Below are 257,575 nucleotides of genomic sequence, written 5' to 3' on the forward strand. Positions count from 1 at the left end.
GAGTGAGCTTTAACACCAATAGGGAACTGTATTCCTTGCGAGTCATATGCAAGCACAGTGGCATCCACAATCCAACTGGAAAGCCATCATATGGTATCAAGCACTGGCTGTGAGAGCCCTTCTGCATTAGATGGGTAACGTTCAAAGGCCAGACGTGGAGTTTCCACTATTCCGGTTGCAGATGCCAAATTGTGCCCCCCTCCTGCGTGAGCAGATCCCTGGTCAGTGGAATCCTGCATGGAGGGGGGCATCCAAGAGACCAGAGGTGGTTGAGCTATTCCAACTCAATTAGAAGCAGGGACAAAAAAAACGAAACTTTTTTCATTTCAGTTCATTCTGAGCAAAAACTATATTTTTTTCATTCCGGTTCAGAAGTTCCACAGCCTCCTTTCCAAAAGATTATCGGTTAGAACAAAATAAAAGAACGGTTAATAACATTCTTTTAAAAATGACAATACTCTGCACTAAGGGGTGGGTGAAATACCAATTGCAGTGTTGCCAGACCTCGCAAGAGAAACAAGCAACATGGTCTGGAAAAACAAGCCAAAAATATGCCACTGCCTCAACAAAATAAGCAAAAATAAGCAAAAAAACAAACAAACAAACAAACAAACAAATAAATTCCGTGTGGTGGATTTATCAGCATAGAAATCATAACAAGCAGTTAATTAACAGTGAAGTGTATTTTATTTATAGATCTGCTTCTGAGTCAAAACCTGGCAGCATCAAATCTGTATTAATGCATAATATCTAACAATAATTCAGTGAAGACTTGGAAACAACTGAGAAATTAACTTTTTATCTAAGAATGTTTTGCTTGTATCTAGATTAGCTGTGCATGGATATGTAGTAATTATCTATAATTCATCTTCTCTGGTCTTCATTCAGAGAATGTACTACACATGCTCACAGCGAAATCATAAGAATTCATACAACTTTTCTAAATTTGGCTAATTCATATGATATTGTATGACTGTACTCTAGAGCAACAGTGACGCTTCACAGGATGTGTGAAAATCTTGGTCTTACAGATATTTGGAGACTTTTGAACTCATCTGGTAGGGACTATAAATTTTTTTCAACAGTCCATAAGATTAATTCTAGAATATATTTTTTTTTTATATCTAAGTCCCTCATTTCATCTATTGTTGATCGCTTAATGGGAAACATCTTAGTCTCAGATCACGCCCTTGTGAGTTTAGAGGTGTTGCCACATACAGAGAAAAAGAAATCATATAGTTGGTGCTTTAATGTATCTCTTTTGCAAAATCCTGCATTTCAACAAATGTTAAAAGTTGAAATCAATGTTTATATGGAGACCAACTGGTCTTCAGTATCCTCTGTGGGCGGTTCTTAGGGGGTCGGATCATACAGTATGCCTCATTCATCAAAAAATCCAAAGCACGAGAACTCGTGGATTTGGAAGGGAATATTAAAAGTGCCGAGGCAGAGCTGAAGCACCGAATGTTGTCCGATGGCCTCAGAATTGACCTGATTGAAATACAGATATAACACTATTTTGGTGGAAGGTGGAGTTTTGGCTATTCAGGGCAAGACAGTCATACTTTGAGTCGGGAAACAAAGCAGGGAAACTCTGGCTAGATATATAAAGCAGAGAGAGTCTTTTTCCACCATTCCCTCAGTGAAATCTGCTGGTGGTGAAAATTTTACCTCGGCCATTGATATCAATAATGCTATCTTGATCTCTATAGCTCCACATCTTCGTCTACTGATGAAAATATTAGAAATTTTGTGGAACCAACAGAGCTCCCTAAACTGATGGCTGAGCAAAAAAATTCTCTTGATTCTGAGATAAACTTGGAGCTTGGCGAGGTAATTAAGGGCTTGCCTACAGGCAATGCTCCGGGCCAGACGGTTTTGCCACTGAATTTTTTAGATCTTATGCTACAGAACTGGCTTGACTTTTGTTAGAAGTTTATACAGAGTCATTAAAGAATGGAAAGCTTCTGCCAACCATGACACAAGCCCGGATAAGTCTGATTCTTAAAAAGGACAAAGATCCAAGCGAGTGTAAGAGTTATCATCCAATTTCCCTGATCCAGCTAGAGGTAAAAATATTGTCAAAAATTTTGATTAAGTAAAGTTATGACATCTCTTATACATATAGAGAAGGTGGGGATTATTCGGGGCCTCAGCTCTTCTGATAACATTAGGTGTTTCATCAATATTATGTGGTGAATGATCAGACTCCGGTCTCTGCCATCTCACTTGATGCCAAAAAGGCATTTGATATGGTAGCAACGGCTTTTCAGCCAGGTGTCTTCCAGTGGCCCAAACAGGGCATTAAGTATTTGGCCATTTTATTCCCATCAAATTTGTGTGATTTATTTAGTTTATTTTGACCCCTTAATAAAAAGTTTTTCGAGCGATGTGGGCAGATGGGCTTCATTATGTTTATCTATGATTGGGAAGGTTAATGTTATTAAAATGAATTGTATTCCAAAATCATCTACCTGCTATAGTCTCTCCCTGTAGATTTCTCCCTCTCTAATTTCAAGCAATTTGATAGCATAGCGTAGTCCTTCACTTGGAATGGTAAGCGTCCCAGATTACATTTCAATAAGTTACATAGGCAGATTGACAAAGGTGGGCTAGGCATACCCAAGATTTTGTTTTATTATTATGCATTCGGTCTCAAACATTTGCCTCATTTGTCGCCTCCACCTGAGAGAGCCTCTCCCTGGTTTTGTACTGAATAGGAAGTTCTTGCCCCAATTTCGCCATTGCAAAGCCTTTCTATCAATCTAACCAGAGAAGTTAAGTTACACCCCGTTATCTCACATTTGCACCCGGTATGGACAAAAGTGTCCAGAGTATTTAATTTGGACATTTATTTAAATGTTGTTTCGAGCATATGGCTGAACCCAAAATTATGTATTAATAAGTCCCATTTCTGCTGGTCAGAGTGGATTGTGAGGGAGGTTAATACGCTCAGTGACCTATATGAGAGTGGAGTGTTGGGATCCTTTGAAAATTTCAATTCTCAACATTTTGGGATTCCCAGATCTCAGTTCTTTAGGTATTTACAGCTGTGCCATCTGCTTTGTACTATTTCTGGGAGTAGTATACACCCCCCTAAAGCGGCAGATACTCTGAGAGTGGTGATTACTGGTTTTGGAAAAGGTCATGAGGCATCAGTGTATTACTCCCTGCTAATTCAGAGTCTGAGGGATGGAGCTTTAACTTCTATCAAGTGATTATGGGAGAAAGATTTAAACTTGGTATTGGAGGAGGGAGTGTTGGCTAGGATTCTAAAAAATGTCAAGTCTGTATCTAGAGATGCAAGGGTGCGCCTTATGCAATTCAAGATTTTACATAGATTCTGTTGGACCCCCTCTAGATTGTATAGGCTTGGTCTTAAAGACACACCTGCCTGCTGGCGATGCCAATCGGAGGATAGAGACATGGCCCATGTTTTTTGGTGGTGTGCTGAGATCCAGGAATTTTGGTTGAAGGTTCAGAGTTTTGTGTGTCACGTGTTGGGCACTCGTGTTTTGTTTTGCCCCAGACTCTGTGTTTTGGGTGATGGTGCGTCATCAATATAGGAGATAAATACATAAAAAAATTGGGTCCTGACCAGTGTTATGACAGGCAGGCAGATTGTTTTAAGGGGATGGAATTTGGCTGGAGCGCCCCATTTCGGGAGTGGTGCACGGAGATGGGGAGGGTGGCAGCTTTTGAGAAGGTGTCGTGTGGAAGGCAGGGGATCTGGGATTCATTTGATGGGAAATGGGGCAGTTATTTGATGTTTTTGGGGGACTCTCGGGGAGGGACTGTGGAGAGAGAGGCGTAGTTTTTAGATGTGTATGAGATATATATATATATATATATATATATATATATATATATATATATATAAAATTATTATTCTTTATTTTTATATATATATATTATTTTTAAAATTTTTTGTGTATGTACTTACAGGATGTTCGTTGGGGGTCAGGGTGGGGTTGTTGATTTGGGAGGGGGAGGGGTAATAGTGGGAGTTAAATGTTGATTCATTGTATATATGTTTTGTTTTTCTTTGTCATCTCTATGAATCAATAAAAATGTTAATCTTAAAAATGCATGAACTCAAGCCATTTCCTTCTCAACCAAATTACAGTTGGAAAACTGAATAAAATATGTGCCTTCAAACAGCGAAAGACACACTTATGACCCATGCTTGCTGATTTCTCTCACTCAACAACGAACAGCGACATCGGCAAGGTTATTTATAAAAAAATAAATATTGTCAATGTTTAGAAGTACACTAGCATATAGATGACCTTAAAGCTAATAGATATAGACAAAAAGCAGCAAAACTTTAATTCTGATTTCACAGGGTCTTTAAATGCACTATTTTTCCCTAAAAAAAAGTTCTGGATGCAAGTTAATAAACAGTATTTTTGAAAAATGTTTAAAATGTTATACTGTCTGTAATACATGTAAAGAACTATCTATTAGCATTCCTATTTATCCTAATGGAAGTTATTTGGATTTACGTAAGATGAAGACTGCAATTACTGCATATAACTGGGTGACATTTAATTCACAATGTTGAGATCATGTGACCAGCTTAATGTAAATAAATTACAATAAAAAATTAAGAAAATTAGATGATGTGGATAAATATAAATATTGTCATAGAAGTATAATAAATGTAAGCTAAATAACACCAAAAATCTAATGAAACACTAGAAAATAAAAATGTAACTAATGTAATTCATCTTATTATTGTGTGCCTCATAAACCTTAAGAAGTCATTTATTCATATTTAACTTGGAATCATATCGTAAAATCACTTTGAAGCTGCGTCACTAGCTAATGCAATGGGAAACTTCTCCCAGGAGTGACGATCTCTGAAGCCCTTTAGAATCACTCCAATCTATTGGCAGATGGTGCTCGATGCTCTGCTCCTGATACGTGCGTCATTACGGGCATGTAAAATGGAGCACAGAGGCTTTTCATGAGAATTTTCTTCTTCACTATCACAATTTCATATCTCATGCTCTGGGCCCAAATCTTTTCTGCGTTGCTGATACTGCACACCTTCACAGCGAGTGGATTCTTTTCTACTTCCCTGTTTGTTGATTTATCATAACTGATAAACCAAAAAGCTTCTCTCTCAGTATTTCTTAATGGTTCACCCAAAAAATGTGAATTCTTGTTACAAACCTGTATGACTTTCTTTCTTCATTGTAACTCAAAAGGAGATGTTAGGCAGAATGTTTGTTTCAGTCACCATTCATTGTCATTGTATAGAAAAAAAGATGCATTGGTGACTTAGACTAACATTCTGCTTAACATTATAACCACTATCCCTTTTTAGGCTTAAGTTATATATCAGAGTAGGAAAGGAAAGGCTTAATACTATCTTAGGTATTATTAAAAGATGAATGTTAATCTCCTTTGGTTTACCCAACAATGTACATTAAGTAACAGACCCAAAATTTGCAGTGAATTGCATGTATATTATATTCAACAGCCCAATCATCACAATCATTTACATAGCACACAAAAAATTTAAAAATTATGAAATCAAATTACCAAAATAATCCAGAAATAATCAAGAAATGTTCAATGTTGAGTGATCTGAACCAGAAAAGAGAATGGTAAAAACTTAGCTGAAGATGAAGCTGACAATGTTTGGTAATGGTTGAAATTATGATGTCCATGCAAAAGTCAGCACTTTCAGAAAGCAAAGTTCAATTAGTGGTAATCCAATGTTGACGTAAACAAGCCAAACTTGGTGCAAAAAAAAAAAAAAAAGAGTCCTCCTGTCTTCCACATGTAAACTCCACCACCTCTTTGTACTCATGTAAAACGTCCCAAGTGTTCATGAGTCCAGCAACAAACAACAAAGCAGGCAATTTGTGGAAGCAAACCTTTTGAACTACTTTCCTCACATGAAAGAAAGCACAGGAATAAAAGGTCCATCTAAATAAAAGACACATTCACAATTAGCATGCATGACTAGCTCAATGCTCAATACATACTCAATCCAATAGTTACACATTAAGTACAAATCACCAAAACCATACAGTGCATGTAAGAAATAAACAACACTACTTAATGATTAACCAAAAGGAAACAAATTCCTCAATCATAGGAACTCAGAAATAAAGTTGGAATAGCACAAGAAAGCCAGTGCTTCCTCTATCCAAATGCTTGCCTACTTCTTCAGGTATAGTACCTGGCTAAATACTCATCTATGAAGATGGTTAGCGCCCCCTAATGGCGTGGAAAAACATAACCTCTAAGGTAAGAGTTAGAGCTGTTACAACATGATAACATCTTTTGTGTTCAACGGAAGAGAGAAATTCACACAAGCTTGAAAAAAGTAGTCCTCCGTGAGATTTAGGTGAGATTGTTGTAAAATTTAGGATGCTTTATTGTTATGACCATTGGCGACATGGTCGCTTATGTCTTGTAGTGACACTCTGTTTTGGACATTTTTGATTTCAACAGTCATGCAGGGCTTTCACATCCTGATCTGGACAGACAACACTAGCAGTTGTGGTGTACATAAACTGCCAGAGTGCGGTCGCACCCAATGTTGAACCTGGCAGCCAGCTTCTCCACTGGTGCAAAAAGCATCTCCTGTCAGTACCTGCGATACACGTCCCCAGTCTCCTGAACTGCGGTGAAGACTTGCTCTCACATCAGGGGATCAGCCAAGGGGAATGGAGACTTCCTGAGGTTTTGGGAGGCCATCAGGGAAGCCAAGGACCTGTTTGCCTCTCTGGAGACCATGCACTCTGGTGCTCCACAATTTAAGCTCAGCAGGGCTTGGACGCCCTAGCTCACAATTTGCCAGCAAAATGCAAATTTGCGTTCCCTCCCATTCATTTGCTACTCCAAATGTTGTGCAAAATTAGGGAAGACATGGAAACCATGCTGTTGGCTGCACCGGAATGGCCCAACTGCTCTTGGTTCCCAGACCTGGTAGAGCTGTTGGAGGGCCCCTGTGGAGAATTCCATTAAGGAGAGATCTGCTCTCGCTGACACAAAGCATGATCTGGCATACTCGGTTGGAGCTGTGGAAGCTTCACGTCTGCCCTCTAAACAGGGGTCATATGACAGCTGGGTCTTTGCAGCTAGTACTCAACACCATACTACAGGCCAGAGCCCCCTCCACGATGCGGCTACATGCCTTGAAGTAGGGCTTCATGATATTGAGGAAAAATGTGATATGCAATAAATTGTTGGAAAACATGATGTGAGATATGCAATACCATAATCCTCTGATGACGTAATTGGAGCATGCGGAACATCAGAAACCCCATTGCCCAAATAAACTAAAGCTTATTGGAATAAAAATTAACCATCTTTTCCAAAGATACAATATAGCTGTCTTTTGTACCAAATTGCATATAGTCTGTGTATAATATGTACTGTTTTACCATTAACTATGTAGCAGATATTAAAATACATCTTCAATTATTTGTATTTTTTTGGAAAAAGCATATGAACATAGTTAAATTTCACCATATTATGGGATATCCTAAACAAATCTGTGTTGTAAAATGATCTCCAGAAGCGCTTGACATAGACATTCACTTTCTGCTCTGGTTTAATGTGCGTATTGTCAGTCTGCACTGAACTTAAGACTGATGGGAATTATTTCATGGGGCAAACCATTAATTGAAACCCATCCTTTGATATATCCTCACAGATCCATAGCGGTCAATAATTTGCTCCATAATTTGAGTCAGCACCTATGCACACTGCACGCACATACACCAAGTTTCAATCGCGCGCCCAGTCTATTCTCTGCTATCTGCGTTGCCTTGAACGTTACTGTTTTAAAATAATTTTGTTATTGCAAGCACTTGATAATTCAATATATGAGGACCCAGCACATTGCCATGTGCATATGCTTCACTTCTTACAAGAGGGTTCGCATGCAGGACTGACTCCATTCACACTCATAGTGTATGTCGCTGCTATAGTGGCAGGCCATGTCCCCTTGGATTTTTGTCTGTGGGCAAACACCCATTGGTCATTAAATTCTTGCAAGGTGCGGGATGGCGTAGGCCTTTTCACCCCATAACTGACCCATTTTGGGACTTAGTGCTTGTACTGATTGTCCTTATGGGTTCCTTTTCAAGCCACTTGATGCAGTAAATGTGCGCATACTCCCTCTGAATACTGCGCTGCTATTTGCTTTGGCTTTGACATAATTCTTGTTTGGAATTTGGACCCAGCTTTTCAAAAGCCATTCTCAAGCCTAGAGAAGTTTAAATGCCCCAAGTTTTGGCCACTCCCTTCAGGGCTCCGTTGGTAACCTTAAATGCTTTCTCTCCTCTTCTATTTAAATCAGACAATGCACAGAGATTGCACATGCTTTGCCTGTGAAGGCGCTTTGCATGTATATTGACCTTACTTGTCAATTCAGTCTGACAGATCAGCTCTTTGTCTGCTTTGGACACAGTTCAAAAGGTCTGGCCATCTCCAAGCAAAGACTTTCTCACTGGGTTGTCGATGCCATTGCTCGCAATGGTAAAAATGTTCCCATAGTGTCAGCTACTGACGCAGCATCGAAGTGACTGACATAAAAGGAAATGTACTGGTTACGACTGTAACCCTGATTCCTTGAAAGGAGGGAGATATGATTTCCTTTAAGGCTTTTAAAACGTATGATTGACATGAAAAATAATATTTTAAATATCAAAATATTTTCAAATTGTTAAAATATGTCTCTTTTTGGTCAGCTTTTGTAGAAGCTCTCGAGTCGATTCTGATTGGGATACATTTCAATGGTAATGTCCCTTTTGCTTACATAAGAAATTCTCCCATCTAATGTTGTTAAACAGGGGACCTTCTAACTTGGTACATTAAGAAAATATTAATTTCACTAATTATACTTTTAGTTTTTCATCAGTTTGGTCACATTTTAGCTTTTTAAATATTAACAAATCCATGTATTCAATCAATAAATATATTTGTTACATGTTTAATTACATAATTTGTATTATTTACATTGATTTGCACGTGCTAAAAGCCGGTGCTGTCTATGTAAACCGGCATTTCTGTAAAGTGGGTCTGTAAATGAGTGCATGTTCACGAGAGAGGCCCTGTCCCAAATGGCACCCTGAGCCCTTGCGGTCCTCCTGAGTCCAGACTTTGGTAATATAAACGAGGGAAGACAGCTGGGCACTAGTCAGCGAGTCCATGAGGATTCATGAGTTATAAAAGTGTGTATTTGGGACGAACTTCAAGACTTCAATCAGATGATGCATTTTTATACATTATTTTTCATATACATGCAGTTTTAAAAATTATTTGAAAAGTCATGACATTAATAGGGTAAGGAACACACTTTAAACTTGTTTTTATTAAATAATTCCAATCGACACACCGACAATATAGCATTACACAATTTATTAAAGAACCTCTGAAAAACAAAGCAAACATATACAGTAACAAAACCCCATCTTTTTAAACATTTAGTGCACATAAACATGACATACACCTAGATGGTTGCATGCAGGTGCTTAAAACAGTCAAAATGTATAGAACATGCATCTTAAACACCGCCTGTTTCATGACGACATACAGTCACTGTCAGTTACTGCATGACATTTAAGCTCAAAAAGTCAGAAGAGACAAAGAAATTGCAAAGAAAATAGGCGCACCGTTTCTCCCAAATGCAGCTGAAATTTAAGTGGATTACTTGTATTAACCTGAACTGCAGATGTCTGTGCTTCTCATAAGTGTCCCTACCAGAGTAGGTGAGCGGAGCGAGGTTTTTTAAAAAAAAAAAAAAAAAAAAAGCATCAATAGCCTAGTTTCCATCCACTTTTCACGCTATTTTATTTTATGTACAATTTTTGCCATCATCTTCCTGTTTCCATTCAAATGGCCTTTTATCGATATAAATGGTGCGCATGATGTCATGCCTAAAACACTTTGTTGCATTAGTTTTGGTTTGGCACAAAAGAAAGCCGTTTCTATTCAGAAATGTGTGTTTATCGCTAATTCACCTGCCAGATGTCCCTAATTTTTTCCCTCTGAAGTTTTGGTAAAATGGGGAGAGTATTGAGACAATTCATTGAAATTAACCAGCTACTGTCAATTTAATTCACAAATAAATGCAATCAGAAGATGAGGAATTGCAATCAAAAGGGAGCTGTTGTCCTTCTGATAGGACTGTACACACACCTTTCTGAATGGAATGGTCTAAACGTAAAACACCAGCTGAACTAATCAACATGTTAATATTGCATAGTTTGACTATCGATTGCCATCTAAATTCATTTTAGTGCCCTAGGCTAATTTATGCATTACACATTTGCAGATGAAGCTCAGCAAATGTGAATAGAAGACTTAATATCTTAAATTCAAACACTAGTATTTCTAAAAGTGAACTTTTTTTTATCAAAACTAATGCAGTGTAGAACATTGAGAATGTATTTTTTGTTCACAGAATTATAGGGCAAGGTTAAGTGCAATAATGGAAAATAACAGGCAATAATACATGGGCCATTTTTTATTTAATTTAAATTTTTGTTCTGGTAACAAATTTTTGTTTGGCAAGTTTTTTTTGCATCTAGCAATTTAATTGGTCGAACCCAGAAAATGCTGCCAATACGTTTCAAAAGCTACACAAATTTAGTGTTCTAATAAGCACATTTGTAGCTTTTCTTCTAGTATTGTGTATTTATTTTTCATTTAATACACCTACTGCATGGAAAGCGGTGATATTAAGCATACTGAAATAACTTCACAGTGGAGAGATAGCTGGGCACCAATTTTGCCAGTGAGCGAACAGGGAGCGGGGGTTTTCTAATCCAGGAGCGGGAAATGGACAACCCGGAGTGATTAAATCCTATGAGCACAGAGGGGAAATTGTTGCCGCTCCACTTCCTGGTCCCTACACGTTCAGACACACTGAAGAGCCGCAAAGGTTTTCATGCTTATGTATCCGCTTTTAAAATTTTCTGAACTTACATTCTCTTGTAAAGCCACATGTAACCAGCAAAATTTAAACTTTTAGCACAGCGGTCGATTTACAGCTGAGGCGTGGCACCTCGGTGCTGTCCGGACTCATTCAAGATGTTTACACCTTAAATGTGATGTGGTCACGTGTTTGACCACATTTGTATGTGGTTTGATCAGATCACAAGATGTTTTAGACCTTGGCATAACTATGCATTTCTGTGCTTTCATCTGGTTGAATGCTCTTCAAACTGAAAGCCTTTTTAATATAGGCATTATTGACCTTACCAACCCCCAGTGACAGAAGTCACTTGCCTCAGCATAACCTCTGTCAGCATCCATATGGAGAAAACTCTGAACCAAATATTGTTTTAACAGGTATACAGTTCTAAAACCATACACATGATCTTGATTGTTGCTAGTTTCATTCTCTATATTATGCTTAAAGGCTTGAATACATAATTTCAGTGTCACCAGCAAACACTGGTACCTCCCTATTAGGGAGATTGATGCAACATTAGAAGGTCTCAGGTCACATTACCTTTGCATGATGGTTGTAAGGTTTAAACTTTCCATGCTTCCACTCTCCAGTCATTGGATGGTGGTTAACTGCAGTGTTAGCACTTGTCAGGAACTGAAACATTGTTGGCTGCAGAGACTGATTGGAATCTACCATTCCAATAGAATTAGCTTCAGAATTACAATTCTTTGCAGTGACATTTTGGGCAGACTCCAAAACGTACTTCATTTTTGCAGCCAATTTAAAAAAAAAAAAAAAAGGTGCCAAACATTTGCTTTACAGCCCAGTACCATTTGCCTTCCAATTTGTGGAAAAGGCCAGACATTACACTGAACACCTTTATTTCACAAGACAATGGATTTGGAGCAACATGAGGGTGAATAAATGATAACTTTTTGGGCAAGCAAGCTCTCTACCACAATGCCAAATCCAGAACAGCACTTTGTATTAGTCAAGAATGAGGCCAAAAAGATCAAGCTTGGTCATTTGACATTGAGGCACTGTTTCCACTAGAGACTGTTAATAGTCAAAGACCATACGTGTTAAGGTTTTCGCCACTGATTGAGAAAGGCAAGGCTTGCCACTAGCCCAATCTAGTCCACATGTGATGTGTGGTGAGCCAATCATATCAAAAGCCCCTCCTGCACATGATGATCAGTGTCTTTGGGTTTGTACCATGGCCTCTCTCCATTTTCCACCACAGGTGGTGAACAAGTCACTGACACAAAAGCAGAGAAACAAAAAGCATCAAGTTTGTCACTGCTAAAAAAAAAAAAAAAAAAAAAAAAAAAAAAACAAACAAACACACACTACTTGAGCACACCTGAAGATGACCTACCTGGCTCACAGGTGGGAACATTTGGTGTCCAGGAACCATCTGGTCCACAGTGGAGTTGATTTGCTCCATTCAGTTTGAATCCAGGAGAGCAGATTATCTGAACACTGGTGTCAAACAACCACTGGTGGGACTACCTGACCATTGGGGATGTCAATAATGGGACAAGTCACTGAGGAACCAGACAGAGAGCAACTTGGATGCAACAATTCTTTGAGTCACTTAAAAAAAAAGTAATGCGCTGTGTGATAGGTTTTGATCCACCACTGACTAGTCAGCACTAATCAGGATAAATGTAAAAATTGCTTTGTTGCAAAACTGTCCACAGCTTCAAAATGTTTCCCAAAAATGGAGCACGGCAAATGTCCAAAAACACTTCCAATGAAAAGTCACTCACCCTCATGAAATCCCAGATGTGTATGACTTTCTCCTGCAGAACACAAGATTAAGAATTTCAGCTCTGTAAGTCCACACAATGCAAGTGATAGGGTGCCAAGACTCTGATGCTCAAATGCACATAAGGGAGCATAGGTTATCAACAGGACCCGTTTTAATCCATATCTTCAGAAGTTATATGGTAAGTGTTGGTGAAACAGATACTGAAGCAGTTTTTTTTGCTAGAAGTGGTCCTCCCTGCCTAGTAGGGAACAGCATGCATGGAGAACCACCAAAACCACGAATGTGAAGGGGATTCACTTCCCACCCACACCCATCATATCACTTCTGAAGACATGGATTTAACCACTGGGGTCTTATGGATCACTTATGCTAATTTGTGATTGTAGGCCACACAGTGCAAGTGAATGGGTGCCTAAATTGAACCACAGAGCTGAGAAATTCAGTCGAGTCATACTAGGGCTGGGCGATATGATATCGCGTGGCCAAACGCCCACAAACTAGTTGCCGATTCACCATTCCGATTTTGCGGGATGATTGAGCGCGCTCTAGCGGAGGATGCAGCAGTCCACCATGATCGGACACTCTGCTGGGACAGTCACTTGATCCAGACGCCTGAATTTTTAACATGCCAAGGGTCACTTGACTACACTGCACATCTATACTTCATTTGATGGTTGCCGATATCAATAGAAAGTCAAGAAAATACAAGCCAAGCTTGTATTTAAAAAAAAAAAAAAAAAAAAGCGGTGGGAGGTTCACAAACAGATTAGAAATTAATCTGCAAACTGTGTTGTATGATGATCACTTGTGGTAAATACAAACGTTTCACCACCTCAAAATGAAGCACGCTAAAGATTATGAAACGTCAAAAGGATGCTCTGCATTAGTACTTTTGCAAGGGTGTTTATAAATATTTGAAATCCATTTTCTTAAAGACGCGTTTGTTGTGCAGTTACTAAAATGAAGTAATAGCCTTTGTTGCTTTGAAAAGTTAATACTGTTGATCAACAACAGACAACAATGTGGCATAATGTGAAAGAGTAATACAACTTGGTCAAGTTTTAAAACAAATTTATAAAGTAGTTTTCACTTAGGTCTTTAACTGGATTTTCCAAAAATAGGCAATACAATATGGTCATTTAACAAATTTGTGATTTAAGAAATAATCTCTTTATAGAGATCACTCATCGTGAAATAAGATGTCAGATCGCCCACCCACAAGTCATACACATCTGGGATTGCATGAGGGTGAAGGAAATCACTTTAACCATTCCTTTAAAATGTGTCATGCACTGTGAAGTCAAATTTTCCTTGAGCAAATTTTCCATTGAGGTCATAGTACTAAAAACATACTGCAAGTTTCAGAACTCCACTTTTTTTTTGTTGGATTAACGAATAAGGCTTTGAAACATTCCCAAACGACTAGTTTTCTACTTCCTCATCTCCATTACCTAAGAGCTGAATACATCAGCACAAGTCTTCATCTGCATAAACAGGTCAATGCCTGCTTCACCTCTTTGGCCTGCCCACAGGTCCGCGGTTAGAGCAGTGAGAAGTCAGCACGGCAAGGAGAAACCGGGATTATTGGAGCAACAAGAGGTTCAAGATGCCTGCAAAGTCTACAGAACGTTGTGCAATGCCAGGCTATGGAAACACTTATTGCATTTTCCTAAGTTAGGAAAGTGGCGGACGTTTATTCTTAATGAATTCCCGGATCGCGTCAGCAAGACTGTTTGTTCGCTTCATTTTACTGAAGATTCCTTTTCAAAACAAGACAGTTCAACAGGCTTTGCAGAGAGACTTAGTTGCAGTGCCAAACTGCCAACTACACTGGACCCCACAGTAATGTCACAGACAAGTGGGAGTATCCATGTTAACTGTATTGCTTCGCATTACAGACTGTTAGATATGTACATAGTATCTGAATGTTTTCACCAAAATTTCCAAGCTTGTCGACGTCATCTAACGTCAAAATCGACAAATTTGACGTCAAATAGTTCTCATTTAACGTAACAGGAGTTACTTTCGTTGTGGAATAAGTGGAGCCAGAGCTCTTGAAAAGGAAACACCCCAGCGTTACATCTTAAATGCGGTTATATTTAAACGCATTATAGCTTTAATCAAAGTTCAACACACAAGCAAACCATGCAAATAACTACAAAATCGGAAACTGGGATTTTACTGTGCAGTCAGTGCCTCAGAGTTGTGAATGTCCTGATCTAAGGGGTTTGATTTGTTTTGGCTCATTTAATATAAATCTCAAAACGCCTTAAAACGCATTTTCTTCAGCAGCTATACTGCAGAAGACTTTCAGAACAATTCCACACGTGTAAAGGCGGGGGCTTTGATGCTTATTTCATATACAAAGAAACTTGCTCAGTTTGTCTTTGAATCGGTTCATACAAATATTTACACATGTTAAGTTTGCTGAATAAAAGCAGTTGAAAGTGAGGGGATGTTTCTTTTTTGGAGAGTTTAACAAAGTGCATGTAAACTTCTGACTTGCACTGTACATGGCTGGCCTGTTGCACTTGAGAAATCCTATGAACACCTACCAAACATTTTAGGCACTGGCTTGACAGCTCTTATAAAGCCAAGGCCACAATCAGCAAAATAATGTATTGCCATTGCTGCAAAGACAACTCAATATGCAATCATGTAATCCATATTACATCTAGTCTGTTTCTAGACACTGTCCATCACATACCTGGCTCACAGGTATGAACACTTGGGAGCCAGAAACCATCTGCTCCACAGTGTAGTTGCTGTGCTCCATTAAGTTTGAAACCAGGAGAGCAGGTAATCTGAACAGTGTCAAACAACCTCACGTGGGGATGCCCGACCATTTGGCATGTCAATGACTGGACATCTCACTGGATGAACCGGAGGGATAAACATGAGGATCACTTTGAATCAGTGCTTTAAAATTTAAAGGGCAGAATAAGCAACTTGAGTTACCCAGAGAGGTAATTTGTCTCCCATGAAAAGTAACAAGATGACAAATTAAGTGTAGTCAAGCACAAGGATTTTTTTTTATAAACATCCAATATTTAGACTTGCTTTGAGAATGCATCTTTAGATTTTCTCCCCAAGTTTGAATGCCCAATTCCCAGTGCTCTCCAAGTCCTCATGGTGGCGAAGTGACTCCTCAATCAGGGTGGTGGAGGACGAATCTGTTGCCGACGCGGCAGGAGACAGTCAACCCACGCATCTTACCACGTGGCTTGAGCGCGTTACTGCAGAGACAGTGTGTGGAGGCTTCACACCATCCACCACAGCATCCACGCACAACTCGCCACGTGCCCAACCGAGAGCGAACTGGATTATAGCGACCACGAGGAGGTTACCCCATGTGACTCTACCCTCCCTAGCAACCAAATTGGCCTGGTTGCTTAGGAGACCCAGCTGGAGTCTCTCAGCACACCCTGGGATTCAAACTTGCAAACTCCAGGGGTGGTAGACAGTCTTTACTTGCTAAGCTACCCAAGACCCCTAAGAGAAAGCATCTTAAGTGCATTTTGTATACAAGTGTATATTTTCCCCCCCTCACTTGGTTATACTTCTGCAAATGCACTAAAGACAAAATACTTGCATTCAAGATCCATTCACTAAAAGCAAGTCTAAATATCCGACATGCTGCTTCACAGGTGAATTCTTTTTTTTTTTTTAAAAAAAAAAAAAAAAAAAAAACTTAAAATTCTGACAATGTTGAATTTTCTTTAGCAGCTATACTGCAGAAGACAAATGTTAGTTTGATATTTTTATTGGAAAAGCCAAATCAAAAACATTGTTGGCATATAATGGGGCGAAGTCTACCCACCCTCACCTTTTCGGTTCACTTCAACCAATCTTAAAGAGAGTTTATAGACAAAAATTAAAATGTCGACATTAGACAAATTCTTTCAGCCCTCATTACAACCAAATGCTTCCTGAAGATCACCTACCTGGCTCACAGGTGGGAACATTTGGTGTCCAGGAACCATCTGCTCCACAGCAGAGTTCATGTGCTCCATTCAGTTTGAATCTAGGAGAGCAGGTGATCTAAACAGTAAAACACAGCCTCATGTGGAGAACCCTTTGCATTGTTGACTACCATGCCACTGGGAATGTCAATGACTGGACATTTCACTAAGGAACAAGAGCAGGAGATAGAGCAGAATGTAGACAAAATGAAATGGTTTGGAATCAGATTTGATTGACACACACCTTGAGTCACTGTAAATAACCCATTAGAACAGACATCAAAATAAGTCCAACTTATGCACTGCTTGGGGGTGTGGTGCAAAACAGGCCTTTTACCTCAACTCTAGCACAAATCTCCTACTGCACCTGGCTCACAGGTGGGAACATTTGGTGTCCAGGAACCATCTGCTCCACAGTGAAGTTCCTGTTCTCCATTCAGCCTGAATCCAGGAGAGCAGGTGATCTGGACACCAGTGTTAAAGCCTCACATGGAGAACCCTTAGCATTGACTACCATACCATTGGGCATGTCAGTGACTGGACATTTTACTGAGGATGGGTTAGATTGAGATGTCAGCAGCAGGTGGAGAACCTGAAATCATTGATAATGATTGTGATTCAGTATTTGTGATTCAGAAAGTAATCATTTGACTTCATTTAAGCTCTTAGTTACATGTCCAGCACCATAAACAATGTTAAATCTGGGCCAGTTTTCAGATCACCCATTAGCAGCTCACACGTAAATATTGGTGAAAAGTTGTGCGTTATCTAACTTTGAGCTGGGAGATGGGGTTAAAAAACTATTCAAGCCTTCCAACGATATTCAATGTATATCTAAATACGTCTGCATTTGCTCTGAAATGGGTAAGGCAGATTTCTTTTTTTCCCCTGTTAGAGGCAAGGTTATTACAGTTAACTAGAGTATATAACATTCCCTGCTAGCTAATAAGTCATTTTAGATCTACTAGTATTAGACAGATCTTACGTTCAAATTGCATGTTCAAGGGTGTCCACTGTCCATTAACACAGAACGATGTTGGACTGCCACCTGTTTGCGTGTAACCAGGAGCACATTTACACACCACTTTCTCCAAGTTTCTGAATACTGATTTAACAAGGTTTTGGTTGTCCAGCAGCTTGTCCTGATATTTTCTTGGTTCACCACTGAAACAGACAAACAGTGTAACAGTTTCAAAGCACAACTCAACAAACTGAACTAATTTAAAAGATTGACTCAAATTAATGCTAAACAGGACATGATTTGCAGTGTTTCTGCACTCAATTGGTCTGCTTCCAAACTCTACTATGATCACTGGGTTGTTAAAACCATTCCTCACCTACAAAATACACAAACATCATAATCCTCCAAATATTCACCATCCCCACAAAGATCTGCATATCTACTTCAGATATAGTGCAGGACTTTTTCTGATCCAATGCAAGACAAGTGACCCAATTTGCACAATATCTGTCTTAAATAGTGTGCGAGAACGTGTACACACTCATGGACATTGCCAATCAAGCAATCACTAGCCAGCTAATTGATTACTCTCTGCACATGCGTAGTAAAGCTTTCGCTCTTTCTACCTGTGTGTCAGGCGGAAACAGAAGAATCAAGTGGTGAATATCTTTGACGTTTTTAACAACTGATTTTGAGGTATGAAAGTTGATTTTTGTTTAGTGTCTGATCATTTCAAAATACTAACCCAAAGTATGGATGCCTTTGAATTTAAACAAAATCTAGTTTATCCCGAGATAAGCACAACTCATACAGAAAATTAAATGGCAATACATGCAAAATACATGTATGAAGTACATGTTTATACATGTTTTGTTTTTTTCTGATATAAATAAGCCACAAACTTGTACATTTATGCAACATATATTTCAAAATACAACACAAATGGCCGTCTTCACAAATGTAACATATTTTCCCATAGCCTACTAGTGGAATTTGTGTATGAACATATATGCTTAAATAAATTGATTATAAAATATATGGCCATAAATCAAAATTCTGTATGGGAAAGAAGTAGAAAGAAATATATATATATAAAATGTTTTTCATCAGAATATTACTTACATTTCTAAAGTATGGATTTCCTTCAAAAATATCACGATAAACGTTATAGACCATTTCAAGGACTGTTCATCGTTTTAAGGAAGTCAGAATAGCTGAAGTAGAAGCTAGGGCAGAAAAAAAGATTTTTTATTAATTAAAAAGTAAATACCTTGTTCACAGGTCACACAGACTGCTTTATTAAACAGCTTCATTGATTATAATAGGAGCAATTCAATATTCCCAATCTTTCCGAAGAGAAAATAATTGTGAGCATCTAAATTATGAGACAGTTTCATCGCCTCTCTCATGTAGATGTTCAGTATCAACAACACATCTTTAGGTAAACGTTTGATGTTCTTTGAGAACATATGTTAACTCAGAGCCTTATTTAAAAATCCAGTAAGCATTTTAATTCCTTTGTTACTGCCCTTAGAAAAATCAAGATTTCATGGCAAATTTGACAAACTCAACACTGATCATTTTCACATGCAAATGAGCTTAGCGGCAAACTTGCGGCAAACTGTTTTTTTGTTTGTTTTTTTTTTGTTGTAGAAAGTATTGGTAGGCTACTGAGTCAAAGTAGTGAAAAACATGAGTGAAAGTTACAAATATTAACATTTTATTGAGGATTTAATTTAAATGTATTTTATTTTAAAGGAATAGTTAACAGCAAAATAAATATTTTGCCATTATTCACTCACCCTTTATGTCATTCCAAACCTGTAAAGTTATTTTTTTCCGGGGAATACAAAAGGAGAATTTTTTGCAGAATCTTTATGCAGTTCTTGACATAAATTAGCAGTTCATAGTGACCATGAATGTCATGTTCCAAAAAATAAGTCTTCTGAAACCAAACAACAGCGTTGTGTACATCTAACCTTTCTTTCCAAATATTGTTTGGTTGTAAGTGAAAAATAATTTTAAAATGCAATCCCAGTGGTATATTAGCCTTAACCAAAGCTTTACAGATCTCTGAAATTCTTATTGAGCACTCTATTTCTGATAGACTTTTTAATAATAGAATAAATTCCTTAAGTCCACTCGCAGCACAAAATGGCTTAGAATAGTGCAGATTTGGGATGTAGCTGATGGAGTATTTAGGGAGAATGTTAAAGGTGCACTTAGTGATTATTCCTCATTCAAAAAAGTTGTAGGCTACTCCTCAAGAAATGAATACTAATTTTAAAACATATGTATAAAATCATGACAACTCACATGAGATAAAGACTCAGCAGATATCAGTAACCTTATAAAAACTGCTTGGATAATCTTGGAGAAGGTCCCCTCATGGAGGTTGCCATATTAGGATCACATGACCAGCAGAATACTACTAACTTAATCTCAGTATCCACCCTGTTATTGGACTCTCAAAACAATGTTTTTGTTAATTGTGAAACAATCAGTCTGTAAACAGTTGTTGGAAAAATGACTTGTGTCATGCACAAAAATAAGTGTCCTAAACGACTTGCCAAAACTACAGTTTGCTAATTTTAAATCTGAGGAGTGGTTAAAAAATTAGTTTTAATGAATTCAACCTAAGTGTATGTAAACTTCTGACTTTAACTGTATACTCTTAATACACTGTATTTTACAAAAAATTGCTGAGCCCAACTCTTATATTGTTTTCTTTCCCTAAAAAGGGAACTCTGTTTGGCAGACTGGGGTCATTTTTTGCAATTTAGGCAATTTTTTGCTAGTTTCCACTAATGATGCAGAAATTACACAATTCGCATTAAAGGAATATTCCAGGTTCAATACAAGTTAAGCTGAATCAACAGCTTCTATGGCATAATGTTGATTACCACAAAAATGAAATGACTCGTCCCTTCTTTTCTTTTTTTCTTTTTTATTAAAATTTTTATTGATTCAAATATACAGGATAACACAAACAGAGCATACACACACTGAATCAATTTATAAAATTATATGTCCCTTTCCCTGAAAATAACCACATATATATATATATATATATATATATAAGAAAAAGAAGAAAAAAAAAACATTTAAAAGGAAACACTTAAGAATAAATATATATATTAAAAAACAATCCTAATTTAACAAATATATATCCAAACCAAACAAAATGTCTCTCTCCACAGCCCGTCACCAAGCACTCCCTAAAAAGGCCAAAAACCTGACCCATTTCTTATCATGTGCAGCCGAATTGCCAAGCCGTCTATATGACATCTCTTCAAATGACGCTACCTTGCCCAATTCGTGCACCATTCATAAAAAGAGGGAGCGCCCGTCGACTTCCATCCTCTCACAATTATCTGTCTCCCGATCATCACGCCGGTGAGGACCCACCTCTTTACATACCCATCAGCTATATCCATAACCACCCCATCGCCCAACACACAAAGTCTGGGACAAAACAGAACCTGAGTGCCCAGGACCTCGGAAACAAAATTCTGGACTCTCAACCAAAACTCCTGAATCCTCGAACAAGACCAGAAGGCATGTAATAAATCTCCATCCTCCAACTGGCAACGCCAGCAAGTGGGTGTGTCTTTTAAACCCAGCCTCTACAATCTAGAGGGGGTCCAATATAATCGATGCAAAATCTTAAATTGCATCAGATGGACCCTTGCATCTCTAGATGTAGACTTAATGTTTTTTAGAATCCTATTCCACACTCCCTCCTCCAATAACAAGTTCAAATCTTTCTCCCATAATCTCTTGAGAGAAGTCGAAGTTCTGTCCCCCAGACTCTGAATTAACAGGGAGTAATACACTGATGCTTCATGACCTTTTCCAAAAGCAGAAATCACCTCTTCTAGAGTATCTGCTGCTTTAGGGGGGTGTATGCTACTCCCAAAAATAGTACAGAGCAAGTGGCGTGACTGAAGATACCTAAAAAAAATGAGATCTGGAGATCCCAAAATATTGAACCAAATTTTCAAAGGATCTCATTACACCACTCTCATAAAACTCACCGAGTGTATTAACCCCCCTCGCAATCCACTCTGACCAACAAAAAGATGACTTATTAATGCATAGTTTGGGGTTTAGCCATAGGCGAGGCAACATTTAGATAATTATCTGAGTTAAACACTCTGGACACTTTTGTCCATACATTTTGTGATGGAAAGGCTTTGCAATGGCAAAATAGGGACAAGCAGTTATTGTTCAATGCAGAACCAGGGAGGGGCTCTTTCAGGTGGAAGCGACCAATGAGCCAAATGTCTGAGACCGAATGCATAATAATAAAACAAAATCTTGGGTATGCCTAGCCCACCTATGTCCATCGGCCTATTTAACTTACTGAAGTGTAATCTGGGACGTTTACCATTCCAAATGAAGGACTTCGCTATGTTATCAAATTGCTTGAAATAAGAGAGGGGGACATCTACCTGGAGAGATTGTAGCAGGTAGTTAAATTTTGGAATACAGTTCATTTTAATAACATTAACCTTCCCAATCATCGATAAATGTAATGAAGCCCACCTGCCCACATCGCTCGAAAATCTTTTTATTAAAGGGTCAAAATTAACACTAACTAAATCAGACAAATTTGCTGGGAATAAAAACCCCAAATACTTAATGCCCTGTTTGGGCCATTGGAAGGCGCCCGGCTGGAAAGCCGATACTGGACAGTACGCTGTCAGAGACAAAGCTTCGGATTTAGACCAATTAACTTTGTATCCTGAGAACTTGGAAAAGGAATTAATAATTCTGTGGAGGCAAGGCATAGATCTAGTAGGTTCAGAGACAAATAATAAAATATCATCTACATAAAGCAGAAGCTTATGCGTCATACCTCCCACCATCACCCCTGGAAAATCATCCTCCTTTCTTATTGCGGCTGCTAATGGTTCCAGGTCAAGACAGAACAATAAAGGGGAAAGAGGGCAACCCTGCCGAGTGCCCCTATCCAGAGTAAAAAAATAATCTGAAATTAATCAATTTGTTTGTACCACTGCTACAGGGTGTCTATAAAGTAACTTAATCCAACCAATAAATGTACTCCCATACATTTCCAGAATCTTAAAAAGATAATCCCATTCTACCATATCAAACGCCTTTTCGGCGTCAAGTGAGATGGCAGCGACCGGAGACTGATCATTCGCCACTGACCACATGATATTTATGAGACGCCTGATGTTATCAGAAGAGCTACGGCCCTGAATAAATCCCACCTGATCTATATGTATAAGAGTTGTCATGACCTTACTTAATCGGTTAGCCAAAATTTTTGACAATATTTTTACCTCTAGTTGGATCAGGGAGATTGGATGGTAACTTTTACACTCGCTTGGATCTTTGTCCTTTTTAAGAATCAGACTGATCCAGGCTTGTGTCATAGTTGGAGGAAGCTTTCCATTCTTTAATGATTCTGTATAAACTTCTAACAAAAGTGGAGCCAGTTCTGTAGCATAGGATCTCAAAAATTCTGCAGCAAAACCATCTGGCCCCAGAGCCTTGCCAGTAGGTAGGGACTTAATTACCTCGTCAAGCTCCTCCAAGGTTATCTCAGAATCAAGAGAGTTTTTTTGCTCAGTCGTCAGTTTAGGAAGATCTAATGGTTCCACAAAGTTTCTAATATCTTCATCAGTAGATGAAGACGTGGAACTATAAAGATCAATATAGAATTCTTTAAAGGCATTATTAATATCAATGGCCGAGGTAAAAATTTCACCACCAGCAGGTTTCACTGAGGGAATGATAGAAAGAGACTCTCTCTGCTTTATATATCTAGCCAAAATCTTCCCTGCTTTGTCACCTGACTCAAAGAATGACTGTCTTGCCCTGAATAACCAAAACTCTTCTTTCCGCGACAAAATAGTATTATATCTATATTTCAGTCAGGTCAGTTCTCTGAGGCCATCAGCTGACATACAGCGCTTCAGCTCTGCCTATGCACTTTTAATATTTCCTTCCAACTCCACGAGTTCTCGTGCTTTGGATTTTTTGATGAATGAGGCATACCGTATGATCCGACCCTTAAGAACCGCCTTAAGTGCCTCCCAAGCCACGCCCACAGAGGATACTGAGGACCAGTTGGTCTCCATATAAACACTGATTTCAGTCTTTAACATTTGTTGGAAATCAGGATTTTGCAAAAGGGACACATTAAGTCATCAACTATATGATTTCTTTTTCTCTATATGTGGCATCACCTCTAAACTCACCAGGGCATGATCTGAGACTAAAATGTTTCCAACTGAGCAATCCACAACAGATGAAATGAGGGATTTGGATATATTAAAAAAAAATCTATTCTAGAATAAATCTTATGGACTGATGAAAAAAAATTATAGTCTCTACCAGATGGGTTCAAAAGTCTCCAAATATCCGTAAGACCAAGATTTTTACACATCCTGTGAAGCGTCAATGTTGCTCTAGGGGGTTGTAAGGGGGTTCAGTGGAAAGGAGGCGGCGAGAACCGGCTTCACAACTTAAATAACAGTTTAATAATTTAAACAGTTTAACCAAAAACACACAACCAAAAACCACAAAGTACAGCTGGCTGTAATTCTCTCTCTAACTGTCGTCCCCGTCCGCCTTTATCCCTCGCGCACCCCATCAGGCTGATTGGTGACCAGGCGTGCGTCATTCCAGCCCGACCCCGCCCTCCTCGCCTCTACAGGGGTTTACACACTTTTGCTTCACTATGATCAAGGACTGAGTCCATCAAAAGATTAAAGTCTTCTCCCAATATTATATCATGAGGGGTGCCAGCGGTTTGCAGCATCCCTTCAAGATCTATAAAAAAGCCCCGATCATCAGCGTTAGGCGCATAAATATTAGCCAAAATCAACCTTTGCCCCTGAATTTCAGCAAAAACAATAATGACTCTTCCTAATTTATCTTTAATCTGTTTGAGACATTTGAATTGTAAAAGTTTATTTACCACTATAATGACTCTCTTGCTCTTACTTGAGCACTAAAAAAAAAACATGTCCACCCCATATCTTCCCAAATTTTTCAGTTTTCTGCAGGGAGAGATGTTCTTGAAGAAACACTATATCGTATTTCTTACGTTTAAGAAAATAAATAACCTTCCTTCTTTTTATGGGGTGCCCCAACCCATTCACATTCCATGTGGAGAGAGATAGTACACTCATATTAACATTTGACATTTTGATAGAGTAGAAAAAATAAATTGTGTGACAAAAACAAAATTATACAGACCACATTCCCCATTTGTGAAACAATCAAACCCCGAACTTCCTCCCGAACAAAACAAACAGAAAAAAGAAAAACGTGCGCATTAACCCCGTGCACGAAAGCGCCAACCGGCGACAATCCCTCTAAACTCAAAAGATCCATGAACGCCCACGAGCCCCCACGACAACTTTGCCATTGGATTGCACAATTTTGCCTCACAAATTTGTGAGGCAAAATTACATAACAGAAAATACTTAAATAAACCCAGCCAATAGGAAGAATGAACACAAAGAATGTGTAGATTCATTCACAGAACTGTCTCAAAGGTGTGATCTTCCACAAAACAAATTCCAGCTGATATAAAACGTTCAGATATGTTCAGTGAGCTGGCTGTTATGAGTTCAACGGTTGACTTAATCATTCCAATGTCTCGTAAAAAAAGCAATAATTTAGGTTACAGTGAGGCATTTACAATAAAAATGAATGGGGCCAAACCGTAAACATTAAAATACTCACTTTTTCAAAAGTATAACCACAAGACATAAACATTATGCGTGTTAAAATGATTCTAGTGTGATACAATTGCTTTCTAACCTTTTCTGTGTAAAGTTATATCCAATTTCACAACTTTGTTGCCAGTGATGCAACTAAGTGGGCCATTCGTCACTCACACAAAGGTGGAATGAATAGAGTAATACAGATCACCTACCTGGCCCACAGGTGGGAAGATTTGGTGTCCAGGAACCATCTGCTCCACAGTAGAGTTGCTGTGCTCCATTCAGTTTGAATCCAGGAGAACAGGTGATCCGATCAACGGTGTTAAACACGGTCTTACGTGGAGAAACCTCACCATTGATGATGTCAATGACTGGACATTTTACTGAGCAACCAGAGAGTGAGATGTCAAATCAGTATGTATTATTATTGTGGTTTCACAAATATGGTTACTATAGTAAAGCCATGATATTTTTTGGGGGTTATGGTTTCACTACAAATACCATAATTTAATAGTTAAAGGTGCAGTATGTAAGATTCAGAAACCCTTGTTATTAATGACACCTGTGCCCGTTAAGTGAACTGCAGCCAGCTACCTGTTGCTCGTGCACACACTCCATAGGGACGTGAGCTACCGAGCATCGGCCAAAACAATGACGTAACGTACAAAGAGACTGAACGTGATCCACCAGCATCACGCTGACAGATGAGGTAGCATAATTAAAATTACACAGTTATGATTGTTTTACTACAAACTTGAGACTAAACTTAAACTACTTATCAGCTAACATAGCATACTGATACACACATACAGCTACATACTACCGAACTATACCAGACAGTTTACTGTTGCACTGCACAGTTATGTTGCACTATTGTATTTTTTGTATACACAATTACACAGATCAATCCTTATGGCACTATATTTCACATGCTTTGCAGTTATGTAAGCTTACCTGTCCAATAAGAAGAATGCCAATTCAGGGTGGTTTTGATCCCCAAAACAGAACGAAGGTCCCTCCAGGAATCAAATGCCCTGCCAATGTTCACTCTAGTTTTCGCTCGACCATGATCACGTTCCCGCTTAGCCAGACGGGATTCAGTAGAAGGCTCTTGGGAGTACACATAAACATCACATCCTTTGGATTTTCCCGGCAAAACCGACCCACTCCCTTCGCATGAAAATCAGTCTACAGGCTTTAATAGGCAACCTAGGAAGTCCGGGAAGGGCACAGTTTTTAAGTTGCTTTACAAGCCGTTCACACATTGGCGAATATTACATGAAAACTGTTACATACTGCCCCCTTAAAGAGGGGGCACAAACCTTATTGCAAGGGCCCACACATTTTTTAAATAAAAAATTCAGGGGAAAGAAAAAAACCCTCCATGTAGTTCCATGTGAGCTTGGCACAGGCATATGTATAAAGCCACAATCGTGCCTGTCAGACAGAGAGATGATATATCGCTCACAAGGTGGAAAACATTTGTGAAATGGCATCTTGAAAAAGACGTTAATCTAAAGGCTCTTTTATGTGATTTTTACACAATAAAACACACATTAATATCACAATGCAATAGCATTTCAACACTGAATTGATAAAATAAATAGCTAAATAAAAATCAGTACTGTATGTTTAGTATCAGTCAATTGCTGACCATTTAAATAAAGAATAAATAAAAATAAAAATAAATAGCTAAATAAACATCAGTACTGTATGTTTAATATCAGTCAATGGCTGACCATTAAAATAAAGATTAAATTCAAAAACAATAAATAGCTAAATAAACATCAGTACCGTTTAGTATCAGTCAAATGCTGACTATTTTAATACTGCCAGTCAATTAGGGGCAGGTTGTAAAACAAGAAGCATTTACACCTGCCGTGTCAAGAGATAAACAGCAGTAGCGGTGTCACACCATATTCTGCTATACAAGTTCAGGGGAAACTTTCAACGGTGGAAAACCAGACTTTTAAATATTACATTTTGTAAATGCACCGACCGGAATTGTTTGGTTGAAGGGGGTACCAAACTGCGAATCCTGAACAAAACAGTTTGGTGAATACACAAGCAATGAAAGTAGCTATGTGATTAGCAAGTTAGCTATAAGCTTGTTGTCATGGAGCGCAAAAGATGGACTTTATTTACTTTCCAGCATTTCGTCTCACCAACTAGGAAACAACATAGCGTGAAATCAACACTCAACAGACACAGTCCACCACTGCACCATTGTCTGTTGAACTGCAATTCACTGCTTAACTATTTATTTTATTTTTACTATTTATTCTTTATTTAAATGGTCAGCAATTGACTGATACTAAACATACAGTACTAATGTTTATTTAGCTATTTATTTTATTTGAATTTATACTTTATTTTAATGGTCAGCCATCGACTAATACTAAACATACAGTACTGATGTTTATTTAGCTATTTCATTGAATTTATTCTTTATTTATATGGTCAGCAACGGACTGATACTGAACATACAGTACAGATGTTTATTTAGCTATAATTTTAATTTATTCTTTATTTAAATGGCCAGCAACTGACTGATACTGAACATACAGTACTGATGTTTATTAAGCTATTTATTGTATTTTTATTAATTCTTTATTTTCTCAGTGTTCATTTCTATAATTTGTTGACAATGTATAATAATAATGTCAAATATACTTTGATAAAAATATTTGTTTAAGAAAGCAGCCTTCTGAGGACCTTTGCATAGTCATATCAGTGCAAAATCTGTGCACAATCAGTGCACAATCCACATAGAAAAGGTCTGTTTTCATTCCAGCTCAAAAATGAACTATATCGGCCACCATATTGGTAATCTGTGAATTTTCCCCCTCTAAAATCGGGATCGGTATCATAAATCCCATATCGGTCGGGCTCTATTAACAATAATAATATCTGGATGTGTTAAATAGCCTTGATGTTAAATAAAATGTCTTTAATAATACAATAACAATTTACAGAACATGAACCACTTTTAGTGTATGTATTATATCTCTGACTAATATTCATAGTGAAAGGTTGACTTTTGCCTTGTTTTATTCAGTTTTCATGAAGGAGTTGCAAAGTTTTTTATAAGCTCCTCATTCCAAATGGAGAAATGCTGTCATTTCTTCCACTGTGTCTGTTTCCAATAGTTGGAAATATGTGAATGAGAAAATGGTAAGAAAAAAATGCCTTTGTAAAGGTAAAAAATTCCCCCAGAAATCAATTCCAGGGGACAAATATTGCCCCTTAAAGGGATAGTTCACCCAAAAATGAAAATTCTCTCATTATTGACTCCCACTCATGTCATCCCAGATGTATATGTCTTTCTTCTGCTGTACACAAATGAAGATTTTTAGAAGAATATCTCTGCTCTGTAGGTCCACACAATGCAAGTAAATGAGTGCCAAAATTTTGAAGCTCAAAAATCTACATAAAGGGAGCATAAAAGTGTTTAGATATGATATGAATATGTGTGGGTGAGAAACAGATCAATATTTACTTATTATCTGTTTTCTTTTTCAATAAAACCTACATCATAACTGATAAATTAACAAGTTTCCCTCTCAGTATTTCTTAATACCGTTTCTTCATTGTAACTCAAAAGGAGATGTTAGGCAGAATGTTTGTTTCAGTCACTATTCATTTTCAAAAAAATAAAAATAAAAAGATGCATTGGTGACTTAGACTAACATTCTGCTTAACATGATAACATCTTTTGTGTTCAACGGAAGAGAGAAATTCATACAGGTTTGAGGATGAGTAGTGATGACAGAATTTTTTATTTTTTAAAGTGTTTGTCTATTGTATTTGCCAAGAACAACAATAAAAATGTCTTGTTAGCACATAACTGTATCGCGTCTTGCTAGGAAACAAGAGACTGAAGAGAAGGGCCATAATGTAGGCTGTAACAAATACTTCATCATTCCATCTGAATAAAACTAGAGACAAGAATTGAGAAAAGTAGTCCTCTGTGATATTTAGGTGAGATTGTTGTAAAAGTTTGTATGCTTTATTGTTATGAGTTTTATTATTCCCTCATTCTCAGAAATGAATTTCATGCCTTGAAAACACTTTCAGTGGGCGTTGGGGTTGATGGCCATTCTTGACGACATGGCCGCTTATGTCTTGTATTGACGCTCTGTTTTGGACATTTTTGTTTTAATCAGTCATGCAGGGCTTTCACGTACTGATCTGGACAGACAACACTGCAGTTGTGGTGTACATAAACTGCCAGAGGAGAGTGTGGTCGTGCCCAATGTTGAACCTGGCAAACCAGCTTCTCCTCTGGTGCGAAAAGCATCTCCTGTCAGTCAGTATCTGTTATGCATGTCCCCAGTCTCCTGAACTGCGGCGAAGTCTTGCTCTCATATCAGGGGATCAGCCGAGGGGAATGGAGACTTAACTCTTAGACTGTCCTGAGGATTTGGGAGGCATTCGGGGCCATTCTAGAGACCATGCACGGTCTCCTCTGGTACTCCACGATTTAAGCTCAGCTGGGCTTGGATGCCCTAGCTTAAAATTGGCCAGCGAAATGCAAATATGCATTCCCTCACGTTCGTTTGCTACACCAAATGTTGTGCAAATTTCGGGAAGACGTGAAAACCATGCTGTTGGTTGCGCCCGAACAGCCCAACTGCCCTTGGCTAGTAGAGCTGTTGGAGGTCCCTGTAGAGAATTCCATTAAGGAGAGATCTGCTCTCATAGGCACAAGGCATGATATGGCATCCTCGGTTGGAGCTGTGGAAGCTTCATGTGTGGCCCCTAAACGGGGCTCGTCTGACACAGTTGTGTTTTCGCAGCCAGTACTCGACACCATACTACAGGCCAGAGCCCCCTCAACGAGGCGGCTACATGCCTTAAAGTAGGGCTTCATGGGGCCTGTGTAAAGACGCTGACTACCACCCCTGGAGTTCGTGAGTTCGAATCCCAGGGCGTGCTGAGTGACTCCAGCCAGGTCTCCTAAGCAACCAAATTGGCCCGGTTGCTAGGGAGGGTAGAGTCACATGGGGTAACCTCCTCGTGGTCGCTATAATGTGGTTTGCTCTCGGTGGGGCGCGTGGTGAGTTGTGCGTGGATGGCGTGAAGCCTCCACACGTGCTATGTCTCCGTAGTAACGCGCTCAACAAGCCACGTGATAAGATGCGTGGGTTGACGGTCTCAGACGCGGAGGCAACTGAGATTCGTCCTCTGCCACCCGGATTTAGGCGAGTCACTACGCCACCATGAGGACTTAGAGCGCACTGGGAATTGGGCATTCCAAATTGGGGAGAAAATTAAAAATTAAAAAAGTGGGGCTTCACGATATTGAGGAAAAATGTGATATGCACTAAAGTGTTGGAAAATATGAAATGCGATATGCAATACAATAATCGTCTGATGACATCATCGGAGCACGCGGAACATCAGAACCCCCACTGCCCAAATAAACTAAAGCTTACTGGAATAAAAAAAGAACCGTCTTTTGTACCAAATTGCATATTGTCTGCGTATAATATGTACTGTTTTACCATTAGCTATAGCAGATATTAAAATCCATCTTTAATTATTTGTAATTTTTTATTTTTTTTATAAAAAGCATATGAATATAAAGTTAATTTCACCATATTGTGGGATATCCTAAACTAATCTGTGTTGTAAAATGATCTCCAGAAGCACTTTTGGTAACCTTAAATGCTTTCTCTCCTCCTCCATTTAAGTTACACGAGGCACTGAGATTGCACATGCTCTGCCTGTGAGGGTGCTATGCATGTATATTGACCTTACTTGTCAATTCAGTCTGACAGAACAGCACTCCATCTGCTTTGGAGACAGTTCAAAATGTCTGGCCGTCTCCAAGCAAAGACTTTCTCACTGGGTTGTCGATGCCATTGCTCGCTTATGATTCGCAAGGCATGTAGTTTTCCATGGGTGTTAAGGCCCAATCTTCCTGAAGCATTGCCACCTCCTGGGCTTGGTTGAAGGGTGTGTCCTTGCAGGATGTCTTTCTGGCTGCAGCATCGAATTGACTGACATGAAAGGGAACGTACTGATTAAGACTGCAACCCTGATTCCTTGAAAGGAGGGATATAAAAAAGCCTTTAATGACCTATGAATGAGATGAAAATATATATTTTAAATATCAAAATATTTTCAAATTGTTCAAATATGTCTCTCTTTTTGGTCAACTTTGATCTAGGTCTATTTTACATTTACACTGTTCTGGTCTGCAGCCAACGTGAATAACTGTAGCTATTAAATTATAAGGTCTATAGTAAAATATCTGTTTAAATTATTCAGTTTCACACATTAAGACTTTTGGATTAAACCCACAAGCCCTTATTTCACATGAAGGAAAACCTTTAAGATTCTGTGTGTATTTGCAAATATGTTCTCCACAGAAGTAGAGAAATCAGGCATCTTCTCTTCTGTCTCACTGCGTGTCATTAAAGGTTCTGTAATCGATTTATTATTTTATTTTTATGCAATGGTATGTAGAAAATGTTTCTTCTCTTTAAAAGATATCACTGAAATAAGTGTCCTGAGATATCTCACCAGTCTCTTTAGCTCTCGAGTCGATTCTGATTGGGATATATTTCAATTATAATATGAAAGACATTCTCTCCCATCTAATGCTGTTAATTATACAGGGGACCTTCTAACTAGGTACATTAAGAAAATATTAATTTTACTAATTATACTTTATTAGTTTTTCATCATTTTGGTCACATTTTAACTTTTTAAATATTAACAAATCCATGTATTCAATCAATAAATATGATATTTTTTGTTACATGTTTATTGTTTAATTGCATAATTTGTATTATTTACAGTTATTTACATCGATTTGTTGAGCACGTGCTAAAAGCCGGTGCTGTCTCTTTAAGAAAACCGGCATTTCTGTAAAGTGGGTCTGTAAATGAGTGCATGTTCACGAGAGAGGCCCTGTCCCAAATGGCACTCTGAGCCCTTGTGGTCCTGCTCCGAGTCCAGACTTTGGTAACATAACCTAGGGAAGACAGCTGGGCGCTAGTCAGTGAGTCCATGAGGATGCATGAGTTATAAAAGTGTGCATTTGGGACAGACTTCAAGACTTCAATCAGATTATGCATTTTTATACATTATTTTTCATATACATGCAGTTTTAAAAATTATTATTAGAAAAGTCATGAAATTAATAGGGTAAGGAACACACTTTAAACTTGTTTTTATTAAATAATTCCAAGCGACACGACGACAATATAGCATTACACAATTTAATAAAGAACCTCTGAAAAACACTGAAGTTTTTTTCTTGTAAAGTCGCTTGTGTAGCAGCTCGCAAATGGTACACTGGACTCAAGAACTAGACAGACACCGTCATCAGGCACCAACACCCTTTTAATCTGTAAAGAGGATATGCTCTCTCTCCAATCCGGTACACACGGCATTAATTATGGAGAGAATCATCACATGCGTCCGTTCATCTCAGCGCACTCTAACAGACTGAGATTAGTGATGGGTCGTTCGTAGGTGAACGTTGGGAGTCGGCTCGCATATCAGAAGAGCCGAATCTATTCATAAAAAATATATATATATAAATAAGATATGAATAATCAAAAGATTTAAATGAACAGAATTAACGAATTCAAAGAACGCAAAAAGAAATAAAATAATACAGGCCTAAATGCTCAAGCGCACACACATTCGTTCGGACTGTCTCCTCAGACAACAGCCTCACCTGTTGTTCCTGTCAACCAATGAACCAAAGATGCGTGAGGGAGGGCGGAGCCAATTTATTATGCTGTTCAGATTGTATTCGTTTTGAATTGTTACATTTATATGCACTTTGTTTATATACATTAAAAACGTTATACTTTAAATGCACATGTGTAATAGCATCCTTCGTTTTTACATTTATTTCAATTTGTGGGATGCTGCAGTTTTGCTAATTTGTATTTATTTTTCATTGATATGGTGCAATATTCTATTATGCTGTTCAGACTGTATTCGCTTTGAATGGTTAGATTTATATGCACTTTATTTATATACATTTAAAAAGTTATACTTTAAATGCAAACCAATGCATTGTTAAATACATTGTGGTTAAGGTAGAGTATGATTTAATTTAATAATTTAATTAGAATTGTTTTAACGCCAATCATAGTCAAACTATCGCAAACTGTTTGACTTGAAAAAATACAAGACATTTTTTTTTTTTTTAAAGAGCCGTTTGGGAGCCAAGAAGATAAACTGCAAACACAAACTGCACAAAAATATAGTAAAAAAAAAAACAAACAAACAAAAAAAAACATACATATATAATTATGGACAGAGTAAAATAAATATATATATAAATAGATATATACCACCCTAATATATTATGTGCATTATTAACAGATATATGAATACTTATGCATCACAGTTATACATCATATTATAATTGTCATCACTTCCATAATATATAATAAGTTATGTATTAAAATTAAATCAAAATTACCATTATTACATTGCTTCAGGCCCATACCACGTACAAAACACACCTCTGCAAAGACTGTACAAGCACAAACTATATTTCAGAACATATACCATCATCGAAACAATTAACACGAATTATTAACATGCCTGTAAAGAGGATATTTCACCAGTAAAACAGCAGACAATGCTTTCTCTCCAATCTCTCTCTAGTACACACTAAACATATAATGCTAGTTAGCCAAGATCTCGCAGTAAATCAAATCCCAAATACTACATTGTCAATGCATGAATGAACACAAACAGCGCTATTTCGAATGTGTATAACATACATAACCAGCACTGAAATAAAATAACAGGAATGACCTTTTACTCCAGCTACACTTGTAACCAGCAAAACGTAAACTTTTAGTGCAGCGGTTGATTGATAGATAAAGGGTGGTGCTTCGTTGCTGCCGTGATGCATTCAGGATGGATTAGCATTTACACCTTAAATGCGATGCGGTCACATGTATTTTTGACCACATTCGTATGTGGTTTTTGTGATCTGATCACAAAGTTTTTTAGACCCCTTTTCGAACTGTATTTAGCGCTGACCACATGTAATCAGACCACCAAAAATGCACCTTAATACCAGATGTAAACAGGGTCATCAGAGACAGTAAGTGGCTCTTGTGGCAATGTAGGCCAATCTGTGTCTGACTGTTTTAAAAATGGTTCAGCCATTTATCCCATCCAGGTAAGACTCAGCATTGAGACCTCTTAATGCAGAAACTGCTGGGTTGAGTGTAGCTCTTCAGTGTATCCCTCCACTGCTTCTCCGATAGATCAGGAATGGTAAAAACTCTGTTACCCACAAAGGTCTGATATCTCCATTTGTAGATTTAATTCAGAACAGAAGTACTGTCTATCCAAAAGACAGAATCCACAAAGTTTAATTCGAGCTCTTTCTTTAGCATTCGGTATAACTGAGCAGAAAGAATAGCTGCAGTGAGTTCCAGTCTTGGAATAGTCATTACTTTCAAAGGAGCAACTCTTGTTTGCCCATAACAAATGCAACATGAGTTGGTCCAATTCTGTTGGTTAGTATTTCCATTTTTCACCCAAGACAACTGGGATTTCTCCATCCCATCCTCAGTTTGCTCAGCACAATTCTTGAAGGATTATTTTACCGGTAAGCATGAAAAGGGTCATAAACTGAATTAATCACAGACAGAATTAATCTTCTGTTGACAGGCTTCTGGTACTTTGGATTGGTCTCAAAGAAAAAAAACTGTCAAACTCCATGCTCCAATTTTCCCAAGGGCTTGCTCCACAGAGAGCCTCTCTTTATAAAGATCAAGGCCTATTGCATCTTTAGCTCACTCCATTTCTGAAATAGAGGCAAGAATGGCTCGACTGTAGGGCTGAAATGATTATTGGACGTTATCGACAATGTTGACAATGAAAAATTGTCGTCAAATAGTCCTTTGATCTCATTTAACATAACATGAGATCACATTAAACTCTGATGACACGTGAGAGTAGCACTGCAGCTCCCGCCTGAAGAAAGAGAGGAAGAATTACACATCTCACAGTCCAGCTGCACTCTAAACTTTTCAAACAGCTTCAGGTGATGTAGATCGCAAAATACGAAGGAATTATAATGCAAAAATACAAAATAAATAAATACAGAAGCACCCTTGTTGTGGAATAAGTTGTGCCGGAGCTCTTTAAAGGAAACACCCGGCATTACATCTTAAATGCAGTTATATTTAATGCGTTATAGCTTTATTAAATTTCAAATAATATGGAAGCAGGTCATGTAAATAACTACAAACTCTGAAACTGGCATTTTTCTGTGCTGCTTCTATGAGATTTGCAAATGTCCCGACCTAAGGGGGCGAGATTGAAACTGCATCCGGCTGAAGCACACTCTGGCACGGGGACACTCATCCCTCGAGCGCGCGTACTTGCTGCAGCTAGATTATAACGTGATGGCTCGCGTCACTGTGCATTTCTTATCGTGAAGAAAATTGGCAATATGCAGCTTTATTAATGAGTTTTTTTTTTTTTTTTTTGAGAGTTAAAGATGGACTGAAGTTAACAGAAAGGTGAGACAGCATAGTCTTTGCCCCATTATACACGGCAACAGAATGTATTTTTGATTTGTTTTTGTTTAGGCTTGTATTCCAATATAAATATCTAAAACTGCTTTAAAACAACTTACATTTTATTTAGCCATTTACTGCAGAAAAAAATAGTTAATTGAGAATGTTGAATATATAAAAAATACAAATATTTTTAAATATCTAAAAATCCTTAAAAAAAAAAAAAATGCATTAACCTGAGCAGCAGCATATAAGATATTTAGACTTACTTTGAGAATAGATCTAGAATATAAGTATATTTTGTCTTTACTGCACTCGCAAAAGTATGAACAAGTGAAAAAAACACGTGTGCAAAATACATGTATATTTAAGATACATTCTCTTAAAGTCTAAATATCTTATGTTGCTTCAAGTTAATGTGTCTTGTTTTAAGGATTTTTAGACAATTTAAAATGGAAAACAAGACAAACACGATAACAATAGGATTGTTTGCAGTGAATTTCTTTACTGAATGAAACAAGTATTGTTGTCCCTTTAATTCAGTGAATGTCATTTAGAGGTATTTTTAACAGATGATTTTATCCACTTTGTTAATAAGCACATTTAATACAATCTTTTAAGTCAGGGCACAGGCTGAATAATCAGTTAAGAGCCAATGATGAAGCATTGCAATAATCGCCAAATAGTCGAATAATCGTTATATAATAGATTAGTCGATTATCAAAATAATCGTTAGTTGCAGTTCCATTTCACAAGCTTGAAACCACCAGTAACACAAAAAGCCTTCAGCTCCTTTAACAGAGAAATGGCTTTATTTTAACCAGCAACTGGTTTAAGACAGTCGTCTAAATAAATACATTTGTGAATGGCGTTAAAAACCTCTCATTCTGTACTCCGCTATGGGTGGAGCAACAGGCCACCATAAGAACCTTAAGTCAGCTTGCTGATCAGGAACCCTGACTTGGAACATACCTTAGATTTCTGCCATAACAGCAATTGGTCCCTATCAAAATCTGAGAATACCACCTAATAAGGTGTTTGTAAGATCTGTTCATTGCACTAGTACAGAGTCCAAAGAGATGCCTTTATAAAATGTAGTCAAAGACCACCCTTACTGTTTTCCTTCTTTTATGGTAGACCCTGTGGTGTGGTCTGTACCAAAGTTTCCCCATCAATCCTATTGAGCTGTTCATCAGGCACTTTTTCAGCATATCCATTATTCAGAACAGAACTCATTCAGAACTATCCAAGTTATTTTCATCATAAGCCTTTTCTGAGAAATCCTGGTTGAACTGTTTTACATGCAGCTCTGCCCATTTGGGCTCAGAGATCCGATTCGAGGTTACATACAGTATGGTCAGCCACGTCCGTCTACAGGTGAGCTACTGCTCACATGTCCATAAGCCATCCAAGAAAGGTTTAGATTACATGAGGCCCATCCTCTTGACTGTTAATCACTTTCAAAGGCTCTGTTTTTTTGTCTTGTTTTTTGATTGGGATGAATAGCACAAGGCCAACACCTTCAATGGAGTCTCAAATGAAAATAACTCAATTATGGCCATCTCTTGATGTCCTCATTTGTAGGCATGTTCTCTGTACCTACAGGTATTGAATCTCAAGGCAGTTTACCTCCAGACCCCGTTAGTCTATAGGTTTTCACAGGTTTCTCATGGGCCATTGTTCTCACTAGGATGCCCATTTTCCTTCATCTTACATCAAGTTGTTCCATTTGACTTTGCAAGCAAAATGTTGGAGTTTCCAGGATCTAGGAAAGCACATGTATGAATCAGTTGACCACCTTTAACAAATAAAATTGGCAGCTTGCAGTCCAGGGTGCCAGCCCCTGCATCAATCCATGGATACCATTGCAGTGGTGACTAGACTGCCTTTAACCTTGGTTTCTTGCATTTTTACAGGTGTACATTTATTTTCCTCAATGTGCAGAATGAAAAGCAAAAGTCAGGCAAAAATTAAAATCACATGAGAAGTCTGTCTTTGTGACACCTCCATTATGTGTTCAGCTTTACAAAAACAGCAGGGCTCCATAAAAGCTGCTTGAATATTAACTGAGGGTGTCCACTCCATTGTCTTGGTCAGGTTTGACAAAGTTTAGTGCTGACCAATGCAATGGTTGACAACTCCTTTTGCTGCTAGCTTTGGATTGCAACTGAACATGTGGTTTGACTCGTTTTCCCAAATGTCCTCCTTGTTGAATCCTGAATATCACCAGAGTCTTTGCTTTATTCCATTTCAATCACATGTTGATCCTCTCCATTTCTTGCTCAAGCCAGTGTCAAATTTGAAGGCAAGTTAAGTTCAGACATGCAGATCAAGTTCTGTGCTGCATTGCAACAGGCCCTTTTAAGGGCATATCCATGCAATACTTTGCCCTTTCATCTGGTTGAATGCGCTTCCAACTGAAAGCCTTTTCAATGTAGGCGTTATTGGCCTTCAACTAATCCCCACTGAAGGAAGTCACTTGCCTCAGCAGAACCTCTGTCAGCATCCATATGGAGAACTGAACCAAATCATGTTTCACCAGATGGTATGCAGTTCTAGAACAGTAGAAGTGATCTTGATAGTTGCTAGTTTCAAGTTCTAATATTCAAGCTTTAGCATAATCATGTCACCAGCACTGGTACCTCCAGAGTGAGTTGCTTGCTTTTGAGGTAACATTGGAAGGTCTGTCAGGTCACATTGCCTTTGCATGATAGTTTTAACCTGACAACCTTCCATGCTTGACTCTCCAGTCATTGGATGGCAGTTAAATGCAGTGTTGGGAACTGACCATTGTTGGCTGCAGAGACTGACTGGAACGGTCTGCTCCTGATGGAATTTGCATCAGAATTACAATTCTTTGCAGTGACATTTGGGCAGACTCAAATGTCCGAGATTTTTGAAGCCAATTTTAAAACCAATGGTGCCAAAAACTTGCTTTACAGCCCAGTACAGTTTGGTTTCCAATATGGAAAAGGCTAGATATTATGCTGAACACCTTTGTATTTCACAGAAGGAACACATTGATTTGGAACAACCTGAGGGTGAATAAATCATTCCTTTTTGGGCAAGCAATCTCTACCACAATGCCAAATCCAGAACACTTTGTATTAGTCAAGAATGAGGCCAAATAGATCAAGCTTGGTCATTTATTGACATGGAGGCACAGTATCAAAGTAACAAGTGGAAAAAACAATGAATAGTCAAAAGGACCATACATGTTAAGGCTTTCGCCACTCATTGAGACAACGGGGCAAGGCTTGCCACTGGCCATCTAGTCCACATGTCACTTGTGGTGAGCCAATCATATTAAAGCCCCTCCTGCACATGATGACCACGGTGTCTTTGGGTTTGTACCATGGCCTCTCCCCATTTATCATGCCATTTTCCACCACAGGTGTAGAACAAGTCACTGACACAACCAGAGAAACAAAAAGCATTAGGTTTTAGTCATTGCTAAAAACACTACTTGAGCACACCTGAAGACCACCTACCTGGCTCACAGGTGGGAACATTTGGGGTCCAGGAAGCATCTGCTCCACAGCGGAGTTGACTTGCTCCATTCAGCTTGAATCCAGGAGAGCAAGTGATCTGAACTACAGTGTTAAACACAGCCTCACTTGGAGAACCTTTAGCACCGACTAAGATACCATTGGGGATATCAATGACTGGACAGGTCACTGAGGAACCAGAGAATGAGCGCAGAATGTTAAGCCACATGTAAACAGCAAGCAGATATGCAAGATTCTTTTTGCCTTGACTGCTCCTGCACACTGAATATCACCTACCTGGCTCACAGGTGGGAACATTTGGGGTCCAGGAAGCATCTGCTCCACAGCGGAGTTGATCTGCACCATTCAGTCTGAATCCAGGAGAGCAGGTGATGTGAACAATGGTGTCAAACACAACCACTGGTGGGATTACCCGACCATTGGTGAGGTCTATGACTGGGCACGTCACTGAGGAACCAAAGTGAGAGCAACTTGTGGATACTACAATTGTTTGAATAAAATCACCAAGGTCATGTGCTGTGAGGGATTAGTCAGTAATGGATTTAAACACCAACATGAATCTGGATAAATTTGAACTGCTTTGCTGCAACGGTCCACGGTATACAAATGTTTTCCAAAAAAAGTGGAGCACAAACGTCCGAACACACTTAAGGGATAGTTTACCCAATGAAAAACATTTACTCAATGTTATCCCAGGTGTGTGTTCTGCAGAAGGAAGTCACAAGAATTTCTCAGCTCTGTAGGTCCACACAATGCAAGTGACAGGTTGCAAAGATAGGCACCTGTTGAATTTGGGAGTGTCAAAGTAATCCATTTGACACATTTTAATGGATCTCTTCACATTATGGCAAGTGTTGAAGATATTGTAGTTTTTTGCTAGAAATGCTTCTCTGCCTAGTAGGGAAAGTGGAAGTGCTCCATTTCCCACCCACACCTATCACTTCTGAAGACATTGATTTAACCACCGGAGTCTTATGCGGACTTGTGAATGTTCAAAATTGGCATCCATTCACTTGCATAGTACGGCCCTACAGAGCTGAGAAATTCTAGGAGTCACAAGTTCTTCAGATGAAAGTCATACTTGGGCTGGGCAATATATCGTGGCAACAAGTGTCAACCCGAGACTTTGCTATAGTGTACATCGCGATATGCAAATACCCATGTGCACTGCGCATGCATATCAAATCAGTGGCTGTGCTTAGAGACTGAAACCAGGCTTGAGTGGGGAATGAGTCGCGGCTCAATCTGCTCGCTGGTGTAGTGGCAGATTCAAAAGGAATCTTGCGCCAGTGCCTGATCTGCAGATGCACCCACAAAGAGTGGGTCACACTCTGCTGGGACAGTCACTTGATCCAGACACCCGAATAATCTTTAACGTCAAGTGACCCTCAGCTACACTGCACATCTGTACTTCATTTGATGTATTATTGCCGATAGGATCAATAGAAGTCAAGAAAATACAAGTCAAGCTTGGAAAAGAAAATTCTGCAAGTGGAGTCGCACAATTATAAAAGATCACTTGTAAATAAACTCTTACCACCTCAAAATGAAGAATGCTGAAGAAAAAGAGTTTATACATTTTTGAAACGCATCAAGACGTGTCATTTTCGTTGTGCACTTACTAAAACGAAGTAATCTTTCACTTTGAAAATCTGGAATGGTTTAAAATACTGTCATCAACATTACGCCACATTAATGGTCCGATATGGCAAGGTTGATTTAAACAGAAGGGTTTATTTTTAGCTGACAAGTTCTAAGTGAACTAGTATAATTCTCAAGTATCCATTTCACTGACTGGATTTTCTCCAAAAATAGGCACTACAATATGGTTAACCAATCTTTAATTTGAGAAATACAAAAAACCCTCATATCATGAAAGACTTGTCATGTCGCCCACCCACAAGCCGTACACATATGGAATAGCATGGAGAAGGAAGGAAGTCATTTTTGGATGAACCATTCCTTAATCTTATGGAACTCTCAAGGGGATTAAAAAAAGTCAGGATGAAATAGGCCTACAAGTTTGTGTCTGGACATACTCCAAGATATTAAGGGGGTATTTACACCTAGTCATTTCATGTGTCTTTACTGATCAGATAGCTCTGAAACATTTACTCTTTACCACAATGAGTCTCTGCCAACCAGATATTTGATCATTTTCCACGCCATGCAAATAAAAACCTTCCATCATATGCTAACACCGGGCAGTGAATTTAAGGGACTTTGTACGGTGCAATTCTATGGGTGCACGCACAGTGCATTTTTCCTCTACAAGCCCCAAGGCAACATACATAGTGTGCTTCTTGTCAGGGATCTGCATCATAGTAAAGACACTCCTACAATGTGCAGCCATTTCTTAATTTGTCATGCATTGCTCCATACAATCTTTGTAAGCCATTATATCTATCGGTTTCAATGTGTTGTCACATTGTTTGGGGAGTAATGCCAACATATGGCTTGAACAGCCAGATGCACTTACACTTTCATCTCAAGTCTCAAACCACTGTTGGGGCCTCATGTATTCAGATAGAAGACAAAAAGGCAGGCCTAACGGTTGTAAAAACCTAACTCAAGCCCCCACCTTCCAAGTCGTAAATTTTACTGGAGAAAAAAGGGAGTCCAAAACAGACTACAAATCCATGAAGCCTTGCTCACTAAAGGATCAAACTCTCAACTCTTATTGAATGTTCTGTTGTGTGCCTCATCCCTCAAACATGACATCAGGAGTTGAAATACCTCCGAAATGTTTTGTGAGATACTACCAGCGACTTTGTTCACCGAATATAGACGTAGCTCTTTGCTGCGCTCATGTGCAACCTCATGGCACAAGGAAGTAATGTCCAACTTTAAACTGAAGCCATACAATCTCCACCTCGCTGGAAGAGTTGAGATTACCGTTCAACCGAACACTAATGGATCCGAAGGAGACCGCTGAGCAATTCACATCTTCATCCGTTTGCCTACAGAAGGGAAGAGATTAAAGATTTCTCTTCCGTCTTCAATCAAGTTCAGAGTTCTCCGCCAGCCTGCCGACAATCAACAGCTGTACCGCCCACCAACAGAGTGAGGAAACAGCCTCCCGTCATCACCCGAGCCTCAAAGGAACTGGGTCAGAGTTAAAGGACAGAGGAAAACACATTCTACCCGTGTCCTCATGTGAATCAAGTAAGAGGTTTACGTCTGGGCGGAGATAACGCACTAATATTCTGTGTTAAGGTTTCTGCTTGTACAGTTTACGGACCGCCATGTCAGCTCATAATACCGAGTATTAATCACGATTTTGTTTTGGTTGGACCACAATACAGCAAATTGAATTGTGCAATTTCGCCATCGCGGGTGAGACAGCAACCGAGTTCCTCCATCGAGTCAAAACGTGGGACTGTTTACGAGCTGTCCACCGCATCCGAGCAATGAACTAACAGCTGCTTTCTCTCCCACGATCGCGAAATCTGCTTTAGGGCCGTCACTTCTCTCGTACCAGCCACACACACGCCCCCTCACAAACATTGACACATTTTTGCCTCAGATGGCTTAAACGCTAAAGCCCAGCTTTGTCCAAGCTATCATACAAGCTGATACACGCGGTAACTGGTAGACGCCATCTCCGCCCCCATTCGCACCTTGTGTTATAGGATTATTTTATTTCCATAAATCATATCACTGTTTAGTTTGTAGTGGTAAGTCAGAAGTTTACCTGAATTGTATTAATTGATATTACTGCATGAATCGTTTATATTACAAAGAGAAGTGTTTTGGTTTGCATACGTCTGTCATGCTGACGGGATGTCAGTGCTTGGATTCAAACCTTCATTTTTTTTTCCTCCGAAAATCGATATTCTTCAGATGTCTATTTTCACAAGAAAACAAATAGACCGTTTTACCATCTGGTTATTAGTCCCGGATTTCAGGGTGGTGCCCCCTCAGTGTTAATCCTTATATTCTGTTGATAATTATCTTTGAATTAGAATGATCAATAAGCTAGTGTTAATTTAATGTTTCATTGGTTAACAATTAACGATTATCTTTGATAATTGTCAATTTAAAAAAAAAAAGCTAACATTCAATGTTCCATTGATTAATAATCTGATAATTGCTAATAACCAAACTTGCTCCTAAATGTAGCACACTACATTTACTGGAGCCCCATATGGAGGTTATTATGAGTTACATCCAATTGATTAAATTTAAATATCAATTAATAACTACAGAAATACTTCTGTAGTTATTAATGTTAACTTCTGATAGTAACACTGACCTAAACCAATAAAGCCCTACACCACCCATAAATCCGATCATAGGAGGGTATTTACATCTTGTCTTCTGAACACACACAAAAAAAAGTTAATACCCCACAAAGACATGACATACAAATTTTTGGTTTGACTTGTTCCATGTAATGCATCCAAACTTATGTGCCGTGAAAGGGTCGGTGCAGAACTCCTTGCCAAAACACTTCCCAAATGACTGGCAAGTGAATCCAATCAGTTACTAGCTCCATCAGAGCCTCACTTAGAGTTGGGCATGTTTAAAAAAAAAAAACCTTGGGATGCTGCTCAACAGATGGGAGGTTCCCAATCATATAGAATCTCTTATTAGATCTTGACAAACCTAATTTCACCTGGGAAGTCACCAAACAAGCTTTGCGAGAGCCTCAGATCACCTACCTGGCTCACAGGTGGGAACATTTGGGGTCCAGGAAGCATCTGCTCCACAGTGGAGTTGATCTGCACCATTCAGGTTGAATCCAGGAGAGCAGGCAATCTGAACAACGGTGTTAAACACAAGCTCTTGTGGAGAACCCTTAGCATTGTTGACCACCATACCATTGGGGATGTCAATGGCTGGACAGGTCACTGAGGAACCAGAGAATGAGGGCAGAATGTTAAGCCACATGTAAACAGCAAGCAGATATGCAAAATACTTTTTGCCTTGATTGCTCCTGCACACTGAATATCACCTACCTGGCTCACAAGTGGGAACATTTGGGGTCCAGGAAGCATCTGCTCCACAGTGGAGTTGATCTGCACCATTCAGTCTGAATCCAGGAGAGCAGGTGATGTGAACAACGGTGTCAAACACAACCTGTTGTGGGGATACCTGACCATTGAGGATGTCAATGACTGGACACGTCACTGGAGAAATCAGGAGAGAGATTGGAGTATATGGGGATACTAGTTTGAAATCCAGAATTACTAAAAAGGTCTGTACCATTTGCCCCCCAGGGTCTCATTGAAAAACCCATTTGATTACACCAAAATGGGAGGAAAGAAACCGATCGGTGTATTTACCCCCCCCCAATTTAAATAAGTGGGTTATGATATTTAGAGTCCAACAGATCTCTCCATTTCACCAGATTACCGATATGGTGGCCGATACACTTAATTGGAGCTGGAATGAACAGACCTTTTGTGTGGATTTGAGCATATGACTGAGGGAAAAAAATGTATTAAAGAATATTTAACACTATACATGGTCAACAAATTCTAGAAGTGAACAGAAAATAGCCAAATTAACACTAAACCCAGTTCTGATGTCAAATCCTGACCATTTAAAAAAGGCTAAATAAACAGCAGTATTACAGTTTAGTAACTGTCAAATGCTGAATAAAGAAACAGCAGCGTTATTGTATTCTGCTACACAAGTTCAGGGGAAAACCAGACTTAAATATTACATTTAATAAGTGACATGACTGGAATTGTTCTGTTGGAGGTACCACACAGAATCCTAAATAACATTTGTGAATACATTTATTCATTGCTTCCACTCAGTGGACAATGAAAGTAGCAACATAGTTAGCTATAAGCTCCTTGTTAAGGAGTGTAAGAGACGGACATTGTTTATTTTACTTTCCAGCATTGGGTCTCACCAACTAGGTAATAATAGCATGAAATCACTGACAATCCACCACCACACTGTTGAGCTGTAAATAGATGCCATTTAGCTTTCAATCTGCTACATTACGGAACGCACTGACAAACTATTCCTGGCTAACAGCAAACCAACATGTGACATGGTTGTCAGGGACAAGGTTAACGTTATTAGTTCCATTGAAAAGGGAAAATGGGGTCACTGCTAAATACATACTGGAAACTTCAAACTAGTTAACAACTTACCATGACACCACTGAACTCCGCCCTGTCTGCAGAGCCACTGTCAGCTCAGAAAACAAATTGATTCGGAGCAACCTCTGCTGGACAAACTGCACTGACCCCCAATTCTAAAGCATAATTTTATGCATTACGATCCCGTATCGGCACAAATACGCCAATACCGGTATATCGGTCGGGCACCAATTTAGAGAGTTCGTGTTCCACAAGGAACAATTGAGGGAAAGTCATCATTTAGTAGAGGCTCTGGAAGATTTAAGTCATGACGTGCATGAGAAACAAGTACATTTGTGGTAATGGTTAAAACCCAACACCAACTTACCATACTGAAATGTACCAATACCTTAAGTTGACAAGGCCAAATCTAAAATTTACCAAAGAAACCACTTAAATTTAACCCCCCCCCCCAAGAAAAAAAACCCTTAGCTTGCATTTTAACCAGGGTTGTGCATTGTGGCAATGAGAAATGAACAATCCTTAAGAACCAGAAGATGCTTGGTGCACAACTATAAAACTGCATTCAAGTTCCACAATTAGCCTTCAATGATTTGTATATAGAAATCCTCTCTGCCATGCATCATGCTTGGTTTCATGAGAATTACCCACGTACATATGTACTGCTACATGCTGGCCTGTTGCCCTTCCTTCAGAAATCCCATGAACACCTACCAAACATACTTTAGGCTCTGGCTTGACAGCTCTTATAAAGCTAAGGGCACAAGCAGCAAAATAACGTATTGCCATTGCAGCAAAGACAAGTCAGTCAATATGCAACTCATATTACATCTAGTCTGTTTCTAGACACTGCATGAAGATGACCTACCTGGCTCACAGGTGGGAACACTTGGGGTCCAGGAAGAATCTGTTCCACAGTGAAGTTGATCTGCTCCATTCAGTTTGAATCCAGGAGAGCAGGCGATCTGAACAACGGTGTTAAACACAAGCTCTTGTGGAGAACCCTTAGCATAGTTGACCACCATACCATTGGGGATGTCAATGACTGGACATGTCACTGGAGGAACCAGAGAATGAGCACAGAATGTTTAGCCACATGTAAACAGCAAGCAGATATGCAAAATACTCTTTGCCTTGACTGCTCCTGCACACTGAAGCACCTACCTGGCTCACAGGTGGGAACATCTGGTATCCAGGAACCATCTGCTCCACAGTGGAGTTGATCTGCACCATTCAGTTTGAATCCAGGGGAGCAGGTGATCTGAACAACGGTGTTAAACACAACCGCACGTGGAAATACCATACCATTGGTGATGTCAATGACTGGACATTTCACTGGAGGAACCAGAGTGAGATAAACATGTGGATAAACCACTTTGAATCAGCCCTTTTAAAATGTACAGGGCACAAGCAAATTCACAATTATCCAGAGACGATCTTGGTCTCCCATGAAATGCAACAAGACTGCACAAAATCAAAAATGTAGTCCCAAGCATATGGACTTCTTCCCCCCCCCCCCACCACATCCAATTTTGTATTCCAGATTACACTTCATTACAACTGAACACTACCTGATGACCTACCTGGCTCACAGGTGGGAACGTTTGGCATCCAGGAACCATCTGCTCCACAGTGGAGTTGATCTGCACCATTCAGTCTGAATCCAGGAGAGCACGTGATCTGAACACTGGTGTTAAACACAACCTCACGTGGAGAACCCTTAGCATTGTTCACTACCATACCATTGGGGATGTCCATGACTAGACACGTCACTGATGGACTGGTGACTGGGATGTCAGCAGCTTTTGGACTACCTGAAATCATTTGCAATCAATTTGAGAAAATCCCCCACCACCCAAAATGACATGCTGCAATGTTAAACATGCCTTCCACCTCATAACACTAGCACAACTGAAGACCAACTCTACCTGGCACACAGGTGGGAACACTTGGGGTCCAGGAACCATCTGCTCCACAGTGGAGTTGATTTGCTCCATTCAGTTTGAATCCAGGAGAGCACGTGATCTGAACACTGGTGTTAAACACAACCTCACGTGGAGAACCCTTAGCATTGTTCACTACCATACCATTTGGGATGTCAATGACTGGACATTTCACTGAGAACCCAAAGATATAGCACAGCATGAAAAGACTGATAGTATGGAATTAGCTCAAATAGCCACAATCAGCAAATTACATTCTAATGTACTTCTGCCAGAAAGGTAGTCAATGTTTAATCATGCAATCCATAAAAGCAGTACATTTCAGCAAGTAATCTTTAGTTGTTATCTGGCTGCAAAAATATGCATAGATTAATATGCTTTTGTGCTCTAGGAAACTTGTAGTCCATTACCAAACACTGCTTGATCTCCTACCTGGCACACAGGTGGGAACACTTGGGGTCCAGGACCCATCTGCTCCACAGCGGAGTCGATTTGCTCCATTCAGTTTGAATCCAGGAGAACAGGCGATCTGAACGATTGTGTTGGACACTAGATCCAGTGGAGAACCCTTAGCAGTTTTGACTACCATACCATTGGTGATGTCAATGACTGGACATTTAACTGACAAACCAGAGACTGGGATGCCAGCAGCATGTGGATAACCTGAAATCATTTGGGATCAGATTCACAAACAGTGCACATCTGATTGACTGAAATTGCAATTACAAATACTGGCAGAAAGTTATCATACTTGGAGCTGGGAGTTCAAATAAAAGACCAAGCCTTGAACAAGACTCACTTGCATTTCAGCAAGTTATTTGCTCTGAAATGGGTATGGGTGTTTTTCCCCAGCAAGAGGCAAGGCTACTACGGTACTTTTTTTGCTGCTAGATACCAAAGTTCTCTCAAGTCTAAGTATTGCACAGATCTTACATTTACATTGCATGTTCAAGGGTGTTCACTGTCCATCAGTACAGAACGATGTTGGACTTCCGCCTGTTTGCGCATAACCAGGGGCACATTTATACACAGCGTTCTCCAAGTTTATGAATACTGATTTGAGAAGGTTTTGGTTGTCCAGCAGCTTGTCCTGATATTTTCTTGGTTCACCACATGGTATTTTTGTTTGAGCCACTGACACAGACAAACGGTTTCAAAGCACAACTCAAACTGAACTAATTTAAAAGACTGACTCAAATTAATGTTAAATAGGGCACAATTTACAGTGTTTCTGCACTTATTTGGTCAGCTACCAAACTGTACTATGATCACTGGGTTGTTAAAACAGTTCCTCACCTACAAAGTGCACAAACGCAAATACTATTGTAATCCTCCAAACATTCCCCATCCCCACAAAGATTTGCATATCTACTTCAGAGTTCATGAAGGGCTCTTCCTCATCTAAAACAATCACACTTCCTAAAGCGCACTCTATCCTTAAATAGTGTGTGAGCTCATGTACACACCCACAGACATTTGCCAATCAAGCAATCATTCAATCAAAAACAAGCTAATTGACTACTCTCTGTACATGAGTAGTAAAGCCCTCTGGTGCATCAGGTGAAAGAGGCGCGAACAGAAGAATCAGCGGTGAATATCTCGGATGTTTTTAATAACAACTGGTTTTGAGGTGTGAAATTTAATTTTTTTGGATGTCTCATACTTTCAAACACTAACCCAAAGTTGTGATACCTTTGAATTTAAACAAATTTATCCTGAGATGAGCACAATCCCATACAGAAATCTGATATATGGCAATTTATGCAAAATATGAAATATAGGCTATGTACATTAATGAAACATATATTTCAAAATACTAAAAAATAAAAATAATAATTTTCATAAATGTAACATATTTTCCCATGTGGGGTGAGTGGAATACAGTATGAACATATATGCTCAAATATATTATATATTTTATTGGGGGATATATATTGATATTTGACCATATATCAGATATCTGTATGGATAAGAAGTTATATTTAACACAATTTATTGCTATACTCCAAATAAAATATTACTAAGAAATGTAAAAATAAAAATAAAATAATAATAATAATAATAATAATAATAAAACATGTTTCTCCTCAAAATAATACTTTTATTTTTACAGTTTGGATTACCCTGGAAAATATCATAAAAAGTGTTATAAACATTTAGCCTACCTCAAGTTCAGTGGTCTTCTCACGAGTCACGACATGGTGCCATGTAACTTCTAGATAGATGAGTTCATGTAAAAGTTCTTTACCCAGTCACTTGACCAGATCAGGGACACTCTTTACAATATTTGTTTATCCCTGAAATGTGGCCCACTCACTCACCGTCCCTCTCCCCAACCTCAAAAAATGTCTGTATCAGCCAGGAGGATGCAAAAACCAAGGGTTAGCCTAAATTTTGGTAGGTAACCATTTTCACTAAGTCAAACTAGTGAAAAACACGAGTGAAAGTAAAAAATATCCACATTTCATTGTGGATTTAATTTAAATATAATTTACTTTAATGGAATCGTTAACCCTAAAATGAAAATGTTGTCATTATTCACTCACCCTTCGTGTCATTCCACGACCCATTCTCTACCCCAGATAGCACATGTAGTTAGTGTCAGTTCCGTTCGGTCTCACTGCTGTGTGCAGGCTGTCTATTACCCCCAGCTCATCTCGTCCCACTCGCATATTTGCGATTAGGCTACTGCGATCTATGCTTTGAGCAACCGTATGTCCTGTGGGTTGCAGCAACCATTCACTGTTGGTTGATTTGCTTGTCTGAGGGCATTTTCTCTCTGTTTGGGCGGCGGGGAGTGCACTTCTCATCAGAAGACACTGTTACAATGGCGCTGCTGTCTTGCTGTTTTTTTGCTGCTGTGGTTTATGGTTGTTTTCTTTGTTTGTTTGTTTTTCACACCAACGGCGGTGTTAAGGTGGAAAAGTGGAACTCTGTTTTAACACTCTCACCCATTGTTTAACGTGCCCTTAGCAGTGCACATTAGCCGGCTCAAAAGTTGTATGTCTCTTATTAGTTTGTTTGTTTAGTGTTTTTCTTTTGTTCTTGAGGCATTGTTTCCAAGTATCTGTTCATTGTCATGTATTATTTTTAAGGAAACTGAGTGTGCCATTTGTATTTTGTTTAATGTATTGATTTAGGTTTGCCTGGCAAAAGCTCAGTTGATGTCTGCCAGTATTCCGTTTTATTTTTTGTATAGTTTTGGCTATATTTTTCTTTTCTTTAGTAATTAGCCACTCATCCCTCTGTATTTGTTTTATTTTGGTTTATTTGGTGTAAATTTACTCAATTGATATCAGTTGTCCATATCATTTGGCATTATTTTTCATTTCCTTTTCTGTTGTGGGATGCCAATTTTGTGATACCCTACTTTCTCTTTTGAGAATCTTTTATAACCATCTGAAGCTTGGTTTTACTATAACCTGTGCAGTTAATTGTGTATCCATTGGCTAACTGTTTGTATCTTTTTTTATTCCAGGAGCTTAGGGTTCCTGGGTGGGGAAGCTGGCTGTCCCCATCCTTTGGTGGTGGTGTCTCCTTCACTGAGTGTCGTGTTTTTTGCTGCTTGCATCCATTTTTCTCACTTAGTGTGCATGTGTGGCTGTGAGAGTGTATTTGGGTGAGTGGTGTGGTTTCAGGGGAGTTACTACCTTTTCAGCTAGCCTACCCCACTACTGGTAAGCCTCAGCCCTGTGACATTTAATTTTGTTTTCTTCTTTTTGTGTGACCTTTGTGTTGGTATACTGAGCTTATGCCTGACTTTTCTGAATGACATTTGCCCCACTGTCAACCAAAAGTTTTTATCTTTCTATTACTTATTTCTATTACTATGTACTCAATAACTCTATTTTTGTATTGTTACCCATGTCTCTCTGCTTCCTTTGGTAACAAATCTGTGTGCCCTTTTCTTTTGGGGTTATTATTTCCCTGGGGAAGTACCAGGGTGGCATAGTCAGTTGATTCTCCTAAATTGGAGCTCATGTAAGCAAGCGTACTGCTTTTACCCTCTTTGTTGCCTCCGGCACTCTGTCACATTCAGGCGTAGCTGCCAGTGTCCAAACTCATTTAAGTCTGCCCATTCATAGTCCCCTACTGGATCTGCCACATGTGGATCACAGAAACCATGGAGGGAATAATGACAGTAGGTGTTTTAACCACAATATTTTGCATAATTCATGAATGGAAAATGATAAGGTTATGACTTTAACCCTGTTTCCCTGAAAGTAGGGAATGAGATGCTGCCTCAGTTTGCTGACGCTATGGGGTTTCTCCATAAAATCATGCCAATTTTAATTTAATCTCCTTCACACGTGACACAGAGCGTATATAAGTAGGAGTGTGGCGTTTTCTGGTCAGAATATTAGACTGAAGTGTACAGAGCGATATTCTGCCCTCGCCACAAAGATAGAACCTAGCAAAAGTACTTGGGGAAGCCCAACCTGCAGCCAAGTCAAGTCAAATTTATTTGTATTGTGCTTTTTACAAAAGGCATTGTTTCAAAGCAGTTGTACATGAAATTACGCTATTACAAAAAATAAATGAATATAATGCCAATATTAGTTATGTTTAGAACTATTAGTGGTTATATTTAGTAAACTAAGTAAGTGTTGTGGGTCAATGGTTAAACAAAATGATTTTGTTTGAACTATAAGTTTTAGTGTTAAAGTCCTTGAAGACATCACAAATTAACTGAGGAAATACACGTAGATGCATTTTCCTTTGATTTTGGCCAATGAAGGCTTTTGTTAGTGGTTAATTAATTGTCCCTCCTTTGACCAAGTTTATATAGGTATCGTTCAGTGAGGAGCATCGCAGTCCAGCTGGAAGCTTATGGCAGGTCATTTTGGTGAACTCCATCCTGAGCCCATGCTTCAGACAGTGGCTCATGAAGAATCCCATGTCTTTGAGTTTGCATCAAATCATCCTCTGTGAAGTCCATTGTAATGATGCTGGCAATGATAGGCAGATGGTGAAGACGATGATGTGTGATGAACCCAAGTGCAGTTTATTATCAATCGTGAAATCCAAAAACCATAACTCCCAACGTGAACAAAATACAAAAACATGAACTTGACATGACTTGACTTGATATGAACAATCCAACAAAGTTATATTCACAATTCCTGACAATGGACAATGGCAAACATGAGGCTTAAATACATGGACAAGGGAGAAACAAGACAATGATAACCAATGACAAGACAGAACTGATAACAAGGTAACAAGACAATAAACCAATGAAAACAAGACACATGAACATGGAGGGAAACATGAAATCACATGACAAAGGAAACAGGAACAAACATGGCATGGAAACAGGAAATAACAAGACATGAAACCACATGACCTGACCCAGAAAATGTCCTTGTGGGCGACTTCATTAAAGTCCACCCGGCAGGCTAGAGCGCAGAAGTCCTCCACATAATTTTCCAGGGATGGATTCCCCTGGTGAAAACGAAGAAGCTGGATTGCTGGGTTCATTTTTGTTGGTCAGTAACATGGTATGGCAGTATCCTGACTTGGCAATGGTAGGCATGGATGCTAACTTGTTGGCCGTGGCAGGCGTGAGCTCTGGATCGTAGAGCGGAGGCGGGCCTGGACCGTAGAGCAGAGGCGGGCCTGGACCGTGGAGCAGAGACGGGCCTGGACCGTGGAGCAGAGGCTTGCTTGTGACATGGCGTGGAGCAGACTGAAGCTTGGCTGTGACATGGCATAGAGCAGACTGAGGTTCGGATGTGACTTGACGTGAAGCAGACTGAGTTGTTATTGTGACAGGCTCAGGTGCTGCTGTGACATGGCCTGGAGCAGGCTGAGGCGTTGCTGTGACATGGCATGGAGCAGGCTGAGGCATTGCTGTGACATGGCATTGAGCAGACTCAAGTGTGGCTGTGACATGGCATGGAGCAGGCTGAGGTGTTGCTGTGACATGGCATGGAGCAGACTCAGGCGTGGCTGTGACATGGCATGGAGCAGGCTGAGGCATTGCTGTGACATGGCATTGAGCAGACTCATGTGTGGCTGTGACATGGCAGGGAGCTGACTCTGGCGTGGCTGTGACATGGCAGGGAGCTGACTCTGGCGTGGCTGTGACATGGCACGGAGCTGACTCTGGTGTTGCTGTGACATGGCGTGGAGCTGACTCAGGATCCGGGGCAGAAGGTGGCGCAAGCTCGGTGGCCATGACGTGGGACTCTGGCTCAGCAGCCATGATGTGGGACTCTGGTTCGGCAGCCATGACGTGGGACTCTGGCTTGTTGGCCTTGACGTGGGACTCTGGCTTGGCGGCCATGACGTGGGACTCCGGCTTGGCATCCGCCTCCCCCACAGTGGACGTAGAACCACTTATCTGCAGGGAAAGGTCGATATACTGAGCCAGATAGAGGGTACTGCAAACTCCAGGCATCAAGGAGAGAGTGGCTCATTCAATCCCACCCGGAAAATGTCCTTGAGGGTGACTTCATTAAAGTCCACCCGGCAGGCCAGAGCGCAGAAGTCCACCACATAATTTTCTAGGGATCGATTCCCCTGGTGAAAATGAAGAAGCTGGATTGCTGGGTTCATTTTTGTCTGTCAGGTATTCTGTAATGATGCTGGAAATGATGCAGACGTTCTGTAATGAGGCAGACGATGAAGATGATGATGTGTGATGAACCCAAGTGCAGTTTATTATCAGTCGTGAAATCCAAAAACCGTAACTCCCAACGTGAACAAAATACAAAAACATGAACTTGACATGACTTGACTTGATATGAACAATCCAACAAAGTTATATTCACAACACCTGACAATGGACAATGGCAAACATGAGGCTTAAATACATGGACAAGGGAGAAACAAGACAATGATAAGCAATGACAAGACAGAACTGATAACAAGGTAACAAGACAATAAACCAATGAAAACAAGACACATGAACATGGAGGGAAACATGAAATCACATGACCAAGGAAACAGGAACAAACATGGCATGAAAACAGGAAATAACATAACATGAAACCACATGACCTGAACAGGAACAGGAACTAAACTTTAAAATAAAAGACATGAACACAAAACATGAACAAAAACACATCTAGACGTGACATCCGTCTTAGTAGACTGAAGAAGTTTGGTTGGCACATGCTGCATTTGGTCATCATCACTCAGCGAAACAGTGGGGGTCGGACATCAGGCAGGACCGCAGATGGATCTGGCAAGCTCTGGTAACCTTGTGATATAATCCAGAGGTTTAGATAGGGAAAGAAATAGAATAAAATTAGCATAGATTCCATTCGCTTTAAAGCAGGTTTAAAGAATAAGTGTTTCCGGTTCCAACAGACCTAACCAAACAACATAACTATGAATTGAGGGATAAATTAGGTGTATGCCTAGCTGAATAGATAAGTCTTTAGTCTAGACTTAAACTGAGAGCGTGTGTCTGAGTCCTGAATGATGCTAGGAAGACTATTCCATAGTTTAGGAGCCATATATGAAAATTATTTTGTGGATTTTGATATTCTCTGTATTTTTAGTTTTTCGGCATCAGAAACAGATAGCATGTGTCATAACTTAGCAATATTTCTGAGGTGGAAGAATGCAGTTCTACAAACATTGGAAATTTGATTTGGCAGATGTCCTCTAGGGTAACACCATCAGACCATGCCCATGAAGACGCCATACTTCTAGCGGAGTGAGCTTTAACACCAATAGGGAACTGTATGCCTTGCGAGTCATATGCAAGCATAGTGGCATCCACAATCCAACTGGAAAGCCATCATATGGTACCGAGCACTGGCTGTGAGAGCCCTTCTGCATTAGATGGGTAACGTTCAAAGGCCAGACGTGAAGTTTCCACAATTCCGGTTGCAGATGCCAAATTGTGCCCCCCTCCTCCGTGAGCAGATCCTTGGTCAGTGGAATCCTGCATGGAGCGGGGCATCCAAGAGACCAGAGGTGGTTGAGCTATTCCAACTCAATTAGAAGCAGGGACAAAAAACGGAACATTTTTCATTTCGGTTCATTCTGAGCAAAAACTATATTTTTTTCATTCTGGTTCAGAAGTTCCACAGCCTCCTTTCCAAAAGATTATTGGTTAGAACAAAATAAAAGAACGGTTAATAATATTATTTTAAAAATGACAGTACTCTGTGCTAAGGGGTGGGCGAAATACCAGTTGCAGTGTTGCCAGACCTCGCGAGAGAAACAAACAACATGGTCTGGAAAAACAAGCCAAAAATATGCCACTGCCTCAACAAAATAAGCGAAAATAAGCAAAACAAACAAACAAACAAAAAAATTCTGTGTGGTGGATTTATCGGCATAGAAATCATAACAAGCAGTTAATTAACAGTGAAGTATATTTTATTTACAGATCTGCTTCTGAGTCAAAACCTGGCAGCATCAAATCTGTATTAATGCATAATATCTAACAATAATTCAGTGAAGACTTGGAAACAACTAAGAAATTAACCTTTTATCTAAGAATATTTTCCTTGTACCTAGATTAGCTGTGCATGGATATGTAGTAATTATCTATAATTCATCTTCTCTGGTCTTCATTCAGAGAATGTACTAAACATGCTCACAGCGAAATCATAAGAATTCATACAACTTCTCTAAATTTGGCTAATTCATATGATATTGTACGACTGCACTCGTATGAATTCGTATGGCTTTCACTACAGCCAATAATGTCGCTGAACATCGTTTCCATCTAATAGGCGAAAATTACTTGCTTCTGTCACACACAACAGCTTCCTATCATGGATACACACACTACTGATCGGTTAGGTTTAGATAAGGGGTTTGGGGAAGGGCATATTAATAAGCATGTCCTTAACGCCTCATGTGCGAAGCTTGCGCTTACTTCCACATTACACATCCAGGCATTTGCTCATGATGAAATCATACAACTTTATACGAACTTGAACGAAATCATACGAAATACCCAAATCATAAAATATGTACGAATTTTCATGAGACTGGGCTGGAATGTGACATCCACAAAGGGCAATTAGGCAAATAAATGTGTGATACAGAAGTTTCCTTCAGGACTGAAGCATGTTTAATTTTTTCGGGCAACATGAAGTGGTTTAAATTTACTGTGATAAACCCTTTGGCCTTTAATTTCATGAAAAAAATTATCAGAACAAAATTAACCATTTGTAACCGGTTACCAGCATTTAAAAATAATTTTTTTATTCCGGAACAATTGAAAATCACTTAGTTCTGGTTATTGGTTACGTTCTGCTAAAAATTGTGTTCATTTTTGGAAATACACAGCACAATACTTAAATTAAATGGTTTTATATTATATGCTACCTTTACTCCTCCATTCGTTTTTTGCCGTCCTGACTTGAATGCCCACGTTAGCGGTGTTTTGCGCCAAGTTATACTGACATTCAACATCTCTAGTTGCTGGCTAACATATGGAGATTAGAAAATTAATGTTAGAAAATGTATTGATTTTGATTCCAATTCATTTAATAATTGTCACATAAAAATACTTACTCGTACCGGAGGCGATATCCCCACAGTGTAAAGGGTAGGAACGTCCATCTCTGCCAATTGAAGGTAGCTCGCTAACCCCACGGTGAACATCTCTAAATTGGTGAAGGAATAATTGACTGTCACAAAGCTGCGAGCTGGCACAAATATATCCTTCTTCAAAATGCATGAACTCGGAGTCGCGTGGTGCCATGAGATGTTCGGATGTGTGAACGGCGAGCTCTGTGCATTTTGCTAGTTTTAATACTTTTTGTGTCATAAACCGGTGAGATTCAATACACCCTGATTCTTAACTGTTCTAGGGAGACAATATGTCAAAGAATTCAAAATCCTCGGGCTCTGGAGACATTAAAAGACACTTACATGTTCAAGCTGAAGCCCCTGAGTAGCAGGCCAAAAGCCCGGGTGTCAATTTGGATGGCAACGTGAAATTCTGCAATGCTGATGAAGGTCGTCGCTGACTTGGAGGATCTTGCTGTAATACGTTGATCGATCACTGACATGGAGACAAAATTCACTGAAATGGTTACAAGAGTGGGGGATGTCGAGAAACAGATCGATTATCTGGAGTCATTGAAGAAGGTATTAGCTGCTAACCTGCTAGCAACCAAGGCAGATTTAGAGCACGTCTGGGAAAAGTTGGAAGACTTGGAGAATTGTAACCGCCAAAACAATGTCCGAACTGTTAGAATTCCTGAGGATGAAGGCGGCTGAGGTATGGTGAAATTCCTAGATGGGCTCTTCCTGAGTCTGCTCAACATAACAGGCCATAAGCTGGAAATCGAGCAAGCTCACAGAGTTCCAGCTCGGAGATCCACGGAGGGAGACAGGCCCAATCAATTCAGGCCAAATTTCTGAGATCATCTGATAAAGATCTCTTTTTACGCAAGACGAGGAGTAAAGGAAGGCTTTCTTGGAAGAACCACAGCATTTTCATGTTCCCAGACTTTGCAAATTCAACAAGAGAGAAATGTGATCAATTCAAGGAATGCAAGAAACTGTTACGTCAATTGAAGGTCGCTTTTGCACTCATGTTCCTGGCCAAATTGAGAATAGATACTAAGGATGGCCGCAAAATATTTACATGCCCACAGCAAGCGATGTCCTTCATAAAGTAAATGGAGTAAGTCATTTTGTGGTACTCTGGATGCAGCCAAGTGAGCCTGAATCACTGAACATTCACTTGACCGTCTGAGGAATCTGAGCGCCTTTTTTGTTTCTCTTTGTGCTGGTTCCTCCTAACAGCTGGAGTTTGTTTTGTGGAGTAACACTCCTATGGGACAGTATGTGGATGAATCTGCACATTCTTTGTACTTATGCCTCCTATTGGCTGGAGTTTGTTTTGTGGAATATTTCTTGCAAGACATTGGAGTGATTAGGTCATTTGTTGCACTCATGTAATAGCCGAATGGGCCGGCTCACTGAACATTCATTTGACTGCCCGAGGAAACTGAACGGCTTTTTTTTTTGTTTTTTGTGCTGGTTCCGCTAGCGGCTGGAGCTTGTTTTGTGGAGGAACACACCTTCGGGACAGTTATGTGGAAGAATCTACACATTCTTTGTGTTTATTCCACCAATTGGTTGGAATGTGGTCATTATAATTGTATTTTTGTTTTATAGATTATCTTTTGCTGTATAATTCTGTCTCACAAAATTTGTATAGAAGCACCGGACTTGAGCAATCTGACGGCAAATTCGCTGCGGAAGCTCTCGTAGGCGTGCATGGACTGTTTGGAGTTTAGAGGGATGGACGCCAGTTGGCGCTGTCATGCGCGGGGTTAACGCGCATGTTTTCCTTTTTTTTGTTTTTTGTTTTTGTTTTGTTTTGTTCTGGGGGATGTTCGAGGTTTGATTGTTGCACTAATTTTGGAATGTGGTCGTTATAATTTTATTTTTGACACAATCTATTTTTTCTAATATGTCAAAATGTCAAATGTTAATATGAGTGGATTGTCTCTCTCCACATGGTTGGGGCACCCCATAAAAAGGAGGAAGGTTATTTCTTTTCTTAAATGAAAGAAATATGATATAGTATTTCTTCAAGAAATGCATCTTTCCCCGCAGGAATCTGACAAATTTGGGAAGAAATGGGGTGGACATGTTTTCTTTTGTGCTGGCTAAAGTAAGAGCAGAGGCTCAAATACATTGAGAAGTAAGCATCTACAATTCAAATGTCTCAAACAGATTAAAGATAAATGAGTCATTATTGTTTTAGCAGAAATTCAGGGGCAAAGGTTGATTTTGGCTAATATTTACGCACCTAACGCTGATGATCAGGGCTTTTTTATAGGGATGTTGCAAGCCGCTGGCACCCCTCATGATATAATATTGGGAGGAGACTTTAATCTTTTGATGGACTCAGTCCTTGATCATAGTGAAGCAAATGTGTGTAAGCCCCCTAGAGCAATGTGACGCTTCACAGGATGTGTGAAAATCTTGGTCTTACAGATATTTGGAGACTTTTGAACTCATCTGGTAGGGACTATACATTTTTTTCAACAGTCCATAAGATTAATTCTAGAATATATATTTTTTTATATCTAAGTCCCTCATTTCATCTATTGTCGATTGCTTAATTAGAAACGTCTTAATCGCAGATCACGCCCTTGTGAGTTTAGAGGTGTTGCCACATACAGAGAAAAATAAATCATAGTTGGTGCTTTAATGTATCCCTTTTGCAAAATCCTGCATTTCAACAAATGTTAAAAGTTGAAATCAATGTTTACATGGAGACAAACTGGTCCTCAGTATCCTCTGTGGGTGGGGCTTGGGAGGCACTTAAGGCGGTTCTTAGGGGGTCGGATCATACATTATGCCTCATTCATCAAAAAATCCAAAGCACGAGAACTCGTGGAGTTGGAAGGGAATATTAAAAGTGCCGAGGCAGAGCTGAAGCACCGAATGTTGTCTGATGGCCTCAGAGAATTGACCCGATTGAAATACAGATATAACACTATTTTGGTGGAAGGTGGAGTTTTGGCTATTCAGGGCAAGACAGTCATACTTTGAGTCGGGAAACAAAGCAGGGAAACTTCTGGCTAGATATATAAAGCAGAGAGAGTCTTTTTCCACCATTCCCTTAGTGAAATCTGCTGGTGGTGAAAATGTTACCTCGGCCATTGATATCAATAATGCTTTTAAAGAATTCTATCTTGATTTCTGTAGCTCCACGTCTTCGTTTACTGATGAAAATATTTGAAATTTTGTGGAACCAACAGAGCTCCCTAAACTGATGGCTGAGCAAAAAAATTCTCTTGATTCTGAGATAAACTTGGAGCTTGGCAAGGTAATTAAGGCCTTGCCTACAGGCAAGGCTCTGGCCAGACGGTTTTGCCGCTGAATTTTTTAGATCTTGTGCTACAGAACTGGCTCGACATTTGTTAGAAGTTTATACGGAGTCATTAAAGAAGGGAAAGCTTCTGCCAACCATGACACAAGCCCGGATAAGTCTGATTCTTAAAAAGGACAAAGATCCAAGCGAGTGTAAGAGTTATCGTCCAATTTCCCTGATCCAGCTAGAGGTAAAAATATTGTCAAAAATTTTGGCAAACCGATTAAGTAAAGTTATGACATCTCTTATACATATAGATAAGGTGGGGATTATTTGGGGCCTCAGCTCTTCTGATAACATTAGGTGTTTCATCAATATTATGTGGTCAGTGGTGAATGATCAGACTCCGGTCTCTGCCATCTCACTTAATACCGAAAAGGCATTTGATATGGTAGCGACGGCTTTTCAGCCAGGCGTCTTCCAGTGGCCCAAACAGGGCATTAAGTATTTAGCCATTTTATTCCCAGCAAATTTGTGTGATTTATTTAGAGTTTATTTTGACCCCTTAATAAAAAGTTTTTCGAGCGATGTGGGCAGGTGGGCTTAATTACATTTATCTATGATTGAGAAGGTTAATGTTATTAAAATGAATTGTATTCCAAAATTCTTCTACCTGCTACAATCTCTCCCTGTAGATGTCTCCCTCTCTAATTTCAAGCAATTTGATAGCATAGCATAGTCCTTCATTTGGAATGGTAAGCGTCCCAGATTACATTTCAATAAGTTACATAGGCCGATTGACAAAGGTGGGCTAGGCCTACCCAAGAATTTGTTTTATTATTATGCATTCGGTCTCAGACATTTGCCTCATTTGTCACCTCCACCTGAGAGAGCCTCTCCCTGGTTTTGTATTGAACAGGAAGTTCTTGCCCCTATTTTGCCATTGCAAAGCCTTTCTATCAATCTAACCAGAGAAGTTAAGTTACACCCCGTTATCTCACATTTGCACCTGGTATGGACAAAAGTGTCCAGAGTATTTAATTCGGACATTTATTTAAATGTTGCTTTGAGCATATGGCTGAACCCAAAATTATGTATTAATAAGTCCCCTTTCTGCTGGTCAGAGTGGATTGTGAGGGAGGTTAATATGCTCGGTGATCTATATGAGAGTGGAGTGTTGGTATCCTTTGAAAATTTGGTTCAACATTTTGGGATTCCCAGATCTCAGTTCTTTAGGTATTTACAGCTGCGCCATCTGCTTTGTACTATTTCTGGGAGTAGTATACACCCCCCTAAAGTGGCAGATACTCTGAGAGTGGTGATTACTGCTTTTGGAAAAGGTCATGAGGCATCAGTGTATTACTCCCTGCTAATTCAGAGTCTGAGGGACGGAGCTTTAACTTTTATCAAGTGATTATGGGAGAAAGGTTTAAACTTGGTATTGGAGGAGGGAGTGTTGGCTAGGATTCTAAAAAATGTCAAGTCTGTATCTAGAGATGCAAGGGTGCGCCTTATGCAATTCAAGATTGTACATAGATTCTATTGGACCCCCTCTAGATTGTATAGGCTTGGTCTTAAAGACACACCCACCTGCTGGCGATGCCAATCGGAGGATAGAGACATGGCCCATGTTTTTTGATGGTGTGCTGAGATCCAGGAATTTTGGTTGAAGGTTCAGAGTTTTGTGTGTCACGTGTTGGGCACTCGGGTTTTGTTTTGCCCCAGACTCTGTGTTTTGGGCGATGGTGCGTCATCGATACAGGAGATAAATACATAAAAAATTGGGTCCTGACCAGTGTTATGACAGGCAGGCAGATTGTTTTAAGGGGATGGAATTTGGCTGGAGCGCCCCATTTCGGGAGTGGTGCGTGGAGATGGGGAGGGTGGCTGCTTTTGAGAAGGTTGCATTTCCTTCAACCAAATTACGGTTGGAAAACTGAATAAAATATGTGCCTTCAAACAGCGAAAGACACACTTATGACCCATGCTTGCTGATTTCTCTCGCTCAACAACGAACAGCGACATCGGCAAGGTTATTTATAATGTGATTTATAAAAAAATTTAGAAGTACACTAGCATATTGATGACCTTAAAGCTAATAGATATAGACAAAAAGCAGCAAAACTTTAATTTTGATTTCACAGGGTCTTTAAATGCACTATTTTTTCCTAAAAAAAAAAAAATGTTTGGATGCAAGTTAATAATTAGTATTTTTGAAAAATATTTAAAATGTTATACTGTCTGTAATACATGTAAAGAACTATTAGCATTCCTATTTATCCTAATGGAACTGGGTGACATTTTATGCGCAATGTTGAGATCATGTGACCAGCTTAATGTAAATAAATTACAATAAAAAAAATTAAGAAAATTAGATGATGTGGATAAATATAAATATTGTCATAGAAGTATAATAAATGTAAGCTAAATAACTAAAAACAAAAATCTAATGAAACACTAGAAAATAAAGATGTAACTACTTTAATTCATCTTATTATTGTGTGCCTCATACACCTTAAGAAGTCATTTATTCATATTTAACTTGGAATCATATCGTAAAATCACTTTGAAGCTGCGTCACTAGCTAATGCTATGGGAAACTCCGAGGAGTGACGATCTCTGAAGCCCTTTAGAATCATTCCAATCTATTGGCAGATGGTGCTCGATGCTCTGCTCCTGATACGTGTGTCATTACGGGCATGTAAAATGGAGCACAGAGGCATTTCATGAGAATTTTCTTCTTCACGATCACAATTTCATATCTCATGCTCTGGGCCCAAATCTTTTCTGCGTTGTTGATACTGCACACCTTCACAGCGAGTGGATTTTTTTCTACTTCCCTGTTTGTTGGTTTATCATAACTGATAAATCAAAAAGCTTCTCTCTCAGTATTTCTTAATGGTTCACCCAAAAAATGTGAATTCTTGTTACAAACCTGTATGACTTTCTTTCTTCATTGTAACTCAAAAGGAGATGTTAGGCAGAACGTTTGTTTCAGTCACCATTCATTGTCACTGTATAGAAAAAAGATGCATTGGTGACTTAGACTAACATTCTGCTTAACATTATAACCGCTACCCCTTTTTTGGCTTAAGTTATATAACAGAGTAAGGACGGAAAGGCTTAATGCTATCTTAGGTATTATTAAAAGATGAATGTTAATCTCCTTTGGTTTACCCAACAATGTACATGAAGTAACTGACCCAAACTTTGCAGTGAATTGCATGTATATTATATTCAACAGCCCAATCATCACAATCATTTACATAGCACACACACAAAAGAAGTAGAAATTATGAAATCAAATTACCAAAACCATACAGTGCATGTAAGAAAAAAACAACACTACTTATTGATTGATCAAAAGGAAACAAATTTCTCAATCAAAGGACCTCAGAAAGAAAGTTGGAATAGCACAAGAAAGCCAGTGCTTCCTCTATCCAAATGCTTGCCTACTTCTTCAGGTATAGTACCTGGCTAAATACTCATCTATGAAGATGGTTAACGCCCCCTAATGGCATGGAAAAACATAACCTCTAAAGGTAACAGAGTTAAAGCTGTTACAACATGATAACATCTTTTGTGTTCAACGGAAGAGAAAAATTCATACAAGCTTGAAAAAAGTAGTCCTCCGTGAGATGATTGCAAAATTTAGGATGCTTTATTGTTACGACCATTGGAGACATGGTCGCTTATGTCTTGTAGTGACACTCTGTTTTGGACATTTTTGTTTTCAACAGTCATGCAGGGCTTTCACGTCCTGATCTGGACAGACAACACTAGCGGTTGTGGTGTACATAAACTGCCAGAGTGCGGTCGCACCCAATGTTGAACCTGGCAGCCAGCTTCTCCACTGGTGCAAAAAGCATCTCCTGTCAGTACCTGCGATGCACGTCCCCAGTCTCCTGAACTGCGGTGAAGACTTGCTCTCACATCAGGGGATCAGCCAAGGGAAATGGAGACTTCCTGAGGTTTTGGGAGGCCATCAGGGAAGCCAAGGACCTGTTTGCCTCTCTGGAGACAATGCACTCTGGTTTTCCACAATTTAAGCTCAGCTGGGCTTGGACGCCCTAGCACACAATTTGCCAGCGAAATGCAAATATGCGTTCCCTCCCATTTGTTTGCTGTGCAAAATTAGGGAAGACATGGAAACCATGTTGTTGGTTGCACCGGAATGGCCCAACTGCCCTTGGTTCCCAGACCTGGTAGAGCTGTTGGAGGGCCCCCGTGGAGAATTCCATTAAGGACAGATCTGCTCTCGCTGACAGAAATTGCATATAGTCTGTGTATAATATGTACTGTTTTACCATTAACTATGTAGCAGATATTAAAATACATCTTCAATTAATTGTATATTTTTTTTTTTTTTTTTTTTTTGGAAAAAGCATATGAACATAGTTAAATTTCACCATATTGTGGGATATCCTAAACAAATCTGTGTTGTAAAATGATCTCCAGAAGCGCTTGACATAGACATTCACTTTCTGCTCTGGTTTAATGTGCGTATTGTCAGTCTGCGCTGAACTTAAGACTGATAGGAATTATTTCATGGGGCAAACCATTAATTGAAACCCATCCTTTGATATATCCTCACAGATCCATAGCGGTCAATAATATGCTCCATGATTTGAGTCAGCACCTATGCACACTGCACGCACATACACCAAGTGACAATCGCGTGCCCAGTCTATTCTCTGCTATCTGCGTTGCCTTGAACGTTACTGTTTTAAAATAATTTTATCGCAAGCACTTGATAAATTAAATATATGAGGACCCAGCACATTGCCCTGTGCATATGATGCTTCACTTCCTACAAGAGGGTTCGGATGCAGGACTGACTCCATTCACACTCATAGTGTATGTCGCTGCTATAGTGGCAGGCCACGTCCCCTTGGATTTTTGTCTGTGGGCAAACACCCATTGGTCATTAAATTCTTGAAAGGTGCAGGATGGCGGAGGCCTTTTCACCCCATAACTGACCCATTTTGGGACTTAGTGCTTGTACTGAGTATCCATATGGGTTCCTTTTCAAGCCACTTGATGCAGTAAATGTGCGCATACTCCCTCTGAAGACTGCACTGCTATTTGCTTTGGCTTTGACAATTTTTGTTTGGAATTTGGACCTGGCTTGTCAAAAGCCATTCTCAAGCCTAGAGAAGTTTAAATGCCCCAAGTTTTGGCCACTCCCTTCAGGGCTCCATTGGTAACCTTAAATGCTTTCTCTCCTCTTCTATTTAAATCAGACGATGCACAGAGTTTGCACATGCTCTGCCTGTGAGGGTGCTTTGCATGTATATTGACCTTACTTGTCAGTTCAGTCTGACAGATCAGTTCTTTGTCTGCTTTGGAGACAGTTCAAAAGGTCTGGCCATCTCCAAGCAAAGACTTTCTCACTGGGTTGTCGACGCCATTGCTCGCAATGGCAAAAATGTTCCCATAATGTCAGCTATTTACATTGATTTATTGAGCACGTGCTAAAAGCCGGTGCTAAGTAAACTGGCATTTCTGTACAGTGGGTCTGTAAATGAGCGCATGTTCATGAGAGGCCCTGTCCCAAATGGCACTCTGAGCCCTTGTGGTCCTGCTCCGAGTCCAGACTTTGGTAACATAAACGAGGGCAGACGCTGGGCGCTAGTCAGCGAGTCCATGAGGATTCATGAGTTATAAAAGTGTGTATTTGGGACGAACTTCAAGACTTCAATCAGATGATGCATTTTTATACATTATTTTTCATATACATGCAGTTTTAAAAATTATTATTTGAAAAGTCATGACATTAATAGGGTAAGGAACGCACTTTAAACTTGTTTTTATTAAATAATTCCAATCGACACACCGACAATATAGCATTACACAATTTAATAAAGAACCTCTGAAAAACAAAGCAAACATATACAGTAACAAAACCCCATCTTTTTAAACATTTAGTGCACATAAACATGACATACACCTAGATGGTTGCATGCAGGTGCTTAAAACAATCAAAATGTATAGAACATGCATCTTAAACACCGCCTGTTTCATGACGACATACAGTCACTGTCAGTTACTGCATGATATTTAAGCTCAAAAAGTCAGAAGAGACAACGAAATTGCAAAGAAAAGAGGTGCACCGTTTCTCCCAAATGCAGCTGAAATTTAAGTGGATTACCTGTATTAACCTGAACTGCAGATGTTTGTGCTTCTCATAAGTGTCCCTACCAGAGTAGGTGAGCGGAGCAAGGGTTTGTTTTTTTGTTTGTTTTTTTTAAATCAGAGAGTCAATCCTCTTTTTGCGCTATTTTGTGCGAAATTTGCCATCTTCTTCCTGTTTCCATTCAAATGGCCTTTTATCGATAAAAATGGCGTGCGTGATGACGTCATGCCTAAAACACTTTGTTGCATAAGTTTTTTTCCCTCTGAAGTTTTGGTAAAATGGGGAGAGTATTGAGACAATTCATTGAAATTAACCAGCTACTGTCATTTTAATTCACAAATAAATACAATCATTAGATGAGGAATTGCAGTCAAAAGGGAGCTGTTGTCCCTCTGATAGGACTGTAATATTGGTCCTGATGTATCATCTAAAATTAATGCAATTTACAGTGTCCATTAATTCATTCGAATTACGATTGGGGTAAATTCTGTCATGTGACACTACATTTTTTATTTTTTTTAAAATAGATTTACCCCAATCGTTACCCTGTGTTAATCACGACAAGGTATACATCCTTGAAAGCCAATTAATTGTACGTGATTATGGATTGATCTTAACGGCATAAAGATCCGATCACTGCAAGACATGGACATATTACAAGTGCACGGAGAACAAATGAATGGCCACTGTTTGAGATTAATTTAATCGCAGTAGCCATCCGTTTATTTATTAAAGTTGCTTTTCCACACCATTCAAAATAAGACAGCAGTCATGGAATTAGCCCACAATACAAAAAACATTTATTTTATAATTAAAAAAATAAATACACAATACTAGGAGAAAAGCATCGGTGTGCTTTTTTTGGAACACTAATATTCTATAAAATTGTTTAGCTTTTGAAAAAATGCTGGCAAAATTCCCTATTAAATTCAATAAATTACCAAACGAAAAGTGACATTTTTGATTGCAACTCCTCTTCTGATTGCATTTATTTGTGAATTAAAATGACATGAAATGTTAATTTCAATGAATTGTCTCAATACTCTCCCCATTTTACCAAAACTTCGGAGGAAAAAAAAATAGGGACATCTGGCAGGTGAATTAGTGATAAACACACATTTCTGAATGGAAACGTCTTCAGGGCAGATTTCTTTTGTGCTAAACCAAAACTTATGCGACAAAGTGTTTTAGGCATGACGTCATCACGCACACCATTTTTATCGATAAAAGGCCATTTGAATGGAACTTTCCGAACTTACATTTTCTTGTAAAGCTACTTGTAACCAGCAAAATTCAAACTTGTTTTAGCACAGCGGTTGATTGACAGCACTTAGCTGCTGCCCAGACGCATTCAGGATGTTTACACCTTAAATGTGGTCAAACACGTGACCGCATCACATTCGTATGTGGTTTGATCAGATCACAAGATGTTTTAGACCTTGGCATAACTATGCATTTCTGTGCTTTCATCTGGTTGAACGCTCTTCAAACTGAAAGCCTTTTCAATATAGGCATTATTGACCTTACCAACTCCCAGTGACAGAAGTCACTTGCCTCAGCATAACCTCTGTCAGCATCCATATGGAGAAAACTATGAACCAAATATTGTTTTAACAGATATACAGTTCTAAAACCGTACACATGATCTTGATCGTTGCTAGTTTCATTCTCTATATTATGCTTAAAGGCTTGAATACATAATTTCAGAGGGTCACCATCAAACACCAGTACCTCCCTATTAGGGAGTGTTGCTTTCTTATGATGCAACATTAGGTTTCAGGTCACATTACCTTTGCATGATGGTTGTGAGGTTTAAACTTTCCATGCTTCCACTCTCCAGTCATTGGATGGTGGCTAACTGCAGTGTTAGCACTTGTCAGGAACTGAAATGTTGTTGGCTGCAGAGACTGATTGGAATCTACCATTTCAATAGAATTAGCTTCAGAATTACAATTCTTTGCAGTGACATTTTGGGCAGACTCCAAAACGTACTTCATTTTTGCAGCCAATTTAAAAACAAATGGTGCAACATTTGCTTTACAGCCCAGTACCATTTGCTTTCCAATTTGTGGAAAAGGCTAGACATTACACTGAACACCTTTGTATTTCACAGGACAATGAATGTGGAACAACCTGAGGGTTGTTAAATGATCATTTCTTTTTGGGTAAGCAATCTCTTTACCACAATGCCATGTCCAGAACAGCACTTTGTATTAGTCAAGAATGAGGCCAAAAAGATCAAGCTTGGTCATTTATTGACATTGAGGCACAGTCTCTAGTGGAAACAGTTAATAGTCAAAGACCATACATGTTAAGGTTTTCGCCACTGATTGAGAATGGGGCAAGGTTTGCCACTGGCCATCTAGTCCACGTGATGTGTGGTGAGCCAATCATAAAGCCCCTCCTGCACATGATGATCATAGTGTCTTTGGGTTTGTACCATGGCCTCTCTCCATTTATCATTCCATTTTCCACCACAGGTGGTGAACAAGTCACTGACACAAAAACAGAAACAAAAAGCACTAGGTTTTAGTCACTGCTAAACACACACTACTTGAGCACACCTGAAGATCACCTACCCGGCTCACAGTTGGGAACATTTGGTGTCCTGGAACCATCTGGTCCACAGTGGAGTTGATTTGCTCCGCTCAGTTTGAATCCAGGGGAGCACGTGATCTGAACACTGGTGTCAAACACAACCTCTTGTGGGGATACCCGACCACTGATGATGTCAATGACTGGACATTTCACTGGAGGAACCAGAGTGATAAACATGTGGATCACTTTGAATCAGTGCTGAAGTTATATGGCAAGTGTTGGAGAAATGGATCATATTGAAGCAGTTTAGCTAGAAATGGTTCTTTTTGCCTAGTAGGGAGCAGCATGCATGAAGAATGAGAACCACCAAAACCACAAATGTGAAAGGGATTCAATTCCCACCCACACCCATCATATCACTTCTGAAGACATGGATTTAACCACTGGAGTCTTAGGATTACTTTTATGCTGAGTTGTGATTGTAGGGCCACACAATGCAAGTGAATGGGTGCCAAAATTGAACCTCAGAGCGGAGAGAAAAAAAAATAAAATAATAAAAACAATTTCAGCAGACGAGTCCTACTAGGTCTGGGCAATATGATCTCATGGCAACGCACCCACAAACTCGTTGCCAATTCTTTGCCATTCATACGATTGAGAGCGCCTAGCAGATGATGCAGCAGTCCACTATGATCGGACACTCTGCTGGGACAGTCACTTGATCCAGACACCTGAATCATCTTTAACATGCCGAGGGTCGCTTGACTACACTGCACATCTATACTTCATTTGATATCAGCAATAATTCAATAGAACGTCAAGAAAATACAAGTCCAGCTTGTTGTAAAAAGGGAGACATCGGTCATGTAGGTTCACAAAACACAGATTAGAAATTAATCTGCAAACTGTGTGTCTCATAACGATAATCACTTGTGGTAAATACAATGTCTTACCGCCTCAAAATGAAGCACGCTAAAGATTATGAAAGCCAAAAGGACTAACGTTTTTGCAAGGTAGTCTATAAATATTTTTGAAATGCATTTGTTGTGTTTACTAAAATCAAATGATATTTTCTTTGTTGCTTTGAAAATATGGGGTCACAGCATCATCGGGCTGAGCTTGCCTGCAATGACAACAATCTCAACACTGTGTGTTACAGGGAAGACATCCTCCTCCCTCATGTGGTACCCTTCCTGCAGGCTCATCCTGACATGAGTCTCCAGCATGACAATGCCACCAGCCATACTGCTCATTCGGTGCATGATTTCCTGCAAAACCGGAATGTCAGTGTTCTGCCATGGTCAGCAAAGAGCCTAGATCTCAAACCCATTGAGCACATCTGGGACCTGTTGGATCGGAGGGTGAGGGTTAGGGCCATTCCCCCCAGAAATGTCTGGGAACTTGCAAGTGCCTTGGAAGAGTGGGGTAACATCTCACAGCAAGAACTGGCAAATCTGGTGCAGTCCATGAGGAAGAGATGCACTGCAGTACTTCATGCAGCTGGTGGCCACACCATATACTGACTGTTACTTTTCAACAACTGGTTTGTTACAATGTTCATACAAATAGTTACACACGTTAAGTTTGTTGAAAATAAAAGCAGTTGAAGGTGGGGAAGGTTTTTTGCAGTTTAACAAAGTGTAATATTCTGTTAATTATCCATAATTATTCTGACATCACATTCTTAAAATACAGTGATCCTAACTGACCCAAGACAGGGAATATTTTTGACGATTAAATGTCAGGAATTGTGAATAATGGAGTCTAAGTGCATCTCGCTAGTGTATGTAAACTTCTGACTTCAACTGTACATAGCTGGCCTGTTGACCTACAGAAATCCCATGAACACCTACCAGACATTTTAGGCACTGACTTGACAGCCCTTATAAAGCCAAGGCCACAATCAGCAAAATAATGCATTGCCATTGCTGCAAAGACAACTCAATATGCAATCATGTAATCCATATTACATCTAGTCTGTTTCTAGACACTGTATCACCTCCGTGGCTCACAGGTAGGAACACTTGGTGTCCAGGAACCATCTGCTCCACAGTGTAGTTGCTGTGCTCCAGTCAGCTTGAATCCAGGAGAGCAGGTGATCTGAACAACAGTGTCAAACACAACCTCACATGGGGATGCCTGACCATTTGGCATGTCAATGACTGGACATTTCACTGGAGGAACCGGAGTGAAAAACATGAGGATCACTTTGAATCAGTGCTTTAAAATTTAAAGGGCACAAGCAACTTGACAATTACCCAGAGAGGTAATTGTCTCCCATGAAAAGTAACAAGATGGCACAAATTAAAAATGTAGTCGAGCACAAGGAATTTTTTTTAAAATATCCGATATTTAGACTTGCTTTAAGGCAAGTTTGGATTTTCTCCCCTTTTCCTCCCCAATTTTGAATGCCCAATTCCCAGTGCTCTCCAAGTCCTCATGGTGGCGAAGTGACTCTCCTCAATCCGGGTGGCAGAGGACAAATCTCAGTTGCCTCAGCACCTGAGATGGTCAACCCACGCATCTTACCATATGGCTTGAGCGAGTTACCGCGGAGACAGTGTGTGGAGGCTTCACGCCATCCACCGCAGCATCCACGCACAACTCGCCACGTGCCCAACCACAAGCGAACCACATAGTGACCACGAGGAGGTTACCCCATGTGACTCTACCCTCCCTAGCAACCAAATTGACCTGGTTGCTTAGGAGACCCAGCCGGAGTCACTCAGCACACCCTGGGATTCAAACTTGTGAACTCCAGGGGTGGTAGACAGTCTTTACTTGCAAAGCAACCCAGGCCCCCCTAAGAGAACGCATCTTAAGTGTATTTTTCCCCTCACTTGGTTATACTTCTGCAAGTGCACTAAAGACAAAATACTTGCATTAAAGATCTATTCACTAAAAGAAAGTCTAAATATCTGACATGCTGCTTCTCAGGTGAATTCATCTTCTGCAGTATAGCTGCTAAAGAAAATGTTAGTTTGATATTATTGGAAAAGCCAAAACAAAAGAGAAATCAAAAACTTATTTTGTTGCCGTATAATGGGGCGAAGTCTACCCACCCTCACATTTTCGGTTTACTTCAACTCATCTAAAGTGAGTTTTTATAGACGAAAATGAACATTTGTCGACGTTAGACAAATCCTTTCAGCCCGCATTACAACCAAATGCTTCCTGAAGATCACCTACCTAGCTCACAGGTGGGAACATTTGGTGTCCAGGAACCATCTGCTCCACAGTGAAGTTCCTGTTCTCCATTCAGCCTGAATCCAGGGGAGCAGGTGATCTGGACAACAGTGTTAAACAAAGCCTCACGTGGAGAACCCTTAGCATGGACTACCATACCATTTGGCATGTCAATGACTGGACATTTTACAGAGGATGGGTTAGATTGAGATATCAGCAGCAGGTGGATAACCTGAAATTATTGGGAACGATTGTGATTCAGTATTTTCGTGATTCAGAAAGTAAGCATTTGACTTCATTTAAGCTCTTAGTTACATGTCCAGCACCGTCAACAATGTTAAATTTGGGCCAGTTTTCAGATCACACATAAATATTGGTGAAAAGTTGTGCGTTCTCACTTTGAGCTGGGAGATGGGGTTAAAAACTATTCAAGCCTTTCAACGATATTCAATGTAATTTGCGTGTAACCAGGAGCACATTTATACACCACTTTCTCCAAGTTTCTGAATACTGATTTAACAAGAATTTGGTTGTCCAGCAGCTTGTCCTGATATATTCTTGGTTCGCCACACGGTTTTTTTGTTTGAGCCACTGAAACAGACAAACAGTGTAACAGTTTCAAAGCACAACTCAACAAACTGAACTAATTTAAAAGATTGACTCAAATTAATGTAAAACAGGGCATGATTTGTAGTGTTTCTGCACTCAGTTGGTCTGCTTCCAAACTCTACTATGACCACTGGGTTGTTAAAACCATTCCTCACCTACAAAATACACAAACATCATAATCCTCCAAACATTCACCATCCCCACAAAGATCTGCATATCTACTTCAGATATAGTGCAGGACTTTTTCTGATCCAATGCAAGCCAAGTGACCCAATTTGCATAATATCTGTCTTAAATAGTGTGCGAGAACGTGTACACACTCATGGACATTGCCAATCAAGCAATCACTAGCCAGCTAATTGATTACTCTCTGCACATGCGTAGTAAAGCTTTCGCTCTTTCTACCTGTGTGTCAGGCGGAAACAGAAGAATCAAGTGGTGAATATCTTTGATGTTTTTAACAACTGATTTTGAGGTATGAAAGTTGATTTTTGTTTAGTGTCTTATAATTTCAAAATACTAACCCAAAGTATGGATGCCTTTGAATTTAAACAAAATCTAGTTTATCCCGAGATAAGCACAACTCATACAGAAAATTCAATGGCAATATATGCAAAATACATGTATGAAGTACATGTTCATACATGTTTTTTTTTCCTGATATAAAAAAGCCACAAACTTGTACATTTATACAACATATATTTCAAAATACAACAAAAATGGCCGTCTTCACAAATGTAACTTATTTTCCCATAGCCTACTAGTGGAATTTGTGTATGAACATATATGCTTAAATAAACTGATTATTAAACTGATTATAATATATATGGCCATATATCAAAATTCTGTATGAGAAAGAAGTAGATAGAAATATATATATATATATATATATATATATATATATATATATATATATCTATGTTTTTCATCAATATATTACTTACATTTCTAAAGTATGGATTTCCTTCAAAAATATCACGATAAACGTTATAGACCATTTCAAGGACTGTTCATCGTTTTAAGGAAGTCAGAATAGCTGAAGTAGAAGCTAGGGCAGAAAAAAAGATTTTTTATTAATTAAAAAGTAAATACCTTGTTCACAGGTCACACAGACTGCTTTATTAAACGGCTTCATTGATTATAATAGGAGCAATTCAATATTCCCAATCTTTCCGAAGAGAAAATAATTGTGAGCATCTAAACTACGAGACAGTTTCATCGCCTCTCTCATGTATATGTTCAGTATCAACAACACATCTTTAGGTAAACGTTTGATGTTCTTTGAGAACAAATGTTAACTCAGAGCCTTATTTAAAAATCCAGTAAGCATTTTAATTCCTTTGTTACTGCCCTTAGAAAAATCAAGAGTTCATGGCAAATTTGACAAACTCAACACTGATCATTTTCACATGCAAATGAGCTTAGCGGCAAACTTGCGGCAAAATGGGTTGTTTTTTTTTTGGTAAAAAGTATTGGTAGGCTACTGAGTCAAAGTAGTGAAAAACATGAGTGAAAGTTACAAATATGAACATTTTATTGTGGATTTAATTTAAATGTATTTTATTTTAAAGAAATAGTTAACGGCAAAATAAATATTTTGCCATTATTCACTCACCCTTTATGTCATTCCAAACCTGTAAAGTTATTTTTTTCCGGGGAATACAAAATGGAGAATTTCTTGCAGAATCTTTATGCAGCTCTTGACATAAATTAGCAGTTCATAGTGACCACGAATGTCATGTTCCAAAAAATAAGTCTTCTGAAACCAAACAATAGCATTGTGTACAACCTTTCTTTCCAAATATTGTTTGGTTGTAAGTGAAAAATAATTTTAAAATGCAATCCTAGTGGTATATTTGCCTTAACCAAAGCTTTACAGATCTCTGAAATTCTTATTGAGCACTCTATTTCTGATAAACTTTTTAATAATAGAATAAATTCCTTAAGTCCACTCGCAGCACAAAATGGCTTAGAATAGTGCAGATTTGGGACGAAGCTGATGGAGTATTTAGGGAGAATGTTAAAGGTTTACTTAGTGATTTTTCCTCATTCAAAAAAGTTGTAGGCTACTCCTCAAGAAATGAATACTAATTTTAAAACATATGTATAAAATCATGACCACTTACATGAGATGAAGACTCAGCAGATATCAGTAACCTTATAAAAACTGCTTGGAGAATCTTGGAGAAGGTCCCCTCATGGAGGTTGCCATATTAGGATCACATGACCAGCAGAATACTACTAACTTAATCTCAGTATCCACCCTGTTATTGGACTCTCACTCTTGAATTAAATGAATCAATGCTGAATAGCGAATTTCTACAATTGCAACAGTAACTGAAAACTTGATTACATTATTAATTGATTGACATCCCAAATATGCATATACATTTGAAGTCAGAAGTTTACAAACACCTTAGCCAAATACATTTAAATTCAGTTTTTCACAATTCATGACATTTAATCATAGAAAACATTCCCTGTCTTAGGTCAGTTAGGATCACTACTTTATTTTAAGAATGTAAAATGTCAGAATAATAGTAGAAAGAATGATTTATTTCAGCTTTTTTTTCTTTCATCACATTCCTAGTGGGTCAGAAGTTTACATACACTTTGTTAATATTTGGTAGCATTGCCTTTAAATTGTTTAACTTGGGTCAAACTTTTTGGGTAGCCTTCCACAAGCTTCTCACAATAAATTGCTGGAATTTTGCCCCATTCCTCCAGACAGAACTGGTGTAACGGAGTCATGTTTGTAGGCCTCCTTGCTCCCACATGCCTTTTCAGTTCTGTCCACAAATTTTCTATTGGATTGAGGTCAGGGCTTTGTGATAGCCACTACAATACCTTGACTTTGTTGTCCTTAAGCCATTTTGCCACAATGTTGGAGGTATGCTTGTGGTCATTGTCCATTTGGAAGACCCATTTGCGACCGAGCTTTAACTTCCTGGCTGATGTCATGAGATATTGCTTCAATATATCCACATAATTTTCTTTCCTCATGATGCCATCTATTTTGTGAAGTGCACCAGTCTCTCCTGCAGCAAAGCACCACCACAACATGATGCTGCCTCCCCCATGCTTCACGGTTGGGATGGTTTTCTTCGGCTTGCAAGCCTCACCCTTTTTCCTCCAAACATAACGATGGTCATTATGGCCAAATAGTTCAATTTTTGTTTCATCAGACCAGAGAACATTTCTCCAAAAGTAAAATCTTTGTCCCGTGTGCACTTGCAATCTGTAGTCTAGCTTTTTTATGGTGGTTTTGGAGCAGTGGCTTCTTCCTTGCTGAGCAGCCTTTCAGGTTATGTTGATATAGGACTCGTTTTACTGTGGATATAGATACTTGTCTACCTGTTTCCTCCAGCATCTTCATAAGGTCCTTTGCTGTTGTTCTCGGATTGATTATGTAGTTCCGTGTGAGCTTGGCACAGGCATATGTATAAAGCCGCAATCGTGCCTGTCAGACAGAGAGATGATATATCGCTCACAAGGTGGAAAACATTTGCGAAATGGCATCTTGAAAAAGACGTTAATCTAAAGGCTCTTTTATGTGATTTTTACACAATTAAACACACATTAATATCACAATGCAATAACATTTCAACACTGAATTGATAAAATAAATAGCTAAATAAAAATAAGTACTGTATGTTTAATATCAGTCAATGGCTGACCATTAAAATAAAGATTAAATTCAAAAACAATAAATAGCTAAATAAACATCAGTACTGTTTAGTATCAGTCAAATGCTGACTATTTTAATACTGCCAGTCAATTAGGGGCAGGTTGTAAAACAAGAAGCATTTACACCTGCCGAGTCAAGAGATAAACAGCAGCAGCGGTGTCACACCGTATTCTGCTATACAAGTTCAGGGGAAACTTTCAACGGTGGAAAACCAGACTTTTAAATATTACATTTTGTAAATGCACCGACCGGAATTGTTTGGTTGAAGGGGGTACCAAACTGCGAATCCTGAACAAAACAGTTTGGTGAATACATGTTTATACATTAGCTTCCACTCAGCTGACAAGCAATGAAAGTAGCTACGTAATTAGCTAGTTAGCTATAAGCTTGTTGTCATGAAGTGCAAAAGATGGAATTTATTTACTTTCCAGCACTGCGTCTCACCAACTAGGTAACAACATAGCGTGAAATCAACACTCAACAGTCACAATCCACCACCGCACCGTTGTCTGTTGAGCTGCAATTCACTGCTTAACTATTTATTTTATTTTTATTTATTCTTTATTTTAATGGTCAGCCATCAACTGATACTAAACATACAGTACTGATGTTTATTTAGCTATTTATTTTATTTGAATTTATTCTTTATTTAAATGGCCAGCAACTGACTGATACTGAACATCCAGTACTGATGTTTATTTAGCTATAATTTAAATGTATTTTTTATTTAAATGGTCAGCAACTGACTGATACTGAACATACAGTACTGATGTTTATTAAGCTATTTATTGCATTTTTATTAATTCTTTATTTTCTCAGTGTTCATTTCTAGAATTTGTTGACAACGTATTATAATAATAATAATGTAAAATATTCTTGATAAAAATATTTGTTTAAGAAAGCAGCCTTCTGGGTACCTTTGCATAGTCATATTGGTGCAAACTCGGTGCACAATCCACATAGAAAAGGTCTGTTTTCATTCCAGCTCAAAAATGAACTATATCGGCCACCATATCGGTAATATGTGAATTGTCCCGCTCTAAAATCGGTATCGGTATATAAAATCCCATATCGGTCGGGCTCTATTAACAATAATAATATCTGGATGTGTTAAATAGCCTTGATGTTAAATAAAACGTCTTTAATAATACAATAACAATTTACAGAACATGAACCACTTTTAGTGTATGTATTATATCTCTGACTAATATTCATTGTGAAAGGTTGACTTTTGCCTCGTTTTATTCAGTTTTCATGAAGGAGTTGCTAAGTTTTTTTATAAGCTCCTCATTCCAAATATGGAGAAATGCTGTCATTTCTTCTACTGTGTCTGTGCATTATATTAGTTTTGCCTGTTAATTGCCAAAATATTTGGAAATATGTGAATGAGAAAATGGTAAGAAAACAAAATGCCTTTGTAAAGGTAAACAATTCCCCCAGTAATCAATTCCAGGGGACAAATATTGCCCCTTAAAGGGATAGTTCACCCAAAAATGAAAATTCTCTCATCATTGACTCCCCCTCATGCCATCCCAGATGTATATGTCTTTCTTCTGCTGTACACAAATTACGATTTTTAAATGAATATCTCTGCTCTGTAGGTCCATACAATGCAAGTAAATGAGTGCTAAAATTTTGAAGCTCACAAATCTACATAAAGGAAGCATAAAAGTGTTTAGATACGATATGAATAGGTGTGGGTGAGAAACAGATCAATATTTACATATTATCTGTTTTCTTTTTCAATATAGCCTACATCATAACTGATAAATTAACAAGTTTCCCTCTCAGTATTTCTTAATGGTTCACCCAAAAAATTTTAATTCTTGTTGCAAACCTGTATGACTTTCTTCACTGTAACTCAAGAGATGTTAGGCAGAATGTTTGTTTCAGTCGCTATTCATTTTCAAAAAAATAAAAAGATGCATTGGTGACTTAGACTAACATTCTGCTTAACATGATAACATCTTTTGTGTTCAACGGAAGAGAGAAATTCGTACAGGTTTGAGGATGAGTAGTGATGACAATGTTTTTTTTTTTTTTTTTAACTACCTGTTTAAGTGTTTGTTTATGGTATTTGCCAAGAACAACAATAAAAATGTCTTGTTTGCACATGACTGCATCACATCTTGCTGGGAAACAAGAGACTGAAGAGAAGGGCCATAATGTAGGCTGTAACAAATTACTTCATCATTCCATCTGAATAAAACTAGAGACAAGAATTGAGAAAAGTAGTCCTCCATGATATTTAGGTGAGATTGTTGTAAACGTTAGTATGCTTTATTGTTATGAGTTTTATTATCCCCTCATTTTCAGAAATGAATTTCAGGCCTTGAAAACACTTTCAGAGGGCCTTGGGGTTGATGGCCGTTCTTGGTGACATGGCCGCTTATGTCTTGCATTGACGCTCTGTTTTGGACATTTGTGTTTTAATCAGTCATGCAGGGCTTTCACGTACTGATCTGGACAGACAACACTGCGGGTGTGGTGTACATAAACTGCCAGAGGGGAGTGCGGTCGTGCCCAATGTTGAACCTGGCAAACCAGCTTCTCTCCTGGTGCGAAAAAACATCTCCTGTCAGTCAGTACCTGTTATGCATGTCCCCAGTCTCCTGAACTGCGGCGAAGACTTGCTCTCATGTCAGGGGAACAACCGAGGGGAATGGAGACTTAACTCTTAGACACTCCTTAGGATTTGGGAGGCATACGGGGAAGCCAAGAACCTGTTTGCCTTTCTAGAGACCATGCACTGTCTCCTCTGGTACTCCACGATTTAAGCTCAGCTGGGCTTGGATGCCCTAGCTTAAAATTGGCCAGCGAAATGAAAATATGCATTCCCTCACGTTCGCTTGCTACACCAAATGTTGTGCAAATTTCAGGAAGACATGAAAACCATGCTGTTGGTTGCGCCCGAACAGCCCAACTGCCCTTGGCTAGTAGAGATGTTGGAGGGCCCTGTGGAGAATTCCATTAAGGAGGGATCTGCTCTCACAGGCACAAGGCATGATCTGGCATCCTCGGTTGGAGCTGTGGAAGCTTCATGTCTGGCCCCTAAATGGGGCTCATCTGACACAGTTGTGTTTTCGCAGCCAGTACTTGACACCATACTACAGGCCAGAAACCCCTCAACGAGGCGGCTACATGCCTTAATGTAGGGCTTCACAGGGCCTGGGTAAAGACACTGATTACCACCCCTGGAGTTCGTGAGTTCGAATCCCAGGGCGTGCTGAGTGACTCCAGCCAGGTCTCCTAAGCAACCAAATTGGCCCGGTTGCTAGGGAGGATAGAGTCACATGGGGTAACCTCCTCGTGGTCGCTATAATGCGGTTCGCTCTCGGTGGGGCGCGTGATGAGTTGTGCGTGGTTGCCGCAGTGGATGGCGTGAAGCCTCCACATGCGCTATGTCTCCATGGTAACGCGCTCAACAAGCCACGTGATAAGATGCGTGGGTTGACAGTCTCAGACGCGGAGGCAACTGAGATTCATCCTCTACCACCATGAGGACTTAGAGCGCACTGGGAATTGGGCATTCCAAATTGGGGAGAAAATTAAAAATTTAAAAAAGTGGGGCTTCACGATATTGAGGAAAAATGTGATACGCAGTAAAGTGTTAGAAAATATGAATGCGATATGCAATACAATAATCGTCTGATGACATCATCGGAGCACGCGGAACATCGGAACCCCCAGTGCCCAAATAAACTAAAGCTTATTGGAATAAAAAAAAAGAACCGTCTTTTGTAAAAAATTGCATATTGTCTGCATATAATATGTACTGTTTTACCATTAGCTATAGCAGATATTAAAATCCATCTTTATTTGTAATTTTTTATTTTTTTTATAAAAAGCATATGAATATAAAGTTAATTTCACCAAATTGTGGGATATCCTAAACGAATCTGTGTTGTAAAATGATCTCCAGAAGCACTTTTGGTAACCTAAAATGCTTTCTCTCCTCCTCCCATTTAAGTTACACGAGGCACTGAGATTGCACATGCTCTGCCTGTGAGGGTGCTATGCATGTATATTGACCTTACTTGTCAATTCAGTCTGACAGAACAGCACTCATTCTGCTTTGGAGACAGTTCAAAAGGTCTGGCCGTCTCTAAGCAAAGACTTTGTCACTGGGTTGTCGATGCCATTGCTCGCTTATGATTCGCAAGGCATGTAGTGTTCCATGGGTGTTAAGGCCCAATCTTCCAGAAGCATTGCCACCTCCTGGGCTTGGTTGAAGGGTGTGTCCTCGCAGGATAATAGCATCCTTCTTTTTTCCATTTATTTCAATTTGTGGGATGCTGCAGTTTTGCTAATTTTTATTTATTTTTCATTGATATGGTGCAATATTCTATTATGCTGTTCAGATTGTATTCGTTTTGAATGGTTACATTTATATGCACTTTGTTTATATACATTAAAAAGTTATACTTTAAATGCAAATGCAAACCAATGCATTGTTAAATACATTGTGGTTAAGGTAGAGTATGATTTCATTTAATAATTTAATTAGAATTAACACCAATCATAGTCAAACTATCGCAAACTGTTTGACTTGGAAAAAAAAAAAAATTTTTTTAAAGAGCCGTTTGGGAGCCAAGAAGATAAACTGCAAACACATAAACTGCACAAAAATATAGTAAAAGAAAGAAAAGAAAAAAAAAAAAAATTACATATACATATATAATTATGGACAGCGTAAAATAACACACAGATAGATATATACCACCCAAATATATTATGTGCATTATTAACAGATATTTGAATACTTATGCATCACAGTTATACATCATATTATATTATAATTGTCATCACTTCCATAATATATAATACGTTATGTATTAAAATGAAACCAAAATAACCATTATTACGTTGCTTCAGGCCCATACCACGTGCAAAACATGCCACATGCAGAGCAAGCCACTGCAAAGACTGTACAAGCACAACCTATATTTCAGAACATATACCATCATCGAAACAATTAACACATAACAAATTATTAACATGCCTGTAAAGAGGATATTTCACCAGTAAAACAGCAGACAATGCTCTCTCTCCAATCCGGTACACACTAAGCATATAATGCTAGTTAGCCAAGATCTGGAAGTAAATCAAAACCCAAATACTACATTATCAATGCATGAATGAACACAAACAGCGCTATTTCGAATGTGTATAACATACATAACCAGCACTGAAATAAAATAACAGGAATGACCTTTTACTCCAGCTACACTTGTAACCAGCAAAATGTAAACTCTTGTTTTAGTGCAGCGGTTGATTGATAGATAAAGGGTGGCGCTTCATTGCTGCCGTGATGCATTCAGGATGGATTAGCATTTACACCTTAAATGCGATGCGGTCACATGTATTTTTGACCACATTCATATGTGGTTTTTGTGATCTGATCACAATTTTTTAGACCCCTTTTCAAACTGTATTTAGCGCTGACCACATGCAATCAGATCACCAAAAACGCATCTTAATACCAGATGTAAACAGGGTCAGAGACAGTAAGTGGCTCTTGTGGCAATGTAGGCCAATATGTGTCTGACTGTTTTAAAAAATCTGGATGGTTCAGCCATTTATCCCATCCAGGTAAGACTCAGCATTGAGACCTCTTAATGCAGAATCTGCTGGGTTGAGTGTAGCTCTTCAGTGTATCCCTCCACTGCTTCTCCGATAGATCAGGAATGGTAAAAACTCTGTTACCCACAAAGGTCTGATATCTCCATTTGTAGATTTAATTCAGAACAGAAGTACTGTCTATCCAAAAGACAGAATCCACAAAGTTTAATTCGAGCTCTCTCTTTAGCATTCGGTATAACTGAGCAGCAAGAATAGCTGCAGTGAGTTCCAGTCTTGGAATAGTCGTTACTTTCAAAAGGAGCAACTCTTGTTTGCCCATAACAAATGCAACATGAGTTAGTCCAATTCTGTTGGTTAGTTTCAAGTAACTGACAGTATCATAACCTCTCTCAATAGCATCTCAATTGCATGATGTAACTTGGCACTGTCAGACATCCTGAAATCTGATCTCTTGATACTGAAGTTTTATTTTTCATTATTTCATATTTTTAAAGTCATTTAACCATTATTTCCATTTTTCACAAGACAATTGGGATTTTTCCATCCCATCCTCAGTTTGCTCAGCACAATTCTTGAAGGATTATTTTACCAGTAAGCATGAAATGGGTCATAAACTGAATTAATCACAGACAGAATTAATCTTCTGTTGACAGGCTTCTGTTACTTTGGATTGGTCTCAAAGAAACTGTCAAACTCTATGCTCCAATTTTCCCAAAGGCTTGCTCCACAGAGAGCCTCTCTTTATAAAGACCAAGGCCTATTGCATCTTTAGCTAACTCTATTTCTGAAATAGAGGCAAGAATGGCTCGACTGTAGAGCTGAAATGATTATTCGACGTTATCGACAATGTTGACAATAAAAAAAAAATGTAGAAAAAAATTGTAGTCAAATAGTCCGTTGATCTCATTTAACATAACATGAGATCACATTAAACTCTGATGACGCGCGAGAGTAGCACTGCAGCTCCTGCCTGAATAAAGAGAGGAAGAATTACACATCTCACAGTCCAGCTGCACTCTAAACTTTCCAAACAGCTTCAGGTGTTGTAGATCACATTATGGAGGGAATTATAATGCAAAAATACAAAATAAATAAATACAGAAGCACCCTTGTTGTGGAATAAGTTGTGCCGGAGCTCTTTAAAGGAAACACCCGGCATTCCATCTTAAATGCAGTTATATTTAATGCGTTATAGCTTTATTAAAGTTCAAATAATATGGAAGCAGGTCATGTAAATAACTACAAACTCTGAAACTGGCATTTTTCTGTGCTGCTTCTATGAGATGTGCAAATGTCCCGACCTAAGGGGGCGAGATTGAAACTGCATCCGGCTGAAGCACACTCTGGCACGGGGACACTCGTCCCTCGAGCGCGCGTTCTTGCTGCAGCTAGATTATAACGTGATGGCTCGTGACTTATTGAATCATAATATGTGTCACTATGCATTTCTTATCGTGAAGAAAATTGGCAATATGCAGCTTTATTAATAAGAGAGAGTTTTTTTTTTTTTTTGAGAGTTAAAGATGGACTGAAGTTAACGGAAAGGTGAGACAGCATAGTCTTTGCCCCATTATACACGGCAACAAAATTTATTTTTTTGTTTAGGCTTGTATTCCAATATAAATATCTAAAACTGCTTTAAAACAACTTACATTTTATTTAGCCGTTTACTGCAGAAAAATAGTTAATTGAGAATGTTGAATATAATATAAAAAATACAAATATTTTAAAATATCTAAAAATCCTTAAAAAAAATGCATTAACCTGAGCAGCAGCATATAAGATATTTAGACTTTGAGAATAGATCTTGAATATAAAGTATATTTTGTCTTTACTGCACTCGCAAAAGTATGAACAAGTGAAAAAACACTCGTGTGTAAAATACATGTATATTTAAGATACATTCTCTTAAAGCAAGTCTAAATATCTTATATGTTGCTTCAAGTTAATGTGTCTTGTTTTAAGGATTTTTAGACAATTTAAAATGGAAAACAAGACAAACACGATAACAATAGGATTGTTTGCAGTGAATTTCTTTACTGAATGAAACAAGTATTGTTGTCCCTTTAATTCAGTGAATGTCATTTAGAGGTATTTTTAACAGATGATTTTATCCACTTTGTTAATAAGCACATTTAATACAATCTTTTAAGTCAGGGCACAGGCTGAATAATCAGTTAAGAGCCAATGGTGAAGCATTGCAATAAATCACCGAATAATCATTATATAATAGTTAGATTAATCGATTATCAAAATAATCATTAGTTGCAGCTCCATTTCACAAGCTTGAAACCACCAGTAACACAAAAAGCCTTCAGCCCCTTTAACAGAGAAATGGCTTTATTTTAACCAGCAACTGGTTTAAGACAGTCGTCTAAATAAATACATTTGTGAATGGCGTTAAAAACCTCTCATTCTGTACTCCGCTATGGGTGGAGCAACAGGCCACCATAAGAACCTTAAGTCGCTTGCTGATCAGGAACCCTGACTTGGAACATACCTTAGACTTCTGCCATAACAGCAATTGGTCCCTGTCAAAATCTGAGAATACCACCTAATAAGGTGTTTGTAAGATCTGTTCATTGCACTAGTACAGAGTTCAAAGAGATGCCTTTATAAAATGTAGTCAAAGACCACCCTTACCGTTTTCCTTTTATGGTAGACCCTGTGGTGTGGACTGTACCAAAGTTTCCCATCAACACTATTGAGCTGTTCATCAGGCACTTTTTCAGCATATCCATTATTCAGAACAGTCTAAGAAGTTATTTTCATCATAAGCCTTTTCTGAGAAATCCTGGTTGAACTGTTTTACAAGCAGCTCCTCCCATTTGGTATCAAAGATCCAATTCAAGGTTACATGCAGTATGGTCAGCCACGTTCATCTACAGGTGAGCTACTGCTCAAATGTCCATTAACAAGCCATCCAAGAAAGGTTGAGATTACAGAAGGCCCATCCTCTTGACTGTTAATCACTTTCGAAGGCTCCATTTTATTTTTTGGATTGGATGAATATCACAAGGCCAACAGCTTCAATGGAGTCTAAAATGAAAATCACTCAATTATGGCCATCTCTTGATGTCCTCATTTGTAGGCATGTTCTCTGTACCTACAGGTATTGAATCTCATCAAGGCCATTTACCTCCAGACCCCGTTAGTCTATAGGTTTTCACAGGTTTCTCATGGGCCATTGTTCTCACTAGGATGCCCGTTTTCTTTCCTCTTACATCAAGTTGTTCCATTTGACTTTGCAAGCAAAATGTTGTTTCCAGGATCTAGGAAAGCATATGTATGAATCAGTTGACCACCTTTAACAAATAAAATTGGCAGCTTGCAGTCCAGGGTGCCAGCCCCTGCAGCAATCCATGGATACCATTGCAGTGGTGACTAGACTGCCTTTAACCTTGGTTTCTTGCATTTTTACAGGTGTACATTTTCCTCAATGTGCAGAATGAAAAGCAAAAGTCAGACAAAAATTAAATCACATGAGAAGTCTGCCTTTGTGACACCTCCATTGTGTGTTCAGCTTTACAAAAACAGCAGGGCTCCATAAAAGCTGCTTGAATATTAACTGAGGGTGTCAACTCCATTGCCTTGGTCAGGTTTGACAGCAAGTTTAGTGCCGACCAATGCAATGGTTGACAAAGCTTTGGATTGCAACTGAACATGTGGTTTGACTCATTTTGCCTAATGGCCTCCTCATTGAATAATCAGAGTCTTTGCTTTATTCCATTTCAATCACATGTAGATCCTCTCCATTTCTTGCTCAAGCCAGTGTCAAATTTGAAGGCAAGTTCAGACATGCAGATCAAGTTCTGTGCTGCATTCCAACAGGCCTTTTAAATAAAAGGCATAACTACACAATTCTTTGCCCTTTCATCTGGTTGAATGCACTTCCAACTGAAAGCCTTTTCAATGTAGGCATTATTGGCCGTCAACTAATCCCCAGTGAAGGGGGTCACTTGCCTCAGCAGAACCTCTGTCAGCATCCATATGGGAGGAACTGAACCAAATCATGTTTCACCAGATGGTATGCAGTTCTAGAACAGAACAAATGATCTTGATAGTTGCTAGTTTCAAGTTCTAGATTATGCTAAAAAGCTTGAATACATGTCACCAAGTGAGTTGCTTGCTTTTGAGGTAACATTGGAAGGTCTGTCAGGTCACATTGCCTTTGCATGATAGTTTTAACCTGACAACCTTCCATGCTTGACTCTCCAGTCATTGGATGGCAGTTAAATGCAGTGTTGGGAACTGACCATTGTTGGCTGCAGAGACTGACTGGAACGGTCTGCTTCTGATGGAATTTGCATCAGAATTACAATTCTTTGCAGTGACATTTGGGCAGACTCAAATGTCCGAGATTTTTGAAGCAAATTTTAAAACCAGTGGTGCCAAACGCTTGCTTTACAGCCTGGTACAGTTTGGTTTCCGATATGGAAAAGGCTAGACATTATGCTGAACACCTTTGTATTTCACAGAAGGAACACATTGATTTGGAACAACCCGAGGGTGAATAAATCATTCCTTTTTGGGTAAGCAATCTCTACCACAATGCCAAATCCAGAACACTTTGTATTAGTCAAGAAAGAGGCCAAGTAGATCAAGCTTGGTCATTTATTGACATGGAGGCACAGTATCAAAGTAACAAGTGGAAAAAACAATGAATAGTCCAAGACCATACATGTTAAGGCTTTCGCCACTCATTGAGACAACGGGGCAAGGCTTGCCACAGGCCATCTAGTCCACATGTCACGTGTGGTGAGCCAATCATATTAAAGCCCCTCCTGCACATGATGACCACGGTGTCTTTGGGTTTGTACCATGGCCTCTCCCCATTTATCACTGCCATTTTCCACCACAGGTGTAGAACAAGTCACTGACACAACCAGAGAAACAAAAAGCATTAGGTTTTAGTCATTGCTAAAAACACTACTTGAGCACACCTGAAGACCACCTACCTGGCTCACAGGTGGGAACATTTGGGGACCAGGAAGCATCTGCTCCACAGCGGAGTTGGCTTGCTCCATTCAGTTTGAATCCAGAAGAACAGGTGATCTGAACGATGGTGTTAAACACAACCTCACGTGGAGAACCCTTAGCATTGTTCACTACCATACCATTTGGGATGTCAATGACTGGACACGTCACTGAGGAACCAGAGATATAGCACAGCATGAAACTGCTTTGCAACAGTCCATGGTATTCAAATGTCTTCCAAAAAGTTGAGCACAACAAACATCTGAACACACTTAAGGGATGGTTTACCCAATGAAATCTACTCATCATGCTGTCCCAGGTGTGTTCTGCAGAAGTCAGAACATTTAAGCTCTGTAGGTCCACACAATGCAAGTCACAGGGTGCAAAGATGGACACTCCCAAATTCAACAGGAGCATAAGTAATCCATATGATGTGTTTTAATTGATATCCTCACACATTATGGCAAGTGTTGGAGAGTTTTGCTAGAAATGCTTCTCCCTGCCCAGTAGGGAGTGTCATGCATGGAGAAAAATCATGAGTGAATGTGAACCATTTCCCACCCACATCTATCATCACTTCTGGAGACACAGATTTAACCACTGGAGTCTTATGCCAACTTGTGAATGTTCACAACTGGCACCCATTCACTTGCATAGTATGGACCTACAGAGCTGAGAAATTCTAGGAGTCACAAGTTCTTCAGATGAAAGTCATACTTGGGCTGGGCAATGTATCGTGGCAACAAGTGTCAACCGAGAGACTTTGCTATAGTGTACAGCGCGATTTGCAAATACCCATGCGCATAGCGCATGCGTATCAATCAGTGGCTGTGCTTCCGAGACTGAAACCAGGCTTCAGTGGGGAATGAGTCGCGGCTCGTAAAATCTGCTCGCTGGTGTAGTGGCAGAGTCACTAAAGGAATCTTGCACCAGTGCCTGATCTGCAGATGCACCCACAAAGAGTGGGTCACACTCTGCTGGGACAGTCACTTGATCCAGACACCCGAATAATCTTTAACATGCCGAGGGTCACTTGACTACACTGCATATCTGTGCTTCATTTGATGTATTATTGCCGATAGGATCAATAGAAGAAAATACAAAGTCAAGCTTGTAAAAAAAAAAAAAAAAAAAAAAAAAAAAAAAGTGCAACATCTGTGGTGCAAGACCACAAAAACCAACAGATTAGAAACATTTCTGCAGATGGAGTCGCACGATTATAAAGATCACTTGTAAATACAAAATTTTACCACCTCAAAATGAAGCACGCTGAAGTTGAGAAATCTTTTCATAATCCCCTTTTTGCTAGTTTATACATTTGAAGTGACGCATCATTTTCGTTGTGCATTTACTAAAATGAAGTAATATTTTCTGTGTCACTTTGAAAATCTGGAATGGCTTAAAATAATGTTGGCAACATTATTCCACATTTTAGTCTGATATGGCAAGGTTGATTTAAAAGGGGTTTAACTGACAAGTTCTAAGTGAACTAGTATAATTCTCCTCAAGTATCCATTTCACTGACTGGATTTTTCCAAAAATAACCATATTGTAGTGCCTAACCACCCCCCCCACCACACACACACCTCGTATCCTGCAAGACTTGTCATGTTGCCCACCCACAAGTTGTACACATCTGGAATAGCATGAGGGTGAAGGAGCGCTCAAGGGGATTAAGTAGTCAGGATGAAATAGGCCTACAAGTGTCAATTTCTGGACGTACTGCAAGATTAAGGGGGTATTTACACCTAGTCAGTTCAAGTGGCTTTACTGATCAGATAGCTCTGAAGCACATTTACTCTTTGCCACAATGAGTCTCTGCCAACCAGATAAATCTGATCTCGATTTTCCCACACCATGCAGATAACTTCACTTCCATCATATTAGCATATGATGGAGTTCAGTGAATTTAAGACTTAAGTGACTCTGTACAGCGTGCATCTATGGATGCACACGCAGTGCACTTTTCCTCTTGGGACTTGTAGGCAAGATACATAGTGCGCTCCTTGTCAGGGATCTGCATCAAATAGTAAATGAGTCACTCCTACAATATGCAGCGATTTCTTAATTGGTCATTACGCCATTCAGGCTCCAAACAAACTTTGGATCAGCCATTATATCTATCAGTTAGATATCTCAGCTGATGTCACACTTTTTGGAGAGTAAAAGCCAACATGTGGATTGAACAGCCAGATGCAGTTACACTTTCATCAAGTCTCAAACCACCCATAAATCTAATCATAGGAGGGTATTTTACACTTGGTCTTTTTATGATCAGATAGCAATCTGAACAGCAAAAACACATGAAGTGACCAAATGTTAATACCCCACAGAGACACATGACACATCTTTGGTTTGACTTGTTCCATGTAATGCATCCAAACTTTTACATGCAGTGAAAGGGAGTTCTGCACTGACCTTGCCAAAATACTTCCCAAATGACTGGCAAGTGAATCCAATCAGTTACTAGCTAGTGGCTAAAACCACTTATTACCAGAAGCACATTTTGGCTCCATCAGAGCCTCACTTAAAGTTGGGCATGTTTAAAAAAAAAAAAAAAAAACCTTGGTATGCTGCTCAACAGATGGGAGGTTCCAATCATATCTTGTATTAAATCTTGACAAACCTAATTTCACCTGGGTAGTCACCAAACAGGCTTTGTGAGAGCCTTGGATCACCTACCTGGCTCACAGGTGGGAACATTTGGGGTCCAGGAAGCATCTGCTCCACAGCGGAGATGACCTACTCCATTCAGCTTGAATCCAGGAGAGCAGGCGATCTGAACAACAGTGTTAAACACAAGCTTTTGTGGAGAACCCTTAGCATTGTTGACCACCATACCATTGGGGATGTCGATGACTGGACAGGTCACTGAGGAACCAGAGAATGAACGCAAAATGTTAAGCCACATGTAAACAGCAAGCAGATATGCAAAATACATTTTGCCTTGATTGCGCCTGCACACTGAATGTCACCTACCTGGCTCACAGGTGGGAACATTTGGGGTCCAGGAAGCATCTGCTCCACAGCGGAGCAGATCTGCACCATTCAGTCTGAATCCAGGAGAGCAGGTGATGTGAACAACGGTGTCAAACACAACCTGTTGTGGGGATACCTGACCATTGAGGATGTCAATGACTGGACACGTCACTGGAGAAATCAGGAGAGAGATTGGAGTGTATGGGGATACTAGTTTGAAATCCAGAATTACTAAAAGGTCTGTGCCATTTCCCCCCAGGGTCTCATTGAAAAACCATTTTGGTGTAATCAAATGGGAGGAATGAAACCAATCGGTGTATTTATATAAACCCCCCCCCCCACCACCATCATTTAAATAAGAGTGTGCCATGATATTTGAAGTACAGCCCAACTGATATGGGATTTGAGACAGATACAAATGAGGGAAAATTCACTGGATTACCGATACATTTAATTTGAGCTGGAATGAACAGACCTCTGTGGATTGTGCACCGATATGACTATGCAAGAGGTACTCAGATGGCTGCTTAAATATTTTTAATCAGAACATTTGACAGTCAAATTCTAGAAATGAACAGAATAGCCAAAATTAACTGACCATTTAAAAAAGCCAAATAAACGGCAGTATTACCATTTAGTATCAGTCAAATGCTGAATATTAAGACTGCCAAGTCGAGAAACAGCGGCAGCAGTTTTACTGTATTTTACTACACAAGTTCAGGGGAAAACTAGACTTTTAAATATTTAAGTGACAACTGGAATTGTTCCGTTGAAGGGGGTACCAAACTGAACCCTAAATAACATTTGAATAAATTTACTCATTAGCTTCCACTTAGCTGACAATGAAAGTAGCTACATGGTTAGCTATAAGCTCCACAGTGTGTAAAAGGACAAAGTTTTACTTTCCTGCATTGGGTCTCACCAACTAGGTAATAACGTAGTATGAAATCACTGACACAATCCACCACCGCACCGATGTCTGCCGAGCGGCAAATAGATGCTCGGATGTTTACCTTTCAGTCTACATTACGGACTGCACTGACAAACTATTGCTGGCTAACAGCAAACCAACATGTGACATGGTTGTCAGGGACAAGGTTAACGTTATTAGTTATATTGAAAAGGGAAAAAAATGGGGTCACTGTTAAATACATACTGGAAACTTCAAACTAGTTAACAACTTACCATGACACCACTGAACTCTGCCCTGTCTGCAGAGCCACCGTCAGCTCAGAAAACAATGGATTCAGAGCATCCTCTGCTGGACAAACTGCACTGACCCCAATTCTAAATCGTTTTCTGCATTATGTTCTCATCAGCGCAAATACCGCTATATCGGTCGGGCACTAATTTAGAGTGCATGTTCCACAAGGAAAAACCGAAGGCAAGTCATGATTTAGTAGAGGCTCTGGAAGAATTAAGTCATGACATGCATGAGAAACAAGTAGAGTACATTTGGTGTTGGGTTTTAACCATTACCACAACTTGCCATACTGAAATGTACCAATACCTTAATTTGACAAGAAATGCCAAAATCTAAGACTTGCCCCAAAGAAACCATTTAAATTTAACACCCCCCAAAACAACATTAGCTTCCATTTTAACAAGGGTTGTGCACTGTGGCAATGAGAAATGAACAATCCTTAAGAACCAGAAAATGCTTGGTGCACAACTATAAAACTGCATTCAAGTTCCACAATTAGCCTTCAATGATTTGTATATAGAAATCCTCTCTGCCATGCATCATGCTTGGTTTCATGAGAATTACCCACGTACATCTGTACTGCTACATGCTGATCTGTTGCCCTTCCTTCAGAAATCCCATGAAGGCCTACCAAACATACTTTAGGCTCTGGCTTGACAGCTCTTATAAAAGCTAAGGGCACAAGCAGCAAAATAGTCTTTGCTGCAATGGCAATTTACAAGTCAAATCAATATTACATCTAGTCTATTTCTAGACACTGCATGAAGATGACCTACCTGGCTCACAGGTGGGAACACTTGGGGTCCAGGAAGAATCTGTTCCACAGTGAAGTTCATCTGCTCCATTCAGTTTGAATCCAGGAGAGCAGGCGATCTGAACAACGGTGTTAAACACAAGCTCTTGTGGAGAACCCTTAGCATTGACTACCATACCATTGGGGATGTCAATGACTGGACAGGTCACTGAGGAACCAGAGAATGAGCACAGAATGTTAAGCCACATGTAAACAGCAAGCAGATATGCAAAATACAGGGCATCCAGGAAGTATTCACAGCACTTTACATTTTCCACATTGTTGTGGAACAGCCTTAATCCAAAATGGATTCAATTCATCATTTTCCTCAATTCTACAAACAATACCCCATAATGACAACGTGAAAGTAGTTTGAAGTCTTAGCAAAATTTGAAAAAAAAAAAAAAAAAAAAAAAAAGTAACCCACCTCACATGTACAGAAGTATTCACAGCCTTTGCTCAATACTTTGTTGAAGCACCGTTGGCACCAATTACAGCCAAGTCGGAGTACGATGCTACAAGCTTGGCACACCTATTTTTGGGCAGTTTCTCCCATTCTTCTTTGCAGGACCTCTCAAGCTCCATCAGGTTGGATGGAGAGCATCAGTGCACCGCCATTTTCAGAGCTCTCCAGAGATGTTTCAATCAGGTTCAAGTCTGGGCTCTGGCTGGGCCACTCAAGGACATTGAGTTGTCCTGGAGCCACTCCTTTGTTATCTTGGCTGTGTGCCAAGGGTCATCGTCCTGTTGGAAGATGAACCCTCACCCCAGTCTGAGGTCCAGAGCGCTCTGGAGCAGGTTCTCATCAAGGATGTCTCTGTACATTGCTGCATTCATCTTTCCCCTCGATCCGGACTAGTGTCCCAGTTCCTGCCGCTGAAAAACATCCCCACAGCATGATGCTGCCACCACCATGCTGCCATACTGTAGGGATGGTATTGGCCAGGTGATGAGTGGTGCCTGGTTTCCTCCAGACATGACACTTGTCATTCAGGCCAGAGTCCAATCTTGGTTTCTCATGGTCTGAGTGTCCTTCAGGTGCCTTTTGGCAAACTCCAGGCGGGCTGTCATGTGCCTTTTACCGAGGAGTGGCTTCCGTCTGGCCACTCTACCATACAGGCCTGATTGGAGTGCTGCAGAGATAGTTCTTCTATAAGGTTCTCTGTGGAGAGAGGGGAAACGCTGGAGCGCCAGAGTGACCATCAGGTTCTTGGTCACCTCCCTGACTAAGGCCCTTCTCCCCAGATTGCTCAGTTTGGCTGGGCGGCCAGCTCTAGGAAGAGTGCTGGTGGTTCCAAACTTCCGTTTACGGATGGAGGCCACGATGCTCATTGGGACAGTCAATGCTGCAGAAATCTCTGTACCCTTTCCCAGATCTATGCCTCGGAGGTCCGCAGACAAATCCTTGGACTTCATGGCTTGGTTTCTGCCCTGACATGCACTGTTAACTGTTGGACCTTATAGACAGGTGTGCCTTTCCAAATCAGGTCCAATCAACTGAATTTACCACAGGTTTCTACAACTTGGAGTCCACATCAAGGATGAGTGGAAACAGGATGCACTGGAGCTCAATTTTGAGTGTCATGGCAAAGGCTGTGATTACTTGTGTACATGTGATCTCTTTTTTATTTAAGAAATCTGCAAAGATTAAACTTTTCACATTGTCATTATGGGGGTTTTGTAGAATTGAGGAAAGTGAAGTCAATTTTGGAATAAGGCCGTAACATAAAATGTGGAAAAAAAAAAAAAAAAAAAAAAAAAAAGCACTGTGAATACTTCCTGGATGCATTATAATTTTTGCCCTGACTGCTCCTGCACACTGAATATCACCTACCTGGCTCACATGTGGGAACATTTGGGGTCCAGGAAGCATCTGCTCCACAGCGGAGTTGATCTGCACCATTCAGTTTGAATCCAGGAGAGCATGTGATCTGAACGACGGTGTCAAACACACCCTCACGTGGGAATGCCTGACCATTAATGAGGTCAATGACTGGACATTTCACTAAGACAGATAAAACGATCTTGTCACAAGATCCATTCATATTCAAAAGACTGGACTGCATCAAATTCCTAAACCAGTAACACCATAATCCTCTCACCACCCCCCCCCCCCCCAAGCTTGAAAACCAACAAGTGTTTCAGTACACCTAAAGATCACCTACCCGGCTCACAGGTGGGAACATCTGGTGTCCAGGAACCATCTGCTCCACAGTGGAGTTGACTTGCTCCATTCAGTTTGAATCCAGGAGAGCACGTGATCTGAACGATTGTGTTAAATACAACCTCACGTGGAGAACCCATAGCATTGTTCACTACCATACCATTGGGGATGTCCATGACTAGACATGTCACTGACGGACTGGAGACTGGGATGTCAGCAGCTTCTGGCTTACCTGAAATCATTTGCAATCAAATTTAAAAGAAAATCCCCCACCACTCAGAATGACATGCTGCAATGTTAAACATGCCTTCCACCTCATAACACTAGCACAACTGAAGACCAACTCTACCTGGCACACAGGTGGGAACACTTGGGGTCCAGGACCCATCTGCTCCACAGCGGAGTTGATTTGCTCCATTCAGTTTGAATCCAGGAGAACAGGCGATCTGAACGATTGTGTTGGACACTAGATCCAGTGGAGAACCCTTAGCAGTTTTGACTACCATACCATTGGGGATGTTAATGACAGGGCATTTAACTGACAAACCAGAGACTGGGATGCCAGCAGCATGTGGATAACCTGAAATCATTTGGGATCAGATTTACAAACAGTGCACATCTGATTGACTGAAATTGCAATTACAAATATTGGCAGAAAATTATAATCATACTTGGAGCAGGGAGTTAAAATAAAAGACCAAGCCTTGAACAAGATTATATCTAGCAGTTCCATTTGCTCTGAAATGGGTAAGGGTGTTTTTCCCCTAGCGAGAGGCAAGGCTATTATGGTACTTTTGCTGCTAGATACCAAAGTTATTTCAAATCGAGAAGTATTGCACAGATCTTACGTTCACATTGCATGGTCAAGGGTGTCCACTGTCCGTTAATACAGAACGATATTGGACTTCCGCCTGTTTGCGCATAACCAGGGGCACATTTATACACAGCTTTCTCCAAGTTTCTGAATACTGATTTGAGAAGGTTTTGGTTGTCCAGCAGCTTGTCCTGATATTTTCTTGGTTCACCACATGGTATTTTTGTTTGAGCCACTGACACAGACAAACAGAGAAACTGTTTCAGAGCACAACTCAAACTGAACTAATTTAAAAGATTGACTCAAAATGTTAAACAGGGCACAATTCACAGTGTTTCTGCACTTATTTGGTCAGCTACCAAACTCTACTATGATCACTGGGTTGTTAAAACAGTTCCTCACCTACAAAGTGAACAAACACAAATATCATTATAATCCTCCAAAAAGTCACCATCCCCACAAAGCTATGCATCTCTACTTCAGATTTAGTGAAGGACTCTTCCTCATCCAAAACAATCACACTTCCAAAATCGCAGTCTATCCTTAAATAGTGTGTGAGATCATGTACACACCCACAGACATTTGCCAATCAAGCAATCATTCAATCAAAAACAAGCTAATTGACTACTCTCTGTACATGAGCAGTAAAGCCCTCCGGTGCATCAGGTGAAAGAGGCAGGAACAGAAGAATCAGCGATGAATATCTCGGACGTTTTTAATAACAACTGGTTTTGAGGTATGAAATTTAATTTTTTGGATGACTCATACTTTCAAAAACTAACCCAAAGTTGTGATACCTTTGAATTTAAACAAATTTATCCTGAGATGAGCACAATCCCATACAGAAATCTGATATATGGCAATTTATGCAAAATATGAAATATAGGCTATGTACATTTATGAAACATATATTTCAAAATACTAAAAAATAAAAATAATAATTTTCATAAATGTAACATATTTTCCCATGTGTGGTGAGTGGAATACAGTATGAACATATATGCTCAAATATATTATATATGTTATTGGGGGATATATATTGATATTTGACCAAATATCAGATATCTGTATGGATAAGAAGTTATATTTAACACAATTTATTGCTATTCTCCAAATAAAATATTACTAAGAAATGTAAAAATAAAAATAAAATAATAATAATAATAATAATAATAATAATAATAATAAAACATGTTTCTCCTCAAAATAGTACTTTTATTTTTACAGTTTGGATTTCCCTGGAAAATATCATAAAAAATGTTATAAACATTTAGCCTACCTCAAGTTCAGTGGTCTTCTCACGAGTCACGACATGGTGCCATGTAACTTCTAGATAGATGAGTTCATGTAAAAGTTCTTTACCCAGTCACTTGACCAGATCAGGGACACTCTTTACAATATTTGTTTATCCCTGAAATGTGGCCCACTCACTCACCGTCCCTCTCCCCAACCTCAAAAAATGTCTGTATCAGCCAGGAGGATGCAAAAACCAAGGGTTAGCCTAAGTATTGGTAGGTAACCACTTTCACTAAGTCAAACTAGTGAAAAACACGAGTGAAAGTAAAAAATATCCACATTTCATTGTGGATTTAATTTAAATATAATTTACTTTAATGGAATCGTTAACCCTCAAATGAAAATGTTGTCATTATTCACTCACCCTTCGTGTCATTCCACGACCCATTCTGTACCCCAGATAGCACATGTAGTTAGTGTCAGATCCGTTCGGTCTCACTGCTGTGTGCAGGCTGTCTGTTACTCCCAGCTCGTCTCGTACCACTCGCATATTTGCGATTAGGCTACTGCGATCTATGCCTTTGAGCAACCATATGTTCTATGGGTTTAAGCAACCATTCACTGTTGGCTGATTTGCTTGTCTGAGGGCGTTTTCTCTCTGTTTGGGCGGCGGGGAGTGCACTTCTCATCAGAAGACACTGTTACGATGGCGCTGCTGTTTTGCTGCTGCTATGGTTTATGGTTGTTTTCTTTGTTTGTTTGTTTTTCACACCAATGCTGGTGTTAAGGTGGAAAAGTGGCGCTCTGTTTTAACACTCTAACCCATTGTTTAAAATGCCCTTAGCAGTGCACATTAGCCGGCTCAAAAGCTGTATGGCCGGCGGGGGCGTGGTTGTTATTAATTTGTTTGTTTAGTGTTTTTCTTTTGCTCTTGAGGCATTGTTCCCAAGTATCTGTTTATTGTCATGTATTATTTTTAAGGAAACTGAGTGTGCCATTTGAATTTTGTTTTATGTATTGATTTAGGTTTGCCTGGCAAAAGCTCAGTTGATGTCTGCCAGTATTCAGTTTTATTTTTTGTATAGTTTTGGCTATATTTCTCTTAGTAATTAGCCACTCATCCCTCTGTATTTGTTTTATTTTGGTTTATTTGGTGTAAGTTTACTCAATTGATATCAGTTGTCCATATCATTTGGTATTATTTTTCATTTCCTTTTCTGTTGTGGGATGCCAATTTTGTGATACCCTACGTTCTCATTTGAGATTCTTTTATAACCATCTGAAGCTTGGTTTTACTATAACCTGTGCAGTTAATTGTGTATCCATTGGCTAACTGTTTGTATCTTTTTTTATTCCAGGAGCTTAGGGTTCCTGGGTGGGGAAGCTGGATGTCCCCATCCTTTGGTGGTGGTGTCTCCTTCACTGAGTGTCGTGTTTTTGCTGCTTGCATCCATTTTCTCACTTAGTGTGCATGTGTGGCTGTGAGAGTGTATTTGGGTGAGTGGTGTGGTTTCAGGGGAGTTACTACATTTTTAGCTAGCCTACCCCACTACTGGTAAGCCTCAGCCCTGTGACATTTAATTTTGCTTTCTTCTTTTTGTGTGACCTTTGTTTTGGTATACTGAGCTTATGCCTGACTTTTCTGAGTGACATTTGCCCCACTGTCAACCAAAAGTTTTTATCTTTCTATTACTTGTGTACTCAATAAATCTATTTTTGTATTGTTACCAATGTCTCTCTGCTTCCTTTGGTAACACATCTGTGTGCCCTTTTCTTTTGGGGTTATTATTTCCCTGGGGAAGTACCAGGGTGGCATAGTCAGTTGATTCTCCTAAATTGGAGCTCATGTAAGCAAGCGTACTGCTTTTACCCTCTTTGTTGCCTCCGGCGCTCTGTCACATTCAGGCGTAGCAGGCAGTGTCCAAACTCATTTAAGTCTGCCTATTCATAGTCCCTGACTGGCTCTGTCACATGAGGATCACAGAAACCATGGAGGACTCCTCTAAGATGTTGGGGGATAATGACAGTAGGTGTTTTTACCACAATATTTTGCTTAATTCATGAATGATAATGAATGGAAAATGATAAGGTTATGACTTTAACCCTGTTTCCCTGAAAATAGGGAATGAGATGCTGAATCAGTTAGCTGACGCTATGGGGTTTCTCCATAAAATCATGGCAATTTTAATTTTAATCTCCTTCACACATGACACAGAGCGTATATAAGTAGGAGTGCAGCGTTTTCTGGTCAGAATATTCGACTGAAGGGTACAGAGCGATATTCTGCCCTCGCCACAAAGATAGAACCTAGCAAAAGTACTTGGGGAAGCCCAACCTGCAGCCAAGTCAAGTCAAGTCAAGTCAAATTTATTTGTATAGCACTTTTCACAACAGGCGTTGTTTCAAAGCAGTTGTACAGGAAATTACGCTATTACAAAAAATAAATGAATATAAGGCCAATATTAGTTATTTATGTTTAGAACTATTAGTGGTTATATTTAGTAAACTAAGTAAGTGTTGTGGGTCAATGGTTAAACAAAATGATTTTGTTTGAACTATAAGTTTTAGTGTTAAAGTCCTTGAAGTCATCACGAATTAACTGAGGAAATACACGTAGATGCATTGTCCTTTGATTTTGGCCAATGAAGGCTTTTGTTAGTGGTTAATTAATTGTCCCTCCTTTGACCAAGTTGATATAGGTATCATTCAGTGAGGAGCATCACAGTCCAGCTGGAAGCTTATGGCAGGTCATTTTGGTGAACTCCATCCTGAGCCCATGCTTCAGAAAGTGGCTCATGAAGAATCCCATGTCTTTGAGTTTGCATCAAATCATCCTCTGTGAAGTCCGTTGTAACAATGCTGGCAATGATAGGCAGACGATGAAGACGATGATGTGTGATGAACCCAAGTGCAGTTTATCATCAATCGTGAAATCCAAAAACCATAACTCCCAACATGAACAAAATACAAAAATATGAACTTGACATGACTTGACTTGATATGAACAATCCAACAAAGTTATATTCACAATACCTGACAATGGACAATGGCAAACATGAGGCTTAAATACATGGACAAGGGAGAAACAAGATAATGATAACCAATGAAAACAAGACAAATGAACATGGAGGGAAACATGAAATCACATGACCAAGGAAACAGGAACAAACATGGCATGGAAACAGGAAATAACATAACATGAAACCACATGACCTGAACAGGAACAGGAACTAAACTTTAAAATAAAAGACATGAACACAAAACATGAACAAAAACACATCTAGATGTGACATCCGTCTTAGTAGACTGAAGTGAAATCTGGCTAGCATATGCTGCAGTTGGTCATCATCACTCAGTGAAACAGTGGGTGTCGGACATCAGGCAGGACCGCAGATGGATCTGGCAGGCTCTGGTAACCTTGTGATATAATCCAGAGGTTTAGATAGGGAAAGAAATAGAATAAAATTAGCATAGATTCCATTCGCTTTAAAGCAGGTTTAAAGAATAAGTGTTTCCGGTTCCAACAGACCTAACCACACAACATAACTATGAATTGAGAGATAAATTAGGTGTATGTCTAGCTGAATAGATAAGTCTTTAGTCTAGACTTAAACTGAGAGAGTGTGTCTGAGTCCTGAACGATGCTAGGAAGACTATTCCATAGTTTAGGTGCCATATATGAAAATTATTTTGTGGATTTTGATATTCTCTGTATTTTTAACACACCAGAGTTTTGCGATCGTAGTGAGAATGTTGGATTATAGCGTGATAGGTCACTTAAGTACTTTGGAGCAAGACCATTCAAAGCTTTGTAAGTGATAAACAGAATTTTTTAATTAATACGAAACTTAACAGGAAGCCAATGTAACATCGATAAAATGGGGCTGATATGATCATCTTTCTTGGTTCTAGTTAGCACTCTAGCTGCTGCATTTTGAACCAACTAAATTGTATTTATTAAACCTGCAGGACATCCACATTGTAATGCAATACAATAATATAGTCTTGAGGTCATGAATGCATGAATTAGTTTTTCGGCATCAGAAACAGATAGCATGTGTCATAACTTAGCAATATTTCTGAGGTGGAAGAATGCAGTTCTACAAACATCGGAAATGTGATTTGGTAGATGTCCTCTAGGGTAACACCATTAGACCATTCCCATGAAGACGCCATACTTCTAGTGGAGTGCGCTCTAACACCAATAGGGAACTGTATGCCTTGCGAGTCATATGCAAGCACAATGGCATACACAATCCAACTGGAAAGCCATCATATGGTATCGAGCACTGGCTGTGAGTGCCCTTCTGCATTAGACGGGTAACATTCAAAGGCCAGACGTGGAGTTTCCACAATTCTGGTTGCAGATGCCAAATTGTGCCCCCCTCCTGCGTGAGCAGATCCCTGGTCAGTGGAATCCTGCATGGAGGGGGGCATCCAAGAGACCAGAGGTGGTTGAGCTATTCCAACTCAATTAGAAGCAGGGACAAAAAACGAAATGTTTTTCATTTCGGATCATTCTGAGCAAAAACTATATTTTTTTCATTCCGGTTCAGAAGTTCCACAGCCTCCTTTCCAAAAGATTATCGGTTAGAACAAAATAAAAGAACGGTTAATAACATTCTTTTAAAAATGACAGTACTCTGCGCTAAGGGGTGGGCAAAATACCAACTGCAGTGTTGCCAGACCTCACAAGAGAAACAAGCAACATGGTCTGGAAAAACAAGCCAAAAATATGCCACTGCCTCAACAAAATAAGCGAAAATAAGCACAAAACAACAAAAAAAAAAACAATTCTGTGTGGTGGATTTATCGGCGTAGAAATCATAACAAGCAGTTAATTAACAGTGAAGTATATTTTATTTACAGATCTGCTTCTGAGTCAAAACCTGGCAGCATCAAATCTGTATTAATGCATAATATCTAACAATAATTCAGTGAAGACTTGGAAACAACTGAGAAATTAACTTTTTATCTAAGAATATTTTCCTTGAACCTAGATTAGCTGTGCATGGATATGTAGTAATTATCTATAATTCATCTTCTCTGGTCTTCATTCAGAGAATGTACTACACATGCTCACAGCGAAATCATAAGAATTCATACAACTTTTCTAAATTTGGCTAATTCGTATGATATCGTACGACTGCACTTGTATGAATTCGTATGGCTTTCACTACAGCCAATGACGTCGCTGAACATCATTTCCATCTAATAGGCAAAAATTACTTGCTTCTGTCACACACAACAGCTTCCTATCATGTATACACACACTACTGATCGGTTAGGTTTAGATAAGGGGTTTGGTGAAGGGCATAATATTAATAAGCATGTCCTTAACGCCTCATGTGCGAAGCTTGTTCCACATTACACATCCAGGCATTTGCTCATGATGAAATCATACAACTTCATACGAACTTGTACGAAATCATACGAAATACCCAACTCATAAAATATGTACGAATTTTCATGAGACTGAGCTGGAATGCGACATCCACAAAGGGCAATTAGGCAAAGAAATGTGTGATACAGAAGTTTCCTTCAGGATTGAAGCATGTTTAATTTTTTCGGGCAACATGAAGTGGTTTAAATTTACTGTGATAAACCCTTTGGCCTTTAATTTCATGAAAAAAAATGATCGGAACAAAATTAACCATTTGTAACTGGTTACCAGCATTTAAAAATAAAAATTTTATTCTGGAACAATTGAAAATCACTTAGTTCTGGTTATTGGTTACATTCTGCTAAAAATGTTGTTCATTTTTGGAAATACACAGCACAATACTTAAATTAAAAGGTTTTATATTATATGCTACCTTTACTCCTCCATTCGTTTTTTGCCGTCCTGACTTGAATGCCCACGTTAGCGGTGTTTTGCGCCAAGTTATACTGACATTCAACATCTCTAGTTGCTGGCTAACATATGGAGATTAGAAAATTAATGTTAGAAAATGTATTGATTTTGATTCCAGTTCATTTAATAATTGTCACATAAAAATACTTACTCGTACCGGAGGCGATATCCCCACAGTGTAAAGGGTAGGAACATCCATCTCTGCCAATTGAAGGTAGCTCGCAAACCCCACGGTGAACATCTCTAAATTGGTGAAGGAATAACTGACTGTCACGTGGCGCCATGAGATGTTCGGACGTGTGAACGGCGAGCTCTGTGCATTTTGCTAGTTTTAATACTTTTTGTGTCATAAACCGGTGAGATTCGATACACCCTGATTCTTAACTGTTCTAGGGAGACAATATGTCAAAGAATTAAAAATCCTTGGGCTCTGGAGACATTAAAAGACACTTACATGCTCAAGCTGAGGCCCCTGAGTAGCAGGCCAAAAGCCCGGGTGTCAATTTGGATGGCAACGTGAAATTCGGCAATGCTGACAAACGTCGTTGCTGACTTGGAGGATCTTGCTGTAATACGTTGATCGATCACTGACATGGAGACAAAATTCACTGAAATGGTTACAAGAGTGGGGGATGTCGAGAAACAGATCGATTATCTGGAGTCATTGAAGAAGGTATTAGCTGCTAACCTGCTAGCAACCAAGGAAGATTTAGAGCGCATCTGGGAAAAGCTGGAAGACTTGGAGAATCGTAACCAGCGAAACAATGTCCGAATTGTTAGAATTCCTGAGGACGAGGCGGCTGAGATATGGTGAAATTCCTAGATGGGCTCTTCCTGAGTCTGCTCAACATAACAGGCCATAAGCTGGAAATCGAGCAAGCTCACAGAGTTCTGGCTCGGAGATCTGCGGAGGGAGACAGGCCCAATCAACTCTGGCCAAGTTTCTGAGATCATCTGATAAAGATCTCTTTTTACGCAAGACGAGGAGTGAAGGAAGGCTTTCTTGGAAGAACCACAGCATTTTCATGTTCCCAGACTTTGCAAATTCAACAAGAGAGAAATGTGATCGATGCAAGGAATGCAAGAAACTCTTACGTCAACGGAAGGTCGCTTTTGCACTGATGTTCCTGGCCAAATTGAGAATAGATATTAAGGATGGCCGCAAAATATTTACATGCCCACAGCAAGTGATGTCCTTCATAAAGTAAATGGAGTAAGTCATTTTGTGGTACTCTGGATGCAGCCAAGTGAGCCTGAATCACTGAACATTCACTTGACCGTCCGAGGAATCCGAGCGCCTTTTTTGTTTCTCTTTGTGCTGGTTCCTCCTAACGGCTGGAGTTTTTTTTTTTGGAATAACACTCCTTCGGGACAGTTTGTGGATTAATCTGCACATTCTTTGTGCTTATGCCTCCTATTGGCTGGGGTTTGTTTTGTGGAATATTTCTTGCAAGACATTGGAGTGATTAGGTCATTTGTTGCACTCATGTAACAGCCGAATGGGCCGGCTCACTGAACATTCGTTTGACTGCCCGAGGAAACTGAACGGCTTTTTTTAATTTATTTTTTTATGCTGGTTACGCTAGCAGCTGGAGCTTGTTTTGTGGAGGAACACACCTTCGGGACAGTTATGTGGAAGAATCTACATGTTCTTTGTGTTTATTCCACCTATTGGTTGGAATGTGGTCTTTATAATTTTATTTTTGTTTTATAGATTATCTTTTGCTGTATAATTCTGTCTCACAAAATTTGTATAGAAGCACCGGACTTGAGCAATCTGATGGCAAATTCGTCGCGGGGGCTCTCGTAGGCGTGCATGGACTGTTTGAGTTTAGAGGGATGGATGCCAGTTGGCGCTGTCATGTGCGGGGTTAATGCACACGTTTTTCTATTTTCTGTTTTTTTGTTTTGTTTTGTTTTGGGGGATGTTCAAGGTTTGATTGTTGCACTAATGTTGGAATGTGGTCATTATAATTTTATTTTTGACACACAATCTATTTTTTCTAATATGTCAAAATGTCAAATGTTAATATGAGCAGATTGTCTCTCTCCACATGGTTGGGGCACCCCATAAAAAGGAGGAAGGTTATTTCTTTTCTTAAATGAAAGAATTTTGGGAAGAAATGGGGTGGACATGTTTTCTTTTGTGCTGGCTAAAGTAAGAGCAGAGGCTCAAATACATTGAGAAGTAAGCATCTACAATTCAAATGTCTCAAACAGATTAAAGATAAATGAGTCATTATTGTTTTAGCAGAAATTCAGGGGCAAAGGTTGATTTTGGCTAATATTTACGCACTTAAAGCTGATGATCAGGGCTTTTTTATAGGGATGTTGCAAGCCGCTGGCACCCCTCATGATATAATATTGGGAGGAGACTTTAATCTTTTGATGGACTCAGTCCTTGATCATAGTGAAGCAAATGTGTGTAAGCCCCCTAGAGCAACAGTGACGCTTCACAGGATGTGTGAAAATCTTGGTCTTACAGATATTTGGAGACTTTTGAACTCATCTGGAAGGGACTATACATTTTTTTCAACAGTCCATAAGATTAATTCTAGAATATATATTTTTTTATATCTAAGTCCCTCATTTCATCTATTGTCGATCGCTTAATTGGAAACGTCTTAGTCTCAGATCACGCCCTTGTGAGTTTAGAGGTGTTGCCACATACAGAGAAAAATAAATCATAGTTGGTGCTTTAATGTATCCCTTTTGCAAAATCCTGCATTTCAACAAATGTTAAAAGTTGAAATCAATGTTTACATGGAGACAAACTGGTCCTCAGTATCCTCTGTGGGTGGGGCTTGGGAGGCACTTAAGGCAGTTCTTAGGGGGTCGGATCATACATTATGCCTCATTCATCAAAAAATCCAAAGCACGAGAACTCGTGGAATTGGAAGGGAATATTAAAAGTGCCGAGGCAGAGCTGAAGCACCGAATGTTGTCTGATGGCCTCAGAGAATTGACCCGATTGAAATACAGATATAACACTATTTTGGTGGAAGGTGGAGTTTTGGCTATTCAGGGCAAGACAGTCATACTTTGAGTCGGGAAACAAAGCAGGGAAACTTCTGGCTAGATATATAAAGCAGAGAGAGTCTTTTTCCACCATTCCCTTAGTGAAATCTGCTGGTGGTGAAAATGTTACATTGGCCATTGATATCAATAATTCTTGATTTCTGTAGCTCCACGTCTTCGTCTACTGATGAAAATATTAGAAATTTTGTGGAACCAATAGAGCTCCCTAAACTGACGGCTGAGCAAAAAAATTATCTTGATTCTGAGATAAACTTGGAGCTTGGCGAGGTAATTAAGGCCTTGCCTACAGGCAAGGCTCCGGGCCAGACGGTTTTGCCGCTGAATTTTTTAGATCTTATGCTACAGAACTGGCTCGACATTTGTTAGAAGTTAATACGGAGTCATTAAAGAATGGAAAGCTTCTGCCAACCATGACACAAGCCCGGATAAGTCTGATTCTTAAAAAGGACAAAGATCCAAGCGAGTGTAAGAGTTATCGTCCAATTTCCCTGATCCAGCTAGAGGTAAAAATATTGTCAAAAATTTTGGCTAACCGATTAAGTAAAGTTATGACATCTCTTATACATATAGATAAGGTGGGGATTATTCGGGGCCTCAGCTCTTCTGATAACATTAGGTGTTTCATCAATATTATGTGGTCAGTGGTGAATGATCAGACTCCGGTCTCTGCCATCTCACTTGATACCAAAAAGGCGTTTGATATGGTAGCGAAGGCTTTTCAGCCAGGTGTCTTCCAGTGGCCCAAACAGGGCATTAAGTATTTGGCCATTTTATTCCCAGCAAATTTGTGTGATTTATTTAGAGTTTATTTTGACCCCTTAACAAAAAGTTTTTCGAGCGATGTGGGCAGGTGGGCTTAATTACATTTATCTATGATTGGGAAGGTTAATGTTATTAAAATGAATTGTATTCCAAAATTCATCTACCTGCTACAATCTGTCCCTGTAGATGTCTCCCTCTCTAATTTCAAGCAATTTGATAGCATAGCATAGTCCTTCATTTGGAATGGTAAGCGTCCCAGATTACATTTCAATAAGTTACATAGGCCGATTGACAAAGGTGGGCTAGGCCTACCCAAGATTTTGTTTTATTATTATGCATTCGGTCTCAGACATTTGCCTCATTTGTCACCTCCACCTGAGAGAGCCTCTCCCTGGTTTTGTATTGAACAGGAAGTTCTTGCCCCTATTTCGCCATTGCAAAGCCTTTCTATCAATCTAACCAGAGAAGTTAAGTTACACTCCGTTATCTCACATTTGCACCCGGTATGGACAAAAGTGTCCAGAGTATTTAATTCGGACATTTATTTAAATGTTGCTTTGAGCATATGGCTGAACCCAAAATTATGTATTAATAAGTCCCCTTTCTGCTGGTCAGAGTGGATTGTGAGGGAGGTTAATTTGCTCGGTAACCTGTATGAGAGTGGAGTGTTGGGATCCTTTGAAAATTTGGTTCAACATTTTGGGATTCCCAGATCTCAGTTCTTTAGGTATTTACAGCTGCGCCATCTGCTTTGTACTATTTTTGGGAGTAGTATACACCCCCCTAAAGTGAGAGTGGTGATTACTGCTTTTGGAAAAGGTCATGAGGCATCAGTGTATTACTCCCTGCTAATTCAGAGTCTGAGGGATGGAGCTTTAACTTCTATCAAGTGATTATGGGAGAAAGATTTAAACTTGGTATTGGAGGAGGGAGTGTTGGCTAGGATTCTAAAAAATGTCAAGTCTGTATCTAGAGATGCAAGGGTGCGCCTTATGCAATTCAAGATTGTACATAGATTCTATTGGACCCCCTCTAGATTGTATAGGCTTGGTCTTAAAGACACACCCACCTACTGGCGATGCCAGTTGGAGGATAGAGACATGGCCCATGTTTTTTGGTGGTGTGCTGAGATCCAGGAATTTTGGTTGAAGGTTCAGAGTTTTGTGTGTCACGTGTTGGGCACTCGGGTTTTGTTTTGCCCCAGACTCTGTGTTTTGGGTGATGGTGCATCATCGATATAGGAGATAAATACATAAAAAATTGGGTCCTGACCAGTGTTATGACAGGCAGGCAGATTGTTTTAAGGAGATGGAATTTGGCTGGAGCGCCCCATTTCGGGAGGGGTGCGCGGAGATGGGGAGGGTGCCAGCTTTTGAGATGTCGTGTGGAAGGCTGGGGATCTGGGATTCATTTGATGGGAAATGGGACAGTTATTTGATGTTTTTGGGAGACTCTCGGGGAGGAACTGTGGAGAGAGAGGCATAGTTTTAGATGTGTATGAGATATATATATATATATATATATATATATATATATATATATATATAAAAATAATAATTATATATTTTATTTGTTTATTTTTTTGTGTATGTACTTACGGGATGTTCGTTGGGAGTCGGGGTGGGGTTGTTGATTTGGGAGGGGTAATAGTGGGAGTTAAATGTTGATTCATTGTATATATGTTTTGTTTTTCTTTGTCATTTCTATGAATCAATAAATATTTTAATCTTAAAAAAGCATGAACTCAAGCCATTTCCTTCTCAACCAAATAACGGTTGGAAAACTGAATAAAATATGTGCCTTCAAACAGCGAAAGACACACTTTTGACCCATGCTTGCTGATTTCTCTCGCTCAACAACGAACAGCGACATCAGCAAGGTTATTTATAATGTGATTTATAAAAAAATAAAAATTGTCAACGTTTAGAAGTACACTAGCATATAGATGACCTTAAAGCTAATAGATATAGACAAAAAGCAGCAAAACTTTAATTTTGATTTCACAGGGTTTTTAAATGCACTATTTTTCCCTAAAAAATTTTTTTTGGATGCAAGTTAATAATTAGTATTTTTGAAAAATGTTTAAAATGTTATACTGTCTGTAATACATGTAAAGAACTATCTATTAGCATTCCTATTTATCCTAATGGAACTGGGTGACATTTTATGCACAATGTTGAGATCATGTGACCAGCTTAATAATGTAAATAAATTACATAAAAAAAAAAAAAAAAATTAAAAATTAGATGATGTGGATAAATATAAATATTGTCATAGAAGTATAATAAATGTAAGCTAAATAACACCAAAAATCTAATGAAACACTAGAAAATAAAAATGTAACTAATGTAATTCATCTTATTATTGTGTGCCTCATAAACCTTAAGAAGTCATTTATTCATATTTAACTTGGAATCATATCATAAAATCACTTTGAAGCTGCGTCACTAGCTAATGCAATGGGAAACTTCTCCCAGGAGTGACGATCTCTGAAGCCCTTTAGAATCATTCCAATCTATTGGCAGATGGTGCTCGATGCTCTGCTCCTGATACGTGTGTCATTACGGGCATGTAAAATGGAGCACAGAGGCATTTCATGAGAATTTTCTTCTTCACTATCACAATTTCATATCTCATGCTCTGGGCCCAAATCTTTTCTGCGTTGTTGATACTGCACACCTTCACAGCGAGTGGATTCTTTTCTACTTCCCTGTTTGTTGATTTATCATAACTGATAAACCAAAAAGCTTCTCTCTCAGTATTTCTTAATGGTTCACCCAAAAAAATGTGAATTCTTGTTACAAACCTGTATGACTTTCTTCATTGTAACTCAAAAGGAGATGTTAGACAGAATGTTTGTTTCAGTCACCATTCATTGTCATTGTATAGAAAAAAAGATGCATTGGTGACTTAGACTAACATTCTGCTCAACATTATAACCACTACCCCATTTTAGGCTTAAGTTATATAACAGAGTAAGGACGGAAAGGCTTAATACTATTTTAGGTATTATTAAAAGATGAATGTTAATCTCCTTTGGTTTACCCAACAATGTACATGAAGTAACAGACCCAAACTTTGCAGTGAATTGCATGTATATTATATTCAACAGCCCAATCATCACAATCATTTACATAGCACACACAAAAGTAGAAATTATGAAATCAAATTACCAAAATAATCCAGAAATAATCAAGAAATGTTCAGTGTTGAGTGATCTGAACCAGAAAAGAGAATGGTAAAAACTTTGCTGAAGATGAAGCCGACAATGTTTGGTAATGGTTGAAATTATGATGTCCATGCAAAAGTCAGCACTTTCAGAAAGCAAAGTTCAATTAGTGGCAATCCAATGTTGATGTAAACAAGCCAAACTTGGTGCAAAAAAAAAAAAAAAAAAAAAAATACTTTCCTCACATGAAAGAAAGCACAGGAATAAAAGGTCCATCTAAATAAAAGACACATTCACAATTAGCATGCATGACTAGCTCAATGCTCAATACATACTCAATCCAATAGTTACACATTAAGTACAAATCACCAAAACCATACAGTGCATGTAAGAAAAAACCAACACTACTTATTGATTGATCAAAAGGAAACAAATTCCTCAATCATAGGACCTCAGAAAGAAAGTTGGAATAGCACAAGTAAGCCAGTGCTTCCTCTATCCAAACGCTTGCCTACTTCTTCAGGTATAGTACCTGGCTAAATACTCATCTATGAAGATGGTTAACGCCCCCTAATGGCGTGGAAAAACATAACCTCTAAGGTAACAGAGTTAGAGCTGTTACAACATGATAACATCTTTTGTGTTCAACGGAAAAGAGAAATTCATACAAGCTTGAAAAAAGTAGTCCTCCGTGAGATTTAGGTGAGATTGTTGTAAAATTTAGGATGCTTTATTGTTACGACCATTGGCGACATGGTCGCTTATGTCTTGTAGTGACACTCTGTTTTGGACATTTTTGTTTTCAACAGTCATGCAGGGCTTTCACATCCTGATCTGGACAGACAACACTAGCGGTTGTGGTGTACATAAACTGCCAGAGTGCGGTCGCACCCAGTGTTGAACCTGGCAGCCAGCTTCTCCACTGGTACGAAAAGCATCTCCTGTCAGTACCTGCGATGCATGTCCCCAGTCTCCTGAACTGCGGTGAAGACTTGCTCTCACATCAGGGGATCAGCCAAGGGGAATGGAGACTTCCTGAGGTTTTGGGAGGCCATCAGGGAAGCCAAGGACCTGTTTGCCTCTCTGGAGACCATGCACTCTGGTGCTCCACAATTTAAGCTCAGCTGGGCTTGGATGCCCTAGCTCACGATTTGCCAGCGAAATGCAAATATGCGTTCCCTCCCATTCGTTTGCTACACCAAATGTTGTGCAAAATTAGGGAAGACATGGAAACCATGCTGTTGGTTGCACCGGAATGGCCCAACTGCCCTTGGTTCCCAGACCTGGTAGAGCTGTTGGAGTGCCCCCGTGGAGAATTCCATTAAGGACAGATCTGCTCTCGCTGACACAAAGCACGATCTGGCATACTCGTTTGGAGCTGTGGAAGCTTCATGTCTGGCCTCTAAACAGGGCTCGTATGACAGCTGGGTCTTCGCAGCTAGTACTCAACACCATACTACAGGCCAGAGCCCCCTCAACGATGCGGCTACATGCCTTGAAGTAGGGCTTCATGATATTGAGGAAAAATGTGATATGCAATAAATTGTTGGAAAACATGATGTGAGATATGCAATACCATAATCCTCTGATGACGTAATTGGAGCATGCAGAACATCAGAAACCCCATTGCCCAAATAAATCAAAGCTTATTGGAATAAAAATTAACCATCTTTTCCAGAGATACAATATAGTTGTCTTTTGTACCAAATTGTATATAGTCTGTGTATAATATGTACTGTTTTACCATTAACTATGGAGCAGATATTAAAATACATCTTCAATTATTTGTATTTTTTGTTGTTGTTGTTGGAAAAAGCTTATGAACATAGTTAAATTTCACCACATTGTGGGATATCCTAAACAAATCTGTGTTGTAAAATGATCACCAGAAGCGCTTGACATAGACATTCACTTTCTGCTCTGGTTTAATGTGCGTATTGTCAGTCTGCGCTGAACTTAAGACTGATAGGAATTATTTCATGGGGCAAACCACTAATTGAAACCCATCCTTTGATATATCCTCACAGATCCATAGCAGTCAATAATATGCTCCATAATTTGAGTCAGCACCTATGCACACTGCACGCACATACACCAAGTTACAATCGCGTGCCCAATCTATACTCTGCTATCTGCGTTGCCTTGAATGTTACTGTTTTAAAATAATTTTGTTATCGCAAGCACTTGATAAATTCAATATATGAGGACCCAGCACATTGCCCTGTGTATATGATGCTTCACTTCTTACAAGAGGGTTTGGATGCAGGACTGACTCCATTCACACTCATAGTGTATGTCGCTGCTATAGTGGCAGGCCACGTCCCCTTGGATTTTTGTCTGTGGGCAAACACCCATTGGTCATTAATTCTTGCAAGGTGCAGGATGGCGGAGGCCTTTTCACCCCATAACTGACCTGTTTTGGGACTTAGTGCTTGTACTGAGTGTCCTTATGGGTTCCTTTTCAAGCCACTTGATGCAGTAAATGTGCGCATACTCCCTCTGAAGACTGCGCTGCTATTTGCTTTGGCTTTGACATAATTCTTGTTTGGAATTTGGACCTGGCTTGTCAAAAGCCATTCTCAAGCCTAGAGAAGTTTAAATGCCCCAAGTTTTGGCCACTCCCTTCAGGGCTCCGTTGGTAACCTTAAATGCTTTCTCTCCTCTTCTATTTAAATCAGACGATGCACAGAGATTGCACATGCTCTGCCTGTGAGTGCGCTTTGCATGTATATTGACCTTACTTGTCAGTTCAGTCTGACAGATCAGTTCTTTGTCTGCTTTGGAGACAGCTCAAAAGGTCTGGCCATCTCCAAGCAAAGACTTTCTCACTGGGTTGTCGACGCCATTGCTCGCAATGGTAAAAATGTTCCCATAGTGTCAGCTACTGACGCAGCATCGAAGTGACTGACATGAAAGGGAACGTACTGGTTACAACTGTAACCCTTATTCCTTGAAAGGAGGGATATATGATTTCCTTTAAGGCTTTTAAAACTTATGATTGACATGAAAAATAATATTTTAAATATCAAAATGTTTTCAAATTGTTAAAATATGTCTCTTTTTGGTCAGCTTTTGTAGAAGCTCTTGAGTCGATTCTGATTGGGATATATTTCAATTGTAATGTCGCTTTTGCTTACATAAGAAATTCTCCCATCTAATGTTGTTAATTAAACAGGGGACCTTCTAACTTGGTACATTAAGAAAATATTAATTTCACTAATTATACTTTTAGTTTTTCATCAGTTTGGTCACATTTTAGCTTTTTAAATATTAACAAATCCATGTATTCAATCAATAAATATATTTATTGTTACATGTTTAATTACATAATTTGTATTATTTACAGGTATTTACATTGATTTGTTGAGCAGGTGCTAAAAGCCGGTGCTAAGTAAACCGGCATTTCTGTAAAGTGGGTCTGTAAATGAGTGCATGTTCACGAGAGAGGCCCTGTCCCAAATGGCACCCTGAGCCCTTGTGGTCCTCCTGAGTCCAGACTTTGGTAATATAAACGAGGGCAGACGCTGGGCACTAGTCAGCGAGTCCATGAGGATTCATGAGTTATAAAAGTGTGCATTTGGGACGAACTTCAAGACTTCAATCAGATGATGCATTTTTATACATTATTTTTCATATACATGCAGTTTTAAAAATTATTATTTGAAAAGTCATGACATTAATAGGGTAAGGAACACACTTTAAATTTGTTTTTATTAAATAATTCCAAGCGACACGACGACAATATAGCATTACACAATTTAATAAAGAACCTCGGAAAAACAAAGCAAACATATACAGTAACAACAAAACCCCATCTTTTTAAATATTTAGTGCAAATAAACATGACAGACACCTACATGGTTGCATGCAGGTGCTTAAAACAGTCAGATGTATAGAAAAGAGAACATGCGTCTAAAACACCGCCTGTTTCATGATGACATACATCAATCAGTATGTCAGTGTTACAGCATGACATTAAAGCTCAACAAAGTCAGAAAAGACAAAGGAATCGCAAAGAAAAAGGCACACCATTTCTCCCAAATGCAGCTGAAATTTAATAGTGGATTACCTGTATTAACCTGAACTGCAGATGTTTGTGCTTCTCATAAGTGTCCCTACATGTTGATATCAGACACGCTGAAGAAGATCTGCAAAGTTCTCATGTGTATGTATCCGCTTTTTACAATTTTCCGAACTGAAGTTTTTTTCTTGTAAAGTCGCTTGTGTAGCAGCTCGCAAATGGTACACTGGACTCAAGAACTAGACAGACACCGTCATCAGGCACCAACACCCTTTTAATCTGTAAAGAGGATATGCTCTCTCTCCAATCCGGTACACACGGCATTAATTATGGAGAGAATCATCACATGCGTCCGTTCATCTCAGCGCACTCTAACAGACTGAGATTAGTGATGGGTCGTTCGTAGGTGAACGTTGGGAGTCGGCTCGCATATCAGAAGAGCCGAATCTATTAATAAAAAAAAAAAAAAAAAAAAAAAAAAAAAACAATATATATATACACACACACATATATATATATATATATATATATATATATATATATATATATATATATATATATATATATAAGATATGAATAATCAAAAGATTTAAATGAACAGAATTAACGAATTCAAAGAACGCAAAAAGAAATAAAATAATACAGGCCTAAATGCTCAAGCGCACACACATTCGTTCGGACTGTCTGCTCAGACTAACAGCCTCACCTGTTGTTCCTGTCAACCAATGAACCAAAGATGCGTGAGGGAGGGCGGAGCCAGTTTATTATGTTGTTCAGATTGTATTCGTTTTGAATTGTTACATTTATATGCACTTTGTTTATATACATTAAAAACGTTATACTTTAAATGCACATGTGTAATAGCATCCTACTTTTTTACATTTATTTCAGTTTGTGGGATGCTGCAGCTTTGCTAATTTGTATTTATTTTTCATTGATATGGTGCAATATTCTATTATGCTGTTCAGACTGTATTCGCTTTGAATGGTTAGATTTATATGCACTTTGTTTATATACATTTAAAAAGTTATACTTTAAATGCAAATGCAAACCAATGCATTGTTAAATACATTGTGGTTAAGGTAGAGTATGATTTCATTTAATAATTTAATTAGAATTGTTTTAACGCCAATCATAGTCAAACTCTTGCAAACTGACTTGAAAAAATACAAGACATTCTTTTAAAAAAAAAAAAAAAAAAAAAAGAGCCGTTTGGGAGCCAACAAGATAAACTGCAAACACAAACTGCACAAAAATATAGTAAAAGAAAGAAAAAAAAAATTACATATATAATTATGGACAGCATAAAATAACACACATATATATATAGATATATACCACCCAAATATATTATGTGCATTATTAGAAAATAATAACTTCCATAAACATCACTTCCATAATACATAATACATTATGTAATAAAATGAAATCAAAATAACCATTATTACGTTGCTTCAGGCCCATACCACGTGCAAAAAATGCCACATGCAGAGCACGCCACTGCAAAGACTGTATAAGCACAACCTACACTATATTGCCAAAAGTATTCGCTCATCTGCCTTTAGACACATATGAAATTAAGTGACATCCCATTCTTAATCCATAGGGTTTAATATGTTGTCGGCCCACCCTTTGCAGCTATAACAGCTTCAACTCTTCTGGGAAGGCTTTCCACAAGGTTTAGGAGTGTGTTTATGGGAATTTTTGACCATTCTTCCAGAAGCACATTTGTGAGGTCAGACACTGATGTTGGACGAGAAGGCCTGGCTCGCAGCCTTCACTCTAATTCATCCCAAAGGTGCTCTATCGGGTTGAGGTCAGGACTCTGTGCAGGCCAGTCAAGTTCTTCCACACCAAACTCGCTCATCCATGTCTTTATGGACCTTGCTTTGTGCACTGGTGCGCAGTCATGTTGGAACAGGAAGGGGCCATCCCCAAACTGTTCCCACAAAGTTGGGAGCATGGAATTGTCCAAAATCTCTTGGTATGCTGAAGCATTCAGAGTTCCTTTCACTGGAACTAAGGGGCCAAGCCCAGCTCCTGATAAACAACCCCACACCATAATCCTCCCTCCACCAAACTTCACAGTTGGCACAATGCACAGACAAGTACCGTTCTCCTGGCAACCACCAAACCCAGACTCGTCCATCAGATTGCCAGATGGAGAAGCGTGATTCGTCACTCCAGAGAACGCATCTCCACTGCTCTAGAATCCAGTGGTGGCGTGCTTTACACCACTGCATCCAACGCTTTGCATTGCACTTGGTGATGTATGGCTTGGATGCAGCTGCTCGGCCATGGAAACCCATTCCATGAAGCTCTCTACGCACTGTTCTTGAGCTAATCTGAAGGCCACATGAACTTTGGAGGTCTGTAGCGATTGACTCTGCAGAAAGTTGGCGACCTTTTTGCACTATGCGCCTCAGCATCCGCTGACCCCGCTCTGTCATTTTACGTGGCCTACCACTTCGTGGCTGAGTTGCTGTCATTCCCAATCACTTCCACTTTGTTATAATACCACTGACAGTTGACTGTGGAATATTTAGTAGCGAGGAAATTTCATGACTGGATTTGTTGCACAGGTGGCATCCTATCACAGTACCACGCTGGAATTCACTGAGCTCCTGAGAGCGGCCCATTCTTTCACAAATGTTTGTAGAAGCAGTCTGCATGCCTAGGTGCTTCATTTTATATACCTGTGGCCATTGAAGTGATTGAAACACCTGAATTCAATTATTTGGATGGGTGAGCGAATACTTTTGGCAATATAGTGTATATTTCAGAACATATACCATCATCGAAACAATTAACACATAACAAATTATTAACATGCCTGTAAAGAGGATATTTCACCAGCAAAACAGCAGACAATGCTCTTTCTCCAATCCGGTACACACTAAGCATATAATGCTAGTTAGCCAAGATCTGGAAGTAAATCAAAACCCAAATACTACATTATCAATGCATGAATGAACACAAACAGCACCATTTCGAATGTGTATAACATACATAACCAGCACTGAAATAAAATAACAGGAATGACCTTTTACTCCAGCTACACTTGTAACCAGCAAAATGTAAACTCTTGTTTTAGTGCAGCGGTTGATTGATAGATAAAGGGTGGCGCTTCGTTGCTGCCGTGATGCATTCAGGATGGATTAGCATTTACACCTTAAATGCGATGCGGTCACATGTATTTTTGACCACATTTGTATGTGGTTTTTGTGATCTGACCACAGAATTTTTTAGACCCCTTTTTGAACTGTATTTAGCGCTGACCACAGGTAATCAGATCACCAAAAATGCATCTTAATACCAGATGTAAACAGGGTCATCAGAGACAGTAAGTGGCTCTTGTGGCAATGTAGGTCAATCTGTGTCTGACTGTTTTAAAAATGGTTCAGCCATTTATCCCATCCAGGTAAGACTCAGCATTGAGACCTCTTAATGCAGAAACTGCTGGGTTGAGTGTAGCTCTTCAGCGTATCCCTCCACTGCTTCTCCGATAGATCAGGAATGGTAAAAACTCTGTTACCCACAAAGGTCTGATATCTCCATCTGTAGATTTAATTCAGAACAGAAGTACTGTCTATCCAAAAGACAGAATCCACAAGGTTTAATTCGAGCTCTTTCTTTAGCATTCGGTATAACTGAGCAGCAAGAATAGCTGCAGTGAGTTCCAGTCTTGGAATAGTCATTACTTTCAAATGAGCAACTCTTGTTTGCCCATAACAAATGCAACATGAGTTGGTCCAATTCTGTTGGTTAGTATTTCCATTTTTCACCCAAGACAATTGGGATTTCTCCATCCCATCCTCAGTTTGCTCAGCACAATTCTTGAAGGATTATTTTACCAGTAAGCATGAAAAGGGTTATAAACTGAATTAATCACAGACAGAATTAATCTTCTGTTGACAGGCTTCTGTTACTTTGGATTGGTCTCAAAGAAAAAACTGTCAAACTCTATGCTCCAATTTTCCCAAGGACTTGCTCCATAGAGAGCCTCTCTTTATAAAGATCAAGGCCTATTGCATCTTTAGCTCACTCTATTTCTGAAATAGAGGCAAGAATGGCTCGACTGTAGAGCTGAAATGATTATTCGACGTTAGACAATGTTGACAAATTGTAGACAAAAATTGTCGTCAAATAGTCCTTTGATCTCATTTAAAATAACATGAGATCACATTAAACTCTAATGATGATGCGCGACAGTAGCACTGCAGCTCCCGCCTGAATAAAGAGAGGAAGAATTACACAGCTCACAGTCCAGCTGCACTCTAAACTTTCCAAACAGCTTCAGGTGATGTAGATCACAAAATATGAGGGAATTATGATGCAAAAATACAAAATAAGTAAATACAGAAGCACTCTTGTTGTGGAATAAGTTGTGCCGGAGCTCTTTAAAGGAAACACCCGGCATTACATCTTAAATGCAGTTATATTTAATGCGTTATAGCTTTATTAAAGTTCAAATAATATGAAAGCAGGTCATGTAAATAACTACAAACTCTGAAACTGGCATTTTTCTGTGCTGCTTCTATGAGACGTGCAAATGTCCCAACCTAAGGGGGTGAGATTGAAACTGCATCCGGCTGAAGCACACTCTGGCACGGGGACACTCGTCCCTCGAGCGCGCGTGCTTGCTGCAGCTAGATTATAACGTGATGGCTCGTGACTTATTGAATCATAATATGCGTCACTGCATTTCTTATCGTGAAGAAAATTGCCAATATGCAGCTTTATTAATAAGAGAGAGTTTGTTTTTTTTGAGAGTTAAAGATGGACTGAAGTTAATGGAAAGGTGAGACAGCATAGTCTTTGCCCCATTATACACGGCAACAAAATGCATTTTTGATTTGTTTTTGTTTAGGCTTGTATTCCAATATAAATATCTAAAAATGCTTTAAAACAGCTTACATTTTCTTTAGCCATTTACTGCAGAAAAAAGTTAATTGAGAATGTTGAATATATTAAAAATACAAATATTTTAAAATATCTAAAAATCCTTAAAAAAAAAAAAAAATGCATTAACCTGAGCAGCAGCATATAAGATATTTAGACTTACTTTGAGAATAGATCTTGAATACAAGTATATTTTGTCTTTACTGCACTCGCAAAAGTATGAACAAGTGAAAAAAAACACTCGTGTGCAAAATACATGTATATTTAAGATACATTCTCTTAAAGCAAGTCTAAATATCTTATGTTGCTTCAAGTTAATGTGTCTTGTTTTAAGGATTTTTAGACAATTTAAAATGGAAAAGACAAACACTTGATAACAATAGGATTTTTTGCAGTGAATTTCTTTACTGAATGAAACGAGTATTGTTGTCCCTTTAATTCAGTGAATGTCATTTAGAGGTATTTTTAACAGATGATTTTGTCCACTTTGTTAATAAGCACATTTAATACAATCTTTTAAGTCGGGGCACAGGCTGAATAATCAGTTAAGAGCCAATGATGAAGCATTGCAATAATCGTTATATAATAGTTAGATTAATCGATTATCAAAATAATCGTTAGTTGCAGTTCCATTTCACAAGCATGAAACCACCAGTAACGCAAAAAGCCTTCAGCCCCTTTAACAGAGAAATGGCTTTATTTTAACCAGCAACTGGTTTGAGACAGTCATCTAAATAAATACATTTGTGAATGGCGTTAAAAACCTCTCATTCTGTACTCTGCTATGGGTGGAGCAACAGGCCACCATAAGGACCTTAAGTCAGCTTGCTGATCAGGAACCCTGACTTGGAACATACCTTCAAAGAGATGCCTTTATAAAATGTAGTCAAAGACCACCCTTACTGTTTTCCTTCTTTTATGGTAGACCCTGTGGTGTGGCCTGTACCAAAGTTTCCCATCAATCCTATTGAGCTGTTCATCAGGCACTTTTTCAGCATATCCATTATTCAGAACTGTCTAAGAAGTTATTTTCATCATAAGCCTTTTCTGAGAAATCCCGGTTGAACTGTTTTACATGCAGCTCTGCCCATTTGGTCTCGGAGATCCGATTCGAGGTTACATACAGTATGGTCAGCCACGTCCGTCTACAGGTGAGCTACTGCTCAAATGTCCATAAGCCATCCAAGAAAGGTTTAGATTACATGAGGCCCATCCTCTTGACTGTTAATCACTTTCAAAGGCTCTGTTTTTTTGTCTTTTTTGATTGGGATGAATAGCACAAGGCCAACACCTTCAATGGAGTCTCAAATGAAAATAACTCAATTATGGCCATCTCTTGCTGTCCTCATTTGTAGGCATGTTCTCTGTACCTACAGGTATTGAATCTCAAGGCAGTTTACCTCCAGACCCCATTAGTCTATAGGTTTTCACAGGTTTCTCATGGGCCATTGTTCTCAGTAGGATGCCCGTTTTCTTTCCTCTTACATCAAGTTGTTCCATTTGACTTTGCAAGCAAAATGTTGAGTTTCCAGTATCTAGGAAAGCATATGTATGAATCAGTTGACCACCTTTAACAAAATGAAATTGGCAGCTTGCAGTCCAGGGTACCAGCCCCTGCATCAATCCATGGATACCATTGCAGTGGTGACTAGACTGCCTTTAACCTTGGTTTCTTGCAGGTGTACATTTATTTTCCTCAATGTGCAGAATGAAAAGCAAAAGTCAGGCAAAAATTAAATCACATGAGAAGTCTGTCTTTGTGACACCTCCATTATGTGTTCAGCTTTACAAAAACAGCAGGGCTCCATAAAAGCTGCTTGAATATTAACTGAGGGTGTCAACTCCATTGCCTTTGTCAGGTTTGACATGTGGTTTTCCTAATGTACTCCGTTGAATCCTGAATATCACCAGAGTCTTTGCTTTATTCCATTTCAATCACATGTTGATCCTCTCCATTTCTTGCTCAAGCCAGTGTCAAATTTGAAGGCAAGTTAAGTTCAGACATGCAGATCAAGTTCTGTGCTGCATTGCAACAGGCCCTTTTAAGGGCATATCCATGCAATTCTTTGCCCTTTCATCTGGTTGAATGCGCTTCCAACTCAAAGCCTTTTCAATGTAAGCATTATTGGCCTTCAACTAATCCCCAGTGACAAGTCACTTGCCTCAGCAGAACCGCTGTCAGCATCCATATGGAGAACTGAACCAAATCATGTTTCACCAGATGGTATGCAGTTCTAAAACTGTACAAATGATCTTGATATAGTTGCTAGTTTCAAGTTCTAGATTATGCTAAAAAGCTTGAATACATGTCACCAAGTGAGTTGCTTGCTTTTGAGGTAACATTGGAAGGTCTGTCAGGTCACATTGCCTTTGCATGATAGTTTTAACCTGACAACCTTCCATGCTTGACTCTCCAGTCATTGGATGGCAGTTAAATGCAGCGTTGGGAACTGACCATTGTTGGCTGCAGAGACTGACTGGAACGGTCTGCTTCTGATGGAATTTGCATCAGAATTACAAGTCTTTGCAGTGACATTTGGGCAGACTCAAATGTCCGAGATTTTTGAAGCCAATTTTAAAACCAGTGGTGCCAAATGTTTGCTTTACAGCCCGGTACAATTTTGTTTCCGATATGGAAAAGGCTAGATATTATGCTGAACACCTTTGTATTTCACAGAAGGAACACATTGATTTGGAACAACCTGAGGGTTAATAAATCATTCCTTTTTGGGCAAGCAATCTCTACCACAATGCCAAATCCAGAACACTTTGTATTAGTCAAGAAAGAGGCCAAGTAGATCAAGCTTGGTCATTTATTGACATGGAAGTGGAAAAACAATGAATAGTCCAAGACCATACATGTTAAGGTTTTCGCCACTCATTGAGACAACGGGGCAAGGCTTGCCACTGGCCATCTAGTCCACATGTCACTTGTGGTGAGCCAATCATATTAAAGCCCCTCCTGCACATGATGATCACAGTGTCTCTGGATTTGTACCATGGCCTCTCTCCATTTATCATGCCATTTACCACCACAGGTGTAGAACAAGTCACTGACAAAACCAGAGAAACAAAAAGCATTAGGTTTTAGTCATTGCTAAAAACACTACTTGAGCACACCTGAAGACCACCTACCTGGCTCACAGGTGGGAACATTTGGGGTCCAGGAAGCATCTGCTCCACAGCGGAGTTGACTTGCTCCATTCAGCTTGAATCCAGGAGAGCAGGCAATCTGAACAATGGTGTTAAACACAAGCTCTTTTGGAGAACCCTTAGCATTGTTGACCACCATACCATTGGGGATGTCAATGGCTGGACATGTCACTGAGGAACCAGAGAATGAGCGCAGAATGTTAAGCCACGTGTAAACAGCAAGCAGATATGCAAGATTCTTTTTGCCTTGACTGCTCCTGCACACTGAATATCACCTACCTGGCTCACAGGTGGGAACACTTGGGGTCCAGGAAGCATCTGCTCCACAGCGGAGTTGATCTGCACCATTCAGTCTGAATCCAGGAGAGCAGGTGATGTGAACAACGGTGTCAAACACAACCGCTGGTGGGATTACCTGACCATTGATGAGGTCAATGTCTGGACATGTCACTGGAGGAACCAGAGTGAGAACAACTTGTGGATACTACAATTGTTTGAATCACTAAGGTCATGTGCTGGGAGGGATTAGTCAGTAATGGATTCAACCCCCCCACCCCCAAATCTGGATAAACTTGAACTGCTTTGCTGCAACAGTCCACGGTTTTCAAATGTTTTCCAAAAAGTTGAGCGACAAACATCTGAACACACTTAAGGGATAGTTAACCCAATGAAATTCATTTACTCAACACCCTCTATTTCAGGCATGTTCTGCAGAAGGAAGTCAGAATTTCTCAGCTCTGTAAGTCCACACAATGCAAGTGACAGGTTGCAAAGATCGACACTCCCAAATTCAACAGGTGCATAAGTAAAACGCGTCATATGGATTAATGGATATCCTCACACATTGGCAATTGAAGATATTGTAGTTTTTTGCTAGAAATGCTTCTCTGCCTAGTAGAGGAAGTGGAAGTGCTCCATTTCCCACCCACACCCATCATATCACTTCTGAAGACATTGATTTAACTACTGGAGTCTTATGCTGACTTGTGAATGTTCAAAATTGGCACCCATTCACTTGCATAGTATGGACCTACAGAGCCACAAGTTCTTCAGATGAAAGTCATACTTGGGCTGGGCAATGTATCGTGGCAACAAGTGTCAACTGAGAGACTTTGCTATAGTGTACGTCGCAATATGCAAATATCCATGTGCACAGCGCATGCGTATCAATCTGTGGCTGTGCTTTACGAGACTGAAACCAGGCTTGAGTGGGGAATGAGTTGCAGCTTGTAAAATCTGCTCGCTGGTGTAGTGGCAGAGTCACTAAAAGGAATCTTACGCTAGTGCCTGATCTGCAGATGCACCCACAAAGAGTGGGTCACACTCTGCTGGGACAGTCACTTGATCCAGACACCTGAATAATCTTAACATGCCGAGGGTCACTTGACTACACTGCATATCTGTACTTCATTTGATGCATTATTGCCGATAGGATCAATAGAAGTCAAGAAAATACAAGTCAAGCTCATCCAAAAAAAAAAAAAAGAACAAATTAGAAACACTTCTGCAAATGGAGTCGCATGATTATAAAGATCACGTGTAAATACAAGCAATATTTTACCACCTCAAAATGAAGCATGCCAAAGTTGACATCTTTTCGTTTTCATAATCCCTTTGTTAGTTTATAAATATTTTTGAAGTGCATCTCAAGACGTGTCCTTTTCGTTGGGCATTTACTAAAATGAAGTAATTGTCACTTAAACCATTCCAGATTTTCAAAATGCTGTTGTCAACATTACTCCATTTCACATTATGCTACATTTCGGTCGGATATGGCAAGGTTGATTTAAACAGAAGGGTTTATTTTTAACTGACAAGTTCTAAGTGAACTAGTATAATTCTCCTCAGGTATCCATTTCACTGACTGGATTTTTCCAAAAATAGGCACCACAATATGGTTAACCAATCTTTAATTTGAGAAATACAAAAAACCCTTGTATCACGGAAGACTTGTGTACAACTCGTCATGTCGCCCACCCACATCTGGGATAGCATGAGGGTGAAGGAAATCATTTTTGGATGAACCATTCCTTAATCTTATGGAGTGCTCAAGGGGGATTAAGAAAGTCAGGACAAAATAGGCCTACAAGTGTCAATTTCTGGACATACTCCAAGATATTAAGGGGGTATTTACACCTAGTCATTTCATGTGTCTTTACTGATCAGATAGCTCTGAAACATTTACTCTTTACCACAATGAGTCTCTGCCAACCAGAAATTTGATCATTTTCCATGCCATGCAAATAAAAACCTTCCATCATAAATTCATTGCCAGGCATTAGCATAAGACTTAAGGGACTTTGTATAGTGCTCTTCTATGGGTGCAGACGCAGTGCATTTTTCCTCGAGGCTTGTTGTAGGCAAGATACATAGTGCGCTCCTTATCAGCGATCTGCATCATAGTAAAGTCACTCCAATGTGCAGCCATTTCTTAATTTGTCATGCATTACACCATTCAGGCTCCATACAATCTTTGTAAGCCATTATATCTATCAGTTTCCCTGTGCTGATGTCACACTGTTTGGGGAGTAATGCTAACATGTGGATTGAACAGCCAGATGCAGTTACACTTTCATCTCGAGTCTCAAACCACCCATAAATCAGATCATAGGAGGGCATTTACACTTGGTCTTTATGATCGGATAGCAATCTAAACAGCAAAAAAAAAAAAAAAAAAAAAAAAAAAAACACACATGAAGTGACCAAGTGTCTCTGTGGGGTATTAACATATGACACATCTTTTGTTTGACTTGTTCCATGTAATGGATCCAAACTCATGTGAAGTGAAAGGGTCTGTGCAGAACTCCTTGCCAACATACTTCCCAAATCACTGGCAAGTGAATCCAATCAGTTACTAGCTAGTGGCTAAAACCACTTATTACCAGAATCATATTTTGGCTCCATCAGAGCCTCACTCAGAGTTGGGCATATTTAAAAAAAAAAAAAAAACCCTTGGGACACTGCTCAACAGATGGGAGGTATTAAATGTGATTAGATTCTCTTGTTCCCATCTTGACAAACCTAATTTCACCTGGGTAGTCACCAAACATGCTCTGTGAGAGCCTCAGATCACCTACCTGGCTCACAAGTGGGAACATTTGGGGTCCAGGAAGCATCTGCTCCACAGCGGAGTTGATCTGCACCATTTAGTTTGAATCCAGGAGAGCAGGAGATGTGAACAACGGTGTCAAACACAACCTGTTGTGGGGATACCTGACCATTGAGGACGTCAATGACTGGACACGTCACTGGAGAAATCAGGAGAGAGATTGGAGTGTATGGGGATACTTGTTTGAAATCCAGAATTACTAAAAGGTCTGTGCCATTCCCCCCCCCCCCCAGAGTCTCATTGAAAGAAACCATTTGATTACACCAAAATGGGAGGAAAGAAACCGATCGGTGTATTTAACCCCCCAATTTAAATAAGTGTGCCATGATATTTAAAGTAGAGTCCAACTGATATGGGATTGGAGACTAATAGAGATTTTAGAGGAAAAAAAGTATTATAGTTTAGTATCAGTCAAATGCTGAATATTTTAATACTGCAGAGTAAAAAAATAAAACAGCAGCGTTACTGTATTCTGCTACACAAGTTCAGGGGAAAACCAGACTTTTAAATAAGTGACAACTGGAATTGTTCCGTTGAAGGGGGTACCAAACTGAATCCTAAATAACATTTGTGAATACATTTACTCATTAGCTTCCACTCAGCTGACAATGAAAGTAGCTACATGGTTAGCTATAAGCTCCATGTCAAGGAGTGTAAGAGACAGACATTGTTTTTTTACTTTCCAGCATTGTGTCTCACAACTAGGTAATAACATAGCGCGAAATCACTGACAACCCACCACCGCACCGTTGTCTGCTCAGCTGCAAATAGATGCCGTTTACCTTTCAGTCTACATTACGGACTGCACTGACAAACTATTGCTGGCTAACAGCAAACCAACACGTGACATGGTTGTCAGGGACAAGGTTAACGTTATTAGTTATATTGAAAGAGAAAAATGGGGTCATTGTTAAATACATACTGGAAACTTCAAACTAGTTAACAACTTACCATGATGACACCACTGAACTCCACCCTGTCTGCAGAGCCACCCTCAGCTCAGAAAACAATGGATTGAGCGTCCTCTGCTGGACAAACTGCACTATTACCCCAATTCTAAAGCATTGTTTTCTGCATTACGATCCCATATCAGCACAAATACGCCAATACCGATATATCAGTCGGACACCAATTTAGAGTTCCACAAGGAACAACTGGGGAAAAGTCATCATTTAGTAGAGGCTCTGGAAGATTTAAGTCATGACATGCATGAGAAACAAGTAGAATACATTTGGTGTTAGGTTTTAACCATTACCACAACTTACCATACTGAAATGTACCAATACCTTAAATTGACAAGGCCAAATCTAAAATTTACCCTAAAGAAACCACTTAAATTTAACCCCCCCCCCAAAAAAAAACCCTTAGCTTGCATTTTAACCAGGGTTGTGTATTGTGGCAATGAGAAATGAACAATCCTTAAGAACCAGAAAATGCTTGGTGCACAACTATAAAACTGCATTCAAGTTCCACAATTAGCCTTCAATGATTTGTATATAGAAATCCTCTCTGCCATGCATCATGCTCGGTTTCATGAGAATTACCCACATACATCTGTACTGCTACATGCTGATCTGTCGTCCTTCCTTCAGAAATCCCATGAACACCTACCAAACATACTTTAGGCTCTGGCTTGACAGCTCTTATAAAGCTAAGGGCACAAGCAGCAAAATAGTATATTGCCATTGCAGCAAAGACAAGTCAATCAATATGCAATCCATATTACATCTAGTCTGTTTCTAGACACTGCATGAAGATGACCTACCTGGCTCACAGGTGGGAACACTTGGGGTCCAGGAAGAATCTGTTCCACAGTGAAGTTGATCTGCTCCATTCAGTTTGAATCCAGGATAGCAGGCGATCTGAACAACGGTGTTAAACACAAGCTCTTGTGGAGAACCCTTAGCATAGTTGACCACCATACCATTGGGGATGTCAATGACTGGACATGTCACTGGAGGAACCAGAGAGTGAGGGCAGAATGTTAAGCCACATGTAAACAAGCAGATATGCAAAATACAGTGCATCCGGAAAGAATTCACAGCACTTCACTTTTTCCACATTTTGTTACAGCCTTATTCCAAAATGGACTGAAGTTATCATTTTCCTCAATTCTACAAACAATACCCCATAATGACAATGTGAAAGTAGTTTGAAATCTTTGCAAACTTAAAATCCCACACATGTACATAAGTATACACAGCCTTTGCTCAATACTTTGTTGAAGCACCTTTGGCACCAATTACAGCCTCAAGTCTTATTGATTATGCTACAAGCTTGCCACACTTATTTTTGGGCAGTTTCTCCCATTCTTCTTTGCAGGACCCCTCAAGCTCCATCAGGTTGGATGGGGAGCGTCAGTGCACAGCCATTTTCAGATCTCTCCAGAGATGTTCAATCGGGTTAAAATCTGGGCTCTGGCTGGGCCACTCAAGGACATTGAGTTGTCCTGAAGCCACTCCTTTTATCTTGGCTGTGTGCTTAGGTTAATCTTCCAACAGGACAACGACCCTTCGCCCCAGTCCGAGGTCCAGTGCACTCTGGAGCAGGTTCTCATCAAGGATGTCTCTGTACATTGCTGCATTCATCTTTCCCTCGATCCTGACTAGTCTCCCAGTTCCTGCCGCTGAAAAACATCCCCACAGCATGATGCTGCCACCACCATGCTGCGCTGTAGGGATGGTATTGGCCAGGAGATGAGTGGTGCCTGGTTTCCTCCAGACATGACGCTTGTCATTCAGGCCAAAGAGCTCAATCTTTGTTTCTCATGGTCCGAGAGTCATTCAGGTGCCTTTTGGCAAACTCCAGGAGGGCTGTCGTGTGCCTTTTACGGAGTGGCTTCCGTCTGGCCACTCTACCATACAGGCCTGATTGGAGTGCTGCAGAGATGGTTCTCTCTCCATAGAGAAATGCTGGAGCTCTGTCAGGAGTGACCATCAGGTTCTTGGTCACCTCCCTGACTAAGGCCTTTCTCCCCCAATCACTCAATTTGGCCGGGCGGCCAGCTCTAGGAAGAGTCCTGGTGGTTCCAAACTTCCATTTAGGGTCACGGTGCTCATTGGGACCTTCAATGCTGCAGAGATTTCTCTGTACCCTTCCCCAAATCTGTGCCTTGATACAATCCTGTCTAGGAGGTCTACAGACCATTCCTTGGACTTCATGGCTTGGTTTGTGCTCTGACATGCACTGTTAACTGTGGGACCTTATATAGACAGGTGTGTGCATGCCTTTCCAAATCATGTCCAAATCAACTGAATTTACCACAGGTGGACTCCTATCAAGTTGGAGAAACATCAAGGATGTTTAGTGGAAACAGGATGCACCTGAGCTCAATTTTGAGTGTCATGGCAAAAGCTGTGAATACTTATCACATGTACATTCCCCCCCCCCCGTTTTTAGTAAATTTGCAAAGATTTCAAACAAACTTTTCATGTTGTCATTATGGGGTATTGTTTGTAGAATTGAGAAATGTTGAATTCAATCCATTTTGGAATAAGGCTGTAACATAACACGTGGAAAAAGTGAAGCGCTGTGAAAACTTCCCAGATGCTCTGTACTTTTTGCCTTGACTGCTCCTACACACTGAATATCACCTACCTGGCTCACAGGTGGGAACATCCGGTGTCCAGGAACCATCTGCTCCACAGTGGAGTTGATCTGCACCATTCAGTTTGAAGCCAGGAGAGCACGTGATCTGAACACTGGTGTTAAACACAACCTCACGTGGAGAACCCTTAGCATTGTTCACTACCATACCATTGGGGATGTCCATGACTAGACAAGTCACTGACGGACTGGTGACTTGGATGTCAGCAGCTTTTGGATTACCTGAAATCATTTGCAATCAAATTTAAAAGAAAATCCCCCACCACCCAAAATGACATGCTGCAATGTTAAACATGCCTTCCACCTCATAACTCGAGCACAACTGAAGACCAACTCTACCTGGCACACAGATGGGAACACTTGGGGTCCAGGAACCATCTGCTCCACAGCGGAGTTGATTTGCTCCATTCAGTTTGAATCCAGGAGAGCACGTGATCTGAACAATGGTGTTAAACACAACCTCACGTGGAGAACCCTTAACACTGTTCACTACCATACCATTTGGGATGTCAATGACTGGACACTTCACTGAGAAACCAGAGATATAGCACAGCATGAAAAAAAACTGATAGTATGGAATTAGCTCAAATAGCCACAATCAGCAAATTACATTAATGAAAATTAGTCAGTTTTTAATCATGCAATCCATAAAAGCAGTTCACTTCAGATTATTTCAGTAATCTTTGGTTGTTATCTGGCTGCAAAAAATATGCATAGATTAATAATATGCTTTTGTGCTCCAGAAAACTTGTCCATTACCAAACACTGCTTGATCTCCTACCTGGCACACAGGTGGGAACACTTGGGGTCCAGGACCTATCTGCTCCACAGCGGAGCAGATTTGCTCCATTCAGTTTGAATCCAGGAGAACAGGCGATCTGAACGATTGTGTTTGACACTAGATCCAGTGGAGAACCCTTAGCAGTTTTGACTACCATACCATTGGGGATGTCAATGACTGGACATTTAACTGACAAACCAGAGACTGGGATGCCAGCAGCATGTGGATAACCTGAAATCATTTGGGATCAGATTCACAAACAGTGCACATCTGATTGACTGAAATTGCAATTACAAATACTAGCAGAAAATTATAATCATACTTGGAGCTGGGAGTTAAAATAAAAAGCCAAGCCTCTAACAAAATTCTCTTGCATTTCAGCATTTTATTTGCTCTGAAATGGGTAAGGATGTTTTTCCCCAGCAAGTGGCAAGGCTACTACGGTACTTGTTTTGCTGCTAGATACCAGAGTTACTTCAAGTCTACGTATTGCACAGATCTTACGTTCACACTGCATGTTCAAGGGTGTCCACTGTCCATCAATACAGAACGATGCTGCACTACCGCCTGTTTGCGTATAACCAGGGGCACATTTATACACTGCTTTCTCCAAGTTTCTGAATACTGATTTGAGAAGGTTTTGGTTGTCCAGCAGCTTGTCCTGATATTTTCTTGGTTCACCACATGGTATTTTTGTTTGAGCCACTGACACAGACAAACAGAGAAACTGTTTCAAAGCACAACTCAAACTGAGCTAATTTAAAAGATTGACTCAAATGTTAAACAGGGCACAATTCACAGTGTTTCTGCACTTATTTGGTCAGCTACCAAACTCTACTATGATCACCGGTTGTTAAAACAGTTCCTCACCTACAAAGTGCACAAACACAAATATCATTATAATCCTCCAAACATTCACCATCCCCACAAAGATATGCATCTCTACTTCAGATTTAGTGAAGGACTTTTTCCCATCCAAAACAATCACACCTCCAAAAATCGCACTCTATCCTTAAATAGTGTGTGAGATCATGTACACACCCACAGACATTTGCCAATCAAGCAATCATTCAATCAAAAGCAAGCTAATTGACTACTCTCTGCGCATGAGCAGTAAAGCCCTCTAGTGCGTCAGTTGAAAGAGGCGTGAACAGAAGAATCAGCGATGAATATCTCGGATGTTTTTAATAACAACTGGTTTTGAGGTGTGAAATGTCTCATAATTTCAAACACTAACCCAAAGATGTGATACCTTTGAATTTAAACAAATTTATCCTGAGATGAGCACAATCCCATACAGAAATCTGATTTATGGCAATTTGTGCAAAATATGAAATATAGGCTATGTACATTTATGAAACATATATTTCAAAATACTAAAAAAATAAAAATAATATTTTTCATAAATGTAACATATTTTCCCATGTGGGGTGAGTGGAATACATTGTGAACATATATGCTTAAATATATTATATATTTTATTGGGGGATATACAGTATATATTGATATTTGACCATATATCAGATACCTGTATGGATAAGAAGTTATATTTAACACAATTTATTGCTATTCTCCAAATAAAATATTACTAAGAAATGTAAAAATAAAATAATAATAATAATAAAACATGTTTCTCCTCAAAATAGTACTTTTATTTTTACAGTTTGGATTTCCCTGGAAAATATAATAAAAAATATACTATAAACTTTTAGCCTACCTCAAGTTCAGTGGTCTTCTCACGAGCCACGACATGGTGCCATGTAACTTCTAGATAGATGAGTTCATGTAAAAGTTGACCCACCCAGTCACTTGACCAGATCTGGGACACTATTTACAATATTTGTTTATCCCTGAAATGTGGCCCACTCACTCACTGTCCCTCTCCCCAACCTCAAAATGTCTGTATCAGCCAGGAGGATGCAAAAACCAAGGGTTATCCTAAGTATTGGTAGGTAACCACTTTCACTAAGTCAAACTAGTGAAAAACACATTTCCACATTTCATTGTGGATTTAATTTAAATATAATTTACTTTAATGGAATCGTTAACCCTAAAATGAAAATGTTGTCATTATTCACTCACCCTTCATGTCATTCCACGACACATTCTGTAACCCAGATAGCACATGTAGTTAGTGTCAGATCCATTCGGTCTCACTGCTTTTTGCAGGCTGTCTATTACCCCCAGCTCGTCTCGTACCACTCGCACATTTGCGATTAGGCTACTGCGATCTATGCTTTGAACAACCGTATGTCCTATGGGTTTCAGCAACCATTCACTGTTGACTGATTTGCTTGTCTGAGGGCGTTTTCTCTCTGTTTGGGCGGCGGAGAATGCACTTCTCATCAGAAGACACTGTTACGTTGGCGCTGCTCTTTTGCTGTTTTGTTGCTGCTTTGGTTTATGGTTGTTTTCTTGTTTGTTTGTTTTTCATGCCAACGCCGGTGTTAAGGTGGAAAAGTGGCGCTCTGTTTTAACACTCACCCATTGTTTAACGTGCCCTTAGCAGTGCACATTAGCCGGCTCAAAAGCTGTATTGCCGGCGGCGGCATGGTTCTTATTAGTTTGTTTGTTTAGTGTTTTTCTTTTGTTCTTGAGGCATTGTTTCCAAGTATCTGTTTACTGTCATGTATTATTTTTAAGGAAACTAAGTGTGCCATATGTATTTTGTTTAATGTATTGATTTAGGTTTGCCTGGCAAAAGCTCAGTTGATGTCTGCCAATATTCAGTTTTATTTTTTGTATAGTTTTGGCTATATTTCTCTTTTCTTTAGTAATTTGCCACTTTGTATTTGTTTTATTTTGGTTTATTTGGTGTAAATTTACTCAATTGATATCAGTTGTCCATATCATTTGGTATTATTTTTCATTTCCTTTTCTGTTGTGGGATGCCAATTTTGTGATACCCTACTTTCTCTTTTGAGAATCTTTTATAACCATCTGAAGCTTGGTTTTACTATAACCTGTGCAGTTAATTGTGTATCCATTGGCTAACTGTTTGTATCTTTTTTTATTCCAGGAGCTTAGGGTTCCTGGGTGGGGAAGCTGGCTGTCCCCATCCTTTGGTGGTGTTGTCTCCTTCACTGAGTGTCGTGTTTTTGCTGCTTGCATCCATTTTTCTCACTTAGTGTGCATGTGTGGCTGTGAGAGTGTATTTGGGTGAGTGGTGTGGTTTCAGGGGAGTTACTACGTTTTCAGCTAGCCTACCCCACTACTGGTAAGCCTCAGCCCTGTGACATTTAATTTTGTTTTCTTCTTTTTGTGTGACCTTTGTGTTGGTATACTGAGCTTATGCCTGACTTTTCTGAGAGACATTTGCCCCACTGTCAACCAAACGTTTTTATCTTTCTATTACTTATTTCTATTACTATGTACTCAATAACTCTATTTTTGTATTGTTACCCATGTCTCTCTGCTTCCTTTGGTAACAAATCTGTGTGCCCTTTTCTTTTGGGGTTATTATTTCCCTGGGGAAGTACCAGGGTGGCATAGTCAGTTGATTCTCCTAAATTGGAGCTCATGAAAGCAAGCGTACTGCTTTTACCCTCTTTGTTGCCTCTGGCGCTCTGTCACATTCAGGCGTAGCCGCCAGTGTCCAAACTCATTTAAGTCTGCCCATTCATACTCTCTGACTGGCTCTACCACATGAGGATCACAGAAACCATGCAGGACTCTTCTAAGATGTTGGGGAATAATGACAGTAGGTGTTTTTACCACAATATTTTACTTAATTCATGAATGATAATGAATGGAAAATGATAAGGTTATGACTTTAACCCTGTTTCCCTGAAAGTAGGGAATGAGATGCTGCATCAGTTTGCTGACACTATGGGGTTTCTCCATAAAATCATGCCAATTTTAATTTAATCTCCTTCACACGTGACACAGAGCGTATATAAGTAGGAGTGTGGCATTTTCTGGTCAGAATATTCGACTGAAGTGTACAGAGCGATATTCTGCCCTCGCCACAAAGATAGAACCTAGCAAAAGTACTTGGGGAAGCCCAACCTGCAGCCAAGTCAAGTCAAGTCAAATTTATTTGTATAGCGCTTTTTTCAACAGGCATTGTTTCAAAGCAGTTGTACAGGAAAATACGCTATTACAAAAAATAAATGAATATAAGGCCAATATTAGTTATTTATGTTTAGAACTATTAGTGGTTATATTTAGTAAACTAAGTAAGTGTTGTGGGTCAATGGTTAAACAAAATGATTTTGTTTGAACTATAAGTTTTAGTGTTAAAGTCCTTGAAGACATTACAAATTAACTGAGGAAATACACGTAGTTGCATTTTCCTTTGATTTTGGCCGATGAAGGCTTTTGTTAGTGGTTAATTAATTGTCCCTCCTTTGACCAAGTGTCTATAGGTATCATTCAGTGAGGAGCATCGCAGTCCAGCTGGAAGCTTATGGCAGGTCATTGTGGTGAACTCCATCCTGAGCCCATGCTTCAGACAGTGGCTCATGAAGAATCCCATGTCTTTGAGTTTGCATCAAATCATCCTCTGTGAAGTCCATTGTAATGATGCTGGCAATGATAGGCAGATGATGAAGACGATGATGTGTGATGAACCCAAGTGCAGTTTATTATCAATCGTGAAATCCAAAAACCATAACTCCCAACGTGAACAAAATACAAAAACATGAACTTGACATGACTTGATTTGACTTGACATGAACAATCCAACAAAGTTACACTCACAATACCTGACAATGGACAATGGCAAACATGAGGCTTAAATACATGGACAAGAATGATAACCAATGTCAAGACAGAACTGATAACAAGACAATAAACCAATGAAAACAAGACACATGAACATGGAGGGAAACATGAAATCACATGACCAAGGAAACAGGAACAAACATGGCATGGAAACAGGAAATAACAAGACATGAAACCACATGACCTGACCCGGAAAATGTCCTTGAGGGCGACTTCATTAAAGTCCACCCGGCAGGCTAGAGCGCAGAAGTCCTCCACATAATTTTCCAGGGATGGATTCCCCTGGTGAAAACGAAGAAGCTGGATTGCTGGGTTCATTTTTGTCGGTCAGTAACATGGTATGGCAGTATCCTGACTTGGCAATGGTAGGCATGGATGCTAACTTGTTGGCAGTGGCAGGCATGAGCTCTGGATCGTAGAGTGGAGGCGGGCCTGGACCATGGAGCAGAGGCGGGCCTGTACCGTGGAGCAGAGGCAGGCCTGGACCGTGGAACAGAGGCGGGCCTGGACCGTGGAGCAGAGGCGGGCCTGTACAGTGGAGCAGAGGTGGGCCTGGACCGTGGAGCAAAGGCTTGCTTGTGACATGGCACGGAGCAGACTGAAGCTTGGCTGTGACATGGCATAGAGCAGACTGAGGTTCAGATGTGACATGTCGTGAAGCAGACTGAGTTGTTATTGTGACAGGCTCAGGCGCTGCTGTGACATGGCCTGGAGCAGGCTGAGGCGTTGCTGTGACATGGCATGGAGCAGGCTGAGGCATTGCTGTGACATGGCATGGAGCAGGCTGTGGTGTGGCTGTGACATGGCATGGAGCAGGCTGAGGCGTGGCTGTGACATGGCATGGAGCAGATTCAGGCGTGGGTGTGACATGGCATGGAGTTGAATCTGGCGTGGCTGTGACATGACATGGAGCTGACTCTGGCGTGGCTGTGACATGGCATGGAGCTGACTCTGGCGTGGCTATGACATGGCATGGAGCTGACTCTGGCATAGCTGTGACATGTCCTGGAGCTGACTCAGGATCCGGGGCAGAAGGTGGCGCAAGCTCGGTGGCCATGACGTGGGACTCTGGCTTGGCAGCCATGACGTGGGACTCCGGCTTGGCATCCGACTCCCCCACAGTGGACGTAGAACCACTTATCTGCAGGGAAAGGTCGATATACTGAGCCAGATAGAGGGTACTGCAACCTCCAGGCATCAAGGAGAGAGTGGCTCATTCAATCCCACCCGGAAAATGTCCTTGAGGGCGACTTCATTAAAGTCCACCCGGCAGGCCAGAGCGCAGAAGTCCTCCACATAATTTTCCAGGGAAAATTATGCTCCTGATTCCCCTGATGAAAAGGAAGAAGCTGGATTGCTGGGTTCATTTTGGTTCTGTAATGATGCTGGCAATGATAGGCAGACGATGAAGACGATGATGTGTTATGAACCCAAATGCAGTTTATTATCAGTCATGAAATCCAAAAACCGTAACTCCCAACGTGAACAAAATACAAAAACATGAACTTGACATGACTTGACTTGATATGAACAATCCAACAAAGTTATATTCACAACACCTGACAATGGACAATGGCAAACATGAGGCTTAAATACATGGACAAGGGAGAAACAAGACAATGATAACCAATGACAAGACAGTACTGATAACAAGGTAACAAGACAATAAACCAATGAAAACAAGACACATGAACATGGAGGGAAACATGAAATCACATGACCAAGGAAACAGGAACAAACATGGCATGGAAACAGGAAATAACAAGACATGAAACCACATGACCTGACCCGGAAAATGTCCTTGAGGGCGACTTCATTAAAGTCCACCCGGCAGGCTAGAGCGCAGAAGTCCTCCACATAATTTTCCAGGGATGGATTCCCCTGGTGAAAACGAAGAAGCTGGATTGCTGGGTTCATTTTTGTCGGTCAGTAACATGGTATGTTGATGAACATGAACATGGAGGGAAACATGAAATCACATGACCAAGGAAACAGGAACAAACATGGCATGGAAACAGGAAATAACATAACATGAAACCACATGACCTGAACATGAACTAAACTTTAAAATAAAAGACATGAACACAAAACATGAACAAAAACACATCTAGACGTGACATCCGTCTTAGTAGACTGAAGTGAAGTCTGGTTGGCACATGCTGCATTTGGTCATCATCACTCAGTGAAACAGTGGGGGTCAGACATCAGGCAGGACCGCAGATGTGCAAAAATATTTTGAATGATCAGACTCCGGTCTCTGCCATCTCACTTGATACCGAAAAGGCGTTTGATATGGTAGCGACGACTTTTCAGCCAGGCGTCTTCCAGTGGCCCAAACAGGGCATTAAGTATTTGGCCATTTTATTCCCAGCAAATTTGTGTGATTTATTTAGAGTTTATTTTGACCCCTTAATAAAAAGTATTTCAAGCAATGTGGGCAGGTGGGCTTAATTACATTTATATATGATTGGGAAGGTTAATGTTATTAAAATGAATTGTATTCCAAAATTCATCTACCTTCTACAATCTCTCCCTGTACATGTCTCCCTCTCTAATTTCAAGCAATTTGATAGCATAGCCTAGTCCTTCATTTGGAATGGTAAGCGTCCCAGATTACATTTCAATAAGTTACATAGGCCGATTGACAAAGGTGGGCTAGGCCTACCCAAGATTTTGTTTTATTATTATGCATTCGGTCTCAGACATTTGCCTCATTTGTCACCTCCACCTGAGAGAGTCTCTCCCTGGTTTTGTATTGAACAGGAAGTTCTTGCCCATATTTCGCCATTGCAAAGCCTTTCTATCAGTCTAACCAGAGAAGTTAAGTTACACTCCGTTATCTCACATTTGCACCCGGTATGGACAAAAGTGTCCAGAGTATTTAATTCATAAAAGCATATGGCTGAACCCAAAATTATGTATTAATAAGTCCCCTTTCTGCTGGTCAGAGTGGATTGTGAGGGAGGTTAATATGCTCGGTAACCTATATGAGAGTGGAGTGTTGGTATCCTTTGAAAATTTGGTTCAACATTTTGGGATTCCCAGATCTCAGTTCTTTAGGTATTTACAGCTGCGCCATCTGCTTTGTACTATTTTTGGGAGTAGTATACACCCCCCTAAAGTGGCAGATACTCTGAGAGTGGTGATTACTGCTTTTGGAAAAGGTCATGAGGCATCAGTGTATTACTCCCTGCTAATTCAGAGTCTGAGGGACGGAGCTTTAACTTCTATCAAGTGATTATGGGAGAAAGATTTAAACTTGGTATTGGAGGAGGGAGTGTTGGCTAGCATTCTAAAAAATGTCAAGTCTGTATCTAGAGATGCAAGGGTGCGCCTTATGCAATTCAAGATTGTACATAGATTCTATTGGACCCCCTCTAGATTGTATAGGCTTGGTCTTAAAGACACACCCACCTGCTGGCGATGCCAGTCGGAGGATAGAGACATGGCCCATGTTTTTTGTGGTGTGCTGAGATCCAGGAATTTTGGTTGAAGGTTCAGAGTTTTGTGTGTCACGTGTTGGGCACTCGGGTTTTGTTTTGCCCCAGATCGATAAAGGAGATAAATACATAAAAAATTGGGTCCTGACCAGTGTTATGACAGGCAGGCAGATTGTTTTAAGGGGATGGAATTTGGCTGGAGCGCCCCATTTCGGGAGTGGTGCGCGGAGATGGGGATGGTGGCAGCTTTTGCGATGTTGTGTGGAAGGCTGGGGATCTGGGATTCATTTGATGGGAAATGGGGCAGTTATTTGATGTTTTTGGGAGACTCTCGGGGAGGGACTGTGGAGAGAGAGGCATAGTTTTAGATGCGTATGATATATATATATATATATATATATATATATATATATATATATATATAAATAATAATTATATATTTTTTATTTATTTTTTTGTGTATGTACTTACGGGATGTTCGTTGGGAGTCGGGGTGGGGTTGTTGATTTGGGAGTGGTAATAGTGGGAGTTAAATGTTGATTCATTGTATATATGTTTTGTTTTTCTTTGTCATCTCCATGAATCAATAAAAATTTAAATCTTAAAAATGCATGAACTCAAGCCATTTCCTTCTCAACCAAATTACGGTTGGAAAATTGAATAAAATATGTGCCTTCAAACAGCGAAAGACACACTTATGACCCATGCTTGCTGATTTCTCTCGCTCAACAACGAACAGCGACATCGGCAAGGTTATTTATAATGTGATTTATAAAAAAATAAAAATTGTCAATGTTTAGAAGCACACTAGCATATAGATGACCTTAAAGCTAATAGATATAGACAAAAAGCAGCAAAACTTTAATTTTGATTTCACAGGGTCTTTAAATGCACTATTTTTCCCTAAAAAAATTTTTTTGGATGCAAGTTAATAATTAGTATTTTTGAAAAATATTTAAAATGTTATACTGTCTGTAATACATGTAAAGAACTATCTATTAGCATTCCTTTTTATCCTAATGGAACTGGGTGACATTTTATGCACAATGTTGAGATCATGTGACCAGCTTAATAATGTAAATAAATTACATTAAAAAAAAATAATTAGATGATATGGATAAATATAAATATTGTCATAGAAGTATAATAAATGTAAGCTAAATAACACCAAAAATCTAATGAAACACTAGAAAATAAAAATGTAACTAATGTAATTCATCTTATTATTGTGTGCCTCATAAACCTTAAGAAGTCATTTATTCATATTTAACTTGGAATCATATCGTAAAATCACTTTGAAGCTGCGTCACTAGCTAATGCAATGGGAAACTTCTCCCAGGAGTGACGATCTCTGAAGCCCTTTAGAATCACTCCAATCTATTGGCAGATGGTGCTCGATGCTCTGCTCCTGATACGTGTGTCATTACGGGCATGTAAAATAGGGGGCACAGAGGCATTTCATAAGAATTTTCTTCTTCACTATCACAATTTCATATCTCATGCTCTGGGCCCAAATCTTTTCTGCGTTGTTGATACTGCACACCTTCACAGCGAGTGGATTTTTTTCTACTTCCCTGTTTGTTGATTTATCATAACTGATAAACCAAAAAGCTTCTCTCTCAGTATTTCTTAATGGTTCACCCAAAAAAATTTGAATTCTTGTTACAAACCTGTATGACTTTCTTTCTTCATTGTAACTCAAAAGGAGATGTTCGGCAGAATGTTTGTTTCAGTCACCATTCATTGTCATTGTATAGAAAAAAAGATGCATTGGTGACTTAGACTAACATTCTGCTTAACATTATAACCGCTACCCCATTTTAGGCTTAAGTTATATAACAGAGTAAGGACGGAAAGGCTTAATACTATTTTAGGTATTATTAAAAGATGAATGTTAATCTCCTTTGGTTTACCCAACAATGTACATGAAGTAACAGACCCAAACTTTGCAGTGAATTGCATGTATATTATATTCAACAGCCCAATCATCACAATCATTTACATAGCACACACACAAAAAAAGTAGAAATTATGAAATCAAATTACCAAAATAATCCAGAAATAATCAAGAAATGTTCAGTGTTGAGTGATCTGAACCAGAAAAGAGAATGGTAAAAACTTTGCTGAAGATGAAGCCGACAATGTTTGGTAATGGTTGAAATTATGATGTCCATGCAAAAGTCAGCACTTTCAGAAAGCAAAGTTCAATTAGTGGCAATCCAATGTTGATGTAAACAAGCCAAACTTGGTGCAAAAAAAAAAAAAAAAAAAAAATACTTTCCTCACATGAAAGAAAGCACAGGAATAAAAGGTCCATCTAAATAAAAGACACATTCACAATTAGCATGCATGACTAGCTCAATGCTCAATACATACTCAATCCAATAGTTACACATTAAGTACAAATCACCAAAACCATACAGTGCATGTAAGAAAAAACCAACACTACTTATTGACTGATCAAAAGGAAACAAATTCCTCAATCATAGGACCTCAGAAAGAAAGTTGGAATAGCACAAGTAAGCCAGTGCTTCCTCTATCCAAACGCTTGCCTACTTCTTCAGGTATAGTACCTGGCTAAATACTCATCTATGAAGATGGTTAACGCCCCCTAATGGCGTGGAAAAACATAACCTCTAAGGTAACAGAGTTAGAGCTGTTACAACATGATAACATCTTTTGTGTTCAACGGAAAAGAGAAATTCATACAAGCTTGAAAAAAGTAGTCCTCCGTGAGATTTAGGTGAGATTGTTGTAAAATTTAGGATGCTTTATTGTTACGACCATTGGCGACATGGTCGCTTATGTATGTCTCTGTTTTGGACATTTTTGTTTTCAACAGTCATGCAGGGCTTTCACATCCTGATCTGGACAGACAACACTATCGGTTGTGGTGTACATAAACTGCCAGAGTGCGGTAGCACCCAGTGTTGAACCTGGCAGCCAGCTTCTCCACTGGTACGAAAAGCATCTCCTGTCAGTACCTGCGATGCATGTCCCCAGTCTCCTGAACTGCGGTGAAGACTTGCTCTCACATCAGGGGATCAGCCAAGGGGAATGGAGACTTCCTGAGGTTTTGGGAGGCCATCAGGGAAGCCAAGGACCTGTTTGCCTCTCTGGAGACCATGCACTCTGGTGCTCCACAATTTAAGCTCAGCTGGGCTTGGATGCCCTAGCTCACGATTTGCCAGCGAAATGCAAATATGCGTTCCCTCCCATTCGTTTGCTACACCAAATGTTGTGCAAAATTAGGGAAGACATGGAAACCATGCTGTTGGTTGCACCGGAATGGCCCAACTGCCCTTGGTTCCCAGACCTGGTAGAGCTGTTGGAGTGCCCCCGTGGAGAATTCCATTAAGGACAGATCTGCTCTCGCTGACACAAAGCACGATCTGGCATACTCGTTTGGAGCTGTGGAAGCTTCATGTCTGGCCTCTAAACAGGGCTCGTATGACAGCTGGGTCTTCGCAGCTAGTACTCAACACCATACTACAGGCCAGAGCCCCCTCAACGATGCGGCTACATGCCTTGAAGTAGGGCTTCATGATATTGAGGAAAAATGTGATATGCAATAAATTGTTGGAAAACATGATGTGAGATATGCAATACCATAATCCTCTGATGACGTAATTGGAGCATGCAGAACATCAGAAACCCCATTGCCCAAATAAATCAAAGCTTATTGGAATAAAAATTAACCATCTTTTCCAGAGATACAATATAGTTGTCTTTTGTACCAAATTGTATATAGTCTGTGTATAATATGTACTGTTTTACCATTAACTATGGAGCAGATATTAAAATACATCTTCAATTATTTGTATTTTTTGTTGTTGTTGTTGGAAAAAGCTTATGAACATAGTTAAATTTCACCACATTGTGGGATATCCTAAACAAATCTGTGTTGTAAAATGATCACCAGAAGCGCTTGACATAGACATTCACTTTCTGCTCTGGTTTAATGTGCGTATTGTCAGTCTGCGCTGAACTTAAGACTGATAGGAATTATTTCATGGGGCAAACCACTAATTGAAACCCATCCTTTGATATATCCTCACAGATCCATAGCAGTCAATAATATGCTCCATAATTTGAGTCAGCACCTATGCACACTGCACGCACATACACCAAGTTACAATCGCGTGCCCAATCTATACTCTGCTATCTGCGTTGCCTTGAATGTTACTGTTTTAAAATAATTTTGTTATCGCAAGCACTTGATAAATTCAATATATGAGGACCCAGCACATTGCCCTGTGCATATGATGCTTCACTTCTTACAAGAGGGTTTGGATGCAGGACTGACTCCATTCACACTCATAGTGTATGTCGCTGCTATAGTGGCAGGCCACGTCCCCTTGGATTTTTGTCTGTGGGCAAACACCCATTGGTCATTAAATTCTTGCAAGGTGCGGGATGGCGGAGGCCTTTTCACCCCATAACTGACCCGTTTTGGGACTTAGTGCTTGTACTGAGTGTCCTTATGGGTTCCTTTTCAAGCCACTTGATGCAGTAAATGTGCGCATACTCCCTCTGAAGACTGCGCTGCTATTTGCTTTGGCTTTGACATAATTCTTGTTTGGAATTTGGACCTGGCTTGTCAAAAGCCATTCTCAAGCCTAGAGAAGTTTAAATGCCCCAAGTTTTGGCCACTCCCTTCAGGGCTCCGTTGGTAACCTTAAATGCTTTCTCTCCTCTTCTATTTAAATCAGACGATGCACAGAGATTGCACATGCTCTGCCTGTGAATGCGCTTTGCATGTATATTGACCTTACTTGTCAATTCAGTCTGACAGATCAGTTCTTTGTCTGCTTTGGAGACAGTTCAAAAGGTCTGGCCATCTCCAAGCAAAGACTTTCTCACTGGGTTGTCGACGCCATTGCTCGCAATGGTAAAAATGTTCCCATAGTGTCAGCTACTGACGCAGCATCGAAGTGACTGACATGAAAGGGAACGTACTGGTTACAACTGTAACCCTTATTCCTTGAAAGGAGGGATATATGATTTCCTTTAAGGCTTTTAAAACTTATGATTGACATGAAAAATAATATTTTAAATATCAAAATATTTTCAAATTGTTAAAATATGTCTCTCTTTTTGGTCAGCTTTTGTAGAAGCTCTCGAGTCGATTCTGATTGGGATATATTTCAATTGTAATGTCGCTTTTGCTTACATAAGAAATTCTCCCATCTAATGTTGTTAATTAAACAGGGGACCTTCTAACTTGGTACATTAAGAAAATATTAATTTCACTAATTATACTTTTAGTTTTTCATCAGTTTGGTCACATTTTAGCTTTTTAAATATTAACAAATCCATGTATTCAATCAATAAATATATTTATTGTTACATGTTTAATTACATAATTTGTATTATTTACAGGTATTTACATTGATTTGTTGAGCACGTGCTAAAAGCCGGTGCTAAGTAAACCGGCATTTCTGTAAAGTGGGTCTGTAAATGAGTGCATGTTCACGAGAGAGGCCCTGTCCCAAATGGCACCCTGAGCCCTTGTGGTCCTCCTGAGTCCAGACTTTGGTAACATAAACGAGGGCAGACAGCTGGGCACTAGTCAGCGAGTCCATGAGGATTCATGAGTTATAAAAGTGTGCATTTGGGACAGACTTCAAGACTTCAATCAGTTGATGCATTTTTATACATTATTTTTCATATACATGCAGTTTTAAAAATTATTATTTGAAAAGTCATGACATTAATAGGGTAAGGAACACACTTTAAACTTGTTTTTATTAAATAATTCCAAGTGACACACCGACAATATAGCATTACACGATTTAATAAAGAACCTCGGAAAAACAAAGCAAACATATACAGTAACAACAAAACCCCATCTTTTTTAAATATTTAGTGCAAATAAACATGACTGACACCTACATGGTTGCATGCAGGTGCTTAAAACATTCAGATGTATAGAAAAGAGAACATGCGTCTTAAACACCGCCTGTTTCATGATGACATACATCAATCAGTATGTCAGTGTTACAGCATGACATTAAAGCTCAACAAAGTCAGAAAAGACAAAGGAATCGCAAAGAAAAAGGCACACCATTTCTCCCAAATGCAGCTGAAATTTAATAGTGGATTACCTGTATTAACCTGAACTGCAGATGTTTGTGCTTCTCATAAGTGTCCCTACATGTTGATATCAGACACGCTGAAGAAGATCTGCAAAGTTCTCATGTGTATGTATCCGCTTTTTACAATTTTCCGAACTGAAGTTTTTTTCTTGTAAAGTCGCTTGTGTAGCAGCTCGCAAATGGTACACTGGACTCAAGAACTAGACAGACACCGTCATCAGGCACCAACACCCTTTTAATCTGTAAAGAGGATATGCTCTCTCTCCAATCCGGTACACACGGCATTAATTATGGAGAGAATCATCACATGCGTCCGTTCATCTCAGCGCACTCTAACAGACTGAGATTAGTGATGGGTCGTTCGTAGGTGAACGCTGGGAGTCGGCTCGCATATCAGAAGAGCCGAATCTATTAATAATAAAAAAAAAACAATATATATATATACACATATATATATATATATATATATAAATAAGATATGAATAATCAAAAGATTTAAATGAACAGAATTAACGAATTCAAAGAACGCAAAAAGAAATAAAATAATACAGGCCTAAATGCTCAAGCGCACACACATTCGTTCGGACTGTCTGCTCAGACTAACAGCCTCACCTGTTGTTCCTGTCAACCAATGAACCAAAGATGCGTGAGGGAGGGCGGAGCCAATTTATTATGTTGTTCAGATTGTATTCGTTTTGAATTGTTACATTTATATGCACTTTGTTTATATACATTAAAAACGTTATACTTTAAATGCACATGTGTAATAGCATCCTACTTTTTTACATTTATTTCAGTTTGTGGGATGCTGCAGCTTTGCTAATTTGTATTTATTTTTCATTGATATGGTGCAATATTCTATTATGCTGTTCAGACTGTATTCGCTTTGAATGGTTAGATTTATATGCACTTTGTTTATATACATTTAAAAAGTTATACTTTAAATGCAAATGCAAACCAATGCATTGTTAAATACATTGTGGTTAAGGTAGAGTATGATTTCATTTAATAATTTAATTAGAATTGTTTTAACGCCAATCATAGTCAAACTCTTGTATTTTTTCAATTCAGTTTGCAAGACATTTTTTTTTTTTTTTTTTTTTTTAAAGAGCCGTTTGGGAGCCAAGAAGATAAACTGCAAACACATAAACTGCACAAAAATATAGTAAAAGAAAGAAAAAAAATATTACATATACATATATAATTATGGACAGCGTAAAATAACACACACATATATATATAGATATATACCACCCAAATATATTATGTGCATTATTAGAAGATAATAACTTCCATAAACATCACTTCCATAATACATTATGTAATAAAATGAAATCAAAATAACCATTATTACGTTGCTTCAGGCCCATACCACGTGCAAAAAATGCCACATGCAGAGCACGCCACTGCAAAGACTGTATAAGCACAACCTATATTTCAGAACATATACCATCATCGAAACAATTAACACAAATTATTAACATGCCTGTAAAGAGGATATTTCACCAGCAAAACAGCAGACAATGCTCTCTCTCCAATCCGGTACACACTAAGCATATAATGCTAGTTAGCCAAGATCTGGAAGTAAATCAAAACCCAAATACTACATTATCAATGCATGAATGAACACAAACAGCATTATTTCGAATGTGTATAACATACATAACCAGCACTGAAATAAAATAACAGGAATGACCTTTTACTCCAGCTACACTTGTAACCAGCAAAATGTAAACTTTTTTAGTGCAGCGGTTGATTGATAGATAACGGGTGGTGCTTCATTGCTGCCGTGATGCATTCAGGATGGATTAGCATTTACACCTTAAATGCAATGCGGTCACATGTATTTTTGACCACATTCGTATGTGGTTTTTGTGATCTGATCACAATTTTTTAGACCCCTTTTCGAACTGTATTTAGCGCTGACCACATGCAATCAGATCAACAAAAACGCATCTTAATACCAGATGTAAACAGGGTCAGAGACAGTAAGTGGCTCTTGTGGCAATGTAGGCCAATATGTGTCTAACTGTTTTAAAAAATCTGGATGGTTCAGCCATTTATCCCATCCAGGTAAGACTCAGCATTGAGACCTCTTAATGCAGAAACTGCTGGGTTGAGTGTAGCTCTTCAGTGTATCCCTCCACTGCTTCTCCGATGGATCAGGAATGGTAAAAACTCTGTTACCCACAAAGGTCTGATATCTCCATTTGTAGATTTAATTCAGAACAGAAGTACTGTCTATCCAAAAGACAGAATCCACAAGGTTTAATTCGAGCTCTTTCTTTAGCATTCGGTATAACTGAGCAGAAAGAATAGCTGCAGTGAGTTTCAGTCTTGGAATAGTCATTACTTTCAAAGGAGCAACTCTTGTTTGCCCATAACAAATGCAACATGAGTTAGTCCAATTCTGTTGGTTAGTATTTCCATTTTTCACCCAAGACAACTGGGATTTCTCCATCCCATCCTCAGTTTGCTCAGCACAATTCTTGAAGGATTATTTTACCGGTAAGCATGAAAAGGGTTATAAACTGAATTAATCACAGACAGAATTAATCTTCTGTTGACAGGCTTCTGTTACTTTGGATTGGTCTCAAAGAAAAAACTGTCAAACTCTATGCTCCAATTTTCCCAAGGACTTGCTCCATAGAGAGCCTCTCTTTATAAAGATCAAGGCCTATTGCATCTTTAGCTCACTCTATTTCTGAAATAGAGGCAAGAATGGCTCGACTGTAGAGCTGAAATGATTATTCGACGTTATCGACAATGTTGACAAAAAATTGTAGACAAAAATTGTCGTCAAATAGTCCTTTGATCTCATTTAACATAACATGATCACATTAAACTCTAATGATGATGCGCGACAGTAGCACTGCAGCTCCCGCCTGAATAAAGAGAGGAAGAATTACACAGCTCACAGTCCAGCTGCACTCTAAACTTTCCAAACAGCTTCAGGTGATGTAGATCACAAAATATGAGGGAATTATAATGCAAAAATACAAAATAAGTAAATACAGAAGCACTCTCGTTGTGGAAGAAGTGGTGCCGGAGCTCTTTAAAGGAAACACCCGGCATTCCATCTTAAATGCAGTTATATTTAATGCGTTATAGCTTTATTAAAGTTCAAATAATATGAAAGCAGGTCATGTAAATAACTACAAACTCTGAAACTGGCATTTTTCTGTGCTGCTTCTATGAGACGTGCAAATGTCCCAACCTAAGGGGGTGAGATTGAAACTGCATCCGGCTGAAGCACACTCTGGCACGGGGACACTCGTCCCTCGAGCGCGCGTGCTTGCTGCAGCTAGATTATAACGTGATGGCTCGTGACTTATTGAATCATAATATGCGTCACTGCATTTCTTATCGTGAAGAAAATTGCCAATATGCAGCTTTATTAATAAGAGAGAGTTTGTTTTTTTTGAGAGTTAAAGATGGACTGAAGTTAATGGAAAGGTGAGACAGCATAGTCTTTGCCCCATTATACACGGCAACAAAATGCATTTTTGATTTGTTTTTGTTTAGGCTTGTATTCCAATATAAATATCTAAAAATGCTTTAAAACAGCTTACATTTTCTTTAGCCATTTACTGCAGAAAAAAGTTAATTGAGAATGTTGAATATATTAAAAATACAAATATTTTAAAATATCTAAAAATCCTTAAAAAAAAAAAATGCATTAACCTGAGCAGCAGCATATAAGATATTTAGACTTACTTTGAGAATAGATCTTGAATACAAGTATATTTTGTCTTTACTGCACTCGCAAAAGTATGAACAAGTGAAAAAAAACACTCGTGTGCAAAATACATGTATATTTAAGATACATTCTCTTAAAGCAAGTCTAAATATCTTATATGTTGCTTCAAGTTAATGTGTCTTGTTTTAAGGATTTTTAGACAATTTAAAATGGAAAAGACAAACACTTGATAACAATAGGATTTTTTGCAGTGAATTTCTTTACTGAATGAAACGAGTATTGTTGTACCTTTAATTCAGTGAATGTCATTTAGAGGTATTTTTAACAGATGATTTTGTCCACTTTATTGTTAATAAGCACATTTAATACAATCTTTTAATTCGGGGCACAGGCTGAATAATCAGTTAAGAGCCAATGATGAAGCATTGCAATAATCGTTATATAATAGTTAGATTAATCGATTATCAAAATAATCGTTAGTTGCAGTTCCATTTCACAAGCATGAAACCACCAGTAACGCAAAAAGCCTTCAGCCCCTTTAACAGAGAAATGGCTTTATTTTAACCAGCAACTGGTTTGAGACAGTCATCTAAATAAATAGATTTCTGAATGGCGTTAAAAACCTCTCATTCTGTACTCTGCTATGCGTGGAGCAACAGGCCACCATAAGAACCTTAAGTCAGCTTGCTGATCAGGAACCCTGACTTGGAACATACCTTAGATTTCTGCCATAACAGCAATTGGTCCCTGTCAAAATCTGAGAATACCACCTAATAAGGTATTTGTAAGATCTGTTCATTGCACTAGTACAGAGTTCAAAGAGATGCCTTTATAAAATGTAGTCAAAGACCACCCTTACTGTTTTCCTTTTATGGTAGACCCTGTGGTGTGGACTGTACCAAAGTTTCCCATCAATCCTATTGAGCTGTTCAACAGGCACTTTTTCAGCATATCTGTTATTCAGAACAGAACTCATTCAGAACTGTCCAAGTTATTTTCATCATAAGCCTTTTCTGAGAAATCCTGGTTGAACTGTTTTACAAACAGCTCCGCCCATTTGGTCTCAGATCTGATTCGAGGTTACATACAGTATGGTCAGCCACGTTAGTCTACAGGTGAGCTACTGCTCAAATGTCCATATCAAGCCATCCAAGAAAGGTTTAGATTACAGAAGGCCCATCCTCTTGACTGTTAATCACTTTCAAAGGCTCTTTTTTTTGTTTGTTTTTTGATTGGGATGAATATCACAAGGCCAACAGCTTCAATGGAGTCTCAAATGAAAATCACTCAATTATGGCCATCTCTTGATGTCCTCATTTGTAGGCATGTTCTCTGTACCTACAGGTATCGAATCTCATCGAGGCCATTTACCTCCAGACCCCGTTAGTCTATAGGTTTTCACAGGTTTCTCATGGGCCATTGTTCTCAGTAGGATGCCCGTTTTCCTTTTACATCAAGTTGTTCCATTTGACTTTGCAAGCAAAATGTTGCGTTTCCAGGATCTAGGAAAGCATATGTATGAATCACTTGACCACCTTTGGCCATCTTTAACAAATAAAATTGGCAGCTTGCAGTACAGGGTGCCAGCCCCTGCATCAATGGATACCATTGCAGTGGTGACTAAACTGCCTTTAACCTTGGTTTCTTGCATTATTAGAGGTGTACATTTTCCTCAATGTGCAGAATGAAGGGCAAAAGTCAGGCAAAAATTAAATCTCATGAGAAGTCTTTGATACCTCCATTATGCATTCAGCTCTACAAAAACAGCAGGGCTCCATAAAAGCTGCTTGAATATTAACTGAGGGTGTCAACTCCATTGCCTTGGCATCAAGTTTAGTGCTGACTGACGCAATGGTCATGACAAAGCTCCTTTTGCTGCTCACTCTGGATTGCAACTGAACATGGGGGTTTTCCCTAATGTACTCCGTTGAATCCTGAATATCACCAGAGTCTTTGCTTTATTCCATTTCAATCACATGTTGATCCTCTCCATTTCTTGCTCAAGCCAGTAACAAATTTGAAGGCAAGTTAAGTTCAGACATGCAGATCAAAGTTCTGTGCTGCATTGCAACAGGCCCTTTTAATTAAAGGGCATATCCATGCAATTTTGCCCTTTCATCTGGTTGAATGCGCTTCCAACTGAAAGCCTCTTCAATTTAGGCGTTATTGGCCGTCAACTAATCCCCAGTGAAGGAAGTCACTTGCCTCAGCAGAACCACTGTCAGCATCCATATGGAGAACTGAACCAAATCATGTTTCACCAGATGGTATGCAGTTCTAGAACAGTACAAATGATCGAGTTGCTAGTTTAAAGTTCTAGATTATGCTAAAAGGCTCACATGTCACCAAAACACTGGTACCTCAGTGTGTGGCTTGCTTTGGAGGTAACATTGGAAGGTCTGTCAGGTCACATTGCCTCTGCATGGGAAGTTTTAAAATCTCTCAACCTTCCATGCTAGACTCTCCAGTCATTGGACAGCAGTTAAACGCAGTGTTGGGAACTGGCCATTATTGGCTGCAGAGACTGACCGGAGCAGTCTGCTTCTGATGGAATTTGCGTCAGAATTACAATTCTTTGCAGTGACATTTGGGCAGACTCAAATGTCTGAGATTTTTAGCCAATTTTAAAACTAATGGTGCCAACGTTTGCTTTACAGCCTGGTACAGTTTGGTTTCCAATATGGAAAAGGCTAGACATTCTGTGAAATACAAAAAGGTGTTCAGCATAAGGAACACATTGATTTGGAACAACCTGAGGGTGAATAAATCATTCCTTTTTGGGCAAGCAATCTCTACCACAATGCCAAATCCAGAACACTTTGTATTAGTCAAGAATGAGGCCAAGTAGATCAAGCTTGGTCATTTATTGACATGGAGGCACAGTATCAAAGCAACAAGTGGAAAAAACAATGAATAGTCCAAGACCATACATGTTAAGGTTTTCGCCACTCATTGAGACAACGGGGCAAGGCTTGCCACTGGCCATCTAGTCCACATGTCACTTGTGGTGAGCCAATCATATTAAAGCCCCTCCTGCACATGATGACCACGGTGTCTTTGGGTTTGTACCATGGCCTCTCTCCATTTATCACGCCATTTTCCACCACAGGTGTAGAACAAGTCACTGACACAACCAGAGAAACAAAAAGCATTAGGTTTTAGTCATTGCTAAAAACACTACTTGAGCACACCTGAAGACCACCTACCTGGCTCACAGGTGGGAACATTTGGGGTCCAGGAAGCATCTGCTCCACAGTGGAGTTGACTTGCTCCATTCAGCTTGAATCCAGGAGAGCAAGTGATCTGAACTACAGTGTTAAACACAGCCTCACTTGGAGAACCTTTAGCACCGACTACCATACCATTGGGAATGTCAATGATTGGACATTTAACTGAAGAAAGAGCATGAGAACAGCATGTGGATAAACTGTTCTGATTTTGGTTTTCCTCTAAGCCGATTCTAAACCATCTTAGGCAATAAATCAGATCAATATACAACTGGTAAAGTAACTAGATTATGCCATTTAAAAAGCCCAATTACAAGATCCCAAAATGTAATCTGATTACACTCCATTACCTCTCAACACTACCTGGCACTAAAATAACTTAACGGAACCGAACCCCCCCCCCCCCCACAATGACATGCTGCAATGTCTAAACATGCCTTCCACCTCATAACTCTAGCACAACTGAAGACCTACTGTACCTGGCTCACAGGTGGGAACACTTGGGGTCCAGGAACCATCCACTCCACAGCGGAGCGGATTTGCTCCATTCAGTCTGAATCCAGGAGAGCAGGTGATGTGAACAATAGTGTTAAACACAAGCTCTTGAGAACCCTTAGCATTGTTGACCACCATACCATTGGGGATGTCAATGACTGGACATGTCACTGAGGAACCAGAGAATGAGTGCAGAATGTTTAGCCACATGTAAACAGCAAGCAGATATGAAAGATTCTTTTTGCCTTGACTGCTCCTGCACACTGAAGCACCTACCTGGCTCACATGTGGGAACATTTGGGGTCCAGGAAGCATCTGCTCCACAGCGGAGTTGATCTGCACCATTCAGTCTGAATCCAGGAGAGCAGGTGATGTGAACAACAGTGTCAAACACAACCACTGGTGGGATTACCTGACCATTGGGGATGTCAATGTCTGGACATGTCACTGAGGAACCAGAGTGAGAGCAACTTGTGGATACTACAATTGTTTGAATAATCAAGGTCTTGTGCTGGGAGGGAAAAAAAAACTATTTCCCACCCACACCTATCATATCACTTCTGAAGTGATTGATTTAACCACTGGAGTCTTATGCTGACTTGTGAATGTTCAAAATTGGCACCCATTCACTTACATAGTATGGATCTACAGAGCTGAGAAATTCTAGGAGTCACGAGTTCTTCAGATGAAATTCATACTTGGGCTGGGCAATATATCATGGCAACAATATAGTGTCAACCAAGAGACTTTGCTATAATTGCGACATACACTATGCAAATATCCACGTGCACAGCGCATGCGTATCAGTGGCTGCACTTTACAAGACTGAAGCCAGCTTCAGTGGGGAATGAGTCGCGGCTCGTAAAATCTGCTCGCTGGTGTAGTGGCAGTTTCAAAGGGAAACTTGCGCTAGTGCCGGATCTGCAGATGCACCCACAAAGAGTGGGTCACACTCTGCTGGGACGGTCACTTGATCCAGACACCTGAATAATCTTAACATGCCGAGGGTTGCTTGACTACAAATGAAGTACAGATGTGCAGTGATGTATTATTGCCGATAGGGATCGAGAGGTCAAGAAAATACAAGTCAAGCTTGGAAAAATTCTGCAAACAGAGTCACATGATTATAAAGATCACGTGTAAATGCAAGCAACATTTTGAGGTGGTAAAATAAAGCATGCTGAAGTGGAGAAATTCATAATCCCTTTTTTGCTAGTTTATAAATATTTTTGAAATGCATCTCAAGATGTGTCCTTTTCATTGGGCATTTACTAAGTAATTTGTCACTTAAACCATTCCAGATTTTCAAAATGCTGTTGTCAACATTACTCCATTTCACATTATGCTACATTTCGGTCGGATATGGCAAGGTTGATTTAAACAGAAGGGTTTATTTTTAACTGACAAGTTCTAAGTGAACTAGTATAATTCTCCTCAGGTATCCATTTCACTGACTGGATTTTTCCAAAAATAGGCACCACAATATGGTTAACCAATCTTTAATTTGAGAAATACAAAAAACCCTTGTATCACGGAAGACTTGTGTACAACTCGTCATGTCGCCCACCCACATCTGGGATAGCATGAGGGTGAAGGAAATCATTTTTGGATGAACCATTCCTTAATCTTATGGAGTGCTCAAGGGGGATTAAGAAAGTCAGGACAAAATAGGCCTACAAGTGTCAATTTCTGGACATACTCCAAGATATTAAGGGGGTATTTACACCTAGTCATTTCATGTGTCTTTACTGATCAGATAGCTCTGAAACATTTACTCTTTACCACAATGAGTCTCTGCCAACCAGAAATGATCACTTTACACGCCATGCAAATAAAAACCTTCCGTCACATGCTAATGCCGGGCAGTAAATTTAAGGGACTTTGTATGGTGCTCTTCTATGGGTGCACAGTGCATTTTTCCTCTTGGGGCTTGTTGTAGGCAAGACACATAGTGCACTCCTTGTCAGGGATCTGCATCATAGTAAAGTCACTCCTACAATGTGCTCCCATTTCTTAACTTGTCATGCATTACGCCATTCAGGCTCCAAACAATCTTCGTAAAGCCACTATCAATCGGTTTCCCTGTGCTGATGTCACACTGTTTGGGGAGTAATGCCAACATGTGGCTTGAACAGCCAGATGCAGTTACACTTTCATCTCGAGTCTCAAACCACCCATAAATCCGATCGTAGGAGGGCATTTACACTTGGTCTTTATGATTGGATAGCAATCTGAACAGCAAAAGACACATGAAGTGACCAGATGTTAATACCCCACGAAGACCCATGACATCTTTGGCTTGACTTGTTCCATGTAATGCATCCAAACTCTTATGTGCAGTGAAAGTGCCAACATACTTCCCAAATCACTGGCAAGTGAATCCAATCAGTTACTAGCTAGTGGCTAAAACCACTTATTACCAGAAGTGCATTTTGGCTCCAGAGCCTCAATTAGAGTTGGGCATATTTATAAAAAAAATAAAAAAACCCTTGGGATGCTGCTCAACAGATGGGGAGGTTCCCAATCATATAGAATAGGGATGTCAAGATTTAATACAAGAATTCCACCTGGGTAGTCACCAAACATGCTTGGCGAGAGCCTCAGATCACCTACCTGGCTCACAGGTGGGAACATTAGGGGTCCAGGAAGCATCTGCTCCACAGCGGAGTTGATCTGCACCATTCAGCTTGAATCCAGGAGAGCAGGCGATCTGAACAACGGTGTCAAACACAAGCTCTCGAGAACCCTTAGCATTGTTGACCACCATACCATTGGGGATGTCAATGACTGGACATGTCACTGAGGAACCAGAGAATGAGCACAGAATGTTAAGCCACATGTAAACAGCAAGCAGATAGGCAAGATTCTTTTTGCCTTGATTGCTCCTGCACACTGAAGCACCTACCTGGCTCACAGGTGGGAACACTTGGGGTCCAGGAAGCATCTGCTCCACAGCGGAGTTGATCTGCACCATTCAGTCTGAATCCAGGAGAGCAGGTGATGTGAACAACGGTGTCAAACACAACCTGTTGTGGGGATACCTGACCATTGAGGACGTCAATGACTGGACACGTCACTGGAGAAATCAGGAGAGAGATTGGAGTGTATGGGGATACTTGTTTGAAATCCAGAATTACTTAAAGTCTGTGCAATTTCCCCCCAGGGTCTCATTGAAGGAAACCATTTCTGTGTAATCAAATGGGAAGAATGAAACCGATTGGTGTATTTAACCCCACCCCATTTAAATAAGTGTGCTATATTTAAAGTAGAGTCCGACAGATATGGGATGCGAGACATACAGATTTGAGAAAAAAAAAAAAAAAAAAAAAACAACCCGATATGGTGGCCGATGCATATAATTTGAGCTGGAATGAACAGACCTTTTCTTTGTGGATTGTGCACCGATATGACAATGCAAAAAAGGTACTCGGAAGGCTGCTTAAATATTTTTAAAGCATTTGACATTATACATGGTCAACAAATTCTAGAAATGAACAGAAGCCAAATTAACATCAGTACTGTGTTTAGCATGTCAAATTCTGACCATTTAAAAGGCTAAATAAACAGCAGTATTATGGTTCAGTATGTCAAATGCTGAATATTTTAATACTGCCGAGTAAAGAAACAGCAGCAGCGTTACTGTATTGCAGAATACATGTTCAGGGGAAAACCAGACTTTCAAATATTAAGTCTTAAGTGACATGACTGGAATTGTCACATTGAAGGGGGTACTAAACTGAATCCTAAATTTGTGAATACATTTACTCATTAGCTTCCACTCAGCTGACAATGAAAGTAGCTACATGGTTAGCTACAAGCTCCTTGTTAAGGAGTGTAAAAGATGGACATAGTTTATTTTACCTTCCAGCATTGGGTCTAACCAACTAGGTAATAACATAGCACGAAATCACTGACAAAACCACCACCACACCGATGTCTGCTGAGCTGCAAATAGATGCTCCGTTTACCTTTCAGTCTGCTACATTACGGACTGCACTGACAAACTATTGCTGGCTAACAGCAAACCAACATGTGAAATGGTTGTCAGGGGCAAGGTTAACATTAGTTCTACTGAAAAGGGAAAATGGGGTCACTGCTAAATACATACTGGAAACTTCAAACTAGTTAACAACTTACCATGATGACACTGCTGAACTCCACCCTGTCTGCAGAGCCACCGTCAGCTCAGAAAACAATGGATTGAGCATCCTCTGCTGGACAAACTGAGCTATGACCCCAATTCTAAAGCATCATTTTCTGCATTATGTTCTCATATTAGCGCAAATACAGATATATTGGTTGGACACCAATTTAGAGGTCGTGTTCCACAAGGAACAACTGAAGGCAAGTCATCATTTAGTAGAGGCTCTGGAAGAATTTGAGTCATGACATGCATGAGAAACAGTACATTTGGTGTTGGTTTAACCATTACCACAACTTACCATACTGAAATCCAATACCTTAATTGGACAAGAGAAAGACAAAATCTAAAAACTTAAGCCAAAGAAACCACTTAAATTTACCCCGCCCCCCCCCCAAAAAAACCCTTAGCTTGCATTTTAACCAGGGTTGTGTATTGTGGCAATGAGAAGTGAACAATCCTTAAGAACCAGAAAATGCCTGGCGCATGATAGTGCACAACTATAAAACTGCATTCAAGTTCCACAATTAGCCTTCAGTGATTTGTATATAGAAATCCTCTCTGCCATGCATCATGCTCGGTTTCATGAGAATTACACACATACATCTGTGCTGCTACATGCTGGCCTGTTGCCCTTCCTTCAGAAATCCCATGAACACCTACCAAACATACTTTAGGCTCTGGCTTGACAGCTCTTATAAAGCTAAGGGCACAAGCAGCAAAATAGTATATTGCCATTGCAGCAAAGACAAGTCAATCAATATACAACCCATATTACATCTAGTCTGTTTCTAGACACTGCATGATGACCTACCTGGCTCACAGGTGGGAACACTTGGGGTCCAGGAAGAATCTGTTCCACAGTGAAGTTCATCTGCTCCATTCAGTTTGAATCCAGGAGAGCACGTGATCTGAACACTGGTGTCAAACACACCCTCACGTGAGGATGCCTGACCATTGGTGATGTCAATGACTGGACATTTCACTGGAAGAACCAGAGTGAGAGATAAGAAACATGTGGACAAACCACTTTGAATCAGCTCCAAGTTTAAAGGGCTGAAGCAAAGTCACAATTATCAAGAGATTATCTTAGTCTCCCATGAAACGCAACAAGATTGCACAAATCAAAAATGTATTCCCAAGAACATGGATTTCACCCCCCCCCCCCCATCCAATTTTGTATTCCAGATTACACTTGCTCCATTACAACTGAACACTACCTGATGACCTACCTAGCTCACAGCTGGGAACATCTGGTGTCCAGGAACCATCTGCTCCACAGCGGAGTTGATTTGCTCCATTCAGTTTGAACCCAGGAGAGCACGTGATCTGAACACTGGTGTTAAACACAACCTCACGTGGAGAACCCTTAGCACTGTTGACTACCATACCATTGGGGATGTCCATGACTAGACATGTCACTGACGGACTGGTGACTGGGATGTCAGCGGCTTTTGGATCACCTGAAATCATTTGCAATCAAATTTAAAAGAAAAATCCCCCACCACCCAAAAATGACATGCTGCAATGTTAAACATGCCTTCCACCTCATAACTCGAGCACAACTGAAGACCAACTCTACCTGGCACACAGGTGGGAACACTTGGGGTCCAGGAACCATCTGCTCCACAGCGGAGTTGATTTACTCCATTCAGTTTGAATCCAGAAGAACAGGTGATCTGAACAATGGTGTTAAACACAGCCTCACGTGGAGAACCCTTAGCACTGTTCACTACCATAGCATTTGGGATGTCAATGACTGGACACTTCACTGAGGAACCAGAGATATAGCACAGCATGAAAACTGATAGTATGGAATTAGCTCAAATAGCCACAATCAGCAAATGACAGTCTAATGTACTTCTGCCAGAAAGGTAGTCAATGTTTAATCACGCAATCCATAAAAGCAATACATTTCAGATTATTTCAGTAACCTTTTGTGGTTATCTGGCTGCAAAAATATGCTTTTGTGCTCCAGGAAACTTGTAGTCCATTACCAAACACTGCTTGATCTCCTACCTGGCACACAGGTGGGAACACTTGGGGTCCAGGACCCATCTGCTCCACAGCGGAGCAGATTTGCTCCATTCAGTTTGAATCCAGGAGAACAGGCGATCTGAACAATTGTGTTGGACACTAGATCCAGTGGAGAACCCTTAGCAGTTTTGACTACCATGCCATTGGGGATGTCAATGACTGGACATTTAACTGACAAACCAGAGACTGGGATGCCAGCAGCATGTGGATAACCTGAAATCATTTGGGATCAGATTTACAAACAGTGCACATCTGATTGACTGAAATTGCAATTACAAATATTGGCAGAAAATTATAATCATACTTGGAGCTGGGAGTTCAAATAAAAAGCCAAGCCTTTAATTATTCTCTTGCATTTCATTTGCTCTGAAATGGGTAAGGGTGTTTTTCTCCTGTGAGAGGCAAGGCTACTACGGTACTTTTTTTGCTGCTAAATACCAAAGTTATTTCAAGTCTAAGTATTACACAGATCTTACGTTCACATTGCATGTTCAAGGGTGTCCACTGTCCATCAATACAGAACGATGTTGGACTTCCACCTGTTTGCGTATAACCAGGGGCACATTTATACACAGCTTTCTCCAAGTTTCTGAATACTGATTTGAGAAGGTTTTGGTTGTCCAGCAGCTTGTCCTGATATTTTCTTGGTTCACCACATGGTATTTTTGTTTGAGCCACTGACACAGACAAAGAGAAACTGTTTCAAAGCACAACTCAAACTGAACTAATTTAAAAGACTGACTCATAAATTAATGTTAAACAGGGCACGATTTACAGTGTTTCTGCACTTATTTGATCAGCTACCAAACTGTACTACGATCACTGGGTTGTTAAAACAGTTCCTCACCTACAAAGTGCACAAACGCAAATATCATTATAATCCTCCAAACATTCACCATCCCCACAAAGAGTTGCATCTCTACTTCAGATTTAGTGAAGGACTCTTCCTCATCCAAAACAATCACACTTCCAAAATCTCAATCTATCCTTAAATAGTGTGCAAGATCATGTACACACCCACAGACATTTGCCAATCAAGCAATCGTTCAATCAAAAGCAAGCTAACTGACTACTCTATGCGCATGAGCAGTAAAGCCCTCTAGTGCATCAGGTGAAAGAGGCGCCAACAGAAGAATCAGCGATGAATATCTCGGATGTTTTTAATAGCAACTGGTTTTGAGGTGTGAAATGTCTCATACTTTCAAACACTAACCCAAAGATGTGATACCTTTGAATTTAAACAAATTTATCCTGAGATGAGCACAATCCCATACAGAAATCTGATATATGGCAATTTATGCAAAATATGAAATATAGGCTATGTACATTTATGAAACATATATTTCAAAATACTAAAAAAATACAAATAATATTTGTCATAAATGTAACATATTTTCCCATGTGGGGTGAGTGGAATACATTGTGAACATATATGCTCAAATATATTATATATTTTATTGGGGGATATATATTGATATTTGACCATATATCAGATATCTGTATGGATAAGAAGTTATATTTAACACAATTTATTGCTATTCTCCAAATAAAATATTACTAAGAAATGTAAAAATAAAATAATAATAATAATAAAACATGTTTCTCCTCAAAATAGTACTTTTATTTTTACAGTTTGGATTTCCCTGGAAAATATCATAAAAAATGTTATAAACATTTAGCCTACCTCAAGTTCAGTGGTCTTCTCACGAGTCACGACATGGTGCCATGTAACTTCTAGATAGATGAGTTCATGTAAAAGTTCTTTACCCAGTCACTTGACCAGATCAGGGACACTCTTTACAATATTTGTTTATCCCTGAAATGTGGCCCACTCACTCACCGTCCCTCTCCCCAACCTCAAACAATGTCTGTATCAGCCAGAAGGATGCAAAAACCAAGGGTTAGCCTAAGTATTGGTAGGTAACCACTTTCACTAAGTCAAGTAAAGTAAAAAATATCCACATTTTATTGTGGATTTAATTTAAATATAATTTACTTTAATGGAATCGTTAACCCTAAAATGAAAATGTTGTCATTATTCACTCACCCTTCGTGTCATTCCACGACACATTCTCTACCCCAGATAGCACATGTAGTTAGTGTCAGATCCTTTCGGTCTCACTGCTGTGTGCAGGCTGTCTATTACCCCCAGCTTGTCTCGTACCACTCGCATATTTAAGATTAGGCTACTGCGATCTATGCTTTGAGCAACCGTATGTCCTGTGGGTTTCAGCAACCATTCACTGTTGGTTGATTTGCTTGTCTGAGGGCATTTTCTCTTTGTTTGGGCGGCGGGGTGTGCACTTCTCATCAGAAGACACTGTTACGATGGCGCTGCTGTTTTGCTGTTTTGTTGCTGCTGTGTTTTATGGTTGTTTTCTTTGTTTGTTTGTTTTTCACGCCAACGCCGGTGTTAAGGTGGAAAAGTGGCACTCTGTTTTAACACTCTCACCCATTGTTTAACGTGCCCTTAGCAGTGCACATTAGCCGGCTCAAAAGATGTATGGCCGACGGCGGCGTGGTTCTTATTAATTTGTTTGTTTAGTGTTTTTCTTTTGTTCTTGAGGCATTCCCAAGTATCTGTTTATTCTCATGTGTTATTTTTAAGGAAACTGAGTGTGCCATATGTATTTTGTTTAATGTATTGATTTAGGTTTGCCTGGCAAAAGCTCAGTTGATGTCTGCCAGTATTCAGCTTTATTTTTTTGTATAATTTTGGCTATATTTCTCTTTTCTTTAGTAATTTGCCACTCTGTATTTGTTTTATTTTGGTTTATTTGGTGTAAGTTTACTCAATTGATATCAGTTGTCCATATCATTTGGTATTATTTTTCATTTCCTTTTCTGTTGTGGGATGCCAATTTTGTGATACCCTACTTTCTCTTTTGAGAATCTTTTATAACCATCTGAAGCTTGGTTTTACTATAACCTGTGCAGTTAATTGTGTATCTTTTTTTATTCCAGGAGCTTAGGGTTCCTGGGTGGGGAAGCTGGCTGTCCCCATCCTTTGGTGGTGTTGTCTCCTTCACTGAGTGTTGTGTTTTTGCTGCTTGCATCCATTTTTCTCACTTAGTGTGCGTGTGTGGCTGTGAGAGTGTATTTGGGTGAGTGGTGTGGTTTCGGGGAGTTACTACGTTTTCAGCTAGCCTACCCACCTACTGGTAAGCCTCAGCCCTGTGACATTTAATTTTGTTTTCTTCTTTTTGTGTGACCTTTGTGTTGGTATACTGAGCTTATGCCTGACTTTTCTGAGAGACATTTGCCCCACTGTCAACCAAACGTTTTTATCTTTCTATTACTTATTTCTATTACTATGTACTCAATAACTCTATTTTTGTATTGTTACCCATGTCTCTCTGCTTCCTTTGGTAACAAATCTGTGTGCCCTTTTCTTTTGGGGTTATTATTTCCCTGGGGAAGTACCAGGGTGGCATAGTCAGTTGATTCTCCTAAATTGGAGCTCATGAAAGCAAGCGTACTGCTTTTACCCTCTTTGTTGCCTCTGGCGCTCTGTCACATTCAGGCGTAGCCGCCAGTGTCCAAACTCATTTAAGTCTGCCCATTCATACTCCCTGACTGGCTCTACCACATGAGGATCACAGAAACCATGCAGGACTCTTCTAAGATGTTGGGGAATAATGACAGTAGGTGTTTTTACCACAATATTTTGCTTAATTCATGAATGATAATGAATGGAAAATGATAAGGTTATGACTTTAACCCTGTTTCCCTGAAAGTAGGGAATGAGATGCTGCATCAGTTTGCTGACGCTATGGGGTTTCTCCATAAAATCATGCCAATTTTAATTTAATCTCCTTCACACGTGACACAGAGCGTATATAAGTAGGAGTGTGGCGTTTTCTGGTCAGAATATTCGACTGAAGTGTACAGAGCGATATTCTGCCCTCGCCACAAAGATAGAACCTAGCAAAAGTACTTGGGGAAGCCCAACCTCCACCCAAGTCAAGTCAAGTGTATTTGTATAGCGCTTTTTACAACAGGCATTGTTTCAAAGCAGTTGTACAGGAAATTATGCTATTACAAAAAATGAATATAATGCCAATATTAGTTATGTTTAGAACTATTAGTGGTTATGTTTAGTAAACTAAGTAAGTGTTGTGGGTTAACGGTTAAACAAAATGATTTTGTTTGAACTATAAGTTTTAGTGTTAAAGTCCTTGAAGACATCACAAATTAACTAAGGAAATACATGTAGATGCATTGTCCTTTGATTTTGGCCAATGAAGGCTTTTGTTAGTGGTTAATTAATTGTCCCTCCTTTGACCGAGTGTCTATAGGTATCATTCAGGGAGGAGCATCACAATCCAGCTGGAAACTTATGGCAGGTCATTTTGGTGAACTCCATCCTGAGCCCATGCTTCAGACAGTGGCTCATGAAGAATCCCATGTCTTTGAGTTTGGACTTCAGAGGATGATTTGATGCATTGTAATGATGCTGGTAATGATAGACAGATGAAGATGATGATGTGTGATGAACCCAAGTGCAGTTTATCATCAGTCCTGAAATCCAAAAACCATAACTCCCAACGTGAACAAAATACAAAAACATGAACTTGACATGACTTGGTCTGACTTGACATGCACAATCCAACAAAGTTACATTCACAATACCTGACAATGGCAAACATGAGGCTTAAATACATGGACAAGGGAGAAACAAGACAATGATAACCAATGACAAGACAGAACTGATAACAAGACAATAAACCAATGAAAACAAGACACATGAACATGGAGGGACTCATGAAATCACATGACCAAGGAAACAGGAACCAACATGGCATGGAAACAGGAAATAACATAACATGAAACCACATGACCTGAACAGGAACTAAACTTTAAAATAAAAGACATGAACACAAAACATGAACAAAAACACATCTAGATGTGACATCCGTCTTAGTGGACTGAAGAAGTCTGGTTGGTCATCACTCAGCGAAACAGTGGGGGTCAGACATCAGGCAGGACCGCAGATGGATCTGGCAGGCTCTGGTAACCTTGTGATATAATCCAGAGGTTTAGATAAGGAAAGAAATAGAATAAAATTAGCATAGATTCCATTCGCTTTAAAGCAGGTTTAAAGAATAAGTGTTTCCAGTTCCAACAGACCTAACCAAACAACATAACTATGAATTGAGGGATAAATTAGGTGTATGCCTAGCTGAATAGATAAGTCTTTAGTCTAGACTTAAACTGAGAGCATGTGTCCTAGTCCTGAATGATGCTAGGAAGACTATACCATAGTTTAGGAGCCATATATGAAAATTATTTTGTGGATTTTGATTCTCTGTATTTTTAGTTTTTTGGCATCAGAAACAGATAGCATGTGTCATAACTTAGCAATATTTCTGAGGTGGAAGAATGCAGCTCTACCAACATCGGAAATTTGATTTGACAAATGTCCTCTAGGGTAACACCATTAGACCATGCCCATTAAGACGCCACACTTCTAGCGGAGTGAGCTTTAACACCAATAGGGAACTGTATGCCTTGCGAGTCATATGCAAGCACAGTGGCATCCACAATCCAACTGGAAAGCCATCATATGGTACCGAGCACTGGCTGCGAGAGCCCTTCTGCATTAGATGGGTAACGTTCAAAGGCCAGAGGTGGAGTTTCCACAATTCCGGTTGCAGATGCCAAATTGTGTCCCCCCCTCCTGCATGAGCAGATCCCTGGTCAGTGGAATCCTGCATGGAGGGGGGCATCCAAGAGACCAGAGGTGGTTGAGCTATTCCAACTCAATTAGAAGCAGGGACAAAAAACGAAACGTTTTTCATTCCGGTTCAGAAGTTCCACAGCCTCCTTTCCAAAAGAATATTGGTTAGAACAAAATAAAAGAACGGTTAATAACATTCTTTTAATAATGACAGTACTCTACGCTAAGGGGTGGGTGAAATACCAATTGCAGTGTTGCCAGACCTCACGAGAGAAACAAGCAACATGGTCTGGAAAAACAAGCCAAAAATATGCCACTGCATCAACAAAATAAGCGAATAAGCCAAACAAACAAAAAAATTGTGCTGTGGATTTATCAGCGTAGAAATCATAACAAGCAGTTAATTAACAGTGAAGTATATTTTATTTACAGATCTGCTTCTGAGTCAAAACCTGGCAGCATCAAATCTGTATTAATGCATAATATCTAACAATAATTCAGTGAAGACTTGGAAACAACTAAAGAAATTAACTGTTTATCTAAGAAAATTTTCCTTGTACCTAGATTAGCTGTGCATGGATATGTAGTAATTATCTATAATTCATCTTCTCTGGTCTTCATTCAGAGAATGTACTACACATGCTCAGTGAAATCATAAGAATTCATACAACTTTTCTAAATTTGGCTAATTCATATGATATTGTACGACTGTACTCGTATGAATTTGTATGGCTTCCACTACAGCCAATAATGTAGTGGAACATCATTTCCATCTAATAGGCGATAATTACTTGCTTCTGTCACACACAACAGCTTCCTATCATGGATACACACACTACTGATCGGTTAGGTTTAGATAAGGGGTTTGGGGAAGGGCATAATATTAATAAGCATGTCCTTAACGCCTCGTGTGAAGCTAACGCTTACTTCCACATTACACATCCAGGCATTTGCTCATGATGAAATCATACAACTTCATACGAACTTGAACGAAATACCCCAATCATAAAATATGTACAAATTTCCATGAGACTGGGCTGGAATGCGACATCCACAAAGGGCAATTAGGCAAAGAAATGTGTGATACAGAAGTTTCCTTCAGGATTGAAGCATGTTTAATTTTTTCGGGCAACATGAAGTGGTTTAAATTTACTGTGATAAACCCTTTGGCCTTTAATTTCATGAATAAAAATTCAGAACAAAATTAACCATTTATAACCGGTTACCAGCATTTAAAAATAAATTTATTCCAGAACAATTGAAAATAAAAAAAATAAATAAAAAACACTTAGTTCTGGTTATTGGTTACATTCTGCTAAAAATGTTGTTCATTTTTGGAAATACACAGCACAATACTTAAATTAAAAGGTTTTATATTATATGCTACCTTTACTCCTCCATTCGTTTTTTGCCATCCTGACTTGAATGCCCAAGTTAGCGGTGTTTTGCGCCAAATTATACTGACATTCAACATCTCTAGTTGCTGGCTAACATATGGAGATTAGAAAATTAATGTTAGAAAATGTATTGATTTTGATTCCAATTCATTTAATAATTGTCACATAAAAATACTTACTCGTACCGGAGGCGATATCCCCACAGTGTAAAGTGTAGGAACATCCATCTCTGCAATTGAAGGTAGCTCACAAACCCCACGGTGAACATCTCTAAATTGGTGAAGGAATAATTGTCTGTCACAAAGCTGTGAGCTGGCACAAATATTTTTTTTCAAAAAAATAAATTAATCATAAATTCTTCAAAATGCATGAACTCGGAGTCGCGTGGTGCCATGAGATGTTCGGACGTGTGAACGGCGAGCTCTGTGCATTTTGCTAGTTTTAATACTTTTTGTGTCATAAACTGGTGAGATTCGATACACCCTGATTCTTAACTGTTCTAGGGAGACAATGTCAAAGAATTCAAAATCCTCAGGCTCTGGGAGACATTAAAAGACACTTACATGCTCAAACTGAAGCCCCTGAGTAGCAGGCCAAAAGCCCGGGTGTCAATTTGGATGGCTACGTGAAATTCGGCAATGCTGATGAAGGTCGTTGCTGACTTGGTGGATCTTGCAAGTCTTGTAATACGTTGATCGATCACTGACATGGAGACAAAATTCACTGAAATGGTTACAAGAGTGGGGGATGTCGAGAAACAGATCGATTATCTGGAGTCATTGAAGGTATTAGCTGCTAACCTGCTAGCAACCAAGGCAGATTTAGAGCACGTCTGGGAAAAGCTGGAAGACTTGGAGAATCGTAACCAGTGAAACAATGTCCAAATTGTTAGAATTCCTGAGGACGAAGAAGGCCGAGATATGGTGAAATTCCTAGATGGACTCTTCCTGAGTCTGCTCAACATAACAGAGCCATAAGCTGGAAATTGAGCAAGCTCACAGAGTTCTGGCTCTGAGATCCGGAGGGAGACAGGCCCAATCAATTCTGGCCAAATTTCTGAGATCATCTGATAAAGATCTCTTTTTACGCAAGATGAGGAGTAAAGGAAGGCTTTCTTGGAAAAACCACAGCATTTTCATGTTCCCAGACTTTGCAATTCAACAAGAGAGAAATGTGATCGATGCAAGGAATGCAAGAAACTCTTACGTCAACGGAAGGTCGCTTTTGCACTGATGTTCCTGGCCAAATTGAGAATAGATATTAAGGATGGCCGCAAAATATTTACATGCCCACAGCAAGTGATGTCCTTCATAAAGTAAATGGAGCAAGTCATTTTGTGGTACTCTGGATGCAGCCAAGTGAGCCTGAATCACTGAACATTCACTTGACCGTCCGAGGAATCTGAGCGTCTTTTGTTTCTCTTTGTGCTGGTTCCTTCTAACGGCTGGAGTTTTTTTTTTTTTTTGGCAAAAACACTCCTTCGGGACAGTTTGTGGATTAATCTGCACATTCTTTGTGCTTATGCCTCCGTGGCAGCGGGGGCGTGGTCAAGCATCTCTCCGGAGAGAGAGAGAGAGAGATAAGGGCACTTACACCTGAGCTAAATTTTGTCTTACACCCGTCTCCAATTTCAGTGAGCACGGGGAGAGTGGCATAAATAGAGCCACACCGCAAGTAGAAGGGAGAGAGCCTGAGCACCACAGACCCGAACAAGCAGCAAAGAGTTTTTAGTACAAATGAGTTTGTGAAGCAGTGTGCGATTATAGATTAACTTAGTGAATAACGTAAAGACTCTGAGACTGCAATTGTGCTGCAGAGAGAAAATAAATCCTTACCTGAACCAGGAAAGCTGCTTCTCGCCTCCCCTTTACACTGGTGCCGAAACCCGGGATTGAAGTTTGGGTTGAAGATGGATGGAAGTCGTCCCGTAGAGTCCTCCCGGTTAGCGGAGATCCTCCAAGCCCTCGCTGGCCTACATCAGAGCCACCAGCAGACACTGCTTGAGCTCCGACAAGATCAAGATCGCCGGTTTGTCGAGCTCCTGCACGCTCAAGCCGAGGACCGGCAGGCGATCCGGAGCCTCCTCAGCCACAACCCTGGACACTCATGCACCGTTACCCCCGCCCGCATTACAGAAAATGGGGGAGGCGGACGACCCCGAGGTCTTCCTGGATTTGTTTGAGCGGACCGCCGAGATCTGGGGCTGGCCGCTCGGTGGCCCAACTGATCAAATCAAAATCACTGTCACACAGCCATATACACAAGTGCAATGGTGTGAAATTCTTGGGTGCAGTCCCGATCAACATGCAGTCGTGACAGTGAGACATACCAATTTACAATAACATCAAATTAACAGCACAATTTAAACATCTGATTTACACAATTACTCAATATACAAATAACATACATTGAACAGTATACAACACACTATATAGATACACATTATTCAATAAAAAAATATATATTATAATGTACAATATTGTACTGTATTGACATTCAGGCTGTCGGTTGATAGTCAGTTGTTAAGAGAGAATATAATATAATTTATGACAGTCCGGTGTGAGATATAAGAGTAAGGGTAATAAAGTGCAGTGCTGATGTATTTGATCGTGGGAGATCAAGAGTTCAGAAGTCTGATTGCTTGGGGGAAGAAGCTGTCATGGAGACAGCTGGGTGGCTGGAGTCTCTGATGATCCTCCGAGCTTTTCACACACCGCCTTGTATATATTTCCTGGAGGGAGGGAAGCTCCCCTCCGATGATGTGTCTGGCAGTTCGCACGACCCTTTGCAGTGCTTTGCAGTTGTGGGCTGTGCTATTGCCGTACCAGGCGGAGATGCAGCCAGTCAGGATGCTCTCTACAGTGCTGGTGTAGAACCGTGTGAGGATGTGGCGGTTCATTCCAAACTTCCTCAGCCGTCTCAAGAAGAGGTGCTGATGAGCATTCTTCACAACGACTTCAGTGTGGATGGACCATGTGAGTTCCTCAGTGATGTGGACACCCAGGAACTTGAAGCTGCTGACTCTCTCCACTGGTGCTCCATTGATGGTGATGGGACTGTGTTCTCTGTCTTTTCTTCTGAAGTCCACCACAAGCTCCTTGATCTTACTGACGTTGAGGGAGAGGTTGTGCTCCTGACACCAGTGTGTCAGAGTGTGCACCTCCTCTCTGTAGGCTGTTTCATCATTGTCAGTGATCAGTCCTACCACCTTCGTATCATCAGCAAATTTAATGATGGCATTGGAGCTATGTGTTGCCACACAGTCATGTGTGTACAGGGAATACAGGAGTGGGCTGAGAACACAGCCCTGTGGGGCTCCAGTGTTGAGGGTCAGTGAGGAGGAGATGTTACTGCCTATTCTAACCACCTGGCGTCTGCTTGACAGGAAGTCCAGGATCCAGCTGCACAGCGAGCCGTTTAAGCCCAGAGCCGAGTTTCTCATCTAGCTTTGAGGGCACTATGGTGTTGAATGCTGAGCTGTAGTCTACAAACAGCACTCACATAAGTGTTCCTTTTTTTCCAGGTGGGAGAGAGCAGTGTGTAGTGTAGATACAATGGCATCAGTGGAGCGGTTGTTGCGGTAAGCAAACTGCAGCGGGTCAAGAGAGAGAGACAGACAGAGCAGATGAAATCTCCGATTAGTCTCAAAGCATTTGCTGATGGCAGTCAGACCAACAGGACGCCAGTCATTTAAGCAAGTTATTTTTGATTGTTTTGGATTGTTTGATCCCACTATTGTCCGGGGAAGCCCAGTTCGCGGCTCAACAACTGCCAGCGACGAGCCGCCTGGCCTACGGAGATTTAAAGAGCCATCTTGCAACAGGTTGGTCACACTCCAGAGGAAAGTCGTCAACTCTTCCGGAGCTTGAGGTTGGAGAGCTCCAACCGCCCGTTTGCCTTCGCCCAGCGGCTCTGTGACACCTGCCGAAGATGGCTGCTAGCGGGGGACCGCAACAATGGAATTATCGACCAGGTGGTACTGGAGCAATTCACACATTGACTGCCAAAAGGGACGGTGGAGTGGGCCCAGTGCCACCGCCCGGCGTCGTTGGAGGAAGCTGTCCGGTTTGCGGAGGACATCATGGCGGCGATCCCGAGGGCGGAAGAGCCCTCCTATATTTTCTCTCCTCCCTCTGTCTCTTCCCCCTCCCCTCTCGTTCTGCTCTCTCTCCAGGTCCCGTTCCTGCCCCATGCACACGAGGAGGACTTCAGCCGCTGAGACCAGTTCCCCAGGTGTGGGAGGTGACCCCAATGCCCCGCCGCTCTCCCCTTTCAGGGGGGGAAGCCCGCCAACGCAAGTGCGGGCGTAGCGCCTGGGCCGGCCTGCTGGAGGTGCGGAGACCCGAGCTACTTCCGAGATCAGTGCCCTTTGATGGGGCTGGGGACAGTGGTGCGGGTCACTGACCTCCCACAGGCTGCCCCCGACCGGGCCGGAGCGTACCGGATACCGGTAAGTGTCAAGGGGGGTACTCACCAAGCATTGGTGGACACTGGGTGTAATCAAACCACTGTCCACCAACACCTGGTTCAACCCGAGGCATTGGTCACAACTAAAACGGTGAAGGTGAAATGTGTACACGGGGATATTCACAAGTATCCGGTGGTGACCCTGACGATTAAATTCCGGGGGAAAAAAAGCATAGAGTGGACACACACCTTCGGCCAAGTGAGTCATCGATGGTCAACGACTCCAGCCGGACATCGCCCTTTCATACCCCTATTTTGTGATTATAAATGAGCGGTTGTATAGAGTGACACAGGACACTTGGACCAAAGAGGATACAACCCAACTTTTGATTCCAAGGAGCCGTCGGGAAATGGTATTCCAGGCGGCTCATTATAATCCCATGGCGGGTCATCTAGGAGAAAGGAAAATACTGAACCGTCTAATAGCCCGTTTCTATTGGCCGGGCATTGGCGGCGATGTCCGCAGGTGGTGTGCGGCGTGCCGTGAATGCCAACTGGTGAACCCACTGGCCACCCCAAAAGCGCCATTGCACCCTCTCCCTTTGATCGAGGTCCCCTTTGAGAGAATTGGTATGGACCTCGTCGGGCCATTAGAACGGTCAGCACGCGGACATCGCTTTGTATCGGTCCTAGTGGACTATGCAACGCGATATCCGGAAGCAGTGCTTCTTCGCAACATCTCAGCACGCAGTGTTGAGGAGGCACTCTTCAAAATAATCTCCCGGGTGAGGATTCCGAAAGAAATCCTCACCGATCAGGGCACAGCGTGTCACGGACACTACGCTAACTATACAAATAGTTAAATATTAAATCGATTCGCACCAGCGTATACCATCCTCAAATGGATGGCCCGGTAGAACGATTTAATAAAACCCTCAAAAACATGATTCGTAAGTTCGTGCACGACGATGCTAGAAATTGGGATAAATGGCTCGACCCCGTTATTTGCAGTACGAGAGGTCCCGCAAGCCTCCACTGGCATTGGATTTGACGAAGGGTTATTGACAGATTCCCTTGACACCAATTTCCCGTGAGAAAACCGCCTTCACACCGTTTGGATTACACCAATTTGTGACACTTCCGTTTGGTTTGTTTGGGGCCCCGGCCCCATTTCAGCATCTCATGGACCGAATCCTCAGACCACATTCAGCCTACGCCGCTGCCTATTTAGATGACATCATTTATAGCAATGATTGGCAGCGGCACATGCAACATCTGAGGGCGGTTCCGAGATCGCTGCGCCAAGCGGGACTCACAGCGAACCCAAAGAAGTGCACGATTGGACGGGTGGAGGTACGGTATCTGGGGTTCCACTTGGGCCACAGGCAGGTGCGTCCCCAAATTGATAAGACAGCAGCGATTGTGACCTGCCCGAGACCCAAGACCAAAAAGGGGGTGAGTCAGTTCCTGGGGCTGGCTGGCTATTATAGAAGGTTCGTGCCTAATTATTCGGACGTCACCAGGCATTCACGCAAGGTAAAGCTGCACTTTGCGGGGGGGTGGGGGTGGGGGTGTCTCTTTTACATTCACCTGACTTCTCTCTCCCTTTTGTTTTACAGACAGATGCTTCAGACAGGGGGCTGGGGGCCCGCACTCTCGCAGGTGGAGGAGCACCCGGTGTTGTACATTAGCCGTAAGCCCTCATTGAGGGAAACTAAGTACAGCACCGTAGAAAAGGAGTGTCTCGCCATCAAGTGGGCAGTCCTCACTCGCCGATACTACCTGTTGGGGTGGACCTTCACCCTCTGTTCTGATCACGCCCCACTCCAGTGGCTCCACCGCATGAAAGATACCAATGCCCAGATCACCCGTTGGTTCTTGGCTCTTCAGCCGTTTAAGTTCAAGGTGGTCCACAGACCAGGGGTGCAGATGGCTGTCGCCGACTTCCTTTCCAGGAATGGGGGGAGTGGTAGGCAGGCCGGATGCCACCCCAGCCTGAGTCGGGCGGTGGGGATATGTGGCAGCGGGGGCCTGGTCAAGCATCTCTCCGGAGAGAGAGAAAGCAGTAAGGGCGCTTACACCTGAGCTAAATTATGTCTACACCTGTCTCCAATTTCAGTGAGCATGGGGAGAGTGGCATAAAGAGCCACACTGCAAGTAGAAGGGAGAGAGCCTGGGCACCACAGACCCGAACAAGCAGCAAAGAGTTTTAGTACAAATGGAGTTTATTTTGTGAAGCGGTGTGTGATAGATTAACTTAATGAATAACGTAAAGACTCAGACTGCAATTGTGCTGCAGAGAGAAAATCCCTTACCTGAACCAGGAAAGCTGCTTCTCACCTCCTCTTTACAGCCTCCTATTGGCTGGAGTTTGTTTTGTGGAGTAACACTCCTATGGGACAGTTTGTGGATGAATCTGCACATTCTTTGTACTTATGCCTCCTATTGGCTGGAGTTTGTTTTGTGGAATATTTCTTGCAAGACATTGGAGTGATTAGGTCATTTGTTGCACTCATGTAACAGCCGAATGGGCCGGCTCACTGAACATTCGTTTGACTGCCCGAGGAAACTGAATGGCTTTTAATTTTTTTATGCTGGTTCCGCTAGCGGCTGGAGCTTGTTTTGTGGAGGAACACACCTTCGGGACAGTTACGTGGAAGAATCTACATGTTCGTGTTTATTCCACATATTGGTTGGAATGTGGTCGTTATAGTTTTATTTTTGTTTTATAGATTCTTTTGCTGTATAATTCTGTCTCACAAAATTTGTATAGAAGCACCGGACTTGAGCAATTTGACAGCAAATTTGTCGCAGGGGCTCTCGTATGCGTGCATTTACTGTTCGAGTTTAGAGGGATGGATGCCAGTTGGCACCGTCATGTGCGGGGTTAATGCACACGTTTTTCTATTTTTTTTTTTTTTTTGTTCTGGGGGATGTTCGAGGTTTGATCGTTGCACTAATGTTGGAATGTGGTCATTGTGTGTCAAATAAAATTATAATCTATTTTTTCTAATATGTCAAAATGTCAAATGTTAATGAGCGGATTGTCTCTCTCCACATGGAATGTGAATGGGTTGGGGCACCCCATAAAGAGGAGGAAGGTTATTTCTTTTCTTAAATGAAAGAAATATGATATAGTATTTCTTCAAGAAACGCATCTTTCCCCGCAGGAATCTGACAAACTTAGGAAGAAATGGGGTGGACATGTTTTCTTTTGTGCTGGCTAAAGTAAGAGCAGAGGCTCAAATACATTGAGAAGTAAGCATCTACAATTCAAATGTCTCAAACAGATTAAAGATAAATGAGTCATTATTGTTTTAGCAGAAATTCAGGGGCAAAGGTTGATTTTGGCTAATATTTACGCACCTAACGCTGATGATCAGGGCTTTTTTATAGGGATGTTGCAAGCCGCTGGCACCCCTCATGATATAATATTGGGAGGAGACTTTAATCTTTTGATGGACTCAGTCCTTGATCATAGTGAAGCAAATGTGTGTAAGCCCCCTAGAGCAACAGTGACGCTTCACAGGATGTGTGAAAATCTTGGTCTTACAGATATTTGGAGACTTTTGAACTCATCTGGTAGGGACTATACATTTTTTTCAACAGTCCATGAGATTAATTCTAGAATATATATATTTTATTTTATATATATATATATATATATATATATATATATATATATATATATATATATATATATATCCAAGTCCCTCATTTCATCCATTGTTGATTGCTTAATTGGAAACGTCTTAATCGCAGATCACGCCCTTGTGAGTTTAGAGGTGTTGCCACATACAGAGAAAAATAAATCATAGTTGCTTTAATGTATCCCTTTTGCAAAATCCTGCATTTCAACAAATGTTCAAAGTTGAAATCATTGTTTACATGGAGACCAACTGGTCCTCAGTATCCTCTGTGGGCAGGGCGTGGGAGGCACTTAAGGTGGTTCTTAGGGGGTCGGATCATACAGTTTGCCTCATTCATCAAAAAATCCAAAGCACGAGAACTCGTGCAGTTGTAAGGGAGTATTAAAAGTGCCGAGGCAGAGCTGAAGCACCGAATGTTGTCCGATGGCCTCAGAATTGACCTGATTGAAATACAGATATAACACTATTTTGGTGGAAGGTGGAGTTTTGGCTATTCAGGGCAAGACAGTCATACTTTGAGTCGGGAAACAAAGCAGGGAAACTTCTGGCTAGATATATAAAGCAGAGAGAGTCTTTTTCCACCATTCCCTTAGTGAAATCTGCTGGTGGTGAAAATGTTACCTCGGCCATTGATATCAATAATGCTTTTAAAGAATTCTATCTTGATTTCTGTAGCTCCACGTCTTCGTCTACTGATGAAAATATTAGACATTGTGCAACCAATAGAGCTCCCTAAACTGACGGCTGAGCAAAAAATTCTTGATTCTGAGATAAACTTGGAGCTTGGCGAGGTAATTAAGGCCTTGCCTACAGGCAAGGCTCCGGGCCAGATGGTTTTGCCACTGAATTTTAGATCTTATGCTACAGAACTGGCTCGACATTTGTTAGAATGTTATACGGAGTCATTAAAGGGAAAGCGTCTGCCAACCATGACACAAGCCCGGATAAGTCTGATTCTTAATAAGGACAAAGATCCAAGCGAGTAAGAAATATATATATCTCATACACATCTAAAACTATGCCTCTCTCCACAGTCCCTCCCCGAGAGTCTCCCAAAAACAAATAACTGCCCCATTTCCCATCAAATGAATCCCAGATCCCCAGCCTTCCACACGACATGTGTATGATAAAACGAGTGTTTTAGGCATGACGTCATCACGCACACCATTATCGATAAAAGGCCATTTGAATGGAAACAGGAAGATGGCAAATTTCGCATTTTCGCTTCGTCAATAACAAAATAGCGCGAAAAGTGGATGGAAACTAGGCTATTGTTTTCTCTCGCTCCAAGAGCGCTCCACTAATGCTCCATCACGGGCAAAACACCTGTTAACGGCCCTTAAATGTAATAATTCACCACGTATTTAAGCAGTGTTGAACACTACTGGCATGAAGGAAAGATGGAATTTGATATAACCAGCAAGAATGTGAAAAAATAAATCATTTAAAATCTAGCAGCACATGGTAACGTTCGACCTCCAGCGCGAAGGTTACTTTCGCTTTCTGTTTTCACGCTTCCTATTATTGAGTTAAGCTTGTGGTAAAGCTGGAGTTAACTACATGCTTGTGTCTCGTCTCTTTATTCTTACGTCAACTGGCATATAGTGAAAATTAATGATGGGATGGCGAAGGAGAACACGAGTGGGGAGGTGATTGCCACGATCAAAGGTTTGTTAAATCCTAAAAGACGTGTCCAGAAAACACGATGATAATCCATTCACATGTGGAGAGAATCTGTCAGTAATACATAATTCCCAATTAAATATTTTGAATAAATTATAAATCAACATTCTAATCTAATGCATCTCAATCTTAACTGTAGGCTATTCTTTCCCGCATTAAATAGAATTTTACATCATTAAAAGTTTAACACCAACTGAACTAATCAACATGTTAATATTGCGTAGTTTAACTTTGATTGCCATCTAAATTCATTTTAGTGCCCTACGCTAATTTATGCATTACACATTTGCAGATGAGGCTCCGCAAAATGCGAATAGAGGAAGATTTGATCTTAAATTCAAACGCTAGTATTTCTAAAGTGAAACTAATGCAGAGTTTTTTTTTTTTTTTTTTTTTTTGCATCTATCAATTTAATTGATCAAACCCAGAGAATGCTGCCAATACGTTTCAAAAGCTATACAAATTTAGTCTTGGGCTAAATTTAGTGTTCTAATAAGCACATTTGTAGCTTTTCTTCTAGTATTGTGTATTTATTTTTCATTTAATACACCTACTGCATGGAAAGCTGTGATATTAAGCAGCATACTGAAATAACCTCACAGTGGAGAGATAGTTAGGCGCTAATTTTGCCAAGGAGCGAACAGGGAGCGGGGTTTTTCTAATCCAGGAGCGGGAAATGGACAACCCGGAGTGATTAAATCCTTTGAGCGCAGAGGGGAAGTTGTTGCCGCTCCACTCCCCGGTCCCTACATGTTGATCAGACACACTGAAGATCCGCAAAGTTCTCATGCTTATGTATCCGCTTTTAACATTTTCCGAACTTACATCTTCTTGTAAAGCCACTTGTAACCAGCAAAATTTAAACCTGTTTTAGCACAGCGGTTGACTGACAGCACTTAGCTGCTGCCCAGACGCATTCAGGATGTTTACACCTTAAATGTGGTCAAACACGTGACCGCATCACATTCGTATGTGGTTTGATCAGATCACAAGATGTTTTAGACCTTGGCATAACTATGCATTTCTGTGCTTTCATCTGGTTGAATGCTCTTCAAACTGAAAGCCTTTTTAATATAGGCATTATTGACCTTACCAACCCCCAGTGACAGAAGTCACTTGCCTCAGCATAACCTCTGTCAGCATCCATATGGAGAAAACTCTGAACCAAATATTGTTTTAACAGGTATACAGTTCTAAAACCGTACACATGATCTTGATCGTTGCGAGTTTCATTCTCTATATTATGCTTAAAGGCTTGAATACATAATTTCAGAGGGTCACCATCAAACACCAGTACCTCCCTATTAGGGAGTGTTGCTTTCTTTTGATGCAATATTAGAAGGTTTCAGGTCACATTACCTTTGCATGATGGTTGTAATGTTTAAACTTTCCATGCTTCCACTCTCCAGTCATTGGATGGTGGCTAACTGCAGTGTTAGCACTTGTCAGGAACTGAAATGTTGTTGGCTGCAGAGACTGATTGGAATCTACCATTCCAATAGAATTAGCTTCAGAATTACAATTCTTTGCAGTGACATTTTGGGCAGACTCCAAAACGTACTTCATTTTTGCAGCCAATTTAAAAACAAATGGTGCAACATTTGCTTTACAGCCCAGTACCATTTGCTTTCCAATTTGTGGAAAAGGCTAGACATTACACTGAACACCTTTGTATTTCACAGGACAATGAATTTGGAACAACCTGAGGGTTGTTAAATGATCATTTCTTTTTGGGTAGGCAATCTCTCTACCACAATGCCAAATCCAGAACAGCACTTTGCATTAGTCAAGAATGAGGCCAAAAAGATCAAGCTTGGTCATTTATTGACATTGAGGCACAGTCTCTAGTGGAAACAGTTAATAGTCAAAGACCATACATGTTAAGGTTTTCGCCACTGATTGAGAATGGGGCAAGGCTTGCCACTGGCCATCTAGTCCACGTGATGTGTGGTGAGCCAATCATAAAGCCCCTCCTGCACATGATGATCACAGTGTCTTTGGGTTTGTACCATGGCCTCTCTCCATTTATCACTCCATTTTCCACCACAGGTGGTGAACAAGTCACTGACACAAAAACAGGAACAAAAAGCACTAGGTTTTAGTCACTGCTAAACACACACTACTTGAGCACACCTGAAGATCACCTACCCGGCTCACAGTTGGGAACATTTGGTGTCCTGGAACCATCTGGTCCACAGCGGAGTTGATTTGCTCCGCTCAGTTTGAATCCAGGGGAGCACTTGATCTGAACACTGGTGTCAAACACAACCTCTTGTGGGGATACCTGACCATTGATGACATCAATGACTGGACGTTTCACTGGAGGAACCAGAGTGATAAACATGTGGATCACTTTGAATCAGTGCTAAAATTATATGGCAAGTGTTGGAGAAATGGATCATATTGAAGCAGTTTAGCTAGAAATGGTTCTTCCTGCCTAGTAGGGAGCAGCATGCATGAAGAATGAGAACCACCAAAACCACAAATGTGAAAGGGATTCAATTCCCACCCACACCCATCATATCACTTCTGAAGACATGGATTTAACCATTGGAGTTTTAGGATTACTTTTATGCTGATTTGTGATTGTAGGGCCACACAATGCAAGTGAATGGGTGCCAAAATTGAACCTCAGAGCGGAGAAAAAAAAAAAAAGTTCAGCAGACGAGTCCTACTAGGTCTGGGCAATATGATCTCATGGCAACGCGCCCACAAACTCGTTGCCAATTCTTTGCCATTCATACGATTGAGAGCGCCTAGCAGATGATGCAGCATTCCACCATGATCGGACACTCTGCTGGGACAGTCACTTGATCCAGACACCTGAATCATCTTTAACATACCAAGGGTCGCTTGATTACACTGCACATCTATACTTCATTTGATATCAACAATAATTCAATAGAACGTCAAGAAAATACAAGTCCAGCTTGTTGTAAAAAGGGAGACATCGGTCATGTAGGTTCACAAAACACAGATTAGAAATTAATCTGCAAACTGTGTCTCATGACGATAATCACTTGTGGTAAATACAATGTCTTACCACCTCAAAATGAAGCACGCTAAAGATTATGAAAGCCAAAAGGACTAACGTTTTTGCAAGGTAGTCTATAAATATTTTTGAAATGCATTTGTTGTGTTTACTAAAATCAAATGATATTTTCTTTGTTGCTTTGAAAATATGGGGTCACAGCATCATCGGGCTGAGCTTGCCTGCAATGACAACAATCTCAACACTGTGTGTTACAGGGAAGACATCCTCCTCCCTCATGTGGTACCCTTCCTGCAGGCTCATCCTGACATGAGTCTCCAGCATGACAATGCCACCAGCCATACTGCTCATTCGGTGCATGATTTCCTGCAAGACCGGAATGTCAGTGTTCTGCCATGGTCAGCAAAGAGCCCAGATCTCAAACCCATTGAGCACATCTGGGACCTGTTGGATCGGAGGGTGAGGGCTAGGGCCATTCCCCCCAGAAATGTCTGGGAACTTGCAAGTGCCTTGGAAGAGTGGGGTAACATCTCACAGCAAGAACTGGCAAATCTGGTGCAGTCCATGAGGAAGAGATGCACTGCAGTACTTCATGCAGCTGGTGGCCACACCATATACTGACTGTTACTTTTCAACAACTGGTTTGTTACAATGTTCATACAAATAGTTACACACGTTAAGTTTGTTGAAAATAAAAGCAGTTGAAGGTGGGGAAGGTTTTTTGCAGTTTAACAAAGTGTAATATTCTGTTAATTATCCATAATTATTCTGACATCACATTCTTAAAATACAGTGATCCTAACTGACCCAAGACAGGGAATATTTTTGACGATTAAATGTCAGGAATTGTGAATAATGGAGTCTAAGTGCATCTCGCTAGTGTATGTAAACTTCTGACTTCAACTGTGCATAGCTGGCCTGTTGACCTACAGAAATCCCATGAACACCTACCAAACATTTTAGGCACTGACTTGACAGCCCTTATAAAGCCAAGGCCACAATCAGCAAAATAATGCATTGCCATTGCTGCAAAGACAACTCAATATGCAATCATGTAATCCATATTACATCTAGTCTGTTTCTAGACACTGTATCACCTCCGTGGCTCACAGGTAGGAACACTTGGTGTCCAGGAACCATCTGCTCCACAGTGTAGTTGCTGTGCTCCAGCTCGAATCCAGGAGAGCAGGTGATCTGAACAACAGTGTCAAACACAACCTCACATTGGGATGTCTGACCATTTGGCATGTCAATGACTGGTCATTTCACTGGAGGAACCGGAGTGAAAAACATGAGGATCACTTTGAATCAGTGCTTTAAAATTTAAAGGGCACAAGCAACTTGACAGTTACCCAGAGAGGTAATTTGTCTCCCATGAAAAGTAACAAGATGGCACAAATTAAAAATGTAGTCGAGCACAAGGAATTTCTTTTTTTAAATATCCGATATTTAGACTTGCTTTAAGGCAAGTTTGGATTTTCTCCCCTTTTCCTCCCCAATTTTGAATGCCCAATTCCCAGTGCTCTCCAAGTCCTCATGGTGGCGAAGTGACTCTCCTCAATCCGGGTGGCAGAGGACAAATCTCAGTTGCCTCAGCATCTGAGATGGTCAACCCACGCATCTTACCATATGGCTTGAGCGAGTTACCGCGGAGACAGTGTGTGGAGGCTTCACGCCATCCACCGCAGCATCCACGCACAACTCGCCACGTGCCCAACCGCGAGCGAACCACATTAGTGACCACGAGGAGGTTACCCCATGTGACTCTACCCTCCCTAGCAACCAAATCGGCCTGGTTGCTTAGGAGACCCAGCTGGAGTCACTCAGCACACCCTGGGATTCAAACTTGTGAACTCCAGGGGTGGTAGACAGTCTTTACTTGCAAAGCATCCCAGGCCCCCCTAAGAGAACGCATCTTAAGTGTATTTTTCCCCTCACTTGGTTATACTTCTGCAAGTGCACTAAAGACAAAATACTTGCATTAAAGATCTATTCACTAAAAGAAAGTCTAAATATCTGACATGCTGCTTCTCAGGTGAATTCATCCATTTTTTTTTTTTTAAAAAAGGACTTTAATACACACACACACACAAAAAAAGTCAGAACAATTTTCTTCTGCAGTATAGCTGCTAAAGAAAATGTTAGTTTGATATTATTGGAAAAGCCAAAACAAAAGAGAAATCAAAAACTTATTTTGTTGCCGTATAATGGGGCGAAGTCTACCCACCCTCACCTTTTCGGTTTACTTCAACTCATCTAAAGTGAGTTTTTATAGACGAAAATGAACATTTGTCGACTTTAGACAAATCCTTTCAGCCCGCATTACAACCAAATGCTTCCTGAAGATCACCTACCTGGCTCACGGGTGGGAACATTTGGTGTCCAGGAACCATCTGCACCACAGTGTAGTTGATTTGCTCCAGTCAGCTTGAATCCACGAATGCAGGTGATCTGAACAACGGTGTCAAACACAGCCTCACGTGCAGAACCCTTAGCATGGACTACCATACCATTGGGCATGTCAATGACTGGACATTTTACAGAGGATGGGTTAGATTGAGATGTCAGCAGCAGGTGGATAACCTGAAATCATTGAGAATAATTGTGATTCAGTAATTGTGATTCAGAAAGTAAGCATTTGACTTCATTTAAGCTCTTAGTTACATGTCCAGCACCGTAAACAATGTTAAATCTGGGCCAGTTTTCAGATCACACATAAATATTGGTGATAAGTTGTGCATTCTCACTTTGAGCTGGGGTTAAAAACTATTCAAGCCTTTCAACAATATTCAATGTATATCAAAATACGTCTGCATTTGCTCTGAAATGGGTAAGGCAGATTTTTTCTCTTTTCTTCCAGTTAGAGGCAAGTTTATTACAGTTAACTAGAGTTAACTAATGTTCCCTGCTAGCTAATAAGTCATTTTAAATCTACAAGTATTAGACAGATCTTACATTCACATTGCATGTTCAAGGGTGTCCACAGTCCATTAACACAGAACGATGTTGGACTGCCACCCGTTTGTGTGTAACCAGGAGCACATTTATACACCACTTTCTCCAAGTTTCTGAATACTGATTTAACAAGGTTTTGTTGTCCAGCAGCTTGTCCTGATATTTTCTTGGTTCACTACATGTTTTTTTTTTTTTTTTTTGAGCCACTGAAACAGACAAACAATGTAACAGTTTCAAAGCACAACTCAACAAACTGAACTAATTTAAAAGATTGACTCAAATTAATGTTAAACAGGGCATGATTTGTAGTGTTTCTGCACTCAGTTGGTCTGCTTCCAAACTCTACTATGATCACTGGGTTGTTAAAACCATTCCAACCAACCAAACACAAAATACACAAACATCATAATCTTCCAAACATTCACCATCCCCACAAAGATCTGCATATCTACTTCAGATATAGTGCAGGACTTTTTCTGATCCAATGCAAGCCAAGTGACCCAATTTGCATAATATCTGTCTTAAACAGTGTGCGAGAACGTGTACACGCTCATGGACATTGCCAATCAAGCCATCACTAGCCAACTAATTGATTACTCTCTGCACATGCGTAGTAAAGCTTTCGCTCTTTCTACCTGTGTGTCAGGCGGAAACAGAAAAATCAAGTGGTGAATATCTTTGATGTTTTTAACAACTGATTTTGAGGTATGAAAGTTGATTTTTGTTTAGTGTCTGATAATTTCAAAATACTAACCCAAAGTATGGATGCCTTTGAACTTAAACAAAATCTACCATTCCATTCAAAAAGTGAAACTTGTATATTATATTCATTCATTACACACAGACTGATATATTTCAAATGTTTATTTCTTTTAATTTTGATGATTATAACTGACAACTAAGGAAAATCCCAAATTCAGTATCTCAGAAAATTAGAATATTGTGAAAAGGTTCAATATTGAAGACACCTGGTGCCACACTCTAATCAGCTAATTAACTCAAAACACCTGCAAAGGCCTTTAAATGGTCTCTCAGTCTAGTTCTGTACACTACACAATCATGGGGAAGACTGCTGACTTGACAGTTGTCCAAAAGACAACCATGGACACGATGCACAAGGAGGGCAAGACACATAAGGTCATTGCAAAAGAGGCTGGCCGGTCACAGAGCTCTGTGTCCAAGCACATTAATAGAGAGGCGAAGGGAAGGAAAAGATGTGGTAGAAAAAAGTGTACAAGCAATAGGGATAACTGCACCCTGGAGAGGATTGTGAAACAAAACCCATTCAAAAATGTGGGGGAGAACCACTACGCACAGACGTATGCAAGACATGGGTTTCAGCTGTCGCATTCCTTGTCTTGAACAACAGACAGCGTCTGAAGTGTCTCGCCTGGGCTAAAGACAAAAAGGACTGGACTGCTGCTGAGTGGTCCAAAGTTATGTTCTCTGATGAAAGTAAATTTTGCATTTCCTTTGGAAATCAGGGTCCCAGAGTCTGGAGGAAGAGAGGAGAGGCACACAATCCACGTTGCTTGAGGTCCAGTGTAAAGTTTCCACAGTCAGTGATGGTTTGGGGTGCCATGTCATCTGCTGGTGTTGGTCCACTGTGTTTTCTGAGGTCCAAGGTCAACGCAGCCGTATACCAGGAAGTTTTAGAGCACTTCATGCTTCCTGCTGCTGACTAACTTTTATGGAGATGCAGATTTCATTTTCCAACAGGACTTGGCACCTGCACACAGTGCCAAAGCAACCAGTATCTGGTTTAAGGACCACGGTATCCCTGTACTTAATTGGCCAGCAAACTCGCCTAACCTTAACCCCATAGAAAATCTATGGGGTATTGTGAAGAGGAAGATGCGATATGCCAGACCCAACAATGCAGAAGAGCTGAAGGCCACTATCAGAGCAACCTGGGCTCTCATAACGCCTGAGCAGTGCCACAGACTGATCGACTCCATGCCACGCCGCATTGCTGCAGTAATTCAGGCAAAAGGAGCCCCAACTAAGTATTGAGTGCTGTACATGCTCATACTTTTCAGTTGGCCAAGATTTCTAAAAATCCTTTCTTTGTATTGGTCTTAAATAATATTCTAATTTTCTGAGATACTGAATTTGGGATTTTCCTTAGTTGTCAGTTATAATCATCAAAATTAAAAGAAAGAAACATTTGAAATATATCAGTCTGTGTGTAATGAATGAATATAATATACAAGTTTCACTTTTTGAATGGAATTAGTGAAATACATCAACTTTTTGATGATATTCTAATTATATGACCAGCACCTGTAGTTTATCCCGAGATAAGCAGAACTCGTACAGAAAATTCAATGGCAATATATGCATGTATGAAGTACATGTTCATACATGTTTTTTTTTCCTGATATAAAAAAGCCACAAACTTGTACATTTATGCAACATATATTTCAAAATACAACACAAATGGCCGTCTTCACAAATGTAACTTATTTTCCCATAGCCTACTAGTGGAATTTGTGTATGAACATATATGCTTAAATAAACTGATTATAATAAATATGGCCATATATCAAAATTCTGTATGAGAAAGAAGTAGAAAGAAATATATATATATAAAGTGTTTTTCATCAACTGATGTTTATTAAGCTATTTATTGTATTTTTATTAATTCTTTATTTTCTCAGTGTTCATTTCTAGAATTTGTTGACAATGTATAATAATAATGTAAAATAGTCTTTGAAAAAAATATTTGTTTAAGAAAGCAGCCTTCTGGGTACCTTTGCATAGTCATATTGGTGCAAAATCGGTGCACAATCCACATAGAAAAGGTCTGTTTTCATTCCAGCTCAAAAATGAACTATATCGGCCACCATATCGGTAATCTGTGAATTGTCCCCCTCTAAAATCGGTATCAGTATATAAAATCCCATATCGGTCGGGCTCTATTAACAATAATAATATCTGGATGTGTTAAATAGCCTTGATGTTAAATAAAACGTCTTTAATAATACAATAACAATTTACAGAACATGAACCACTTTTAGTGTATGTATTATATCTCTGACTAATATTCATTGTGAAAGGTTTACTTTTGCCTTGTTTTATTCAGTTTTCATGAAGGAGTTGCTAAGTTTTTTTTATAAGCTCCTCATTCCAAATATGGAGAAATGCTGTCATTTCTTCTACCGTGTCTGCACATTATATTAGTTTTGCCTGTTAATTGCCAAAATATTTGGAAATATGTGAATGAGAAAATGGTGAGAAAACAAAATGCCTTTGTAAAGGTAAAAAATTCCCCCAGTAATCAATTCCAGGGGACAAATATTGCCCCTTAAAGGGATAGTTCACCCAAAAATGAAAATTCTCTCATCATTGACTCCCCCTCATGCCATCCCAGATGTATATGACTTTCTTCTGCTGTACACAAATGACGATTTTTAAAAGAATATCTTTGCTCTGTAGGTCCATACAATGCAAGTAAATGAGTGCTAACATTTTGAAGCTCACAAATCTACATAAAGGAAGCATAAAAGTGTTTAGATACGATATGAATAGGTGTGGGTGAGAAACAGATCAATATTTACATATTATCTGTTTTCTTTTTCAATATAGCCTACATCATAACTGATAAATTAACAAGTTTCCCTCTCAGTATTTCTTAATGGTTCACCCAAAAAATTGTAATTCTTGTTGCAAACCTGTATGACTTTCTTCACTGTAACTCAAGAGATGTTAGGCAGAATGTTTGTTTCAGTCGCTATTCATTTTCAAAAAAATAAAAATAAAAAGATGCATTGGTGACTTAGACTAACATTCTGCTTAACATGATAACATCTTTTGTGTTCAACGGAAGAGAGAAATTCATACAGGTTTGAGGATGAGTAGTGATGACAGAATGTTTTTTTTTTTTTTTAACTACCTGTTTAAGTGTTTGTTTATGGTATTTGCCAAGAACAACAATAAAAATGTCTTGTTTGCACATGACTGCATCACATCTTGCTGGGAAACAAGAGACTGAAGAGAAGGGCCATAATGTAGGCTGTAACAAATTACTTCATCATTCCATCTGAATAAAACTAGAGACAAGAATTGAGAAAAGTAGTCCTCCATGATATTTAGGTGAGATTGTTGTAAAAGTTAGTATGCTTTATTGTTATGAGTTTTATTATCCCCTCATTTTCAGAAATGAATTTCAGGCCTTGAAAACACTTTCAGAGGGCCTTGGGGTTGATGGCCGTTCTTGGCGACATGGCCGCTTATGTCTTGCATTGACGCTCTGTTTTGGACATTTGTGTTTTAATCAGTCATGCAGGGCTTTCACGTACTGATCTGGACAGACAACACTGCGGGTGTGGTGTACATAAACTGCCAGAGGGGAGTGCGGTCGTGCCCAATGTTGAACCTGGCAAACCAGCTTCTCTTCTGGTGCGAAAAGCATCTCCTGTCAGTCAGTACCTGTTATGCATGTCCCCAGTCTCCTGAACTGCGGTGAAGACTTGCTCTCATGTCAGGGGAACAACCGAGGGGAATGGAGACTTAACTCTTAGACTCTCCTGAGGATTTGGGAGGCATACGGGGAAGCCAAGAACCTGTTTGCCTTTCTAGAGACCATGCACCGTCTCCTCTGGTACTCTACGATTTAAGCTCAGCTGGGCTTGGATGCCCTAGCTTAAATTGGCCAGCGAAATGCATATATGCATTCCCTCACGTTCACTTGCTACACCAAATGTTGTGCAAATTTCGGGAAGACATGAAAACCATGCTGTTGGTTGCGCCCGAACAGCCCAACTGCCCTTGGCTAGTAGAGATGTTGGAGGGCCCTGTGGAGAATTCCATTAAGGAGGGATCTGCTCTCACAGGCACAAGGCATGATCTGGCATCCTCGGTTGGAGCTGTGGAAGCTTCATGTCTGGCCCCTAAACGGGGCTCATCTGACACAGTTGTGTTTTCACAGCCAGTACTCGACACCATACTACAGGCCAGAACCCCCTCAACGAGGCGGCTACATGCCTTAATGTAGGGCTTCACAGGGCCTGGGTAAAGACACTGATTACCACCCCTGGAGTTCGTAAGTTCGAATCCCAGGGCGTGCCGAGTGACTCCAGCCAGGTCTCCTAAGCAACCAAATTGGCCCGGTTGCTAGGGAGGATAGAGTCACATGGGTTAACCTCCTCGTGGTCGCTATAATGTGGTTCGCTCTCGGTGGGGCGCGTGATGAGTTGTGCGTGGTTGCCGCAGTGGATGGCGTGAAGCCTCCACATGCGCTATGTCTCCGTGGTAACGCACTCAACAAGCCACGTGATAAGATGCGTGGGTTGACAGTCTCAGACGCGGAGGCAACTGAGATTCATCCTCTGCCACCATGAGGACTTAGAGCGCACTGGGAATTGGGCATTCCAAATTGGGGAGAAAATTAAAAATTTAAAAAAGTGGGGCTTCACGATATTGAGGAAAAATGTGATATGCAGTAAAGTGTTGGAAAATATGAAATGCGATATGCAATACAATAATCGTCTGATGACATCATCGGAGCACGCGGAACATCGGAACCCCCAGTGCCCAAATAAACTAAAGCTTATTGGAATAAAAAAAAAAAGAACCGTCTTTTGTAACAAATTGCATATTGTCTGCGTATAATATGTACTATTTTACCATTAGCTATAGCAGATATTAAAATCCATCTTTAATTATTTGTAATTTTTTATTTTTTTTTATAAAAAGCATATGAATATAAAGTTAATTTCACCAAATTGTGGGATATCCTAAACGAATCTGTGTTGTAAAATGATCTCCAGAAGCACTTTTGGTAACCTAAAATGCTTTCTCTCCTCCTCCATTTAAGTTACATGAGGCACTGAGATTGCACATGCTCTGCCTGTGAGGGTGCTATGCATGTATATTGACCTTACTTGTCAATTCAGTCTGACAGAACAGCACTCATTCTGCTTTGGAGACAGTTCAAAAGGTCTGGCCGTCTCTAAGCAAAGACTTTGTCACTGGGTTGTCGATGCCATTGCTCGCTTATGATTCGCAAGGCATGTAGTGTTCCATGGGTGTTAAGGCCCAATCTTCCAGAAGCATTGCCACCTCCTGGGCTTGGTTGAAGGGTGTGTCCTCGCAGGATAATAGCATCCTTCTTTTTTCCATTTATTTCAATTTGTGGGATGCTGCAGTTTTGCTAATTTTTATTTATTTTTCATTGATATGGTGCAATATTCTATTATGCTGTTCAGATTGTATTCGTTTTGAATGGTTACATTTATATGCACTTTGTTTATATACATTAAAAAGTTATACTTTAAATGCAAATGCAAACCAATGCATTGTTAAATACATTGTGGTTAAGGTAGAGTATGATTTCATTTAATAATTTAATTAGAATTAACACCAATCATAGTCAAACTATCGCAAACTGTTTGACTTGGAAAAAAAAAAAAAAAAATTTTTTTAAAGAGCCGTTTGGGAGCCAAGAAAATAAACTGCAAACACAGAAACTGCACAAAAATATAGTAAAAGAAAAGAAAAGAAAAAAAAATATTACATATACATATATAATTATGGACAGCGTAAAATAACACACAGATAGATATATACCACCCAAATATATTATGTGCACTATTAACAGATATTTGAATACTTATGCATCACAGTTATACATCATATTATTATATTATAATTGTCATCACTTCCATAATATATAATACGTTACGTATTAAAATTAAACCAAAATAACCATTATTACGTTGCTTCAGGCCCATACCACGTGCAAAACATGCCACATGCAGAGCAAGCCACTGCAAAGACTGTACAAGCACAACCTATATTTCAGAACATATACCATCATCGAAACAATTAACACATAACAAATTATTAACATGCCTGTGAAGAGGATATTTCACCAGTAAAACAGCAGACAATGCTCTCTCTCCAATCCGGTACACACTAAGCATATAATGCTAGTTAGCCAAGATCTGGAAGTAAATCAAAACCCAAATACTACATTATCAATGCATGAATGAACACAAACAGCGCTATTTCGAATGTGTATAACATACATAACCAGCACTGAAATAAAATAACAGGAATGACCTTTTACTCCAGCTACACTTGTAACCAGCAAAATGTAAACTTTTTTAGTGCAGCGGTTGATTGATAGATAAAGGGTGGCGCTTCATTGCTGCCGTGATGCATTCAGGATGGATTAGCATTTACACCTTAAAAGTGATGCGGTCACATGTATTTTTGACCACATTCGTATGTGGTTTTTGTGATCTGATCACAATTTTTTAGACCCCTTTTCGAACTGTATTTAGCGCTGACCACATGCAATCAGATCAACAAAAACGCATCTTAATACCAGATGTAAACAGGGTCAGAGACAGTAAGTGGCTCTTGTGGCAATGTAGGCCAATATGTGTCTGACTGTTTTAAAAAATCTGGATGGTTCAGCCATTTATCCCATCCAGGTAAGACTCAGCATTGAGACCTCTTAATGCAGAAACTGCTGGGTTGAGTGTAGCTCTTCAGTGTATCCCTCCACTGCTTCTCCGATGGATCAGGAATGGTAAAAACTCTGTTACCCACAAAGGTCTGATATCTCCATTTGTAGATTTAATTCAGAACAGAAGTACTGTCTATCCAAAAGACAGAATCCACAAGGTTTAATTCGAGCTCTTTCTTTAGCATTCGGTATAACTGAGCAGAAAGAATAGCTGCAGTGAGTTTCAGTCTTGGAATAGTCATTACTTTCAAAGGAGCAACTCTTGTTTGCCCATAACAAATGCAACATGAGTTAGTCCAATTCTGTTGGTTAGTATTTCCATTTTTCACCCAAGACAACTGGGATTTCTCCATCCCATCCTCAGTTTGCTCAGCACAATTCTTGAAGGATTATTTTACCGGTAAGCATGAAAAGGGTTATAAACTGAATTAATCACAGACAGAATTAATCTTCTGTTGACAGGCTTCTGTTACTTTGGATTGGTCTCAAAGAAAAAACTGTCAAACTCTATGCTCCAATTTTCCCAAGGACTTGCTCCATAGAGAGCCTCTCTTTATAAAGATCAAGGCCTATTGCATCTTTAGCTCACTCTATTTCTGAAATAGAGGCAAGAATGGCTCGACTGTAGAGCTGAAATGATTATTCGACGTTATCGACAATGTTGACAAAAAATTGTAGACAAAAATTGTCGTCAAATAGTCCTTTGATCTCATTTAACATAACATGATCACATTAAACTCTAATGATGAAGCGCGACAGTAGCACTGCAGCTCCCGCCTGAATAAAGAGAGGAAGAATTACACAGCTCACAGTCCAGCTGCACTCTAAACTTTCCAAACAGCTTCAGGTGATGTAGATCACAAAATATGAGGGAATTATGATGCAAAAATACAAAATAAGTAAATACAGAAGCACTCTCGTTGTGGAAGAAGTGGTGCCGGAGCTCTTTAAAGGAAACACCCGGCATTCCATCTTAAATGCAGTTATATTTAATGCGTTATAGCTTTATTAAAGTTCAAATAATATGGAAGCAGGTCATGTAACTAACTACAAACTCTGAAACTGGCATTTTTCTGTGCTGCTTCTATGAGACGTGCAAATGTCCCGACCTAAGGGGGCGAGATTGAAACTGCATCCGGCTGAAGCACACTCTGGCACAGGGACACTCGTCCCTCGAGCGCGCGTGCTTGCTGCAGCTAGATTATAACGTGATGGCTCGTGACTTATTGAATCATAATATGCGTCACTGTGCATTTCTTATCGTGAAGAAAATTGGCAATATGCAGCTTTATTAATAAGAGAGAGTTTGTTTTTTTTGAGAGTTAAAGATGGACTGAAGTTAATGGAAAGGTGAGACAGCATAGTCTTTGCCCCATTATACACGGCAACAAAATGCATTTTTGATTTTTTGTTTAGGCTTGTATTCCAATATAAATATCTAAAAATGCTTTAAAACAGCTTACATTTTCTTTAGCCATTTACTGCAGAAAAAAGTTAATTGAGAATGTTGAATATATTAAAAATACAAATATTTTAAAATATCTAAAAATCCTTAAAAAAAAAAAAATGCATTAACCTGAGCAGCAGCATATAAGATATTTAGACTTACTTTGAGAATAGATCTTGAATACAAGTATATTTTGTCTTTACTGCACTCGCAAAAGTATGAACAAGTGAAAAAACACTCGTGTGCAAAATACATGTATATTTAAGATACATTCTCTTAAAGCAAGTCTAAATATCTTATATGTTGCTTCAAGTTAATGTGTCTTGTTTTAAGGATTTTTAGACAATTTAAAATGGAAAACAAGACAAACACTTGATAACAATAAGATTTTTTGCAGTGAATTTCTTTACTGAATGAAACAAGTATTGTTGTACCTTTAATTCAGTGAATGTCATTTAGAGGTATTTTTAACAGATGATTTTGTCCACTTTATTGTTAATAAGCACATTTAATACAATCTTTTAAGTCGGGGCACAGGCTGAATAATCAGTTAGGAGCCAATGATGAAGCATTGCAATAATCGCCGAATAATCGTTATATAATAGTTAGATTAATCGATTATCAAAATAATCGTTAGTTGCAGTTCCATTTCACAAGCATGAAACCACCAGTAACGCAAAAAGCCTTCAGCCCCTTTAACAGAGAAATGGCTTTATTTTAACCAGCAACTGGTTTGAGACAGTCGTCTAAATAAATACATTTCTGAATGGCGTTAAAAACCTCTCATTCTGTACTCTGCTATGCGTGGAGCAACAGGCCACCATAAGAACCTTAAGTCAGCTTGCTGATCAGGAACCCTGACTTGGAACATACCTTAGATTTCTGCCATAACAGCAATTGGTCCCTGTCAAAATCTGAGAATACCACCTAATAAGGTATTTGTAAGATCTGTTCATTGCACTAGTACAGAGTTCAAAGAGATGCCTTTATAAAATGTAGTCAAAGACCACCCTTATTTTTTTTATTTTATGGTAGACCCTGTGGTGTGGACTGTACCAAAGTTTCCCATCAATCCTATTGAGCTGTTCAACAGGCACTTTTTCAGCATATCTGTTATTCAGAACAGAACTCATTCAGAACTGTCCAAGTTATTTTCATCATAAGCCTTTTCTGAGAAATCCTGGTTGAACTGTTTTACAAACAGCTCCGCCCATTTGGTCTCAGATCTGATTCGAGGTTACATACAGTATGGTCAGCCACGTTAGTCTACAGGTGAGCTACTGCTCAAATGTCCATATCAAGCCATCCAAGAAAGGTTTAGATTACAGAAGGCCCATCCTCTTGACTGTTAATCACTTTCAAAGGCTCTTTTTTTTGTTTGTTTTTTGATTGGGATGAATATCACAAGGCCAACAGCTTCAATGGAGTCTCAAATGAAAATCACTCAATTATGGCCATCTCTTGATGTCCTCATTTGTAGGCATGTTCACTGTACCTACAGGTATTGAATCTCAGAGGCCATTTACCTCCACACCCCGTTAGTCTATAGGTTTTCACAGGTTTCTCATGGGCCATTGTTCTCAGTAGGATGCCCGTTTTCCTTTTACATCAAGTTGTTCCATTTGACTTTGCAAGCAAAATGTTGCGTTTCCAGGATCTAGGAAAGCATATGTATGAATCACTTGACCACCTTTGGCCATCTTTAACAAATAAAATTGGCAGCTTGCAGTACAGGGTGCCAGCCCCTGCATCAATGGATACCATTGCAGTGGTGACTAGACTGCCTTTAACCTTGGTTTCTTGCATTAGAGGTGTACATTTTCCTCAATGTGCAGAATGAAGGGCAAAAGTCAGGCAAAAATTAAATCTCATGAGAAGTCTTTGATACCTCCATTATGCGTTCAGCTCTACAAAAACAGCAGGGCTCCATAAAAGCTGCTTGAATATTAACTGAGGGTGTCAACTCCATTGCCTTGGCATCAAGTTTAGTGCTGACGCAATGGTCATGACAAAGCTCCTTTTGCTGCTCACTCTGGATTGCAACTCAACATGGGGGTTTTCCCTAATGTACTCCGTTGAATCCTGAATATCACCAGAGTCTTTGCTTTATTCCATTCAATCACATGTTGACCTTCATTTCTTGCTCAAGCCAGTAACAAATTTGAAGGCAAGTTAAGTTCAGACATGCAGATCAAAGTTCTGTGCTGCATTGCAACAGGCCCTTTTAATTAAAGGGCATATCCATGCAATTTTGCCCTTTCATCTGGTTGAATGCGCTTCCAACTGAAAGCCTCTTCAATTTAGGCGTTATTGGCCGTCAACTAATCCCCAGTTAAGGAAGTCACTTGCCTCAGCAGAACCACTGTCAGCATCCATATGGAGAACTGAACCAAATCATGTTTCACCAGATGGTATGCAGTTCTAGAACAGTACAAATGATCTTGATATAGTTGCTAGTTTCAAGTTCTAGATTATGCTAAAAGGCTCAAATACATGTCACCATCAAAACACTGGTACCTCAGTGTGTGGCTTGCTTTGGAGGTAACATTGGAAGGTCTGTCAGGTCACATTGCCTCTGCATGGGAAGTTTTAAATCTCTCAACCTTCCATGCTTGACTCCAGTCATTGGATAGCAGTTAAACGCAGTGTTGGGAACTGGCCATTATTGGCTGCAGAGACTGACTGGAGCAGTCTGCTTCTGATGGAATTTGCATCAGAATTACAATTCTTTGCAGTGACATTTGGGCAGACTCAAATGTCTGAGATTTTTAGCCAATTTTAAAACTAATGGTGCCAACATTTGCTTTACAGCCTGGTACAGTTTGGTTTCCAATATGGAAAAGGCTAGACATTCTGTGAAATACAAAAAGGTGTTCAGCATAAGGAACACATTGATTTGGAACAACCTGAGGGTGAATAAATCATTCCTTTTTGGGCAAGCAATCTCTACCACAATGCCAAATCCAGAACACTTTGTATTAGTCAAGAATGAGGCCAAATAGATCAAGCTTGGTCATTTATTGACATGGAGGCACAGTATCAAAGTAACAAGTGGAAAAAACAATGAATAGTCCAAGACCATACATGTTAAGGTTTTCGCCACTCATTGAGACAACGGGGCAAGGCTTGCCACTGGCCATCTAGTCCACATGTCACTTGTGGTGAGCCAATCATATTAAAGCCCCTCCTGCACATGATGATCACAGTGTCTTTGGGTTTGTACCATGGCCTCTCTCCATTTATCATGCCATTTTCCACCACAGGTTTAGAACAGGTCACTGACACAAAACCAGAAACAAAAAGCATTAGGTTTTAGTCACTGCTAAAAACACTACTTGAGCACACCTGAAGACCACCTACCTGGCTCACAGGTGGGAACATTTGGGGTCCAGGAAGCATCTGCTCCACAGCGGAGTTGACTTGCTCCATTCAGCTTGAATCCAGGAGAGCAAGTGATCTGAACTACAGTGTTCAACACAGCCTCACTTGGAGAACCTTTAGCACCGACTACCATACCATTGGGAATGTCAATGATTGGACATTTAACTGAAGAAAGAGCATGAGAACAGCATGTGGATAAACTGTTCTGATTTTGGTTTTTCCTCTTTAAGCCGATTCTAAACCATCTTAGGCAATAAAAATCAATATACAACTGGTAAAGTAACTAGATTATGCCATTTAAAAAGCCCAATTACAAGAACTTCTAATCCCAAAATGTAATCTGATTACGCACTCCATTACCTCTCAACACTACCTGGCACTAAAATAACTTAATGGAACCGAACCCCCCCCCCACAATGACATGCTGCAGTGTCTAAACATGCCTTCCACCTCATAACTCTAGCACAACTGAAGACCTACTGTACCTGGCTCACAGGTGGGAACACTTGGGGTCCAGGAACCATCCACTCCACACCGGAGCGGATTTGCTCCATTCAGTCTGAATCCAGGAGAGCAGGTGATGTGAACAATAGTGTTAAACACAAGCTCTTGAGAACCCTTAGCATTGTTGACCACCATACCATTGGGGATGTCAATGACTGGACATGTCACTGAGGAACCAGAGAATGAGTGCAGAATGTTTAGCCACATGTAAACAGCAAGCAGATATGCAAGATTCTTTTTGCCTTGACTGCTCCTGCACACTGAAGCACCTACCTGGCTCACAGGTGGGAACACTTGGGGTCCAGGAAGCATCTGCTCCACAGCGGAGTTGATCTGCACCATTCAGTCTGAATCCAGGAGAGCAGGTGATGTGAACAACGGTGTCAAACACAACCACTGGTGGGATTACCCGGCCATTGGTGAGGTCAATGACTGGACATGTCACTGAGGAACCAGAGTGAGAGCAACTTGTGGATACTACAATTGTTTGAATAATCAAGGTCTTGTGCTGGGAGGGAAAAAAAAACTATTTCCCACCCACACCTATCATATCACTTCTGAAGTGATTGATTTAACCACTGGAGTCTTATGCTGACTTGTGAATGTTCAAAATTGGCACCCATTCACTTGCATAGTATGGATCTACAGAGCTGAGAAATTCTAGGAGTCACGAGTTCTTCAGATGAAATTCATACTTGGGCTGGGCAATATATCATGGCAACAATATAGTGTCAACCAAGAGACTTTGCTATAATTGCGACATACACTATGCAAATATCCACGTGCACAGCGCATGCGTATCAGTGGCTGCACTTTACAAGACTGAAGCCAGCTTCAGTGGGGAATGAGTCGCGGCTCGTAAAGTCTGCTCGCTGGTGTAGTGGCAGATTCAAAAAGGAATCTTGCGCTAGTGCCGGATCTGCAGATGCACCCACAAAGAGTGGGTCACACTCTGCTGGGACAGTCACTTGATCCAGACACCTGAATAATCTTAACATGCCAAGGGTTGCTTGACTACAAATGAAGTCCAGATGTGCAGTGATGTATTATTGCTGATAGGATCAATAGAAGTCAAGAAAATACAAGTCAAGCTTGGAAAAAAAAAATTCTGCAAACAGAGTCACACGATTATAAAGATCATGTAAATAAACAATATTTTACCACCTCAAAATGAAGCATGCTGAAGTGGAGAAATATCTTCATAGTCCCTTTTTTGCTAGTTTATAAATATTTTTGAAATGCATCAAGATGTGTCCTTTTCATTGGGCATTTACCAAGTAATATTTTGTCACTTTTAAACCATTCCAGATTTTCAAATGTCGTCAACATTACTCCATTTCACATTATGCCACATTTCGGTCTGATATGGCAAGGTTGATTTAAACAGAAGGGTTTTTTTAACTGACAAATTCTAAGTGAACTTGTATAATTCTCCTCAAATATCCATTTCACTGACTGGATTTTTCCAAAAATAGGCACTACAATATGGTTAACCAATCTTTAATTTGAGAAACACAAAAAACCCTTGTATCATGGAAGACTTGTGGGTGGGCGACATGACAAGTTGTACACATCTGGGATAGCATGAGGGTGAAGGAAATCATTTTTGGATGAACCATTCCTTAATCTTATGGAGCGCTCAAGGGGATTAAGAAGTCAGGACAAAATAGGCCTACAAGTGTCAATTTCTGGACATACTCCAAGATATTAAGGGGGTATTTACACCTTGTCATTTCAAGTCTTTACTGATCAGATAGCTCTGAAGCACATTTACTCTGCCACAATGAGTCTCTGCCAACCAGAAATTCAATCTTCATTTTACACGCCATGCAAATAAAAACCTTCCGTCACATGCTAATGCCGGGCAGTAAATTTAAGGGACTTTGTATGGTGCTCTTCTATGGGTGCACAGTGCATTTTTCCTCTTGTTGTAGGCAAGATACATAGTGCACTCCTTGTCAGGGATCTGCATCATAGTAAAGTCACTCCTACAATGTGCTCCCATTTCTTAACTTGTCATGCATTACGCCATTCAGGCTCCAAACAATCTTTGTAAAGCCACTATCAATCGGTTTCCCTGTGCTGATGTCACACTGTTTGGGGAGTAATGCTAACATGTGGATTGTAACTGCATCTGGCTGTTCACTTTCATCTCGAGTCTCAAACCACCCATAAATCCAATCGTAGGAGGGCATTTACACTTGGTCTTTATGATTGGATAGCAATCTGAACAGCAAAAGACACATGAAGTGACCAGATGTTAATACCCCACGAAGACCCATGACATCTTTGGCTTTACTTGTTCCATGTAATGCATCCAAACTCTTATGTGCAGTGAAAGTGCCAACATACTTCCCAAATCACTGGCAAGTGAATCCAATCAGTTACTAGCTAGTGGCTAAAACCACTTATTACCAGAAGTGCATTTTGGCTCCAGAGCCTCAATTAGAGTTGGGCATATTTATAAAAAAAAAATATAAAAAAACCCTTGGGATGCTGCTCAACAGATGGGGAGGTTCCCAATCATATAGAATAGGGATGTCAAGAGTTAATACAAGAATTTCACCTGGGTAGTCACCAAACATGCTTGGCGAGAGCCTCAGATCACCTACCTGGCTCACAGGTGGGAACACTTGGGGTCCAGGAAGCATCTGCTCCACAGCGGAGTTGATCTGCACCATTCAGCTTGAATCCAGGAGAGCAGGCGATCTGAACAACGGTGTCAAACACAAGCTCTTGAGAACCCTTAGCATTGTTGACCACCATACCATTGGGGATGTCAATGACTGGACATGTCACTGAGGAACCAGAGAATGAGCACAGAATGTTAAGCCACATGTAAACAGCAAGCAGATAGGCAAAAATACATTTTGCCTCGATTGCTCCTGCACACTGAAGCACCTACCTGGCTCACAGGTGGGAACATTTGGGGTCCAGGAAGCATCTGCTCCACAGCGGAGTTGATCTGCACCATTCAGTCTGAATCCAGGAGAGCAGGTGATGTGAACAACGGTGTCAAACACAACCTGTTGTGGGGATACCTGACCATTGAGGACATCAATGACTGGACACGTCACTGGAGAAATCAGGAGAGAGATTGGAGTGTATGGGGATACTACTTTGAAATCCAGAATTACCAAAAAAAAAAAAAAAAAAAAAAAAGTGCGCAATTTCCCCCCAGGGTCTCATTGAAGGAAACAATTTCTGTGTAATCAAATGGGAAGAATGAAACCAATTGGTGCATTTAAACCCCCCCCCCCCCCCCCATTTAAATAAGTGGGCTATAGAGTCCGACAGATATGGGATGCAAGACATACAGATTTGAGAAAAAAAAAAAAACCGGACTACTGATATGGTGGCCGATACATAATTTGAGCTGGAATGAACAGACCTTTTCTGTGTGGATTGTGCACCGATATGACCATGCAAAAAAGGTCCTCTGAAGGCTGCTTAAATATTTTAAAGCATTTGACATTATACATGGTCAAATTCTAGAAGTGAACAGAAGCCAAGTTAACATCAGTACTGTTTAGCATGTCAAATTCTGACCATTTAAAAGGCTAAACAAACAGCAGTATTATGGTTCAGTATGTCAAGTGCTGAATATTTTAATACTGCCGAGTAAAGAAACAGCAGCAGCGTTACTGTATTCTGCAATACATGTCTGGTTTTCCCCTGAACTTTTATATATTAAGTCTTAAGTGACATGACTGGAATTGTCACATTGAAGGGGGTACTAAACTGAATCCTAAATTTGTGAATACATTTACTCATTAGCTTCCACTCAGCTGACAATGAAAGTAGCTACATGGTTAGCTACAAGCTCCTTGTTAAGGAGTGTAGAAGATGGACATAGTTTATTTTACCTTCCAGCATTGGGTCTAACCAACTAGGTAATAACATAGCACGAAATCACTGACAAAACCACCACCACACCGATGTCTGCTGAGCTGCAAATAGATGCTCCGTTTACCTTTCAGTCTGCTACATTACGGACTGCACTGACAAACTATTGCTGGCTAACAGCAAACCAACATGTCCCTGACAACCATTTCACAAGGTTAACATTATATTAGTTCTACTGAAAAGGGAAAATGGGGTCATTGTTAAATACATACTGGAAACTTCAAACTAGTTAACTTACCATGATGACACTGCTGAACTCCACCCTGTCTGCAGAGCCATCCTCTGCTGGACAAACTGAGCTATGACCCCAATTCTAAAGGATCGTTTTCTGCATTATGTTCTCATATTAGCGCAAATACAGATATATCGGTTGGACACCAAATTAGAGATCGTGTTCCACAAGGAACAACTGAAGGCAAGTCATCATTTAGTAGAGGCTCTGGAAGAATTTAAGTCATGACATGCATGAGAAACAGTACATTTGGTGTTGTGGTAATGGTTAAACCCCAACTTACCATACTGAAATCCAATACCTTAATTGGACAAGAGAAAATGACAAAATCTAAAAACTTAAGCCAAAGAAACCACTTAAATTTACCCCGCCCCCCCCAAAAAAAACCTTAGCTTGCATTTTAACCAGGGTTGTGTATTGTGGCAATGAGAAGTGAACAATCCTTAAGAACCAGAAGATGCCTGGCGCATGATAGTGCACAACTATAAAACTGCATTCAAGTTCCACAATTAGCCTTCAATGATTTGTATATAGAAATCCTCTCTGCCATGCATCATGCTCGGTTTCATGAGAATTACCCACATACATCTGTACTGCTACATGCTGGCCTGTTGCCCTTCCTTCAGAAATCCCATGAACACCTACCAAACATACTTTAGGCTCTGGCTTGACAGCTCTTATAAAGCTAAGGGCACAAGCAGCAAAATAGTATATTGCCATTGCAGCAAAGACAAGTCAATCAATATACAACCCATATTACATCTAGTCTGTTTCTAGACACTGCATGAAGATGACCTACCTGGCTCACAGGTGGGAACATCTGGTGTCCAGGACCCATCTGCTCCACAGCGGAGCAGATTTGCTCCATTCAGTTTGAATCCAGAAGAACAGGTGATCTGAACAATGGTGTTAAACACAGCCTCACGTGGAGAACCCTTAGCACTGTTGACTACCATACCATTGGGGATGTCCATGACTAGACATGTCACTGATGGACTGGTGACTGGGATGTCAGCAGCTTTTGGATTACCTGAAATCATTTGCAATCAAATTTGAGAAAATCCCCCACCACCCAAAAATGACATGCTGCAATGTTAAACATGCCTTCCACCTCATAACTCGAGCACAACTGAAGACCAACTCTACCTGGCACACAGGTGGGAACACTTGGGGTCCAGGAACCATCTGCTCCACAGCGGAGTTGATTTGCTCCATTCAGTTTGAATCCAGAAGAACAGGCGATCTGAACAATGGTGTTAAACACAGCCTCACGTGGAGAACCCTTAGCACTGTTCACTACCATAGCATTTGGGATGTCAATGACTGGACATTTCACTGAGGAACCAGAGATATAGCACAGCATGAAAACTAATAGTATGGAATTAGCTCAAATAGCCACAATCAGCAAATGACAGTCTAATGTACTTCTGCCAGAAAGGTAGTCAATGTTTAATCACGCAATCCATAAAAGCAATACATTTCAGATTATTTCAGTAACCTTTAGTGGTTATCTGGCTGCAAAAATATGCTCTTGTGCTCCAGGAAACTTGTAGTCCATTACCAAACACTGCTTGATCTCCTACCTGGCACACAGGTGGGAACACTTGGGGTCCAGGACCCATCTGCTCCACAGCGGAGCAGATTTGCTCCATTCAGTTTGAATCCAGGAGAACAGGCGATCTGAATGATTGTGTTTGACACTAGATCCAGTGGAGAACCCTTAACAGTTTTGACTACCATACCATTGGGGATGTCAATGACTGGACATTTAACTGACAAACCAGAGACTGGGATGCCAGCAGCATGTGGATAACCTGAAATCATTTGGGATCAGATTTACAAACAGTGCACATCTGATTGACTGAAATTGCAATTACAAATACTAGCAGAAAATTATAATCATACTTGGAGCTGGGAGTTAAAATAAAACACCAAGCCTTTAATTATTCTCTTGCATTTCATTTGCTCTGAAATGGGTAAGGGTGTTTTTCTCCTGTGAGAGGCAAGGCTACTACTGTACTTTTTTTGCTGCTAAATACCAAAGTTATTTCAAGTCTAAGTATTGCACAGATCTTACGTTCACATTGCATGTTCAAGGGTGTCCACTGTCCATCAATACAGAACGATGTTGGACTTCCACCCGTTTGCGTATAACCAGGGGCACATTTATACACAGCTTTCTCCAAGTTTCTGAATACTGATTTAACAAGGTTTTGGTTGTCCAGCAGCTTGTCCTGATATTTTCTTGGTTCACCACATGGTATTTTTGTTTGAGCCACTGACACAGACAAAGAGAGAAACTGTTTCAAAGCACAACTCAAACTGAACTAATTTAAAAGACTGACTCATAAATTAATGTTAAACAGGGCACGATTTACAGTGTTTCTGCACTTATTTGATCAGCTACCAAACTGTTCTATGATCACTGGGTTGTTAAAACAGTTCCACACCTACAAAGTGCACAAACGCAAATATCATTATAATCCTCCAAACATTCACCATCCCCACAAAGAGTTGCATCTCTACTTCAGATTTAGTGAAGGACTCTTCCTCATCCAAAACAATCACACTTCCAAAATCGCACTCTATCCTTAAATAGTGTGCAAGATCATGTACACACCCACAGACATTTGCCAATCAAGCAATCATTCAATCAAAAGCAAGCTAATTGACTACTCTCTGCGCATGAGCAGTAAAGCCCTCTAGTGCGTCAGGTGAAAGAGGCGCGAACAGAAGAATCAGCGATGAATATCTCGGATGTTTTTAATAACAACTGGTTTTGAGGTGTGAAATGTCTCATACTTTCAAACACTAACCCAAAGATGTGATACCTTTGAATTTAAACAAATTTATCCTGAGATGAGCACAATCCCATACAGAAATCTGATTTATGGCAATTTGTGCAAAATATGAAATATAGGCTATGTACATTTATGAAACATATATTTCAAAATACTAAAAAAATACAAATAATATTTGTCATAAATGTAACATATTTTCCAATGTGGGATGAGTGGAATACATTGTGAACATATATGCTCAAATATATTATATATTTTATTGGGGGATATATATTGATATTTGACCATATATCAGATATCTGTATGGATAAGAAGTTATATTTAACACAATTTATTGCTATTCTCCAAATAAAATATTACTAAGAAATGTAAAAATAAAATAATAATAATAATAAAACATGTTTCTCCTCAAAATAGTACTTTTATTTTTACAGTTTGGATTTCCCTGGAAAATATCATAAAAAATGTTATAAACATTTAGCCTACCTCAAGTTCAGTGGTCTTCTCACGAGTCACGACATGGTGCCATGTAACTTCTAGATAGATGAGTTCATGTAAAAGTTCTTTACCCAGTCACTTGACCAGATCAGGGACACTCTTTACAATATTTGTTTATCCCTGAAATGTGGCCCACTCACTCACCGTCCCTCTCCCCAACCTCAAACAATGTCTGTATCAGCCAGAAGGATGCAAAAACCAAGGGTTAGCCTAAGTATTGGTAGGTAACCACTTTCACTAAGTCAAGTAAAGTAAAAAATATCCACATTTTATTGTGGATTTAATTTAAATATAATTTACTTTAATGGAATCGTTAACCCTAAAATGAAAATGTTGTCATTATTCACTCACCCTTCGTGTCATTCCACGACACATTCTCTACCCCAGATAGCACATGTAGTTAGTGTCAGTTCCGTTCGGTCTCACTGCTGTGTGCAGGCTGTCTATTACCCCCAGCTTGTCTCGTACCACTCGCATATTTAAGATTAGGCTACTGCGATCTATGCTTTGAGCAACCGTATGTCCTGTGGGTTTCAGCAACCGTTCACTGTTGGTTGATTTGCTTGTCTGAGGGCATTTTCTCTTTGTTTGGGCGGCGGGGTGTGCACTTCTCATCAGAAGACACTGTTACGATGGCGCTGCTGTTTTGCTGCTGCTGTGTTTTATGGTTGTTTTCTTTGTTTGTTTGTTTTTCACGCCAACGCCGGTGTTAAGGTGGAAAAGTGGCACTCTGTTTTAACACGCTCACCCATTGTTTAACGTGCCCTTAGCAGTGCACATTAGCCGGCTCAAAAGATGTATGGCCGACGGCGGCGTGGTTCTTATTAATTTGTTTGTTTAGTGTTTTTCTTTTGTTCTTGAGGCATTCCCAAGTATCTGTTTATTCTCATGTATTATTTTTAAGGAAACTGAGTGTGCCATATGTATTTTGTTTAATGTATTGATTTAGGTTTGCCTGGCAAAAGCTCAGTTGATGTCTGCCAGTATTCAGCTTTATTTTTTTGTATAATTTTGGCTATATTTCTCTTTTCTTTAGTAATTTGCCACTCTGTATTTGTTTTATTTTGGTTTATTTGGTGTAAGTTTACTCAATTGATATCAGTTGTCCATATCATTTGGTATTATTTTTCATTTCCTTTTCTGTTGTGGGATGCCAATTTTGTGATACCCTACTTTCTCTTTTGAGAATCTTTTATAACCATCTGAAGCTTGGTTTTACTATAACCTGTGCAGTTAATTGTGTATCTTTTTTTATTCCAGGAGCTTAGGGTTCCTGGGTGGGGAAGCTGGCTGTCCCCATCCTTTGGTGGTGTTGTCTCCTTCACTGAGTGTTGTGTTTTTGCTGCTTGCATCCATTTTTCTCACTTAGTGTGCGTGTGTGGCTGTGAGAGTGTATTTGGGTGAGTGGTGTGGTTTCGGGGAGTTACTACGTTTTCAGCTAGCCTACCCACCTACTGGTAAGCCTCAGCCCTGTGACATTTAATTTTGTTTTCTTCTTTTTGTGTGACCTTTGTGTTGGTATACTGAGCTTATGCCTGACTTTTCTGAGAGACATTTGCCCCACTGTCAACCAAACGTTTTTATCTTTCTATTACTTATTTCTATTACTATGTACTCAATAACTCTATTTTTGTATTGTTACCCATGTCTCTCTGCTTCCTTTGGTAACAAATCTGTGTGCCCTTTTCTTTTGGGGTTATTATTTCCCTGGGGAAGTACCAGGGTGGTATAGTCAGTTGATTCTCCTAAATTGGAGCTCATGAAAGCAAGCGTACTGCTTTTACCCTCTTTGTTGCCTCCGGCGCTCTGTCACATTCAGGCGTAGCCGCCAGTGTCCAAACTCATTTAAGTCTGCCCATTCATAGTCCCTGACTGGCTCTACCACATGAGGATCACAGAAACCATGCAGGACTCTTCTAAGATGTTAGGGGATAATGACAGTAGGTGTTTTTACCACAATATTGTGCTTAATTCATGAATGATAATGAATGGAAAATGATAAGGTTATGACTTTAACCCTGTTTCCCTGAAAGTAGGGAATGAGATGCTGCATCAGTTTGCTGACAGTATGGGGTTTCTCCATAAAATCATGCCAATTTTAATTTAATCTCCTTCACACGTGACACAGAGCGTATATAAGTAGGAGTGTGGCGTTTTCTGGTCAGAATATTCGACTGAAGTGTACAGAGCGATATTCTGCCCTCGCCACAAAGATAGAACCTAGCAAAAGTACTTGGGGAAGCCCAACCTGCACCCAAGTCAAGTCAAGTGTATTTGTATAGCGCTTTTTACAACAGGCATTGTTTCAAAGCAGTTGTACAGGAAATTATGCTATTACAAAAAATGAATATAATGCCAGTATTAGTTATTTATGTTTAGAACGATTAGTGGTTATATTTAGTAAACTAAGTAAGTGTTGTGGGTTAACGGTTAAACAAAATGATTTTGTTTGAACTAAGTTTTAGTGTTAAAGTCCTTGAAGACATCACAAATTAACTAAGGAAATACATGTAGATGCATTGTCCTTTGATTTTGGCCAATGAAGGCTTTTATTAGTGGTTAATTAATTGTCCCTCCTTTGACCAAGTGTCTATAGGTATCATTCAGGGAGGAGCATCGCAATCCAGCTGGAAGCTTATGGCAGGTCATTTTGGTGAACTCCATCCTGAGCCCATGCTTCAGACAGTGGCTCATGAAGAATCCCATGTCTTTGAGTTTGGACTTCAGAGGATGATTTGATGCATTGTAATGATGCTGGCAATGATAGACAGATGAAGATGATGATGTGTGATGAACCCAAGTGCAGTTTATCATCAGTCCTGAAATCCAAAAACCATAACTCCCAACATGAACAAAATACAAAAACATGAACTTGACATGACTTGGTCTGACTTGACATGCACAATCCAACAAAGTTACATTCACAATACCTGACAATGGCAAACATGAGGCTTAAATACATGGACAAGGGAGAAACAAGACAATGATAACCAATGACAAGACAGAACTGATAACAAGGTAACAAGACAATAAACCAATGAAAACAAGACACATGAACATGGAGGGAAACATGAAATCACATGACCAAGGAAACAGGAACCAACATGGCATGGAAACAGGAAATAACATAACATGAAACCACATGACCTGAACAGGAACTAAACTTTAAAATAAAAGACATGAACACAAAACATGAACAAAAACACATCTAGACGTGACATCCGTCTTAGTGGACTGAAGAAGTCTGGTTGGTCATCACTCAGCGAAACAGTGGGGGTCAGACATCAGGCAGGACCGCAGATGGATCTGGCAGGCTCTGGTAACCTTGTGATATAATCCAGAGGTTTAGATAAGGAAAGAAATAGAATAAAATTAGCATAGATTTCATTCACTTTAAAGCAGGTTTAAAGAATAAGTGTTTCCAGTTCCAACAGACCTAACCAAACAACATAACTATGAATTGAGGGATAAATTAGGTGTATGCCTAGCTGAATAGATAAGTCTTTAGTCTAGACTTAAACTGAGAGCATGTGTCTGAGTCCTGAATGATGCTAGGAAGACTATACCATAGTTTAGGAGCCATATATGAAAATTATTTTGTGGATTTTGATTCTCTGTATTTTTAGTTTTTCGGCATCAGAAACAGATAGCATGTATCATAACTTAGCAATATTTCTGAGGTGGAAGAATGCAGCTCTACCAACATCGGAAATTTGATTTGACAAATGTCCTCTAGGGTAATACCATTAGACCATGCCCATTAAGACGCCACACTTCTAGCGGAGTGAGCTTTAACACCAATAGGGAACTGTATGCCTTGCGAGTCATATGCAAGCACAGTGGCATCCACAATCCAACTGGAAAGCCATCATATGGTATCGAGCACTGGCTGCGAGAGCCCTTCTGCATTAGATGGGTAACGTTCAAAGGCCAGAGGTGGAGTTTCCACAATTCCGGTTGCAGATGCCAAATTGTGCCCCCCCCCCCCCCGCATGAGCAGATCCCTGGTCAGTGGAATCCTGCATGGAGCGGGGCATCCAAGAGACCAGAGGTGGTTGAGCTATTCCAACTCAATTAATTGCAGAGACAAAAAACGAAACGTTTTTCATTCCGGTTCAGAAGTTCCACAGCCTCCTTTCCAAAAGAATATTGGTTAGAACAAAATAAAAGAACGGTTAATAACATTCTTTTAATAATGACAGTACTCTGCACTAAGGGGTGGGTGAAATACCAATTGCAGTGTTGCCAGACCTCACGAGAGAAACAAGCAACATGGTCTGGAAAAACAAGCCAAAAATATGCCACTGCATCAACAAAATAAGCGAAAATAAGCCAAACAAACAAAAAAATTGTGCTGTGGATTTATCAGCGTAGAAATCATAACAAGCAGTTAATTAACAGTGAAGTATATTTTATTTACAGATCTGCTTCCGAGTCAAAACCTGGCAGCATCAAATCAGTATTAACGCATAATATCTAACAATAATTCAGTGAAGACTTGGAAACAACTAAGAAATTAACTGTTTATCTAAGAATATTTTCCTTGTACCTAGATTAGCTGTGCATGGATATGTAGTAATTATCTATAATTCATCTTCTCTGGTCTTCTTTCAGAGAATGTACTACACATGCTCACAGCGAAATCATAAGAATTCATACAACTTTTCTAAATTTGGCTAATTCATATGATATTGTACGACTGTACTCGTATGAATTTGTATGGCTTCCACTACAGTCAATAATGTAGTGGAACATCATTTCCATCTAATAGGCGATAATTACTTGCTTCTGTCACACACAACAGCTTCCTATCATGGATACACACACTACTGATCGGTTAGGTTTAGATAAGGGGTTTGGGGAAGGGCATAATATTAATAAGCATGTCCTTAACGCCTCGTGCGAAGCTTGCGCTTACTTCCACATTACACATCTAGGCATTTGCTCATGATGAAATCATACAACTTCATACGAACTTGAACGAAATACCCCAATCATAAAATATGTACAAATTTCCATGAGACTGGGCTGGAATGCGACATCCACAAAGGGCAATTAGGCAAAGAAATGTGTGATACAGAAGTTTCCTTCAGGATTGAAGCATGTTTAATTTTTTCGGGCAACATGAAGTGGTTTAAATTTACTGTGATAAACCCTTTGGCCTTTAATTTCATGAATAAAAATTCAGAACAAAATTAACCATTTATAACCGGTTACCAGCATTTAAAAATAAATTTATTCCAGAACAATTAAAAAAAAAAAAAAATCACTTAGTTCTGGTTATTGGTTACATTCTGCTAAAAATGTTGTTCATTTTTGGAAATACACAGCACAATACTTAAATTAAAAGGTTTTATATTATATGCTACCTTTACTCCTCCATTCGTTTTTTGCCATCCTGACTTGAATGCCCAAGTTAGCGGTGTTTCGCGCCAAATTATACTGACATTCAACATCTCTAGTTGCTGGCTAACATATGGAGATTAGAAAATTAATGTTAGAAAATGTATTGATTTTGATTCCAATTCATTTAATAATTGTCACATAAAAATACTTACTCATACCAGAGGCGATATCCCCACAGTGTAAAGGGTAGGAACATCCATCTCTGCAATTGAAGGTAGCTCACAAACCCCACGGTGAACATCTCTAAATTGGTGAAGGAATAATTGACTGTCACAAAGCTGCGAGCTGGCACAAATATATCCTTCTTCAAAATGCATGAACTCGGAGTCGCGTGGTGCCATGAGATATTCGGATGTGTGAATGGCGAGCTCTGTGCATTTTGCTAGTTTTAATACTTTTTGTGTCATAAACTGGTGAGATTCGATACACCCTGATTCTTAACTGTTCTAGGGAGACAATGTCAAAGAATTCAAAATCCTCAGGCTCTGGAGACATTAAAAGACACTTACATGCTCAAACTGAAGCCCCTGAATAGCAGGCCAAAAGCCCAGGTGTCAATTTGGATGGCTACGTGAAATTCGGCAATGCTGATGAAGGTCGTTGCTGACTTGGTGGATCTTGCAAGTCTTGTAATACGTTGATCGATCACTGACATGGAGACAAAATTCACTGAAATGGTTACAAGAGTGGGGGATGTCGAGAAACAGATCGATTATCTGGAGTCATTGAAGGTATTAGCTGCTAACCTGCTAGCAACCAAGGCAGATTTAGAGCACGTCTGGGAAAAGCTGGAAGACTTGGAGAATCGTAACCAGTGAAACAATGTCCAAATTGTTAGAATTCCTGAGGACGAAGAAGGCCGAGATATGGTGAAATTCCTAGATGGACTCTTCCTGAGTCTGCTCAACATAACAGAGCCATAAGCTGGAAATTGAGCAAGCTCACAGAGTTCTGGCTCTGAGATCCGGAGGGAGACAGGCCCAATCAATTCTGGCCAAATTTCTGAGATCATCTGATAAAGATCTCTTTTTACGCAAGATGAGGAGTAAAGGAAGGCTTTCTTGGAAAAACCACAGCATTTTCATGTTCCCAGACTTTGCAATTCAACAAGAGAGAAATGTGATCGATGCAAGGAATGCAAGAAACTCTTACGTCAACGGAAGGTCGCTTTTGCACTGATGTTCCTGGCCAAATTGAGAATAGATATTAAGGATGGCCGCAAAATATTTACATGCCCACAGCAAGTGATGTCCTTCATAAAGTAAATGGAGCAAGTCATTTTGTGGTACTCTGGATGCAGCCAAGTGAGCCTGAATCACTGAACATTCACTTGACCGTCCGAGGAATCTGAGCGTCTTTTGTTTCTCTTTGTGCTGGTTCCTTCTAACGGCTGGAGTTTTTTTTTTTTTTTTGGCAAAAACACTCCTTCGGGACAGTTTGTGGATTAATCTGCACATTCTTTGTGCTTATGCCTCCGTGGCAGCGGGGGCGTGGTCAAGCATCTCTCCGGAGAGAGAGAGAGAGAGATAAGGGCACTTACACCTGAGCTAAATTTTGTCTTACACCCGTCTCCAATTTCAGTGAGCACGGGGAGAGTGGCATAAATAGAGCCACACCGCAAGTAGAAGGGAGAGAGCCTGAGCACCACAGACCCGAACAAGCAGCAAAGAGTTTTTAGTACAAATGAGTTTGTGAAGCAGTGTGCGATTATAGATTAACTTAGTGAATAACGTAAAGACTCCGAGACTGCAATTGTGCTGCAGAGAGAAAATAAATCCTTACCTGAACCAGGAAAGCTGCTTCTCGCCTCCCCTTTACACTGGTGCCGAAACCCGGGATTGAAGTTTGGGTTGAAGATGGATGGAAGTCGTCCCGTAGAGTCCTCCCGGTTAGCGGAGATCCTCCAAGCCCTCGCTGGCCTACATCAGAGCCACCAGCAGACACTGCTTGAGCTCCGACAAGATCAAGATCGCCGGTTTGTCGAGCTCCTGCACGCTCAAGCCGAGGACCGGCAGGCGATCCGGAGCCTCCTCAGCCACAACCCTGGACACTCATGCACCGTTACCCCCGCCCGCATTACAGAAAATGGGGGAGGCGGACGACCCCGAGGTCTTCCTGGATTTGTTTGAGCGGACCGCCGAGATCTGGGGCTGGCCGCTCGGTGGCCCAACTGATCAAATCAAAATCACTGTCACACAGCCATATACACAAGTGCAATGGTGTGAAATTCTTGGGTGCAGTCCCGATCAACATGCAGTCGTGACAGTGAGACATACCAATTTACAATAACATCAAATTAACAGCACAATTTAAACATCTGATTTACACAATTACTCAATATACAAATAACATACATTGAACAGTATACAACACACTATATAGATACACATTATTCAATAAAAAAATATATATTATAATGTACAATATTGTACTGTATTGACATTCAGGCTGTCGGTTGATAGTCAGTTGTTAAGAGAGAATATAATATAATTTATGACAGTCCGGTGTGAGATATAAGAGTAAGGGTAATAAAGTGCAGTGCTGATGTATTTGATCGTGGGAGATCAAGAGTTCAGAAGTCTGATTGCTTGGGGGAAGAAGCTGTCATGGAGACAGCTGGGTGGCTGGAGTCTCTGATGATCCTCCGAGCTTTTCACACACCGCCTTGTATATATTTCCTGGAGGGAGGGAAGCTCCCCTCCGATGATGTGTCTGGCAGTTCGCACGACCCTTTGCAGTGCTTTGCAGTTGTGGGCTGTGCTATTGCCGTACCAGGCGGAGATGCAGCCAGTCAGGATGCTCTCTACAGTGCTGGTGTAGAACCGTGTGAGGATGTGGCGGTTCATTCCAAACTTCCTCAGCCGTCTCAAGAAGAGGTGCTGATGAGCATTCTTCACAACGACTTCAGTGTGGATGGACCATGTGAGTTCCTCAGTGATGTGGACACCCAGGAACTTGAAGCTGCTGACTCTCTCCACTGGTGCTCCATTGATGGTGATGGGACTGTGTTCTCTGTCTTTTCTTCTGAAGTCCACCACAAGCTCCTTGATCTTACTGACGTTGAGGGAGAGGTTGTGCTCCTGACACCAGTGTGTCAGAGTGTGCACCTCCTCTCTGTAGGCTGTTTCATCATTGTCAGTGATCAGTCCTACCACCTTCGTATCATCAGCAAATTTAATGATGGCATTGGAGCTATGTGTTGCCACACAGTCATGTGTGTACAGGGAATACAGGAGTGGGCTGAGAACACAGCCCTGTGGGGCTCCAGTGTTGAGGGTCAGTGAGGAGATGTTACTGCCTATTCTAACCACCTGGCGTCTGCTTGACAGGAAGTCCAGGATCCAGCTGCACAGCGAGCCGTTTAAGCCCAGAGCCGAGTTTCTCATCTAGCATGGAGGGCACTATGGTGTTGAATGCTGAGCTGTAGTCTACAAACAGCACTCACATAAGTGTTCCTTTTTTTCCAGGTGGGAGAGAGCAGTGTGTAGTGTAGATACAATGGCATCAGTGGAGCGGTTGTTGCGGTAAGCAAACTGCAGCGGGTCAAGAGAGAGAGACAGACAGAGCAGATGCAATCTCCGATTAGTCTCAAAGCATTTGCTGATGGCAGTCAGACCAACAGGACGCCAGTCATTTAAGCAAGTTATTTTTGATTGTTTTGGATTGTTTGATCCCACTATTGTCCGGGGAAGCCCAGTTCGCGGCTCAACAACTGCCAGCGACGAGCCGCCTGGCCTACGGAGATTTAAAGAGCCATCTTGCAACAGGTTGGTCACACTCCAGAGGAAAGTCGTCAACTCTTCCGGAGCTTGAGGTTGGAGAGCTCCGACCGCCCGTTTGCCTTCGCCCAGCGGCTCCGTGACACCTGCCGAAGATGGCTGCTAGCGGGGGACCGCAACAATGGAATTATCGACCAGGTGGTACTGGAGCAATTCACACATTGACTGCCAAAAGGGACGGTGGAGTGGGCCCAGTGCCACCGCCCGGCGTCGTTGGAGGAAGCTGTCCGGTTTGCGGAGGCCATCATGGCGGCGATCCCAAGGGCGGAAGAGCCCTCCTACATTTTCTCTCCTCCCTCTGTCTCTTCCCCCTCCCCTCTCGTTCTCCTCTCTCTCCAGGTCCCGTTCCTGCCCCATGCAGACGAGGAGGACTTCAGCCGCTGAGACCAGTTCCCCAGGTGTGGGAGGTGACACCAATGCCCCGCTGCTCTCCCCTTTCGGGGGGGGGAAGCCCGCCGACGCAAGTGCGGGCGTAGCGCCTGGGCCGGCCTGCTGGAGGTGCGGAGACCCGAGCTACTTCCGAGATCAGTGCCCTTTGATGGGGCTGGGGACAGTGGTGCGGGTCTCTGACACAGGCTGCCCCCGACCGGGCCGGAGCATACCGGATACCGGTAAGTGTCAAGGGGGGTACTCACCAAGCATTGGTGGACACTGGGTGTAATCAAACCACTGTCCACCAACACCTGGTTCAACCCGAGGCATTGGTCACAACTAAAACGGTGAAGGTGAAATGTGTACACGGGGATATTCACAAGTATCCGGTGGTGACCCTGACGATTAAATTCCGGGGGAAAAAAAAGCATAGAGTGGACACACACCTTCGGCCAAGTGAGTCATCGATGGTCAACGACTCCAGCCGGACATCGCCCTTTCATACCCCTATTTTGTGATTATAAATGAGCGGTTGTATAGAGTGACACAGGACACTTGGACCAAAGAGGATACAACCCAACTTTTGATTCCAAGGAGCCGTCGGGAAATGGTATTCCAGGCGGCTCATTATAATCCCATGGCGGGTCATCTAGGAGAAAGGAAAATACTGAACCGTCTAATAGCCCGTTTCTATTGGCCGGGCATTGGCGGCGATGTCCGCAGGTGGTGTGCGGCGTGCCGTGAATGCCAACTGGTGAACCCACTGGCCACCCCAAAAGCGCCATTGCACCCTCTCCCTTTGATCGAGGTCCCCTTTGAGAGAATTGGTATGGACCTCGTCGGGCCATTAGAACGGTCAGCACGCGGACATCGCTTTGTATCGGTCCTAGTGGACTATGCAACGCGATATCCGGAAGCAGTGCTTCTTCGCAACATCTCAGCACGCAGTGTTGAGGAGGCACTCTTCAAAATAATCTCCCGGGTGAGGATTCCGAAAGAAATCCTCACCGATCAGGGCACAGCGTGTCACGGACACTACGCTAACTATACAAATAGTTAAATATTAAATCGATTCGCACCAGCGTATACCATCCTCAAATGGATGGCCCGGTAGAACGATTTAATAAAACCCTCAAAAACATGATTCGTAAGTTCGTGCACGACGATGCTAGAAATTGGGATAAATGGCTCGACCCCGTTATTTGCAGTACGAGAGGTCCCGCAAGCCTCCACTGGCATTGGATTTGACGAAGGGTTATTGACAGATTCCCTTGACACCAATTTCCCGTGAGAAAACCGCCTTCACACCGTTTGGATTACACCAATTTGTGACACTTCCGTTTGGTTTGTTTGGGGCCCCGGCCCCATTTCAGCATCTCATGGACCGAATCCTCAGACCACATTCAGCCTACGCCGCTGCCTATTTAGATGACATCATTTATAGCAATGATTGGCAGCGGCACATGCAACATCTGAGGGCGGTTCCGAGATCGCTGCGCCAAGCGGGACTCACAGCGAACCCAAAGAAGTGCACGATTGGACGGGTGGAGGTACGGTATCTGGGGTTCCACTTGGGCCACAGGCAGGTGCGTCCCCAAATTGATAAGACAGCAGCGATTGTGACCTGCCCGAGACCCAAGACCAAAAAGGGGGTGAGTCAGTTCCTGGGGCTGGCTGGCTATTATAGAAGGTTCGTGCCTAATTATTCGGACGTCACCAGGCATTCACGCAAGGTAAAGCTGCACTTTGCGGGGGGTGGGGGTGGGGGTGTCTCTTTTACATTCACCTGACTTCTCTCTCCCTTTTGTTTTACAGACAGATGCTTCAGACAGGGGGCTGGGGGCCCGCACTCTCGCAGGTGGAGGAGCACCCGGTGTTGTACATTAGCCGTAAGCCCTCATTGAGGGAAACTAAGTACAGCACCGTAGAAAAGGAGTGTCTCGCCATCAAGTGGGCAGTCCTCACTCGCCGATACTACCTGTTGGGGTGGACCTTCACCCTCTGTTCTGATCACGCCCCACTCCAGTGGCTCCACCGCATGAAAGATACCAATGCCCAGATCACCCGTTGGTTCTTGGCTCTTCAGCCGTTTAAGTTCAAGGTGGTCCACAGACCAGGGGTGCAGATGGCTGTCGCCGACTTCCTTTCCAGGAATGGGGGGAGTGGTAGGCAGGCCGGATGCCACCCCAGCCTGAGTCGGGCGGTGGGGATATGTGGCAGCGGGGGCCTGGTCAAGCATCTCTCCGGAGAGAGAGAAAGCAGTAAGGGCGCTTACACCTGAGCTAAATTATGTCTACACCTGTCTCCAATTTCAGTGAGCATGGGGAGAGTGGCATAAAGAGCCACACTGCAAGTAGAAGGGAGAGAGCCTGGGCACCACAGACCCGAACAAGCAGCAAAGAGTTTTAGTACAAATGGAGTTTATTTTGTGAAGCGGTGTGTGATAGATTAACTTAATGAATAACGTAAAGACTCAGACTGCAATTGTGCTGCAGAGAGAAAATCCCTTACCTGAACCAGGAAAGCTGCTTCTCACCTCCTCTTTACAGCCTCCTATTGGCTGGAGTTTGTTTTGTGGAGTAACACTCCTATGGGACAGTTTGTGGATGAATCTGCACATTCTTTGTACTTATGCCTCCTATTGGCTGGAGTTTGTTTTGTGGAATATTTCTTGCAAGACATTGGAGTGATTAGGTCATTTGTTGCACTCATGTAACAGCCGAATGGGCCGGCTCACTGAACATTCGTTTGACTGCCCGAGGAAACTGAATGGCTTTTAATTTTTTTATGCTGGTTCCGCTAGCGGCTGGAGCTTGTTTTGTGGAGGAACACACCTTCGGGACAGTTACGTGGAAGAATCTACATGTTCGTGTTTATTCCACATATTGGTTGGAATGTGGTCGTTATAGTTTTATTTTTGTTTTATAGATTGTTTTGCTGTATAATTCTGTCTCACAAAATTTGTATAGAAGCACCGGACTTGAGCAATTTGACAGCAAATTTGTCGCAGGGGCTCTCGTATGCATGCATTTACTGTTCGAGTTTAGAGGGATGGATGCCAGTTGGCACCGTCATGTGCGGGTTTATGCACACGTTTTTCTATTTTTTTTTTTTTTTGTTCTGGGGGATGTTCGAGGTTTGATCGTTGCACTAATGTTGGAATGTGGTCATTGTGTGTCAAATAAAATTATAATCTATTTTTTCTAATATGTCAAAATGTCAAATGTTAATGAGCGGATTGTCTCTCTCCACATGGAATGTGAATGGGTTGGGGCACCCCATAAAGAGGAGGAAGGTTATTTCTTTTCTTAAATGAAAGAAATATGATATAGTATTTCTTCAAGAAACGCATCTTTCCCCGCAGGAATCTGACAAATTTAGGAAGAAATGGGGTGGACATGTTTTCTTTTGTGCTGGCTAAAGTAAGAGCAGAGGCTCAAATACATTGAGAAGTAAGCATCTACAATTCAAATGTCTCAAACAGATTAAAGATAAATGAGTCATTATTGTTTTAGCAGAAATTCAGGGGCAAAGGTTGATTTTGGCTAATATTTATGCACCTAACGCTGATGATCAGGGCTTTTTTATAGGGATGTTGCAAGCCGCTGGCACCCCTCATGATATAATATTGGGAGGAGACTTTAATCTTTTGATGGACTCAGTCCTTGATCATAGTGAAGCAAATGTGTGTAAGCCCCCTAGAGCAACAGTGACGCTTCACAGGATGTGTGAAAATCTTGGTCTTACAGATATTTGGAGACTTTTGAACTCATCTGGTAGGGACTATACATTTTTTTCAACAGTCCATGAGATTAATTCTAGAATATATATATTTTATTTTATATATATATATATATATATATATATATATATATCCAAGTCCCTCATTTCATCCATTGTTGATTGCTTAATTGGAAACGTCTTAATCGCAGATCACGCCCTTGTGAGTTTAGAGGTGTTGCCACATACAGAGAAAAATAAATCATAGTTGCTTTAATGTATCCCTTTTGCAAAATCCTGCATTTCAACAAATGTTCAAAGTTGAAATCATTGTTTACATGGAGACCAACTGGTCCTCAGTATCCTCTGTGGGCAGGGCGTGGGAGGCACTTAAGGTGGTTCTTAGGGGGTCGGATCATACAGTTTGCCTCATTCATCAAAAAATCCAAAGCACGAGAACTCGTGCAGTTGTAAGGGAGTATTAAAAGTGCCGAGGCAGAGCTGAAGCACCGAATGTTGTCCGATGGCCTCAGAATTGACCTGATTGAAATACAGATATAACACTATTTTGGTGGAAGGTGGAGTTTTGGCTATTCAGGGCAAGACAGTCATACTTTGAGTCGGGAAACAAAGCAGGGAAACTTCTGGCTAGATATATAAAGCAGAGAGAGTCTTTTTCCACCATTCCCTTAGTGAAATCTGCTGGTGGTGAAAATGTTACCTCGGCCATTGATATCAATAATGCTTTTAAAGAATTCTATCTTGATTTCTGTAGCTCCACGTCTTCGTCTACTGATGAAAATATTAGACATTGTGCAACCAATAGAGCTCCCTAAACTGACGGCTGAGCAAAAAATTCTTGATTCTGAGATAAACTTGGAGCTTGGCGAGGTAATTAAGGCCTTGCCTACAGGCAAGGCTCCGGGCCAGATGGTTTTGCCACTGAATTTTAGATCTTATGCTACAGAACTGGCTCGACATTTGTTAGAATGTTATACGGAGTCATTAAAGGGAAAGCGTCTGCCAACCATGACACAAGCCCGGATAAGTCTGATTCTTAATAAGGACAAAGATCCAAGCGAGTAAGAAATATATATATCTCATACACATCTAAAACTATGCCTCTCTCCACAGTCCCTCCCCGAGAGTCTCCCAAAAACAAATAACTGCCCCATTTCCCATCAAATGAATCCCAGATCCCCAGCCTTCCACACGACATGTGTATGATAAAACGAGTGTTTTAGGCATGACGTCATCACGCACACCATTATCGATAAAAGGCCATTTGAATGGAAACAGGAAGATGGCAAATTTCGCATTTTCGCTTCGTCAATAACAAAATAGCGCGAAAAGTGGATGGAAACTAGGCTATTGTTTTCTCTCGCTCCAAGAGCGCTCCACTAATGCTCCATCACGGGCAAAACACCTGTTAACGGCCCTTAAATGTAATAATTCACCACGTATTTAAGCAGTGTTGAACACTACTGGCATGAAGGAAAGATGGAATTTGATATAACCAGCAAGAATGTGAAAAAATAAATCATTTAAAATCTAGCAGCACATGGTAACGTTCGACCTCCAGCGCGAAGGTTACTTTCGCTTTCTGTTTTCACGCTTCCTATTATTGAGTTAAGCTTGTGGTAAAGCTGGAGTTAACTACATGCTTGTGTCTCGTCTCTTTATTCTTACGTCAACTGGCATATAGTGAAAATTAATGATGGGATGGCGAAGGAGAACACGAGTGGGGAGGTGATTGCCACGATCAAAGGTTTGTTAAATCCTAAAAGACGTGTCCAGAAAACACGATGATAATCCATTCACATGTGGAGAGAATCTGTCAGTAATACATAATTCCCAATTAAATATTTTGAATAAATTATAAATCAACATTCTAATCTAATGCATCTCAATCTTAACTGTAGGCTATTCTTTCCCGCATTAAATAGAATTTTACGTCATTAAAAGTTCAACACCAACTGAACTAATCAACATGTTAATATTGCGTAGTTTAACTTTGATTGCCATCTAAATTCATTTTAGTGCCCTACGCTAATTTATGCATTACACATTTGCAGATGAGGCTCCGCAAAATGCGAATAGAGGAAGATTTGATCTTATATTCAAACGCTAGTATTTCTAAAGTGAAACTAATGCAGAGTTTTTTTTATTTTTTTTATTTTTTTTGCATCTATCAATTTAATTGATCAAACCCAGAGAATGCTGCCAATACGTTTCAAAAGCTATACAAATTTAGTCTTGGGCTAAATTTAGTGTTCTAATAAGCACATTTGTAGCTTTTCTTCTAGTATTGTGTATTTATTTTTCATTTAATACACCTACTGCATGGAAAGCTGTGATATTAAGCAGCATACTGAAATAAACTCACAGTGGAGAGATAGTTAGGCGCTAATTTTGCCAAGGAGCGAACAGGGAGCGGGGTTTTTCTAATCCAGGAGCGGGAAATGGACAACCCGGAGTGATTAAATCCTTTGAGCGCAGAGGGGAAGTTGTTGCCGCTCCACTCCCCGGTCCCTACATGTTGATCAGACACACTGAAGATCCGCAAAGTTCTCATGCTTATGTATCCGCTTTTAACATTTTCCGAACTTACATCTTCTTGTAAAGCCACTTGTAACCAGCAAAATTTAAACCTGTTTTAGCACAGCGGTTGATTGACAGCACTTAGCTGCTGCCCAGACGCATTCAGGATGTTTACACCTTAAATGTGGTCAAACACGTGACCGCATCACATTCGTATGTGGTTTGATCAGATCACAAGATGTTTTAGACCTTGGCATAACTATGCATTTCTGTGCTTTCATCTGGTTGAATGCTCTTCAAACTGAAAGCCTTTTTAATATAGGCATTATTGACCTTACCAAGTCCCAGTGACAGAAGTCACTTGCCTCAGCATAACCTGTCAGCATCCATATGGAGAAAACAACCAAATATTGTTTTAACAGGTATACAGTTCTAAAACAGTACACATGATCTTGATCGTTGCTAGTTTCATTCTCTATATTACCATATACTGCTCAACCTGGTCCTGTGGTCTAGTATTGTTTTTTTAGCCACTCTTAATTGAATTGCTCTCTCAGGAGACAAAGTTGATGCTGTTGAGAGGCAAGTTGGCAAAGTGAAGTCATACTGGTTAATTTACATCAGCTGTATATGTACAGTGCCCTCCACAAATATTGCCACCCTTGGTAAATGAGCAAAACAGGCTGTTTATCCTCTTGTTCTTTCATTCAAATATTCACAAAAATCTAACCTTTAAGTAATGATTCAAAAATCAAAGTAAATAAATGTGTGTGTGGGGACAACAACATAAACACTTATCTACCACCTCTGGTTGTGCATTTTCTCAATTCAATGGATTATCAATTACTTAAAAGGTTATATTTTAAATATTTCAATGAAAGACTAAGAATATAGACAGGAAAGACATGTTTCCACAGCTTGATTTCCTTATATTTACAAAGGGTGCTGTAGTTGTTTAAAAGCAGAAGTCTTACTAGGAATGAAAGTCAACCTCTCCTCAGACAGGCTCTACGGAGGACTGTTCTTAATCTCCGCATCCTCTTATTGCGAAGGTGCTCCTCAAGAAATCCTGTGGAAAGCCTATGTTTTTGCCCCTGGCTGAAACAGGCCTCCTGAAAGATAAATGTTTGTTATATTATGTTTCAAAATCAATGTGCAAAAAAACACCAGTAATGGTAGACTCAAAAATAAAAATCATAAAAGGGAACGAAAAGTTGACCAGTATAACTCAATATAACAAGTTAAATGACAGTTGAGATAAATAATGTCGGTCAGAAAAGATGAATATTCACAAATTTCCTTCAGGTTCACAGAGACAGGGAAATGTCTCTAGAGACATGGCCATTGCCTTTTTGGTCTCTGATGGTCTGTATTATGATTGCCAAATAAGAAAAACAGTTTCAAAATAGAACCTCATTCTGTCTTGATTTGGGTGAAAATACATGCAAATACAACGCATTTATTACTCCCGTTTCTCCATATTTCTCAATAAGAAACAGTAATTCGCACCATTGCACGCCTTTGCTTGGTGGTAATTTTATTACTCTAGACTCTCCACAATGGAGGGTCCATGTGGTGCTTTCATCAGTATGGCACGGATATTCTGGTACATAGTTGTCAGAAAACTACAGTATCTTACTGAATGCAAATAGGAAATGTTACTTTACAAAAAGGTAAAGACAACAAATTAAGAGTTGTCAGTAGTCATGCTTTTCCTACTTGTCAGGAAACACAAACGTGTCATCTGGAAAAAGATTAAGAACAAATGTTGGCTGTATTTTCCGATGCAGGTGTTGGGCTGCGCATTTTCATATGCAGTGCTGCAGTGGGATACTGTTCTACAGGACAAACCCCCCCCCACACGTTTAGGCAAATACAATATTCTATATAAAAATGTTAACTTAATGCATTTAAAATGAACCGAGAAATAAGGAATACTTTGAGATACAAATCATATATTTCATATTGCACTTTGACTCAACTGCCAAGCCTGAAATGTGCATTAATTCTATGTCAGAGGTCTATTGGTCCTGACCAGTCTCCATAGCTGGCTTATGGACATAGGTGCCTCTGGTTTCACATAACTCTGCATGCTTTGAGGTAGATAATGAAGCTTACCTCAAAAAAAAACCTTCCCCTACCTAGACTGTATTTGACCATGTAAACTGATTTTCTAAATTTGAGAAGCCTTCAATAACACTAAGAAAACGTTATTTGGATTAAACCAGATATGGTTAGATTACATTGAATTAAATGACATGACCATTTTAAACAACCGATTTCAATTTCAGACCATTACAACACCCTGTATCAGACAAAGTCATTTTTGAATGACTGAACTGTACAAACAGGATGATGATCAGCAACATCAATACATGTGATGGCAAGAGTGTGTTGCATTTATTTGCCTTTGCTGTGCCTTTCAAATCCGACAGTGACCAACTTCAAAATCACTAATATGAATTTGGAGTTAAAAGCCAAGCAGTGTCTTATACATCCAAATTGTGGGTCACCACTTGAACAGTAAGACAAACACTATCATACCTGGCCTATATGTTTCCTTAAGTTTTACCCAGGCTGGCACATACACCCATGTAGGATGGAATATTTTCCAAGCCTCCTTGGATTTAATCACATCTCTAAAGATCAGCGAGAATAGTGCTGTGACCTTGGCCCACTTCAACATTGTGATCAAAGACACCTCCAGAAAAGAAATTTGTAACATTACTCGTCTAATGGCCATCGTCTTACAGATATTCCTGAAGTTCCATATATGTCTTATGCGTTGAAGCATGGCTTCTTTTTATTTAAAAAAAAAAAAAAAAAATCGCATAGTCCAAAACTGCACCAATGGCCCAAGCGGTCTTATGGCTCTTAGATAATGCAACATGAAGTGGTGTTTAGGTTTCAGATGTTGATACAACTCGAGTACTGTGTTCCTCTATTAGCTACTTCAAGTAGATTGTGCTCTCGACAGTGGGGGAAAAAAAAAAAATAATAATTCCATGCAGGAAAGAAGCAGTAGCTCCCAGAACCTATTAAACTCTGGGACTAGATCTCCAACCATTAGAGGAAGCAGTCTCAAAAGGCACCACATCTGTGCTGCTGTCTGCTTCATGACCCCATCTTTGTTACGCAGGTAATGTTTTAATCAAAGTGGGCTTGTTGTGGACATCACTAAAGCCATAGTCAAAGCTTGTGATCCTGTAATTTAGTGTCTACAGTGAAGTGTCCTTCCTCTGAGTATGATCAGCTTCATCTCATAACACCCTACACCTTCTAAGATGTCATGCATAATGTCTGGCGCCATGTTTTTGCGGACATCAAATAAGTGGAGATCATTGAGGGCACTTGCACGTTTTAGGCCAGTGTCTGAGACACCATCAAGACCATTGTCTCTCATTGGACTCAGCATTCTCCAAACTGCCACAGTCTTCTTGTACCCTAAGGACTTCTTTTGGAACACGGCACCACCAGCAAACATAATTGCTTGCAAAGCTTTCGGTAAATCCAAGAACTGCATTCAGCCCCAAATTATCACCAACAACCTGACAGATGCTGACTTTTACTGTTCCCTCAAAAAGATGTTGATATCAACACCCTCTTTCTCTAATGATTATGTCCTCCACTATGGGCTTTAAAACCGCATCAATGCCACAGGTTCTGGCATCAGTTTTGTAGACTGCCAGCAAAGATGGAGGCAAGGCTGGAAAGCAGCTCTTTCGGTAAACATTTGATAGCAAAATACATAAATCCTAATTTGTGGACAGATGTCTTTGAGCCAAGGGGACTCACACAGTCTCTACATCAATGTAAAGAGGAATAGAGACTTCATGGGAGAACCGGGCATGGTTTTTGCAGAGCTCACCATCACAAGTCTTGCAGAGCACCACTGTCTTGCTTCTTCCATGCAACAACCTTAGACATGGAGAGGTCCAAGTGGAATGCGCTAAAACTTGTCACACACTGAAATTTGTGTAACTGTACCTCTGTTGGAATCTGTGCTGAACATAGGAAATGCCAGGGAAAGCCTCAACTGGCTGAATGAAGTTGCCAGACTGCATAACACTTCATTTGCCTATATTCAGTTTCTAGGCCTGTGAAAGGCTCAGAAGCTACCTCGAATTGACTGTTCAATTCTCGTGCTCCTATGCTCTTGTCTTGTCCAAGATCTTTGTTCTTTCCTGGAGCTTGGAGACAATCAGACAGACTTGATGTTTCCTGCACTGTAAAATTAACAGTGAAAGTCTGAAGACTTAGATTTCAGTTTAGCCAGGAAAATAACTACCTGATCTGTCATACCCTCTTCTTCCAAATCACAAACCCCACTAAAGTCAAACACTTCCTTACAAGAAGGTTCTTGAGCATCAAGTGCCTCAAATATCAAACTGGGAGCCTGGTCAGAATCACACCTAGCTGAGCTGCTGGTGTCATGGTCATTGTTGAACTAGGTGCCTTCTGTATGATCTCATAAGTACTTTAACAACCATTCAGATTGCATTCAAAATGTGTAGAAGCACAGTTAAGGCTGTGGACTGCCCTTAAGGGTGTAAAAAAAAAAAGTTGTTTCAAGTCAGCTATGCTGGCTTGGCAACAAACAGATATTGCATGTCTAACTTGGTCATTTTAGTTCTTGGAAATGTCTTAATTTTAGTCAGAGGCCAATTTTTGGGATCAATAACAAGAAACTCATCCATCTGCTCATCTGGAAGAGCACAGTAAAGCAGGCATGGATTACATTATATACACAGTCTATTGAAATTGAAAAAAAAATGTTTGTGAATGAGTGCCTCGTTGGAAAAATTTGCAGGTAGTCGAGATTCCAGTTGGTGCATTTTCACAAAAATGTCCATTGCTGTACAAAAACAGCAGAAACATCTGATTAGCAATATCTTGACTAGGTTAGCTAGCTACTGCTAACCAAACCTAGCTAGCGCCATTGTGAGTCTTGCTAGTTAGTTGTTTTAGTCTATTTCAGCTATCCTCAAAAAGACATGAGGTAATATGCCTAACAATTCAACATTGTAAGGGTTTGTGTACTCTTGTTTAATAAAACACTGCACCCCTTTTGTGATGACATGTACAGGTGCATCTCAAATTAGAATGTCATGGAAGTTCATTTCAGTAATTCAAATCAAATTGTGAAACTCGTATTAAATAAAATTCAGTGCACACAGACTGAAGTAGTTTAAGTCTTTGGTTCTTTTAATTGTGATGATTTTGGCTCACATTTAACAAACCCACCAATTCACTCAAAATTAGAATACATCATAAGACCAATAATAAAACATTTTTAGTGAATTGTTGGCCTTCTGGAAAGTATGTTCATTTACTGTATATGTACGCAATACTTGGTAGGGGCTCCTTTTGCTTTAATTACTGCCTCAATTCGGCGTGGCATGGAGGTGATCAGTTTGTGGCACTGCTGAGCTGGTATGGAAGCCCAGGTTTCTTTGACAGTGGCCTTCAGCTCATCTGCATTTTTTGGTCTCTTGTTTCTCATTTTCCTCTTGACAATACCCCATAGATTCTCTATGGGGTTCAGGTCTGATGAGTTTGCTGGCCAGTCAAGCACACCAACACCATGGTCATTTAACCAACTTTTGGCAGTGTGGGCAGGTGCCAAATCCTGCTGGAAAATGAAATCAGCATCTTTAAAAAGCTGGTCAGCAGAAGGAAGCATGCAGTGCTCCAAAATTTCTTGGTAAACGGGTGCAGTGACTTTGCTTTTCAAAAAACACAATGGACCATCACCAGCAGATGACATTGCACCCCAAATCATCACAGACTGTGGAAACTTAACACTGGACTTCAAGCAACTTGGGCTATGAGCTTCTCCACCCTTCCTCCAGACTCTAGGACCTTGGTTTCCAAATGAAATACAAAACTTGCTCTCATCTGAAAAGAGGACTTTGGACCACTGGGCAACAGTCCAGTTCTTCTCCTTAGCCCAGGTAAGACGCCTCTGACGTTGTCTGTGGTACAGGAGTGGCTTAACAAGAGGAATACGACAACTGTAGCCAAATTCCTTGACACGTCTGTGTGTGGTGGCTCTTGATGCCTTGACCCCAGCCTCAGCCCATTCCTTGTGAAGTTCACCCAAATTCTTGAATCCATTTTGCTTGACAATCATAAGGCTGTGGTTCTCTCGGTTGGTTGTGCATCTTTTTTCCCCACACTTTCCTTCCACTCGACTCTGTTAACATGCTTGGATACAGCACTCTGTGAACAGCCAGCTTCTTTGGCAATGAATGTTTGTGGCTTACCCTCCTTGTGAAGGGGGTCAATGATTGTCATCTGGACAACTGTCAGATCAGCAGTCTCCCCCATGATTGTGTAGCCTAGTGAACCAAACTGAGAGACCATTTTGAAGGCTCAGGAAACCTTTGCAGGTGTTTTGAGCCGATTAGCATGTCACCATATTCTAATTGAGTGAATTGGTGGGTTTGTTAAATGTGAGCCAAAATCACCACAATTAAAAGAACCAAAGACTTAAACTACTTCAGTCTGTGTGCACTGAATTTAATACACGAGTTTCACAATTTGAGTTGAATTACTGAAATGAACTTCCACGACATTCTAATTTATTGAGATGCACCTGTATGCTGGTCATTGGTTGTTACAGCAGGTGCCAGGGTTGCTAGGTTAAGTGGTGGGTACTGCACTTTGGTTGTAGTGAGTCATCTGCCTAAACCCTACCTTTCTGAATCCTCTTTCCTTAGTTTACTTAACCGTTTCATTGTGGCCTGATATTCTCATCTTATTGTATAATTTCATCATTTGATAAGGCTGAAAAAGCACTATGGAAATAACCTGTTTTATACAACCACGAGCATATCTAAATAACGTCTTGAAACGCAGTAACCATGGATTAAACTGAAGCTGGCCTATTGAATAGTCATTAACAGGCACCCGAAGTGTAACTGCCACAATGTGATTACAACCTCTGTTGTAATTTTTGAATGGTCACTTTTCCCTTACATAAAATCCCAAAAATACACTTCACTAGTTGAAAAAGCTAGTTTTATAGACTTGTAGCAAAACAAATCACCCACCTTTACTTGTACTGTCCAACGTAGTCCTCAGAGAGGTTTTGGCTTTGAACAGCGTGAGGAGACAAGGGGATAACCCAAGCGCTGGGTCAAATATGCCAAGTGCACTTTGTCAACCAAGGAACCCAAACGCTGGGTCAGTGAGCCATTACCGAGAATATAACCCAGCAAAATAGGTCAAGATACTTAACCCAGCGAATGGGTAGAAAAATAACCCAGAATTTTTTTTATAAAGTGTACCATTTGCGGAAAGGCTAGACATCATGCTGAACACCTTTGTATTTCACAAGACAATGAATTTGGAACCTGAGGGTGAATAAGTAATCTCTTTTTGGGTAAGCAATCTCTACCACAATGCCAAATCCAGAACAGCACTTTGTATTAGTCAAGAATGAGGCCAAAAAGATAAAGCGTGGTCATTTATTGACATTGAGGCACAGTATCTAGTGGAAAGTTACTAGTCAAAGACCATACATGTTAAGGTTTTCACCACTCATTGAGACAACGGGGCAAGGCTTGCCACTGGCCATCCAGTCCACATGTGACTTGTGGAGAGCCAGTCATATTAAAGCCCCTCCTGCACATGATGATCACAGTGTCTTCGGGTTTGTACCATGGTGCCTCTCCATTTATCACTCCATTTTCCACCACAGGTGGTGAACAAGTCACTGACACAACCAGAGAAACAAAAAGCATTAGGTTTTAGTCACTGCTCAAAACACTACTTGAGCACACCTGAAGATCACCTACCTGGCTCACAAGTGGGAACATTTGGCATCCAGGAACCATCTGCTCCACAGTGAAGTGTCTGTGCTCCATTCAGCCTGAATCCAGGGGAGCAGGTGATCTGAACACTGGTGTCAAACACAACTGCTGGAGGGACTACCTGACCATTGGGGATGTCAATGACGGGACATGTCACTGAGGAACCAGAAAGAGCAACTTGTGAATGCTACAATTGTTTGAATCACTAAAAAGGTAATGCACAACAGTCAACATTAATCAGGATAAATTTAAAAATTTCTTTGTTGCAAAACTGTCCACAGCTTCAAAATGTTTCCCAAAAATGGAGCATGGCAAGTGTCCAAAAACACTTCCAATGAAGAGTCACTCACCCTCATGAAATCCCAGATGTGTATGACTTTCTTCTGCAGAACACAAGATTAATTGCAGCTCTGTAGGTCCACACAATGCAAGTGATAGGGTGCCAAGGCCCCGATGCTCAAATGCACATAAGGGATCATAGGTTGTCAATAGGACTTGTTTTAATCCATATCTTCAGAAGTTATGGCAAGTGTTGGAGAAAGATACTAAAGCATTTACTTCAAATGGTCCTCCCTGTCTAGTAGGGAGTGGCATGCATGGAGAACCACCAAAACCACAAATGTGAAAAGGGATTCACTTCCCACCCACAGCCATCATATCACTTCTGAAGACATTTAACCACTGGAGTCTTGTGGATCACTTATGCGGATTTGTGATTGTAGGCCACACAATGCAAGTAAATGGGTGCCTAAATTGAACCTCAGCTTAAAAGGGAAATTCAGGCAAGTCATACTAGGGCTGGGCGATATATTGTGTGGCCAAACGCCCACAAACTCGTTGCAGATTCTTAACAGTTCCAATTTTGCGGGATGGAGCACGCTCTAGCGGAGGATGCAGCAGTCCACCATGATACAAAAACACAATACAAAATGTTTTACCACCTCAAAATGAAGCACGCTAAAGATTGTCAAAAGGATGCTCGGCATTAACACTTTTGCAAGGGTGTTTATAAATATTTGAAATCCATTTTCTTCAAGACGCGTTTTCGTTGTGCACTTACTAATGAAGTCTTTGTTGCTTTGAAAATAGTTTATAATACTGTTGAACAGACAATGGCATAATGTGATGGAGTAATATAGCAAGGCTGACCAAGTGTTGCCTTGTAACTGTCAAGTTTTTAAACTTAAGTGGTTTTCACTTTGTATTTAACTACTGGATTTTCCAAAAACAGGCATTACAATATGGTCATTTAACAAATGTGATTGTTAGTGATAAAAACTCATCGTGAAGATGTCAGATCGCCCACCCACATCTGGGATTGCATGAGGGTGAAAGGAAATCACTTTAACCATTCCTTTAAAATGTGTCATGCATGAAGTCAAATTTTCCTTTATCAAGTCTTCCATTGAGGTCACAGTACTAAACATACTGCAAGATTCAGAACTCCACTTTTTGGATTAACGAATAAAAGGCTCCGAAACATTCCTAATCAACTAGTTTTCTACTTCGTCTCCAATATGCAAGAGCTGAATAGATCAGCACAAGTCTTCATCTGCATAAACAGGTCAATGCCTGCTTCACCTCTTTGGCCTGCCTACAGGTCCGCAGTTAGAGCAGTGAGAAGTCAGCACGGCAGGGAGAAACCGGGATGATTGGAGCAACAAGAGGTTCGAGATGCCTGCAAAGTCTATAGAACGTTGTGCAGTGCCAGGCTGTGGCAACACTCATTGCATTTTCCCAAATTAGGAGAGAGGAAATTTGAGTTCCCGGATCGCATCAGCAAGATGGTTTGTTCGCTTCATTTCACTAAATATTCCTTTTCAAACAAGACAGCTCAACACCGGCTTTGCAGAGAGACTTGGTTGCAGTGCCAAATCGCCAACTACACTGGAGCCCACAGTAATGTCACAGACAAGTGGGAGTATCCATGTTAACTGCTTCATGTTAAAGCCTGTTAGATATGTACAGAGTATTTGAATGTTTTCACCAAAATTTCCAAGCTTAGTTATGTCGACGTCGTCTAACAAAGTCAGACAACGAGTTCTCACTTAATGCAAGGGTTACTTTCGTTGTGGAATAAGTGGAGCCAGAGCTCTTGAAAAGGAAACACCCCAGCGTTACATCTTAAGTGCAGTTATAGCTTTAATAAAAGCTCAATACGCAAGCAAATCATGCAAATAACTACAAACTCAAACTGGCATTTTTCTGTTTAGTCAGTGCCTCAGTTGTGGATGTCCCGATCTAAGGGGTTTGATGGGTTTTAATAAGCATCTAAAATGCCTTAATGTATATTTTCTTCAGCAGCTATACTGCAGAAGATTTTCAAAACCATTCCACACATGTAAAGGCGGGGGCATTGATGCTTATTTTATATACAAAGACATGCTCAGTTTGTCTTTGAATCGTTCATACAAATATTTACACACATCAAGTTTGCTGAATAAAAGCAGTTGAAAGTGAGGGGACGTTTCTTTTTGCGGAGTTTAACGAAGTGCATGTAAACTTCTAACTTGCACTGTACATGGCTGGCCTGTTGCCCTTGAGAAATCCCATGAACACCTACAAAACACTTTAGGCTCTTGCTTTACAAGAGCTGTCGAGCCAAGGGCACAATCAGCAAAATAATGTATTGCCATTGCTGCAAAGACAACATGCAATCATGTAATCCACATTACATCTAGTCCGTTTCTAGACACTGTCTGAAGATCACCTACCTGGCTCACAGGTGGGAACACTTGGGGTCCAGGAACCATCTGCGCCACAGTGGAGTTCCTGTGCTCCATTCAGTCTGAATCCAGGAGAACAGGCGATCTGAACATTTGTATCAAACACAACCTCTTGTGGGGATACCAGACCATTGGTGACATCAATGACTGGACATTTCACTGAGGAACCAGAAGGGAGCAGCATGTGGATAAAATTAAGGTGCCTTTGTGTGCCTGCCACTTGCTCGATTCCAAACAAAAACTAAACTTGATATGGGTGCAAACAAACTGGGCCTTAATGCTGAAAGGCACAATACACTTGAAAGATGACCTACCTGGCTCACAGGTGGGAACACTTGGGGTCCAGGAACCATCTGCACCACAGCGAAGTTCCTGTGCTCCATTCAGTTTGAATCCAGGAGAGCAGGTGATCTGAACAATGGTGTCAAACACAGCCTCACGTGGGGATGCCCAACCATTTGACACATCAATGACTGGACATGTCACTGGAGGAACCAGGATGAGAAACATGTGGATAAGTCACTTTGAATCAGTGTCCTTTAAATTTTAAATCAGCTCCTTAAGAGCCATAATCAGCAAAATTACAAGCCAATTTGCACTTGCAAAAATGCTAATTGGACATTAAAATAAAGCCCAACAACAAGGACTTTAATTTGCGCATTCCAGGTTAAATGTAGTCCTTTACCACAAACCACTTTCTGAAGATCACCTACCTGGCTCACAGATGGGAATGCTGTGTGTCCATGAACCATCTGCTCCACAGCGAAGTTCCTGTGCTCCATTCAGTTTGAATCCAGGAGAGCAGGTGATCTGAACTACGGTGTTAAACGCAGCCTCAGGTAGAGAACCCCTACCATTCTTGACTATTGTACCATTGGGAATGTCAATGACTGGACATTTCACTAAGGAACAACAGCAGGAGATAGAGCAGAATGTGGACAAAATGAAATGGTTTGGAATCCAATTTGTTTTTAGCAGATAAGTCACTGTAAATAACCCATTAGAACAGACATCAAAACTAGGGATGAGCTGAACATGTCACTGACGTTTAAACAAACTAGACTAGTCAAAAGAGAAACCAACATTTAAAAAAAACTTAATCTATTCCAAATCAAAAGCTAAATTCCACTGAAAAGGGGCATTTATCTGCAATGTGCTCATCTTGCAATCACTACACATTATGGAACATGACACGCATTCACCGAATCAATGTTAGCCAATATTTACAGGCATATTGAAAACTGAACGAATAGTGCAGGACCAATAGAGCACTGTACCTGGCTCACATGTGGGAACGTCTGGTGTCCAGGAACCATCTGCTCCACAGCGGAGTTGATTCGCTCCAACCAGTTTGAAGCCACGAATGCAGGTGATCCTAACAACAGTGTCAAACACAACCTCACGTGGAGAACCCTTAACATTGCCGTCTACAATGCCATTTGGGACCTCAGTGACAGGACATTTAACTGAAAGAGCATGAGAACAGCATGTGGATAGAGTAAACACCAAATCAGATTACAAAGAGCGGATTCTATACCACCTAGGCAATAAATGCGATCAATAACCGATGAAGCAACTACATTAGATTTAAAAACTGTCCAGTTACAAGAACTTGATTTTGTAACAGGATTACATTATGCAGTCCATTACCTCTCAACACTACCTGATGATCACCTACCTGGCTCACAGGTGGGAACGTTTGGTGTCCAGGAACCATCTGCTCCACAGCGAAGTTCCTGTGCTCCATTCAGCCTGAATCCAGGAGAGCAGGTGACCTGGACAGTGTTAAACAAAGCCTCACGTGGAGAATCCTTAGCATTGACTACCATACCATTGGGCAGGTCAATGACTGGACATTTTACAGAGGATGTGTCAGAATTTGAGATGTCAGCAGCAGGTGGATAACCTGAAATCATTGGGAATGATTGCAACTCAGTATCTTTGAGAAATTACAAGTTTGACTTCATTCAAGCAAAGCGTTTATGGTGCTGGACATTTATTTGTTAAATCTGGGCCAGTTTTCCCAATCACCCATTAGCAGTTCAAATATTAGTGAAAAAAAAAAAGTTGTGCGTTATCCAACTTTGAGCTGGGGTTAAACTATTCAAGCCTTTCAACAATAGGCAATGTATATCAAAATACATCTGCATTTGCTCTGAAATGGGTAAGGCAGATTTTTTTTTTTCCCCCTCCCAGTTAGAGGCAAGGTTATTACAGTTAACTAGCGTATATAACGTTCCCTGCTAGCTAATAAAGTCATTTTAGATCTACAAGAATTAGACAAGTCTTACGTTCACATTGCATGTTCAAGTGTGTCCACTGTCCATTAACACAGACCGATGTTGGACTGCCACCCGTTTGCGTGTAACCAGGAGCACATTTATACACCACTTTCTCCAAGTTTCTGAATACTGATTTAACAAGGTTTTGGTTGTCCAGAAGCTTGTCCTGATATTTTCTTGGTTCACCACATGTTTCTTTTGTTTGTGCCACTGAAATAGACAGTGAAACAGTTTCAAAGCACAACTCAAACTGAATTTAAGAGATTGACTCAAATTAATGTTAAACAGGGCATGAGTTACAGTGTTTCGGCACATAACTGGTCTGCTACAATCACTGGGTTGTTAAAACTGTTCCTCACCTACAAAGGGCACAAATGCAAATATCATTATAATCCTCCAAACATTCGACATCCCCACAAAGATCGGCATATCTACTTCAGATATAGTGCAGGACTTTTTCTGATCCAATGCAAGCCAAGTAACCCAATTTGCACAATATCTGACTTAAATAGTGTGCGAGAATGCGTACATGCTCATGGACATTGCCAATCAAGCAATCATTCAATCACAAGCGAGCTAATTGATTACTCTCTGCACATGCGTAGTAAAGCTTTCACTCTTTCTACCTGTGTGTCAGGCGGAAACAGAAAAATCAAGTGGTGAATATCTTTGATGTTTTTAACAACTGATTTTGAGGTATGAAAGTTGATTTTTGTTTAGTGTCTGATAATTTCAAAACACTAACCCAAAGTTTGGATGCCATTGAATTTAAACAAAATCTAGTTTATCCAGAGATAAGCACAACTCATACAGAACAATAAATGGCAATACATGCAAAATACATGTATGAAGTATATGTTCATACAGGTTTTTTTCCTGCTATAATAAAGCCACAAACTTGTACATATATGCAACATACGTTTCAAAATACTACAAAAATGTCCGTCTTCACAAATGTAACATATTTTTCCATAGCCTACTAATGGAATTTGTGTATGACCATATATGCTTTAATAAATTGACTATTATATATGGCCATATATCAGAATTCTGTATGGGAAAGAAGTAGAAAGAAATAGGAAGAGGATAACTTATAAAAGAAGAAATATCTAAAAAATATATAAGTTTTTCATCAAAATAGTACTTATATTTTTACAGTATGGATTTCCTTAGAAAATATCACTATAAATGTTATAGACCATTTCTATAGACTGTTCATCATTTTAAGGAAGTCAGAGTAGCTGAAGTAGTATACTCTAGAAGCTAAGGCAGAAAAAAAGACATGAAAATTATTTTTTATAATGAAAAAATAAATTCTTACCTTGTCCACAGGTCATGCAGACAGCTTTATTAAACGGCTTCATTGATTACAATAGGAGCAATTCAATATTCCCAATCTTTCCGCAGAGGAAATAATTGTGAGCATCTAAACTACGATACAGTTTTAAGTAAGCGTTTTAATTCCTTTTTTAATGCCCTTAGAAAAATCTAGTGTTCATGGCAAATTTGACAAACTCACCACTGATCATTTTCACATGCAAATGAGCTTAGCAGCAAACTTGCGGCAAACTGATTTATTTTTTTATTTTTTTATTTTTTTGGGGTAAAAAGTATTGGTAGGCTACTGAATCAAAGTAGTGAATAACATGACTGAAAGTAAAAAATATGAACATTTAATTGTGGATTTAATTTAAATGTATTTTATTTTAAAGGAATAGTTAATGGCAAAATAAAACTTTTGTCATTATTCACTTACCCTTTATGTCATTCCAAACCTGTAAAGTTATTTCTTTATGGGGAACACAAAAGGAGAATTCCTTGAAGAATCTTTATGCAGCTCTTGACATAAATTTGCAGTTCATATTGACCACGAATGTCAAGCTCCAAAAAAGAAGTCTTCTAAAACCAAACAATAGATTTGTGTACATCTAACCTTAGGTGTGCTGTGGCTCAGGTGGTAGAGCAGGTTGGCTACTAATCACAGGGTTGGTGGTTCAGTTCTTGGCTCACATGACTACACATGCTGAAGTGTCCTTGGGCAAGACACTGAACCCCAAGTTGCTCCCAATGACAGGCTAGCACCTTGCATGGTATCTCTGTTGTCATTGGAGTGTGTGGTTGAATGTGTCATAGTGTAAAGCACTTTGGAAGCACTATATAAGTGCAGACCACTTATTAGCCTTAACCAAAGCTTTACAGATCTCTGAAATTCTTGTAGAGCACTCCATTTCTGCTAAACTTTTTAATAATAGAATAAATTCGGAGAGTCACGTGACACCATACGAGGTTTGGACGTATGAACGGCGAGCTCTGCTCACTTTGCTAGTTTTAACACTATTAATGTCATAAACCGGTGAGATTCTATACACTCTGTGCATTACTGTTCTAGGAGGACAATATGTCAAAGAATTCAAAATCCTTGGGCTCTGGAGACATTAAAAGACACTTACGTGCTCAAGCTGACACCCCCCTGGAGGCCCAGAACCCGGGAGTCAATCTGGTCGGAGAATTCCAGGAAATTCGGCGAGAAATGTTGAACATGTCGGCAATGCTGGCAAAGGTCGTTGCTGACTTGGTGGATCTTTCTGTAATACGTCGATCGATCACTGCCATAGAGACGAAATTCGCTGTGGTGGTACAAGAGTGGGGGATGTCGAAAAATGGACCGATTATCTTGAGTCAACGGAGAGGGAATTATCTGCTAATACGCTAGCGACCAAGGTGGATTTGGAGTGTGTCTGGGAGAAGTTGGAGGACTTGGAGAACCGTAGCCGGCGGAATAATGTCCGTATTGTTGGAATTCCTGAGGCCGAAGAGGGACAGGATATGGTGAAATTCCTGGACGGGCTCTTTCCGAGTCTGCTCGACATAATAGGACATAAGCTGGAAATCGAGTGAGCTCACAGGGTTCTGGCTCCCGATCAATTCTGGCCAAATTTCTGAGATCATCCGATAAAGATCTTGTGCTATGCGAGGTGAGGAATAAAGGAAGGCTTTCTTGGAAGAACCACAGCATTTTCTCTTTCCCAGACTTTGCGAAATCGACAAGAGAGAAACATGATCGATTAAAAGAATGCAAGAAACTCTTACTTCAACGGAAGGTCGCTTTTGCACTGATGTTCCCGGCCAAATTGAAAATAGATGCTAAGGAGGGCCGTAAAACATTCACATGTCCCCAGCAAGCGATGTCCTTCATAAAGTCAACGGAGTAAGTCATTTTGTGGTACTCACGTTGCAGCCGAGTGGACCGACTCACTGAACATCCACTTGACTATCCGAGGTTTTTTGTTTCTTTTTGTGTTGGTTCCACTTAGCAGCTGGAGTTTGTTTTGTGGAGGAACACACCTTCAGGACAGTTATGTTGATGAATCTACACGTTCTTTGCGTTTATTCTGCCTATTGGCTGGAGTTTGTTTTAGAGATTATCTTCTGTTGTGTAATTCTGTCTCACAAATTTGTATAGAAATATCGGACTTGAGCAATCCGACAGCAAAGTTATCATGGGGGCTCTCGTAGGCGTACACGGACTGTTTGAGTTTAGAGGGATGGATGCCAGTTGGCGCTGTCGTGCATGGGGTTAAAGCGCACATTTTTCTTTTTTCTGTTTATTTGGTTTGGGGGGAAGTTTGGGGTTTGATTGTTGCACTAAATGTTGGAATGTGGTCTTTATAATTTTGTTTTTGATCCACGATTAATTTTTTCCATTATGTCAAAATGTCAAATGTTAATATGAGTGTATTGTCTCTCTCCATGTGGAATGTGAATGGGTTGAGGCACCCCATAAAAAGAAGGAAGTTTATTTCTCTTCTTAAGCATAAGAAATATGATATCGTGTTTCTTCAAGAAACGCATCTTTCCCTGCAGAAAGCTGAAAAATTTGGGAAGATATGGGGCGGACATATTTTCTTTAGTGCTGTCTCAAGTAAGAGCAGGGGAGTCATTACACTGATAAGTAAGCATCTACAATTCAAATGTCTCAAACAGATTAAAGATAAATTAGGAAGAGTCTTAGCAGAAATTCAGGGGCAAAGTCTTATTTTGGCTAATATTTACGCACCTAACATTGATGATCAGGGCTTTTTTATAGATCTTGAAGGGATGTTGCAAGCCGCTGGCACCCCTCATGATATAATATTGGGAGGAGACTTTAATCTTTTGATGGATTCAGTCCTTGATCATAGTGAAGCAAAACTGTGTAAGTCCTCTAGAGCAACACTGATGCTTCACAGGATGTGTAAAAATCTTGGTTTTACAGATATTTGGAGACTTTTGAACCCATCTGGTAGGGCCTATAAATTTTTTTCATCAGTACATAAGGTTTATTCTAGAATATATTTTTTATATATATCTAAGTCCCTCATTTCATCTGTTGTTGATTGCTCAATTGGAAAACATTTAGTCTCAGATCACACTCTGGTGAGTTTAGAGGTGTTGCCAAATATGGAGAAAAGGAATTGATATAGTTGGCGCTTTAATGTATCCCTTTTGCAAAATCCTGAATTCCAACAAATGTTAAAAGCTGAAATCAATGTTTATATTGAGACCAACTGGTCTTCAGTGTCCTCTGTGGGTGTGGCTTGGGAGGTACTTAAGGTGGTTCTTAGGGGCCGGATCATACAGTATGCTTGAAATACAGATATAATACTATTTTGTTACAGAAGGTGGAGTTTTGGCTATTCAGGGCAAGACAGCCATACTTTGAGTCAGGGGAAAAGGCATGAAAACTTCTGGCTAGATATATAAAACAGAGAGAGTCTTTTTCTACCATTTTCTCAGTGAAATCTGCTGGTGATGAAATATTTACCTCATCCATTGATTTTAATAATGCTAATTTTTTAAAGAATTCTATCTTAATCTCTATAGTTCCACATCTTCGTCTACTGATGAGGATATTAGAAACTTTGTGGAACCATTAGAACTTCCTAAACTGATGGCTGAGCAAAAAAATTCTCTTGATTCTGACCTTGGAGGAGCTTGACGAGGTAATTAAGGCCTTGCCTACAGGCAAGGCTCCGGGGCCAGATGGCTTTGCCACTGAGTTTTTAGAACTTATGCTACAGAATTGGCTCCACTTATGCTAGAAGTTTATTGTTTTGCTCAGTCATCAGTTTAGGGAGTTCTAATGGTTCCACACATTTTCTAATATCTTCATCAATAGACGAAGATGTGGAACTATAAAGATCAAGATAGAATTCTTTAAAAGCATTATTAATATCAATGGCCAATGTAAATATTTCACCACCAGCAGATTTCACTGAGGGAATGGTAGAATAAGACTTGCTCTGCTTTATATATCTAGCCAAAAGCTTCCCTGCTTTGTCCCCCGACTCAAAGTATGACTGTCTTGCCCTGAATAGCCAAAACTCCACCTTCTGTGACAAAATAGTATTATATTTGTATTTAAATCGGGTCAATTCTCAGAGGCCATCAGACGATATTGATCTCAGCCCTTAACGTTTGTTGAAATTCAGGATTTTGCAAAAGGTATACATTAAAGCACCAGCTATATGATTTCTTTTTCTCCGTATGTAGCAACGCCTCTAAATTCAGCGGGGCGTGATCTGAGACTAAGATGTTTCCAATTGAGCAATCAGCAACAGATGAAATGAGGGACTTAGATATTGTAGAGCTGAGGAGGGCGGGGCCGGGCTGGAATGAGACACACCCGGTCCCTAATCAGCCTGATGGGGCGCGCGAGGGATAAAGGCGGCCGGGGACGACAGTTCGAGAGAGAGAGAGAGAATTGCAGGCAGCTGTGCTGTGTTTTTGGTTGTGTGTTTTTGGTTGTGTGTTTTTGGTTAATAAATTATTATTTAAGTTGTCAAGCCGGTTCTCGCCTCCTCCTTTCCACTAAACCCCCTTACACTGGTGCCGAAACCCGGGAAGGAGGAGGGATTCCCGTCGCAGAGTCCTCGACACTGCCGTCCACCCAGGGGAGCGCCGCTGCCGTCCGACGGGGGACGGAGTAGCCCGACTACCCGGACGCGGGGAATGGCCGCCGTCCGCGAGGCGAGTGGGGACGGGACTCCCCGACCGCCTGGAGCGAGGGAGCCGCTGCCGGGGGCGGAGGAGTGCCCTGCCGTCCCCCGGGAACGTGGAGGGGTCGAGAGAAGACCGCCGTCCGCGGGGGGAGGAGGGAAGCGACTCCCCGACCGCCTGGAGTGGTAGGGCCGCTGCCAGGGGCGGAGGAGAGTCCCCACGGGACGCCGGGAACGCGGAGGGGCGTTCTGTCTGCTGGGGGTCGGAGGTCTGACTCCGGTCCGCCCGGGGAGGAGCGGCTGCAGTCCGCCTGAGAGGGTGGAGTAGTGATCGAGGACCACGCGACGGCGCATCAGAGAACCGGTGAGTTTCTTTTTCTCTCTCTCTCCTCTCTCTCTCTCTCTCTGCCTCTCCGTGTTGGCCTTTCCCTCGCCATTTTGTGTTGTTTTTTCCCCTCCTGTCTCCTCCCAGGTCGAGGAAGGCGGGGAGGACCCGCCGGCAGTCGGGGCATAAGGCACGCCCCCCCACCCGGAGAGGAAGGGTGGGGGGGGATGTACGTCATGCCGGGGGCTCCCCGGCCTGAGGCAACGCCGGGAGGAGTGTAGAGCTGAGGAGGGCGGGGCCGGGATGGAATGAGACACACCCGGTCCCTAATCAGCCTGATGGGGTGCGCGAGGGATAAAGGCGGCTGGGGACGACAGTTCGAGAGAGAGAGAGAGAATTACAGACAGCTGTGCTGTGTTTTTAGTTGTGTGTTTTTGGTTGTGTTTTTGGTTAATAAATTATTATTTAAGTTTTCAAGCCGGTTCTCGCCTCCTCCTTTCCTCTAAACCCCCTTACAGATATATATAAAAAAAATCTATTCTAGAATAAATCTTATGGACTGATGAAAAAAATGTATAGTCCCTACCAGATGAGTTCAAAAGTCTCCAAATATCTCTAAGACCAAGATTTGTACACATCCTGTGAGGCGTCACTGTTGCTCTAGGGGGCACACATTTGCTTCACTATAATCAAATCAAAAAATCAAATCACTTTTATTGTCACACAACCATATACACAAGTGCAATAGTGTGTGAAATTCTTTGGTGCAGTTCCGAGCAACATAGTAGTCGTGACAGTGATGAGACATTTTACAATAAACATCAGATTTACACAACACAATTTAAAATTGAATATACACATATTTACACACAACACAATATACAAATAATAATATACAATGTACAGTATACAATACACACAATATAGAATACACAAAATACATAGTATATATATGTAAGGGGGTTTAGAGGAAAGGAGGAGGCAAGAACCGGCTTGACAACTTAAATAATAATTTATTAACCAAAAACCCAACCAAAAACGCAGAACTAAAAACACAGCACAGCTGTCTGTAATTCTCTCTCTCTCTCTCGAACTGTCGTCCCCGGCCGCCTTTATCCCTCGCGTGCCGCATCGGGCTGATTAGGGACCGGGTGTGTCTCATTCCAGCCCGGCCCCGCCCTCCTCAGCTCTACAATATAAAATATACAGTAGGTTGTATTGCACTGCATTGGCACCCAGGCTGTCGGTTGATAGCAAGTTGCCAGTGTGTTGTTAAGAGAGAATATAATTTATGACAGTCCGGTGTGAGATAATAAGATTAGTAAAGTGCAGTGCTGATGTATTTGATCGTGAGAGATCAAGAGTTCATAAGTCTGATTGCTTGGGGGAAGAAGCTGTCATGCGGTCGGCTGGTGCTGGTCCTGATGCTGCGATACTGCTTGCCTGATGGCAGCAGTGAGAGCAGCCCATGGCTTGGATGGCTGGAGTCTCTGATGATCCTCTGAGCTTTTTTCACACACCACCTGGTATATATGTCCTGGAGGGAGGGAAGCTCACCTCCGATGATGTGTCTGGCAGTTCGCACCACCCTTTGCAGGGCTTTGCAGTTGTGGGCGGTGCTGTTGCCGTACTAGGTGGAGATGCAGCCAGTCAGGATGCTCCCTACAGTGCTGGTGTAGAACCGTGTGAGGATGTGGTGGTTCATTCCAAACTTCCTCAACCGTCTCAGGAAGAAGAGCCACTGATGAGCCTTCTTCACAATGGCCTCAGTGTGGACCGACCATGTGAGTTCCTCAGTGATGTGGACACCCAGGAACTTGAAGCTGCTGACTCTCTCCACTGGTGCTCCATTGATGGTGATGGTGATGGGGCTGTGTTATCTTTCTCTTCTCCTGAAGTCCACCACAAGCTCCTTTGTCTTACTGACGTTGAGGGAGAGGTTGTGCTCCTGACACCAGTGTGTCAGAGTGTGCACCTCCTCTCTGTAGGCTGTTTCATCATTGTCAGTGATCAGACCTACCACAGTCGTATCATCAGCAAACTTAATGAAAGCACTGTGCGTTGCCACACAGTCATGTGTGTACAGAGAATACAGGAGTGGGCTGAGAACACAGCCCTGTGGGGCTCCAGTGTTGAGGGTCAGTGAGGAGGAGATGTTGCTGCCCATTCTAACCACCTGGCGTCTGCTTGACAGGAAGTCCAGGATCCAGCTGCACAGCGAGCTGTTTAAGCCCGGAGTTTCACATAAAGCTTGGAGGGCACTGTGGTGTTGAATGCTGAGCTGTAGTCTACAAACTTCATTCTCACATAAGTGTTCCTTTTTTACAGGTGGGAGAGAGCGGTGTGTATTGTAGATGTAATGGCATCATCAGTGGAGCGGTTGTTGCGGTAAGCAAACTGCAATGGGTCCAGTGATGGAGGCAGCACAGAGCAGATGTAATCTCTGATTAGTCTCTCAAAGCATTTGCTGATGATGGGGGTCAGAGCAACAGGACGCCAGTCATTTAAGTAAGTGATTTTGGATTGCTTTGGAACAGGCACAATGGTGGACGTTTTAAAGCATGTGGGGACTACAGACAAGAGAGGGAAAGGTTGAAAATGTCCGTAAAAACACCAGCCAGTTGGTTCTCACATGCTCTGATGACGTGGCTCGGAATGCCATCTGGACCCGCAGCTTTATGGATATTCACCCGTCGGAAGGATCGGATTACATCCGCTACAGAGATGGAGAGTGAACTAACCTCTGTAGCTTCGGCTGTGAGAGCTCTCTCCACAAGGGCGGTGTTATTTTCCTCAAAACGAGCATAAAAAGTATTTAGCTCATCCGGGAGAGAGGCAGCAGTGTTCACGGCGGAGTTTTTAATTCCCTTTAAAGTCCGTGATGATGTTAATTCCCTGCCACATGCTTCTAGAGTTGGTGGTGTTGAACTGTCCTTCAATCTTGTTCCTGTGCTGGCGTTTTGCTGCTTTTCGGAAGGCATAACTGGCTTGTTTATGCTCCTCCGTGTTCCCGGAATTAAAAGCAGAGGTCTGCGCATCAAGTGCCACGCGGACATCGCTATTAATCCAAGGTTTCTCTATATCCTCTACGCACTTTCTGATGAAACACATTACGCTATCAGTGTAAAGCTCGATGTCGTCATCAGAGGCGGACCAGAACATCTCCCAGTCTGCATGATCAAAACAGTCTTGTAGCATAGAGTCTGATTGGTCTGACCAGCACAGGATCGTTCTGAGGGTGGGTGTTTCCTGTTTCAGTTTCTGCCTGTAAGCGGGCAGAAGAGTGGTCCGATTTGCCAAATGGTGGGTGGGGGAGGGATTTGTAGCCATCCCGGAAGGGAGAGTAGCAATGGTCCAAAACCTGGTCCCCTCGTGTGTTAAAACTGATGTGTTGGTAGTATTTTGGGGCAACTGATTTGAGATTGACTTTGTTAAAGTCCCTGGTCACAGTGAATGCGGCCTCAGGGTGTGCGGTTTCCTGCTTGCTTATAATCCCATACAGTTTCTTGAGTGCCCAGTCTGTGTCGGCTTGTGGTGGGATGTACACAGCAGTGATAATGACCATTGTGAATTCCCTCGGGAGCCAGAATGGTCGACACAGAAGCATGAGAAATTCCAGATCAGGAGAATTCTATCAAAAACTTGATAGAATGTATGTTCCTCTGATCACACCTGAGTTTGTTGATCATAAAACATACACCACCACCTCTGCTTTTACCTGAGAAGTCTTTCGCTCTGTCCGCTTAGTGCACGGAGAACCCCGCGTGTTCGATGGCTGAGTCTGGAATCTCCACAGACATCCAAGTTTTTGTAAGGCAGATAATGCAGCAGTCCCTCGTCTCTCATTGGAAAGAGATCCGCGCTCTCAGCTCGCAGAGCTTGTTGTCCAGAGACTGAACATTTGCCAGTAGAATACTGGGTAGTGGGGGTCGATTTGTGTGACGTCTTACTCTGATGAGAACGCCAGCTCTGTTTCCCCTTTTCCTTTTGCGTTTCTGCGGCCGGGCTGCCCAGACAAATTTCTCCGCTGGAGTCCATCAAGAGTGACCACAGAAATGTTTGTTGAGTGTCAGGGTGGGGTTGGGGATTGGGAGGGGTAATAACCCCAACTACAAACGTGAAACATAAAACATAAACATGGACTTGACTATGGCTTGACTTGACTACAAAGTTACATTCAACATTCACATTCAGTACTTGACAAGTGACAATGGAAAACATGAGGGCTTAAATACAAGACATGGGAGAACATAAACCAAGGAACAGACAGAACTCTGACAAGAAAATTAAACAATAAACCAATGAAAACATGACACATGAATATAGAGGGAAAACATGAAATCATATGACAAGGGGAACAGGAACTAAACATTTCAAAATAAAAGACATGAATCAACAAAATACACATGACATATCCCCCCCCACTAAGGGGCGGCTCCCGACACCCCAACACATAAACTAAAATATGACATAAATTCAAAGTTCTGCACCAACAAAATACACATGACAGTAATAGTGGGGGTTAAATGTTGATTCTGTGTATATATGTTTTGCTTTTCTTTGTTTAATGTATGAATCAATAAAAAATGTTAATCACAAAGAATGTGAAATGTCAGAATAATAGTAGTGAGTATAGAGAATGATATATTATATATATATAAGCTTTTATTTCTTTCTTCACATTCCCACAAATTTTCTATCGGATTGAGGTAAGGGCTTGACTTTGTTGTCCTAAAGCCATTTTGTCACAACTTTGGAGGTATGCTTGGGGTCATTGTCCATTTGGAAGACCCATTTGCGACCAAGCTTTAACTTCTTGGCTGATGTCTTGAGATGTTGCTTCAATATAGCCATATAATTTTCCTTCCTCATGATGCCATCTATTTTGTGCAGTACACCAGTCCCTCCTGCAGCAAAGCACCCTCACAACATGATGCTGCCACCCCCATGCTTCACGGTTGGGATGGTGTTCTTCGGCTTGCGAGTCTCAACCCTTTTTCCTCCAAACATAACGATGGTCATTATAGCCAAACAGTTAAATATTTGTTTCGTCAGACCAGAGGCCATTTCTCCAAAAAGTAAAATATTTGTCCCAATGTGCACTTGCAAACTGTAGTCTGGCTTTTTTATAGCAGTTTTGGAGCATTGGCATCTTCCTTGCTGAGCAGCCTTTCAGGTTATGTTGATATAGGACTCGTTTTACTGTGGATGTAGATACTTGTCTACCTGTTTCATCCAGCATCTTTACAAGGTCCTTTGCTGTTGTTCTGGGATTGATTTGCACTTTTCACACCAAACAACATTCATCTCTAGGAGACAGAATGCGTCTCCTTCCTGAGTAGTATGATGGCTGTGGGGTCCCATGGTGTTTATACTTATGTACTATTGTTTGTATAGATGAACGTGGTACCTTCAGGCGTTTGGAAATTGCTCCCAAGGATGAACCAGTCTTGTGGAGGTCCACAATTTTTTTTTCTGAGATCTTGGCTGATTTCTTTTGATTTTCCCATGATGTCAAGCAAAGAGGCACTGAGTTTGAAGTTAGGTCTTAAAATACATCCACAGGTACACCTTCAATTCAGTACACCTATCAGAAGTTAATTGGCTAATTGTCTAAAGGCTTGATATAATTTTCTGGAATTTTCCAAGCTGCTTAAAGGCACAGTTAACATAGTGTATGTAAACTTCTGACCCACTGGAATAGTGATATGGCCAATTAAAAGTGAAACAATCTGTCTGTAAACAATTGTTGGAAAAATGACTTGTGTCATACACAAAAAAAGATGTCCTAAACGATTTGCCAAAACTATAGTTTGTGCATATTAAATCTGAGGAGTGGTTAAAATATTAGTTTTAATGACTTCAACCTAAGTGTATGTAAACTTCTGACTTCAACTGTACTCTGTAAATACACTGTATTTTACTAAAGATTGCTGAGCCCAACTCTTATATTGTTTTCCTTCTATAAAAAAGGAACTCCGTTTGGCAGACTGGGGTCATTATTTCTAATTAGTTTCCACTAATGGTCCACAAATTACACAGTTCGCATTAAAGGAATATTTTGGGTTCAATTCAAGTTAAGCTGAATCGACAGCTTCTATGGCATAATGTTGATTACCACAAAAATGAAATGACTCGTCCCTTCTTTTCTTTAAAAAAAGCAATAATTTAGGTTACAGTGAGGCACTTAATATAAAAATGAATGGGGCCAAACCGTAAACATAAAAATACTCACTTTTTCAAAAGTATAACCACAAGACATAAACAACATGCATGTTAAAATGATTCTATTGTGATACAATTGCTTTCTAACCTTTTCTGTGTAAAGTTAAACTTTGTTGCCATGCCGACATAATGTCATAAACCCTACAACCCTAAAACGATGATTTCAACATATTAACTGCTCAAATAATGCACGTTTTAACAGAAGAATTAATGTAAGTGCTTGTATAACATTTAGTTGAAATAATTATTCTGTAGTAATCAACATTGTGCCAGAAATGCTGTCGATTGAGCTTAATTTGTATTGAACCCAGTATATTGTTTTAAAGCTACTTAAATGCAACAAGAAACCAAGTGCTCTATTCCCTCATACAACCTACAAAACTATTACATTATGAATTTAAGATTTTAAGATTTTTAAGCTAATATCTAAGACTTTAAGACTTGTAGAGACCCTGATCTAAAACAATAATTAGGTCTAAATTAAATAATCAGAGAGGTGCCTTTTCCATGAGTCAAGAATGAGGCAAAAAAGTCAAGAGTGGTCTTCAATATAGCAGAAAAAAAAAAGGCACAACATATACTAGTAACAACAAAGGCATGCTATTTTATAGATTCATAATAATATCATATCTCTTCTTATCATTGTTGATACAAATGGGCAAACCCTGCCATTGTCCATGTGGTCTACATTTGGCCTTTGGTGAGTGAGCTATAAAAAAATCCAGCCTGGCATGTGAAGATCACAGTGTCATCGGGTTTGTATGATGGCTTCTCTCCACTTTGTATCTCTCCATTTGCCACCACAGGTGCAGAACAGGTCACTAATACAAAACCAGATAAACAAAATGTAACATTGGACACTTTCACACATACAGTGTAAATGTAACAGCATTCTTCCGTTGAGAGTACATGTGTAAAAAGGCCAATAAATCAGCTTTAATCATGTACAAGGCTATGACTTTCTAGCTCAAACTCTGACAGTAGACTTCTTATGGCAATCACAAAGTTCAGAAGAAAATTGTGATTCTGGAAAGAAATTGTCGACTCTGACGATGGCAATAATCAAAAATTTCCAGTTTACAGGTCTCTTTCTTTGGTCAGAACAGCGAACCCTATTTTCTAGTAGGGAACAACAGGTTGCATTCATGTTTCTTGTTCATGTGTGCAAGATCACTTGTCAGTCATCATGTCGTAACTCCTGTATTCCGTCCACACACTTTTAAATGAGGTTGTCTCTCCAAGACCTCTGCAGTGTGCACGTGGCCACTAAATTATTAGACAGATTACTTGAACAGTTGGAGATTCTCTTTACAAACTATTTTTTTAAAGTTTAAACAACATTCTCTAAAAGGATTTCTAGCTTACTACATCGAGTATTTCATTATATAGTAGCCATACATTATAAATTAGTTAACTGAGTAGGCCATTCATCATTCTCACAAAGGCAGGATGAATAGAGTAATACAGATCACCTACCTGGCTCACAGGTGGGAAGATTTGGTGTCCAGGAACCATCTGCTCCACAGCAAAGTTGCTGTGCTCCATTCAGTTTGAATCCAGGAGAACAGGTGATCCGATCAACGGTGTTAAACATGGTCTCATGTGGAGAAACCTCACCATTAGTGATGTCAAAGACTGGACATTTTACTAAGAAACCAGAGAGTGAGATGTCAGAGCAGCATATGGTTAACACTTTTTTTTTAATTCAGTGTTTAATACAAATCAAGCTCAGAAGACAGCACTTGTGGTGTAGTTTTGATAACCACAAAAATTACTTTAGATTTGTCCTGTCGGGGTTGAGTGAGGCACTTACAATGGAAGTGAAAGGACCCAATTTTCAGAGGGTCTAAAGACAAAAATGTGAAGCTTATAATTTTATAAAAGCACAATTATTCTTCTAATAAAACTAGGAATGCACCAAAATTTTGGCCGCCAAAATTTAAGCTGAAAATGAAAACGAACGCCCCACAAAACATGGCATCTCAAATAACTTGAATTTTCATCACATTCTAAATGGTCACGTACAAGTGATGAGGCGCACACACCCTCACTTTTTCACTTGTTTGACAAGATTCGAGAGGACCTACAGCAAGAGCACAACAAGTGCAGCTACACAACAGTTGGAGAGTTCTCTCGCTGAACTACCTATCCCCAGAAGCAACAATCCTCTTCACTATAGGGGCATGAACAAAGATCACGTTCCATTGCTTGCGTGGATTACACACAGATATTTATCTGCCCTGTGTATCAGCACTGACAGTGAGAGGCCATTCAGTGCAATGTCTCATGTTCTTGATGAGAAAGCAGAGAAACTTTTGTTCTTGTAGGAACCTACCACTTTTCCTTACTTACCATAATAAAACTTAATTAAAAACAGTCCATTTGGCCATCTGCGTGTATTTGTTTACAATAAAATTGTGTAGCCTTCCTTAATCTGGTCAACCAATACACCATTTAAAAGATCTAAGGCTGCAGATTCCTTCCAATGAAAGCATTGATCAGTCTAAATGACTTTCAGATGATGATTTCTTATTTTGTGTAAAGAGTGCACAATAGACAACACAACAACAAAGAAGGGAGTTCTTACCTTGTTTGTGTTATGGCAATGTAGAGTTTGATCAAACAATGATGACATCTGTCTTTTTGACTGAAATAGTCCATTACACGATATCCATAGTAAATCTTTACCCAAAAACATGCGAACTTGTAGAAAAATCCATAGAAATTCCATTGTTTACATCATGAAATCCAGAGAATCTAGCTGCTGAAGAATTTACAGACATTTCAGACAATGATAGCACTACAAACAGCGTGGATTCTATAGCAGAAGACATGTTTTTGGAAGGTCTCAACCATGACTTAGATAGGTACGTTTCTAAAAATTGCAGCGATTGTTGCACTTTTTTTTTTAACTTATTTGTTAGTTTTTATGCATCTGGTATTACATAATTATTGTGGGACTTACTAAAATGTTCGACACAAAGATTGTAATAAGATCATTATCATTAGTGTTGTGAAGAGCGGAATATACAATTCTAAATGTGTGCAGAGAGATGTTCTAAAATGAGTACAGACAGGAAACCTTTTTTTTTCCCAACACAAAATTTTAGAATGACAGTTTGAATGTCATTTATGTCAAAAATTTTTATGTCAGTTTGCTGTGATTAGAAGTATCCTTATCTGTTTTGTGCAATTCAACAGTTATGATTCATCAGATGAGGGTTCCACCAGCAAAACATCCCTGCCAGCCTGCAACACCTGTAGCTGCTTCCAGAGGTGCCAGGGGGAGAGGGAGACAGAGACGATACACTCATGCTAACTGGTCAGTAATGTATATTAATTTGTGCTAGGAAGTGCATTTGTGCTAAAATGAATAGATAAAATAGTTTATTTGGCCACATTTCTATCTGAGACATAAACCAACTGTGTGTTCAGACAGCTCCAATACCTGTTCTTTTGAATTCTCTTAGCACTGCGGCAGGGTGAGCAAGAGACAGACACAATGGGTGTGACTTCAAGCCTCGGAGAGGCATTTATTGGAAACAATAATAAAAATAAAATGTCCAAAAGGGGTAATAAAGTGTCCAAGGGGAAATAGTGTTCATAATAAAAGGGGGAATCTGGCATCCTCGCGGTGAATGGGGGCTCCATGAAAGGGGCAGGGTAGTGTTCATAGGAAAGCCCAGGCACGGGCTGGGTCAGCCGGCCACTCACGCTCTCCTCCAAAGTCCACGGCACGTGGGGCCTGTCTTCCCAGGCCCGTGACAAGCGTGAGGGGAAGGCGGCCCGGCATCTAGCCCGTCAGCGGCAACGTGAGCAGTTCACCCCCGGTGACTCATTACGGCATCCGGGGGTCCGAAGAACAGGTCCGGCAGCGCGTCCACTCGTCCGATCCCTCCCAACTCTGGTCCTGGGCATGCGAGGATGCCAGTGTGCACACATGGAGATTTGAAGCCGGCTCCCCAAGAAGAGGTGCGCACTGCGTTTTAAAGACAGCGGTGATGAAGCATTATCCCCATCAGGTGTGCTTCATTCACCGCTGACCAAACGAGGCTTATTAATTATGCACCTCTTCTCGCTCTCCTGCCCAACTCCCGTCGTGAGCCTGGCTGAAGGGTGACCCTAAGAGGCGGGGCAACGATGACGAGCCAGAGGGGTGGATCATTCCGCCACAGCACACATTCACACCACTAGCTTATGTTTCAGACGGCAATCGGCCCCAATACCTGTTCTTTTGTATTCTCTTAGCACACTTTCACACCACTAGCTTAAGTTTCAGATGGCAATCGTCCACAATCCCTATTATTTTGTTTTCTGCAACATAGTGTGTGAGTTTGGAAGTACATGTCTAATCCTGCTTTTGTTATTCAGTAGTGATGACACTGGATGTTTGCATCAAAAGCAAGATGTGGACTCAAACAGTCTATGAAAAATAAACCCACAAAGTGGGGATACAAACTGTTTGTATTGGCAGATTCCCTTTGTACCTGGGACTTCTTTGTCTATGAGGGCAAGTCTACAGCAGCAGAAAATGTAATGGACTGAGCTATGATGCGGTCATGACCCTTGTAAATGAGGTGTTGGGAACTGGTTACATGCTATTTGTGGATAACTTCTACTCCAGTCCAAAACTCTTCAGAGACCTCCTTGGAAAAAAGATCTACGCTTGTGGCACCATCAGAACAAACCGAAAAGGCTTTCCTAATACAACAGTGAACAAGATGCCCAAGAATGCAACACGCAGCACTATTCACTGGATAAGGGACAATGATCTGTTGTTTGTGGAGTGGAAAGACACAAGGGAAGTGCTGATGGTATCCACTTTTTACAAGGCCTTCACCAGTAATTATGTGCAGAGAAGGGTCAAAGGGAGAGACTGCCATCGGACTCTAGTGGATGTCCCTATTCCAGCTGTTATCAAGGACTACAATAGGTTTGTACTCTTTATAATATTATACAATTTGTATTTTTATAGTATTATATTATGTACACATATTATGTATGTTTGCTTCTCTAAAATTCCACTTTTGCTTTCCACAAAGGCACATGGGGGGAGTGGATCTCTCTGATGCCCTGACTGGCTACTACAATGTCCTGCACAAAACCAAAAAGTGGTACCAGACTTTTTTTTACCACTTTGTGGACATTGCTGTGGTTAGTGCATTCATCTTGCATCAGCAACTGGCCAAGTCAAGAAAGGAGAAACCCCTTTCTCAGAAGGCATTCAGCCAGTTTTTGGAGACTTGGAGCTTGCAGACATTCAGACCCCAACAATGACTAAAAAGCATTTATTTCACATATATAAGATTGTAAGTCTTACTATAAACCATTAAAGGTATAACAAAATATGTTCACTGTGATATTCTAAAGCAGAAACTGATCTAACAGTTTGATATACCTCATAATATAAGCTTGTGACCACGTGTCACTTTGGGGACCTTTAGGAGTCTCCAGATGGCCTTTTCAGAAAGGCACCCAAACAAAAACTTAGATAAAGGCTTACAGAATGCTAATTTTTGCTAGTATCACCTTCAAATTTGAAACATAGCTTGGTAAGACTTAGGGCTTTAACCTGTTGTGTTTTTAGGTGCCTATAACACAGCATTGTGTATTTATTTCATAATAAGTGTGAAATATGATTTGTTTTTCTTTTGTATTTGCACTTCTTTATCTCTGTGTTAGTAACAGATTGGGTAATTTTGAAGATTATTAAGTAAAATCTCAAGTGTTAGCTTTCTAAAGATACCTTGATTATGTGTGTAGTCAGAGGGACTCATGAGCAGTAAACCTTTTATTTTGGGTATGTAATTTACCCCGTTCCTCACCAAAGTGGGGGTGCTAGGAAAGAGGTTAACTTTGTCCTTGTAGGCTACAGTCATTGTTTGTTTGAGGTTGGTTTGAGTTCATTACTTGCTTTACTGTTGTTTTGCACATGATAATAGGTTACTAGGACCATTCAGTGTTTGTATAATTGGTTAAAATTGAATCCTAGATATTACAAAAAAATATATTGATATTTAAAGAAGTATTTAAATTGTTTTAATTACATTAAAGGGATAGTTCACCTAAAAATGAAATTTTATGATATCCCAGCCAGGTGTGTATGACTTACTTTCTTCACCAGGACACATTTATAGAAAAATATCTTAGCTCAGTGGGTCCTTAAAATGCAAGTGGATGGTGATCTGATTTTTGAAGCTCCAAAAATCACAGACAGTCAGTATAAATGTCATCCATATGTCTCCAGTGGTTAAATTAATGTCTTCTAAAGCAATATGATTGCTTTTGGTGCGAAAAAAGATCAATAATTAAGTACTTTTTAACTATAATCCAACACTTCCGGTAAGCTTCACGAGAGGGTGGAGTTCACACAGCCTCTCGTGTGACGTATACGAACTGCCAGGTTATGGACATAATCTCACGTTCTCCTCTCGGTTGAGACATTTAGGATAAGCACACAAACGCACCATTGTGAGTAAAGAAACAGATACAAATACAAATCTAAACCAAAACCAACAAAAATTCTGTACAGTGTTCCTCCCTTTCTGTTGTAAACAGCGCTGCTCTTCCGGGTGTGTTGCATGTGTGTTAGTTCTCACGTGGACATGTCAATGCGATTATGTCCGCATCCCGCTGAAGAACAAAAGCATGATTTAGAGTTAAAAAAAGTACTTATGGATGAAGTTTATTTTGACTATCTGTGATTTTTGGAGCTTCAAAAGAGAAATAGCCATTCACTTGCATTTTAAGGACATATAGAGCTAATATATTTTTCTTCAAATGTGTTCTGCTAAAGGGATATCATGAAGTTGAGTAAATGATGAGAGAATTTTCATTTTTGGGTGGACTATCCCTTTAAGTTATTTTCCAGTTTTGTGGTGTTTTAACAACACTTACTAAAGGGATTTCTAGTTTACTAGTATTTTCTTAAATAGCAGTCATTAAAAAAAATCTAAGTGGGCCATTCATCCTTCTTACATGGGAAGTATGAATACAGTAATACAGATCACCGACCTGGCTCACAGGTGGGAACACTTGGTGTCCAGGATCCATCTGCTTCACAGTGGAGTTGCTGAGGCCCATTCAGGTTGAATCCAGAAGAGCAGGTGATCTGAACAACAGTGTTCAACACAGTCTTACATGGGATAACTCACCATTGACGTCGTCAATGTCTGGCAATTTCACTGAGGAACCAGAGAGTGAGTTGTCAGAGCAGCACCTTGATATTTTATTTTTATTTTTATTTATTTTTTTGAAAAGTGCCATTTTCTGTCAGTGTCTCTGAATGGTCAACTGAGGAACAAAACTACATGGCTTGGATCACTATTGTCTGTTCCCTTCCCCATTTCCTCAAAAATCACATCAAAACCTAACAAACATACTTTAGGTTCTGGCTTGACAGCTCTTCAAAATTTAAGGGCACAATCAGCAAATTACAAAATGTATTGCCATTTCCAGATGCAATCAATATGTAATCATGTAATAAATAAAGTAATCCAATTATGCATACTTTATAATGTAGTCTTAATTATAAGTACTTGATTTTTTAAATCTGATTATGAATTCCTCATTATGTGTAGTCCTGTACTACCCAACACTGCCTGAAGATCACCTACCTGGCTCACAGGTGGGAACATTTGGTGGTGAGATTTAAAAATAACAGTATAAAACATCTGCACACACCTGGAGCTTACATAGAAACCCATACTGGCGGCATTAGGGTTTAAAGGCTATCACTTCACATGTTATTATTCAGAAAAACAAATGATGAAAGTTGGCTTTTTATAAAATGTGCTCTGTCCATGTTCAGAGATTCAACACATATACACACATACCGGTCTGATAAGCTTCAGAGTTTCTTGTACCGCTTCGCATTTTCTTTCCACCATACAAACAGGTTCTTGACCATTGGTATGTATGACTCCAACAGGAACTGAAAATCAATAGAGTACAATTCAAGAAGAATCAAAATTTTACAAGTATCGCCACATTTGTTGAAAGCACACACCAAAGACGCCATGCTATCCCATCTCTCATCAAACAACTCAGTGACACACATCCACAGCACCCCAGGGTGGACTCAATCTTAACTGTGAGATTTGGTGAGAGGTTCAGAAGGAAAGTACAGTATAATTAATTGTTGCCCACGGCAGGCAAATGCGCAAAGGAAAATCAATTTGTGATATTTGAGTAGTGTTTATAATAATCTGCTAGCTGGTGCAGAACGAGTACTTGATTATTCAATTATTCGTGCACATCCCTAACTGAAGCAACAAGGAAATTCAGCCAAAGCAACAGGTAAATTATCCACTCAAGACTAAAGAGGTGCCTCTTTAGTTTAAATATGTGCTGCCTATAAATGCTGTCTGAAACAGGTCTTATACCTCAAACCTCTAAGACACCTGAAGTTCACCTACCTGGCTTACAGGTAGGAACATTTGGTGTCCAGGAATCATCTGCTCCACAGCGGAGTTAGGATGCTCCATTCGGTCTGAATCCAGGGTAGGGTTACACCAGCTGTGCGTAAGTTCTCACGTAGGTTGGGACATAAAGTTCACACTAAAGTCAGTGCTTAATTTGGTTGCACCACCTGTTCTTAAGGCAAGACTTAACTAGTAGGTCGTAAGCTCTCCGTAAAGCGTGTTCGCATTAAAATGACGTTTACCAGTATTTATCCAATAAGCAGCCTTCAAATTTGTGCACAGAAGTGTTAAAAAGCCATCAGCTTCAATTTGATCTTGTTACAGTTGATATTCAAACCTTGTTTGTTCACGTAACTGTCAGCTGTAATAAATTATATCCCCATTAAAATACGATACGTAATAAAAGTAGATTTAATAAATAGTATATTTGCCCTGTATAAATAACAATATTATAGGAATTGTATCTAAAATAAATAAGGGGTGATAAATAAATACTAATACATCTGGCTGGAAAAATAGACATTTATTCATTCTAATATCTTATATATTTCATATATGTTGAAACTTCACACCAGGCGATGCATCCTGAAAACGGCACCGTTAGATCGGTTTCGTGCTGAAGAGCTGTTTAAAAGTACGTTTTTTTTCTCTCTCTCGTGAATGTAAACGAGTGTAAATGCCAACACCATCATATACGTCGAAAGGATTGATGCCTGTCAGCCAAAACATGAGCTCATTGATGTCAGTAAATGAGCCTGCTTTTTTATTCCATCCATTACTCCTGGTCGGAGTCTGCCGTAAATATTTAGTTTATACATAAGGTTACGTCCTACCTAAGTTTAATGGTGCAACGCTCAAATATTTAGAAGTGCGTAAATTGTGACTTAGTGCCCATTTACGCCACAACTAGGCTAAGTTTTCACTTACGCACAGCTGGTGCAACCGGCCCCAGGAAAGCAGGTGATCTGAACAACGCTGTTAAACACAACATCTTGTAGGCTACCTGACCATTGGTAATGGTAATGATTGGACATTTCACTGAGGAACCAGAGAGTGAGATATCTGAGCAGCATGAGGATAACTGACATTTTTTGAAAACAGTCTGATTTACTGAATGTTTTGTCTCAATAATGTTTTTCTTGACTTAAAATGTTTCTTGCAACCAGTCCCATGAATATCTGTTCCCCTTACCCCTTACAAAACATACATCAGGCTCCGGCTCAAAAGCCGTTCATAAATTTAAGGGCACAATCAGTCAATTTCAAACTAATTTATTGCCGTTGCCAGATAGATAGTGTAATCAATCTGTTATCATGTAATCCAGGGGTCAGGAACCTATGGCACTTGAGCCACAAGTGGCTCTTTGTTAAAAATCAAGTGGCTCACCGGGTGTCCCACCATTCACCAACACATGATCGTTTAAAACTTTCTAGAGATCATTTTCCTGCAGAAAGTGTGGGTGTGATTGCAAAGCTTGAAGTCAATGACACTGTTTTGATTTTCTTTCTCCCGAATTTGTCATACAGCCTACCCCTGGTGAACAAGGTTTGAAATGAACACCCGGCAAATACGGATTTTTTTATGCAGAGTATTTTGCTGATGTACCAGCTACTGTGGAAGGCGACCTGTAAGACTTCTCGGAGTGATATATTACAAGAAATTAGACACAAAGACGTGCGTTTGACGAAATGTGTTTATATTTTGAAGAGCAGACGAAAAAAAAGCCGCCGATGCGCATCTGATTTGATATTTGTGTGCAGTGTGCTCTGCTATTCACGACTGCAATGAAAGCGCTTCTCCAAGACACACACATTCATAGAGTTCTGGGCCTTGTTTCCCAATAACTATTGATCTTGGCTGTTAAGAGCATTTTCTACGAGCGAGTTTAACGTTCGTTATTTTTTATGTGTGCCCAGGTTGTGAAATATCACCCGCCACACTCCAAATGCTACGAGGCTCAATCCAGTTTGCGAGCTCCTTGTTCAAATGCAGGTATTTCATGCGCGAGTAATTTTGCTCATCTACCCACAACAGGTGGGTGACCTGTAAGACGTCTCGGAGTGACACATGACAAGAAATGCTGTTTGTCAAAAAGACACGCGCTTGAAGAAACACACTTTATTATATTTTTAAGAACAGACAAAAGAAAAGCCGTCTATGTTCGTGTCTGATTCGCTGTTTGTTCAGAGGCGTGCAATGGGACCCTGTCTTGTGGAACAAGCGCATGTAAAGAGTTATCACTCCTTTTTCTCAGTTTCATTCGACTGAAAACTGTTTGCAAGAATAATGTAGTCTATGAGAATGCAGCAAATTGTCTTTAGTTCTTAATTTGTAGGCTATTATTAATTTTCCACATGTTGTCCTAGACGGATGCTTGTGTGATGGCAAATGGGCCTGTTGGAGATGGTAAATGTTTGGATTTGGAGAGGTGGTTATATATAAGATTTTTTAATCACTTCATTATTTTAATTGCTTTTTTCATTTCGTTTAAAGGACAATTTGAATCTAGAAATGTCTTAAGTTTTTCGTGTTTCAATAAATCAATGTAATTTTTAAAGCGAAATCAATAAAGCAAAAATATTCACCAACCCTTGGCAGGGGGGTTGACCATATAATCGGATATCACAATATTTTAAAGGCAATTATCATTCAAATATTTTTTACATATCGCCCAGCCCAAAAGAGAAGTTAAATTTTTCATGAACAATTGTAAGGTGAAGTAATTTTATGGAGACCAGCACAAACACGTGTACTCAATTCCATATTGCAACATGTTACCTATTAAGCTTTGCATATTTGTTTGTTTTTGTGTTTTTGAGTAGTCTATGGGCAATATAAACATTTTATTTTATTGAAAAACTTTGTTTTTGAAAATAGTAAATGATTAGTTTATGCTATGGCACTTTTGAAAAAATGCATCTACCAAAAATGAAAAAATTGGCTCCTTAGTGAAAAAGGTTCCCAACCCCTAATGTATTCCATAAAGTAATCCAATTATACATATTTTAAAATTTAGTTTATTTGCAAGTACTTGTATTAGTAATCCGATTATGCATTCCAGATTACATGTAGTCCATTACCACCCAACACTGCCTGAAGATCACCTACCTGGCTCAGGTGGGATTATTTGGTGTCCAGGTAGCATTTTCTTCACAGCGGAGTTGCTGTGCTCCATTCAGTGTGAATCCAGGAGAGCAGGTGATCTGAACAACACTGTCAAACCAGACCATTGGTGATGGTAATGATTGGACATTTCACCACTAGGAAACAGCGAGAGAGATATCAGAACAGCATGTGGTGTGTCTGTATTCACAATGGCTTAATTCACATTCAAGCCTCCAAGCTCACATGTGCAGTGTTCAGCCATTTTTTATTATAAACATGGCAGTTTTAACACCCAATGTTAACTCTGTCTAAATATGGGTGGACAGTTTTGTGTAAATGTGTCTTTCTTGGGGCTGGGTGGTATATAGCTAAAAAAAAAAATATATATATATATATATATATACATACTGTATATTTTCAGCCTTTTGACAATATTCAACTGGCCATTATCTCGATAATTTTTAACTACATCAACTGTAGTGATGTATTTGATATTATTAATGGTGGAGTTGACAAATATTAAATATGTTACCCTCAAATCATCAACCCCACTGTACTGTACAGATTATGGGTAGAGTTGTATTTGTAGGATTGTGTCTGGAAATAAGCAATTTCTAATAGGTTGAAATAATTTGACAGAAGCATTTGCCATTGATTATCAGCCTCAGAGTTCATTGTAAGTATGTTTTAAAAAGTTATTTTATATAGGTCTATTTCACACACACACACACACACACACACACAAATAAAAATAAATAAATAAAATTCTCAAATGAGTGTTTACTTCTGGAATTCTAATTGCACTCTACTAGGGCTACAAATAGAGGGAAATCTGACAGTTCATAATAGGGACTGCATAAATGTGTGTATTATTTATGTGAGTGGCATATTTTGAGTACTTATATTGGGCTAGTTTTTCTGGCTGGTTTTATTGGTCATTGAGCAGTTTTTGTCACACTGATCTGGCACCCCTGAAACTCACCCTGGCATGGACTCGTCCCACTCCAGCTGTTATCCAGACACACATGGAGACGGTTACCACTGAAAACATATCTGCAGAAGAAAACCATATCAATTACGTAAAAATAAATAAATAAATGCATATAAAATACAAAAAACATAACATGAAACCTTATTGTCCTGCTTTTATAAAATAATTTAGTAGAGAGAGATCTGAAACACAACTTAAATAATTTACTTTTTAGGTAATAATACCCTGTTTGTAAAAGGACCTGATCTTAACGTTTGTTTGAAGAAGATAAAAAAGAAAAAGAAATGTATCTGGCCATGTCAAAGCATTTCTAATGTTAAAAAGGTACATTTAGAGAAAAATGGGTCATTGACATATAAGGTTCTCTGAGATTATAAAAATTATAAATATTTTTTAAAAATCTAGTTTAAAAGATTTTAATAAAATGTTAATGCTAAAAGAAGTTAATAGGAATGTAATCTTTGTGTCCATGTAGGTCTCACAATTTTTTTAAAACCATTTATAGCATTTTCTACAAAAAAAAAGTCAAATGTCAAGTGGTGTGCCAATCAAGTTAAACATATTTTTTTTTTGGGGGGGGGGGGGGGGGGATTTTTCCCCTTTCTCTCCCAATTTGGAATGCCCAATTCCCAATGCGTTCTAAGTCCTCGTGGTCGCATAGTGATTCGCCTCAGTCCGGGTGGTGGAGGACGAATCCCAGTTGCCTCCGCATCTGAGACAGTCAACCCGCACATCTTATCACATGGCTTGTTGAGTGCGTTGCCACGGAGACATAGCACGTGTGGAGGCTTCACGCCATCCACTGCGGCAACCACGCTCAATTCACCACACGCCCCACTGAGAACAAACCACATTATAGTGACCACGAGGAGGTTACCCCATGTGACTCTACCCTCCCTAGCAACCGGGCCAATTTGGTTGCTTAGGAGACCTGGCTGGAGTCACTCAGCACACCCTGGGATTCGAACTAGCGAACTAGCGAACTCCAGGGGTGGTAGCCAGCGTATTTTACCACTGAGCTACCCTGGCCCCTCATCAAGTTAAACATATTAAAAATGCGTATCATGTCATTGACACAAATGCTCATCTGTGTTATTAATTTTACAATTAAAGCAAAACTATTGTTATTAAAATCGACTTGAAAAAAGTCATCTTCCTAAATCCTTAGCTTAGAGTTAATGATGTAAACAGGGGTGCCTGCAGGATTTCATCTGTAAGGTGAGGATTCCTCTCTAATGTGGACCACGGGGAAGAGAACGGTTATGCCCAACTACCCCCTGTGGAGGAGGCTGTGGCGGCAAACCTCTGCCCAGTGAGTAACTGGGTGTGGAAATCACACCCCATACATCCTTCCAAGCCGTGTCGACAATTGTCTGCACTGTCTGGAAAAGCTTACTCAGCGGCAGGACAAGCTGGATCAGCACTCCACGCAATGGCGGTGCTCCAGGTATTTCAAGCCAAGCTCCTCAAGCAAATGGACGAGCAAGGCTTTGATCCAGAGACATTCAAGGAGACTTAGTGTCAATGGTGTTCTGTCTTCAATGGTTCTGTCCAAAGATGCACCAGTGTTACGAGCCGAAATACACAATCTTCTCACAAAGAACGCAATAGAGGTTGTTTCATATGAATTAATAAGCCTGCTGTCCCGCTGCAAGAATGCGTGGCAAGTCCTCACAGAGGTGTCAGAGCTGGTATGACACACCATATGCCGGTGTTGCGTGTAAAGACTGCGACACACACAGCAGGATTTACAGCCGTTAATTCCTCGTTTTGGAGAAGGACGGCAGGCTTCAGCCCATTCTAGTTCTGAGAAGTTTGAATCACGCCCTTGTGATGCGCCCATTCATAATGTTAACTCAGAAACAGATCTTATCGCACATCCGTCCTCAGGACTGGTTTGCATCAATAGATCTAAAAGAGGCATACTTCATGTACCAATTGCACCGCGTTACAGGCGGCTTTTTAGATTTGTGTTCAAGGGAACTACGTATCAATTTAAAGTTCTACATTTCAGGCTGTCTCTGGCTCCCCGCATGTTCACGAACTGTATTGATGTGGTGCTCACCCCATTGAAAATGAATGGTGTGTGTGTTTTGAATTACCTCAGCCACTGGTTATTACCAGCCAATCAGAGGCACTACTAAGATTTGTTTCATCAGACTAGAGGACATTTATCCAAAAAGTAAAATCTTTATCTCCATGTGTACTTGCAAACTGTAGTCTGGCTTTTTTATGGCAGTTTTGGAGCAGTGGCATCTTCCTTGCTGAGCAGCCTTTCAGGTTATGTCGATATAGAACTTGTTTTACTGTGGATATAGATACTTGTCTACCTGTTTCCTCCAGCTCTTCACAAGGTCCTTTGCTGTTGTTCTGGGATTGATTTGCACTTTTCACACCAAACTACGTATAACTCTAGGAGACAGAATGTGCCTCATTCCTGAGTGGTATGATGGCTGCGTGGTCTCTTGGTATTTATACTTGCATACTATTGTTTGTACACATGGACATGGTACCTTCAGGCTTTTGGAAATTGCCCCCAAGGATGAACCAGACTTGTGGAGGTCCACAATTTTTTTTCTGAGGTTTTAGCTAATTTCTTTTGATTGTCCCATGATGTCAAGCAAAGAGGCACTGAGTTTGAAGTTAGGTCTTAAAATACATCCACATGTACACCTTCAATTCAGTACACCTATCAGAAGTTAATTGGCTAATTGTCTAAAGGCTTGATATAATTTTCTGGAATTTTCCAAGCTGCTTAAAGGCACAGTTAACATAGTGTATGTAAACTTCTGACCCACTGGAATAGTGATATGGTCAATTAAAAGTGAAACAATCTGTCTGTAAACAATTGTTGGAAAAATGACTTGTGTCATACACAAAAAAAGATGTCCTAAACGATTTGCCAAAACTATAGTTTGTGCATATTAAATCTGAGGAGTGGTTAAAATATTAGTTTTAATGACTTCAACCTAAGTGTATGTAAACTTCTGACTTCAACTGTACTCTGTAAATACACTGTATTTTACTAAAAATTGCTGAGCCCAACTCTTATATTGTTTTCCTTCTATAAAAAAGGAACTCCGTTTGGCAGACTGGGGTCATTATTTCTAATTAGTTTCCACTAATGGTCCACAAATTACACAGTTCGCATTAAAGGAATATTTCGGGTTCAATTCAAGTTAAGCTGAATCGACAGCTTCTATGGCATAATGTTGATTACCACAAAAATGAAATGACTCGTCCCTTCTTTTCTTTAAAAGCAGTTTTGGAGCAGTGGCATCTTCCTTGCTGAGCAGCCTTTCAGGTTATGTCGATATAGAACTTGTTTTACTGTGGATATAGATACTTGTCTACCTGTTTCCTCCAGCATCTTCACAAGGTCCTTTGCTGTTGTTCTGGGATTGATTTGCACTTTTCACACCAAACTACGTATAACTCTAGGAGACAGAATGCGCCTCATTCCTGAGTGGTATGATGGCTGCGTGGTCTCTTGGTATTTATACTTGCATACTATTGTTTGTACACATGAACATGGTACCTTCAGGCTTTTGGAAATTGCTCCCAAGGATGAACCAGACTTGTGGAGGTCCACAATTTTTTTTCTGAGGTTTTAGCTAATTTCTTTTGATTGTCCCATGATGTCAAGCAAAGAGGCACTGAGTTTGAAGGTAGGCCTTAAAATACATCCACAGGTACACCTCCAATTGACTCCAATTAGCCTATCAGAGGCTAGACATTATTTACTGGAATTTTTCAAGCTGCTTAAAGGCACAGTTAATTTAGGGTATGTAAACTTCTGACCCACTGGAATTATGATATAGTGAGTTAAAAGTGAAACAATCTGTCTGTAAACAATTGTTGGAAAAAATTACTCTTGCCATGCACAAACTAGATGTCCTAAATGACTTGCCAAATCTATAGTTTGCTAATATGAAATCTGTGGAGTGGTTAAAAAATTAAGTTTAATGATTTCAACCTAAGTGTATGTAAACTTCTGACTTCAATTGTACATATGCTTTCAGGGAACACACTATGCGGATATTAAAAAAAGAAAAGAAAAATATTTTTTTTATTAGCGCCTATACATAAGGAATTCAGAACTTAAATTTTATTGTACAGAGAGAGAGAGAGAGAGAGAGAGAGAAAAAACCCTCCTAACTTACTCCAGTTGCCTTCTAGCAATTGTGTAATGCCTGTTTTACGCCTGTTAATCCTGTTACTGTGCCAAAAGGATTTTTAATTAAAACTTCACTTGGGACAAGAGCTGGGCAAGATTTTACCACAAAATGAACATTTACTATTAATTTTACAAAGCTATCTGTTAGCATTCACATTCATCTCAATGCTTCATGTTATCTACATCTAAATCTCCTCTCTCTCTCTCTCGCTCTCTCTCTCTCTCTGTATATATACTATACACAGTACATTTTATATATATATATATATATAAAATGTACTGTGTATACATATAGTATATATCTAAAGATAGACAGATACATACATTAACATTGATTAATTGTTAATTAATAATAATTAACATTAAATAATTATAATAAATATAAAGCCTAAAATTAAAGGAATATTTCAG

At 40.2% G+C, this 257,575-nt stretch overlaps 2 protein-coding genes and 1 long non-coding RNA gene across 3 annotated transcripts; all 3 read right to left on the reverse strand.

Annotated features, from left to right (window-relative positions):
* Positions 1 to 17,115: 17,115 nt before the first annotated feature.
* On the reverse strand, positions 17,116 to 18,833 carry LOC127418867 (uncharacterized). The gene is made up of 3 exons (XR_007893559.1): positions 18,744 to 18,833; positions 17,646 to 17,824; positions 17,116 to 17,252 (listed from the first exon to the last, which is right to left on the reverse strand). It is a non-coding gene; the product is annotated as an uncharacterized LOC127418867 (long non-coding RNA).
* A 20,235-nt stretch (positions 18,834 to 39,068) lies between these two features.
* LOC127418535 (sushi, von Willebrand factor type A, EGF and pentraxin domain-containing protein 1-like) lies at positions 39,069 to 215,255 on the reverse strand. Its single transcript, XM_051659115.1, has 16 exons — positions 214,961 to 215,255; positions 198,076 to 202,621; positions 197,582 to 197,812; positions 197,145 to 197,333; positions 196,798 to 197,028; positions 194,766 to 194,936; positions 194,473 to 194,658; positions 192,134 to 192,304; positions 152,723 to 152,908; positions 150,386 to 150,556; positions 125,803 to 125,991; positions 89,818 to 89,988; positions 89,521 to 89,709; positions 39,636 to 39,806; positions 39,342 to 39,527; positions 39,069 to 39,259 (listed from the first exon to the last, which is right to left on the reverse strand). Exons 2-16 carry the CDS (start codon positions 198,086 to 198,088, stop codon positions 39,069 to 39,071), a joined length of 2,646 nt encoding a protein of 881 aa, XP_051515075.1. The 5' UTR covers positions 198,089 to 202,621; positions 214,961 to 215,255.
* LOC127418849 (C4b-binding protein alpha chain-like) lies at positions 68,552 to 69,770 on the reverse strand. The gene is made up of 2 exons (XM_051659711.1): positions 68,837 to 69,770; positions 68,552 to 68,752 (listed from the first exon to the last, which is right to left on the reverse strand). Exons 1-2 carry the CDS (start codon positions 69,030 to 69,032, stop codon positions 68,553 to 68,555), a joined length of 396 nt encoding a protein of 131 aa, XP_051515671.1. The 5' UTR covers positions 69,033 to 69,770; the 3' UTR covers position 68,552.
* Positions 215,256 to 257,575: the final 42,320 nt, after the last annotated feature.

The sequence above is a fragment of the Myxocyprinus asiaticus genome, chromosome 28, assembly GCF_019703515.2.
Source record: "Myxocyprinus asiaticus isolate MX2 ecotype Aquarium Trade chromosome 28, UBuf_Myxa_2, whole genome shotgun sequence".
Lineage (NCBI taxonomy): Eukaryota > Metazoa > Chordata > Actinopteri > Cypriniformes > Catostomidae > Myxocyprinus > Myxocyprinus asiaticus.

Coding starts and splice junctions, on each gene's coding strand:
- LOC127418849 (XM_051659711.1), bottom strand. CDS start 69,032: ATGTTTATCACTCTGGTTCCTCCAGTGAAATGTCCAGTCATTGACATC. Junction 68,753..68,836: donor TGTTCCCAACTGTGAGCCGG/GTAGGTGATCTT, acceptor TTTTTGTGTCAG/TGACTTGTTCACCACCTGTG.
- LOC127418535 (XM_051659115.1), bottom strand. Junction 192,305..194,472: donor TGTTCCCACCTGTGAGCCAG/GTAGGTGATCTG, acceptor CTGGTTCCTCAG/TGACATGTCCAGTCATTGAC. Junction 89,710..89,817: donor TGTTCCCACCTGTGAGCCAG/GTAGGTGACATT, acceptor CTGGTTCCTCAG/TGACCTGTCCAGTCATCGAC.